The 288,358-nt window shown below is 41.2% G+C and overlaps 3 protein-coding genes across 16 annotated transcripts; 1 reads left to right on the top strand and 2 right to left on the bottom strand.

Annotated features, from left to right (window-relative positions):
* The first annotated feature begins 1,451 nt into the window (after positions 1-1,451).
* On the top strand, positions 1,452-31,985 carry FRMD1 (FERM domain containing 1). Its single transcript, XM_068409435.1, has 13 exons — positions 1,452-1,547; positions 7,233-7,323; positions 16,690-16,769; positions 18,831-18,907; positions 20,564-20,750; positions 23,276-23,431; positions 25,721-25,786; positions 25,999-26,067; positions 26,258-26,432; positions 28,160-28,495; positions 28,636-28,764; positions 29,492-29,571; positions 31,698-31,985. Exons 1-13 carry the CDS (start codon positions 1,452-1,454, stop codon positions 31,983-31,985), a joined length of 1,830 nt encoding a protein of 609 aa, XP_068265536.1.
* Positions 31,986-52,088: 20,103 nt separating this feature from the next.
* Positions 52,089-97,961, bottom strand: KIF25 (kinesin family member 25). The gene is given in 15 exon segments (XM_068413728.1): positions 52,089-52,246; positions 53,509-53,664; positions 56,270-56,467; positions 58,970-59,121; positions 63,894-64,070; positions 65,162-65,311; positions 69,673-69,747; positions 77,217-77,284; positions 82,651-82,693; positions 84,213-84,304; positions 85,549-85,652; positions 90,661-90,799; positions 92,707-92,826; positions 96,815-96,880; positions 97,767-97,961. Coding segments are annotated over 15 exon segments (1,893 nt in total).
* A 5,254-nt stretch (positions 97,962-103,215) lies between these two features.
* Positions 103,216-234,039, bottom strand: AFDN (afadin, adherens junction formation factor). 14 transcript variants are annotated; one of them, XM_068397938.1, is made up of 34 exons: positions 233,572-234,039; positions 197,642-197,837; positions 195,925-196,037; positions 194,294-194,457; positions 192,769-192,929; positions 191,586-191,743; positions 185,998-186,109; positions 185,416-185,583; positions 177,112-177,206; positions 176,029-176,291; positions 174,382-174,451; positions 172,159-172,277; positions 168,688-168,749; positions 167,550-167,755; positions 161,842-161,862; positions 160,954-161,099; positions 158,532-158,626; positions 155,588-155,853; positions 154,925-155,068; positions 151,760-151,958; positions 149,917-150,020; positions 146,635-146,721; positions 127,369-127,434; positions 127,137-127,210; positions 126,492-126,610; positions 125,275-125,469; positions 124,929-125,020; positions 124,300-124,488; positions 120,613-121,635; positions 118,734-118,769; positions 113,928-114,062; positions 111,390-111,681; positions 106,895-106,979; positions 103,216-105,317 (listed from the first exon to the last, which is right to left on the bottom strand). In XM_068397938.1, the coding sequence occupies exons 1-34, from the start codon at positions 233,680-233,682 to the stop codon at positions 105,173-105,175; spliced, it is 5,511 nt and encodes a 1,836-aa protein (XP_068254039.1). In that variant the 5' UTR covers positions 233,683-234,039; the 3' UTR covers positions 103,216-105,172. The 14 variants fall into 14 exon arrangements, with proteins under 14 accessions (XP_068254039.1, XP_068254049.1, XP_068254115.1 ...); XM_068397948.1 differs by having other exon boundaries at positions 125,275-125,448; positions 195,925-196,040; XM_068398014.1 differs by having other exon boundaries at positions 111,585-111,681; positions 195,925-196,040.
* Positions 234,040-288,358: the final 54,319 nt, after the last annotated feature.

A 288,358-nucleotide genomic window follows, 5' to 3' on the forward strand; every position in this document is an offset into this window, starting at 1 on the left:
GTATGTCGTGTGTTACCATAACATGACCTGCTTCCTTGCTGCTTATGATCCCTTGTCCCTGAATCCACTTTGGAGGGTGAAAGAAAAGCCTGTGCATCCCTTCACAGCCTGTCCCCCACAGGTGGGCTGTGCCGCGGTGGGAGAGGGCAGCGCTGCCCGAGCCGGTGCATTTGGCTGCCCTTGCTGGGGTACGGGTACGTGCCCATCCCCGGGGACACAGGGGGCTTTGCCAGCAGGCATCAGCCAGCAGCACCTCTGTTGCTGTGCTGGTGATGGGTGTCTGGGTGTTGCTGGCTGAAAGGAGTTGTGCTGGGGTGACTTTGGGGCAGCCAGGGTTTGCTGGCTTTCATCTGACCTCGTGCAGGGATGGAACGGACCCCGTAACGGGTTGGTATCCTGCCAGTTTAGGTATCTGCTGGCGTTTATTCCTAACCTACCCTCAGGGAGCCTCTCCCCTTCCTTCTGGATTCATCAGGTGCCATGGGATGCTTCCTTGCCCTGGAGAGTGCCAGAGCAGAGAGCTGTAAATAAAATGTCAAAAATTGCTGAGCAAACTGTGCCTAACCTAGCTATAACGTGAAAATGATGTTGGCTACTGTGCTTTTGGGTGTAAATTGAATTTCTGTCTCTTATTTGTGTTATTAGTACAACTTCAGCTCTAAGATGCTTGTGCAGCTTGGGCTCAGCCCTCGGGAGGAGGCTGGCAGTGCTGGTCTTGCAAAAAGTACGAAGTAGCAGCTCAGCCTTGCGAGTTTGGGTTTCCACCTCCTCCTTTGAGTTGAGGTGTAGAGGATTTGGGTTCAGCAGTTCCCCAGGGACTAGGAGTGGAGAGAAGGGGAGGACAGCTCAGAAGTCCGCTGCACTGGCACGTGCCTGCTTTTGATCGGCCGCCTGGTGCAGTGCTACCCCGAGGTACGGCAGGGGCGGGCGGCTGCTGGGCCAGACCAGGGAGTGGGGGGCTTTGCAGGGTGGGGACGGGGGTTCACCCGGCGGGTCATTCAAACCTCTGCTTTGGGCAGGAGCGAGGTACACGGTTGAAGGATGGGGCACTCCCCCCTCCCTCGTGGGTGTTTTCGGGAAGCAGTGTGTGGTGTCATCTGCCTTATCACTTATATGCGTCTCGAAACCTCAAGTCTGGTTTGTTATTCTAAGGAGAACCGATTGCTTTATGGCACTCTCCTGGGACTCACAGGCTATTTAAAGGTCAACTCTGCCTGGTTTGTGCTGCGGTGCCAGTGGAAACGTTGACCGTGGTGCTGTAAAATGGATTAATTTTTTTTTTTTTTAAATAGGGAGGAGGAAAACCTCCTGTCAAACGCATGCTGCGGACTGCTCCCAGTGCCGGCAGCAGCGTGGCACTGATGCTCTCACCTTCTTGGCAGGTGCATGGGATGAAGGGAGCCTGACGCTTGCTCGGAGAGGAGACCCTGGTCCCCGCGGAGCTGCCCACCATGAGCAGGGCAATGCTGGCTGGCAGGATGCAGCTGGAGAGCCGGAGCGTCTGTGTCTTCCTGCCCACCCGGGAGCAGCTCAGCCTCGTCGTCGGGGTGAGCTGGCCAGGAGGGAGGCTGGGAGGTCGCAGCGTTGTGGCTGTTGCTGCAGTTCAGTTTTGTTAGCTCCCATTGTTCTCCCAAAAGCCTGGTGCTGGTCTGCTGACTGAAAGGCTATCAGCCAGCTTAGGGTAACTGGTGCTCCATTTTCTAATTGGGCAGCTTCAACTAATTTGCAGAGTTCCTTAAAAGTCCTGGTTGTGTTTTTGGACTGGGGGTCTGCTCTTTTTCTGTTGTTATTCTTTTTTTTATTCTTTCTCAGTGTTTTTGTCACTAATAATAACGTAGCGATTTTTTATAAAATTGAACCTAAAATGCCTCAATGACTTAGCAAGCGTGCCCAACACATGAGCATTTCTCTGGCGTTTTAGCTGTTTCTGGTTTTGGTAGTCTGCAGATCTCTTCAAAGACTCTAAGGTAGAGTAAACAACCATTGAGGGGTTTTCTCCCTCCTTTGAATACTTGTAGACGAAAAAGCTAGAGGTAAGTCGCTTCATTTCTTTGATCGCTGCTTCAAATGCCTAAGTGTGTGCGCACGGGCGACAGCCTGGCGTGGCACAGTGTCCACCACCGCGCGGTGCCTCTTTGTGCAATGCTGGCTGCTCCTTGAACTTGTGAGAAACTGAGCTGACAGAGGCACTTCACATTCAGGCAACAAGCTAGCCTCAAAGGTAAGTGCTCTCTTGTGATCGTGTGCGTGCACTCACTTGTGGGCTGGGGAGGTTTTGCTTTGTTTTGGGGTTTTTCTTTCCCCTTCTGGGCTGGGGAGGGGGAGAAGCTGGTTGAGGGGAACTGTTATTTTAAGCACTTGATTAAAATGGTGGCTTTTGAAACTGTGCATGCTAATCTTCAAAATCCATGTAGGAATCTTCCTACCTGCTGTGCTCAAGTGTGGCATCGTTAACTGAAACAGCCACCTTGTTCCTTGGATGGAACAAGGCTTTTACAGCAAAATCTGGGGCACTCTGCTTCTAGGTCACTGGTTCAAACCCAGCCCATCTACTGCCCCAGAAGGCTTTTGCAATCTGCTGGCTTTTGTGCAAGCCACAAAATGATGATTTAATTAAGTTCTTGGTGGCAGGTGCACAGGCCTGGGTAATGGTCTGTTGCCACTGACCCTAAATCTCACCTTCTTATAGCTTTTATCAGGAAGGCTAAAGATCCAAGGTAGCAGAGCCTGCCCTGCCGCGGGGAGGGTGTGAATGGGCGTGTAGGAGGGCAGTGCGCTGCCAGGCCTGATGCCATCGCCGCTCCTCGCTGCACCCGTGCCTGAGCTGGACACACAGCTGTTCCTCCACCGCTGGGACACACTCCACCGTATTGTGTAGGCAGCGCTTAGACCATACGGGAAATGCTGGATACCTGCTGTTTATCATAAAATCATAGAATCATTTACTTTGGAAAAGACCCTTAAAATCGAGTCCAACCATAAACCTAGCACTGCAAAGTCCACCACTAAACCATATCCTTAAGTGCCACATTTGCTCGTCTTTTAAATACCTCCAGGGTATTTAATAAGCATAAGAAATGGTCTTTTGCATTGAGCGCTGGAAGGGATGGAGGGAAGGTACTGTGTCCCCTCCCATTCCTGCCTGCTGCCCCTCCAAAGAGTTGGGACACCTTGAGCATCACCACCTTGTCCCGCAGAGGGGTCCCCGCCACAGCACCCCTTGGTAGCCCTTTTAAAGACATTTTCCCTCCTCGCTTCTGCTTCCCCTTGCTTTGGCGGCTGAGGAGTTGGGAAAATACATACGTGGAGATGCCTGCATGTGAAAGGGAATAGCTGCCTGGGCCAAAACATGAGACCTCAATGCACAGTTGTGTCCTAATTGCATAGAGAGTGAAACATGACCTGTTACAGCTGGGCAGGTCACCAAACCCTGCTTTTCATTTGGCTTCTGTCTTTACCACAACACCCCTTCAAAAAACAACAAAAATAATGATTTCACAGCTGGAGAGATTTTTTTTTCTTAAAGGAACATCAAGGCAGTTTTCTAGTGATGTTGGTAGAACCCAAGTTTAATTAGCACAACCACACATGATACTTTGTGCAGTTATTAGAATAATAATGCCACTACTTAAGATTTCCAAAGCCTTTTAACCTCTTCAGTGTGAAATGCAAATACTAAACAAGTTTTCAGCTCAGTGAGGTGGGTAGGAATGGTTATCCTTCCAACAGAATAAATTATAGATCCTTCCTGAGATAAGCACAGTGTTTATGCAGGTAATTCCTTTCTCCACCTCCCATATAAAATTCCACCCTTTCAGATAAGAGTTTACCTGTATGTGTTTTATGTGGTCACATGGATTGAAGCCCACTCTTTAAAATGGATTTATCTTATGCCCTTCACAGATAGTGCTGTTGAAGAGAGAAGAGCAGGAACCATTTTAAAATCTCTTCCCCAATAGAATCATAGAATCATTTTGGTTGGAAAGGACCTTTAAGATCATTAGGTCCAACTGTTAACATAGCACTGCCAAGTCCACCACTAGCATCTCTTGATTAACTTTGATGTCCACCTTTCTGGATGTATAGATGAATTTGAGGGGTTGGTGAGGAGGAAAACTGTCTTCCCGGGACCAACTGCAAACATGAGGAGAAGCAGATCAGTGAGAACTAGTGGGTGCTGCAGCTCACCAGCCACCCCGAGGATGGCGAGGTGAAGTGGGAGGTTTCTGCTGGGGAGAACAAACCTCAGAGCAAAACAGTCTGCCTTGCTTCAGGCAGCCCCCATGGGGAGATGGAGTATGAGCATGCAGGAGCTTAAGCAGGCTGTGAGTGAGAATGGTGCAATTTAAGATTATATCAGTTGCACCAAAGGTCTTGGAGTGGTATCCAGTTTGATCCGTTTTGTTTATCTGCCAGCACTGTGGCTTATCTCCCTGATAGTTTTGAACCAGTTGATCAATATCGACTAGTTTTTATGACTAGGTTTCTGAAAACTTTCTGGGGCAGTAGCAGCTGAATAAAGGAGAGACCTATGCTACCGAAGGTTCGGCTGCCAATGAGGGGAGCAGGGCAGACAGCCATCCTGCCTGTGTTTGGGTAGTTCAGAAGCAGCCACAGCAGATATTGCTCCTTGCCTAGCTGCTGGAGAAAGGGTGGGAGCGTCAGCAGAAATTTTTGGAGGGGAAGAAGTCTGTTGAGGTCCTGTGTGTTGGTGAATGGCAAGCGTAGGTCTGACGTCTTTCAGTTGTTCTGTGAGCAGGAGAGCTGATGTTTTAAAGTGTATGGACCAAGAAAAATAGAGACAGGTAACCAATACGCATGAATATTTACACACAGAATGACCCTGGAGTAGCAGTTACCTTCTATAAACTTGCACTCGACTTCACTTTGGACTAAATTTCATGTGTAAAGAAGCCTTGAGTCTGACATGGGTCAAAGCTGAGTATCAGGGGAAGGAATGATTCATGGCGTGTCTGGGATGGAGCTTGGCACAGGAACCACACACAAAGGGAGGAAAGGCCAAAGAGAAATGAACAGATGAGAAATGCAAAGGGAAATGTTGATTGCTTTGAGCAGAGGGGAAGGCAGGAGGAGGGAACAACGATTACAAGTGTAATTGGTATTGCATAGCCTTGAAGGCTGGGAGTGGAACTTGATACAGAAGGGAAGTGCCAAAAGGAGAAAGGACAAGGTGGTAGCTCACATACCTGCTGTGCAAGAAATCTGATTAAATAGCTGCTTTAGAGCTGAGTGTCACAAAACATTGAAGTGCTCTGTTCCCTAGAACCAAGTATCTTAAAGCAGGTTTTTCTTCCCTTAGGTGTGAAAGCATGCCACTAACAAAATTCATCTGATCGTATAGCTTTTACATAGTCCTGTGCTTCCAGTGACTCTTGTGTGCATCTAACCATTCTGGATAGGGTTAGGTCACCTCTTCCTTAGTGAGTCCTTCCCAGGTAGGAGAACATGCTCAGAGCTTGCTTCCTTGAGAAAGGAGGCAGATCCGTGCCCAGCTTTCCCTTCCAACTGTGTGTTCTTGGCAGCTGAGCAAATACTGCATTTAGGTGTGAGACTGTAAGGGTGCAGTCTCACACGGAGACCCATAATAAGACCTAGATGTGGTTTTGGGTCTTATCAGAACTGTGCACTACCTCCTCCCCTCCGAAAGCACATACACGTACATGCGTGTGTGTATTGGTGTAGAGCAGGTTTCAAAGCTCCCAGTGAAGCAGCAGTGAGTGGCTGGCTAGTGATGCTTTGTCAAGTAGAAGAAAATGAGTACTTAAATGACCTCCTGTTTCCCATTGTGCATGTCTAGTGACATGGTACATACTGGGGCAGGGAGGGGAGCGCAGCCAGTTTCTGGGGAGCGTGGCACGCCTGCACTAAAAGGGTTTGAAGAATTATGGTGGCGATTAGTTTGATGGTGGTGATTAGTCTGTAGGAGAGTTTAGTAGTCAGCTTCTGCCCCATCATCTTTGCTGCTGGGAAGGTAGCACTGCACTGTCTGCCCTCAGGAAGACTGCTCCTGCTGCTGCTAATCTGCATCATCCAGCAGCAGCATTAGGAAATTCAGAGGTTCTGGCCCATTTCGCAGCTGCAGCTGGTAGCACCCAGGGCTGAGCTGAGCTTGTCTGTGTTGGTGGTGTTCTGCTCTCCCCAACCGCTCTTGCTCAAAGCTCCTTCCCCTATGCCTCTGAGGGCTGGGGGCTTGGGGAGGGGTTTGTTTGTGCCTATGGTTTTCTGTCTGTGATCCTGGGGTGGTGCGATGGGGCAGCGGGAAATGAGGCTATAGGTGGGGGGGCATTTAGTGGGGAATTTCCTGATCATAGTACACATCCAGGTCTGCACATGCAGGTAGCCAGAATCACGCTCTTGCTGGAGGAGCCTGTGCTCTGAGCAGCCCTGCTAGAGCAGTGCATTCATCAGCTGTGCTGCAGTGCCACGGTGCTCTCTTACCCTGTGCCGTGCTGGCAAATACTACCCAGGCGCTGGTCCCCTGTGGGAACGTATGCTGGCAGCTCTGTTTTCCCAGTGATTCCTCAGTGCACGCACAGCGTTATGGGGGGCAAGGGTACTGGGAGGTCTCAGTGTGGCATGGAAATGGGCAAGAGCTTATAGGCCATTGGTGAGAGCTTCACAAGATGAAGATGTTAATTGCTCTGTGACCAGAAGTCAGCAGGAGACAGGACAAGCTCTTCTGTGTGGGGTACAGAGCAACCTCGTCTCTAACCCACAAGCTATTTCTGCTCAAACCATGCAGTCTTGGGTTGGTTTGTATACTTTTGTTTTTAGTTCTCCTGGATGAAAGTTTTCTTTTTTGTTTTTTTTCTCTTAACCTCTCAAAAAAAGTTCTACAACAGAGTAGTATTTTCATTTCTGTGATTATAAACATGCTTACTGTAAGAGCACCTATAAATAGCCCGGTAGGTACTGCACAAAACTAGGGCTCTAGCAGTGCTCCAAATTCTTATACAAAGATGCCAATAGATAGGAAACTTTAAATTCATGTCTTACTGAGCTGAGCCACTTTGCACTGTGAAGGAGGGAGAATGACATGTTGATTATTGTTCTGTGATAATAGCAGTAATAATAATACTGAAAACAAAGTTTGTTCTGTGAGGTTTTTTTTGCTGTGGTACCCAAAAATGTATTGGCCAATGTAAAGAAGGAGAATTGCTCCATCCAGGTGTGTGAGCCATCTGTAATGCTGGATTGGTTGTTTCTTTCAGGTCAAAGCCACTGGACAGGAGCTCTTTCAGCAAGTTTGTGATTTAGTGAAGATTAAAGAGCCTCACTTCTTTGGCCTCAGCATTGTTAAAAGTAAGCAAACTCAATGCACAGAGCAAATGACTTGGCAAACATCCACAGACCCGCTTGTGTATTTACAGTGTGTGCATATATACACAGCGGCCATGCCTGCGGGGAATTTGATTGTAATAAGGTCACAAAGTATGTAGATTGTGCACAGGCTTCTCCGAGCTCTTTTGATCTTTGGTATGTGGGCAGACAAATTGGGAGAAGGGGGGGCTTTTGTTCTCCTCCTTTGTTCTTACATTCCACCTCTTTGTGGGTTTTTTTTTCTCTCCTGTAGCCAAAGTTGCTAGCCAACATATTTGTCACTGAATTCAAAACTGTCAGTAGTTGAACAGGAGGTGAATTTTAAAAGGACTTTGGGGCTGAAAGTGTTACTTATCTTCTGAAGTCACACGCAAAGAATGTGGCATCAGGGGGAGGAAACTCAAATGGTTTGAGGGGCTGAATGGTTATTTGGGGGACATTGGGTTTTGAAATATTGCATCGGAAATACAAAACTTCTTAGTTTGTGGGTTGAAGTCCAGTCTGCTTGGTCATACAGCTTAGTATTGACCAGGGAACAGTGTAAGATGATGCCTTAAAGGAGCAAACCGATATGAGGTATTACATTTCTTGGATGGTGTGTGCATTGGCATCCCACCCCCCCAGCTTAGTAATTAGAAATGGATCTGTTGTCCTCCTTATCCTGCCTCCCCACACTTCCAAAAGCATGGAAAGGACTTTTCTTCCCTCCAAAATTTTCCTCAAGTGTGTTATTATTTACTTCTGCAACTCGAGATATTGTTTCATTGAAGTGAGAGTAGCCTTTTATGAGTCCTTCTAAATAGTTTCTTTTGCCTCCTTATGACTATGTGGGATAAAATAGTTTCTTTTAAGTTTACTTGTCTCATTTCCTTTCTGCTCTCATCCTCTAAGAACTTTTGCGTTTCTTGAGCACAGCACTCAAACTAAGACTGAAGTAAGCTGTTGATCTCTCTGAGGTTTGTAGAGTCTCCAAAAAAAATTCCATCAATGTAACTAAACCGGTAGCTAACAAATATATGTGTGCTTAAACCAGCGCAGTTTTTTTTTTGTGTGAGGAAGACCTGAATGCTCTTAGCCTTTTTCACAAATCAATTGTATTCCTGTGAGTCCTCCACCCCGCTGCCTTTTTATAACACCAGTTTTTGCCTATTCCACTTGCAGGATGTCTTGGGTGAAATTGGAGCTCCTGTCCTCCCCCTAAGACAGGGCACTTTCATTCTCATTTTCTCTGAATTAGGTGCTCTTCTCCTGTTCTCCACATGTTTCTTTCACTTTTTTTCCCCTTCGTATCTTCCTTGTTTCATATTTTCTGTACCCTGCTTTTTCCTTCCCTCGCACCTTTTTACGGGGCAGTTTCCTTTACCCTGTCAAGCACAGGGGCTCTGGCCCCAAAATACCCTATTGTGGCAGATGCCTTTCAGCCTGTTGGAAATACAGTATAACTACCACCCCAGCCCAAAGAGCATAATAAAGCTGTGCTGACTAGACCTTAAAGTTTATTGCCCATAGCTTTAAACATAAAAAATCTTCTTGCTTCACAAAGGCGTTCTTCCTTTTTAGAGAAGCTAATTCTTCACAAAGCTCTTAGAAAAATGTCAAGGAAAAGAGTTGCAGGAGCCCAGTAGCCTGAATGAACCTTTTTTTTTCTTTTTTTTTTTTTTTGGAGTGTGTGTGTTTTGTTTTGTTTTCCTGACTGTTCCTCACTCCTGCTTGCTGTAGCTCTGTTTGTAAAGCTGCTTAATTGAAGGCTCTGCGTGCTCACCCTGGCACCTCCTGACAGTCATTTCCCTCTGCTACCCAGGCAGGTGTCAGGATTTTGGGTGAGGAGATTTATTTTTGTTTGTGCCTCTGTTTAAGAAACTGTTGGGACTGGGCAACAGAAAACTGTCAGCAGTGTTTCTCGGCCTGAATGGCCACAGCCACTGGGAAGGCTGCAGCCTGCTCTCTTCGAGAGGAAGCAAACCTGGTCTGTTATTGCTTTATCTGGTCCCTGCCTTTAGTCTATGAAAGTCCAGTAAGCTGCTGACTGGAGTCTTGTGCGGTGGGTTTTAGAGTTTTCTTAATTTTGTTTTTAAAATAGCTCCAGGTTTATTAATGTAGAGCTGTAGCAAAGGAAGTGTTTTTCTTTTCTGTTCCCCAACTTGATTTCCCACCCCCCTGTTTTGGTCAACAGACTGGTGATCATTTCCCTCACTGCCAGCGGTAAGTGAGGTCTTGCTTCTGTTGCAAATGTAGCACTCTCCATCTCTGGCATTTGGAAGTAGCCTTTGAGGCATTGCCTGCTTTTCAGGGATTTTTGGTTTTATGGCAAGCTATCATCTCAAGAAAGAGAAGCAGCCCGGTCAGGGGAAGCCTGAGTAAGTTTTGCATTGCCCAGGGTTGTCTTGTGGGTGCTTAAGTCAACTGCCTTGGCTGGGCAGCGAGTCCGTGTATGTCCTGCATAGGCTGCGAAGGGAAGGCATGGGGCTGGTCTGTGAGGCAAAGGCAGCTTAGATGTCCGAAAACTGGAGAGGAAGCCTCTGCGTTTCAGACCAAAGTATTCCTCTTCTGCGTCATGCTTTCACCTCTCTGTGCTGCAGCTCTAAGATGTCATTTTTTATGAAACAACTGCCCTGTTTTAATAAGGGTATATTTCCCAGTTTCTTAATGTTATTTATTTTTGTCAGTCTGATGCTGCCACATGCAAAACAAGATATTCTAATCCACCTGCATCTGTTACCTTGCTGCTAATTTGTCAACAAAACCCTGACTCTCAGCAGTTGCGAGAGAACGAAAATTAAAGGATTTCTACAGAACTGTAACCAATCACACTGGGTGGATTATCTGGATTAGGAGCCCATTTGACCTGCAGATGTTGTACAGATACACTAATGCTCAGCTGGTCTCATAGTAAGTATGCATGTGAGGGGGAGATGTTAGGGTCCTTAATCATAAACAGAATTTTAACCCCTAACTGTGGCAGAAATCAGAACAGCACCACAAAGCATCATGCAAACCATGAATGTTGTGAGATCTAAGCTGTAAATCTTGGAGCATGTCTTCCAGCATTCGTTGCCTGAATTCGTTGCCTTCAATTCTGACTGTTACAGATGCTGAGGGCAAGCTTCAGGATTTAAGGTAACAGTAATGGTGGCAGGACAGAATTTTTCACCCCTTTTGCTCTTGAGCTTTTTTTTATTCTCAAGATGAAAACCATTTCAACCAAGTGTATTTGGGGGGAAAAAAGCTTGCATCTATAAAAGTTGATCACTTTGAAAATTGCGTTCAGGAGTGTATATTAATGGGAGGCCACACTGGCACAAAGCTTGGAACATGTTGCTCTTCTAGTTTTGTCACAGATCATCAAGCAGGCTATACCTTGTGTGCTGCTGAAGTGCATTTTTTCCTTGTAGTTTGCTCAGTGAAAGACCCTGCAACCCTGCCAGGTTCACACTGGCTCCATAGGCTTCAGCAGCTGGGTCTTATATTGCAGCTCCTCCTGCAGGGTTAACCTTATCTTGTGACCTGCAGGAGGTTTCCCTCTTGTTATCAGAAAGCCTACGCAGTGACACAATTCAGTCTTCTAAAACAAAACTGATTGTCAGCAGACAAAGAACAGCCAGGCGTCCTTTGTTGTTATAACCCAGATCTTTCTGATCTTAAATCTTGGGCTTCTCCTTTCTAGGAGCAAACCTTGCTTGACCCAAGCAGATGGAAGCCTTCGACTGGGAAGGAGCAAGCCTGCAGCTCCTACACCTTGCCACTGTCTCTCTATGTCCTCTTATCAATTTGTCAGGCTGGCTTTCTACCAAAACCAAATCCCTTTGCTTCAGCTCCCCTGCCTCAAGGATCATCCTTCAGTTATTACAACTATGGCTGTTCACCTTGCCAGACCCATGCCTCCCAGCGCACGCTTAGCAAGGAGCTTGGTGGTTAACTCTGCCAAGGCCACTCTGTCTCCAGTTAACTCTTCTGCATCTGTGTATCCTCCAGTACTGAAGTTCATGGACGGCATATGCTACCATGTTATCTCTATAGTATGTGGGTATCTATTGTAACAAAGGGTCTCTTAAGAAGACAGATGACAAGAGAAGTTCTCCAAAGTACCCTCTGATGATTTCTTCTCCCCAGTTGTTCCCCACTATCCCTTCTTCTGCCTCTCCTCTCTTAAATCTGCTTGGATAGTTGCATCTCCCTTATGAATTTCTTCTGTATTCTAACCTAAAATATAGCTCTATTATAATGACTTTGATACCTCAAATGAGTTAAATGCAATGTAAGAAAAACATGTGCAGAAATGTGCCACCTAGAGGGAATTGCAGGGGTTCAGGTGTTCAAAAAGTATACAATATTCCTTGGAAGTACTTGCATGGTCTCTTCCTAGGAAGGCATTTTTTTTTGCCTGTACCTTCTGTCAGTTGTTTCTCCTTCAGCATCAGTACAACATCCAGCCAAGTGCTCCCCTGCCTGAGAATTGCAAGGGGTTTGTTTGCTACTGGATGAGCAGTGCTGGAAATGGTTCTGCAGCTCTTCTTGTGCAGAAGAATCCCCTGTGACACTGCCAAAAGTCCAAAGATCTCTGCCTGGGCTTGCCTTGTTGCTAACTGTAAGATGCCAACATAAAATTCCTGCAGTACTTATCCATCGTCAGGAATGACTGAGCCTTTATCTCAGTCTTCAGACCTCAACAGTTCCTAGTAGCCATGTGACCTTGGGCTTCTTGATATTGCCTCCTTTCATTTTTCCCTCCATATACCTTCTGTCCATCCCAGGTAAAGCGATCTCAGCCAGGACCTCCCTTGCTTTACTCCCAGCCTCTGTTGTGGTTCTTCCCTTCTTCACTTGGGATATGTGTACTTTCCAGCTAAAGCTGAAAACACAAGGTTGCCCCAAACCAAGTTCTTCTAGACCCCTTAGTAAACTAATCAACCAGGTACTGAAAAGTGGACGAGGTTTCTTTCTGTTGGCTTGAAAGGTAACACCAGGAGCATCAAGAAGTTATATAGAGGTGGTGGGAGCAGATGCCACATGTATAGTGATGTTCCCAGGCCACCAGCACTTGGAGGCTTGGGGAGCTCCACATGCAAAAGGAGTGTGTACCTGGCTCTTCTTCAATAAACAAACAAAAAAATCCATGCTGGCATTCAGGGAAGCTAAACAGGTTATATGAGGTCTACAGCTTGTGTTGTGAGGTATTTTTGAGCGCTGGGTTTTTTTAAGCTTCAGCTCTCCTCTAGCCCCAGCATCCCTCTGTTCTGCTCCCAGTCTCTTTCCTGTTGCCTCTCAAGGAAAACAGTGGTGTTGCTACGAGGCTTCTTGCAGCATCTAGGAGAAGTTAAGCGCTATAGACAAGGATATTTTTTTTTTTCCTCTTCTCCCTACAGCAGAAAATGCTTGCTATGTGGAAGTTTGGCTTTGCACTAATTCATATTTTATTTGAATCCTAATCTTCTGGACTTCTAAATAGTTATAGTATTAAAATATACTTGACTCAACCAAAGGAGTTAATGGGATGCTCCTGGCTGCCAATGGGGCCTGACCTCTGCCTCTTGGTAGGACAGGACTTACCTCTGTGGAATTTCCCAGTGCTCCTAGCCCAAAATGGGCACAGGAGAAGAACAGGTTATTGGTGTTCACCATTACTTACCTTTTCTGCAGGGAACTTACCTTGCATAAAAAATGAAATCGGGAGGCACTGGCTAATGCCAAATAATGGCTTTTAGAATAACAAGGACTCAGAACTGATTTGACCCTGTATTACAGCCATAATTCTCTCTTCCCGTTTTCCCTGCAGCGTAAATAATGCCTATTGTAAATCTGCATCACTCACTAGAACTGTGTCACTTTTTCCGACTGGAGACCTGGCCCATTATTTTTTTGCAACAACGCGTGTCCCATATTTGCTTAAATATGTAAATGTGCTAAGCTAATTTTGCAGAGTAGGAGCGCTTGAATGCTTACATTTCTGGTGAATGCTTAATTTGAAGTGAGATTTTTACCGCATAAAATTTCCATTTCATTTGAGGGCTCTTAAAAGCTGAAATTGGGAGAAATGTGTAAATTGCGTTACTGCAAACTAGCTGGCTGTCCAAATGGGTTTCTTGGGATTGCAGTGCAGTGGTGTGTTGTGCCAGGTCTGGTATATGTACACACATACATGAAGGAACCTTTTAACAAAAGCTGATATATTTTTCAGCTCTGACAGCGCTGAGATGAGATTCATGAACTCAGTGTCAGTAGCTGCAGGTGTATGGGTATATATTTGCATTTGTGTGTGCTTCTAAGCCAGCTTCTCAGCTGAGACCAATGAAGCAATGACAGTTTGTACCTCTTGGGTATCCAGCCCTGTTTGAATCCACAGATCGGACACGTTCTTCCCTGGAAAGGGGGCCATCTGTGCATTTCTATGCTGTTCTTTACAGCACTGCTCTGAGGTGCTGCAATTTGATGCCTTCATCTCTGTTATAGATGCTTGTTTTCAAACCAGAGACACTTTTAGCATCTGGCAAAAGATCTCTAAGTTTCACCACTAATCCAGTTTAAGGAAAAAAAAAACAAAACCCACAACCCACGTAGGGCTGGGGAGGGAAATACCTGTTTGTTTTTGTAGATGGAGGCTTACACTGCAGGTTGACATTCCAGCAATATTAACTTCATTAAGGCAGGAATGCGGCGCTGCATTCTTGCACGGGAGGGAGGACAGGGAGGATGCTGGGCTGGGCTAGGGAGGAGCAGGACCCCCAGGGAGAGCTGATACATCAGGGTGTCCTCCTCCTTCAGCCTAGCTTATTCTTGGGGTTTATGTGCACCTCTCAGGAGGCATGGTAATGACCTGGAGTCCTCCATCTGGGCCCTCCCAGAGTCATCTCTCTAACCTAATTAACATGACAGAGGTAAATAGAGGTGGTGGGGTGTGGGTAACATGGCTTTACTATGGTGGAATTGCTCTGTCATCCTTTTCCCCTTTCTGTCCCAGTATCCGTGTGCGATGGGATGGCTCAGGGTATATCACCGTGCTTGCTGTTGCCATCTTTCCCTCGTGGCTGAGGAATAATTCACATATTTCCCTAAAGACCTCTGGGCACAGGATCATTTGTGAGCAAGAAGGGAAAACTGACCCCACAGCTTGTTACAGCTGTGCAGGTTCCCTACTCTCTTTACAAGATGGCAGCTAAACACCGTGGTGCTGGCAGAACTGATACAGGCTTTACGCAGCATTGCTGTGCCATTGGGAGCAGCCCCAGTCCCGCTGTGGGAGCCCGCAGTGGAGCGAGCGCCGTGCGCTGGGACTGCTGAGGCCCAGGGGGGGCCTGGGTGCCGTGCTCGTGTTATCCCACTACTGTCGCTTGCTGTGCAATTGCTTCCTAAATCATCTTTTACTTACTTTTTAAGGAAAGCTTTACAGAGAGACGCTTATCAGCTTGGCAGCTGATAAGGGACAGAGACAAGTTCAAGAGATGGACCAAACCCATCTCACTGACTAGGACTTCTATCAACCTTTTCAAGGCAGCATTATCTGATCTTAATGGACTTAGAGAAGCAAGGGCTGGGGCCAGTACAGCCCTCCAGCCACTCTATCTTACAGGCATAAGCAGAGGCAGGTACAAGATGCAGTCTCTGTGATGCTAAAACCTCTTCCTCTCCTTGTCAAAATGGCAAAGCAACTTCTATAGCACCTTGTGTGCTATAGCACTTAAATTCCCTCCACTAAAATTCTCAGGATTTCTGTACAGCAATTTCAACAGTGCTGTTAAGTTCTGTGTTGTATATGTATGTGACACGTCAAGCAATGTGTTAAACAGAAGTGTAATTATATTAAAATTACAGCTGCAATCAGTACAACGCAGGAAAGACCATAGAGATAGAAACAGGACTTTCTGGGGAATTGTCCTCTTTATTTGTGTCCAGTGTTACTGCTATTTTACACAAGGCTTCCTGTTAGTGTGGTGTGTGGACCAATTCTGACTAGCACCAGGTGTGGTTTCTCTCACTTGAGGTGGGAGCTGAAGGAGGTGGTGATAGGGGGTTGGTTTGCTTGCTTGTTTTTTAAAAGCTTGCAAAGGAAGTATTTGCTGTATCTGCCACTGTAAGGAATTGGAATGCTCTGGGAGGATGGCTGCGAGGTAGCTCAGAGCCCCCTTGAATACCTGCTGTAACGCTGGCCTCTGCCAGTCCTTCATCTGCTGTACAGACACAAATGCAAGCTCTCATTTGGTTGTAAATCTCCATTAGAAAAAATTCATCTCTATTCTCCCCTTCTTTTTTTTGTTTGACATCAGAAAGCAAAAGCCAAAGCTTGGAAGTCCAGGCTGGTCTTCAGGGGCAGAAGGTTGTTTGTGAAGGGTTCTTTTTTCTTTTTTTTTTTTTTCTTTTTTCCCTTTTTTGCCCTGTTCCTTTCATGTCTAAGGAACAAGCTCTTCAACTTGGCACTTATGTCACCTTTCAAAACACTTTCCTGGGCAAGACCAAAGAGTAGAGGGACTGGTCAGGTGAATGTGCTCAGCTGGTGTTGCCACTGAAGCCTGAAACACCCATGAGGTCTTTTTTTAAGAGACTTGAGAAGACTCAGGGGAAAATCTTTCACTAGCTGAGCTGTTTGGATTTGATAATTGGTAAGCAGTGTTACAAAACATTGGCTTTGAAAGCAGCACAGAGCTCTTTCAAGACGATGTGCTGTTCAGGCTGTCTCTTGTTCACCGTAACCTGGGCAGAGAGCAAGTCCTGGTCCTTTGAGGCACGCCAGGTTTCCCTTCCTTTCATTCATCTTCTTGCACTATGAAAGAAGCTGGGTGTGAGCAGGAGACGCCAGACCTTCCAAGGTGGGCACTTGTGTTTGTTCCTCTTCCTTCTCACCATTTCAGAGGATCTCATTCATATGTAGAGGATTAAACCTGTCAAATACCTGACTCTGTCCACTTGCTTATGCCACATTGGACCATGGTGCTACATGGTGGCAGAGTGGAAGTTTGGGTAGGGCTTTCTTGTTTAATAATAATAAAAAACTAAATCTGCTAAACTGACAGTGCAATTAGCTTGATAAGATGATATTTCCTTTCTGTAAGTGGCTTCTTGCTTATAAAGCAAGAATTCTGCATTTCTGGCTAAGGTGTTTGGGAAACTTGAGCTCAGCATCTCTTGAATCAAGGCGTAGCTGACCTTCCTTCCATACTGTCTGGAGTAGCATATGTACTTAAGAGACTTGGTGCCCTCTCTTTTCCCTGCCCTATCTGTTCCCTGCCCTACCTATTCCCTGATCAGCTTTGTTTTAAAGTGTGTTGCCTGGAAACAACTTGTATAGTCTTCTAAGTTTTTCATGAATAAGAATTTCTAATTCTTTAACATTAAGTGCTTTTTCCTCTTGTCTTTCAGATAATGAATATGTTTTTATAGACCTGGAGCAGAAGCTTAGCAAATACTTCTCAAAGGAATGGAAGAAAGAGACCACTAAAGTAAGACAGACATTTAATTTCAGAGGCTACTGCTTTGGTATTGGACTACACAGCAAAATTAAAGTTCTTAAACTAAGGTCCATAAAGTATTTCTTGAAGATGGTCTGCAGAATGCTGTTCAGTAGCAAGATGCTGTGACTTGTACATGGCTGTACAATTAATTAAAAGAGCTAAATAGCCCCTTACACAACTTTACCTGTGCAATAGTAGCCACGTGGTTGCTGCTTAGCTGCTACAGGAGTGGAGAAGGGCAGTTGGTCGTGAGGAGTGAGCCCGTGAGGAGTCTGGAGAGCTCATTGTTATCCTTAAGCAGAACAGCCTAAAATGACCTTTTGTGACTTGAACCTGATGTGAGGGAGAGCGCTGGAGCTGTAACTCTTCCAGAGTACATGCAAAAAGACAGTGGAGCAAGAGGAAGGATATTTTGTTCGAGGAGAGTCTTAGTTCTTTCAGGCTAGCCAGCCCTGTCAAGGGAGGGAAAAGCTACATGAAATAAAGATGAGCCTGTGTAATTGTTTTGTGCTGGTCATTCAGACATGATAATGCCTGTTTGTGTGTGTCATTATTAGAGGAGCTGCAGTCTAGAACAAAGTGTAGTATGCAATTACATTCATATATCTTAACTAGCTCATTATGACTTTTTCCACCTTCCTTAAGGGTTTTCTTTTGCAGAGTAGGCACGCTTGCCGTTTCTGCTGCTTAGAGAAGTTTGCAGATGACTAGTGAGGTTCGGGGATCTCTTATCCCATACTGCTTCTCCCGAACAAGTGAGGGTTACTTCAAAGACAGCCACCAGTCGTGTGGAGGGCTGGCTGTCCAGCCAGTGAGGGTTTCCCAAGGCAAGTGTTTCTGGTCGCTTCAGTATGGAGTATGCTTTGTGGTTGCTTTGAGGCTGGATTCTTGCAACACTTTTTAAGTCAGGATAAGTGTCTGTACTGAAGTCTGAGAGGAATTAGGCTATCGGACTGGGTTAGCAGACAGGGGTTTAATTCCTATGAAGAGGTTTCAGGTGGAAAGCCTAGTCCAGCTGATAAAATAGGGTGACTATGAACAAGTTCCAGAAATAAAATGTAAATATTTGCATGCTGATCAAGAAGTTGCTCACTGCATCAGATGTGCACAGCATGCCATGTACCTTGTCCCAGTGAGATGCGTCTGACCAGCAAAGCCTTGGAACTGCACATGTGAGCAAAGTTACTTGTATGAGCATTAAAGAAGGGAATGGCAAAGTAGGAAAGATGAGATAATGAGTTAGTAAGATAAGACGTTCCTTTTTTTTTCCCCCATTTCTTTTTTTTTTTTTTTCTTTTTTTCTCCTGTTTAAACAAGCCTGTAAGTCTGCAAGGTAGGCTGTAGTTAAAACAACAACAGGACTCTTGCTGGCTTTCTTATAACAGACATCTTCAGTCTGAAGCAGACATCAATGTCTCCTTTTGGTCTGTAGCTGCAGGAAGGTGTGAATAACTAAACATTAGCCCTGCCAAACAAACGGCGAGGAGTTAATATCAGGCTGGTGCGCCTCAGCCTCGGGCAGCAAATGCTGAACGCAGCAGCAGCGCGTGTGTCCCTGCTGAGTGATGTGGTGCGGCACAGAGATAGCTGCTTACTCCAAGGAGTGCCCTGGAAACGCCGCAGCAGTGCCATCGTGGCACGCTGCCCTGCCGCTTTGCCTGCTGCTTCGAGGGAGGCTGTGTTAAACCTGCTGTGCTCAGCGCTGATGTGTCTGCGGTGCTGCCAGGTGCTGAGCTGGGTAACTCTGGGCCAGGCTGGGCATCACCAGGCTATGCTGCAACTCTTTTATACCTGCTTATTCCCCTCCATCCCAAATCTTCTGCCCTGCCTAGGTTGTTTTGCCATTCAGCCTGTCTAAATGTTTTATGATGCTTCATTGTTGTGAGCTTCCAGGACAGTCAGATCCCCCTCAAAAGTTGCCAAAAGCTAAGAGTAGAAAATGAAAAGCAGTATGGGGAGCAAGCTTGGGAGAAGAGAATATTACCAGACGGGGTAACAGGAATTTTGGATGCTGAACATTATTTAAAATGTCTTCTGTCTCTGCTCTAGGGAACAGAGAAATTCAGCCCTCCTTTTGTTGCGTTCTTTAGAGTACAATACTACGTAGAAAATGGAAGAGTAATAAGGTAAGTTCCCTTCTGTGGTAGTTACTGTGTTTTGAATTATTCATTGTGTTCTTAAAAGGGAAGAAAAATAATGTTTCTTCATTAAGCTCATCTCTGTGACCTCACAGAAATAAGCTTAAAAAATCCACTTGATTTTTTTAAAAAGACCTTCACAGACTTCCTCACCCAGCCATGAACGTTTTCCCCTAGAATTACACTCGTTATCCTAGGAAAATTGTGACTGCTTTTCCATGTGTGTTTAGAGAGCAGGTTGAATGGTGACAGTATCAAAATACGTTTAACACTCTTGCTTGCATCTTTTGGTTGCATGAAAAGCATCAGATGAATATACCAAAAAAGCTATTTATACTCCAGAGCACATGCTAATAATTTTGTATCTGTTTTTTGTATCTGAGCGGTGCTCTGTGCAGTCTACTCCTGGAAATGGACTTTTGTAAATGGACAAAAGAAATTACTTCATAAGTTAGACAGTTTTGCATTTGTAGTCCATTCACATGGAATATGGGCTGCACTCAAAACACCACCACCCTCACCCATGGTACAGAACAAAGGATGAGGTAGTTAAAAATGAACAACTGACAGAGTTAATTTGCATCAGCACTTCTGGTGTGGCTGTGACCCTGGGGCAAGCCAAGAGCTGGGATCATTTGGGTGGATTAAAATCTTTACCAAATTTTTGGCATTTGTTCTTGTCTTGAACAAAGCCTGATGGTGTTTTGTTTTTCTCTCTCCATAGTCTTTCATTTTGAATACAGGGGAGTCTTTCTTATGAAGTCTGTTTGGCTGTTAAGTGTTTTTTATTTAGTTTTGCTTTTAGGTACAGAGGGAGATTGCATATCATTCTACCACCCCAAAGGTGCATATCCTTTAGCGTCACAAGCACCTTTCTCTTGCACTAGTAATTTAATTGGAGAGGTTTGTGGAGCCACGCAGAGGTAGTTACACGGCCCCTTCAAACTATACACACACACTTTTACAAGCAAACTGTAGTGTCCAGCACCTCATCTATACATACATGTCAGCAGCTTGCTTCCCGTGAGTTCTTACAGCGGGGGTGTGTTGGGTTATCAGTGCTGCGCGATAGTTATGCCCTATCAGACTATCCCTGTTTAGCAGCTTGAGGAGGAAGACCAAAACAAGCCCAAGGCTCCTGTGTCTTTTGATCTACCTTTCAGGGAATTAGCTGTTGAAAAGTACCTTGAGCCTAAGGCAAGGTGAAATGAAAAAGCAGTGCCAGGTTTAGAGGGGAAAGGAGGACAGGTGTGCAAGAAACAGGGCTGGGATTCAAGGGAGTTGGCTCTCCTGACTGCTACAGGCTTTCCAGAGAAACAGAAGTGCTTCATGTAGTTAGTCTCCAAACCAGGTGTGACATGATTTTTCTTTCATCTACCTTCTGCCCGCCCTAACTTCTTTGATACCATGCTCCTCGAGATAGAAGCTACCATTTCCCATGTTTGTACAACATTTAGTGGGAGAAGACCTTGATCTTGACTTGGTGCTCCCTACACACACGTAACTGTGTCAGGGTGGCATTGGCACACATCAGGGATGTCAAAGTTTAATCCCTCCTCTCAGAAGGAAGATGTGTTTGAGGGGCTTTATCTGAGCCTGAGCTTTCTTTTCGTCTTCAAGTAAATTAGCCTTTGTGTCTTGCAGTGATAAGGTGGCACGGCAGCTCTACTACTGCCATCTCAAAGAACAAGTACTTATGTCTCGGTGCAACCACAAAGAAGAAATCTACTTCCTGCTGGCTGCCTACAGCTTACAGGCAGACTTGGGCAACTACAGGGAGAAGGTCCATGCTGGCAAATATTTTGAACCTCAGGCTTATTTCCCGCAATGGGTAAGTTTCAGAGGATCTTTCTGTCAACAGATTGCACACACAGCAGGAGCTATGCCATGGTGGTACCTAACTGCAGACATGCAACTTCCCCAACTCCCACTGCAATGATCAGGCAGAGTGGCAGAGCATCACCCTGAATTTCCCTCAGAAGGTATCTCCTCTTTTTCCACTGGATGTAGGTTCCTGTTCTTCCTGGCCTCACTCATCATCACCCTTCCTTGGTGAGGGAATGTGTTGGTGTCAAATGAATAACTCCCGACAGTGCAGCTGTCTTGGTTTATTTCTTCTGTGGCTTAAAGGGTTGCATGTTTGCAGTGGTACATCAGCAAGATCTGCACAACCTAATCTCTACAGAAAACCTCAGGGCTGTAAAGCCAAGTCCATTGCCCTTTGTTCCTGTATCTGTAATGCTTACCCCTGGGATGGATAGACCCAAACCGTAAGGGGCAGTACTGCTCTGCAGTGCCTCTGGTGCTTGCTTTGTCATTAATCTCTGGCTCAACTGCAGTAAGGCAAAAGGGAAGGGCCTGGAAATGGGTTTGCATGTTCGTTTATAAGCATGTGCACATGGGCTTGTGCCCTTCAAGACTTACAGACAGCTTAGAAAGCCAAGAGCTGGTATAGTTGTCAAATGAAGGCAAATTAGCTAAGACTCTGGCAGAGCTGGTTACCTGCAGACAGTTCTCCTCTTGTAGTGAGATGTCAAGAAAACTGTTAATAAACACTTTAGTGTCCGTAAAAATAGAAAGGGAAGCTAGCTTTGCTACAGACACATCACTGTAATGTCTGATGACGTCTGCTGGAGCAGGATGTTCCCTGGGACCTGGACATACCCTCCTCTGCAACCTGATTTAGTTCTGGAGCCCCCTTCTCCACTATGACAGTGGATTTTAGCCTGGCTCACGCCTTGGAATAGGTGTCGAAAAGCCCAGATGCCTCTGGTAGCTGGCTGCTTGTCCCCAGGCAAGTCGCATCTCCCCTGAAAGGTGGCACAGTCCCTTGCTTTGGGGAGAAGGTTCAGAGCAGTGACAGGGGTTGAGTCGGGAGGTAAGGCTGGTGGAGCCTCCTTTATGCATGAGTCCCAGCCTGCCTGCCTTGCTGTGCAGAAATGCACCTTTCTCCCAGACAACAGGCCGTCATCCCGTGCCGTTCCTTGCTGCCGGGTGCCTGGCTGGAGGTAGCTAACAAAGGGCTGGAAAAGGTGGGTCTCGTGTGCCGTTTCTGGGGCAGTTAAGTCTTATCACAGACTATTGCTCATCTGGCAAACATTGCAAAGGCCAAGGCAAAGCCTGGCTCACCTGTGCTGAGCCACAACCCCAAGCAAGTATGTGGGTGATTTATTACATCATTACAAAGAACAAAATCTGGCAGGCATGGGGACGCTTCTCTCCCTGCCCCCAGGCTCCTGTGGGGAGATACTGAGCGATCTCCTCCTCCAACGCAATCTCTTCCTCCAACACGTGCTTGAGATCATTTGGCCAAGGGCTGCCCCAAGCCTTGCGCTAGTGAGGAGAGGCAGTGCTGCCCCGGGGTGATCAACCTGGCTTTGAACTGTGGAGCTGGCTTGTCTCTTTCTGCTGATGTTGGGCAGCTGATGGCATTGATGTTGTCCTCCACTGAGCCCAGCCTTTCCTCGTGGGAGGGCAACTAAGCTGGCAAGGCACGCAGAGGAGGGCAGAGGTGTTACCGAACAGAGTAAACAAGGGGCTTAATGTAAAATGGAAGTGGGAACTGGGTGATGATGGGGTCTGGTTGTTTTGAGCCAGGGCAGGTTGTTCCTGGCAGGATGTTCTCAGGTGCCTGGTGGGATCTAGTTTTAAATGCCCCCAATGGTAGGGGATTTTGTGAAGTGAATTCAGCCAACACTCCTCTTACCTGTCACTGCTGCTTGCAGCCTGGAAGGGGCCAGTCTGCCCTGTAGCCTTGTATGGAGAGGGTACGTGGGAAAGCATGGGAACTGGGCACTTGCAGGGCAAGAGCAAAAGGCCCAGTGCAGGTTTTTCTACTGCTTAGCAAGCCACATGCCTGCCAACCACTCCTGACAGATAAAAAATACCTTGAGATAGTGTTATCCGCTTCTTTGAGGATGGAAATGCTAAATAAGCCAAATGTGTAGTTTCTGATCTTAAAAGGACCACCTAGCATTTCTGCAGTGTTTGGAGATGTTGCTGTTGATTGTGTTGGCATGCAGAGCAGTATTTGTTATCTGCCCATAAGCATTTATGGATGCCAAGAGTTAGGAAAACTAATTCTAGTACTTAAAAATGAAAAGAGCTGACACAACCTCTGTAGTCTTGGCCTGTTAAGATTTTGGAGGATCTGTTTGGAGACAATGGAGACATTGGTATCATCTGGGCTGCTTTAAATGCTTATCCTCCAGGGAGGTAGAGGTGAATGTGGACTAACATCTTGAGGGACTGTATGAACCTCCTCCACCTCCAGTCTCTGCTTTGCTGTTGATCACAGCTGCCTCCCGTGGGGATCGCCGAAGAGCTGCTGACCTGTTTGTTTTCCTTGTGATTTAGATAATTGCGAAGAGGGGGAGCGACTACATCTTGAAACATGCCCCAGAGATGCACCGAGAACAGCAAGGGCTGAGCGCTAAGGAAGCAGTGCTGAAGTTCATTAAGGAGTCCTGCCTGCTGGAAGATGTGCCTGTCCACTTCTACAGGCTGCAGAAGGTTAAACAATGAGCTGCTTATTTTGAACTTCTCTCCCATCATTAATTGGGTGCACCATTGCATTTTTCACTTTCTGTCCATTTGAGGGACGGTTGCCTCTGATGCAGAGAGGCCAAACAAGTCTAAAATGTTCAGCCAATGAGGCCTATCCCCACAAACAAATCTGTTGCCAATATACAGGTATAGCTGGAATCTAGTTTCGTTCCTCGGCCAAGAAACTGGCCACAGGAATGGCAAAACTTAATTTTTGTCCCCGCCTGTCAGTAAACTCGCACCAGGGAAATCACTGAGAAGCCTTTTTTTTTTTGTTGCAGTCCCTTGAAATGGTGACAAGAGGTCAGTCAGCTTTCACACAAATGCCATGTAATAACAAAGGTGACACTGAGTCATTCTGACTTTCTTACCCCCCTCCCCTTCCAACTCTGTCAGAGTGGTTGGTGTTTTTTCATCTGTATGTCAGTTTTTGGATTCCTGGATTGTTGCTTCTCACTGAGTCTTAGACTTCTTGCCCAAGCCTGTATAAACAGAATGTGCTTGATTTGCACATGCTAGGAGAGTTTAGGTCTAGAAATAGGACTAAAGAGAAGTTTTCTGTTCCGCTTAGGTGAGTGAAACCTGCTTATGCAATTAGGAGTGGCTTGGACCTTTTTTCCCAAATGGAGATACTCCACTTTGTCAGACTCATAATTAAACTTCTTGGTTGTTTGTGCTTAGTGGGAATTACATCTGGGAAGTATCTGTGTCCTTTGACCAGATCTAGCAGCTCTATAGTTACTGGAGAAACATGCATTTTCTGGAGGAAATAAGTTCCAGTTTGGTCTGTAGTCAAGGCTTAGTTTCAGTTCCTCTCAAACTATAGATGCTCCCCCTACCTGTCCTCTGTCCTCTCTGTTTTGATTCTAACACTGTTAATGATGCAGTCATAAGACGGTTGGTTACACTTGAATGCCATAAGAAATCCAGCTGGCAGGACATGATACAATTTATATCCGAAAGCACCAGGGCTGTGAAATTGGTTGCTCTTAATATCCAAATTCCTGTCTGACTTGAACTTATATTTTATGCATTGCTAACTCCTTCATGTGTTGTTTGACCCATAATGTGTTCTTCTTCCTGCTGCATGACAGTTATCCATGATGAGATATCCTCCTCCTAGGTGACACCTGGGTCACAAAGCTCCTGATCGAGTGCATGGGGTGCCAGGTGAAGGTGTCAGTGTGCTGGCTGCCCTACGACTTCAAAAGCAGTCACTTTTTCTTACACCCTCCTCATGGCTGCTACTGAGGTTGGGAACTCTGAAAGAAAACACAGCACTGAGCCCCATATCTCTCCTCCAGACCAATACTGATTTAAGAGGCAGAGATTTCTGCCCCTTAAGAGGCAGAAAGCATTTCTTAGTGACTTTAAACTGGAGATATGGATGGTACCAGGGGCAAAGGGTGAGGTAATGTGATGGCATAAGGCTTGCATCTTGACAAGCCAGGTGAGGAGAGAAAGTTTTGATGTAAAGTTTGAGCTCTGTGAGCCTATAAATTTTTACCCCAAAATTTTGTTCCTCCTGGCAAGAAAAGTATGTGTCCCCCTCCCTAACTCCGCCATGCCAGGAGAGTCTGAAAGAACTAGTTTATGATATTTTTTGGTCTTCAAGCAAAGGACTCTTGTTAGAGACCGCGTATGTCATACCAAGGTACAGATGAGGAAAAACAAGGCAGTATTCCAACCCAGCCACAAACATTTAAAACTACCTGCTCCCAACACAGAGATCAGATGGTGAGAAGGAAAGTCCCTGTAACTCTAGGCGTTGATTAGCTCCCCCCGGCCAAGGGACACCTAAGGTCTAGCAAGTCGCTGGATGGGAAGAGCGGTGCCATGGCAAGGAGAAGGGGACATGCATTCCTTCTGTTTTGGGCTCTCTGTCACCTGGAGAGCGAGAGTGGTGCATGTTCATGGGGACAGCAGAGACAGCGCGTGGCGATACGAGAGGTTACAAGGTACCTCTGAAAGCAGTAATTGTCCATGCCCTCAAATCGGTAAAGCTACAGGATTCCCTGTCCAGGGCAGCTAGGGCGTTTGGTGAGATGCTTGAGTCACCCAGCACGAGGGGATTTTAGGTGTAGATATTTCAGGGGTCAACAAGGCAAGGTGCACTTTACAAACGCAATAAAAACCAAATGAGCTGATGGCATCTGCCTGATGACCAGTCCTGCTACCTCTCCTTCAGTAGGTGCCAGAACAAGAGCGTGGTCTTTGTAGATTAACCTTTGACTCTGGGCTCTTCTGTTCTTTTAGGATAAGAAGGAGGATCGCCCGACAGTTATCCTGGGCCTGACCCTGAGAGGAATGCACATCTATCAGGTAACAGACTGCTGTGAAAGCCTTCTGGTGTAGCATTAACTCTGCACAGCTCCCCTGTCCTCCCCCCCACCGCAGCTCCTCTGCCTCCCCTGCAAGCACCAGGCTCTGCATAGCTCAGATTCTTGGTTGTTTGCAAATTCTTTGCATATTGCTGACTCCACCCTGTACCTGCCAGTCCCTGCCAGTGTCACTCCGAGTTTGATGTGTTGCAGGAGGTGAATCACGTTCGCCAGCTCCTCTACGACTTTCCCTGGTCGCACATTGGGAAGCTGGCGTTTCTGGTGAGTATGACGGAACGGAGGCCATCTGGCAGCAGGCTGTCAACCTGGGACCTGGCAAAGCTGTCGGCCTGCCCGCACTGCCATGTCAAGTCCTGTCACTCGTACGCACAAGACCACAGCTACCTTTGGTAGCTGTGTGGCTGAAAACATGCTCTTGCTCATTTCACTGGCATCCCTTCTCTTTATGCAGGGGAAAAAATTTGAGATCCAGCCAGATGGTTTGCCCTCTGCACGGAAACTGGTTTACTACACGGGTTGCCCCTTCAGATCCCGGCACTTGCTGCAGCTCCTCAGCAACAGCCACCGGCTCTTTCTGAACATCCAGCCAGTGTTGAAGCAAATCCGAAAACTGGAGGAAGCGGAAGGTACGTGACAGAAGAGCAGGTGACTTTGGTAAGGGGAAGAGTACAGCATGTAAGGCTCTGCTGTTGCTTCATGGTGGCTGCGCTCTAATTAATGGTGTTTCTGCCTTATCAGGAAGCTGGTGAGAGAAATAGAGGTGCTAGATATGTTTCAAGTCCATTACTGGGAAGTGTTTATGGCTCCCCCATTGCTAGACTGCGATCAGAAAGTGTGTGTGTGTGTGTGAGAGCAGTAGAGGGGGAATATCTCCCTTTAAGAGATCCTTGCTCTCTGTGCTCCCTGTTTGTGCAGATTTGACACATACTTCTGAGTGGAAGTAATTTTGAGTAAAAGCTTTCCATTGGGATAAGATCTTGTTCAAGCAGCAGTAAAAGTTGTGAGCCTGTGTCTTAATGTTTTAGTGCCCTTTACTAAACACTGCACGCAATTTAGTCTATAGCGTCCGACAGTTAAGAGCTAGGAGTTGCAGGTGCCAGAAACAGTCTGAGAGCAGATCAGGACCCCAGAATTTGTATGTTCTGATAGGGTGCCCTCTCCATAGGAACAGTGATTTTTGGCAGTCCCTGGTATCCTTCCAGACAAACTTCAGTCATTTCATCACCTCTCAGCTTGCTCCCTTCCATTTTCCAGCTCTGCAAGCTGTGCCTCCTACAACTTCTCAGCCTACCTCTCCCTGGTGACTGTTTTTAATGCATTGCATAGGTCTTCTTTCATTGTGTCCCCTTCCCTCTAGCGTTCTCCTGAATGCTTTTTTCCCCTACTTCTTTCCTGACTGCTGTTCCCTGCATTCTCCATTCACACTTTGTCTGTCTTCTCTGGGGTTTGTAAGCCTTGTGTTGCTACCTTCAAGGTCAGTAGAAGTCAGCCAGCAGTAGTTGGTCCTCTTGTCTGAGGACATAGGCTGACTCCTTCCAGGGAGAAATCGGGAAGAAACTTGTTTCTGGTTATTGCCCATCTCAACTAACTCTAAGGAGCTTACATCCATCTCTGAAGTGATGATTGCTGATTGTGTGGAATCAGTGTACGGGGCAAGGCAGCCCTTGGTCTCATCTAGCTTGATTATTTCTGTCTTTCCCTTCAGTGGGGTTATAGAAGTGGCCTTGAGCTGTGCGGGTGCAACCAGTGGCATGTGCCGGTCACTTGTAGAAAGGCTCACTAATCAAGTGCATGAGGGCAAAAGGCCTTAGGTTGTTTTGTGTCTACTAGTGTCTCATGGATTTCTTGACTGCCCTCAGCACATCTCTCTTCAGATAACAGATACAAGCTGTGGGAGAAATAATTAATAAATTATTAATAGATGCCAGCCATAGGGATCCTGTTCTTAGGTGTCTCCACATGTTGGTGACTGTTTCAAGAAACATTCAATGCACTGTTTTTAAAGACTGAGCACTTAGGTTAGTTAAGTAATTCCCTTTCTTTTTTTGACCTTTCCTTCATTCTGGAAGCTGCTGTTTTCTGTATCATAACTGCCTCTACCTGCCTGTTTTAATTCAGGAGATGCTGGGTTTACTGCAAGTATGACTGACTAATTCTTTTACAACCAGCTGGGCATCCCACTATCTGTTGAACAAAAAAACCACAAAACTGTCCCTGTATTTGTTCAGTAGCTGCAGCAGTTTTTTCTTAATTGTCACGTTGTGCCAGTCCCAGAACCAACCGATTATTTTTGCTACCCTTCCTTCAATCTTGCTTAAAGTTCCCACTGGTTTCTCTCATCTTTCTTCCTCAGAGAAGAAGCGCTACCGGGAGTCCTATATCAGTGACACGCTAGACATGGACCTGGACCCGTGTGATAAGAACTCGCGCGGCAGTGGGAGCAGCGGGGGCAGCCGGAGGGATAACCGCCTCTCGCGCCAGTCCACAGGGAGTCACGGCAGCTCTCACACGTCGGGCATCGAGGCTGATGCCAGGCACCGGGTGTCGGTGGAAATGTCAGTGGATGAGCCCTTCAGCATTGACCGGGTGCATAGGAAAGAGAAATCCTGCAGCTCAACCATCAGCTACGGTAGCTCTGGCATTGACAGTGGCAGCAAAGGGCGGGCTGAAGATGACTCTCAGGACGATGGTAAAGAATTTGGAGATGCGGAGCAACTTCTAAGCCTGCTCTTGCCTCCTCCTGCAAGAGAATGGAGAGTAAGAGAACATGAAGCAGCTTGGAGCAGAAATGTAATGCTAACCTTTCTCCTGCTGCTCTCTTCCTCCTAGAGCTTGAGCTGGCAGTAGATGAGCCAGAGGAGGTGCCTGTAGATGAGCCTTTAGAGGGAGACCAGTTAGAGGAGGCCACTGTGGGAGAATCTGTTGAATCTCTTCCTCTAGATGCTGCTAGCTGCCAAGGTGAGATGGCTTTCTGCTACTGCTCAGTGCTTTTCTTTAGGCTCTAGCAATAGGCATAATCTGAGGGATCCAAGAAAGCTTATGTTCTTCCAAACAACTGTCAGTGTTACTTACTGCCCTGCTGCAACAGGATTTGAAGTCCGCTCATCTAGGGGTTCAAGGCCAGCACCCTATATTGTACAGTGCTGCTCTCCTCTGTGCTCCTCAAGGTCTCCCTTCTCCAGATTTGCCAAGTTTATGCTCAGTTAATGACAAAAAGATAACTGAGGTAAACCTTTTGTGGTGAAGGAATTTGCTTTAAAATCTTGTATACCACAAAAGAGCCAAGGGGTTCAACCACGGATTAATGGGCTAGTCGCAGGAATTAATAGGTAAAGTTTTGTGGCTTGTGATACAGGGAATGCTAGACAATGGGGACATGCAGGAGCTGTCTGGCCTTAATACATACGGCCTTTATAGCAAAGCAAGATGGGTGAATAGGGGACAAGTTGGTGAGAAGCTGTTTCCTTGAGAGTTTTTAAACATTGATCCTTAGGGGCAAAAAGGAGTACTGGTGAGCAAAACTTCCAGAGCATTGAGGGTGCTTAGGGATGTATATTTATATTTATAGGACAGCACTGCTTGAATGTGGCTTGTGAGAACAACTTCCCTTTTCCACAGCCCACAAAACCTCAAACCTTTTCACTTGTGAAAGCTGTGCTTTTCACTTCCTCCTTCTCCTTTGTAGCTACAAATCAGGAATCACTGTCTGTGGTGCAAGTCACGCTAATAAAAATGAGAGGCCAAAGTGTGGAATCCCTTCACCAGGTAAGGGGGGGTGCTCGGCAGGAGGGTATGTGTGTGGGCATTGAACCAAAGTCTAGTGTAATGGAGACAGCTGTAAATCAGGTGAACTTTGATTGGTCTGGATTTGACTGATTTTAAATGGTGTAACCAAAACCAGCTGTTGGCCAGCTACTGCTCTCAGGAATAGGGTGGGAGCAGCGTTTGGGTCCAGAATAGTATAGAGAGACTTGGAGTGATCAGTGGGGAAATCTTGCAAGCCAGCTATCGTCTGCCATAGGCTTCCAGATGGGAAATGGAAAATAAACCACTTCCAAGTTTTCAGTGCAATATAGGGCCAAGATCATCCATGCAGTTTGGATGTTGGTTGCAAACTTGATCATCTTCCTGCTCCTGAAGCCAGAAGGAGCTCACATCAGAGCAGAACCAGATGCTCAAGCTCTAATTACTATCATTTGTGTGATTATACTATGTGCGTGCTGAAGTCTTTGTTGTCAATGTTTTCTTTTCAGCAAACCCTTGAGAAAAGGCAGCTATATATGGTAAAATATGTCATATGATAAGTTGTGCTTGGAAAAAGCTTACTAAAATGTCTTTTTAAGGCCAAACAATATTTCTTTTCAAAGTATAGCTCTATCCACTGGGGTAGAAATATGTGGGGTTTTTTTAAAAAAAAAAAACAACAACCCCAAGCCTCCACCATTTCTTCTCTCTGAAGTCAAATTAGCCTTATCTGCTAAAAGAATTTTAAAAATCTGTTCGTTTTCCCCTTTACTCTCTGAACTTTTAAGAACAAGGACTTCAATTGCTTTTTAGGACTTTTTTTTCTCTTTTCATGCTTCTTCCTGGACCCAGTCAAAAGTGACAAGAAATTTTCACTTATGAGCAAAATAGTCTGTAAAGTGCTATAGGAGATTTAAATAAAATCTTGGTTATTTTTTCCAAAGCTGAAGACCATGCAGTACAAATCATAATTAAGTTATTCCTGTATTTGAGTGGAATGACTTAAGAGTGCAAGGCAGGGAGTGGGCATCTTGCTTAAAGTAATGTTTTTAACGTTAATGCATTTACCAACACATGCTCATGCTATTAATTGATCGGGAGGCATCTGTTTTATAAGAATGTTTCTGATCAACACAGGACTCTAAGCAATTGCAAAGACCTGTCTGCCACTTCTATGCATCAAATATTTGGTGCATCTTTTAAAAAAAAAAAAAAAATCAAAACAAAACAAAAAACCACCTTCCTTACAAGGCCATGTAACTAAGCGCTGCAGGACTGGGTTTCCTTGGTGTTGACCAGACCATACAGCATGTACCTGTTTCTGGGAGCGCAGCTGAGCCAGCGCAGGGTGTCCTCGGGGTAGTTTTTCAATTCTCATCCCATGGAGGTGAGAGAAGTGATGACTGGAAGTTTTCTTTGTTGCCAACATAAGTATCTTGGTTTAAAAGTGATATTCCTGAAGTCAGCCTTAATAGTAGCATTTAAAAGCTGATTATGAAGAGACAGAGCAAGAAAAAACAGGTGAGGAAGCTGGAAATGTCTCGAATGGTCAGTAATTCCTCCACAGGGGCCCAGTCACTACAGCTTGTGTAGCAAGACACTGCCTCGGGGAATTAGTGCTAGTGTGTCGCTCCTGTTTTCTTCATTGCTGGACAACGTTATGTAGGTGAAACTGTATGTTGCACTTAGTGAATTTTGGACACCGTAACGCGCTAGTTTGCATGGTTGCCTTCTGAACCTTCCTTTCAGCTCATTAGACTTTCACAAACTCTGTGTTCAGGCAGCTGGGGTAATTTTTTGTTACGTGCACTTTGTCCATTTGAGGATGACTGCACGGATCTGCCAAGAAGTGACAGGTCATTCAGGTGTCAATACCTGTCAAGTGTTTCATCCATTGTACTGGACACTGAGGACGCAGTGCAGACAGATCAGGATCTGGCTCAACATGGCAGGGCAGCTTAACGCACTTGTAATTTCTTAATGGTTCATAGCTTCTTCATTAAGCCAATGTCCTTCAGAAGGCTGGTGGGGCTGTTTTGAAGGAATGGAAGAAAAATTTTGGAAAACTTGTAGCATGCCTAGCCAGCATCCTTAGGATGTGTCTGAGCTCATCGTTTTTATTCATGTTCATATTACTGAACTGGCAGGTCAGATCGCCCAAAAGCAGGAGCTGCACAGACCAGCACAGCCAGAGTTTGGATGACATCCGCCTTTACAAGCACCGGCACCCACCACTAAGTGCCACGCTGTCTTCAGACACGTCCCACAGCTACACGTTTGGCTGCAGCCTGGAGGATAAGCTGTCTATCTATGGCTGCGTTTATTCCACAGTGGACTGCAAAACCAAGTCTGCCCTTTATGGGAAGCGATCCATGAACTGCCTCTCCTTGGATCTTCTGGGAGAGGACCAGCTCCCGGAGGAGTTTGTGGTGTAATAAGATTGGAGCTCTTCCATTCCAGGGAAACAGCTCATCATGGAAATATATACCTCATTAACACATGTGATGTCACTCTGGTTCTTGCAGGAGATTGCGAGCAGCTTTGTTATTCAGCTCCATAATCAGTAAGTGGCATCACTTCTGCAGACCTGACTACAGGGCAAGTCAACTGGAGTGTAGCACTTAATGTTGGCATTTGAAGTGTCTGTCTGAGCAGAAAATGAAGTGGCCTGCACCATTAGCAGTGTCACAACCAACATAAAAACCAAAAAACTATGGACCAAAACTGACGCTGAGCTAGTACAGCAAACACTGTGTCTAAATGGATTTATCGGAAAGAAATTTAAAGTCTATGTCAGTTTATCTTCCTGCCTTTCTCTTGTGGTCCATTTATGTTAATGCTAGTGTACAGATAGTTTGGTTGTCTGGAGTTTGTGTTGCTGCAACGTTGCCAACAGCTGTCAGGCCAGGATGTACTCTGAGCACATTTGGAGGGCTGTGTGTGGAAGTGTCTAGCCTGTTCCTGTTGTAATGAACATAAGTTGCCTATTTGCTTTACTGGGAGCAAGACCTGCTCTGCCAGGAGTTTATTTCTCTTCTTTGTTGTTGTTGTTTTGTTTTAAGCATCTAGCCAAATACAATGTGTGTTCTTTTTTTTTCTTTAATGCAACAAATGGAACTGTCTCTCAGCTGTCTACTACTGCCGTGATGCAGCTTGGTAAATTAATGCTTATGTCCGTGGGGAGATGGGGGAGTGGATAAAACAAATGACTTGGCTGGCCCTGAGAGTACGGAAGACACGTTAAGAGCGTTAATTGACTGGCTCTTGAAGACAGGAGTGTGACTGGAGAATTTGTCCAGGCATGATCACCCCTTACTTTGAGTCATACTTTTATGTTGTTCTTTTCTTTATTTTTAATAAATCTGTTCCTTAAAAATTTTTCCTCTGCTTAGGAGGCAAGTACGGACTGGAGAAAGTCACTTTGGAAGGACAGACAGAATGACTATGTTCCACATAGTCATGGATAGGTCATGCAGACATGAGTGTGTGGTGCTGCAGGGCTGGTGACGGTGGAAGCATAGGGTGTTTGTGTGCCAAACGAAGGGTACTTGTTTGGTGGTTCTGAGTGGTGGAGCTGGCTGTGCTGGCTCTCACCAGGAAAATAATGATAATTACGCTGTTTGATTCAAGCATTTGTTGTGGAAAACATCCTGCCACCTTGTTACATCCAAATAAACGTATGTTTGATTTCCTTCCCCATCTTTCCCCAGCACCTCCTCCCCTCATCAATTCCCAGCATTTGGGAAACTTGTACTTACAGGCATGTGTAACCTGTGCCCAGCTTTTGATAACCTTGCAGGTGAAAGTTGATCACATTTTGGCAAACTCTAGAAGCAGACTGATGCTATTCTGCTGGTTGAGGAAGTGCATGTTGTGCAGTGTTGATCACTCAAAAGCTGAAGACAGCTGAATCCAGGAAAGGAAGGAAGCAGACCACGACAAGGAGGGTATGAGCTGCTGCTTTGACGGGAGGCTTGCAGGCTTAGTAGTTGTCTGGTAAATTGCGTTCCTGTAAACTGTTCAAATAGCAAATCTGTCAAGTCTGTCATCTCACTATTTCGTGCGAGTGTGGTGCAGAAACAGAGTGTGCAGGTGTATCTGCATTTATTGAAGTGGCATCAGTAGCTGTACGTCCTCTGAGATGAATGCAGAACCAAATCCTAGCTGTGTGTTTGACGAATGAATGATGGGCACAAGCTCACTGTAGCCACGACTTCATTGACCGTGCCCTCTTTGATCACACTGTTCGTTCTTTCTGTAATGAACAATTGGGAGCTGTGTGTTCACTGTAGCCTCTTTTCCTTTCTTCCAAGCAAAGCCAAAATGCCTTTACAGAGTACTGAGTTATGTTTACTGCATCCAAAATAAACTCTCCTAAATGGATCTAAATGAGTAAAGGACATCTGGCTGCTCGTGAACAGTCCACTCAAGCCTCCCACTGTTGGTCGCTCCCTGTTACCTGGAGCCTGTTTGGCCGTAAGCCGTGGGAGACGGACATGGCCAGGATCCAGGAGACCAGTGGCTGAGCTGCAGGGAGCAGCCTTGTTCTTGCAGCCACGTGGAGCTGGAGGGATGGCTCTTACTGCAGCAATGTCTGTCCATGGAAAAGGTGGGGGGGGTCTGGAGCAATGGCCCTGCTAGACTGTTGCTTTCCCACCCGTGCAGATGTATAGTTACTCGTGGTTCTGGCAATGGTTGTTAACAAGAAAACCCTCAAAATTCAGTGGGTATAGTTGTTTGAAAAAGTGTCACAAAACATGCGTGTGCCATGTGCTCACATCTGTGCACACTTCTCTCAAAGACAATCACATTCATACCTGCCTCAGCCTAACCACCTTACTGAAGTGTTTATTGCCACCAAGCAGCTAGGTGTGTTCTTTTTGCAGTTACCAAGCGTTCAATGGATTTGGTGAAATGCTGTAATCCTGCTGTCGCTGGCTACAAAATACACCAATGCCTGAAAACAGCATAATTGGCTCTTGCATGAGCATCCACTGCCTTGTACGTACATGGGGGTTTCTTGTATTTATTCATAGCTGGTGGGGAAGGCAAACTCTCCAGGTCTGACCGTCTTCTCTCAGTGGTCTATGCAGCTCCTTCCAGTACTCTAAGTTACATATGCATATGAAGGGGAGACCAGACACTTGTGTGTGTAGACTGAGAACGAATTAATACCTTACAAGCACTGTGAATATCTATTATGCAAGTTTTTGTATTCATATGAAAAAAACTGTTCCTGCTAGTAATAGATTTATTTTTTGTTTGTCTTTGGATTTAGAAGGTCTCTTAATATTTTTGGTTTTGATTAGTTTGGTAGAGGGTAACATGTAAGCATTTATCAGCTGATGTTAGAAACTAGCTGCCAATATTTGTACATATTTGTAAAATACTTGTGGTATAATCACTTTATTTTAATGGTAAAAGTTTCTCCTTTCCATGAAAGGAATTTCTTGTTTAAAATATGATTATATGTACACCTGCAATAAAGTATGGCTAGAAAAAGGTAATAGTGTATTTTGTATTATTTTTTTTCTTTTTGCATGTCAGTGACATCTTCCATTTGAGATAGGAAGGTTGTAGAAATTAATTTGCTGCCAGACTAATCCATATGAGCTCGGCTTGTGACGGCAAACCCCGAAGCACTGTAGTCACTGGAATTAACTCCTTTTCCTGCCTGCCACTCTCAATCGCACGACGCCAAAGGGGCCTCTGTCAGGCATTGAGGACCCAGTCAAGCAGGTTGGAGACAGTGGGAACGCTAATGGGAGCTGAATCTAACTGAAGAGACAGGTTAAGCTGCTCGTGGCGGTTAGTCAAGAAAACAGAGCGTGTGAACACCCAAGGGTGTAGAGAGATCCTGTCAGCATCCTCCTGGGGGCTGCATCTGAGGACAAGCACACCAGCCCACGTCATGCAAAGCGCCGCTGAAGAGCGCTCTGCCTTAAGTCGCCTAACCTGCTGGCCTGGAGTCTGGCATGGATAAAGTTTCGCTGTTCTTAGGACAGAAGTCTAGGAAGGAGTGCCACAGTATAACTATTCACATCTCTTGAAGAAGCTTGCTGACTGGGGTTCCCTCGTAAATGTTTCTTTTTCCTTTTCTCGGGATGCATTATGGATTGCTAAAGCTAGCATTAAAAAAAAAAAAAAGTAAAAATTTTTTATGTACTTTGATATTGCAGTGTTGCCCCTATTCTGACTTCCTCTCTTGTATGTCATATTTCTGTCCAGTACCTGCTGTGTTTTCAGAATATAAATTTTCAAGGACTTCAGAGACTCATCCAGCTTTGTTTTGGGGATGCTGGAAAGAGGTGGTTTGGTTACACATGGAGCTTTCTATGGAGGTAAAATTAAATAACAAGCAAATATTAAGTTACCTAAATCTTGAAGGACTTTGTCACTTCTCTTTGTTTCTTTGCTGGGCAAGTAATAGCACCTTCTTGCCTGCTAGGGTGGACTGCTGCTGACCAGAATATATAGGATGAGCCTGCCTCTGAAGATGGGACTTCTCGTGGTGCCAGTGAATCCTGTGCGGGTTCAGTAAAGTGGTAGAGCGCGGGATGGGGACGGACGGGGGGGATGTTGTTACTGCACCGGATCTGTGTTGAGGCATGCCAAGTGCGGGAGCTGGAGGGAGGTAAGGCCTGAAGGTGTGTGCTAAAGCTGATGGGTAGAACATCCCAGGTATTTTGGGTGAAGTGAGCAATTCCTCGGTGGAGTTCTTAGCAGCGAGGTCTGAGACATTGAAAGCTGATGTGGTGTTTTAAAAGCCTGCACACTTTTGAGCAAGAACTGGTTGGAAGTCTCTCAGTGGTGGGCAAGCTCCCTGCTGTAGCTCCTTGCCCCCCAGCAAGGGTGCTTCCCCTGCCTGGGTACGGTGTCTCCTGGTCAGTTTGCCCAGGCTTCTCCCGGCAGCTCTCCTTTCTCATCCCTACCCGTCTCCTGTGCCTCTACAGCTGCCTCTGCCTGTACCTCGGAGCCCCTGCTGTGAAGCCTGCCCCTTCCGTGGGTGTCTTCCGAGGCTGGTGGTGCCCAAGGAGAGGCCCGCGCCTTCCCGTCTCTCCGGGCGGCCTCGCAGCTGGGGCGGGGGAAGGGAACAAACATGTCCCCTCGAGGCAGCTCCCAGGCCCGTAGCGGCAGCGGGGTGAGCCGGGGCACAGAACGGCGCCCGCGCTGTTGCTCCCCGGGTGGGGCTGAGTACGGCCGAGGGGCAGCCGGCCCCGCCGCCTCACCGCCCCGCCGGCGGCGGCTCCCGCCCTCCCGGCAGCCACCGTTTCCCTCCCCTATAGTGGCAACGGGGCCCCGAGCCTGCAGGCCACGCCTGGGGCTGAGGGGCCCGTGTGGGGCGGGGGCCGGAGGGAAAAGCCCGGGGCCACGCTCCGCTCTCCGCCTGCCGCCGCGGGGCCGGGGTCGGGACGGGGGCTTGGCCCGGGCCGTGTGGCGGCAGTGCCGGGCCGGGGCGCGGGGCGGCGCCCGAGGAGCGCTGCGGCCGCTGCCCCACGGCCGGGGCTCCTCCGGCCGGCGCTCCTCCCACCGGGGCTGCGGGCGGGCGGGCGAGAGCCCGGGCCGAGGCGGGGATGCTGGCAGCCGGCCGCCCCGCCGCGGGTGCCGGCTGGGCTGAGCGGCCTCACGCGGAGCTGCGGCGGGGCGGCCAAGCGGTGCCAGGGCCGCGTCTCCGGGGGCCGGGGAGGCACCTCGGGCAGCTCCTGTCAACGCATTGCCGGAGAGCAGGGTGCCCGCGGCCGCGGGGCACGGACACACGGCCCGCCGTGAGACGGGGGGAGCGCGGAAGGCCCACGCAGGCCAAACCGCCGGGAAGCCGGTAGTTGCGCCAGCGGACCCCGAGGCTGGCTGTGGCCATCAGGCGCTGCCCGAATCCCCTGCAAAAAGTGTATTAAATAGTCCCAGGTCACCGGGCAGCATCGCTCGGGCCCGAGGGCAGCATGGAGGGTGGTACGCCCAGGGTACGCTGGGGAAAAAGCTGCTGCTTCTCAGCCTCTGGGAATCCTTGGCACGGGATGCTCCAGGAGTGAAATGTTGATATTAGTTCTCAAAAACCCTCCAACAAGTCGGTTTATGGAAGACAAGCCCATTCAAGGCAATACACCCCTGGGACGGGAAGTCGCAGATGCACGGACAGTCGCAATCTGAGGCTGTGTTTGAGGCAGCGGGGCTGTGTGTCCACTGTGTGTGCACTGTTCCTGCTCTGTTCCTGTAGTTCCCTTCAGTGTCGTGCATGGGGCATCGCTGGACGGGTGCAGACAAGCCTTGGGCACAGCACAGTGAAGCAGTTTTTATTTCATCGACGAGCTGCCACCTCTCAGGGCGAGCATCCTTTCTGCAGAACCTCTGCAGGCGTCAGAGCAGCATCACTGAATATTTCCCCTAGTTGCTCCCAGGAAATCAAACGTACTGTGTTTTTAATTCCATACTGAATTTTTAATGACACCTGCGTCCCATTGCAATCACTTTCTCACCCACAGCTCCAACTCCATGACCCCCTTGGGTGGCTGAATATTAGCTGTGGGCTGCTGTCTCTTCACAGTTGGGCCCTTTTGCCCTCGCCGTGGACCTTCAGCCCAGTTGCAGCTGGGGCAGCTGGCACAGCGGCTGGGCCCACGGCGTGGCGAGACAGCAGCCATGACCACTTCACTGGCACTGGGCTTCGTCATACTGGCAAGGTGCCATTGGCCAGCAGGGATGGGCTGGAGGAGGCAATGGGATGATGGAGAAATGAACGGGAAGGACTTTGTTTCCCCATGGATTATTTCACTTCTCACATCCAAACAACTTTTTATAAAGCAAACCCACCTCAAAGTAGTTCCCACCCCTTCTTTGCTGGCACATGTTGTGTCCCTGCAGCTCATTTTTTGGGGGCACACTCCAGCCCATGGCTGTGCTGCATTTTCACGCTGCTGGTCAGCCAGATACTGGCTGAGTCTGTCCTTCTGAACGCTGAACTTGGCTCTGCAAGGAGGAGATTGTAGTTGTTAGAGTAAGATCCGGATAGCAACCCTTGTGTTGGAAGTCTGTTGTTCTACCGCAGAGAGGTAATGAGCAAAAAAATCGTATTTTTCCTTTCTGGTAGACTGCAGGGGCAGCTGAATATGGGCTATTGAAGAGCATAGCTGTGGCATTTTAAAATTCTGCTTTATTTTTATTCCTGGAAATATCAGCCTCACATTTTTATTTTAAATCTCATAAATACATTTATACCAATCTTTGTTTTTCTTTCTCCAGTCACTGCTGTTCTCAACATGCAATGAGATAATTGGGTATGGCATGTGCTAGAAGCCTTAAGTCTCAAGCCACCACGTGGAAAATACTGCTGAATACTTCAGCGACAGCAGGGCATTTGGTGTAGGAAAAATTAGTTTGCATTAGCCACAGGAAGTACTCAGCCTCTTTGTTACGACCAGCTGACAAATACCCTGAGCTGTTTGATGATCATGGCAGCAGTGACTGGTTCCCACAGCCATGTTTCCCAGCCTCTTAGCAAGTGAAGCTTTGAATGTGGCTCACTCTGTAGCCAAGAGGGTTCAGACTGGAAGGGTTGCATTGAGGCAGCCTCTCCCCCTCTTCTGCTGGGTGCAGGCTGCGGGGTTACCCGCCTCTCTGCACCGTCTCATACCCAAGTGCATTCAAAAGAGCTCCAGCTCTTGGGCTGAAGATCCCTGAGCAAAAACATGTGCTGTAGGAAGCCAGGTACTTTTTTCTCCTTGATGTATAACTTTGGGGGGTGAGAGCGAGGAGGCTTTTTGCCCTATTCTGAGGCATCCACACTTGCCCACTGCTGGAAATAAGGTCTGTGGTGCAGTTTGTTGTTGTTCCTGGCGGCAGTATTGAAATCTTTCTTGTCTGGCTTGTGGGCTGCGCTCCTATATTTAGGGTTAAATTGCTCGCTGTGTGTTTGGAGCAAGCCTGGGAAGCTGGCCTGGCTTTTGTCTGTAGTGTCTGCTGAAGTGGATCCTGAGCAATCTGCATTTGCAGGACCAGGGACACTGGCAATGCCCCTGCCCTCTCCTCTGGCACACGTAGCTGCTGCTGGGGTCAGGGAGGGTTTTCTGCCCCTGTGATCTTTCTGTGGCTAATGCAGACTTTCTGACGATGGCCTTTTTAGTCAGACGTGAACAGAGAGTTTCTATAACCCCTCCATGAAAGTGCTAACAAGATGCCTTTTTGGGACCTTTCATTCTTGGGATGGTCAAGAAGGACATGCCAGTCACCAGAGTGGGTGCCTTAAGGCAGGTGAGGTACCTGGGGCTCAGTAGACAGTATTAGTATTGCCGGCTTTGACTGCATTTCTTGCAGGTGTTGCAGTGCACTAGGTTTTCTTTTTAAAGCCCCAGCTCCCTGAGTCATGCTTTTGCATAAGGCTCACAGTAATGAGAAAAACAAGGAATCCTTCCCAGCCTGCCTGGCTGGAGGGAAAATTTGGCAATAGGACTGCTCAAAGGGCCTGTGCCAGAAGGGCAATAAAGAGAGCCCCAAGTACGGGTGTGGTTTTAAACATCTAGATCCAAACTCACCCTTAGGAAATGCCTTGAGGCTGGGGGTGCAGACACGGGGCCTTCCTCTGAAGTGGCTGTGCCCCGGCCAGTCCCAGCCCAGCCCGGCTGCCAGCGCTGGCACTCAGCTAGCCACATCCTGCAGCAGGGGATAAGTGGCAGGGTTTGCCGTGGGAGCAGCTGGGTACAGTTTTGCTTAACATTTGCCCTGCAAATAACAGAGAGGGTACAAACCATTGCTATCCAATCTGCTTCAACACAAAACACTTTGAGATCCAAAGCAGAATTACTGCTCAAAAATATAGGGCTAGCGTGCTAAGGGAGAGCTCTACAGCCATGACACTGATTTTATCCTGTTTCCAGAATAAACAGAGCAGGGTAGGAGCTCTTGAAGGCTGCCTTTCCCAAAGATGTCACCAGAGCATCAGCTGAGCTTCCAGACAACCCAGCATCTTTATGGTTAATGAACTTTAAAGACTCCCCAAAGCTGCTGCCCCAGACTGCTGCTACCACCACTTTGGTCTTGTTTCATCGATGCCATCCTGCAGGCTCAGAGCTGCCTCTCTTAACTCCAGGCAGATGCCCACAAAGCTTCAAGTACAAATTCTGCCCGTGTAGAGGATGCACGGATAAAATGCAGAGCCCCGCAAGGCACTGTGACAGCAGGGACAGCTGTTTCAGCGATGACATCCCAGGCGTGGAGGAGCATGAGGTGGTTTCTGGTGTCCCTGGGCTGCTCTCCTGTGCCCAAGGTTCCTGATGGCTCAGGTGTTTACCTTGCTGCAGCTGGTAGCAGGTCCAGGTGGAGAGTGCTCCAGAGGAGGGCAATCAAGGCACAGGAAATCAGCTTTCTTCTGAGGAGAAGAGCAGGGGAAAGGAGAAGGTTTCTGTAGATCCTCTGGGAGAAGTTACCAACATGCTCCAGTGTTGTGGTCCTGCGGATGCGTTGCCCGGGAGAGAAGTAAGGAGAGCCCTGCTGGGGTGGGGTGGGGCTTGTTTGCTTCTTAGTCTTGCCCAAATGTTGTTCACTGTGGAAGTCTTAAGCAGTTGTTGGGATATGGCCTGGAAACCACTTCTTCCTTCCCCTCTCCTGGCATGTCCTAGTGGTGAAGCTGCTGACTTTTCCGCAGGACATGCTGGTGTAAGGAATAACTTGCATGGACTGCAGGCAGCGGTGGTCATGGGCAAGGGTGGCAGTAACTTGGCAGGACCTTGATAAGAGTCTCCTGTGGTCATCGTTAGGCCATAGCTTATTTTACCTCTGACTGTCCTTACTTTGTCCCTTGTCTGTGGCTCTCATCTTGCCTGGAGCTTGGGCTCTCCTAGGAAACCAGCTCTGCTGTCCTGGTCTCTCGGGCTGCAGAGGACCTTGGCCTCACACATGTTAATTGTCCAAGTGTCCTCTCCCAGGACACATGCTGTGGCTGCTGAGTCTGACCTCCCGGGAGCAGCCCTGTCTGGCTGTGCACCCCAGATGCCTGCCAGGATGAGCAGCTGGGTGAAGGTGGCAGGTTGGGACATGACGGTGGGAGACCTGCAGGGACTGAGCGGGTAGTAGTGACACTTGGTGCTGGTGGGTGGGAGACACTGGGGGACTTTTCCAGGGGACCCTTGGACCTGCTCTGTTAAAAGCAGGTGCCTAAACTGAAAGTATGGTCAGGGTCTGGCAAAACCTCAGCCCTGAGGTTGGGATCTTGTCTGCCTGGTGCAGAGTGCCAATGAAATCTGAACTCCCAGGGCCAGACCAGGTTTGTTTTCAGGAGTTAATGTTGTATGAGGCAGTGTCACTAGTCTCCAGTATCTCATGACCGGCAGAACTTTATTGGAGCTCCCTCAGGACTCTGCACTTTTCTCTCTTCCCTTTCCACTTGTTATGGGAGGTAGGTGGTGTCCAAAGGTCACTGGCTTTCTTGGAGGCCAGTTACTTCTGCTTTTTTGTGCCTGTGGTGAGGCGTCTCCTTGCCTTCGGGCTTGCTGTTGCCACACCACCCTGTGATGGTGGCATCATGTGATGCAGAGCGCAGCTGGCTGTGAGCATTCCATGTGTGCCATCTGTGCCTGGCCGTATCTGCGGCTGCCCTGGCGGGGCCTGACCCAGGGTGTGGGACCCTCTCTGGCTCTCAGAGAGCATTCAGGGGTCACCATATGCTGTGATGGTATCCTGAGTGCTTGGCTGGCCTCTCCAAAAAGGTGTCCTGGCTGAAGGCAGTTTGGTGTTGCCTTGTGCAGCACCAGGCTTGCCTGCAAATGGGCAGAGGTGACCCCAGTGGCACCTCCCCTTCTTTGGGCTTGGTTTGGTCTGTTCTGTAGAGGGACCACTTCAGTGTCCCATGGCGGTGCATGGCTCACTTCGGGAGACATGCAGCAGGAGCATGTGAGCAAGGAGCAGCAGGAGCTCTCCCAGGACCTGCGCAGTGACTGTGCAGGTAGCTCGCTTCCCTTCCTCTGCTCCATGTCCCCATGCAGCTGCACACTTTTACATTTTCATTATTCATCTGTTCATGTGCCTTTTTCTCTGTATACCTTGGAGCTGAGCTTGTGACTGGCAGCTGGGATTGCAAAGCTTGTGATGTTTTGATGTGCTGGGATTTTTGGTAGAAGGGGTTAACACAAACCTGCTCTTGCTGAAAAACTCTAGGCTTATTGCTTGCATCCCATTTCCTGAAAGCGGCTGTTGTGAGTTGCCCACAGTCATGCAGTGTCTACATCAGCGTGTCCATCATAAGTTCTCTCTCCTTGTTCACGTGGTGATGATGCTGGTGAACACGCAGGTACAGCTTCTGGTGTTCCAGCATCACAGTCTCATCCTGCCTCTTGCTGTTGCAAATGCTATGCCAAATTTAGCAGGTCAACCAGATTCTGGTAAGGAAGCAGAAGTCAGGCTCAGCTCTAACTATGGACCTCTTTTTCCTCCTTTTGAATTGTCCGTTGCGTGTTCCCCACATCACAGCTGCTGGTCTGGTAGCTGGCATGGGCAGTTTCAGAGTCTTCATGAGCCAAGGTAAGAGGAGAGGTAAAGAGTACAACAGGTATGTCACTGCAGTGTCTTGGCTGATCTAAGGGGCTTGCTACCAAGGGGTGTTTCTCTGCTCTGATGGCATTAGGTAGTGAGCAGTAGCAAAAGATACTGCTGTAACTTCCAGCTGTTGCATGTCCACAGTGAATCTACAACAGCTTTCCACAAAAAGGCGTTATAAAGCCTTTCTTCTGGATGGAGACTGGGAGGGCAGCAGATGGGACATCTCTCTCCATAAGAGAGCATCGGTGGGGGATGTCCAGAGACAGGATGCCCTTTACGGCCCCTGGAGGTAGCCTGGGCAGTGGCTCTTGCACTGCCTGGTACCTTCCCAACACCCAGATTGTAGTCCCCCTGTGCTGAGCCCTGTGCCATCTCTGTGAGGTGTCCCTGCTTGGATGCTGGAATATTGAATAGCCTCTTGCAAACTTCATCCCGTCTCTGTTGGGAAGCACTTCCCACAAGTCGGACACCGTGAAATAACTTGTCAGATCTGGCTTCCTAAGCTCACTTTCATTGCGAAGCACTAAGAGCATTGGCACGTTAAGCACCAGCTAGCCATTCTCTGTGGATTCAGCCTTGGCAGCAGACCCAGCCGGAGCAGCAAGGGCTGCTCCTCCAGCTGCTTTCTAAGTGCTGTGCGGATGAGTGCATGCACCCATCCGTGCTGAGCCACCTACCCAGGGGAGGGCTTGGGAAATGGGTCAGGAGGAAAGGAGCTGGGCTTGGGAAAAAGTGTCGGGAACGTTGGTGCTGCTTGGCCAAAGCACATAGGGCTGGAAGTATCTGTGGCCTGTGGCTGAAGCGTAAAGGACTGCTTGCTAATGCACCGGCTGCCCTGCAAAATGCTCGCATTTCTGAAGCTGGTTGTGAGTTTAACCTGGAGCTTGTGTTACTCCAAATGCCAGCTCAGAGCATGTAGTGGGCAGAGTCTGTGTGTGTGTGCGTGCTTGGGAAGAGGTGGAGGAGGCTCATGCTGCTGAAAAACCAAACATCTGAAGTGAGGGAAGAAGCATCATCTTCTGTCTCTTGGATCTTCAAAGCTTCTGGTGTGGCTTCCAAAGCTTTTTATAGCAGTGGGTTGGCTTTTTTGTTGTTTTGGTTTTGTTTAGAAGAGGGAAGGAACTGATTAGTAAAGTCCAGAGGAAAATGAGAGGCAAAACCACTCCTTCTGGTGCTTGCCTTTAAGTGTACTGCTGGGCAGTGACTCATCCCAGCCAGGACAGTAATTTCATGTAACAGAAAAAGGGCAAGAGGGGACATGTGTTGGAGGAGTATCTTGCAAGCGTGAAGCTGGAGGAACTGGAAGAACATGGGGGTGATAACTCAGTTTAACTCTGGTTCCCCCGGGGTAATGAGCTGAGGTGCAACTTCAAGCCTGCAAGTCTGTGGATAAGATGTGCAAATCTCATGTTCCTGGAGTTTGGTATCTATGGATATTTTCCCCCATTGTTTCTATCAACGCTGATGCTAAATACTTGTTCCTGATAACTGGAGCACTGCAATTCTCTTCTGTTGTTGTTGAATCTAGGCCCTGGTGTTTGAGCTGTTAGTACTGACATCTGAATGTCTGGTCACTTGACCATTTAAGCATTTCAGCAGGTTTTCTGAGGCTGATCTACAAGTCATTAGAGACATGTCATGTACTGAATAAAAAAGAGTTGAATTTGGAGCATCGCATTATGTTATTCAAGTACTGGGTTTGGGACTCCTCCTCCAAGTGCTTTGTTGGATCAGTCTCAGACTTGTGGGTATGGGGAAGAGGGATCATCTTCTTTGTTTTTTTTTTTTTTTTTTTAATCTGAGATCTTAGGTAAAAACACAGGTGGAGGGGAATGTTGTCATGAAGTAAGGGGACGGCAAAATCATCACTCAGATCCCAAGAGTTCAGCGAGGGATGTGCAGTGGAGCACAAAGATGCGTTACCCGGTGGCTTCAGCGCTCCCTGTGCAGCCCCGCACGGTTCTTGCCATGTGCCAGCGCCATCGGGGAGGCCATGAGTTACCCCCAAAAAGAACGAACAGCACCTGTGTGCTTTTGCAGCCACAGGCCTCAGTCCCTGGCACCAGCCTATTGCCAGGCGCAAGCTGAAACCTTTCCAACACCGCGGTCCCCCATCCGTCAGCTGCGCTCGCTCCCCCCTGCCCCCGGGGGCATGCGGTGACATGCTCGCTTCTAAGTGTCACCAAAGAACGTTTTGATGCAGCTTTGGGATGGTTATTGTTTGGACGTGTTGCCAACCTTAGTCAAGACTGTGGGCACCTTGCCACTTGTTAAAGATAAATTCAAATACATGAAACCGAGTGCAGCTGTCTGCTCCCCTGGCCTCCGAGGAGATATTTGCGTGGCTTCAAGAAGGCTCAAATTTTATCTTAGATTTTTTTGTCTCCCTTTATATAAATGAAATTAAAAGGGGCAAATGCATTGCTAGATGAAGCCTGGTTTGATAAAAATGAATGTAAGAAAAGACAAGAAGAATTGTAGGCAATGATTCCCCTCACTCATGCCCTTCAATTAGATCACCCTGTGCCCTCCTTTGCGCGGTACGTGGCTTGCATTTTTGTCTGGCTGGGGCTGTGGTTAATGTTGTTGCTCAAATGCCAAGTTGGTTCTGTGCAAGGCTGCGGTACCTTTTGGTGTTCCTGCACTCTGGGCCAGTGTGCTCCTCTGTGAGCAGACGCTGCTGCCTCTGCCTCTGGTTGGAAGGGGCTTGCAAGCCCATCAGCTTGCAACTGCTTGTCCACAGCAGGAGCCAAAAGCCTTTTCCAATAACTGCTTCATTCTGCTTGTGCCTCACAATCTGCAGAGGTTTGGAAAAGCGCTTCATAAAATGGAATAGGCAATTTAATAAGAAATTAAACATTTTTGTGAACACTCCAAAGCTAATTATGGTTTTCCTAGCTTGGCTAAAACCTAGAGCAGCCTCTCTTTGTGGTGTGGCTGCTGCCAAGGCATGAAGCCACATGTGGAAATTAAATATATAATTTTCAAACGTCAGCATAGGTCAAGGTTTTGTTTAAGAGTGGTCCAAAGGCACTGGCTGGTTTAATTACTGCTTTTTTTAACCCCATGATGAGATGCAGCACTGTTAAGCAATTGTGGATCACATCGCTTCCTTGGGCTCTGCTGATAAGAGTACTCCTAGGTACTCTTACGTGGTGAGGAAGATGAATGGCTTGGGTGCAGAGTGCTATGAACTGCAGGGTGAATTTACAGTGTGCCAGCCACGTGCTCGGCATGGGGCAGCTCTCGGGGTGTGGGGCAGCTCTTGGGGCATGGTGAGCTGCCCTGCACAAAGGCGTTCCTTCTGGGCGCTGAAAAAAACATCCTCACAGGGAGCTGATGGGGGGCAGCTCCTGTGCCATATGCTCTGCTCTGCCCCCTTGCATGCTGCCTTCCCCTGTATGGAAAGCCGGGTGCTGCAAGTGACCTGGGGACAGATGTGCAAAGGCTGAAAGAAGGCAGGCATGTTGGACTAGCTCTGCAGAGCTTAACGTTAGGGCTGGGTAGGTAAGGTAGGGATCAAGGTTGAAAAAACAAGTGAAAAACCTCCACAGCAGTTGTATGTCCTTCAAAATCAGGTCCTTGTTTCCCTGGCTGTGGCAAACTGAGAGTTTGGGCTCTAAACCCTTTGCCTGGACTCCCTCACTAGACTAGGGAGGCAGAGGTACTTGCTGAAAGTGGATCTATCCTGTCAATCCAGTTCCCTTGGCTGCAAGGGGAGCCAACAACTGGAGTTGTTAAATTCCATCTGTAATGATAAATCCACAGAGAAATGTGGGCACCAATCTGTACTCTGGGCCAAATTTTGGACTTGTACCTTGAAGGCCATTGTCTGATTCTAGGTATGTCTAGACTTCTCCTGCAAATTTTGTGTAGGTCTATGTGTATGCATATGTGTGTATTTTACCCTAGACGAGCACTTGCTGCTATTAGGACTTGGGGACTGGTCTGGCAGAGTCCCATTTTCCCTGCTCCTTCTCCAGATCTGCTGGATGTCCTACAAGCCAGAGCATTCACTTGTGTGGGGAGAGACATGAGCTCAAATCCTTTTTCTTTGAACTGGATCCAAATTTTCTGCTTTCTGGGAGGGTGCTTGGCCCATGGGTTAGAGGGTGTGTGAGTAGGGTGCCAGGGGTGAGGGGTGCTCGCAGTGTGGAAGCAGCTTCCACTTTTATGTAAGGTGCTCAGGGTACGTTGGCATGAATACCAGACACCCTGGTCCTCCCAGGCAGCTGCTGTGCTGGGCAGGCTTCACGCCGTTGACTTCTTGCCCAATTTGACACTAAACCAGGATGCTGAGTACCTAAGTATTCACAAGACCAAATTCTCTTGTGTTTGCTGTGTTTTTGGTACTGGGTAGGCTTTTTGAGGAGGTGGAGGCTCTTAGCTACTGTTGCTAAAACAGTTTGCTCAGCTCATCTGCAGGGCAAGGAAGAAGGCAGAATAAATTTGAGAGGGGCATCTGGAGGCCAGTCCAATGGGTAGCTGGGGTTTGTGGTGCCTTGCATCGCTATGTGGAGGAATGCCTCTTTCCTATGGCTAGCCAGGGGACGGTGGAAGGTGTGACGTAGCTGAGCACTGGCTGAACTGTCACAGGAGAAAGTGGGGGCCTGGGGGAGGAGAATTGAGAGCCCAGCAGTGAAAGGGCAACCAACTGCCAGGCACGCTGGTCGTGGATAGGAGAGAGGACCCCCCCCACCCCCCCCCATACTGAGCAGCACTCCCTCCGAAACAGCAACCCACTCACCTGGTTGAGCAGGCAGGGGTAGAGCAGGGTTGAGAGTGCTCTTGCTTCAGTGCACCAAGAGATCAGCTGAGCTCTGGGTTATGTACTCATGACACTGTCTCCCACAGCATCCTCCGAGACAAACTGGCTGCCTGGGGCTTGGATGGGTGGACTCTTCAATGGGTTAAAAACTGGCTAGATGGCCGAGCCCAGAGAGTGGTGGTGAATGGGGCAAAGTCCAACTGGCGGCCGGTCACTAGCGGTGTTCCCCAGGGCTCAGTTCTGGGGCCGGTGCTGTTCAATATCTTTGTAGATGATCTAGACATAGGGATTGAGTGCACCCTCAGTAAATTTGCAGATGACACCAAGCTGGGTGGGAGTGTCGATCTGCTGGAGGGTAGGAAGGCCCTACAGAGGGATCTGGGCAGGTTAGATAGATGGGCCGAGACCAACGGCATGAGGTTCAACAAGAACAATACTGTGAAGAATACTGTGTCCAGTTCTGGGCCCCACACTTCAAGAAAGATGTTGAGGTGTTGGAGCGAGTCCAGAGGAGGGCAACCAAGCTGGTGAAGGCTCTGGAGGGTCTGACCTACGAGGAATGGCTGAGGGAGCTGGGGTTGTTTAGCCTGGAGAAGAGGAGGCTCAGAGGTGACCTTATTGCAGTCTACAACTACCTGAAGGGAGGTTGTAGTGAAGTGGGAGTCGGCTTCTTCTCCCAGGCAACTAGTGATAGGACAAGAGGACAGAGCCTCAGGCTTCGCCAGGGGAGGTTCAGGTTGGGCATTAGGAAGAATTTCTTCTCAGAAAGGGTCATTAGACATTGGAACGGGCTGCCCAGGGAGGTGGTGGAGTCACCATTTCTGGATGTGTTTAAGAAAAGACTGGACATGGCACTTAGTGCCATGGTCTAGTTGACATGGTGGTGTCAGGGCAATGGTTGGACTCAATGATCCCAGAGGTCTCTTCCAACCTGATTGATTCTGTGGTTCTGTGTGGGCTTCACTGAAAGGCTCTTCTCCTGATATATATAGTTTTTACTCTCATTTGCTTGTGCCCCTGCACTCCCAGAGAGCAAAGCTGTATTAGCAAGTACACTACATGGGCTCTCTTAAAAACAACCACCTTGTTCCTGGTGCTTTTATGACCTCCTGTCTTCATTTATTAGAACACTTTCAAATATCAGTTTCTTTCTCCCAGTGTTGGTACGTGTGTTTCAGCTTTATAGTGTCAATGTGATGAGGACTGGTTTATCAGGATAGGTTTTAGTTAACAAAGGACACAGAATCACAGAATGTCAGGGATTGGAAGGGACCTCGAAAGATCATCTAGTCCAATCCCCCTGCCGGAGCAGGATTACCTAGACCATATCACACAGGAACGCGTCCAGGCGGGTTTTGAATGTCTCCAGAGAAGGAGACTCCACAACCTCTCTGGGCAGCCTGTTCCAGTGTTCGGTCACCCTCACCATAAAGAAGTTTTTCCTCATATTTATGCGGAACCTCCTGTGTTCCAGCTTGCACCCATTGCCCCTTGTCCTGTCAAGGGATGTCACTGAGAAGAGTCTGGCTCCATCCTCATGACACTTGCCCTTTACATATTTATAAACATTAATGAGGTCACCCCTCAGTCTCCTCTTCTCTAAGCTAAAGAGACCCAGCTCCCTCAGCCTCTCCTCGTAAGGGAGATGTTCCACCCCCTTAATCATCTTCGTGGCTCTGCGCTGGACTCTCTCTAGCAGTTCCCTGTCCTTCTTGAACTGAGGGGCCCAGAACTGGACACAATATTCCAGATGCGGCCTCACCACCTCAAAGATACTCACAGAGCTGACTATCTGTCACACCTGCTTTTCTAATGCAGCTGTTATTTCAGAGCATAAAAGATCTGAAAACCAAAAATATTACAGCAGAGAAATATAGAGCCTTGCACATGCTGTCTTCCTTGCTCCTCAGTCCATTAGTTACCTGTCTGAAGATCCCTGCGTCTCCTTTAGCAGGTCCAAGTGAATCTTTGGGCAGAAGACAATTCAGCTTCAATGCCTGAGTAAAGCCTTTTCACCCTTACAACTTCTACCCTTTCCTTCAGTGCATCACATCTGACACTGGAATTGAGCAATCACGTCTCTGTATCCCAGGAAATTCCCAAACTGAAAGTTCTTAGAGCAAAACGTTAACTTTGCTGCCCTGCATATCCTGTACACTTCATTGTGTAGGTCAAACGGCGAGTGATACGCTATGTTGACAAGGAAAACAGGAACAGGGAATGCTCCATATGCATACTTTGTCAGAGTTAATGTTAATGTAGAAACTCAAACTTTTGGTATTTGCTGATATTTGAGGGGTTTATTTCTCAGCTTTAACAATAAGTATTGCTGCTTTTCCCCTATGACACAGATAGCAAATAAAGGCCAAGTTTTGAAGAGCAGCTCCAGAAAAGAAAGCACAGTTCATGACAAGTTACATTTCTGTATAACACTTAGGAAATACCAAATCCTTAAAAATATTTGAGGAATTTACTTAAAGATGCTGGTGGAATCAGCTAGCCCTCCCTTGTCACTTAACCTCTTTTAGAGCTCTAATCCGGGCTGCTTTAGTAGCCTGGCTGTTATGAGACTGAAGTGAGGTTGAAGCTGTCTGCCCCTGTGTTTTGTTTAGCAGGCTAACATTCCTCGCTCTGACACTACCTCACTTGAGATTGCTTTAGTGACCGTTCAGCTTCATAAGGTCCTGTGTCCAGAGTCTTTTTCTACCCATCTGTTACTGCTGGAATCAGGTAAAGTTAAGGCATTTTTAGCCTCATGACATTATTTAGGAAAACAAGTATCATTACAGCTCTCCAATTGCGATGCTAATGTTCTGAGCACCAGAGCGCTGCATGCAACACAGCAGCTGTTATATATTCAAGGGTGAAATTCCAATAATAGTATGCTATATAATCTCTGGATAAATATTTATGCTTGTGAAGGTTAACTGACTTGGAGTACTATAAACTCCAGCCTTTTGGGCAGGCTACTGCAATTTAAGCCTTCTTGCAGTGACCTGCCAATGACCTCTCTCCCAGTCTAGAGGCAGAGTGATTGCTGGAGGTAAAAATTCAGAGTGGATCCTGAGGCCTCTGCTGAGCAATAACACAGTGCATAAAACACATCAGATGTTATTTGAACCCAACTACTCCTCTCAGAACCACTCCTTGCCTCTAACATTGCTTAAATTTCCTTGAAACTTCTCCCAGTCTAACTTCATTCACAAACCCTACATGATGTTGTCTCAACATTGGTGTAAGAGGATGAAAGCCTCTTGAAGATGACAAGCGTCATATCACAAGCTGGCTTTTTGGTGTTTTATTCATGTGATGGATGGGAAGTGTGTAGTTGTTCTTTTCTAATGTGCAGGCACATCTTCAAGGTTGTGATGTGGTTAACTTGCTTCAGAAATGCAAGTGAAACAACAGGCCAGGGTACTACTAAAACAGTTGTACAAGTTAGGTCCCATTAGCCATTAGGATCTATAGTTCAGGGCCTTTTAGAACTCATGGAGCAAAAAAAAACCCAAAACAGGCAAAGCTGTAGTCTTGGTGAACTCAGCAGAGTTGGGATTTGCTCCAACCATTTAACCTAAGTGTGTTTACAAAAGCTGTATAATCCCTCATTTGCTTCCTAAGCCACATTCCAGAGGGATAACAAATACACCCTTATTCTTTTTCTCCATCTCACTAGTGCCATTATTTCCTACCCAAAAGCAGAGAACAGAACTCCATTCAATACAGCTGATGGGTTCCTTTACACTCCTACCTGTTGATGGTGCATGAGGAATGACCCCCTCCGTGCTCAACAGAACAGCAAGCTATGATGACATGTCTCATTTTAATCCAAGCTGAGGGGAAGTATTTCACTTGCTGCTTTGAAGCACTGGAATGATTTAGACTCCTGTCTTTTACTGAGAAAACAGAATGCACCCATGACCTTTCAGAAGCAAGCCATCCTAAATCAGGGCTCTGTTGACTTAGTTCTACTTGCCCAAAGGAAACACATCACCAAAACCATGTCTTGAAGTAAAAAAGCCTGATTTATTTCTATGGCATTCCACCATGGTTGGTAGCTGTTGTCAATACTTGCTGTTATCTTTGGAGCAAGAACATTATCAGCAGGTTTATGGCTTACTAATGCCATATTGAGGATTGTTTATTTTATCTGGCAGTTGATATCTAAAAGAATGGCTTTAGGACAACAATATACATTTCAGTCTGAGGAACTCATTAATAATACTTTAATCCACAGGAGTCTTAGGTTTTATTTTGCTTTACTCTGCACTGGGATATTTTTTTTCTTGACTTGTCCTCTCTGAACTTGCCGAGCACGAGTTCCAAATCCCAGAGACTGCATTGATTCTGTTAAGTACTTCTGGTGAGGAGAGATGCACAGCATCACCAACAGTTTAGCATCACCTCCTAAAAGCAGGAAAAAGACAAAACATACTTGTTTACCTCATTATTTTCAGGAAGTTATACACTGGTAATGTATTGGTCTACACAACAACGAGCATAGGCTACCATTGCTTTTATGAAGCAGAAGACTGTTCGTGAAGAGGGCTGTTGAAAACAGACATCTCCTTCAAGGGAAATCTCCTTCAAGGGAAGTCTATATCTAACAATATGGTATTTGCCCCAGTGGAATAAATGTTTCAGAATTTGTAATGTAGATTTTTTCTCCCTTATAGCTTCATCAGTTAGTCTGCATGTATGTTATGGGTCTGGGCACTTCATTAAGCTTTGTCAAATATTTGTAAATTTGGGGTAGTGGCAAAATGGCTTATTTGCATGACAATAAAGCAAACCAGACTTCTTAGAAGTTCACAGAGAATGATTAAACAAACAAGGAGATTGCCCCTTTCAACACTTCACCTGAACAGTGTCACCCAAGTCATACACCAGGCATGGTTAAAACCAGGCTCAGTACCCATACAACCCAACTCCTAAACTCTCTTCTTTCTTTGGCTTTGCCTTTTCACAGCTGGGACTCCAGCACTACATGAAATTCCAAGTTCAAGCAAAAATTAATAGTCTTTCAGAAGCTCTGAAGAACTGTTGCCTCAGTTACTGTCAATACCTTGAACGGGAGACTAAAGGGTTGATGCTTTCTGGCTGAAGAAAAACGGACCGATATACTCTATGGATGGACACAAACCTGACATTACTGCAGGAATTACACTTGCTTTAAAACTATTTCTGCACAGATGAGGAGCTAGAGAAGAGGAGGTGACTGAAACACAAAAAGGAGTTGTAGCACAGTACCATGCAATGTTCTGTCTCCCTCCTTTGTCTTACTGCTACAGGGCACAATGTTAAGGGACGTGCAAATATATGACTACACCCTGTAGTAATAAAGATTGAAGCTTAACTTGTAAACTGTACCTCACATGAAACACCAGTGAAATGCAATTATTACCCTTTACATTATCTTATTAGAGATGTTGTGATTATTCCAAGTGTATTCCTAAACTGAACCTTGGAAACAGCAAGGTTTAGCCAAATTAGGAGGAGTTCAGAACTCTCACTGTGTACTCACACTGCTCCAAAGCCAGAGTCTTTCAATAGAGGCCCACATACAAGGGAGGAGTACAAGATCATCCTCTAGTTTTACAGAACAAAGGAGGGGAAAGATTGGGAATAGAAATCTATACTGTTAAACAAAATTCAGAATAATCCCTCACCTATGGAGTCCTGAAGCAGGTGCGTAAGTTTGCTGTTGCGATATGGTACATGAGATCGCTGTTCTGCTATTGCTCCAAGAACATCTGCTAGGGCAGACAAGCTGCGGTTAATAAATGATGTCTCTCTCAGTGCTGCGCCTGTCACTCCAGACATACCTAGTACAGTGTAGACAAAGGCAACGGTAAGACTAAGCAAAGCTGCTTCAATTGTAATTGTGAAAAATTCTGTTGCTGTATCATCTACTTTTGATGCAGCATTTTTGAACACAAATTCTGAACCATGACTTCATGGTCACCTATGCCAAAAGGATGATGCAGGGAGTGTTTACTCCAGGCTGCCAATACATTGTTCAGTACTTCTACTCTTTGAAGGAAGGTTAAAGAAGGTTCATTGCCTGCAGATGGTCTGAAGTATCTTATGTTAAGTTGATCTCTTCAGCTGCACAATGCATCTTGGTTCTGTATGTATTATGGAACTGAGAAAGTAGGAACACCATAAGATCAGACAAGACAACGCTGCTTTTGAAAACATCAGTCCACAGTGTCTCTAGAGAGAAGCCTGTTGTGTTCCACCATTTTTTATAATAGTTAACTGCCCTGTCTTTATCCCTTAGGAAGAACAGGAGTGACACAGATGGCATAAGCTGCAGAAACAAAACTGTACAGCAGTCATAAATGTGAGGGTTTTATGTTCACTGAAGTCTGTAAGGTGCTGTTCTTTGTGGTATGATTTGCTGTAAGAAAATAGATAGAGGAAAACGATGCCCTTCTAACATACACCCAGCACAGTGGTATGTAGCTATGCTGCCTTTGTGCAACACTGGAAAGGTTTGGTCTACAAATCAAGTTGCAGCAATTTCAAGAGGTGCTGCAAGCTCAACTCTATGATCAGTCTGATGAGTGTGCAGTTAAGACTAATTAGTTCCTCCCGTCCTTACCTCTGCCATTTGGGGGAGAGAAAGTTGCTATTACCATTTAGCATCACATTATTCAAATTCAACCTTTCTTCAGGATAGTGGATGAGCTACAGATGCACCTGCAATTAGTTCTCATTACTCAGAGCACGTGATCCGTGCTAGGCAGAGCTAATGGTAGTGGGATGGACAGAAGAGGCTAACAGTTTCCTCAACTGCCTTCTGTCCCACCTCGGGAGAGACAAAGAGGCTGTACAGAGAGAGGCTAGGGATGTTGTTTTCCCTTTAGGCCAGTATTTTCCCAACTGGGAGAACAAGAGAGGTGTTCAAGAGGCAAGTGTGAAAAAGCACAGTAACAAAAAAAACGCATAAGTCTGGACAGTGGAGGTCTGGAGAAATGTGACTGTGGGAGAGGATGGGGCTGGAATGGTCAAGTCTCTTTGCAGAAAGGCACAGAGGAAAACAGTTTGGAAGACCCTGCCACAGGGTGTCCATAATCTGAGATAGGATGTATCTCAGACTGACTTTACTGGGGTCTGTGTCTACAGCCATCCCCAGGCTTCTTTTATAGTCAGTGAAGGTGGACTCCTGAGACAATGGTTATCACCTGAAAGCAGAAAACTGCAAATAGGTGAGGGGGTTACATGCTTAAACTGCTGATTGTCTACATTTGGTCAGATGGACTCCCACAAAGCATTTAGCTGAGCTTTCAAACTTAAACCTAGTTTGCTAGAAAGGGACCAGTTAGTTAGTAAATGCTGTAAATGATCCAGGATGGCTGTGGAGCTAACAAGGCAGGGTGCTCATGTACATTTAAAGTGTGCGAGATGCCTGCTACTGCTGCTCACTTAGATTTGTCCAGATTTTTAAACAATTATGAGTTAACAGCTGCCCTCACTCTTATCAGGGTAAGTCCAACACCTTCAGATCTCCACCAGCATAGCTGATGGCAGAGGTTAGTCTGCTGTATGTGCTGGGCCACATCTAACACTGATGTAAGTGAGCACAGTTCTGGGCTTCGCTGGAGGATCTGGCCTGCCGAGCCCCAAACCAAGTCAGTGTTTGTCCTGGTTGAACTGAGGGAACAAACACACACACTGTTGCTCAATTACATGTTTACCAGTTTCCAGCATTTAGAGCAAATGAAAAAAAAAAAGTATTATATTAGGTTTCTCTGTAGAACAAAAGGTTAACCGTGAGCAACAGCAAGAATTCTTGGCAGTAAAGTAAAAGAGTTTCATAATACTGGTTCAGTTTTCAAAACATTATTTCTGGAATGGTACATTTGGCTGCATGGATTTTCTTGGTAAGAAAGCTTGTCCTTTAGGAAATAATCAAGTTTTTGAAATTATTGTGTGCATAGAGGAGGGGGGAGGAGGAAAATGCTTTGAAGAAACAATGAAAACAATATTATCTTTTCAACACTAACTTCCTCCAAGACTTTTTCCACAATAAGGCAGAAAACCCCACACATGGTGATATCAATTATTACATATATTTGTAATATTTAAATAATTTATGCACTTTAAACATTTCTGTACAAAGACATGCTAATTTTCAGAGTAGAAAAACAGGCCTAATAAAACCAGTCTGCACAAATAATATACCTATGATATGGGTAACCGCCCCGTGCTTATTTTAGGCTTATGCAGTCAGATTTTCAGTTAAACTGTATCAGTGTAAAACTGGAACAATAAGGCCCACAAATTTTATGTCAGGATCTGTGGGTTTAAACCACCCCCTATGTGAAAGCAGGGTAGCACGTATCCCTACATAAAGAGGTAACGGCAACTATTGTAACCTAGATCTGGGAGGATCCATGCCCAAAACCAGACACATTCGCTTACCAACACACTCGCTACCAGCCAGATCCACCAGCTGCAATCTAGTTTTGACTTGCTTCAGTTTCTCGGTAGCTTCAAGTTGTGCTGGTGAAGAGGTTCTGGAAGAAGAGGTGGATTTATTGTCTCTCATTTTTTGTGGAAAGGTGCAGGAAACCTCTTTATTTAGTCTCTGACTGGTTTGTTCATCCTCCCATGAAGTACCTGGTTTATGGAAAAAACAAACAAGGGGATCTTCTCACTGACAATGGAAATTGAGATGGGAAAAATGGGGCATCAATAGGGGAAGTACAGCATCTGCTGATTTAGGCTGTTCTAACAGAAGCAATATACAAGTCAGAATCAATGGCACAGGCAGGCTGAATGACTTTTTCTATGTTATTTAAGGTTTTGTTCATCAAACCGATCATACCAGTTGGTAACAAGACTTGGGTGTAGGTTCTGTTGTATCTAATAAATATCCCCGTTGTTCACACTTCTATGTGGAAGACAAGAAACAGGAGTCCAGTAAGGACTTTAAAGGGCATTTTTTCATGTTTTAGTTGTCTGCAGTAACCAAAGTGAGATTTTGAATGTTTGGGAGCAGTAAGCTCTGACATCTGTTTCTATGTATTTGAAACATCACCTGCTGGTGCTCTGGCAAGTTCATCCTGCCTCTTTGATTTTGTCCTTCGCTGCTGTTCCCTCTAGACTTCCTTCAGCCCTCATGCCACTGCTGCATCTCCACATGATGAGCTGTTAGCCTCAATAGCATTACTCCCACTTGTTCAGGTTGGTTACCTACTACTCCTGGCAGTTCTGTAGCTGCGTTAGACTGCTTCATATCATTCCTCTTCCTCAGCAGCAGCATCTGGCTTTCACTCTCTGCTGGGAAGGAAGAGGAAAACAGATTCTCTGGGAAGGCCACTTTGACATTAGCTTAGCAGGTGTATATGCAAAAGGGCTTTCCCAAAGCAGTTTTGCTTTTTTTCCCTTCAGTGTTTTGGTTTTCATCCATCTTCCTCTCTCTCTCTCAAAGACATAAAAGAATAAAAGGCACACACTCTGCTATAGGTAATAGAGACAATAGACTCTCTTGGGGATTTAGAGTCTTGTTGCAATTGTACAAAGTTTCCAGCTGCAAAACTTGAGTAAGGAACAGACTGAATTGGGTTGCAGAGCTCTGTACCTCTCCAGCTAGGCTGTTGCTAAAACCCCAGATAGCTGTTCACAATGTAGACGGAGCAGCTGTGTTGGTTTACACATAATAAATGGCTTCAAGCCATACAGTGTAAAAATAAGTGTTCTCGCTCCTCCTCAGTTTGAGACAAAGAAGTTAAGAAACTGCTCTCCTCAAACAACAGATATTACTGAAACAAAATGCTAAAAGACCTTAATCAAACCTGAAAAAGTGCTGGCTTGTCGAACCCTGGCTTTAGGCACAGAACTCAGCACAGACTTTACAACTTTTTATTTAGTGACTCAGATCTCTGGTGCTGAGAAATGTGACAATTGCACCTAGCTTTTAAATCAGGAATTTCTCCTTTTAAACAAGACAGAATGCGCTGTCACACTGCTATAGCAAGGTCCCATTTGCAGTGCTGCCCTGCCCCCCTATATTACACATCTTCATCCATGTGCGATGAGCTGAAAGCCTGAGCCTGCATTCAACATAAATTAGACATTTCTATGGAGCTTTGCTGCCACACAACATGGCATAGTAGGGTGACTGCAATTTGAAATGGCAAAGGGAATTCTCGACTAGACAAGATGGCTGGTGCGCTAACGGTACAAATGCTGTGTTTTGAAAAGTAACATCTGTCTGATTGACAAGAATCTGGAACTGCTAGGGCTAACATCTGGAACACTGGAGCTGCAACTTGTGAAATAACTGTGTCTTTTGGCAAGGCCCATAGGTAGACGAGGGCGCCGTTTGTTCTGTTTTGCTAATATTGTTGGTTTAATTTCTGATAGCAATCTAAGGGAAAAAAATGTTAAAAATTTTCCCGTTTCTAAAACCATATTGTTGTTGCAGAGTATGAAGCAGATAGACCACAGCACTGGAAGCAGAGAGCCTAATTACAACATGAGCAAAAGAAAACAAAGTTAACCCCCAAAAGCTGAAGTTATTCCTAAAGCAATAAACTAGTAAGTCTTGGTGTGGTAATGAAAAGTAGGAAGACAGGTTTTGCCATAGTAAATAAGACAACTGTGTTGCCTGTTCCTACAGTGGCCTAATATTAACAGTTCAAGAGACTGAATTTAATGAACGTTTTTGCAAGGCAGCGGGTAAAAAAGTTATTATTTCTCACCCAAAGGCATATGATGATCCCTGAAGTGCATGGTTAGCTTTATCATAAACTTAGCATGAATAATTTTATATGTCATATGAAGTGATTTAACTGCTGTATTTGAGTATCTTATTAATCTTATCTATCTTATACCTTATCTTATGACTTCTTGATAAAATTTATTTCATTAGTTATTTCATGCTTTAAAACATCAAGAACTCAAGTTTTTATGAAAGTGAAAGTTTCAGTAGCATTCAGACATTAAACTGGTCTGTTATTTAAGAAGGTACGCAGAAGCTGAACAATGGAAAAGAACTGAGGGAGTGTATTAAACATTGGAAAAAGGAGGAAAAAACAATATGAAAATCTCTCAGTCCACAGACTGTTTTTCAAAAAAACACTGGCTCTAGATGTATTTTAGTAACATCCTACTTACCAAAGATATCTTCAGAGACAATTGTGGTTATGGTCAATGTAACTACCAGATGAGAACGAGAGGAATGAGCATGCACCAGTGTTGGGTGCCTGACTCTCAGCTGTAGGCCTTTGTTGACTAGATACAAAACTTCAGATGCATTTTCAACAGTCCTAGGAAGTAAAGAAACAAGCAGAAGATTTAACTGACTCAGTAAAAACTACAGGAGAAAGGTGACAGCTTAGACGTGAATCTGAGCATTACCACTTCCCCGTTCTTCTAACTTCTTATAGTAATCTCAGTGTTGAGTTGCATAAACAACTGTATATAGACTTCTTCAGGTGGGATATAGTCCAAGATGAAAATTCAAGAGAAAAGCTGTGTTGTAGTACTGAGAGTCCTGAAGAAGTGGCCTGCCAGCCTTGCAGGTCTATAGGTACTGTAGCTCAGCTCTAGAAGTGACTGAAATTTCTACACATCCATACTTTGGAAGAAAAGACACAGATTTAGACATTCCTGAGATCTCTTCTGGTCTTACAGAAGTGGAGTTGTCCAGTTTATGTTAAGGTAGCTCCTGTTCTTTGGGAGCTACAGAATTAGGGGAAAAAAAAAAAAAGGAATTTCTCTGGGCCTTTGGAAATCATATTTTGCATTTGGAATTAAATCCAGAATCCTTGGAAAAAAGTTCAATTCCACTGTTCAATGAGCAGGGACTCCAGCACAGTGTCAGAATAGACAGGCATAAGTTTCTATAGACCATTTTATCTCATACTATCTGTTTTCTTTTCCAGCTAAAGGAAATACTGCAAATACGACCAATCGAAGGGCAAAAACCTAACACAGAAAGTGAAATAAAGTGATTAGGTAAAGGAAAAAAAACCACTATGATTTCCCCCAGGTTTGCAATGTTTAAAACAAATGAGGTAAGATTGCCTACCCTTTCCTTTCACTGCATTGCCTTCAATAGTCACTCAAGTTATATCACCTAAACATTAGTTTCTAGATGAGGGTATAAATTATTATGACTGCATATCACAGCCTGTTTACTGAATGCCCTGTAACACCAGAACCATTAATAACTCTCCTGACAGGCTACAGGCTTGGTTCCACATCTCTGCAGTCAGCAAAAGCAAGCATGTGATAAAAGGCAGGGCCTTCATGAATTAGATTTGGCTGATTTCAGTGAAAGTCACACTGGGCACAAACTTATTTTGAGCTAAAAAAAGCCATACTTGAAGACGTGAAAGACAAAAGAGCTATAGCACGCTAAAATAATTCCCTCTGAAAATAAAGCAAGGGCATCTGAAGAACAGAAAAACACTTAGCCACACCATGCTTATAGACACTTAAGAGAAGCAGCCACCTAAAAGCAGTGTAACCAGGGCTGCAGAAGCTAAATGATCGCTAGAGACCTTGCTGATCAATCCTGAGCCACACATGCTGACCTCCCCTGTAATACCTCTGCCTCTGTGCATCCACTGGCAATGTCTCCCTGTTGTTTGACCTGGCACCAGCAGGGAAGAAGTGGCTCTAGTTCCTACTGTCAGAGAAGGCAGAGCCTCCACTGGGGTGATCTGACTAGTGCCTCAAGTCCAAGGAGGCAGATCTGGCCTTCCTGAGTTTTGAACTGCATCTTCTAACAGCGAGGCAGCCAGGACTGGACAGCCTGAGAGGTAAGCAGCCTTCACTAGGATGTAGCAACAGGCAGTCGGCTTCTGCAAGTTGCTGCTGTGCACTGGCAAGGGGTCAGTGCTACAAGCTGCTGTCCTCTAACTAGTGTTTGCAGAAGAAGATAGGCCTCAGGGTTTGCTGTCAGCACTGGTCACCTACTGGGAAACTGCAGTTGACTTTGGAGGTAAAAAGCATCCCCAGCCCAGTGCTGCAGGCTTGGCACAGCAGCTTCTCAGCAGGACTGACAGTAATAATTTTTTAGTATAATCTCTATGACTTTATCATGCTGTACGTACCGCACGTTCCAGGACCAGATTCTACAAAGAGAAGTCCTGTTGTGGTTAGGTTAAAAATTTGATGCTGAATGTTCTCCAAAGTCAACCAAGCCATAAAAGAAGAAAGAGACTGAGGTTTTTGTGATTCAATAAGATATACATGTTACCAGGAAAAAGACTACTGTACTTTAATGGATATATGGAGAAGCAATGAGACCCAGCAGGCCAATATACTCTAGATGAAATATTATCACAAATGAGGATGTGTTTTTATTCAAAGCACCAGCTGTTTACTTTAGATTTCAGGCAGCTGGGTGGCCTCATTCAATGGTTCCCTTACTTTGTTTGGGTTTGCTTTTTCTTATTAACCTTTCTGTGTAATTATTAATATAACCTGTTTATGAATTGGACTTTTTCACTGCTTGCATTGTAATTGAGATACAAATCCATATTCTTATTCATATTTGCATTAGAATTGAATATTTATCAATTGATTGAGATAAGTGGTTTTTAAAAGGTTCTTAGTTCAAGGTGCCAGGTTCCTTTACCATAAATTAAAATTTACAGAAATAAACAGAGCAGCCATTTTATTAACTAGAAGCACAAATGAAACCTTATTGCAGCTTCTAGTTCTTGTCTCAATGGCACTAGTCCAGCTACAGCTCACCTCTCCCTTCCCCAAAGCCTAGGAAAAGAGATAGGTCACCCACTAACTATGCAAAGCTCCCTTGGGAAGGGGAGTAGGCATTTTTTAGGAATGAAACCAGGCCAGCAACCTGGTTACTGAAAAACCGTAATTAAAAATTACTTGGAGGTTCTGATGAAGCAGGAAAAATTGAGCTCCCATCATACCCACACTATATGCACCCATCTTCATTTTGTAAGTCATACAGTTCCTTTCTTCTCTAGTCAAAGGAAAAAGATTAGATCCTTCAAGAAAGATTCAGCACACGCAGGTTAGGCTCTGCTCCCAACCTCTTCTGAAGGAGTTTTTCATTCCCTTGACAGCAGAGCCTTAACCAGATGCTAAAAGTTGGAGTAGAGTCACAGTTCAGGAAATCCAAGAACAGAGACTGAGAGAAACCCACCAGTCAGCATAATACAGACAAGGCAAAAGGATTCATCACTCCAAGCTCCAGTCATTTTTAATTCATTCCGTGCTCTTATGGAGCATGCGGAGTACAACCAAGGATGCAGAATTTCTCTGGAAATCATATTTAACCTCAAGACTGAAGAGCAGGCATACCCCAGATACAAATGCTAATCCTTCCTAGAATATTGCAGTGATTATTATTGTATAGAAAGAAAGGAGAGTTATATAGCCCCCATGGTGAAGAAAGCCACTTTACAATTTCTCTGGGGTCCCACTTTCCTATGAGCAGTTCAAGGGCTAGAAAATACAAGTCAATAAATGCGTATAGCTAGGAAGAATAGAAGTATGTTTGCGCAACCCTCCAGTACATTCTTGTATTTTTATCACGGCTTTCTGGCAATAGCATAAACCCACATAAACAAACAGCTACTGGTCTGCTTATGTGACTAAGTCCCGCAAGACAAAAATACTGCCTTCAATTATTTGCACTGAGGGTGCGTTTTATTTTAATTGGCGGGGTGGATGGAGGGATGCTTTTCATATCTGACTTCTAATTCCTCCTGGAAAAGTTGAGATTAGACCATGACAAGCATTATTATAGAGAAGTGAAGAAAAACATCATGTTTCCCCCAGAAACATAAAACATTATAATACTGTGCTAAACATTTCAACAGGGTAATATGTTTCTTTTCACAAACATTATTGCCCAAGAAGCAGAACATTTATTCTAAGTTTCTAGGCCTCTCTGTAGTGCTCAAGCAGCAATGTTCCCTTCTAGAATCCGTTCACATGCTGGGTGCTCACAGGGAGATGTCCAGTAGCTTAATTCCACTGGGTAGCATCACCTCTCTGGTGCCACTAGTACTACTTGTCATATATTTTTGCTAATGTTGATTTAATACTAGCATAAACAACACAGTCATTACTAAAATGAAGCATCTGAAACAGATTCACTCTTGTTAATGGATGACTTGTTATGAACATGTGATTTTTACCATCTAGTTAGCCAAGGTGTTTTATATATAACAAGAAAGTATTATACATTTTTATACTACACATACATAACACCAAGAATCATTCCCATGTGTACTAGAACAAGCCTTTGTAATGCTTAGTAAGTACAAGAAGGCATTAAAATAAGTGTAGCTGTAGCCTTTAACTTAGCTCTCCCTACACCATCAAGATGTGTAAATAAGAATCAAACTTACCATACACCGGTGCTGGGCAAGTATATATCTTAAAACTGAAAGGGTAGAAGCTTAGCTACTTCTTAGCTTTTAGTTTGAAGAACCTGGATTTTCAAGAACTACAGGTTCAAATGCCAGCATATCAATTCCCACTGTAATGCCGCCAGTTAAAAGAACAGAATTCTAAGCAGTGTAAGATGAGTATTTATATGAAAAGATCACTTAAAATCTTATTCTTTCTAAAGTATTTTTTTTAAACTCCAATGTGTGTAGGGAAAGCTACCACTCCACAGCTGCTTAAAAATCTACAAGTACACACATTTCTATTATAATCTGTAAATTTTATAATTTGGTAAGTCTGAAGAGAAAGTGCTTTGTGACTGAGTTTCCCCTTCTTTTTCTACAGTTGAGGAGATGCCCTAGATCCAGTGACAACGAAAAACACAGCTTTCTTCAGGCATTCTGAGTGGAAGGCCCTTAACACAGGAGTATAACCCAAACTAATTGTACTGTTATTTCTGAAAGTATTTTGACATTTGCAGCCAACTGCAGTCTAATAGACTGAGCTAATGGAAACAGTGAGAACTGTTCTTTTGCATATGGTATGGACTCATTGTTTAGAAGTGATAATTGGTGCCTATAATGCAATTTTGTGACAGCTATGCATTGCATTGACACCAGATCATGGTCAGATGATAAGGATCAAATCGTGTACTTACTCATGCGTAAGCAATGGAACATCGCTCTTTCCTTCTCTGGTTGTGACAACATCACGTTTGACGCCAAATACTTTTCCACAACTGTCTTTGGACAGAAGATCAAAAATGTCATTATTATACACTTCTACAACAGAAACCTCAACCCAGTAACTTCCTGGTGGCTTTTCTGAAATAAGCCTGGAGAATAAAAATAGAGGAAAAAAAAAGAAGAAAAAAAGCCAAAAAATGTTGAAGTCAAACACCAAGCGAACAATCTCTAAATAAAGATCTATTCTTTAATTGTAATCTAATTACAATCTGATAAAAGTGCTTATTAAATATCTGCAGCCATAGCTTTGCCTCTTCCACATGCTAATGTTAAGCTGAAGAATCAGAATATACAGTTAAATTATACGTGAAGCAGTAAATAAAACTTCATTTTCCAAACAGCTGTACCAGCTTAAATTGGCTTTCTTCACTAGCCTCCCTCCCTCCTCAAGATTTTTTTATACCATTTCTCTGCTGGATGTTATTGCATTCAGAGCTCAAGGTATGATAAACTCTGGTAGAGTGCAAGCAATGAACAGGCAGAGATGGTATGCTGCCCAGCTAGGTTTGCAAGAGAGTATCTGTCCACAGCCTCAGAAAATTCATAAATTAAGGGCTTGTCTATTCAGGAGAGTATTTACAGTTAGACACAGCTATTCTGGTATAAAATTGGATCTTTGGTTTAGCTTATACCCTTCTCCAAAAAGAAATAGGCTTAGCTGGAAAAACCTCTAATGGCTTTTCTATTATAACATAGCAGTGCATCAGTTCAAATCATGCATTATGTTCAACTAAAAAACCTAAGAATTCTCAAAGCAAGAACAGATTGTGGTTAAAAATTCTACTATCATGCTTCTCAGGGACTGGGTTCTAATCTGGATCCTCTTCATCTATTGCAATTGTCAATTTTCACAAATCTTCTAAGAACTTAATTAGCTTTTGGATTCCCACGACTATGGTTGAAACATATTCAAAAGTTAATGAGGAGTCTGAAAGACAGATGGACAGACAACACAGAGCAAGATTGCATAATCTTATTTTCTTAGAAAATCAGACTAAGCAGGAGAGAGACTAGCAATCTATATCAAAACTCAAATATGGAATGGCAGTTGGAGAAGCTATAAATATTAATCATTGTGAAGCTGAAATCTGTAATGATAAATACATTACAATCATAATTTAATCCTTTCTATAAAGTCTGAGGTGACTGCCACTGACACGAGCCTTTACTTAGTTGTTACCTGAACACTTCTTGGGTAGCTCGAGGAATAATTCCAAGTTCGGATTCATCTTCTGTGGAGAATGCAAAGTTCTCCTCTAACTGTGGTCCCAACATTGTGTATGTCTTCCCACTTCCAGTTTGCCCATAAGCCATGATACACACATTGTACCTGAAAAATAAAAGGGCCTTCATTTATTTTACTATTATCAAATGTGTTTGTTAGGTGGCAAGCCAAACCCCAAACAATCTGGGAACACAAACTGAAACAAAAAATAAATACACTGCCCCTGCAGATTTCTTTCTGGAGATCTCAAAATCTGACAGAAATTAAAGTACTGCTCACAACATTGCCTAAGCAGATTTTATTTTTTAAGCAGAATTGAAGGGATGCTTTCAAGCAGAGTTTAAGGGTGCTTAGCTTGGAATGACTGATGAGGTTAGACCTCCTGTCTGCCCAACTTCCAGTTCATGCACAACTGAGTTGCTTGTTAATCAGCTCCTGAACCACTGCAGTTTACAGTACAGCATTTTAAAGTAAACCGTCGCTGGGTTTGATTTGTCTTACAGTGCTATGCTGCAAACCACAGCACTAATATCTTAACAGCTGGAAACAGTAGACTCTTCAGCTCTCATAGTCTTTTTCAGGCAGGCTCATCAGTCATAGCCCTCAGTCACTGCAAAAGATAAGACAGCCCTAATAATAAGAGGCACAAATTTTAAGCCAAATGAGTTAGTTCAGTATAAGCACGCACACAAAGACTACTCTGGAATAAAGGTGGTAGAAACTGCTCTGATACGGACTTGTAGAAGATGAAAATGTACAATGTCCCTGCAGAGGTACAGGCACCTATGAAACACAATTCATCACCTTCTGAAGTAGACATGTAAAATACATCTCATGAACAGAACTCTGAAAATGCCTGTTTCTCTGCACTGAAAATAATAAAAAAAAAAGTCCACAGCTGTGAGCTCTGTTGTGGATGTCTGTGCCACAGGGATCTGAACTTAGATATAGGAATCCTATCCAGAAAGTGTTTTTCTAACACAGTCGGATCAAAGTCAATATCTTAAGCAAAACAAGTGGGCAGATACGAAGGTATCCAGCCACAGTACTACTGTGTATTGGGGACCAGTACTGTACTGTGCAGCTGAAGGTTAGTCCCTACTCAGCTGCATCCACTCTGCAGCACCTGCCCACACCTTGGTGTTGACCACAGAACTGTGCCAGCAAAAACTCTTGGAAGATGTGCAGTTATTCTGACAGGACTGCTCCTTCCCTGGACTACCTTGTTGGTTCAGAGACCCAACATTAGCAGAATCTCTGTACATGAGGAGTGCTTTGCAGTATGCTGAAATTTCTGCTCTACTAGAGAGGAGAAAGAATGGGCTTGCTCCTGGTCTGCCAGGGAGTAAAATTTCACTGCCTAAGCTACCTCCTCTGTGGGCAGACCTGAACAGCTGCTTTTGGTTATCCAATGCTTTTCCTCATATCAAAAATGTTTTTTCAAGCACACGCCAGCAAATTTCAATGAACACCCCTCATCTAATTGTTTTAAATTTATGGTTTCAAGTCATGAAATACTTACATGGCCACTGCAGAGAAATATATTTGCAGCAATTTTTTGCATATTAAACATGCCTAGAAGCAATTATTTTTGGAGGATTATTTAGAAAGCTTTCTCTTGTTAGAAAGAAATGTGGGCTTATAAGCCCACACAGCAAATACCTGGGTACCCCTTCTGGGGATGTGAAGTCAAAGTTGCGGTCAGTGAACCTATAGCAAGGTCCCTCCTCATTTCAGGATGCAGACTATAAAACAGAAGTCTAGTCATAGATTTGATGAAGTAAAGGAGATGAGATAACTGTAACTGAAAATAAAGAACACTACAGCAAAATGAAATGTGCTAGAAATCAGGGCTGTAAATCTGAAACAAGGGATTTCTCTAAGTATTCACTGCTGACATAACCCTACTTGCATTTATGTCAGTGGAAAAGCTCCCACTAATTTTGGTAGTTTTCAGCTAGGCTAACAATGAGCAATTTTCACAATTCCACCCCTAACGCATGCTACCTCGCCAGCCTGTAGCTTATTGAGACTTCTAGCCCCACTTCAAAATCAGAGAGATCTTTGGAACCGAAAACGGAGCCTGAAGTTTGCAAGTAGTACTTTTCCTTAGGAAACAGAATGGAAGTCTTTATAGAAGTCTCTCAAACTTTTGTATAGTCCAGCTATTCAAATTTTCCTTAATTGCTGCTTGTTAGAAAGTAAGCATCATGGACAAAATAGTTCTGACAAGATACAGATGGTATGATTAGAAGCTAAGTAGACAGGTGCTTGGAACATTGAAGATAGAGATGCAAATCAGGTATCAATCAGTGGTAACTTCTTTGCCAAAGCCAAAACAGTATTTCAGTATGCCCAACTCAGCTCAAACTCTCCAAAGCAGCATTATATCTAAGTAGGCACTGGAGAGAATGACTTGTTGGGTGCTTCAACAAGCAGACAAGCAGCAGACTAGTTTATATTTACCGAGTTTACTACATTGCTGTTCTGGTTCCAACATGAGGGTTTCCAATAGAGCAATCTGAAAATTTCGGACTATGATTCACCTGTGTGCCCTGACATTTCTCCTTCTCTGCTCTGCTTCATTAGTTATATTCTTGTTTTGAAAAGTTCTTACTGTCAAGCTAGAATACCAATAGTTTTGTACTATTTCTCTCCTGGGAAAAGCGTGGGTGTTCAATATAGCAAAGTTATCACTAGGAGAGAACACTGTTAAAGGAAATCAAAGGAGAAGAAACGTATTCTTCTTTAAAATAAATAAACAAGTTTGATTCTTCCATGCTGTAAAGAAATGTTATCTTACTCTCTTGCTGGCCCTGCATGGCTAACTGTAAAATCTGAAGCCTGCTGTACTTTGTCTGTTTTGCATATGGGACAAGCTTTTCTTCCTGTATATTTATATTGAAAAATGAAACAATTCATTAAGAAAGAAAAATAAAGAAAAAATAAAGAAAAGGAATGGAACACTCCTTTCTATTTGAGCTAAAAGTTGTTACAGACCACTTTGGAGCCCAGACTAAAACAATCAGGAGCAGCAAAAAGGTTAAAGGTTCAGACTAAGTATGTCTGTTTCTCATTTACAATGGGAAGGCTGCTGAGAAACACGGCTCATACACACACAGCCTTGCCTTCCCTGAAAATCTGCTTCTGTTTAAATGGCACTTCTGGAAGAACAAGACAACTCTTTTGTTTTCAATAACAGAACAATTTCTAACTGAATATAAAATTCCCAGCTTTTAGGACAGGATTCTCTCAATGTGGAAATTAGAAAGTGGGAAGTACAGCAGATCAAGGTACAGATCGGATATGTCTGAAGATACACAGGCAACTTATTGAGCCAAAGCAAACTTATGTTCATTACAAAAGGAAAAGCAGAGAGATAAAACAGTAGTTATAAGGACATCTTCAGACTCCTCCAACCTAGTGGTCCCTAGGTTGCTTGGCTATGGAAACTGTGGTTACTCATCCTTGCTAAACTAGAATAATGCCATATGGGCCATATAGGACTTCCCTTAGCCCAGGTAGCCCTTGTGGGCCCCTCTGTGGCATGTGTAAAGGGATGGTGGGGATTTCCCAACATTGCAATATCCTGATATGCCTCTTCCATGCTCCTTTTAAGAAAAGACTGCCAGGAACAAGGTTTGCCACTGTTCAACTATACCACTGTGGATGGAAAGGTCTGTGACAGCTCTACAACAACTATCTATAATTGAGTGGAATTGGAGCGGGGGTGAGAAAGGAGCAGAAAGGAAGTTTTGTATGAATCTCAGTTCAAGCATCAAGGATTATAACAATATGCACTTCGAGATTTCTTCACAAGAGTAGCTAAAGTTGGCTTCATACAAATGAAAATCACACTTCATGAACTTCAGTGGCTAGAAGTAATTGCACATATTTGTTAGTGGTTGTTACTGATCAGTTTTGTATCCAAACCAGAATTCTGTTTTAACCCCAATGCCTGAAGGAGCATTAGAACTATGACTGAGGATGCTCAGTTCTGGATCCACCAGGAACTGATCATACCACCACTTATGGCCTGTGCTGTACACAAAAACGGAGCAGATGATCAGAAAGTGGCCCTGGCAGGCCTTTCATATATGAATATACTGTTGGAAAAGATGTATCATACTGTGTCTACAACTGAAAAACAGTTATAAAACATAACCTACCAAAACACCAAAAAAAATAGTATCCTCCATTACAAGCAATGCTTAAGTCTGCTGGAAAGAGACCAGACAAAAAAACCTAATTTTTTTCCCCAAATCTGTCTGCACTGCTAAATTTTGTAAATAGTGTTTTCACTGTTTATATGGCGAAACAACATTCACTTGGTGCTGACTAGAAAGAAAACAGGAAAACACAGCTGTAAAGCCACAAAACTTGACCAGATTTAGTAATTTTTTTTAATTGATGGATTTCAGTAGATTATTGCCCTTCAGCTTTCTTGCTGCCATCTTTTAACTTACCCATCCAGGAGAGATGTTAGCAAAGGGGCCACATCTGCAAATACGGTGTCTTGAGACTCTGAAGCATTGTAAACTCTGAGGAGCAAAGTGCAATGATTAACTGAAGAAAAAATATAAATACATTGTCACAATACAAGAACACAAACTAGTGAAAACGCAGGCCACTGACATAAAGTTTGTGACCTGCTGACATTTCTATATCAGGGGACTGAAAATTAGAACTCCAAGGTTCTAACCCACTTTCTGGGAGCAGCTGTTGTCTATGCTGGAAGAATGGCCCACAGGTACAAACTTGTGGCTCTCTGAGCACGTCGTAATCCTTCTGCCTGCCTCTCTGGCAGATGGACTCTTTTTTCAGGCTGTACTGGATCCCTCTGACTTTCTCCCACCTGCCAGACTATGAAATATCCCTGCTGCCTGTGTCTCCTTTGTGTCACACTAAGGAAGGAAGTGGCCAGGTTGTGCTTCCCTTTAGATGTGGATAAGGATTGCAAAAAAAAAGAGGTACAGAGGCTGCAAACTTGCCTTGGGGCTTGTCTGAGAAGAGTCAGTGGCAGAGCAGAAATCAGAAGGCCCTGAGGGTCATGTTTAAGGATGCACTGTCTTTGTGGGCAGCATCAGCCTAAAGTATTTCCCTCCCCACTCCTGCTGAACTATCTACTCTGAAATAAAACACTTCTCACTCGAGGGAAGACTTTCTTTTATATTGTGATGTGAATTTCAGACTAATTTTTAAACAGAATGAAAGACAATTAAATTGAATGAGTTGTTCCACCTCTTAGAAAAGAGCAATGACAGTACAACCCTTGAGCCAAAACAATGATGTCTAAAACAACTGCATACATTTTTTCAAATTCAAAGAAAAAAAAAAGCGCTAACACAGAGCTCTTCAAAGAAATTTCTCCTCCAACCCTTTCAACTATAAAGTTTGTAGAACATAAAATCAAGACCTGAAATTAGGAAATCATCAAAGGGAGGAAATTCTGATAGTAAACCGTGGACATCCTAACTCGCTCATTTCTTCTCTAGCACACCAAAAACGTGTCCTCCCCAAGATAACAGCCTGCAGCAAGTACTGTTTATACAAGATGAACAGAATCTAAAACATGAATGTCATTAGCCACACTTAAGTATTTGAGGTATGAATGTTTATCTTTGGGAAAAGCTTCCTTTTCTGATATCTTTCTGTTGTGATTCTTTCTTTTTTTTTTTTTTTTTTTTTGTTTAGCTCTGTTTTCCAATGAGTGATGTGTGTTCTTCATAGCTTATAGCAAAACGACTAATTAGAAACAGGAATTTTGGTAGCAGCAAACATTACAAAGCATACTTACTTCCCTGTGTATATAGTATACTAGTACACTTCACTTAGCAGCCTCCCACAGCTTGTATATGATACTACAAGTTTAACTGAATGAAGACATAATGTGCTCTTTAGCATTTACTCAAGCCACTTTGTATATTTGACTAGGATCTGGCCACTACAGTTTATACTCTGCAGAAATGTAGATTTTGTATTCATGTTCTCCATAAATAAGACTGTACACAGGGATCACTGATAAACAGATACAGAATTAGAGCCAGCCCACTTAGTTCAGCGATTTGCTGTTGACAACAGCCAGAGGAAGGAGCAAGAAACACTATGGTGGCTGGAGACACAATAATTCATCTTTGTGTCTCATCCTAATCCTTAAAAGCTGTAAACTGGCCTCAAAACTGAAATATGAATTGAATCTCTGTTTTAAAAAAAATATTATTAGAATTAGTATTCAGTTTCTTTTTGCATCTTGCAGAATTCTTGGCCTGGAGTAACATCCTGTGGCAGTGTGTTCCACAGTATAATTGTAAGTTGCATGAAAATGTACTCTCTTTAATCAGGAAAGGAGCACTTGTCTGGCTTGATGGAGAAATACTGCTTGTCTTGCCATTCCACTGATGTGCTGTCATACTACACTAAGAAACCAACAAATATGCAGAGATGTGGCACAGTTCGTACTGGGAGGACACAGACACTGAATAGCAATACTCCATCCTTGCTTTGCATGCATACACGCATATGCTTCAGTAAACTTTGCACATCAAATCTGCAAGGTCAATATAAGAGAGCAAAAACATTTTCAAATGCTTTTCTCTGCTTCATTCAGGCTTTTTAGGTAGGACAGGCAGGGGAGATGAGGAGGGGGTGTTGCGCTCTATGTCAATGATCAGTTTGAGTGCTGAGAGCTCTGTCTGGGGATGCAGGAGGAGCTGACGGAAAGCTTATGGGTCAGGATTAAAGGGCGGGCAGGGACGGGAGACGTTATGGTTGGCGTCTGCTACAGGCCACCCGACCAGGATGGCCAAGCGGATGAGGCTCTCCACAGACAGATAGATGTAGCCTCACGTTCGCAGGCCCTGGTTCTCATGGGGGACTTCAACCACCCTGCCATCTGTTGGAAGGACAACACAGCTGGGCACAAGTAATCCAGGAGGTTCCTGGAATGCGTAGATGACAACTTCCTTCTCCAAGTGATAGAGGAGCCGACGAGGAGAGGTGCCATGCTGGACCTTGTTCTCACCAACAAGGAGGGGCTGGTGGGGGACGTGAAGCTCAAGGGTAGCCTTGGCTGCAGCAACCATGAAATGGTGGAGTTCAAGATCCATATGGCAGCAAGGAGGGCACGCAGCCAGCTCACCACCCTGGATTTCAGGAGAGCAGACTTTGACCTCTTCAGGGACCTGCTTGGGAAAGTCCCTTGGGATAAAGCCCTGGAGAGAAGAGGGGCCCAAGAAAGCTGGTTAGTATTCAAGGACCACCTCCTCCAGGCTCAGGAGCGACGCATCCCAGCAAAGAGGAAGGCAGGCAAAAACACCAGGAGGCCTGCATGGATGAACAAGGAGCTTCTGGATAAACTCAGGCACAAGAAGGAAGCCTACAGAGGGTGGAAGCAAGGGCAGGTAGCCTGGGAGGAATACAAGGAAATTGTCCGAGAAGCCAGGGACCAGGTTAGGAAAGCTAAAGCCCTGATAGAATTAAATCTGGCCAGAGATGTCAAGGACAACAAGAAATGCTTCTATAGGTATGTCAGTGACAAAAGGAAGACTAGGGAAAATGTGGGCCTTCTCCGGAAGGAAACGGGACACCTGGTTACCCAAGATATGGAGAAAGCTGAGGTACTCAATGACTTTTTTGCCTCAGTCTTCACCGGCAAGAGCTCTAGCCTCACCACCCAAGTCGCAGAAGGCAGAGGCAGGGACTGGAAGGATGAAGAGCCACCCACTGTAGGAGATCAGGTTCAAGACCATCTAATGAACCTGAAGGTGCACAAGTCCATGGGACCCAATGAGGTGCATCCATGGGTCCTGAGGGAACTGGCAGATGAAGTTGCTAAGCCGCTATCCATCATTTTTTGAGAAGTCGTGGCAGTCTGGGGAAGTTCCTGCCAACTGGAAAAGGGGAAACATAACCCCCATCTTCAAGAAGGGGAAAAAGAAAGACCCAGGGAACTACAGGCCAGTCAGTCCCACCTCTGTGCCTGGCAAGATCATGGAGCAGATCCTCTTGGAAACTAGACTGAGGCACACGGAAATCAAGGAGGTGATTGGTGACAGCCAACATGGCTTCACCAAGGGCAATCATGCCTGACAAATTTGGTGGCCTTCTACGACGGGGTTACAGCACTGGTGGATAGGGAAAGAGCAACTGATGTCATCTGCCTGGACTTGTGCAAAGCATTTGACACTGTCCCGCACAACATCCTTGTCTCTAAATTGGAGAGACATGGACTTGACGGATGGACCACTCGGTGGATAAAGAATTGGCTGGATGGTCGCACTCAAAGAGTTACAGTCAACGGCTCAGTATCCAAGTGGACACCAGTGACGAGTGGCGTTCCTCAGGGGTCGGTATTGGGACCAGTCCTGTTTAACATCTTTGGCGGTGACATGGACAGTTGGATTGAGTGCGCCCTCAGCAAGTTTGCCGACGACACCAAGCTGTGTGGTGCAGTTGACATGCTGGAGGGAAGGGATGCCATCCAGAGGGACCTTGACAGGCTTGAGAGCTGGGCCTGGGCAAACCGCATGAAGTTCAACAAGGCCAAGTGCAAGGTTCTGCATGTGGGTCAGGGCAACCCCAAGCACAAATACAGGCTGGGCAGAGAATGGATTGAGAGCAGCCCTGAGGAGAAAGACTTGGGGGTGAAGGTTGACGAGAAGCTCAACATGAGCCGACAGTGCGTGCTTGCAGCCCAGAAGGCCAACCGCATCCTGGGCTGCATCAAAAGAAGTGTGGCCAGCAGGTCGAGGGAGGTGATACTGCCCCTTTACTCCGCTCTCGTGAGACCCCACCTGGAGTACTGCTTTCAGCTCTGGGGCCCCCAACATAAGAAGAACATGGAGCTGTTGGAGCGAGTCCAGAGGAAGGCCATGAAGATGATCAGAGGGCTGGAGCACCTCTCCTATGAAGACAGGCTGAGAGAGTTGGGACTCTTCAGCCTGGAGAAGAGAAGGCTCTGGGGAGACCTCATAGCAGCCTTCCAGTATCTGAAGGGGGCGTACAGGAAAGTGGGAGAGGGGCTTTTTACAAGGACAAGTAGCGACAGGATGAGGGGGAATGGTTTTAAACTGAAAGAGGGTAGATTTAGATTAGATATTAGGAAGAACTTCTTTACTGTGAGGCTAGTGAGACACAGGAAGAGGCTGCCCAGAGAAGTTGTGGCTGCCCCCTCCTTGGCAGTGTTTAAGGCCAGGTTGGATGAGGCTTTGAGCAACCTGGTGTAGAGGAAAGGTGTCCCTGCCTGTGGCAGGGGGTTGGAACTAGATGATCTTTAAGGTCCTTTCCAACCCAAACCATTCTATGATTCTATGATTTATTATCTACAATTGATGAAATATTCATTAGCACCAAGTCCTCCATCTTAACATCAAAACATCTCAGAGCTACTACATAAAAACAAAGCTTAAAAAGGTATTTTAGAGATGAGAACATTCATTCTGTCTTCACTTGCTGTTGATGGGTTTTGCTGTCTAATAAAGCAGATTGCTACTGACCACAACCAGGGCTAGAATCAACCATTCTTAGTAGTCTGTTTGCACTGCAAAGTAGCATAGCCATAGTTATGTCAGGTTCTTGTAGCCATTCACAGGAAAGGCACAGTGCTCCATGTTACAGTAACTGCTCCAAATATTTACTCAACTTCCTAAAGGGGTTTTACTGCCACTACTTAGCTGCTGTGGTTCAAATGCTACCAAGACTCAAACGAAGAATTTTGAAGTTGGCTTGAACTAGTTTATGCTACACTGTAATCACAGCACTGCTTGAAGCATGGACACCCACTTAATTAGCTATCTGAAACTATGAAAGGTGCAGCAAATCCAGATAATTTCTTTCTGTATGCCCGTGTATTTTACCAGAACGATGACAGATTTGTCCCTGTTTAGTTATTAATGTTAATTTCACCTTGAAAATTCTGAGCTTCTTTCTTTTTTATTTTGCTAACTGATTCACCAATAAAATTATAAAAGCCTAACATGCTGAAAGCTGGAATTTTCTTCCTGAGCTGAAATCAAATATTTTGACATTTATTAGTTCCATAAAATGTTGCTAAGAAAATAAACATTTTTGAGTTCATAAGAACCACATGCTCTTCTGTTTATAAAAAAGAGCTGTGCTGGGACAGTGAAAAAACACTCCCCAGGAACTGCATTCTTTGGGGGATTTACATTTTTTAACCCTTTTCCTGATTATCAGGATCTACACAACATGTCCAGAGTCACAGCACCTCTGGAGTCCTGTGTCAATACCATTAACTGCATTGCTCTAGAGTTGAATTCCAGCATTATTCAGCATTTACTTCAACTGGTATGGCTGTATTGGGTATAGCTGGAGGGTAAAAGGAATAACTTTGAGTAGCTTAGCAGACATGCGAGGGGGCCATGTACCTTGAGGGATCTCATAGACATTGTACCGAAGGAGTCCTATAACCTATGGGGTCAGTAAAGCTTCCCCAAGATTTTCATTATCTCAGGAATTTTCAGTTATTTGGTGTCCTACACAACAGCAGTCCCCGGTCTTCAGGAGTAGAAAAAAGAAGCATCTTAGAAGGATGCCTCCAGGAAATGGTGAATGACTGACAATGTTTAGCAAACCTACAGCACTTCGGGCTGAACAGGCTCAGACCTTAAGTTTAAACCAGGAGAGATAATTCATGTTGGATACATTTCACATAAGAACCGCCCACTGTAGGAGAAGATCAGGTTTGAGACCATCTAATGAACCTGAAGGTGCACAAGTCCATGGGACCTGATGAGATGCATCCACAGGTCATGACGAATGACTGGCGGATGAAGTTGCTAAGCCACTATCCATTATTTTCGAGAAGTCGTGGCAGTCTGGGGAAGTTCCCACTGATTGGAAAAGGGGAAACATAACCCCCATCTTCAAGAAGGGGAAAAAGGAAGACCCAGAGAACTACAGGCCAGTCAGTCTCACCTCTGTGCCAGGCCAGGTTGGATGAGGCTTTGAGCAACCTGGTGTAGAGGAAAGGTGTCCCTGCCTGTGGCAGGGGGTTGGAACTAGATGATCTTTAAGGTCCTTTCCAACCCAAACCATTCTATGATTCTAAGATTCTATGACTTTAAATCAAGTCTTCCCTTCAAGCAAGGAAGCATGAAGTTGTCTTCATGTGTTCTGTTTCCAGAGGGTTTTGAAGCATGGTTCAGGGTAGAGAGCCTACTGTATGAGTCATTGCAATGTATAGATGCGAAGTTGCATTAGAAAAAAAGCATGGGGCAAAATTTTGTATTTCTTGGTTTACAGAGTTCTCATTTGTACTAATTTAACTCTTCATTCCTGTTTTCAGAGGTTCAGGTCAGCTCCATTCTGAAAGAACATAAGGCACCTTTCAACCTGACTCCCTGCAGTTTTCTGTCTTGTGGACTGACTCTCTGGTGTCTCATAAGGCACAAACACCAATTAAAACCCTTATCACAGCTGGTGCATTCAAAATCTCTCTCATCTATATGGATTCTTGAGCATCTAATAAGGAAAGTGGTCCCCCTACAGCCTTTCCCATGGGGACAACTGATACACATGCCACGACTCTACCTTGCTGTCTATGCTCAGGCCATTTTAATGCTAAGTTAGAAGTAGCACAGCTGAACACTGAGTCTTACAAATCCTCAGTCCAGTTTCTGGCTCAGTCATGCTGTATATCTAATGCTGAAGTCATGCAATCCACTTGAGTTCCTTCCCTTTAAATAGTGGATAACATTTTGCTATCTCGCAACATGTTGCAAGGATCATGAGAGCTACTCAGACTGTGAAAAGGGTCAAACAAGTCTCTGCAGAGGTTTCAAACTTAGGTGTATCAGTAGTCTTCACTGAGAGGGAAGACTAAGTGTGTCATCTATGTCCTGAAGTGCATTATTCTGTGCTGGGATGAATGGGAATATCACACAAGTGAAAAAAATATATGAACATTACCTTCTAACCAATGCCTACTAAAAAATTAGCCTTCACTATACAAATCTTCCAGCAATCCAGATTGCTACACAGGACTACCCACCTCTCAAACTGAAAAGTCTTGTTTATTGATGCATGACCAGGACGGCTACACTTCACAAGGACAGTTTCCTAAAAGAAAAACAAAATACATACAGTTAATATTACAGGCACACACACACAAAAAAGAAATATTTATAATTTCTAACATTCCAAGTGACAGCAGTAATTAAGGATCATGAAGTCCAAGGCCCTCCTCCAGCAGTCACCAACACGTGAGGCTTTAGAGCCTGTACACTGCAGTGAACTAGCAAGATCACAAGAAAGGATGTCAAAACACATTCAGATTACTAAAGAACAGCCAACACTTCTTATGTGCCTAGAAAGCCACAAGCAAGTAAACCCAACCTCCCTAATGGCCACCACAAGTAGAAAAAAATGGCAAAAAGAGCCCTTTTTTATTATAGGGCCAGTTTTCACAGTGCCTTTTCAGATTGATTTCATATACTTTTGCACCTAGAACTGAGCAGAAGATGCACATTTCGTAGAATAACATGCTAGTCCACAACTGTGAGAAAGAGCTGCACTAGCACAATTGCTAGCATTCTTCGAGTTTTTAGTGGAATCCACTTTCCAGATGGATTATATAGTAGTTTTGTAAGTCTGACAGATATATAAGCAGCTCTTTAAACTATTACCAGAGTGTAGTCACAGCAGTCTGGCATGCCTTACGTAGCAACTTCTGTGCCCTTCCTCTCCTCATGGCATATGTTGCTTAATTGCAGAGAAAAGTAAAAGAAAAAAATGTGGGGGTTCACAACAATTTGGGTGGAAGCTCACTAGTACACAAAATACTTAATCAAAATCAAGGAGGTTTCCTAGCTTATTAACCTGCAGTTACGTTACTGCATTTGATGGGATTGTTGAAATTCCTACTGTGCTTCATACAAGAAGCTTGGACTGCTGAACTAATGGCCTTCAAATGAGTATTGCCACAGACTGAAGTCATAAAGAGCTGAGCAAATAACAACTGCATAACAGTATGTCCAGCATGCAAATGGCTAATAAAAATCAAATTTGTTTTGAGTTTACAAGTATTTCTTCCTCTTTGGAGAAGGCCAATGTATCATTATCAACCTAATGATGACAACACTCACTCTACGGAATGAGCTGTATTACCCATCCCAGTATTGGCAAATCTAGCAGCAGTACAGATGTGAGTACACCACTTTGCTACAAAATAGTCTGACACAAAACTCTAATAGGATCAGTAACCAACAGGCTCTGGGGGAAGAAAAAAAAAAAAGGATGGATTTAGAGCGACTGAACACATTTCTGGTTCAGATATCAAATTTAGTTGCAGACCAGCGTTCCCTAAGGTGACAAATGGGACAGAAAAAACTCTATTCGAGTAACATAGAGACAAAAGAATTGTTAATAAGCAGAAGTTTCATATGAGCATTTGTAATGACCTTCCTTTCTCAGGAGATCAGTATGGCCTAATGTATTCACCACAGCTGCTGGCCTACAGAATCTCATCAGGTTTCCCTGTCAACAGTGCTTATAAAATCCATACAGCTGTCTCACACGAACACTGAAGAACCTTTTTTTCACCGCAGAGTCACAGAATACTCCCAGTCTGAGTTCTTTCTGGGCAATATGAATCATGGAAATGACACAAGGATACTTCATAAATATTCACAATCTGTCCTGACACCCAAGCCTGACTCCCCAAGCCTGGGGAGCAGTTCAGTAAGTGAAATTCAATAAGGCAAAGAAATAATTTTAAATTAGTTATATGGAATAGTGGATATAGGCATGATCACAGAATCCAGCTGTGGTAATTATCATTTCTTATCGCTTGTTACTATGTATCTGCTGAAGGCTATGCCCCCATTCCCAAAACTACTGCTCCACAGCAGAGCCAGTATAAGGGAGACTGTGACTGCTCCTCATGTTTCACTGTCAACTTCAGTGCAACTGACTGACATAGCACTGAGGCTGACACTAAGGGCAGCTTAAAGGATTCCCCGCACTGGGTAGGCACCAAGGGAAGAAACCTCTAGCTGGGGATGGTGATAAGCAACTGGGAAGCAATAATGTCTCCAACTGCTATAGCTGCATCCATCTGATTTATTACAAAATTATCTCCCAAGAAAAGAAGGGTCTTGGTTGTATTAATTCATGTTTTCCCAGTCCTATCTTGAAGAAACAGCAGAATCTTGCACCTTCCCTGATATTCAGAGCAACCTCTTTGCAATCCCCTTTTTCTCAACTACTCACAAGTGAAAACCTTCTCAAAATGATTTAAAAGGAATTAATCATGTAGAGGCAGACAGTTTCTTTTCTCCGTGCCAAAGAAAGTTGGATTCAAACATTACTTCAGGTATTAGGCTAGGCACCTGAGGCACCTGCCCTATGTAGTCATAGAGACAGACAAACATATTTAAAGTTTAATTCAGATCTTAAGGGAATTACTTTCCCTCTGGAGGTGGCTACTTTTCTTCAGCAACCACAGGCAGAGTCTGGAGTGACAGGCACCTCATTTACATGTCTACATTTGGTGTTGTGGATCCAGGCAAAAACACAGCTACTCATTCAAACATGACACCTATAATCACTAGTGCACTGCCAGAGATGGACGAAATTACAGAAAAGCAGCAGGTGGGATCCTAGACTGGAATCCCAGAATGGTTGAGGTGGGAAGGGACTTACAGAGATCGTCAAGGCCAACCGTCTGCTCAGAGCAGGGTCACCTACAGTTGGACTGGGCATACAAGGGAAAGCAAAAAGAAAACTTAAAAAATCTTAAAGTACCTCAAAAACAGAAATAAAATACTCTTCTGTACATCCAGTAAAATCCTAAACCTTTTTTAGAATTAGAATTGGAATAATGATTCTCTAGACAAGATGAGCAAGATTATAGGAAAGATCATGTGTCTTTTGAAGAATGACATGAATCTCTAAATAAACAAAACAAAAAACACTCAAAGACTAAATGGAATTCATGTAGTCTCAGCCTCACAAAAAGATGCACAATCATTCTGTCCAAGTGTCAGTTCTGCCTATCTACAGTTTGAAGGAAGTTTTAATACAACTCCTGGCAGAAGAGAAGCAAAGCTACTTTATACTGCAATTTCTGTTGTGGTCTTTCACTACGAGACAGATGTTTTCCCTATTCTAGTTATAACATGACAAAGTTGTAGCATAGTTGAGACAGATCAGCATATTACTAGAGCTTCAGTCAAATCCAGGAATGATGTCAAGCTAAAGCTTGTCCAGAAGATCCAACCATAGTTTCCGATATGTACACTGGACTGCGTGATGACTCTGGTTCTCAAAGGCAGCTCTGCTTTCTAACACACATTAGCTCAAAAATGATCATGACATATAACTGCCTGGTTATGTTACACATATAAAGGGAAAAATCTGGAAAGACTATCATGATCTAAAAAGCAAACCTAATAAACTCACCACCTCTGTCACAGTCTTCCTTCACCTTGATCTAAAATTTCCTTTAAAACATAACCACTTGTCTGGATAATGGTTAACTTGTTTCCAGAAATATGAGCTTTTGTTACAACTAAAAGCTCAGTAACAAATCAAGCCCCATAATTTTATCTGACAATTGCATATTTATCGTATCCAGAAGCATAAAACCTTCGGTTGTTAAAAGCAAAATAAACAGGCAATAAACATGGTTTTCCTTTACTTTTGTTAGTCTAAATTGACTGCATTTTGTAAAAAGTAAGTTGTACTTTCATTCTCCCTCATGAACTTGCACACTTCAAATATATTTTTTTTCTGAAAAAGAAACTAACACAAAGACTTAAGGTGTTTGATCAAAACTAGAAGGCATTTTAACCAAATAAATGTCAAGGCAAACCAATAAAACATTTGAAGTCAATGTTGTGTTTTCCAAAAACAGGGAGTTAGTATCTTGCAAATTTCACAGAATCACAGAATCACAGAATGTTAGGGATTGGAAGGGACCTCGAAAGATCATCTAGTCCAATCCCCCTGCTGGAGCAGGATTACCTAGACCATATCACACAGGAACGCTTTGAATGCCTCCAGAGAAGGAGACTCCACAACCTCTCTGGGCAGCCTGTTCCAGTGTTCAGTTACCCTCACTGTAAAGAAGTTTTTCCTCATATTTATGTGGAACCTCCTGTGTTCCAGCTTGCACCCGTTGCCCCTTGTCCTGTCAATGGATGTCACTGAGAAGAGCCTGGCTCCATCCTCGTGACACTTGCCCTTTACATATTTATAAACATTAATGAGGTCATTTAATTTTACAGTCAAGTCCATGCATACTTTTATTTTCCTGGAATATTTCATAAGGACATTTAAATATGAGAACAGGTTAGCATATTGAAGGTTACCAGGTCACTGTTTCGTACAAACTAAAATTCATAAATTGGCATAAGCAAGCAGACACTGCTTTGCCTGTAAACATATAGATACTGTAATACATCAGATATCTATATGAAATAATCCAAGCCCTAAATATTATCTAATTTCATCTTTATGCAATAAAATTTAACAGGTCAGAAATGGTTGTGGCATTTTCTAATACAATAAATGGGTCATGGTATCCAGAATACTATGTCTACCATTACAGATCCCTGGTTTTTATCTCCTGACATATTTACTTTCTTAGCTGACTCTTCATGTGCTCCATTAGTTTCCTAATTGTATATATATATATATATATATATATATATATCTCTGTAAGTATCCACTTTATGCAAGTGAGATCTGCCTAATGAAGCTGTAATTTTGGAGATTTAAATGCATAACATACTGTAGGTCACCTCAGCAATATTTTAAGCACTATACTATAGAAGCAAATTTGGCTAATCACCATGTAACACTGAGCAGCCAACTAAGAAGTACGGCTGCTAAGAAAATGAAAAACTATGTTAATACTTTCCCCTTAGCTCACACTACTGTGCCTTTTTAAATTTTATATCTTGGTAATGGCCTCAATTAATTCTGGAATGTCATCTGGATTTGCAACCTCAATGCTCATTCTCCTTCCTCTAATGGATCTAAGCCAGGACACTTTAACATGCTTGATTGCAGTAGCACGTAGGCTGTTGTGGTTCATGAGATACCGTATTTCTCTCCTAATGCATTAGTTGTTTTGCAATAACAAAATTTTAAAAGCTGGACATAATTTTAGAAATAGTTACAGCAAATACAAGCGGCTCTAAGGGACTGACTGCAGGAAGTCTGCAGCGGTTTGCCTACTGCAAACACACAACCAATACGGTTGACTGCACCAGCAGAAGCTCCAAGTTAATACAAATACAAAGAGACAGGATGAAAATTGCACACATCACCTGCTATTGCACCCATGGATGATCAAAGCTGGGCACTGATTGACAAGAAAGTACCTAATTTATTTTAAAACCCACGGTTCACATGTCCCTCTTGTTTCTCCTTACTAGTATCTGTGAATGTGCTTTTGAATTTCCCCATCAAATACTCACATCATCAACTGCATATGCTACTTCTTCTGAAAAGTTTCTTTGCCTGTAAGAAAAAAAAAAAAACAATGGGGAAAAAAGGTACATTTCAAACCATAAGTGTTGCATTTAGCTGAGGAAAGTCAATGCACAAAATGTCTGTGAACTACACACTATCTGAAGAGTACCTTCCAGAATTGCCATTATTATTGTATCCCACGTACATACTAATACTACAGTTAATTGTGAATAAAAAACAAATTGAAGTGCAATCAAGCAAAATCTGCTTAAAAAAAGAAATTTAGAACAAACCCAATTAAGACTAATTCACATGCAAGCCATTCTATTATTTTGAGATTGTAACGTGAGCTTGAAACAAGAGGCTTTCACTTTAGAACATTAACGTGAAAAACACCCTCTTTTTAGGTATTTTGTCCCTGATCTTGCATCCATTACTAGTTCAAGAACTGACTGGGATTACTGAGGTGTATAAATTTATTCATGTGCGTAATTGTTTTGAGAATCCGTCCTTAGTTTTACAACTAAAGTTTTATTTACTTTTTGATGTATTAAGAAAAGTTAGCCTTAACAATTGTTTGTTTGGCCCAGTCCATCCTGTTTTACACTGCAATTCAGCACCTGATTGCACTATTCCGTCCAGCAACAAAAACAGCGAGTGGGTTCCTTCCCAGGTATTTCGAGCACAGGTTAATGCAAGTTTCTCCTTCAGGCTCCTTGAAATTTCTTGTCTGCTATTTTTGATGCTGTTTTAATTAAAGCAATTCTGTATTTTTTTAAAGATTTGCCAAAAATTAATAAACTTTAAAGCACTGTATGTACTCTTTCAAAATTACCATATAGCAGAAGTAAAATAATGCCTCAAATGAGTTATTTACTGATAGAGCAAATGATAATGTTACTGGTTTCTAGCCACCCACCTAGTTTTCCCCTTCTTTCTTTGTTTGTGTGTGTTTCAATCCCTACTTTCTTTCATGTTAGTCATCTATAGAGAATTCAGCTTGTTATAGCACATACTTGCATCTAATCCCTCTTTTCCTTTTGTATCTTGGAATGTTTTGACACTTCAGTTACAGTAAGTGTATTATAACTTAGGGATGCAGAGCCAAATTATACTGAAATAGAATTACCAGTGTTTGTGCTGACAGCAAATCTGTTCTACAGCATTACAAAACAACTGTAATGCTGAGTGTGTTTCTCTGCCCACGACTTCTGACAGATATTACATTACTGTATCCCAGGATTTGTATAGCATAGTGAATATACTCTAAACTGATTGCAGCTGTGTTACTTCTGCCAACCCAGGCATAATCCTGGCTTGGCAGAACAGCTATGGCTTGCTATTCAGGTGCATACTTTTAGACAAGGGGATGAGATTGGCTAAAGCCAGTTTAGCAGGAGAAAGAGAAGGAAACAGGTATTAGTTTTTATGATACCATCATCGGCTTCCCACACACATAAAATCAGAAAAATCAAGAACACAGTTGTTCTCCCATACATATAACTATTGTTTTCTCTGTATATTAATTATGAGTCAGCTAAGATCTAACATAGCCAAAATAAATTACCTGTCATCTTGTGATATTGAATGTCCAGCAGCAGTATCAAAAGGTAGTAATGGTCGGATCCTGCAGTGGACTCTGATATTTCCTCTCAGTTCCTAGGGTTAGAATATTAAGATGTATTTAACACAAACTACTGGAGAGGACAAATACACTGGAATTTGTGAAGCAGACACGAACGTGTGTAAGAAAGCAGGTGTTTACAACATCACAGCCTTAGACTGCAGAGAGAAAAACTAGTATAAATATCATTTGCCTTGAGAAGTTAGGAGAAAGTACTTGAGGAAGTATGAGCTCTTCAGAGCTCTGGAATGGTGTAGCCCTCTCCAGTCTACACAGAAAAAAAAAAAAAAAAAAAAAGCCTTTCAATCTGCAACATTTTCCCCTCTTCAGTCTCCTTGAGCTTCTTCAGACACCTATATTAACTCAACAGACCAGACTACACACTCCATTTCTCTTCCACCAGACCTCAGGAAGATGTGGAATATAAAACATTTTGTAGCTTTTCCTCTCCACTGTGTGTTTGTACATGACTAAAAAGCCAGTAACTGATTTTTCTTTGCAGACTGTTTCAGATTTCAGTTTATCTAACCTGGTGTTTTTCCTTCCTTTTTGTCGGTGATCAGTTCTTATTGTTTTGTATTAGTGAAAACAGCGTGCCTGTGATGACTAGTGACCACTGGCATTAACTCCCCACTGCCTTGGGGAATATCCTTTCAGTAAACTGCAACACAAGGCAGAGTTTGGAAGGTAAGTACTTTTTAACAAAAGGGCTTCATTTTCCCAGGTAGAAAAACTTAAAAGAATTTTGTTTGAAGGTGGCTTGTGTTTCTAAAAATCAGGTCCTGAATCAGGCAACCCAAAACTAGTCATTTGTGGGGGTGGGGAGGAAGGGTAAAGTTAAAGTACAAAAGGGAAAGAATTAATCCCAAGTGAACCATCACTAATGGCTGAGCAGGATACAGCTAGACATATTTAGGAAAATAAAAGACAACCATTTTGCAATTTCAAGTTGATAATTTAAAGAATTCTAAAACATTTTCAGAAGCTGCAAATTTAGAGAAGAGAATGAAGGAACTCAAGTTTTGTCCACTATTCAAAATGGATGATACTGCTTAGGGCAATATGTTGCATGGGTGCCTTTGGAAGATGCTTGTGTAAAAAGAATGGGGTAGGGTTTATTTTAAGACAAGTGTGCCTCAGCAAAGAAATTAAGCGTATATAGACAGCTGGGGGAGGTGATATATCCATGAAAAGTAATATTCGTTAGTTTTATTGGTGAGGAAATTATGGGCATAATTACAACAAAATAAGAAAATGTTCTGTCATTAAATATACTTACAACTAAGCTGTTATGTAGAGCTCTCCTCTTTTGCTTTTCTTTCTCATATCTCTCTGTCACCTCTTGTAGAGACTGCTCGAGATCAAAAGCTTTTATCTGAAACACTAGAAGAAAGCTGTTTCAAAGAACTAAACACTGTGACTTTACAAAATTAATTTTCCAGTAGCACCTCATGAAATACAAGCATAAACCTTTTTAACTTCTACCAAACTTCAATTAGGAGGGTTAGTTGCTGATTTACTAGACACCTCTGAAAAATCCCATCATACTTCTTGCTATGAAATGACTATGTGAAGTTACAGATAATTACCAAAGGTATACATGTGAAATCTTGAAAAAGAATCAAAAATACAAGATATGTAAAGGCAGATCAAATGTGTCAGTTTAGTTAGAGTAATGTTATCTGTCAGTGAAACCTGAAACCTAAATTTGAAGCAACCTGCTTCTGGATGGGGCTGTCACTTGCAAGGCTTATGCCATATTTACAGATTATTAGATTCATGCCAGCTAACTTTAGAAGAAGTTAACCTATCATTTACCATCAGCCTCATTTACAGTGCTACTAATCCTGTAAAACAGCTATAAAGTTCCCCTTTAAGATAGGTGCTTTCACTTCATGGGTAGGATTTCATAAAAATGATTGATCTTTTGAACCCCAGGGAGTCTCCTTCACAAAACTGAGGAGAGCAATATGGGTCATTATAAAAGCCTTCTAACTTCACAAATAGTTTTATTTCAGCCCAATTACATTAACACTGAGCAGGCCTAAACCAAACATACAGCCCAGAAGGCACATAATGTGACTGTAAACTTGTCTAAAAAGCAAGCTTTTAGGAACCCCAATGGGAAATCAACCTCCCCAGCAATTAGTGAGCAGTTTGAAGACGTAGAGTATCAAGCAGTCAAAACTAGACTGAGCTGAGTTAGCAGGATAGTCACCAGCCTCAGTATGTGCCACCTCACAAAGAAAGGAGCAGACTTAAAATCTCAGCATGTCCCACGTGCTATTTACGCTCTGGTATAGCCTAAAAATCAGATAACTTCAAGGGACATTTGTCTACACTAGAGATTCCTCAGATCCTATTTTTGTAATATCCACGCTGTTCACCTCTAGCTCGTAATGTTCCTCCGCAAGTGCATGCATGCAGGTGAAACATGATGTTAATAGTTGGCGAATCAAAGTCTAAGAGTTTCACTAAGAAAAATACTTTTCTTGCATCCTGTATGTGGAGTAACACTAGTATGTCTTGGTTTGGAGAATCACATGTAAATACGTTACTATAAATTGTCAAAAGTGACCCTTACAGTCACTGACCCCTAATCATACAGTATTTTTCAAAATACGAGGTTGGAATCCATTGATTATTTAAGTAATCTCCATAATAAGTATCTTCATTTGTAAATTAGCATACACAAACTTTCAGTTCTTGAAATCTCTTGAATAAGCAGTAAAGTAAAGCAATAGATGCTAAAGGTACCCTTCTGTTCTTCCAGTCTTGAAAGAAAAAAAATTACTGGTTTATTTCAATATTTCAGTGGTCTCTTCATGAGGACTCTTGAGAAGCCTACTGGACATTACAGATCCAGTTTCAGTTAACTTAGGCCCTAATTACTCAATTTTTTTCTAACTAGCCCTTCTATGGTGGAGATGACGGTGAAAACAGAAATCAGCCTTGGGACTTCCTAGTTTTACACCAGGGCTTTTGAGCAGACAGGTGGACTGCGATCTCTAGAAAACAAGTCAAGTTGCTGCATTTAGCAGACAGTATTTTGATATTTGTAAGAGTGAACCATCAGTTTTAATGTCTATCTTCTTGAATAGAAGCTCCACAGAGCAAGTTTCCTAATGCATAAATTATTTCTGAACTTTTAATTTTTCTGAAAGTGGAGCTATATAGTTATAAACACTTATTTAACATTTTCCTAGTTTTCTGCTTGGCATCAGCGGCAAGGTATTCAAAAGTTACATTTTCATCCATAACCTAGGGGCAGCCACTGGGTACATCTGTTTTAAAATACTAATAACCCACTCTTCATTACTCAGGAGAAGTAGTCACTACATGCCTGCAGCCATTACAGACATCCCTTTCCCCCACGCTTTGCCCATCTCATTGACCTATACGGAAACTTTCTGGAAGCTGAGAATCCTGATTTTTTTGTTTAAACATCACTGAGTGCAGTCAGGACCTTCATCAACAATCAGACTAACAATTGTAGAAGGGTGATGGCTTGCAAACATGTTCAGGATTGTAATGTTTCTTTAATTGACAGTCCTGGTTAAGGAGCTTTTCATACCCTCCCATTCAGTGCTGCACCAGACCTTCTGCTGTGCTCGCACAATTGCTTCCACGGTCACGTGGAGGTCTAAAATCAATCCTTCTTGCTGAGTAATTTCTGTCCTGGATCAGCTCCCTGAACTGTTTTGTGTATGGTCACACAAACAGTTATACGAGCATAACGGAAAGGTTCATGACGGGGACATGAACAACAGCAGCAGCATAACCTAGCACAGCCACAGCCTAGCACAGATATGGATGTGTAGTTGTCCCCAAAGTTCCCTGGGGTTTTTAATGTTTCTTTCCATACTAGATTCCAGTTTTAAAAGGAGGTAAATCTGACCATGCCTTCTAAGATAACCAGCTATGATATAATAGACTTAATTCCAAAACTTCTTTTGAATTCAGCTGTGTTTTATATCCTGGGCTAAAACATTATTCTTTGGGATGCTATGATATTTCTGTTGCTGGATCCAAGGTCCCTCTCCTACTCTACACTAAGAAGGAAAGGCAGCTGAGCTGGTGAGACTCTGCTGTTGAGTTGAGGGTAAAAGATGATGGTAGTTCACATTTCACAAATACAAGTCATCAGCACAGTGCAGAGCTCAGTTTTCTCCCAGAGGAGCACAGCACATAGGTGCCAGCATATGGGCAAAGTGGGAAACAAGCTCCTTACCCAATTTTTCCTCTTCTCCACCCCAGTGAGAAAGTGTCCTGGAACCACAAAGGACATCCAAGTCACTGGGCTGCAGCAGCTTTCACAAATGTGTCAGTAACCTGCAGCAACTCCTCTGTCACATATTCACTTGGACAGATTTTGCTCCTTAGTACCTGCCACTTTGCAAGCAGTGAGAACAGAGGTTTCCCCTCTCTGAAAATATGTTCTGCATGCACAGATACTGTTGTTTCCTCTTTCTGATAATACCTTCAGGGTGAAGCAATCTAAAAAGTCATCTTAAATTTTTAGAAATTCCTACCCTTCCAGAAATCTACTGAATTACTGCATCTGCCTCAGTAGTATCATTTGCAGTCAGGTGGCCACTATTTTTTGCTAAAACGACAGCAGCTTTGTTTATGAGGGAAACAGGCCCATAACAAAAGAATAATGGACACTTCTCTCTGTTGCTAATTACTACTATTTAAATTTCAGTAGGAAAGATGGCAATAGCCTGGTTTTCAGACTGTGAATAAATATTTCTAAGCAAGGGACTACTCAGTTATTACAGGAAAGTTTTATAGTTTGCTGCATGTCAACTACAGCCTTGAAATTAACTTACGTGAATGTCTCTTCTGTAATTCTCTCCCTCGTGTTCAATCTCTATTTTAGGATTAAACTGATAACATATATTGTCTCCAGAATACATACTTTGGGCTTTCTGTTTACGAAAGTTTATATGTAATTTAAGGATGGCAATTCTGACTGTCATACTTAACCTTAACAATACAATCTCCATCTAAAACATTTGACAGAGAACTGGAAAATGGCCAGATTAAAAACATAAGTCATCCACCTAAGTACCAGCACACTATTTTGTTATAGACAAGGAAGCTTCTCCTGGTTATGATTTCATAGAACAATGCACCACGAAGTGCAAATTGAGAACAGACAACAGGAATTTGCAAAGCCTCATAAGAAATACTTACTACTTATTTACACCACAACAGCTCAAGTGCCAAATCCAACCTCCTATCTGTTCATTTAGCCCCCTGCTTCAGTAAGGGAAACATTCACCTTTATCTAGGGTTAATTTGCCACTTTGTTTTTTTTTCTGATTTAAGGAAAACTTGATTAAACATTTTCTCTACATGGACAATACAGTAATCAAATCAATTTTAATCATAACTTAGTACGTAACATACAGGGACAAGTTCTGCAAACACCCATCTCTGAGAATGCTGTTTGTTGCTATTGACATGAGTAGTCCCATCACAGTCAAATCAGTCCCAAAATTAAATATTTCAACCGAAAAGTAAAGTAGGAGAGAAACATACCTTTTAAATGGCAACACACGGATATCAGAGCATCACCCAGGGACTCTGATTATAAATCTGTGTATTTGTTGTTAGCTCATCAGGCTGCTAAGCTTCAAACAACATAAGCTCTGTATGTGCTTTCATGTGCTTCTCAGACCTGGTAGGAGGTCCACCAGAATCAAGGCTATTGAAAGCAGTGCAGAGATCCATGCCAGGAGATCCAGGTGTAGGACCAATGCACTTAGTCCTCAGTGAGGAGGGCAGAGTGTGCCAGTGCACTGCAGGGTCTGCTTTATATGTACACATGAACAAGGAAGGACCTGAATTCTGAAACAGTAGTCCATGTGCTGTTATTATCTACAGACTAATGAGTGGAACTGGCTTTGATTTGGAAGTAAAATTTTCTCCGTAAATACACAGAAATATTAAAAATCCAGTCTGTCCTAATTTCAGACAGTATTTTCAGAAATCTCTGAAATCACCTGAGTCCTTTTCTGGTACAGTCAAAAGCAGACAAATTTCAGCTAAAGCAATACATTCTTTATTCAGCTATTCTAAAATAGTCAAGATAACGAGCCTGAGAACTTCAGACTAAAAATGTCACAGCTGAGCCAACTCAGCAGCAGTCTAGTAGCAGCTGCAATCTACACAAAAGCTAAATCCAAATTACCAGTCATAACCTCATTTGTACTCTTTCTAATGCTTCAGAACTCCTTGATGATCTAATGTCAAACAAAAACCAAGTGCTACAATTTCAGTGACATGTTTCTCAAAAATCAAACTCAACCTTTTAATGTTAGTAACAGTTAACAATGACATCGTTGTTGTTACGTATCTGAAATGTAAGTGCAATGAGCCTTACTTTGCATTGCTTCATTTTGCAGCTGTATCCCTTGGACTGCTGTCAAAACTTGGTAAAGATAAGTCTTGCTTTGACGCTGGAAGTCCTTTGAAAGCTCAAGAGCAAATGAATGGAGGCTCTTCAGGTCTTGCTTAAGCCTCTTTTCAGCAAGGAGAAAAAAAATAACGTTATAAAGACACAAAACAGCAGTTAAGGAAGACTCAATGTAACACCACCACAAATAATTATGGTGAGATATCACAGTTAGGAAGAACTCTCTACTTGATGAAAGGAAGTCTTCAGGAGTATATCTTTCAGCGTGTTTAGAGAACGATCCTGAAAGATATTTAGCAATGTCATTTCCTAAAGACTTCAGAAAGACTTTATGGATCCTTACCATCTTACGGTACATACTTTGACCATAACACAGCTTCAGGAATAACAAAGTCTCTTTCTTATTTCATCAAACAAAAATAAGCGGGTGTGAGCATGTGTGTGTTCTGTCCACTTATAAGACATACCCAGAATTAGCAATGAAAAATTATGATCCGTATATCCCTTACTGCATTCATTTTCCACACTTTGATCAGGAGGTTTTTGCTAAGCTTCACTCTAAGTCATTTCTCAAATAAGCCAGTTCTATGCCTTCCTATGAGAACAGACGTATTTTGAAAAGATCAGAAACCTTTATTGTTCAGAAAAGTATTTGTATTATGGATATAACTCAGCATAACATGCATGATGAGATTTTTAAATATTTATAAGAGCAGCTTATATTCACTTAAAAGTCCAAATAAAGTAAAAACAAATTGATGTGATTTTAGGATTGGTATGACTTCTTGACATCTAAGAACAAATGTGTAAAGCCATCTTCAAGATGAACTTAACAATACCTTATCTCACAGGAGCACTGTGATGTTTCATTAGTCAGCCTGGTACAAAGTGTCATATATTCTGTGACATTTTATTTTTCCAACTGTGGTACTGGCCTTGAATAAATCAACTAGTTTCAATGATAAAACAATAATCTAAACTAAAGGGAGAAAATCATTGCATTTCTCACTCTAAAAGCCACAGAATGTAACTGGGAAGAATTTTTTTTTCTATTACGGGTATAGGAGTACCATTAATCTAGACTTTTATTTGGAGAGCTTTGCCCTCTCCTAACATTCTTTGATCTCTGATAGTAAACCATCTCAACCCACTGGTATTGCATCACAAGCAGTTCTGCCATTCTAGCTAATCTAAAATGTAAAACAACACCGCAAAATTTACTGAGCAGAATCACTGTAATTAGAATAGAACAGTAGAGTTGGAAGGGACCTACACTGATCACCTAGTCCAACTATGCTACAATTAAGCCACATCCTTCTGCCTGTTAAGAATCAGATTTCTCTCCTGAGATACTTTTCAGTCATTTTATGCAGGCATTCAGTGCTGCCCTGAGGAAAGCTGACATTTGTTAGTGTCTCTAAAAGGAACTCACTATTCCATAGAGTAGCTTAAGGAATAAGTACTTCAACAAAGGAAAATATTATGGTACTGGGAAAACAGTCCCAGTCTCTTGGATGCAAAATTAAGACAACCTGAGTGAGCATACAGCAAACTACTCCCTCTTGTGAGGTCCACCAGAGCAGAACTCTAGTGAAATCAATGGAGCTTTTCAATGCTTTTTTAAAGGACCTGCCTATCTGGTTAAAGTATATCACAATTATTGGTTTTTAGGGGATGTCTATATGATTGATAGTCAAATCAGGGATTGCGAGGTTTTGATTATAAAAATATCTAGGCTCAGGGTTTGATAGCAGCCTATTCATAAGATCCTGGAGCTCAGGAGCAGCCACTTTTACCAGCTTCTCAGGTGACTTTGCAGCCTATTGCAGCAAAACCACTATAAATTTTAAGCTAACTCAGGCATTGCTACACTTCACTGCAAGCACTGCTGTGAATACAATAAATCCATAGATCAGGTTCATATCTGACCATTTTCTGGGTTCTACTATATTTGATAAGCATGTAAATATTTAGGGCATAGATTATGCCTACATAATTACTAAGTGTGTTTACCTTTATTGCTCCATGCAGTTGGGTTACAACAGAACTCCTCTGCAATTTTTGCTGCTGGCCATGAGCAGAGTAGAGCTGCAATACTTCATTAGTGCTTCTTCCAGCCATTGATACTTGATACTATTTAAAAAAAAGAAAAATCACCTAAAAAAATCACTTTAAAGCGCTTATGTTTTCTGTTGCATTCTGTCCTCTTTGATCCTGTAAATATTTGTAACTCAATTATCTGATTACATGTGATGTTGTAAATACATAATTTCTTTGCTCTTACCTTTTTCTGAGTCATGTGAAGGATCACCTCGAAGTAACTGGCTAACATCACAATATTCAACTTCCTTAGGGTGGTAAACCTCAGCATCAGATTACTGAAATGCTTTTGCAGTACCTAAACCCCCTTTCTTATGCTTGAGGTGGATCTAAATGGTTAAAACGGTGCATTCACTTAGGGAAAAGAGCTGGTTACATAGCTGGTTTAAGTGTCTTCCAGTAACGACATTTAATGCAGAATACTGTCTAAAAGGACATGAAACAGAACGAGGACACACATACACCTGTGTTAACTGGACTAAAGTCCTGAACGAGCTGGTAATACACAGTCCCCAACAACTTCCTGCCTACACTGACTCCATCACATTCAGTAGAGTTGCAATGGTGCAAAACTGTACCAATAAAGCACTAAGGTGGGTCTTCAGAGATCAAAGCAACCAAAGCAGTTTTTAAAGGATGTGGAGAAGAATGCTTTCTGATAATCTAAAATTATCTATTATGCAAAAGCAATTTTTATGGCCAAATTCTTTTTTGAGATGTTGAAATCAAAAGGAAAATAGAAATAGAGCAACTTAAAATATTTACAGGCAAGAACACAAAAAAGCAATCTCTGTAGAGTACTTGTAAAATTCTGCAGTATGACAGAATCCGTATTATATTAAAAACTGCATTTTCATCATTTACTGACAGTCCTGGTGCTTAAAATGAGCTGCAACTTCTTCACCTACTTTTCCCTGCAACCTGTTGACATCTGTCATTCCTTAACCAGTACTAATAGCCTCTTTCCTTATTTTTGGAATGCACTTGACTCTAGCATAGACTGAGTTCCTACTTTATTCAGGCCATAAATTCTGTGACTGCAGTTCCCTCTTATTTAAACTAACAGAGCATAGAAGAGTACAACGACATGAAAGAGCTAAATCTACTCACATAATGAGTTTGATTTAATTCCAATCATCTGATAATGATAGATAAAAAGTAAACATTTAATTGCAGTTTAACTACAGATGACATCTGCAAGAACAATACAATGTCCTCGAGCTGTTAGAATAAAGAAAGATTATAATTTCCAAGAAAAGTACTTCACTTATCTAAACCAACCGTTTCACGTGGCTTTTTCACCTTCACAAAGCATGTATCTTCTATTTACAAACGCAACCTGAGGTCCTGCACAGCTATACAACACTTTTGCACTAACAGAAAAAGTTCTTACATGGAAAAGAAATAGCAGGAAGAGATTATTTTAAAAGACCTCTCTTTTTTTTTTGTTACAGGCTTTAAGCTCCCAGAAATTGAGACCAATTCTGTACAGCGTTCGTGTGTTCTTTTACTCTGAGGATTTTCAAGACTCCTGTTACTCACATGCAATATTTACAAACATGCTTGACAAAAATGCATACCAGTAGCTCACCAGAATGAGTATCTCTAATTCCATGTGAAAAGTTAAGCATATAGGTAAGGAATTGCAGTACTCAAGCCTTATTGTTAAATAAGCTTAAGCTAGTTAAAGCCTACTTTTAACATCTGTTTTCCACCATCTGCACAGGTTCCCCCTTACTCCCCCATTTTTCTCAACATGGACAATAAAAGTGGAATGGTCGATTCTACTTTCATTGCAGTCAACCTCTCATCACTTCCACTATCAATTTATCTTTATTGCAACAGCTGCGTTGGTTTTGAGGTTTTCTCCATTAAAATAGTTTTAGCATTCATCAGAATTTTTTGTACGCCAGAACTTGCAAATTTGTGCTCATGCATGAGAAGCAAAAAAATGACTATAAAACCTTTTATAGTCAGCTTTATTACAAACAGCAGTGAAACTGAACTACTTAATAGTGTTCTCCAAAGTTAAATCTCAGTTCTGCAACCAGAGCCGTTCTGGCAGACTTGGCTTTATGTACAGAAGACAGCAGGATCAGGACCTCAATGCCTGCGAACAAAGGCAAGGGGCGTGCAGGTAGACAAACACATTTCTAAATAGGCAAAAGCAAGCCTACAGAGAAAGAATCTGACTTTTTGTGTTCAATAACAACCCTTACAATATGCTGCTAGGATAATCATATAGCGGGTTGCAGAAAACAGTGGCAGTGCTGATATTTGTGATCATCTTAAGGATATGAGCAAGGGAAAGTCTATAGCAAGAGATAACATTTTTATTAGACTGATGCAACCTATAGACAAACATTTACACTGCAAATCCTAATTTATGGCTATCCTCATGAGTTTGTCTCCAAAGCTCCCTCACTCACTTCAGCCAGAACGAATCCAATTAGCTTTTACAAGTTAAGGATGAGACCTCTGTTAACCCTGGTCACTGTGACTGAACTTGTTACAGATCAATCGTTCAGGCAGCTCCACCAGCGCATCTGAAGGGTCAGTGACTGACAGCTGAGGGCAGTAGCTTTTTTCAGCAGCATAGCTGGTGAAATATTGGGAGGTGTGGTGCAACATTGCACAACCTTAAATTCATGTAATTAAAATTAGTATTCTTTATTATCTAATAGAGACTCTAAAACTATTTCATGTCAGTTTAATTCACCTTTTCAGGTTGCTGGGGCAAATTAACCATGGAGAAGTGGAAGTATTTTAAATGTACTTAAATAAGCGCCAGAATAGAAACATCAGTGCAAGGTTAATTGCAAAATATTTCCACGAATCATTTGACATTGTTTCTGACTGATGGTGGTAACGCTGCCACGCTCCTAATGTGTCTGGAGGTGCTTGTATCTTCCAGCACATTTTGCAATTAATTGAAACAGTGCTGTATTTAGAAAACAAGGCTTCATTATCTAATACTCAGATAACTACTTCCTACATCTGAGGCACCTTACTGACTAAAACAATTTCTTTCTTGTGTTTGTGAGATCAAAAACTAAACCTTCTGAAATACTTAAGATTTTTGGTAAATATTATAAAGGACTAAAATAATAGAAGCATTTTCTGAGAATCAATTACAGCATTCTTCTCTGTACCTAGCAAAACTCATTTCAGATGTACCATCTGCTTCCAGTCAGGCTTTGAAAAATGTTAAACCCACTTTTATCCACAGGTGTTAACAAACCTACAGGGAGGGCAAATGGCTTTCCCGAGGTCACCCAACCGTTCAGTGTTTCAGCCCAGATTAGAAACTCTTGGCCGACAGTCTCTATCATAACTAATACTCACAGCTGGCTCTGGTCAGAGATTCTGAAAATCTCTGAAATCCTACCTTTGAAGACCTCAAAGATTATCACAGGCTGCTCCTTGCTTCAATAATGGTCTAGGAACAACATATCCTTCTGTAGAAGGATATAAGGAAATGAAGGCATCCAGTTGTTGCTGCATGCTCTGTGACTGACTTCTGCAACAGTACTTTGCCTTTTCTAGACACATGTACCACTAGTGCTACGAGGACATGCAAAAGGGCATCTTTGGTAAGTCTACTCATAATGAAATGTCTTTCCTGCACTCTATGAATAGTCCTTTTTAAAGAATCATCCTAATTAAGTCTAAAAAGTATTCCTTCAAAATCTTCCCTTGCCTTTTAGGCAAACATTTTCCTGGCAAGCAGAAAGCAATATTCCATATTTAATGCTTGCAGAGTCATTCCCTCAGTTCACTTTTGTAGATTTAAACCAATGGCAATTATTTAAACGTATGTCAAGTTCTAGTTACTTAACCTGTGTGCTGTTATTGCTGAGTTTAAAAAAAAAAAAAAAAAAAGACACACTGAGCCTTAATCCCTTCACTGATTTCCCCAACAGATTAAGAGTGTAAAACTTGAAAACAGGAAGGCAGATCTCAGTGTCTTCTTTTTTTCTATTTTCATAAGAATTTTTTTTGAAAAACAAACAATGGTTACCTCTGCAAGTTTTAGATGAAGAGCAGCATTTTCAGTTTCCAGGACAACTATTCTTTCTTCTTTGGTCTAAGGAAAAAACCCACCCAAAACCACAAAAGCAAAAGTAAAGTAAATATGAGTCTGACGAACATTATTTTATTATAATAGTTTTATTACATTCCTCTGTTTCTCTATGTTCCAAAATCAAAGGATTACCTACCCCCAATCTCCTCAGCACAGTATTTGTCTACAAGCACATAAAAATTAGATTAAGCTCTTAATATTCCATGATTATCTATATTTTCTGACACTTTGTTATGTGGAAACGCACACGCACAAAATTTTAACTGCTTTTGCTTTATAAAACCATCTCCTGACATTTTCCAGGTCGTTAGAGAAATGCTATTTTATTTATTTATAAATAACCACATAGATTTCCATTCCCAAGCTGCACTGTTAAGAGATCTTCAATGGCGTCGCAGCAAGACCACGCGCCCCCCGCCCAGGTGCTGCCTCCCGCAGCAGCGGGACGCCCGTCCTGCCCCGCAGCACGGCCGGGCAGCCTGGCCACAGCTCTGAAACCCCGCGTCTCACCCAGCCCCAGGTGGAGCAGCCCCTGCCCCGCACCGGGCTGCCTGCCAGCTCCCCACACGCTGCTGTGTTTAGGATTCGCGCCTCAATTTTAAGCCTAGAAACAGACTTTTAACGGAACGGCGCAGGACAGGGGAGGGGAAGGGAAGGAGAGGAGGGCCGGGGGAGCCACACCGCCGCCGCAGCGGGCCGAGGCCCCGCCCCGCCCCGCCCCGCCCCTCCTCTCCTCTCCTCTCCTCTCCTCCCGCCCCGCCGTCTCCAGGGAGGCGAGGCTGGGCCGGGCCGGGCCGGGCCGGGCCGGGCCGGGCCAGGCCAGCTCGCTCCCCAGCGCCCCCGCGCCCGCCCCTCGCCTCCCCTCCCGCCGCCGCGGCACGGGGCTCACTCGCAACCGCTGCTCCAGCTGCCGGAGGCGCTGCGCCCACACGGAGCCCGGGTCGAGCCCGCCCCGCGGCCGCATCGTCCTGCCCGCTCCCGCGCCGAGGCAGAGCGGGGCCTCGCTCGGCGCCCCCCCGCACACCCCCAGCGGATTTAAACTGGCCACTGAGAAATGTAGCTGGGGCGTCTACCCGGCTGCCATGGTGACGGGACCCGCCTTCTTCCCCTCCCACCAGCAATTGGCTGGGCCAGCGCCTCATGCGCTGCCCGCGCACCGCCCCCGACCGTTAGCGGGGCTACGGCAGCGCCTGCCAGCCGGCGGCAGCGGACGCGCCCGTGCCCGAGTGGCAGGGACGCCCACCAATCCTCTCGCAGTGAGGGGGGAACAGGGCGGGGCCACGGCGAGGGCCCGGCTGCTAGCGGCGCCCCCGGCCTGTCAGGGGGAGCGCGCAGGGAGGGGCGGCGGCGCCGCTTCCCCCGACCCCACACCGCGCGTAACGGAGCGGTTAACGAGCGGGCTGGGCGTGGCTGTGGTGACCCTCCCTCTACGGCGTCCCTTGGGATAAGTGACCTCAGAGGCCGAGGCCAGGGATGAGGGAAGCCCGGGGCTGCCGAAGCTGGTGTGAGGCTGCTGAAAGGTTTCACCCCAGAGCGCCAGTCCCTGGGGCCAGGGGCACGGCCCCCACGTTCAGGTTCGGCGGCCACAACAAAGGGGGAGGAGGAGGACAGAGCCTGGATCTCCTATTGTGGCTGCAGGATTTCTCCCCTGAGCAGTTGCTCTAAGGCTGCTAAAGGCCACAAAGAAGATTAAGGGATAGGAGCATCTGTTATACAGAGTGTGCTGGGGGTTGGTCAGCACGGAGGAGAAAAGGCTGAGGGGGATCTGATCGATATGTATAAATACTTGATGGACGAGTATAAAGAAGACAGAACCAGACTCTCCTCCGTGGTGCCCAGTGACAGGAAGAGGCAATACGCACAACTTGAGACACATGAAACTCCCTCTACACCTAAAAAATGTTTATTTTTTTTTTAGTGTGAGGGTAGTCAAACACTGGCATAGGTTACCCAGAGTGGCTGTGGAGTCTCTGACCTTGGAGATACTCAAAATCCAACTAGACACAGCCCTGGGCAAGTGGCTGTAGCTGACTGACCCTGGGCTAGATGATACCCAGTGGTCTCCTCCAACTGCAACTATTCACGGTAACTCTATGAACAAAGCCAGTGTCTAGGGCAAGTCTTAGGAGATGGGCAAAGCCTGCAGGTGCAGCTGGTGTGAGAGTCCTAAGAGGCTGCGTGGGACAGGAGCTATTCATTCAGGCTATGGCTGGGGGTCTCATACTAAGGTTTCCGATGCCAATATGTGACATACGTTAGCGATATTACTTTAGTGTTCTATTGTATTGCACTGAGAGATTAACTATCTTGAAAGCAGTCTGAATACTATTTGGCTACTAAATGTGAAAGTATACAGATGGCTACTAAATGTGAAAGTGCCAGATACAGACATGTCAGCTTCTTCAAAGTGGGAAGTAACACTATTTTTGCACTACAGGTTTGGTTTGGTTTTTTTTTTGAGAAACTGAACCCAATGTCATAATTACATAGGAATCCAGTTCTGCAAAACAGCAGTCTCAAGTTACTGTCTATTGAACATGGCAAATGTGCTCTCATATGGGCAGTAGAAAATCCAAAGGCACACCGCAGTGAATCTCTCTGTGTTTGGCACAAGAGGGATAGCAGTCCTTTACAGAGGAACCCAGATACAGCCCATCTCTCACAGATCAAACATCTCTGCAGTTCTGTCAGCTGTCTTCCATGATACTGCAACTTCCTCCCATAAACTGCACCCTCAGTTTAAAAAAAAACCAAACTGACTGGAAGCCCCTCAGCAGCTTGTCCTTGCAGCTAGTTCTGCATTGGTGGAAAAATAAAAACTAACAAATGGATTTAGGCTAAAAAAAAAAAAAAGTTCCAAAATACTGCAATACTGAGGATGTTACAAGATGTTGGCACTAAGTAAGGCAAACAGGATTTTCAGCTATTTTGGGGAGAATATTTTAGCAGCTTGGGGGTGCGACTCACAATTCTTGACACTGAGCTGTGATTTTCATATGCAATGCTTATCCTGCAGCAAGTCAGGACAATTTTATTTTCCAACGTAACTCAGCCTCCTCTCAGAAAGATCATCTCTGAAGTGCAACGGTTGATCTCTCCCCTACTGTGGGTTTTACCCACTATATGAATGAGATTAAGAATCTGGTTTCTGTAGGCCGTAAGAGAGAAGACTTAGTTTACAATCACTCTGACTCTGAACTAGTAACCTAAAGCTGAGCATCCCTGGACTATTCTTCAGTCATTTCTCTATGCACACCTGAAAGTTGGATAGTACTGAAAATTGAGTCCCATCTGTACAAAAAGAGGAAAAAAAAAAAAAAAAATCACAATATGATCTGTGACTCACCATAACAGCAGCAATTCTCTTTTGGGAACTTCCTTCTATTCCCAAAGCTCAGGAGAAGTTGCTTGATAGGCAGGAAACAAAACAGTCTGTCAGTGCGATCTAGGCAAGAAACAAATAAAACCCAGCTGTCTCCTGGCAATGCTGCAGGGCTGTATTCCAGCACACCTTTCTACACTGGTTCTCTGCTTTGAAGAATCTCATTTTTTTTCCCCAAAAATTCTACCAACTTGATCCTGTCTTCCCCCTGCAAATGCAGAGCCCTGCCTTATTACAGATCTTTCTGGGAAACTGGCCAGAAATTTAATGAAATTGCCTAAATCCACATTTTACTCTATTAATTTTAGCATTAGTGAAATACCATGGTGGATTATAAATCTTATGATACTACTAAGTAAGCATTATCTTGCATACTTCTGATGCATTTCACATTAACCCCAGTAGTGGAACCAACAAGACTAACAAAAGTCCCAGCTTCAGCATTCTGACACGAGTCATCCATTACAGCATTTCCAAATGCAGTAACAAGAAACAACATGGGTAGAAAAGCACTTGTGAAATATACTGAGGAGAGAAGGTGGCTCTCCCTCTTGTGCCAAACGTGGAGATTCACTGTGGTACACCTTTGGATCTTCTGCTGCCCTTGTCAGAGCGCATTTCGCCACGCTCAGCAGACACTAACTTGAGACTGCTGCATTGCACACAGCCTATCATTTGAACCTCCTAAAACCTTATTCAGTGAAGCTGTAAATATTTAATTCCACATTTTTAGCAAGACATTTGCTTTGGTAACTGTGTGTCAGTTTGGTACATCTGTTACTAAGACTAAACAGAGGTTCTCCAAGCAGGTGCGTTGCACTTTGATCTCCTTAAGGAGCTTACCTCCCACTGTCTGGGGAGGTAAGTCAGCTGGGAAAGAAGTCAGCTGACTCCAAATTTTTAATCTGTGAAGCTTTGCCTTCTGGGCTGCACAGCCACTAACTGACCATTTGAGACAACAGTATCATTTGGCAAAAGAGGAGGAAGAGCCAAATGTCTTCCCATTGTCATCAACTACATGAGTTACTACATGTGTTTTAAGACTATTCTTGGTGAAGCTCATTTTTTACCATCACTATTTTTGTTATGATTTCTCATGTTATCTAATTGAATTAGGAGGTAAAGAACGGTCTTGTTTATTCTGCTGCTTGTGTCTACAACCAACCACCTGCATGATCAGGTGTATTGTTTATTTCAGTAAACAGGACATACACTATGGACTTTGTCAATTTCTTAATTTCCCTGCCCTCTCCTCAATTACCAGTACAAACAGTACGCAAAAGCAGTTGAAAAGCAGTGTATGTGGATGATCAGTGCAGAAGGGAAAATTTGAGAGACTTACAATAATTAAAGAGTCTTTGCTAGGAGGTGCAGACCTGGCTGCATATGCAAATATAATTTCACACATTATCACTGTAAAGGTCATCACCAGTTAAAATATCAAGAGCTATGCTACTGCAGATGACAACTCATGTCCCTAAAGCAAAGCAGTGAGCACTAGTGTGCTCACTTAGCAAACCCAACCTGAACTGTACAAGGCATAGCTCAAAACTTGTTTTCCCACTGAAAATGCATTACCGCTGTCACATATCACACAGTTCCTCCCCCGCAACCCCTGGACTACTTTAGTCTGGAAATAAATGTTTCTATGACACAGTTCACAGTTGTGACAACTATAGTCCCATCAAATAAATCCCTTTTTGCTTGTACTGGTTCTTTGCTCTTGCTTAGACTGAGGGACTACCATACTGAAGGACAATAGATTGCTACCTTTTTCTTCTAGACTACGCATTCTATATTCAAAATTAGAAGTTCTTTTTCTTTAGTCTGTTTTCACAGTCAAAAGCTACAGGCCTAAAACATCGATAAAAGATTCCACGCAGCCATGCCTTGGGGTCCTGGCAGTCATTTCCTTGCAACATACTACACAGCACTTCTGGTGTCTGTGGTTCCTTTAGCTTCTTCCCTGCCTTTATACACACATCTCTCATACGAAAATCCAAAATGTCATCAGTGATTTTGAAAATTCTGGAGTGTAGACTCCACAACTCAAGAGATTAAGGCACTCACCTGGAAACAGATGTAGGTGGCTCTCAATCCGGCTCCAGCAGATGTTCAGCTACAGCAGAAGGCACCTACAGCACTTCTCTGGGGCCTGGTTCCTCCCCCTAAGCAGAACTTAAACTGCTGTCTCCCACCGAGAGTGAAGCCATCTAACCTTATCAATCCAACAACAGAAGAGGAGCATCACCATTCCCAAGTCCTTTAACTCAACCTTCATTCAAAACTACACACCAAATTTGAGTCCACCCCCACAAACTTCTAGATCAGCCAAATGGATTTTTTTTTTCAGATATTTGACAAAAAGTTACCCTGTGTTCAAAATAAAGAGATCAAATGACTTTTTAACCACAGCAATCACAACAGGGACTCTGGTTGTAATATTGTGTACTTTTCCAGAAGCTGCATTCCAGGTTCCTCTTCACTGTTAGAAATGCAACTTTGCACTTGAGGAGGATACAAATACAGCACGACTAGCCTGCATAATTCATACCACCCATATTTACAATTTCATAAGTTGCTGGTTAAGGTGTAAAAATCACTTATTCTTTCAAGTCACTGCTACAGATATTGAACATTAGGCCAAGAAATTCTCTCTGATTAATGAGAATCAGCCTCCTTTGTTGATTCTCTACGTGAAATTAATTTGAATTTTCATCTATTCATTATGAGATACACCGACTTTTCTTGTAATTATATTTTAAAAGGACAGGTGAGGCAAAACATATTAAAAAGAGCCCTTTTGGTTTATGGTAACACTGTTATGAATGCAGAATCAGGTAACAAGCTACAAAAAACATTTAATGCAAAGTTAAATACATTACAAACTTTATTAAAAATAGGTTGCAAGTGAAATACAGTAGAAATGGGAAACTACAGCAGTTTTGATGTTTTTCATAATAATGCACAGACAAATATGAAAAGCACTTTTACACATATTCACACTTGACCCGAATGCCCAATAGCGGCCAAATCCACTCGACTGAAGGTTATAGGTATTTTTTTGCTAAGCCTTTTTCAGATTCTAGCAGCAACAGTAATTCAGCCACAGCATAAGTTTTTTTCCTTAAGAAAAATTTGTCACTGTAAGGCTGCTAGTGTTCTCGAGATAAATTGGGAGAGGCTTGCTTTTCCTGATTAACAGACATAGCAAGCATGCAGATCCTTCATTAACACTTTGAACCAGTTTAATCTTCTACTTCATATTTAACAGGTGAAACGGTAAAAGCACACTTTCAAATAAGAAACCTGAAATACGTAAAAAATATTTACACTCCAATTTTCATTAACTTGCATTTATTTATCATACAACTCTTATTAAAAGTGATTTCTTTCCTAAGGCAGTGAAAGTCTACCCCTTTGTATTTGGAAGTGTGCACAATTCCCTAAATATATATTTATAAGAGAACAATATGATACAGGGAAAAAAAATCATCTAAAGCCAGTAAAGGGCTTTGTCAAATAGAAAATTTGTTTGGAATCACAATATATATTGTCTTAACATCACACAATGAGAAAAACTCTGATGAGGTCCTTATTCCCAACATCATCAGCCATATACGCATAGCTGAAGAAATAGTGGGAGGAAAAAGATTAACAATTTAAAATTAAATAAGGCTATTATAGTGTGAAAAAATAGCTTGAACTGCCAAGATTTTCAGTACAACAGTAAGAGGATGTCAGTAAAGCCAGCTAGACTAAAGAAGAGCTCGCTAGCACTACTTCCTCAGCGTGAGCAGAGATGGTTCATTGCCAGCACGCCAGGTCTGTGAACGACCTTACTAACATTCCCACTCCCGGCCAGCAGTATTGTATCTGACACTTCATACTTCAGACTTTTCTTCTAATATGCCAGGTCACTTCTCCATAGAAAAAAAAAGATATTGCTGAACTGATAATAGCAGACTTACCAATACTGTTCCATGCCTAATTGCCTAATAAATTCTCATCTACCTTTCTCAGAAACTGTACGCATCTGTTCTGCTCACCTTGGAACTGGAATCACTCACTACTCCTCGCCTTTAACACATTACTAACATTTTGGTCCTAGCTGATGAAGGGCCACTAGCGTAGCCTACTATCTATTGCTTATGTAATTTTTAATAAAACAATTATCCAAAGGTTTTATCTTCACATTTTTGAAAGTCTGAAGCACATATAGTAGGGATGCATCAACATACAGACTTTTCCAAGACTACAGATAAAGTCTTACACAACCGTTTTAGACCCAACAAATACATAGGACTAGGAATGTTTTTATTCCAAGGTTTTACCTACAGAATGTGTGTTATTGCAATACTAAGTAATAGTAAGATCTGTATTGATATGCCCATCATTGTATGAACACCATATGGTATGTCAAACTTGCATATAAAGTCTTATTTAAGGTGGCCCAGATATTGGCTTCTTATCAAACAACGTAAAATATTAACTTCTAGTGCACAGTTTAGTTTAGGCAGTTCAAGCTATTCTCACTCTCTCTGCTCAGCAGCTAAAACAAAGTGTGTCTGTAAAACACCAGGAAACAGAACTTATCTTTGACAAGTGCTACTTGGTCTGGTGCACAAGAACTTAACCCCCAAAACATAAAGAAAAAAAAAAAGTTACCTTCACGTGATTCATATCTTTAAAATTTTACAGTGCTTTCATTGTACAAACCACAAGCTCCTGGCAAAGTAATCAGTTTTCTTGCTATTGCAACATCTCTAAATCTTAATTAACAGTCTTAGATATAGAGGAATCAAAGTCACTCCTTTCAGAAAACATACATTTTCTGTTCATTAGTAGTGTGCCCCCCATCTCAATCCCTCAATTTAGAGATCTTCAGTTACATCTGATAAGGTGCTTTAATCTTATTTTGTGTTCAACTCATTTTCCAGTTCCATTAATTTCCTAGAAGCTTTTACTTTATTGGATACATCCTGACCCTGTGAAAAAAGCCGTTGGCGTTCCCTGAACGTCAAGTTTTCTGGTGCTCCAGGTAAATCTGTATCTTGACTGGAAAGGGAAAAAAAAGTCTTTGTTATAATTCTTATCTACAATATCCTTATATATTGTAATTTTTAGTAACAGATACTGACTGGTAGCTTTTTTGACTACAACAAAAGATTCTCCGTTTTGTATTCTGCAAGGTTTTGTTCCCCACACATACCTTTAATTCTGACATTGTGCTGTAACTTAGACAAACTAATGGCTCATGACCATCTCCGGCACATTAACATGAATGAAACTGCTTGCCAATTTTCAAAGTGAAGTGCAGGCGTAAACTACGTCTCTCTCTGTATTAGCACAGCATGGCTGTTCTGGCTAAACCAGCAAGCCTTTCTGTGGCCACACGTGTCTAAGAAAAAGCACTGGAATACAAAGCTTTTATGTCTCGGTAAACAAAGTTACTAGTACTGAGGTATGCTGTAGCGGCTGCAACACCTCTGTCTTTTATTCTATACTGGCAAAACTTCCAAGTGCAATTGTGGCCTAAGCCCTTGCACTTACCTCTTACCCTTGTAGCAAACCAATTTTTGTATTACGTGTTTCTGACCACCACAGTGAAGATCTCAAATCATTCTTAGTTGTAGCTGTAACAATACTTTACATGTGTGATTAATCCTCATATAATAAACCTTTAATATATATTTCAATTTCTTAATCAGAAGAAGTTTCGGTTTTAGCTCCAAGAGGTCCCTGCTCTGCACAGTCCACTGAAACATTAACTACATTTTAAAGTGCAGGAACTGGGCTAACAGCTTCTACAGAATCTGAGCCAAGCCCAATTACATCTTCAGTATGCTACACAGTAAAGCTTGCCACTCACATGTAAGTCACAGTCCATATTATTTATGCCTATTACAAAGTTGGTTAGAATCCCACTTGAGAGGTACTGTTCAGATCTATAAATACACGTAAAACAGTCGAAGTTGTTAATTTACAATGATTTACTGAGTTTACTTGGTTGTAGCACTGAGATTTGCTGCTATGTAGTAGTACTTCAGATCACCTAAAGACTTGTGGAGAACTTATTTTTCTGTTCTAGTAACCAAAGATACTCCAGAGCCAACTGCACTCCTGAATGGCCCACTGTCCTGGTTTCATTAGGATTTGGTTTCAGTTTGTGGCCAGCCATGGTGATCAAGGCCCTCAGCAGTTAAATCCAGGGCAGCTGACCCTGGCTGGCCCACAGGTGTATTCTATATCACTGACATCAAGCTCACTATAAAAGAGAGAGTTTGCTGGGAAGAGGTGGGGCTTTTCCTGCTCTCCTCCCTTCTCCCTCAACCTGATTGCTGGAGCAACTTGCTAGTGATCTGTGGATAAGTATACTTTTGTCTGTTTTGTGTTGTCATTTATATTGATTTCTTAATTTCATTAAAATCTGGTTAACTTCAACGTACAAGTCTCCCTCCTTTTCTCAATTCCCTTCCTCATTTGGGGAAGGGACACTGGGTGAGAGAAAAACTGCTATTGTTTAGCCCTGGGTGTGGGCTAAACGAAGACACCCATGGAGATACAACAACAGAAAATATTGCAAAGTTAGCCAAGTCAGGTGTATAAAAGTTAACAGACTCTTGCAATGTCACCTTTTAGATCTTTTGTCTCTTGGATCCCGATAAACTTCATGGGCCCCAACAGCTGCTCCTGTAGATCCAGTGTATGAATTTATTCCTTATGCAAAAGAAAAAGTAAGTTGAAGGACAACAGTTACAACACAAAGGTTTTATATTGTATCTCATCAAAAAGGTGCAGTGCTTCTTTCAAGAAATAATCTTAAACTAGAATCAAAAATAAATTTAGAGGGCCATCTGACCTGTAGAATATTTAAAACCAGTACTACTGAATTCTACCCCTCCTCAAAACAGCTGTAATTTTTTTATACCTAATTCTGAGTCAGAACACATTTTGTTTAGATTATCCAGCATATATCAAATTATGGTCTTTACCTTATTATGGCTTACTGCACAGCAAACATTAGAAGTTGTTCAAGGAGACTGATGCAAAGAGCAACACACTTCATTATCCTGTAGCAAGCTCCACAGGAAATAAGTTAGCTGCAGCCACTCTCTTTATGAGGCTACAAGTAAGCTAAGATTAGTATATACCATCTTTGCAATTCAGCAGAGTCAGAATCTTTGTCTCTGTTTAGTCTGATTAAGTAAACTGTATCACTAAGAAAATGCCACCTCCCGCCTGCCCCTTAAATTTAAATTTCAAGCAAGTATCTTGCAGCACTGCACCTTTAGTTTAAGTCGATATAACACACAAGTTTTACATATTGTATTAATTCTTTCTAAAGGCCACAAGACAAAACCTTTTCTTTCCAATCAATCAAAAATTTTAATAACTTCATCTAAATTTAAGATCATATTCTTTTAACAACTGTCAGGAAAAGAGAAAAGTAAGTGTCAGTACAATACTCAATTTGTCTTCAGACAGTTCTGGTGTCAATATTGTACGTGTTATGTCTTGTGAACCTTCTTTGGTACAGAAGGAAATGTTTGCTTCTTCCACTGGTATATGTAACTTCTCATAAATATTCAATGAGAGACATATGAGGCTGAAACACACAAACAAATTTAGCTGAATTTTTTCCACCAAAAATTTGTAGCAGACCAGATCACACTAGGTATGCCAGGAGACATTTTTTTTCTTTCAGACATGAGTCTTACACGCATACGGTATCACCTTCCCTACTTTGGAAAGTCTGCCTCCACCTCCTGTGGTTCACACTTCCACCTGCTTCAGGGCAGTAGTTTTGATTTGGGTGTTGGCTTTTTTCTTGGTTGGCTGACAGACCCAATGGTCTTCAGAGACCCAGTGGAAGAAGGTACGACAGCAAAATTTGCAGAAGCGTGGTTTACTAGAGTTAACATTCAGAACAGAAAAGAGCTGTAAGGCACAGTAATGTAACAGAGTCAGCGAGATGGGAGATGGTAAACTGCACAGTGAATTCTGCATTTTGTGCAAACGGCTTTGTACGTTACGCAGGCAGTCTTCATAGAAGCTTGAGCAATCAGGTGAAGTTAACCTGTTCTCATGGCTATTTTAAGAATTACGAAATAAGAGTATTCAGAATTAGTTGTATGGTTTATGAATTAGGTTATTAAAGGCGAAGCATCATACTACAATATTCCTTAATTGTTACCAAAACCCTAACCAAATCTGTGTTGATTGTCCTTCTGATTGTTTTCCAGGAAAAACAAACATGCACACACAAAAAATATCGCTGAACATTTCACTTTCCTGAGATTCATTTTTCCATTAAAAATAACAGAAAGCAGGACTGGGAAATGCAATTACATATGAAGTGGCATTCTGGGTTGTGGATGATGGGAGGCAGGAAGAGTGGTGGTGACAACTACTGACTGATGGTTCTAGAGTTACTTAATTCATTACATGTACAGCCTTCAAAGTGCCAGATAAGGAAGGGAAGCAACGGCCTTTGGAAGCCTATGTGTTGTGATGGAAGGCACATTTTACACTCTACTATAGTCAGTTTCAAGTAAGATTTTCTAGAAAAAGAAAGTCCTTTAAAAGAACAAAAATTCAGTACAGACATACAGTACAAAAGTTTCATGTCAGAAGCCCGTTGTTTCAGAATATTCCTAAGAGCAAGCTAACACCACAGACAGTGTTTAAAGAGAATCTTATTTGCATATTTCCTTTCTTTAATCTTACTTTAACTCATTCTGTGTGACAGAAGGTGCTCAAAAGCTAGAGTCCTTCTGATACAAAACCGTGATTTGGGTTCACTGGTTGCAGGTTTATCAGTGGGCTCACATGCACTGTAGGTAGGCATCATGGAGTCATTTGCATTGTAATGGTAGCACACAGCAGGTAGCGTACAGTGTGTCTACTTATACTCCAGTCTAATGACAATACACTGAAAAGTTAAAACCTTCCCTCACCTTCCTTTTAGACTTGGAACCTATGACAGAGACAGACAGGAGCAGCAGACGGGCTTGCAGGATCCATAGAGACTACACTACATCACAAAATCTCACAGGCAACACCCAGGTAAATAAACAGTTTGTTTTGTTTTTTGTTTTGTTTTGGGTTTTTTTTGTTGTTGTTTTGTTTTGTTTTTTGTTTTTTTTCCCCTTTAAATGAGTATCAGTGGGGATACTTTTTATGCAACTTGGGTGCTGTACTGACCCCAAACAGTGAAAACTGCTAAGCATCCACTCTATCAGTTTGACAGTTATAACTGAGCTAAACTACTGTTCCTTCAGCAATACTAAAACTACACGGTGCTGTGCAGAGCTTCTCTTTGGCACTGGAAGCAGTCCCACTGTAGCAGAAGCTAATCTGCGCTGCAAAGGAAAGGATGCCTTGCTGGAAAACGATGACTTGAGCCTCAATTGAAAAGGATGCAGACAGGAAGCTCAGAGTATCACGCACCTGTATGACCTCACACATATCCTAAAGCAGATTCATACACTACTGCAACTGGATTACAAGTGCTTCTGAGAAATGGAACCTATTCTGAGGCTCGTATGCTCCCTATGACCAGGGCACACCACACCTCTGATTAAAGACAGGGATATTCCTAATTCGTTAGGTGGCCAAAAAGGTGATCAGGGATATATACCATATTGTAGGCTTCCACAATTGTCACTGAGACTTGAATCCAGCAAACAAGTTAGCCATTCAGCTAGAAGCCAGCATAAATACTTTCCCTTGCTATCTCAGGTGACTTGCTACCCTTTGCATTTTAGAAGGATAATTTGATTGGCTGGAGTTGGTTGTCAGGCATTTGTTGACTTCCAGCACAGGTAAAAAGAACTAAGGGAATGTCATGTCCACCATTCCCTTCAGAACAATGCAGAAGAAGAAAACAAATGTAGGGAAAGAGCTGGCAGATGCTGCTATTTAAAGACAGAATCTTGTATTAATAAATGCAAATTTATTAGAGGGAGATCTACAAAGACACATACTCAACGAGTAAAGTATGTAAGATTCCTCCTATACCGCAGTAGTTTTCAAAAAATTTAGCATGGAACTTTGGACTGAATTAGCTTTGAATTCCTGAGTATAGCTAAACTAGTACCCTGCAGATAAAATATGGTGCTGAAATTACAGCAGCTAGAGCTGTACTTGAAATTAAACTCCATTATGATTGCCAACTTGGAGTTACAACAGAAATAAGATGAGGAGACAAAGAAATACAGAGGTGTAGAAGTAGAGGGAAGGAGTAAGGCAAAAAGCACCAAGATGAAATTTAGATTTTTGTCTCTCTTTGCAAGAAAACTGCAGTGTACAAACCAGAAGTAAAGGAATAGTGCCTAATACATGAAACTAACTGCATGTCCTCTATGTCTCTTGGTGCTTGTATGTTTAAGAACTATGTCTACAAAGGTCATTTTAAAAGCCATTTGCACACACTATTAAAAGAGAGAACCCTGGTACCAACAATGAAAGCAGAAGATAAGCTCTGTCCATGAACCCATTAGAAAAGGTTTCCTATGTTCAAGAAAGGTGCACTTCCAGATGCCCTGAGTAACCAGTGGTCAGTCATACAAAACAAATCACTGAAAGATACAGAGTGAAAGCCAAAACCAACAGTACTTTGAATTGGTTGAGAAACAGTTAAAATAATTTCCGATTCATTGTGTGAAAGATGGAATTTTTGCTTTTGAAGAGTTTGGGTAAGGAACAAGGAAATTTGAGAGATCAAAACAATTAAAAATTGGAGGATTCATATTAATACCAGGATTTAAGTTAGATCACCACAGTGAAAAAAGTGATTAAGTGGGAAAAAAATAAATCACAAAGTAAGCGATTCAATTTGCAGCACCAGAGTGGAAAACGTGAGGATAGTTCTGTAGAGACAACTGCTTTCACGGTGTCTACCTTTAGAGCTGCTGGCATGGATGAAACTCGGTTTGTTTGGTGGGGGCGGGGGCTGGCTTTGTTTGGCAGTAGTACTGTTGGCATTGACTGGAGATGACTGGAATGAGTTGGAAAGAAAGAGGCCATCTGAAACTGGGCGAGGCTGGCGGGAGGACTGCTGTGGCTTAAGGGTGGCAGGAGGGAAGTCACCATAAGATTTTCTTGTGCTGGAGTACTTATCCTGACCTGCTAGATTGGAATCCTCCTCCTCCTCATCATCATCATTGTATGCAACAAACTTGGCAGTATAAATCGTGTCAGGGGAGAGGACCTGTGTTTTGAGGTAAGAGGTGTTTCGCTGAGGTGGGGGAGGAGGAGCGTTAGATGAAGGGGTTGGGGATGGGAGTTCATATTCCCGTGGAAGCGGAGGTCTGTACAGACCAGGCTCGTCAGGTTCCAGTAATCTTCGTTCTGCTTCATCGTGCTGCCTGCGCCTTTCAGCCTCTAAGCGACTGTAATACTCCTCTTCCTGTCGCCTCTAAGTCCAGAGGAAACAGAAACACAGTGGTCAGAAGGACAGACATTTCCATCCAAGAGAGAGTTAAGTTTTCCATCACCAAGCTACGAACTTTTTGGTCTCCTTTTCTGGCAATAACCAGGGCATCTATATGGACTCATACAAAGAATATTTACTACCATGAAAAAAACGGCAGTTGTCCTGTAACACAGTGTTGCTGTTATTTCCAGATTTACCACTCCCTGTGGTAACCAAGGCAACTGCCTGTGTGATCTAAGGGTGATTCCAGCATTTATTACTCAAACTGTAACTATAGTTAATAAGAGGTAGATTTACTAAAGCTGTAAAAAAATCTGTGGGAGAGGAAAATAACTAAAATTAACTACCATCTTAAAAAAGGAACTTTGTAATTTTGCTGCATGCCTATACAATGTAAATTAATCAACAGAGCCTTGGAACAGACGACTCCTAAAAAAGCTTCTAGTATAAATACCAAGAAAACTACTTCTAAGTAGAAATCAAATTACAAAGAACTCTTCTAAAACAGATATCAAATAAATGTTTTTAAAAACATTTATAAAAAATTAAAAACCCCTATGCTAATGATATTTATATGAGGCTACTGACCATTTAAAAGGCCATGAAATATCTTCTATGTATTTTTCCAGTTTAAAAGACTTTTACTGTTTTAAACTAAATAGCATTTAATTCTGTTCAGCTCTTGTCTAAGCCACATTGTAAATTAATACAAGGGTCTATTCAGTAATTTGTTTGATAACAAATGAAAATGTATATTTGGAAACCGTATGTTACAAAAAACCTTTTGTCTAAGCATAGTATAACTTCTGCTGGGAATATGTGACATTTTGAACAAGCATCCTTTCTGTTTTTAATCCATGTGTTCAAAAAAATCCACCTTATCTGCTTATCTGCTCAACACCGTCAGTCAGTTATCCTAAAAAAAAAAAAAATTCTGATCTTGTTCATCTAGAGCAAAGACATGAAACTCATCTCCTTGTACTACTCTAAAACCACTGTAGTGGTCAGATGTTACTGAGTTCTGAGTTGGTAGATGTATGAGTGTCTCAGTCAAGATCTGTCAGTGAAAACCCCTTGAAGTGTGTGATCCAAATGTCATTTGGCTGCGTCATTGTTAGAAATTAAGAAAGCCTTGGTTGGTTTTTTTGGTTGCTTTTTTTTTAAAAAAAAAACAAACCACAAACAAAACCCCCCAAAACTTCTTATAGTATATTTTTAAATACTTTCCTCAGTCCAGAAACACCTTCCTCACTTCTCACCTATCACCAGCCCCAGCTTAGCTTTCTTCTACTCATCAACCCATACTGCTTATGGAAAACAGTCTAACAAAGCTTAAAAACAATCTAACAAAACAAATTAACAAAGTGAATATATCTAAGAGGGTTTTTTTTTTTAATATATTTGCTCAATCTTCCAAGATGAAATTTCTCTCAACATTAAACATTCTCTCTTTCCTCATTCTCAAGTCAATGTTACTAACAGGCAAGTCTTCAATCTGAGCAAAAGTAACTGTTCTTTCTTGAGGAAGAAGAGGGTCTCAACAAACATGCTAAGAGTCAAATGAGGTGCTTTGTCTTCCACTTTTGAACAATAAAGCTTCTCAAATTCATGTATAATGTTCTGAAGGAGCCTAGAAGCCTGCATTTTTAGAATCTACTTGATTGCACAGTGACTTATCTGCTGAAATTATTTACTTCCTTTCTAGAAACCAATTCCTTTTCCTCCCATAGTCCAAACATAAAAGACAATATGGAGTACTCATCTCCACTCCACTATATTTCATATTTCTCTCTCTCTCTGTATCTGTATACAACAATTACTGAAAAAATATTTAAGTGCCATCTCTCAGACACAGCAAAACCCAACACCACTAACTCAGCCATTATAATAAAGAAGGTAGGCAAGTCATGTTGGGGGCTGAAGGAAACCAGGAGGTAATTGATTTCTGCCATAACTTTCAGGAAAGGCTCTGAAGGCAAGCCTGAAAACTGCTAAAAACCTTCAGCCGGTACACCTACGGTACTATTTCTGCAATACCAGTCAACTCGGGGCACCGCAAATGGAGTATTTGTTTAATTACTTTTTGTTCTATATTGAAGCCTTGGGCTATGACCCCTATCACTAGGGCTAGTGTGTTTAACCCCTGCTGACCCAACAGTGAGCTGTTACTGGCCAGGCTAAAGAGGAGAGACCTGTAAGAACCCCTGCAGCACTCAGAAGACCACAACCTTTTCTTCAGCCTCTCTTCTGGTCCGCTCCTCCTCTTGCTGTCGGCGCTCTTCTTCCTGCCTGGCCCTGTCTTCTGCTTCTCGTTTGCGCATTTCTTCCAATTGTTGCTGCCGTCTGCGTTCTTCATCCTGTAACTAACAGAGAAACATCTTTAATTTTTTCGTCACTCAGGTGGGTAAGATGGGTCAAAAAAAAAAGCAATCCGAGTATCTGCATCTAAAAATAACTCATTCAGTAGAAAATGCTATACTACAGATAAATCAATAGAATTTCCAGCTGTTAAAGGTATGCTTTGTTACATTGGTTTCCCTAAAAAAAGAAAGAGGAAGAGATGCACAGAACCACATACATAAAAGCACAAACACACGGAGACATTTTTAGCAGTCATATATGAACCCCTAGCAGAAGACTGGGGCGACTCACGTTCCAGACAGCTTCAGCAACCACAGCCTCATAGGTACAGTAAAGTGAAATTAAATACTTGGAAGCAACAGTCCCCAGCTCCAGCAGCCAATTGGTTTTTCATTTTGGATTAGTATTTAAGCACCGGAAAATCATGACTCATTAGTCAAAGGGTCAATCCATTTAAAGTAACACGCTCGTTCAGCAAGTCTGCAAATAGTCTCAGGAGATAAATAAAATCTGCCGCTGTATCTGCAACAGATGTATTTTGAAAAAAGCAGAGAGTCAAAGAAATCTTTGACTACTGAGATGATTAAACAGCTCACATGAACAACTGATGTCCAACAGACAATACTATTTTATATATGCTTATGCTAAACACTGCACAGATAAGAAAATGGAGCAACAATCCAACCTTTGCATCATTCTCTAAAGCTAACAGCATCTAAGCCCTTGATGGACAGGAGTATTCCCTGGCAGAGTAATATTCACAAGTAGGAACTAACTGGACTACATGCTGTGTTACTTCGTACTGTAGCATGTGTTTTACGGTTATTCCCCCCCCCCCGCCAAGATCTTTTATACTGATTGGTATAAATCAGTAAAACACTGGATCTTGCTATAAGCTGCATGTAACACAGACAGTTCTCTGCTCCTTGATTTGTATTTACAATCCAGTTTCATTTACAGAGAAAGGCCCTTAAGGCACAAAGCAATAATGATATAATAAGAGAAATTTATTTTCAATAGACTTTGTGAGGACAACCTTCATGTAGGCATCCCTCCTCCCCAATTAACAGTAAGTGTGCTTTAAAGCAGAGTAGGTTTTGTAATCAATTTTCCAATCAATTCTAAAAACAAAGTTGGGGAGTTTTTTTTGACTAATTTTCTGGTAATTATTTCCCCATTTCCCCCCACTGTTCATGTAGTATTTGCATTATGGGTATCTTATGACCTTGTATACCAAGTAATTTTGAAAACATTTGCCTTCTACTTCTTCAAGCAGCTATACAGATTAATTGCAGTGAAAACAGCTCTCATCTGAAGTGTTAAAAACCACCATTTTTGAGCATGAAAGCTAAAGAAGAAAATTAATTAATTACATTTGGGCAATAATTTGGCAAATGTATACTAGAGGATGCCACCTCAGAGTAAATTGCCCTTATTTAGGGCTAAAACTTTTGTAATTCCTAACTGAAAATGACATAAAGGTAGAGATCAAGCTCAGAATATACGGTAGAGCAGGGAATAAAGTAGTTAACCAACTCCCTGCTTGGATTAAGACCTCTTCTTGTCTTGGTTATTAAAAAGACATTATTTTAGCAAAGGAGATAATATTGCTGTCAAAAGTAAAGACAGCTAGTAATTCAAAAGAGTTTATAGATGAGAAGTAATTTCCTCTTTAAAAAAAAAAAAAAAAGGGGCAAAAACTGCACAGCGAAAAAATACAGGAAAACTCCTTGATTCTGTCCCAACTGCATTTAGAGAAAAACTCCGAACAGGGCAGTTACTGATCCCAGGTTATGGCATGGATGCCTTTTTGCTTAGGAGCAAATATTCCTATTCAAATGCACTTAAACAAGAAAATATTTCAAACTAAACTAAAGGGGACGTTTCATTTTCTTGTGAGCTTAACTAAAGAAAGAAGGGAAAACTGGGCAGGGTGCCCACCCGGGAACTGTTGTCAACATCTGATCCATAATAATTGCGAAGACAACTGTATCCAGGTCAGAGGCTATTCTAAACTTTAATACCTAGTAAAAAGGCCAAAAATGATATGTAAGGCACAAGTGGGAATAGAGCAACTAGTAGTGAGTGACATTTCATTTCTTTACGATTAATAACTAGTTTCTACTTTGGAGCATTCCCCGACCAAGGCAGGAAGCACGGGGATGGCGAGGCACGCCGGAGTGCTTGAAGGCATTTGTGTTTGTGAACAACAGTAGCCAGCTCAAACTGAACTCCCTAATTTTCAAGACGCGAAGGAAAGCTAGCTTCACGTCCCATTTCCAGTAAAAGGGCTATTAGATTCCCACACTGAGTATTTGGATTCAGTACTTCTCTATTCCAATTAGTTTTTTCTCTAGTTTAAAAGTCATGTTTTCATGTGATTTACTGCACTTCCAGGGTTTCTCCAAAGCAGCACATGTTTATATTGTAACAGGTAGAAACAACTGATCCATACAGCCAGAGTGACGGAGAAGAGCATTCTCTGAGCTGTACGAGTGAAGCAGCTAAGCAGAAAGCACTAATTCTTTCCCCCTGCTTTGTCCCAGCTCTACCGAAAGTGCCAACAGTTCGCTCAGCCGCACAACTCTGTCCCTGTCTCACCAACATATCCTTGCAGCACTATTCCTACCTAGAAGAGGGCAAGAAAGGCCACCTTTCTTCTGAGCTATTGCTCCTCATAACGAATCAGCCCATCAGCTCCTTATCAAAAATGTTAAGATATTCACGGGACTGGCAGGCACCCAGGAAGTCTCAGTTTCCACAAAAATTTCATTTCTCCAAGCACTGCTTAGAATGCTTTCAAAGAAGTTCCAGAAGAACTTTAAATTTATACCTATTTATTTATGACAACTAAAGCTGGGTCAGATCTGTTGGTGGCCCAGGGAATTTAAAAAGACAAACACTAGCCAAGTTGACAACTCATGCATTAACTATTCATCGCCTTTCACCTCCCTTTTAATTAACAGAACAGCTATCACCAATGCTCACGTTAGACATAAGTAAAAGAGTATGGAACATTCTAAAGTTTTTCCCCTCTAGAAACTACAAATTAATTTCTTGAGTACAGGAAGTGGTATAAGATAGATGCAACTATGCCCAGAAAGTCACATGAACAGCATGAAAATTATGAAATTAGGAAGAATAGGTATTTGCTTGATATAGCATCAACATCATCTATTTCAGAATTAGCTCCCTTTCTTTTTTTAAAGATAAGTTTATGAACATCATAAATCCTCAACTGATTCAGGCCATGGATCCATCTAGCGCAGTATTCTGTCTCTGACCACGGCAAGAAGAGCTGCACGTGAGCTTGGCCATTTCTTCTAGTATTTCCCCAGCATTCAGGATGGTACTAGAGACATCCGCTGGTACAGCCTTTTGTAATCCTTTGAGTAGCTGTTTACAGGCTTGATGTCTATGAATTTGTCTCATCCATTTTTAAAGCTGATAATACTGTCTGCCTTCACAACCTCCTGTCGCAGAAAGATCCAGAATTTTACAGCCTGCTTGGCAAAGTACTTTATCTATCCAGTCGCAGCTCCGGGGACCAAGGTTTAAGCAAAAAAAAAAAAAAAAATAGGGAGTAGTAATAAGAAAAACTATTGATAGCTACTAAGTCTGAAAAAATCCATGACTCCTGGCTTGTCCATTAATTCAGAAAGCTGACATGCTTCATCTTTTTCATTGCTGTCATCTGCTTAACGCTCATGTACCGTACAGATACAAACCCGAACACCTCAGACAGGCTTACTAAGTTATCTGAAGTACGCATTTTAAAAGGTAATTTTTTTTTTATATAAAGCAGTGCCGAATATCCAATCCAAATCCGTATTTTGAACAGACAGGTTTACGTTTTTTTCCAGCAGCACAAATTAATTATACTAACAGGATTTGCAAGCATTACCTTTCTTTGAAACTGGTGTGCTAATTATATAGAAATAGACTTTGAAGGGGATGTACTTCTTCTCTAAAACACTACAGAACTCTTTTTCCATGTACCCATTTCGAATGAGAGCAATAAAATACAGAATTAGCTGGAGTCATAGCAATTACTGCTCCAATTTGAAAGCCCGTCATATTTTACATGGAAGAGAATGGTATTAACCGATTGAAACTGAAATTATATGGTAACTTAATAATTGCATATTTATGTGACCTACTTGGAAATATTAGTTCAGAAGTAATTTCTGAGTTTAAAATCCATTTTTACTTTAATGAGAAAATTGTAACACCTGTAAACAACAGGGTTTCGGCACGTGCTGAAACAGTATACTGTATTATTAGGCTCTCAGAACAATTTCACTTCAAATTGGAAAGGAACGGTGTTGCTAGAGCTCTTCTAAAACCTGCAGGGGCGGGGAAGGGAAGAAATCTTACCTCACAGCATGTTCGTTCAAAGTTAGTTAAGATTTTATAAACATGATTGCACAAAACATCAAATACACGGGTTTATATTAGACCACTGCTACAACAAGCAAATCAAGGCTGCAAGCAGAACACAACATCTAAAAGGAGGGAAACACAAGGAAAGGAGTCACCACATCTGGAGGCATTCAAATGTGTGCTTACAGTTAACTTACTGCTTATTGTATCACACTGATTCACATAGGGTGGTTAATAATATCAGGAATTGAAATGGGAAAGAGATATTGAAGAGAAAGAAACAAACATACCAAGTCTAGAACAGAGATTGCTGGCACAGCAGTCTGCTGCAGGTAGTAAGAAAGGGGAAAAAAAGAAAGATGCACAGTGAAAATAAAGATATGTTAGACTTGTGCTATTACAAAAGCATTTTCTTTTATTTATCAAGTCAGCTGCTTTAGAACGAGGAACTGAATTGACATAATCTTGAAATACAGACATGAAAACAATCAAATAATCTGAAGTTTTTATCAGTATTGGTTTGACTCGTTCAAAACCTCAGTATTTCTCCAGAGATGCTACTTATTGCATGTCTAGTGGTATAGACAGTGAAATGTAACCAAAATGCAAAATTACGTCAGTTCAAAACAACTGTTATTTTTTAGCTTCAAAATGTTCCAAGATGCTGGAAGAACTTTGTGCACAAATAGTATTTTAAATCCAGCACTTGCAGAGAAGATTGATACAATGTTATGCAATACAACTGGCTTTCTATTAATGATTAAGGCTTTCTTTAGCCTTGCTACAGTAAAATTTTCAAGACACTGTTTGTAAAATGGCAGTTTTACATGGGTTTTTTATGCCCATAGGTAACTGCCTGTGTGCTACAAATTACATGTTAGCGATGCTAGGCTTTAACACAACCTGTTTGCCAAAGACATATTTAGCTTTTCCTTTCTTCAGTTTCCAAGTTTGAGGTATCTGTTGTTTTACACAGTAATAAAGTTAGCCACAAGAAAAAAGGAAAGCAATGCAGACTGCAGTAAATATGAGAAGAGTCAGTTTAGGAAATCAAGCTGCCCAAACAATCCTGAACTCAAATACTACTCAAGTCGATAGCTATTTCTGAATGTCAAAATAAGCATGTGGAAACATTCCTCAAGAGTTAAAAATTGCTTATCACGGAATTAAGTCACCTTTTCAAGATAAACAAACAGAAGACACTCAGCATATTACAGAGGTAGTTTTTAAGCCTGTCGAAGCATCGCTATTGGTATGTAACTGTGGCATCCGTGCTATTATTCAGAAATGAAAACCAAATTTTCGTATAGAAATTGTTTCCCATTAACAACAGATTTACCAGATTCTGAGACAACAGCCACCAGCAGTGTGATAGAAACTTCATCATACTATCCAGTTGTATTATCTTATTAGATGTACTACAAGCTTTCACAGTACTGTAGCTAAGGTAAGCAAACCTTGCCAGATACTGATTGAACTGGACACCGTGAAAATCCAGGTATGTATGAGCTGGAGCCCTAGACGGGGTGTATCCAAAACCACATGGCTCAGCCCAATGCTTCCCCCCAGCATTGCTGGGGTCACCGCTCAGGTGGTGGTAAAGGCAGAGGTAGCAGCTCCCTTATGCCACAGCCTCTACTTGGAGAAGACGAGCAAAGTGGAACCTCAGTTCAGTTCACTGTTCCCTGGAAGCAGCGTGCATTCAGTGTCTGTGCTCAGGTCCAAGACTATAAACAAGAACACTCAGAGGTAAATATACTGGGGGGGGAAAGACACACTATTTTTTGTTCCTGATCCTCCTAGAGACTTTCATAATTTCAGATGTTTTTGCTTACCTTCCTGTAAGCAAATTTTTGCCATATTTAACCTTCTAATCCTACTCCAGCTATATGGCAAAATCCCTTTACCCAAAGGGAATTTCTTTCCCCACAACCAGAAAAGTAAATTGAACTGCCAACTTGGATTCTCTAATAGGTAGCTATGATACTTTCATAATACATCACTTAACTGGTGAAGCCACTGTAAGGTAGCAATTTTAAAATTCAAGGTTTTAAGAAGCTTCATCCTCCTTTACCCTATAAGAACATCAAAATACACGGACAAAGCCAGAGAACCCGCCAAGATATACATTTATAATACTTTTGTCTAGAAAAGACTATCCCCTTTTACCCTTGCTCTTCTTTCTGCCTCCAGTCGCTGCATGATGAGCATAGTATCCACATCATCATCCTCCTCTTCATCATCATCTTCATCCTTTTGCTTTGATTCTTGAAGTCGTTTTTGGAACTGCCACTCAAGCATGAGTTTGCGCAGACGGTCATTTTCTTCCGCTGTACGATCAGGCTTGTTCTGAAGTTCCTGAATCTCTTTACTCAGCATGTCCACAATGTGCATCTGTTGCTGCTTCTCCAGTTTCTCCTTAGCATCCCGTTTCCAGGGATCTGGAGAGAGGCTATCACTAGAGGACAGTTCTTCCTTGCTGATAGTAATGTACTGCAGATCTCTCCGCTCAATAGTCCGAGGCTGCTGTTGGGGCTGCAACTCTCGAATGACTGTTTCTTGAGACCTCTGCAAAGTTGAAGGTTTTTCTGATTTCACTTGTTGAAGGGAAACAGGGGGAACCACAGGCTGAGCAGGAATTAGTGGCTGAGAACGCATTTGGCCCAGTTTTCTCTCCTGCTCACGACGTTTCCTTTCTCGTTCTTCTTCCAAACGTGCCTTTTCCTTTTCATACCATCTCTGATGCTCTTCTCTTTTTTTACGCTCAGCAGCGGCCACCTGAGAAGACGCTTGTGCTCCTATCTGATTTGGAGGAGGAGGAGGAGGCAGAGGCAAATCCATTTGTAGTTCATCAAATTCAGCTGCATAATGCACTGGAGGAGGTGGCGGTGGAGGGGGAAGATCTGTTCTGATCGGCTGGGAAATGGCCACTGGAGTTGGCTGGCTTGTAGCTGGAGTTTTCCAACGGCCAGGTCCACTTTTAGTTAAACAAGAACCAGGCGAGACCGGTTTGGATGAATGGTTCAGGTGTTCTTGGCTAGATGTGCTAGAATCCACAGATGAATTCATCCACTGATCACTGTCTGACTTCCGATCAATGTAGTCTACATCCTTCCGTATAACAACTTCCAAACGATTCCTCTCTGGCTGGAAAACTTTATCTCGGAGTTCTTCCTGGGAACGAGCCACACGCTGGAAAAAATTAAACAAGGCATGTATTTCAAAGTCCATCTACATTAAAACATATTTGAAAATCGCTCACAAACCACATTCTTATTACTGAAGGTAATCACTTTTAGTGAATTTCAGCATTTCCATGCCCAGGAAGTTTCCCAAAACCAACAATAAAATATTCTTCTCAGTCCTTTTAACTCATTCAAGTCATGGAAGACTTTGCAACCTCTGAAATGCCTGGAAACCTGGACTGGAAGGAAGGATGAACATAAAATGGAGCTTAAGCTGAAAACCTCCCCAGTTCACACAGTTTCTCAGGACTATCCCTGACACCCCCTCCCCCCCATGCGAGCACGAGAGTCCTGGCAGCTCAGCACAGCAGCTCAGACATACCAGCTCTGCCATTCAGCCTTCAGCTGGCTTGACTGAACATTTTTCCTACTGCGAAGGCAAACAGAAAGGCTGCTGAGGGAGAGACAAGGGAGCCTCTGCCCACCCTCCTCCATTAACAGGCGAGATGACCCGTGGGAAGCTCTCATTACTACAGTGTCATTCACGGGTATGGAAACCGGGATAGCCAGGTCTAATTCTACCTGCTCTTGGGGCATGGGTGTATTGGTCTGCGTTTTTGTTGCTTTTTTAGTGCGTCAAACATCAAGTCTTTTTTTATACAAGCTCAGGGTCTCACTGCACTGTATAACCTCCTGAAAAAGAAAACTGGACCATAAATTAGGCTTATCAAATCTGTTAATCATTTTCTTGAAGCAAATATTCATACTTTGAATGTTACGAACTATTAAGCACTGAACACATAATGTACCAATTGTCAACAACTGAGAGAAGACTAACAAAGCAAACTCCTTTTCTTTTTCTGCCATCAATGACCTTAACCGTGACCTCTACAGAATGCCGCCTTTGAGATGAACAAGTGTATTTTTTATGCTCTATTAGTCCAGCAGAGCTGAACACACAGCTATTTGTGTTAGATTTGCTGTAAAGATGCACCTAGCCAAACAGTTTGCTAACGCCTTCGGAACAGAAAACAGGCACTTCACATCAGTCAGTGGCTTACAGCAGCTTTTTTTACAAGCCCAGTTCTCACTGTTAGGATTAAAGGGATAATTTTTTTTAAAGTCTACTTTCCTCTAATTTTAAACTTAAAAGAACTATTGTACGGCAGAGAAAAATTGTGTACGCTTTCAATGCTTGGAGGGAGCTAAAGCTTCTAGCCATTTACTTTATGAAAATACTTCTCTGCACTGGATTCAGCCTTAAGACCATAGCTCAAATTTGGTATGTGTCAACAGCTTCAACAGATGGGGTTCACATCACCAGTTTTAATGACCTTGTCTAAGCTACTCACTTAAGCTTGTCTTCAGCAGGGCAGAGATGCACAGCCAGCCAGCAATTCATCCCATTAAGACAAATGAGTAGGAACCATTCTCTGGAGATACTAGCCTCCCCCTGTCCCATCATCTACAGAGAGCGCCTAGATGTTAACTATGCAGCTAGGTGAGATGAAATCACAAAACATAAAGGAGTTAAGCCCAGAAATTCAGCAAAACATTTCCAAAGTTGTTTGCCACAGTCATTTAACTTGCAACATTCTCCTTCAGAATCACCATCCTACTTTGGGTATAGCATCTATTTTCTTAACAGCTAAAATAATTAGGATTTGATATGTGTAATACTGGGGGGAAAAAAAAGCACTAAGCTTTTATTCAATTGACTTTTTACTGAATTCACTTGCCAAAACATGTGTGAGTAATCAATAATCAATCCTTAGTTTGCTTCTATGATACAATCTCAAGATAATTTACATGACACTGCTTTTCAAAGGAAAACATACTGAGCCTGGTGTAAGGCTCTGCTTTTATCACAAATTAAGAAATAGCAAAAAAAAGTTTTCTCTCTATAATGTATTTTTAAGTCTCTGGTGGATTAGAGAAAAAGACGATCCAGTAACTGGGTTTAGTAGATCTAAATTTAATTTCCTGTATGGATTTGAGCAAAGTCCTCATTTACAAAGAGCGGAACAACATTATTTTTTTAATTTATAAAGGTACAGTGCGGGTAAATTCATTTCAGGTCAAGAAGCCTCCACACTTTGGTAACAGATGCAACTTGAAGGGGTTGTGGTTTTTTTTTTTTAACTGAGAGCAGGGAATGTGTTTCAGTGAAGTCCTTGGATAGTTCTCAAAGTACTGTTTTGTTTCATTTTTAATATTTCGCTTTGTCACTTAAACAATGCACCTGGCAGGCAAAGACATTTTTCCATGTAAACGTTCTTGGAAGAGGGAAAGATTTAGTTTGCTTTTCAGAAAACCACAACACATTTTACAAGACAAACCCTACCACCATCTACACCCCATTGCCTCTAATGGGGGATTAAAACATCCCAGATAACAGGTCTGCAGAACTTGCTAACATAAATTCTATGGACAAAGGAGGGGAAGGGGGGGAAAGAAGGAAAAAAAAAAAAAAAAAGAATAGGGTTTCTGAATCCAAGCCAATCTCGGCAAATGCACAGTTGTTCCCCCCGCTGTGGTACAGTTTGTCCTCAACACGTCAGACATTATAGAGAATTGACTGTTCTTCAAAAATGGCTCCAGCAGTCTGGGAGCAGAAGGCAAGCAGTTTCTTTCTGTTTTTTTTCTTGTATTGAAAGAAATTACTTCTCACCTGCATTGTAGTATTGATTGAATGATTACTTTCTTCCTGGACCTGTGGTTTTTCTTCGTAATTTGGCCACTGACTCTGAGCTGGACCCATTCGATCCTGGGACTTTGAAGCTGGGAATGTGAAATACTCTCTAGTATAGGTCTGTGTTGGGATGGGATAAGCTTCTGGTCGTGGGGGCAGAGTCTGTTCCTGAGAAAGAGAGAAAGAACATAAGGTAGAATTTTCTAATCACACAGATCTGTATGGAGTATTATTCTAAACATGCATTTTCTCAATGTTTTCTTTTGGTTCATAAGAGCATTATTTGTCTGGAACAGGAGATAAAGAGGTTGTCTAGTATCAAATATAAATTGTAGTTATGACTCATATTTTTATGGTCCAAAAACAAGTACGCAATATTGCACAAACCTAAGAAATCGCAAGGACAACTTCATGAACAAAAATTAATAAAAGTCACTCAAAGCTGTCTCAATCTTTCATTAGCTGTGCTAAGCAAAACCCCCACCTAGTCACTAGCATCAGCATTATGTTCAAATAGTTAAGTAAGGCACTGGTTTGACTCAAGCACACCGATGCTATTGATAGCTAAGGAAAATTTAATAGCCAGCATTTTGCTTGCCACTTCTGACCTCTGTACAAAGATTTCCAGTAGAGACTGAGGTTATTTTGGTGGTAGTTCCAGATGCATAAGCATTCTTTCCCCCAGGGCTTGGAGGCTGATCTGTTGGAAAGTTAAAGGAAGCATTTACATGACTGTTAGTAATAATTTACATAACTTAATAAAATAATAGTATTCACAAAGTAACTATGATTTTTCCTTTGAATAGTTCTAAGAAGAGGCTTGCTCCAAATGTTAATACTACATTGGCATTTTAAACTTAATCCATTTTTTAAAACAATCATTCCCTTTTTGAATTCAACAGCCTCTAAAACTAGCGGAGGAGGCATCTACGCCTAAAAGAAGGATAATCTTACTTGCTACATTGGGACTGGAGCGATGATCAGCTCTGTTCTTCATTAATCTGTCATCCCCTGGCAGCTTCTTTGGTTCGCTGTACTCCGTCCACGGCAGCTGAGGGCTCTCGGGTGACCCATTTTGAGTGGAGTTGTTATACAGCTCAAAACCTTCACTCTTTGGTCGGGGTTTACCTGAGCCACGGCGGTCAAAAACTGTAATAGTTGGATATGTATTTTCTCCCTTTCACTTATATTAACTACTGTCTAGAATATTCTTTTTCAGACCAGAGGTACCTTGCATTTATAATTAAAAATGAGTTCCCAGTAAAGCAAATGCTAACTTTTAAAATCTTTATTTCTTCAGATGCACAATCCCACTCTTGTATCAACTATATAGGATTCCTTTGATTTGTATGCTTCAAAAGAGCTTTTGAAAAGGTACCACAATATTTGGAAAAGCCAAATGTGCTTTACTGAAAAGTCTCTTGCTGACTCTCTCAAAGGCATACGGCATCTGGGATGGTATTGTAAACTGTGATAATAAGGATTTATTCTTTTAACCCATTCTTTTCTATACTGTAGTACTACCGTATACATAGAAAAGGTCTTCCTTTACAGAATTACTTCCTTTAAAACATTTTTTACATAAGACTTAAATGTGTCTTTTGGAGTTAGTTCACTGAAGTAGGATGATAAAATATAACATTGGAGAAACACCCAAGAACTTCTTATGATTGGACACAGAAACTTAAGAAGATATGTTTCAATATTCTAGTTTAAAAAAAAAATTAAATGGCAAAACATGTTTCTATTTATTTCTCTCTCAGTAATTACACTGCACTCTCTCAAGGAAGTTGTATTCCGAGAGGAGGAGAGAAGCCTTTATGAAAGGGGTAGAAAAGCCATTGAAGTTTAACGCCCTTTGTATTCATTATGTTCCATTTGTTAAAATAAAAATTACTTCAAACCAGAACTGTGTTTAAATGCATCATTTAATTTTTTAAAAGGTACATATGCAAAGTATTTATTAATGATTAGACTAGCATAATTTCAAACAGTATTTAAAAACAGATGAACTTTTGGTAAGAAAGGAAAGGCTTCTTTTCTGTGCAATTATGTTTCTTTTCTGATTTAGTATTTTGGTAATATTTGGCAAGCTACTGTGAATTATTATATTTTCTGTGTTCTAAGACTTATAAAGCTCTTATCGACATAAATAATATTAGCATTTTTACCTCTTTGCATCATTGGGGATGGCTGATTAAGCAGGGTTGCCAGACCATGATAAATTGCTCCTTGTTTTGCTACTTCTAGTGTTACTACAGAACCTGTCCTAGTCATAAGTTCTGCTGCCCTGCAATAAAAGCCAAAGCAAATAAAACAAAATAAAATTAGGCACTTTATTACTTAGTTCTCCTTATTATCAGTTTGTATGTCATGATTTCTCACGTTTATTCTAGTAATCTTTTGTTTGACTAAACACTCTTTTTCTGATTAACACTTAAAATCACTTTAAAAAAAATCAGAAGATCATGACTAGAAGATACACTTACTAAACAGACTACACCTATAGGCAAGTACTATTTCCAAATTCTGCAGTTAAAGGTCAGATGCCAAAATATTGAAAATCAGAGCTAAATAAAGTTTGCTCAAAACTAAAGCCCAAGCGTGTAATACAATCTCTTCTATATAAGTAACCCGTATCATATAGAGAAAATACTACACGAACATTTGAACTTCTTACTAAGGTTATTCATAGGCAGTTATAAAAAACCAAGACAAAGCCTAACATGTAAAAAAAATGAGCTTCAGCCCTTTTCAGTAAATTATTACTCTAGCATTCTCTTCATGTAAAGACACCCAAGGAAAACTTTCCGTACCTTTCCTGGGACAGGCCCACCAAACTTCGACCATCCACACTGAGCAACTGATCCCCTGCAGCCAGACGACCATCCTAATTACATATTCAAGAGAGAAGAAAATTCATACACCAATGCTAACATGGTCTAAATAAAAACAATTATTCACACATACTAGTAAACAAAGGATTTAAAAGCATTTCCAAAGGATCTTTCTACCTTTGAATTTCTGATGTTTAAGAATATTACTCACCACATCTGCAGCACCTCCTTTCACAACAGACTTGACATATATTCCAAGTTTGTCTTGACCAGCACCCTATAGAGAAAGAGGCATTCGTTTATTACATTTGTATTTGATTTCTTAAGCATTCCACAAGTGTTAATCAGAATTTTACATGGCTAGGTAAACCTCTAAGTTCTCATTACTTTTATATATTCCCAAACTGGAAAAAAACAATAATACAGAAAAGAGTTACCTTCATTTGAAGTCGAAAGAAAATTTTAATATTAGGTCTATTGAACCTGCAAGCATTGTTAGAAGCAAAAAATATTTGTTCTTAATGCAAGTTTGAATAAGAAAGAAAATACATTAACTAAAACTTATACTTTAGAAGTTTGTTCTAATCCCCTTCTAATAAGAAATACTTATTTGCGATTTTACATGTATGTTATTATTTTTTTATACCTCTATGTATTATGTTCCAAAATACAGCACTGTTTCCCTTGCTAATACCCAAATGAAACAAGGTAAATTGCAGATTACAAGAAAAAGGAATAGCAATGCATTTTACATTCATTAGGACTGTAAAGGAGCTAGTGTAAAGTAACAAAGAGTGCCTCTAGTTTTACAATAAAAAAGTAAAGTAGGCTTTATAATTAATAAGTCTTTTAGAGTTGACAGAGCCAATATTTAAGTCTATTCCAAACCCATGCAATTATGTTCATAAAATATCTGCCTCAAAGTATTCTGCTAAATTTTAAAAGGACTGTTAACAGTGAACTTACTGCTAGACAACCAACAGATACAAGACAAGAGAACACAAGCATCTATTCAAGCCATGCTATTGCGTCATCCACATGCTCCAGTTTACAAGACATCACACAGATCAGTCTAAATGTTAGTATCACACACCTTTAAATTGTCACAATCTAAGACAATTACTTGTGATTTCATTATCTACTATAGCAAACTGCCATTTTTCTCTGCAAATCACTTGGAAGAAGAGTGCTAAGTTTTCAACAGGGCACAATTTTTAATGGAACATCATTTTCTAAAATAACCCCCCAAGCTGCTTTCATATTGACTATGCAACTTCCTCCTCCTTTCTTTCCTCCCAGCTTTTCCAGCTCTTGGGTTTTTTTTTTGTTTTTGTTTTTTAACTTCTGTTGGCAGCAAAAGCATCCATTACTTCCACCATTCTAATAAAGTAAAATAAAAATCAAGGTGAAGATTATTCAAAAGCTAGTGTTATAGACGGTTTTCTAAGCAGGTGAAGGACCTAATTTTTATTCATTAAATCTTGAGTTAATCCCAAATGTTTACTCAAAAGCCACAGAAAAGGAATTACTTTGAGTCCCATGATTCCAGATTAACATTCTGCATGTCCAAATTTTTCATATAATTGCTTAAGCTGTACTTAAAAGAAAAAAAAAAGGAAAAAATATGCAATAAATAACTGAAGTAAGGACACTTTTGTTGTCCGGAAAGAATATAAAGGCAATTAAAAAAAAAAGTTTAGTTACTTTTTTCCTTGTTTGTTTTTTAAAGGGCTCTGAAGAACATCAAGGTAACTGCAAAATATTTTTAACTTTATACCAGAAAAACTGGCTAAAGTTATGAGAAATACAAGTCAGAAGACAGCTAGATAAATATAATGAAAAATGAAACCATGCTTCACAAATATCTTTTTTTCCCCAAGCAATCAAGGAGCACATGGGGAAGGATGATCTGACTGACAGAACACCTAGACTTCAGGACACACTTGGCAAGATCTCTCTTCAACACTTGAAGGTGACAGGGCTTAAGAAGGAACTTGTCCTTGTATATTAATAACTGGTTCAACAATGGATAAGAAGTTACTTGTTTTCACACGGAATGGAAGTTTTCAGAGAAGCCCTAAATGAATGTGCTGTTCAGCATGCATATACATGTTCCAGAAAAAGGGCAAACAATAATGTTCACATTTAGATAACTGTTTATAATTCTGATTATTCTGAGGCTCAGAGGATAACAAGGATGATCAGAAACATGGAACAGCTTCCTTGAGAGAACCAACTAAATAAACATGGACTCCTCAGTTTTAGACCTTCACTTCCTTGATCATTGCTATGGGATTATGAGTGGCACAGACTGGATTATTTATCATCTCTCTAACCGGCCAACTGACAAAGCTTTCTTATTCATGCTATCAGCTAGCTTATTTTAAAAAGTAAAAAAAAAAAAAAAAAAAACACCAAACCAAAAAAACAAACACAACATGAAAAAATAAAGAAAGAAAGATACCATCTTCCACAGGATTTCATAATTAAATTGAGAAACTGCCAGGAACAAGACTGCTGTAGATGCCGAAGTGTAAACATGCACAAAAAAGATCACAGATTCATGGTACAGACCTTCAATGTCTTTCAGAAAAAAGTGATACAGATATAATACATTCTGAAGGAATTCCTGAAATTACAGAAAGCTAGAAACTAGGAGGAACCATCTTACACTTGGTTTGTTATGTTCTTTGGCTAAATACCCTGCAGCTGGAGGATACCAGATTAGATGGATTTTTGCCCTAACTGTTCTTATACTCTAAGCCTTACAGTAATTTTTCATTATGATTTGAAGGAGTTGACATTTTACTGTTTGTTCCTTTTTTTTTTAATGCTTTTATGAAGCCTACACAGTTTGTCAATCCCTTTCCTGTTCTTTTAAGAGAAGCTACGAGCAGATGTGTTAGCTCCAAGTGATCTCACTTAATACAAAACTAATGAATTTTGAAAGCATAAAAAATGATTTAAAAATAAATCTCCATTCAGATTACATCAAAAATCTTTATCAGCTACCACATCTATTCACTTATTATTAGGACAAATTAGTTCCTTCTCTTCTTACTTCACATGCCATTTAATAAGTTTCTCACAACATGTCTGTGCTCTCATTTATGCTTGGGAAAACATCTCAATAAGCATCCTCAGAGTTAACTTATCATCTTCCTTCAACTTTTACCCTAAGCTTTAGAGTAATTTGAATCCAAATTCTGAATTTCTATTGAAATAGATCGAATTTTGCTTCAGGTTCACCTTCCAGAAGACTGCATTAGAAGGAAATGTACAGTTATTAAGGACACAAAAAGGATTTAATATGTGGTTAGACATGCATACTAAACTGCAAATTGAGCAAAATTCTTATACACACTACATGGATTTTTCTCCTATCATTTACTGACATTACAATAAAAGAGGTTTCTTTGTACATGGCTTATTAACCTGCTTTTCTTTCAAAGAAATGTGAAGGTCAACATAACTAAAACCATTCCCTACAAACAAAACAGAGCAATGACATGTGTCTTATCAATAACAGCAATATGCTAAATGTTCTTTTCAGTTCACTTTATTTTCTCCAATCCAGAATAACAAAAGCATGTGTATCTGTAAAGATGTTAGTCTGCAGGGAAGAACACAACTGCAGAGAAGTTAGACAACTGTGGAAAGCAAGAATGGAGTAAGCATAAAAAGATGGTTTATTCCCCCCAGATTAATTAACCTACAGCACATCTTCTCAAATACATATATAGCCAATTACAAAACCTCAAAATCCTTTACATGTATTTTTCAAAAAATAATGTAGAAAATCCTAAAAGAAAAAAAGCGCCTCATCTATGGTAGTAAACTCTCCCGTGCTACCAATCTACCTGTTATTCTTTCACAGTTGAAGCAATGTTTTCCCACAATCCTAGCAAAAAGTGAAACAACAGTACCCTTTTAAGGAAAAATTTGGGAAATCCTTTCCCTTAAGTAATAATTTAAGGGAAATTTTCAAGGTGTATAACTGAAAAACACCACAAGCCTACTGCTACTTCTTTATTACTTAGAAATTACCAGCTACACTTTTCAGTTACAGCTTTCAACTAGAAAAACCACTTCTGCAAAACAAGCGCAATCATTATATCAAAAGCGATCAACACAGGCTTCAGTTCGCCTGGGTGACAATATCCCTGAACTGAACGAGCATAACACTCTACCCTGAAGACCTCCTTTGGTTAGCTCTGGATGTTATTTATTGTTACAATGCATAGCCAAAGCAGAGAACCACAGGGGAAAAGGTGCTATAAGGAAGATATTAGTTGATCAGAATTAGCAGAACAGTGAATTGTGGACTCAAGAAAGGAAGTACATAATACTTAAGAATTCTGATATGTCAAGTACCTTAGATCTAAGGTTCGAAGTGAGAAATGCCTCCGTTCTGTGCTTTTACAATACAGTTAAATAATCAGTATAAAATACAACTCAGATCATAAAAACTGCATAAAGCACAGAGAACTAAATTTTGAGGCCAACAGTGGAACACTATTTACACATTTCAGGATTTTTTTTTTTAAAAAAAGTTATACTAAATTAATTACAATGACACTAGCAGTGAACTAATACAGAGTGTCAGAAAAAAATCCACCTGCCTGCTCCCACGCTGTCTTGCGCTTGGACCTGCGCAGGCACCACTGCATCATGGCAGATCCCAGGACAGACCTGGCCAAAGGCTTAGCTGACCCCTGTCCCCAGCCCCCCTCCTCCCAAATAAAAGCTTTGTTTTCACCCAAATCAGCTTCCTCAAATTGTTCACAGCACAGCATGACTGTTCATAACCATACAGCAAAGGGGGTCGCTAGGAGGGGCCTGGGTCAATAGAGGACAATGACATCGTTCTTGTTAAGCTGTTGTGCCAGCTTTTATCAGGCTACAGTAACCGTGTACCTCTGCTAACAAATGCGTCATTGTCAGGGGCTGTGAACATATAGGACAAATATCAGCTAGGCTTTTCACGTCAGGCCCCAAACTGGACTTTTTATTGCTAGAAACCCAAAAGTCCTCTTTAAGAAGGAAAATAAGAGCGAGGAATTGTTATCTTTTAAACATAAGAACAATTTACCCACATTTAGACCACACCTGTGAACTTCCAGTAGGGAAGTCTTCTTTTTAATGAGCAATACAAAAAAATACCAATGGAGTTTGACCTAACAGAGAATATTTCAGTTTAAACACAGCCCAAGTAATTCCCAAATGGGTTAAAACAGCACGACATAAAATAACCAGTGTTCCTCTGCTGCAGCCTCAGAGTCCACTATTTGGTGAACAGTGTGATTTTTAACCCGCTATTTAAACCGTTTCAAATTCCTGAATTCTGTTACAGGTCACCTATTGACTGGTCAAGCAGCTCTGAGGAGCATCTGCAGAGCAACAGTATTCTAGCGGAAGCTGAGTCCCAAAACAATTGCAAAACCAAAAAAGCCACACAGATACAGATCCCCACACAGAGAATCAAACTACACATAGAAAAAAAAAAAAGTTATGAACGTTTGAAGTTCATCTTCAAGCTTTTTTATAGCCTACATGGCAAGTGCACCCAAAAGACACTTCCCAGTTTTGCCAAGGCCCACCCATTCCCCTCCTAATCACCAAAAAGTCAAATCATCCTGAATTTATCAAGGGATGGAGATGAATAGCATATCTCAAGTTGAAGTAAATACACCCTGTTAAAAAAAAACAGAACACCTTTACTGATGTAATTACACAATGGGAAAAAAATGTCCCCATAATTAGCTCTATGAGTAAAAACATCAAAAGATTCCTGAAAATAATCTTCTCCGTGCTCAAGTTTATTAATCTTTAAGATGGACATACATAGCCAATGCATGTGGGAAACTGAGGGAAACAATTAGGTTCAGTTCTCAGAATGAAGCTACACATTTGCATGAGATGCACTACCCGTAATGAAGGGGTTTTTTATCATCTTACACTTATCTTAAGAAGTAATAAGTTTTAAAACAGCAAAAGTTAAAAGATGTTAACATATTGCACTTGCAAGTTTGGCATGCACTTAAGTTTAGTCAGAGTATGAGAATAATTAATCCTAAATTGCTGTGACTTACAGGTTGCTGCAGGAATTCTATGACAATGGGGAACATTCTCTCGCATTTAGATGGAATTTTAATAGATCTTCTAATCCTACGTGGAAGGTAAAGGCAAACACAGGATACTTCTGCATACAGAAGCCTGGTTAGAATGGTAACTCAGGTCTTTATCCTAAATCTAAATGAAGAAAAGAATGTATGGGAAAATATTTAAGTGACCAGACTACCTTCTAAAAGGTAAATAAACAAGGAGTCCTCCTCCAAGCAGCACAGCAAGAATAAAAGGAGCTACAAGTCAAGAGGATAAGAAGACACTGAGGTATGAAAAACTATCAATAAATCCAGCAATTAAAACTCATCAGAAGTTCCATTTCTCTTAGATCTGGTTTTATTGCATCTGTGTGGCCCATATACACTGTATAACAATACTTAATGTGGGACAGAAGAAAGACAGGTAAGCTTTCAGAAAAGACGACTAGCTTTATTTTTGTCATAGTAGCCTAGTTTTAAATAGTTCTTATCTCAAAACAAAAACATGTTGTGAAAAATTTTACAAGATGGAGTCTAAAATTACAACCTGAGGATATAAATAAAAGCAAGGAAATAAAACAGAGAGGCTTGTTAAGCTTATTACACATTTGGAAGATGATTGTTGGCAGTTTCACACCAGTGAAACACCAGTTCATCAGTCATGGGTTACACAGCCCATGCAAATCTAACTCTTCTTTTGAAGTTAAATGAAAACTTCCAACTGTTGAAGTGGTACTCATTAGGCCCTAGTTTAGCCTAAGCGTTGTTCAACAATGTTCAGCTACATTCCAATCTGTAATAACAAGAGACACCTATTTTTCTGATGATTTGTAGTTGAATTGACAAGGGACCTGCTCCAATGCCTGGGCATACCCTGCATATGAATTGACACCGAATCTTCTGCATACAAAGTCTGCACATGAAATGAATATTGCAATTCAGCTCCCAAACACCATAAAATACATAAATATTGTAAATCAACCCCCAAACACTATACACTGATCAGGAAAAGGTGGATGCACCCACCAGCACCTAAAGATTGAATATTTTATAAAAAATCTGATGAAACTTCCTAAATCAACTCTTTTCAAAGCAAAAACCTCTGACCTGTTAGAAGAAGAAACTAAAATTGCAGACTATATTCCCAAACCACAAAATAACACATATAAATACTAAAATAGCAGAGGATTTCATGAACAAGATAGAAGTAGCTTATACGTGCAAGAGAGAAAAATTAGCAGTAGTTATTTGTTTTCAGAGGATGTTTTATCATTCCCCCATCACACAGAATCAAAAAAAACCAAAACCCCAACACATTTACAATATCAGCAGAACTTAAATCCCAAAATACAACCAAAGACTGAAGAGTAAAGCACAGTTAACCAGCTGGACCTTCAGCAAGAGCTTTCAGCTCTTTCCAAAAACTGTCTCTCTCTCAGATTAATGAATTCAGACAGACTGGAACCAACAAAGAAGGGTGAACATTAAAATCTCACCTGAGAGATAACAGCTTCTTAAATTTTTTTATTACAGGTATAATATAAATAATTGATATTATAGACATATATGGTTTTATAAATATACACTCCTTATTAATTCAGAAAAACTACTTAAGTACTTATATTTGGAAAATTAAGAAGTAACAAAACCTGTAAACTTTCATTTATAAATGTCTTCTAAATAACCAGTAGGACAACTAGAAAAACATAAGCTAGTATCCCAGACGCATCACCAGATATAAAGGAATTTAGTAAAGGATCTAGTGAATAAACGAACAAATTAATTGACTGAATGACTTTCCTGAAGGGCCTGAAAGATTAGAAAAGTTCTGAGAACTCGTGCAACTATGGCAGTCCTCAAAGTTAAAGGGCAATTTTAGCACCTCTGGTCAGTGTACAACATATTTAAGAGTTATGGCACTGACACTGGGCAGGAGGGGAAAAGAAAAAGGGGGGAAAAAAAAAAAAAAGAAAAGAGTCCAACACTAGAGTCCCTCATTAAAAGAGCACCTTGAAGGTGAAGAATGTAACAACCCCCCCAAATACTATGTTTATTTATGTGATTTCCATTCTTCAAGTCACACAAACCGCAACCTCAAAAAAAATCTGGAACTACAATGGGAACAGGAGGATGGAAGGAAAACAAAGCTGATACAACACAGCAAAGTCAATCACACATTTAATGTGTCGAAGAAAAAAATACAAAAACACGCTCAGCCAACTAAAATAGTATGCAAAGATTTCATACCCGTTGTCCAAGTGGGCATTTGCCCTTTTTAAGCTTGGTACGATTCTCTGCTTGACTACAAACATTCTGTCATGTTAAAGGAGCCAAAAGACCGAGTTGGATAGTGCAATCTAACCTCAGCTTTTGAGACAGCCTAACAAGAAAAAAGTCATTTTCCATCACATCTGCTTATCATCTGGGCCATCTATCAAGCAACACATCAGTTGCTTCATAGTAGTAGTCCATACTTGTTTTCAGAGTGTTATTTTGCAAGTCCCTCTTTGCTAACAGGGCTGCATCCAAAATACTGCATTTGCCTCAAAACTTACTACGAAAACTATAGAAACAGAAGAGGCAGCATTAAAAAAAATTACAGCCACTTCTACAGAGTAATCATACCAATAAGGAAAAGAAAAAGATAAACTACACTGATCTGAAAAAACAAACAATTAGCCCTACATCAGAAGAGTGTAAAATTGAGGATGTACAAGACTACTACAATAGTAATGAATTAGTAAAAATGACAGCATTAAAGACAATATTTAAGGAGAACCGATTTTATTGCTAGTATTGCTATGTCACAAGATGAGTTTTATAAGACTTCCTTGTCAGTAACACACAGGAAAATTTGGCTCACATACATGACATCATCCATAAAATCAGAGCACGCCATATAGCGCAACTGTATATAAAGTAGTGGCTTGAAGAACAGGAACATCAGATAGTGTCTTCCTAATGGCACCATCACAGCTAGCCCACAAGCTGGTGCTTCAGTCACCACAAAAGCATTAAAAGCAGGCAGAAGAGATCCCACCTGCTCCTTCTTCCCATTTGGTATTTGCCAGGACAAGCAGCCATAACTGCATGGTGGAAACAACAGGCAGCTCCTTCTAGTGAGCACCAACAGGCAGCTGGGTTCCCAGGCAAGCCACCCGTGCCATGCCACACCACGCACGAACCTGCCACCAGCAGCGTGATGGGCTGGAGGTGCTGAGACACCATGCAGACCCACCAGTTACCCCAGTGTAAAGGTATCAGAATGGGAATGAAGGTCCACGTGTTGATGAGGTGATAAGCCCTTAACAGTTAATCTACTCCCATCCTCAAACATTGTGCCCCACAACTAGCTTAGGTGGATCACAAACTAGCTATACTTGCTGTGAGGTTAGCAATATTCTTGCAGTTTGAGTAGATCTGTAGGATGACCTAGTTATTACAATACCTATCGTTAGAATTAGAGCTATGAAAACTATTACAAAAACACTTTTCCAGTTCTTAGGAATGACAGCAAAATTGTGGTATTAGGTAATTAAGGAAAAACTATGCATCTGCAAAACATGTCTGCAAGTACGGCACCTAACCAAACCGGTAATGCTCCAGACAATTAACAGTAAGGTCTTGTCATTACTTGTTCTAAACCATCATTTGCCTGTACCTGTTTAGCTTCACGTACTTTGTTTATCACTCCAATAAAACTGGAGCGATGAACAGCTTCCAATAAAGACTGGCAGAATCAGAATCACATTTGAGTAAAGAAAAAAAAAATACACTTCAATAAGTTTTTTTTAAAACACATGTATTAAAAACTACTTTTATTTACACAAAATGCAAGAAAGTCTTCCTAATGACCTTTCAATACTGATTTGAAGATTTCTGTCTTAAATACGTGAATATTTAAATGGTTTCAAGCTTCACATAAATAGTAATATGAAAAAGTAGTCCTTAAGTGAAGGTGTCCTTCACTCTCCAATTACAGTTTGACTGAAAAAAAGTGTCATACAGTTACCAACCTTTTCAAAGTAATTTACCAATTTAAGTGGCTTCAAATACCAAGACTACATGTCAAAACACTCCAATGGTTCACATAAGCCATTGGAGATTTTTTAAAAACAAATAATTATGCAAACATTTTAAAAGATTTCTTTTTAATAACATAGACATCACATATATGTGTATGTATATACATACACAAATATACCTTGCTTAAATATTATGACCTGATATCTCTCATAACATTTCAAGGATGACACTGTTTCCGCAACCCAGTCTTTTTTGTTAAGCTTCTGTTATATTTTGTAAAAACAGAACAGTTTAAAAACAGAATGAATCCCTGCAACTAAAATGTCTTTAAACAAAACAGGACAGAAATGTAGCTATCAAGCCTGATATCAGCCATCAGGCCATCTGCCTATGCCCAGAGTAGGTTTTACTGATTTTTATCAAGCCCAGTTCTCTGACTCCAGACTCTTAAATTTACACAGAAGATCTTTAAGTTTTTATAAACATCCTTAAAGCCAAGTTTATGCAACAAAACCAAGTCTCAGTCCGACCTCCCTGGCACGTAATGAGTCTAGAAGCATTTAAATAACCCAAGCTTGTAAGCATTTTAAGAAACACCAGTTTACTAAACTATGCAGCCAGTTTACAAATGTACTCTCTAGGAGGCAAAAGCAAAGGTTTCTGATCACCCAAACACTCACATTCCCTAAAGCTGCACGTTTTTTGTACATTGCATCTGGATAAGTACATATTTATCTACTTTACTTACGGAACATACTACATCTACAACTCATTGAACTACTTGCTGTCAAGCCCAGAGGAATGAGAAAGACCAACTTTGTAGCTACTGGTCCCGCCTCCAGCGAGGGAAAAATTCGCTGGACTTGAATATCAGAAAAAAAACACTTTGTCAGAGGAAGCAAAGGCCTCAGCTGCCTGAAGACCAATGTAGAGACTTTGGAAATCTGTCATCGTTAGACAAAATACTTCACAGCATGCCCTATATAATTTCCAAATATGAATGAGGTGAACCAGCCTACTGTATGTAAAACTGGTCTGTTAGTTGTGGCTACAGCTGCTGTGAGTCACATCATACCCTGACTTAAAATGAATCTTAAAACTGACCCATGCTCCACTTTTGTAAGCTTCTGCTCTCCCCTCCCAAATTCTCCTCTGTGGTGGGGGGAAAAAAACAAACATTTTTGGAGCTGGACAAACTACAGTCACAAGTGGGTAAAACATTTTCCAATTAAACAAAACAGGCAGTGGAGATTCAGACTTTGGTGACAACTAACACTATTCACAGCAAAGAAACATTAAGCATTTGACATCTATGAACAATTCCGTTGTAAGTTTAAGTTGCATTGGGTGGGAAAACAGATGAAAAATAAGTGCTGTACTAGTCAGATAAAAAAAAGCTAGATTGCAAGCAGTACAGTATCATGGGACTCGGAAGCATCCGACAACCTAAGAACTTTACATCCAGTGTATCCAGAAGCTCTATTTACAAATAGCCTCAAAAGGAGCAAAGAGAAAGGGCTGAAGAGTTTTGTTGTTCTCTTTAACAGAATAAGGGTTACCTGTTAGCTTTTTATAAAAGAATGTTTGCAATCAAAGCAAGGAAGTGAATATACTCTTTATCTTTCTAAAGCGTGTTTCCTCTAGGAGATAAAAGACCAAAGAACCCAGGATGTTCTGCAATGGACTTCCTGAAATGGCATTAATAAAATATGCAGTACTGTAGTCTTGGGTGTATGCAGTCTTTTTTTTAAAAAAAAAAACAAAACAACAAAAAACCAAACATATGGTATTCAGAAATCTTAATAAGGCAATTAGATAAACACGGAAAGCAGGCATACTGACACAAACAGCTGTAGTGTCTTCTGTGCTAGACAGAAGTATATCAATTTGTAACATGTGACTTCTCTCACACTCTGGAAACTAAGTGCTTCTAAAAAATATCTTCTTTGATGAAAACCAAAGCAACTCAACGAACTTGCTAAAGCAGTTGGCCTAAAGTCTTATTCTGAGACTGGAATCAAGTATGCAACAGTTCCTACCTAACTCTACTTTACTCTTGCTCTCATGAAATGGGAAGGAAAAGTAGTAAGTAAAGGGAAAATGCTTCATATACGACATTTGTAAAAGAGTAAGCAAGTTTTATTCATTAGGTTTTCTTAACCTTTCTGAAAAGGAAGCCTCTTTTATTATTATAAATGCTGCAACTTAAGATACATACGATATTCTACAAACCCATAAAACCACTTAACAAAAGAAATTTAATACACGAGCCTGTTTGATTCCATTTCTCTTTTGTTTCAAAGGAAAAATCTTTCACTGAGCTCAAGGAAAATATATTGCTTGAGCTCTATTTCCCCAAACAAGGGTTAACTTTTTAATGTATGTTTGCTATAAATACTCTGAGCAGTGACACACTAAGGGCTATTCAGAGTTATGTACCAATCTACAAGTCGTATTGCAGATTCTGTGACGCTCTTCCCTGTAAAGGCAACTCTGAACAAATGCCTCAGCTTAATTAGGTCTGTGGATAGGACTTCACAGGCAAGACATACCAGGCAATCTATTTTGGGAAAAATCCACCCTATATCTCTGCTCTTCTTCGAAGAAATGGCTCTTGGCTCTATTGCTAAGGACAAATTACAACCAAAAAAACCCTACAGCACAATCTTCCACGTAATGCTGCTCTGCAGTTTCAGATGGATACAACTTAATCCAGTATCAGTGTGTACACTCTCACATACTACTGAGCACCTAAATTTCTACTCCAATTGAAAGCATTATTCATTCAGGAAAAAGTCTACACAGAATTTGTTAACTTCTGAAAGTCTTTTTCATTAACAGGAGTAAAAAATTAAAAATTAAAATGCTGTATTAACATGTATCTAAACAGACTTTTGGAAGTTATCCGAATGCCAGAATTGAATGAAGTCTGGTAGAGGAATTCTAGCTGAAGCATATGTGCACTGTAACTTTTGCGGGCTTGCTAGCAAGTGCCTGCATACACAAGGTATTCGTGCAAGGAGGAACTGGCACATGAATTTTAAAACCCTCTTTGTTACAGAAGGCATTAAATACAAATGTCTGGGTGACCCATCTGCAGCATCAATCTAAACACAAGTGAATAAAAAAGACAAAAACACTCTACTTGAGCAGAACTGCAGTCTCACGGCTAGTGAGAAGAAAAATCATGCTGTGCTGGCATAAGCTTTAGTTTTTACACAGTACATGAAAGCATTAGCAAAATTTTATAGTGCATCTACAACGTATCAAAATTTAACCAAAAACCCTGCTGGAAGTTATGAATCAACAAGAAACAGCCGAATTGCTAACACATAGCTACTTATTGGTTCATGATGAAGACTCAACTGGCAACTTATACAGTATCTTACTCCTGCGAGACTGAAACATCTGCGCTGGAAATGACAATTAAATACTACACTTTTACTTTATGTTCCTCCGAAGCAGCCTGTTAAAACAACATCAGTAGTTCAGACCACTGATGTGAATTAGTATCGAACATTAAAAAAACAAAACAAAACAAAACAACTACTAAATCTTCTTACTCAAACATTTCAATTAATTCATGATGGGAGTAAAGGGCAAAGATTTTCCTTTAATACTTAGAAAGCACAGACAAGAAGACTTCAGAACCTGGAACACAAGTAAAGAGCTAACAAACAGTTAAAAAATAATCCCATCTGTCTACATTTGCAAACACGGAGTAGAGAGAAACAAATTTGTATATTATGTTGTGAGTATTATTAACTATAAACCTAATTTTCAATTTGGGGAAAAAATTATGATTTTTAAATGAATGTTTAAGACTGCTCCTTCTACATAGATCACCTACAAGATATTTGTAGAACAAACTTTCAGAAAAATTTCACATAGAAATTGATATTCCTGGTAGTGTCAAACTCTCCTTAAATTTAACACCTTAAATTGACTGTTAAATATAAAATGACAACCAATGGATAGAAAATAAAGCAACTTAGAATGATTTAATTAAACCTTAAGAACAAACATGGTTGCCAAATAATACAAATTATTTATGGTTAAGATGCCACACCACACTTGGTTTTAGAAAAGTAAGCCCCGTCCCCAGAATATTTATTGATGAACTGTCACACTCAGAGTTTGATATGCTTCTATTAAAAAAGAAACACCTTATCACCATCTCATCCTATTTTAGCAAGTGCTATGAAGGTATTTAATCTGACCATCTGTTAAAAAAACCCTAGAAAATGCACTCTGATTTATATGCCAGTAGGGGCATATACATATGTATTTTAAGGTGCTTGTACATATTTTAAGATAACTTCTTCTGTATACTAATAAAAGATGACTGAGCAAGAAGTAGAAGTGTGCCATACCTTAAAGAACTAAATCGTAGCACACTAATGAATATAACCAGTATGAGAAGATTAATCAGCAAAACCTGCTCTATCGTTCCTGAAAAACATGAGAATCCTCTCTTTCGTGCAGTAGCAATCTAAGCAGAATTTAAATACTCTGTGAATGTGTTGAACATAAGATATCCTAACTGCAACATATTTGCGTGTTCTGGTCTTTTCAGAAGGGTCTACAGAGTATTAAAAAATCTTATATATACTGTTTGGGATGTCAATTTTAATTATTCTACTAAGACTTTATAAGGGGAAGACAGACTTTCAGAGGAACCTGGATTAAAGCCAAGTAATATGACAAGTAAACAGATCACAGGTCATGCTATTCATGCTCTCCCACAGTAAAACAGTAGTTATCACACCTGAAACTTTAAATATTAATAGTCACTTCCACAAATTTGAGAAGTGCATATAAAGAACAAGGTAAAAAATTAGTTTTTTCTTTCTAGATTTTAGAAAGTTAGCTACTAACATCTGACTATATTTAACTGCATGCTGTATTACATTGTTGCTACACGAACAAATAACTACTGGCAGGTTTAAACAAGCAAGAGAGCAGGAAAAAGTACAGGGATAGTATTTAAAACTTCAGAGAAAAACAGTCCCAACAGAAACCTGAACAGACTTACCACGGATTCTGTTCTTCCAACAACAGAAAACCACATTTTGATCTCCGGGACTACAGATCCTTGAAAGAAAAAAAATAATTCTCCACTTCTCTTTCAGCCCTCAACAGCAACTACCGCTCTAGTCTGCTGGATTTTCCGAGATACCCATCAAGATAACTCGGAGCTGGATGCTATGACACAGTGTAGCGTTTATCAACACCAGCTATAACCAATACAATATTCAGACTCTTACGTAATCAGTTATGCTGTTCCGACTTCCATTTACTTTAGAGGCTTTATTAAACTTTGAAAACTGCTAGAGAAAACAAAAAGGGAGCCCTTTTGTACAAAAGACAAAAAACCTCCAAATTAAACAGGAAGCAATGTGCTGGCCCACAGATGGCTAAGAAGTCACATGCGAAAGCCCCCAAAAAGCAATATATTTTTAAAGTAAACTGCATGCACACGCTGCTTCCAAATCATCTGGATTTCATAAAAACTTAACCGCAATGTGGTTGGGAGTCAGGCAGCTTTTAACATCAAAACATCTTTCAGGGTTAGAGCAACCAAATTCTGCACACAACCTCAAAAAGCAATGCTGTTCCCGATGCCCGACCACTCCTACCAACTATATTTCCATATACCTATTACAAAAGCTACTGCTAATAAAGCTACAGGAGTATCACTGTAAGAAAACATGCAGCACCTACGAAAGGGTAGCACAACAAGTTACCTTTTTGTATCACATCGAAGCTACACACTTTAAATAAAAATTAAAATCTGTGTAAAGTATTCAGTTTAAGAAATGCTGTTGGGTATCTTCCCAATTTAAAAAAACGAAACAAGACCCAAACAAACACAACACTGTTTACAGTGCTCTGGCAGCTAACAGTTGTTTCATAACTAAACTTGTTTTCTCTGTTATGTATGCAGATAGTGTACACGCTTACTACATGGTTGCTCAACGGGGCTGTTTCGCCTCAGAAAACACCCTTACAGCAAAGTGAGGTGCACCAGGTGATGTTCAGCATTTCTGCTCTTTCTGGCTCTCCTAGCAGGCCTGTAAAACTTCTATTTCACAGCTACTCATATTTTATTTAATTAGAAGGAATGCACTTAAACATTTTACCTGTCATTAGGTGGAAAGAGGATCAAATACAGGCTTCCCCATGGACCCAACACTTTCATATACTCCTTGACTCACCTCCTTTGGTTTTGTTTTACGTTGATGTCAATGTGTTTGCAATCACCTAGTATCACAAACTGAAACCATCTATCATAAGAATAAGCAGGTGCACAGCATTTCAATGCAAGTTGCATCACTTCTCTGCTTGTATAACCTTAGCTTCAACTCCAAACATCTCTTTCGATTGCAGCCGAGAAGGCATGACAATCACTTGGTAATTAAGAACATTTGGTGCGGAAGGGGTATGTAAGGTATGGTATCTAATTTCCCCACTAAAAACTCTTAATTAGCACAGACTTTATTTATCTACAAAACCCTGCAAACTAATAAAAAATGACAGAAATATCTAACAAATTTATCATTTGATGTCTCCTCAGAGATGAGCGCAGATTACTAGGAAAGTGTAGACTTCTTGCAATGGGGAGAAGGAAGAAAAGCAGTCAGTAGGAATTATTTTTCTTTATGATCTTTGAGAAACTGCCCATTTCATCTGTCTCTAGAATACCACCAACCTACAGTTTAACCAACTTCATCCAAAGCCAGTGACAAGTAAGAGGAGCCCATTAAGACTTCACAAGAAAGGCAGTCAGCACTGACATGCAAAGGCATTCTCACAGCATGTTACTGAGAGCAACTATTTTGTCACATCACAGGAAAAAAACAAATGCTTTCCTAACCAAAGCTAAAAGGTTTCAGGGTTGTCTTTCACTGGTTTGAGCAGGGCCACCTATTAATACACTGCTGCATTTTCTTTTATTACAGCACTTTTGAAGCGCTCTAGAAACCAATAGTTCAATAAATGTAATTGGGTCAGCAATCAAACTGGGGTCCTGTGCATGGCCGTAGCAGCTGTATTTCTGAAACTGAATATGAGCTTTCATTTCTTCAACTATAAGGTACTTCCATATGAGCATTTGATAGCCAACCTTCTACCATGAAAAAAGTTAGAAAAGCTTAAATCTGTTCTCACACTTGCCTCTTCCTGTCATTTCAGGCATTCTATCCAGTTAATGTTTAAAAAAATTTAACGGTCTACTCGACTTCTTCCTCCATTTTCCTCAGCCAAAGGAAAAAGAATGAGAATTTTAATTTTATGTTGGTTAAAGATACACGACTTGAAACATGTCGGAAAAATTATTAGTAAAACTCAACAATATAGGAATAGAAAGAAAAAATCTACCCACTATTGCCAGCTTCTCAGTCACACTCACTCAATTATCTAATCTGTTCTGCTCTGGCCAGACTGAGAAAATTGATGCCTGTGTGTTCTTCCTCTGCTGTTTTTATGGGAAAAACATACTATCAATTACTTACAATAAGCAACTCCGAACCCCTTGAAGTAACCCCTTGGAAATAATCCTATTGAACTACTACAGCAACTTGTTTCAACACTTAATGCAAGACAATTATTTCTATCCAATGAACATTCTGCTGACTTCAAATTAAGCAGAAGTTTCTATTCTACATACACTGAAACTAAAATAAAAACCTGTCTCTTGCTTATTTCAGATTAAGATTTAGGATATAACCTTTTAAAAATCAGAATTCCAATACTGCAGCAGGCACACAGCGGCAAAATGAAATGCAATCACTGCCTGAAAAAAGTGAGCGTTTCTGCAACTGTGCTGACATGAAGATTGCTGCTTCCACCACTGATCATGTTAAAGAAATCATTAATTTGGTTAAATAACTTGTAAAAAAACTTTCAAATCAAGCTTACACACTGATCAGTAGCACTGTTACATACTGCTAATGGTAGTTAAGTGTCAGTTAAAACAACGTATAGAAGTCAGCCAACTCCAGTGAAAACAGAAACTTTTTCCTGTTACATCCTGCTTCTCTCTACATAAGAAATCAGATTTCACAGTTTAAAGTAAAAAAAAAACCAACAATTTCCACTGCACATTTTGAAATATTCAACAGAAATGCAGATGGCAGTCAGAAGTCTGATATATATTTAATCTGGCATATCTCAAAATCTAGTATTTGCTTCTCAAATTATTAACCCACTCCACCAGAATAAGAGCAGAATATTGAGTAACATTTTTCAGATCCTGAATAGTTTCCTCAATAACTGCTGATTGTTAGCAACATACACCTGACACCTGGTATTCCTTTACAGATGTCAGAAATAAACCTTAAAAGCTGATACCATGCAAGATTACCATTTCACGAACAGACTATGAATGAGCAAGGTTGTAGGAAAAAAAAAAGTGCTGTTTAGAAGCAATTAACTATGTGAGATAACTTAAAAGCAGTTAAAACAATCATGTTTTCAGCCCATGCACTAAGTGCCAAGGAGGACTACAGCATTCTGAAGTTTCATGTACTACACAGTGAAGAGACATTAGGAAAGACTTGTTCTATTTGTTGTACACTACATAATTACAACGAGGACTTCTGGATATCACCATTGCATAATTTATAACAAGCTTAAAACTCAAAGATTATGTCTGCTATGTGACCCAGTTAATAAAGCAAAACCAACCAACTAGTGGAGTCCTCCATCTGGTGGCTGGAGTTGTATGTGCATTCTATACATTACTATCTAGTGCTACTAAGAGTAGCATACACCCACAATTTTGGCAAGTCAGGGCAAGAGATATACCCTCCTTCACCAAGCTATTTAATATGCTGTAGCTCTCTACTATAAAAAAGCAAAACTTAAGCCATACATGCATCTGTACATTGCACAAAAGATGTCTTCATAGCAAAAAGTATACAAACTTTAATGTATATATTTGAATTATTTTATTTATTCATCAAATTAAAAAAAAACCACATATTTTATTCTTTGCATTTACTGCTTTTCTTTCCTAGATACTTCTGCTACTTTTCAGCAAAAGTGCAAAATAAGCCTGTTTATTAATTCCATTTAATAACACTGCCAATCTTGGAGTCTGAAAAATGAATAACCCTGTAGCAGAGGTTTAAACTTAAATGTCATAATAACTACATTCATATTATGTTTCCTCTTGCATTGTTCACATCTGTGTATTTTACACAAACACTTCCCAGTCAGAATAAAAGTATGATCAACACAATGTGCACAACAAATAGATTTTTCCATTAACATTTTCCACAGTAGGCTAAAAAAAAAAAAATAAAGCTTTTTTCAATAACACTTAAACAAACTGACTTCCATACCTTGGCAGCAACAATGCTCAGGCCCATTCCATTTTGTTTTTTTAGTGTTACAGTGATAATTTCAGGTTCTTTCCGCAAAGGCTGAGCCTATAAAACAGGGAAGGAGAAACAAGAAAAAAGACAAGAGTTCATATTCACTGCCAGGCCAGGAAAATTACTGCGCAAAATAGTTCATCCACAGTCAAAACTACGTTGTTAATGCAGCAGAAGACCTCGCACACTAAATAGTATGTCCGGTACTCCATTTTTAAAGGTAGAATCTCTAACATCTGATTAATATGGATTCACATTATCAAGTATTACACCTGTGTCATGAACACTGCTGAAGGTCTGAAGTCTACTCATTGTTTCTCCTTCTCTAGTTCAGTAAAGAGATTATCCATGATTCACCATTTGAAATGTAACAGGTCTATAAAACTGTAGTAACTTTTTATGAAAACTGAAGTTCAGACTCAGTAGGCCCCTATTAGAAAGGTGAGGGTAATCTACACAGAGCTCAGTTTTTAGGGCTGCATCTAGAAGATAATAATTCTGCAGAGATATTAAGAGGCCAGTTCATTTCAAAGGCAGAGTTAAAACCTTGAAAGAAAGTTCCAAAAATGTTCACTTCTGAAAACTCTAACTCAAATACAGCCCAAGCCCCTAAACATGTTCAGTAATTTTTTAATATCTTTGCAACATTGCCAGTTCCCTCTACTCAAAAGTTGCCATCACAGCCTTAATTAGCTGTAGCATGTAAATTAAAGCACCCTCGCTTGTATTCATATTAAAACCTGCTAACTGCAAGTTTCACAAGACCCATGACAAAGTAAAAATACAAGCAAAGGAAACTAATTCAAAAAATACTCATACTTTTTGATTAAGTTCAAGTATTAGAGAAGTATTTTTTAAGCTAGGAGTATTTTAGCACTCTTGTGCCAAGGATGGCAGAAGAACAGAATCTGTTCCTACTTTATTTAGGGTTTTTTCCATTAATTTAAATAGAAACATTATTAAAGTAATTCAACAAAAAACATACACACTGGAAAAGGTAAGCCACTGGGAACAGAACTTTGCCATTAGTCTATACTGAATTTCTGTCTTGGTCTAAGAATAAAAGAAATTCTTCAGTGAAAATCTGAGGAGGACTGAGGACTGCCTAGGGCTGGGCAATTCCCCAGACTACCAACAGAAGCAGAATTGTGAGAATAGTTTTGGCTTGGGGGGGCTGGGAAGACCTCACAGCTATAAAAATGGAACATATACGTAGTATTTGGGTTATGTAGACATGTTGCACCAAGAGGTGATTCGTGAACTGGCATGTAGAGCACTGCTCAGACACCAAGACTAAAGACTTTTAGCACTCTCAAGCTTAGCACATTCAATTAGCATACAGGCACCAGAGAGAAGAATGATTAGATCAGGTTATTTGAACAGTCTTACATGGTATTCATTTCCATGAATTAATAAATAGCAGCATCCACTCATCCTGCATTTCTTTATCAAGCCTTTTTGAGGAAGACTGGCCAGAAGTCTACTTTAGCTTTTTCTTAGTGTGAGGAACAGCAAGTACCTAATATAACTTCAGATGATTGTTGGTTCCACTAGCTCTAAAAAATGCATTTCTTTAAAGCAACAAAGGGAGGAGGAATAGCATGATCTCTCAAGGGTGCCTCTGCCATATTTTCCTCAATCAAATGCCTGTTTACCAAGATACCAAGCCTGCAGAGCCTGGCTTATCAGTTCAAGACTGGGCTCTCCCGTATCAGTCATATAGATTTAGGAGATGCTCTCTTCTGTAAAGTAAACTCGTTCTTTAGGCCACTGCAGCAAGACTGCACAATTTCATCTAACAGATGTCGGGTTCTGAACAGAGTAAATGAAACTTTCAAGCTCCTCTGAATAGTGAGGAGCAAGTATTTTTCACAGAAGGCCTTAGGAACATAGGTAAATCCTAGTTTCATGCTGGCCTTCCTGATTTCACTGAAATACTAATTATAAATATGAAGCTATTTCTGTTTAGATGCTCTAAAAATCATTTCACATCCACCATCTTTCCAAAACCAAGTTGTTCTGTAACTTTGATATTCTTGGTTATCACATATTAAAAAAACCAACCAAACAAACAAAAAAAACAAACAAACACCCCAAAAAAACACCAAAAAACACCAAAAAACCCCCAAAAAACCCCTGAAAAAAAACCCCAAAACCCCCCCCAAAAACCCCCCCAAAAACCCCCCCAAAAAACCCCCCCAAAAACCCCCCCAAAAACCCCCAAAAAACCCCCAAAAAACCCCCAAAAAACCCCCAAAAAACCCCCAAAACCCCCCAAAAAAAACAAAAAAAAACCCCAAAAAAACCCCCAAAAAACCCCCCCAAAAAACCAAAAAAACCCCAAAAAAACCCCCCCAAAAAAAACCCCCAAAAAACCCCCCCAAAAAAACCCCCCCAAAAAACCCCCCCAAAAAACCCCCCCAAAAAAACCCCCCCAAAAAAACCCCCCCAAAAAACCCCCCCAAAAAACCCCCCCAAAAAAACCCCCCAAAAAAACCCCCCAAAAAAAACCCCCAAAAAAAACCCCCAAAAAAACCCCCCAAAAAACCCCCAAAAAAACCCCCAAAAAAACCCCCAAAAAACCCCCCAAAAAAACCCCCCAAAAAACCCAAAAAACCCCCCAAAAAAACCCAAAAAACCCCCCAAAAAACCCAAAAAACCCCCCAAAAAAAACAAAAAAAAAACCCCAAACCCCAAAAAAACCCCAAACAAACACCAAAAAAACCAACACAAAACTAAACAACCCTATAACAGAAAAAAAGCCACTTCACACTGAAGTTTCTTTAAAAAGCATAATGAAAAGGAAAAATAATTTTTTTTTTTCCTGAAAACCTAGCAGAAAAAACAGTACCAGATTACAACTTAATACTAAACGTTTTGTTGGTAATTGCCAGTTTATGATAAAAGCAGCCTGCAGCTCCATTCACATTACAAGTTATTTACAGATGCCTGTCCATATATATTTTTGCCTGTCTTTAAAAGGAACTTCTTCACTGTTTACACTCAGGGTGGGGGAACATGACAGACAAAGTTCGCTTACATGAGAATTATATCAGGCCACAGCCCAGAAAAACACTGACTTACAAAAATCTGCAAATATTTCCTTAAATTCACCAAATCACTGATGAACTACATGTTTAATGATGAAGCCTGTTCTTCCCAACAAGGGTTACTCATCACAGAAAACACAATGGTTTGCCAAGAACTCACTGTTCAGTTTGGACAATTATTCACTAAATCAATACTTACTAGCTCAGCATTCTCATGTGACAGGTGACTTTCATAGTCTGCACCTTCAAAGTATATTGTCCATGTGCCTGGTGACCGTGAATGAGGTATTAGTCTACAAAAACCTAAAAGAGAAAGTAACATCAACATAGTTATTTTCTCAACAGATTAATCAAAATCAAACAGCCTGCCACAAGGAAACACAAAATAGCAGTATTTATCTTTTTATACTCATTAGTATACTGAATCTTGCACCTTAGATGCCATTATGCGCTTCACTGAAATTTTATAGTATCTACAAAATCCTACACTTCTATAGATGCTGCTTCTGAGAAACATATATATTTAAAAACATTACAAGCTCATAGAAAACTCTTGGGCTGCAAAATATTGCCTTTACCAACCAGACTCAAGAGACATGAAACACCAAGTCATCTGTTAGAAGACAAACTACCAGAACTCTGAATAAGACACCACCACAGAAACCTTCTGCTTTGCAGAGAGTCTAGCTAACTAGTCTCAGCACAGATTTGGCAGAAGTGAAGATTCACCTGGACTCATTACTTTTTTTAATGCAACTATGCAATTAAAAGTAGGGTTTTGTTTGATTTGTTTTTTTGTTAATTGAGCAATTCCTATAATTTAAAAAAAAAAAAAAGAGCCACGGCAGCTGAGAGGTAACGAACATTGTCTCCTAAATCAGGGACAGTGAGAATCCACATCACAGTCAAATTACAAATCACTCCATCCAAACATGAGATTCTCCTCCTCACAAAGACCATCTTTCAGCAATTCAGTTTACACTGATTTACTGCAAACCAATCCCTCAACATAATTTAAGGGATACCTAAAAAGTAAAGTTTTGAATGTATGCATTAAAAATGCCTTACTTGCAATAACCATACAGACATTTATATGGCAAATGAATTATACTTAATAACTAAAGAATTTATTCTACTAGTCATCTTTAGTCTCAAGACTACATCCTCTGTAACTCACTGTACATTCAAAACAGTCAGTTTCCTTCTATTTTTCTTTTAAATGCAAGAACACAGCTTTTCTATAAACTAAGTTGGAATCAACAATTGCAAAACTTCACTGTAGGACAGAGTAAGTCCGCCTTGTTGATAGCCTCCTTTGTTGTCCTACCTACCCTGATATTCCTGAGGAAATTTTTAAACAATCGCTTTTTAAGCAGAAAATTATTAAGAAATTATGTAACAAAAAAGCTTCTAATAAAATTGAGTAGCACAAGATAAGGATCATAACTCGTTCATTAACCTGCTTTACTTTCTCAAGTTTAGGTCACTTTCACCTAACCACAAGAGCTCTCTACGCGTCACCTGAAATTTTGTTGGACTACAAATGCCCAAACCATACGTTCTGACTCTGATGAACATTAAAAAAACTATTTTAAGCTCATAGCTTTTTAGTGTTATACGGAAGCAGCTGATGAGTAAAAAAAAGTGACTTAACTATTTAATTCACATTACTTTTAAAAGTTGACTGTGATATTGTTGAAGCATTACAAAATTTACATTTATGTAAATTTTTGCTGCTCTAGCACCAAAATCCAAAAAACCTCTGGAGCAAAGGCAAAATAAAGTTTCAGCAGGCACTAGTAACTCAGCGCTGCTTATTTAGAACCTTGAAAGTGAATGAAAGGGACAGAAAAAAAGTGTAAAGATTAAAAATTCCCGCATACTTTTTATGGGTTGCAAAAGTAAACACTTAAAGAACACAGTATAAAAAGACTGAAACATACATAAAGAAAAAGAAAGTGGTTTACATTTAACTAAAATATATTTTGCATTCTGTGTTCACTACACCAAGAAGATCATTGTAAAACAACAGAAGAACTAACCTCTCTGACAGAGCGGATCTAAAAATTCTTGTAAACCACTTGGAACATTTCTCACAACATCGCAGGAATAGCCATCTTCTGGTAAAAGAAAAGGCAGCTGTAAGTCAGGATCCTCTTCCAGTTGGACTTCTCGGCCATCACTGCGAGCAAGTTCATCAGCCGTGTTTTCTGCAACAGTTACTACATTCTCTATCAATTCCTGGACAGAAGGCAGAAAGATATTGTTACTATAAAGTGCTAATTTTCATTAAGGAAAAAAACCTAACATTAAAAAAATACTAAGACTGCAAGAAAAAGGAATTTGGAAAATAAATTATCAGGTTGTGCTGGTTTTGGCTGGGATAAAACTTCTTCTGCTCCATTATGTACAGTCAGTATGCTACATTGCTTTATTTGACTAAATCCCATAGATCATGTAGTTAGAGAATATAACAGAAGCATTTATTTTTACTTTAATATTTTCAAAACTTGTGGTGCATGTTGTTACTTGATATGAGAGCTGTATTTAAAACTACATAACAGAGAACATGCATGTGCATAAGTGGAATTGCAGGCAGCTTTAAAATTTTCACACTTTGTTGAGTGTATATATACACTTCTTTAAGAATAAATATATAGAAAAGAAACAGACAACTCGTGTAGAACAGGATTTTCAGCTCCCATCAGGACACATATACACACAGAGGACCAATGGCATATACAGTTCCCTAGTTTGGAAGCTTTATAGAACTAATTCTATATTTCCTAGGAGCTCAGTATAGTGTAAAGGATCCCCCTTAAGGTAGATAACTATTTTTTTAAATAACACTGTAGAAGCACACAAAGAGCAGGATCACTCAGGGTGCGGAAGGGAACTTTTAAGTTTTACATTTGGTGTACAACTGTTCCGCTTAATATCACAAAGAACCCCATGAAACCACTGTACTTTTCACACTGTAGCTACTGCAGTTTGCATGTAGCACACAGTAGTCTTCTTTCTACATTTTAGAGAGATCTGTAAGATTTCAATAGGATATCTGTTACTAGATTGTACGAATGGAGGAAAATTAATTCAGAGGTTAACAAAAATCAAATTCCTAACAACTTTGCACAAAGTAGAGGTCCAAGCAGCACTTTGTGTTTCTACGTTCTTCTATTTATCCCAAATTACTCATAAGAGTGCACAACGAAAAGGCTCTTCTCTCTCCTCAACCAGTTCCTCTATTTTTCTGTTACCTTATATGCCTTAGGCTGGCCTAAGTTTTAGCATGAAAGTATCCAATCGTTAAGTGAAATAAAATAAAGTGACAGGCAACTTCTTAAAAAGATGTAAGTAGTAATTCTCTGAGCACCCAGTCTCTTCTAAGTTGCATGCTCTGCCTTAGGAACCAAGAAATCACCCCAGGTTTGACTACATTCGAACGAACAGGAAGCATCAATACTTAGAAGTATCTTCACCTCTAGTTAACCAGAATTCTTTCTGTAAGAGAACTCACCCCAGAGATGTGTGATTTTTCTGGCATCAAAACAGAATCACTACAATTTATTTATCTAAAGCTGTTACAAATATTACACATAGAATCCTTTACTACCGGTATTCGCTTTACCAAAGATTCAGATGTGATTTCCAGTCTCTTTCTACAGCTTCTACTTGGCTCCCAAGACCAACTTAACAGTCTGGTCTTAATTTCACCCCAGTTACACTAACATGCAACTCAGAATCTGTAAGCTTGATAGAACAATTTTATTACTGGAGCACAATGCAGAACACAGTTGAGACAAAACAATATAAATGCTCTCATCTGAATGATCAGTTTAAGCAAATTTCCAGGTGGAAGGCAGATAAATCCAGCCTGTCTTTAGAATTGCTCTTCAAGAAGGGCCTTTTTACCATAAAAGGTGCTAATTTTTAAAAGAACTGCATCAAACTAAAGTATGTAGAGGCAAATACATTTATATTCCTTTGAACAAATTCCAAGCCTTGAAGTTTTTCAGATTTGGCAGCAATAAGTCAGAGTTTGATTGTACAAGTCTTTTTCATAGCAAGCAGCAAAGAAGTCCCAAACACCATTTCACCACAACAGGACAAGCTAGCCATATTGTAATCCTCCCTCTGACACAAAAAGGACCTCTCAGATCTAGCACTGTATTTCTTTGGAGGTCCCTAAAGAACAATAATAATAAACTGTGGAATTCTACCTGTGTGTAAATAGGAAATACAAGCTATGTTCTTCAGCAAAAGACTTTTTGGTTTGGTAGCCAATATATAAAAAAATATCCAAGCTACAGGTCCCCCTTAACACCTTTAGAACCATTGTATTAGTACCTTTGATTTAATAAACAAATGTATCAAAAGTTATTAAAAAACAGAGTTAGTAGACAATGCATTACAGATTATTTAGATTATCTTCACCTTTCAAGATTTTTGAGATCAGTCAACTACCCTGCAATCAGGGTTTACCTTAAGAGGTTTCATCCACATATGATTACAATTCTGCAAGGAACACAAAACCTCTTTTGACTTTTGCCAAAAAGATGTTTACCATGGATAAAGCTTAGAATAGTCAGTTATGTCTTAAATATCAAGACAAAAACCAGTTCTGAAAACATCTCTCTCTCTCTACATACATGTTCCATGTATCAATCTGCCCATCAAAGGACAATCTGTCTGCTGCGTGTATGAAGGGATTCAAGATTCATGGATTTTTTACATCCCATATGCAAAAAAGGTTAGCGTTCCTGCTTCTTTTATTTGATTTCTATAGTCAAAATTTCAGTCTTTGTTTCTGCGGTTATATATAGAACTAGCTTTTGGGAGTGCTCTGTGCACCTCTCCTCTACCACCTTACTGGACTTCATCAACAAATGGTGTGAGGTGCAGCGACACCTATCTGAGAACGCTCAGCATGCAGTGTTACCTTACATTACAACTCGGTGTAAGAGAGATTTTGGTAATATCCTGCTCGAGTTACAGTAAAGTACACCCACCAAAGTTGGTGGCCAGAAGCAGGCTGATAGCACCAATACTTCTTATCGTATGGAGAGCAGATTGCCCACTCCGACTCTTCTCATGACAATTCCAAACAATCAACAGTAAGACAGCTATTTTCAGGCAGTGTTTTTACTTTTAAGTCTATATTCCTCAGGTATGTTAAACAGCGCAGTTAAGTGACAGAAGAGACTTACTGTTGGGATGAGTGGTTCATCTGGAGCACAGTGATAATTCTGCAACAAAGCTTGTAGCTGCAGAGAATTCAGCTTAAAGCAAGTACTGTTAATATTTGGAACATCTGCATGTGAATATTTGTCCATGGTAAGCAATGTGGTTGCCTAGGAGAGGAAAAAAAAAAAGTCCTAGGAGACAAATCCAAACCAGAAGGAAACCTTTAAGCCTTGTTTCTGAGTTTTCTTTAGATGAGAGATAGGAAAAGACAAAGCAAGAAGCCAGATTTGTTACAGAAGCAACATATAAATATCCCCAAAACAACCACTAAATATATCTCCTGTACCTACAAGATGAATTAATACTAAACGTATCATAAATGAGGCATATCAATTTTTCAGCTACTTTTCTTGTCTCTGTTCAGCATAGTTACAATGCAGTCTTACAAACAGAAATTGAACAGCACGTTGGCCAAAATCACTAATTATTAATTTCACTCGTAACTTAAATATTAATGATGTTGAAAACATATTTTGTGTTTTTTGCATGCTACCTCAATGTTCCAGGATTGACTCACACAAACTACACTTGTCCATATGCTATTCTCTAGGAACACAGAATACACAAATATTGTCTCTGAATATACCATTATGGGAGAAGTGTTAATCAGAAATACACACACTCACCTGCACTATTCTGCTCAGGTGGCAATCGGCAGCCAATTCTAAACCCTGTTTTTCTGCCCAGGCTTCAATATGGCCCAACTGCTGACGAACAATAGCTCCCCAATAATGTGAACATAACCCTGAATCTGGGGCTGTAACTAATCTGTTAAAAAGCCACATGTTGATAAAATGAAACAGCTGGGAAAAGAGCTGTATAGTCAGAGCAGCGTTCACTCTACATCGTCGCAACAGGGACATAGCTCCAGTCAACGTATGCAGCACATCATCTACAGACATAAAACAAAAAGTAAATCACATTCACATACTGCAATGTACAACTGGTTTAGACCATAAATAATAATGCAGAGACACCTAACCCAGGCTGGGGAATGGTAGGTAGAACCCACATGTATTTAAGTTACACAGACTTTCAGAAATAAATTCACTGTTTCACAGCTTTCAAGATGGGACAGTATTAAACTGATAGTTGAAATATGTGTTAACTCCTGAAATGAAAATAAATTCTTTTGGGGAAATATTTAGTATACAAGTATATCATTGGTTCTATCTGACACTTAAATCACGTCCTCACTTGAGTAAAATAATTTTTCTGTTATTTTTCATAACAAGTTACAAACTTTATAGTCTACTGTTTCAAATGCATATTGCAATTACTCCATAGCTCCTTGCAGTTAAATATCAAACTGTGTTCAAAAATTTCAGCAGAAACTACTTGCATTGCGTGATGTACTTGAACTACAGAATGTAATTCCTATTTACACATCAATTTTTTAAAATATTATTCAAATTTCCTTTTGCCCATTAGTTCACTGCAATATTACATAAGAAGCAATAAGGACCTCCTGTTAGCTTCACCATGAACAAACATCCATATATGCTTCCTGGTGGAATATATTAATGCAAGCAGAACACTTATCTCCAAGCCTTCTTTTAAGGCAATACTTTAATCTGAAATCTCTATTGAAGAGACCACCAAATTCATTTCTGTCAGTTTGCTACTTTTTCAGAGTTTGTGTCCCAGAAAGTTCTCTCTCTTACAGTACAGAGCACTAAAACCAAAACAATATATCTTTATATTCTTCCTTCAACATTCAACACAAGAAAAAAAGCAACTGCAGCAAGCTTAATAGCTAAAAGACCAGGAAGTATATATCAATTTTATATAAATACTATTCATAGTTGAACAGAATGACTGTACTTCATAGCTCTGCAGATGATCTTTACTTCAATTATTCAGAATGTCACTGTTTTCTTAATTCTTCCTAACTTTTTATCCTTGGTTAATCCCTTCAAATGTGAATATTTTTTACGTTTTCCATTTTCTTCTTCAGTCACCAGGCTACATAATGTAGGAGGCTCTCACACTTTCCCCAAGAAAAGCACAACAGGGGTCCTACCTCAGGGGCCTGTGCGTGAATGTGTTCAGCATGGAAAACAACAAGAGGCAGTAGGCATCTGAGCACAGTCACTGAGCCAGGATTACAGACATAGTGGGATAGCACACATGACCAGAATGCTGTCATGGACAGGAACGGCCCAGGAAGGCTGACATTGCTGCAAAGCACTATCATACTTAAAGTATCATGGCAGAGATCCTTGGCAGGAATCTACAAGGCCAGTCAGCTTAACCTTCGTACCTGGGAGGTACTTTGTCAGATTCTCCCATACCATCCTTATAGAGAAATTGCCGAGATAAGGACTGGATAAGCAGATGATAATATAGGTAGAGAATTGGCTGGACCACTGGACTTGGTGGATTTGTGGATACAAAGTCCAGCTGGCAGTCAGCTATTAGTGGATTCCCTCATGGATTGAGGCTGCGACTGACATTGTTTAAGGACTTTATCAACAACCTGAGCGACTGGATGGAGTGCATTCTCAGCAAATTCACAGATGATACCAAGCTGAGGGGAAATACTGATACACTGAAGGGCAGCAGTATTTTTCAGAAGGGCCTCAGTAGGCTGGGAAAATGGGCTGACAGGGACTTCATGAAGTTCAAAGGCAACTGCCAAGTCCTGCATCTAGGAAGGAATAAGTCTGTGCAACAGTATAGGCTGGGTGCCATCTGGATAGAAAGCAGCCCTGTTGAAAATGATGTAGAAATCCTGGTAAACATCAAGTTGAATGTGATTAAGCAGCATGTCCTTGCTTCAAAGGTAGCCAGTTGCATACTAAACTGTTAAGTTAGCAGCAGTGAAGCTAGCAGAAGGGAGGGAAGCAATCCCTCCTATGCATTGAGCATTTGTGAGACTGCATCTGGAGCACAGCATCATATTTTAGACTCCCCAGCACAAGGAAGATACCCATTTAATGGTGCAAATTCAGCAGAGAGTCACCAGATGATTAGGGGGCTGGAGAAAAGGACATAAAAGAGGGACAGAAAAGTGGATTTGGTTCATCATGGGAAAAGAGAAGACTAAGGGCACAGCTTATTGCTGTCTTCATCTACCTAATGGGAGTGTTCAGAACAAGATCCCTCTCAAGCATGCACAGCGATAGCACAGAACAACACACCAACACAAAAATTGCAACATGGGAAATTCCAATTAGATACAGGAAAAGTATTTCCACCATGAGGGTAGTCAAATGTTGGAACACGTTACTCATTGATATTGTGGCATCTCCACCCCTTAGTGGAGACTCAAAACTCAACCGGGCAACACTCTGAACAACCTGATCCAGTTGCACCTGCCTTGAACAAGACACTGGCTTAGATGACATCTAAGAGGCTCCCCTCCAAACTAAATTATTCCATGTTTTTTAAACCCAATGTAGCTCATTTGAATGTCACTACTGTCCTTTCTTATCATCCATACAAAATCGATCCAAACAATTCTCAGCGGTTAGGGCAACTTGTAAATGTCATATCACTGTTGAGAAAAATTATATTTATTACTATTGTATCATTTAGAAGACACAAGAAAAGACCAAGTAGTCCAACCTATTTTAGGCCTCTGAGGATTATTTTCCTCTGGATCATCAAGGAACGCTGGCATGTAGTTATTAAGCTCTGACTGCAGACAATGAACCAGGTACCTGGAAGGGAGGGGGAAAAAAAGAAGAAATTTTTAAATCCTGTATGTGTTCATTAAGAATGCTTCTAAAGAAAAGAGATTTATCAAATTACCAGATTCCTAAAATCCCAGTGTTATGTACATGACTATAGGGAACCAAATAATACTTTTTAAAAGGACAGAGAGACTAGTTCTCCCGTACTTTTCCTAGAAATGCTGTAAAAATAATTAGGTTTCCAGTGAACAAACACAGCCACTTAAATGCAGTATTACTACCACACTTGTAAGTGAAGGTCATATGCTACATAAAGAGATGCCATCAGGCCAAACTTTGGTTCTGTAAGATTGCAAAAACTATTTTTTCCAAACAGAAATACACTTTTCTTTGTTTTAAAATTGACCAAGGGTAGTATTAAAAAAAAATAGTTTTCCTATTCTGAGCCAATGCACAAGATCCTGAAAAGGCCCTAGTGTTTTATAATGTTTTGTGTAAACAGTTTTATGATTCTTCTATTTCTCTTACCTTTAACTACAATGAAATGAAAAGTCTGGTTTAGTATTCTTTCTCTTCTCATAATTAAATATTTTCTTTAACACTGTTTTCGATAATTCATTTATATATTTTCTATCAAGAACTGAAACTAAAACGGAATCAAATTGCAATCACATATATAAAGGAAAATATTTCATGGCTTTCTACAACTCCGCTTTCTGTTTCACTGGTAACATTTTTAACAAAATATCCTTGACTGCTAGAAAACAAAAGCCATGGCAATTTCAACCCATTCTGGTGTATGCCAGTTGTTACCATCAAATAACGTTTTCACAGCAGATTTCTTTCTTTTCATGCTTCTGTTGTGCTTTTTTATTTGTCTTCTAAATATATACTCCACAGTTCTGTTCTCCAAATGTTTAATACATCCATTTGAAACTTTCCGTGTTACAGTGTACTTAGGGGAGAATTCACACACAGCTAAAACTCAGAAATACCCTTTCGCATCCAGCCTGCTCATCATGTACAGTGAAAAAATACAGTGCCACTCCTCCCTAGCCACAGAAATATTCTGTCTTCAATAACTATCTAGCAAATTGAAGTAGCAGAGTTGTTTCAAGACACCGATCCAAAACACTGACTTGTGGCAAAAAGGCATAGCTTCACTAACAGTAATTTAGAGGTGCTATAAGCACTGAAAGACTGTCAAAAATAGCTACTTGCTATACCCTATTTGCCCATAATTCACCAACAGGAAAAAAAAAAATGTGTGGGAGTACATACAAAGTGGTTTGGTGCTTCTCTGATACCTTTCAAAAGTTCAGAAAGCAATGATAAGGTTTCACTACCACATTCACATACTACGTTGCTCTTAAGAGCAATACAGCCCCCCCACTTAAAGCTAAGCAGTTGAACCATGGTTAGGTCTCCCAATCCTGTCATGGTATAAAAAGAAGAAAGATTATATTCTGTGTTTCTACAGAAGTATGAAAAGACTGTATTTAAAACAGACATCCTACAAGTGGGGGAAGGCTGGGTATAAGCCACCCAAGGTACACTGGGACTTCTCTGAACATTAGTTTCAGAGACACAAATTTGCTGAAAAATACTTGTTCAATACTGGCTTGGGGGGGAATCAAAATATGTACAAAAATTAAGCCTTTCTTGTTGCTTAGCACTGTGCTCACTCAATGTTGTTGTCTTTGTTTGAAGATCCTTTCCTCAGAGGACTTCCCTTCCCATCAGATACTTCATTCAATTTTTCTTTTAATCAGTATTGAAATAGTCTGAGCTGACTAGCACAGGTTGATTTTACCCCAAGCCAAAACCTGTCTGTACATTTTTAAGAAAAAACTGTGGAAAAAAAACCCCCACTGTGCAAATTGCTATTTATGCAGATTATGAAAGGAGTAGATGATGAGTATAATTAGAAGCCCTTAAAGAGCACAACGTTCATTGCTTTAGCGATCCATAAATATCTAAGGCTATGTATTTAAATATTAACAACAAAAATAACCTTTCCTCACATCTCCATAAAAACCTTAAATTAAGAGAAAGTAATCATCACAAACTAAATTTAAATAACATTTCCCTAAAATTTTCATCGTCAGCCTCAACTATCAAAAGAACCGCTAACAGGTTAAACTCCTTGCATAGACCAGTGATCCATACTCATAAAAAAAAGTATCTGTCCAAAGAAGTAGGTCTAGCCTCTCTTATAAGTCCTCCTCTCAGATATTTAACCATAGACAAAAGACATTATTGTTATACCCAAAATTTGGCAAAAAGGCGAAGTTACTCTAAAAACCACAGAAACATAGAATATGTTAAGTGAAACAGAAGCTTGATAGCCTTACTTGAACGCCATTTGAACCAAGTGTGCCAAAACATCTTGCGCATCCACAGTAATTCGGCTAAGATCTCGGTCTTGCTTTATGAAATTCAGTAATTCAGATGCGTTTGCCATCCAAAAGGCAAGTGCCCCAGCAATATTCTTCTGTTTCTGTAAGTAGAAAGAAGCAAGAAATAATACAGGGAAATAGTTTTCTGATAAAGCACGGCAGCTTATAAAGGCTCCACAAGATAGACCAGTACCTTTTCCCATTTCACCAAACATATCTCAGATACCAGATATTTGCAAAATGTTTATAGATAATATTGCAATTGCTGTAACTGGTAAGTTCAATTTTAACATGTTAACTGAACATACAAAATTCTGTTAAATTGCCAATAGCCATATCAATGAAGCCACGGCATAAGCATCTAGTTATATAGTGCTGAGAGCTTAGCAGAATGCAGTATCTGGTAATCTGTGCGCTTTTAAGCACATATTCACTACTGCCCGCTGCCACCCTGATACTGCGCTCACTGGTTTTGATACCAGGTGACTCAGTATCAAGTACTGATCTATCTCACCATCTCCCGACCACAAATGCCAGGCCAGGCAACCTCAGATGAAATCCAAAGAATAGGAACCACAAACAACAAAAAAAGAAAATAAAGGGAAGAAAAAGAACTTTGGTCATTTCATATCCACATTGAAGTGCGTTAAGCAGAAATTATGGAATGCCGTAAAAGTTGCAAAGTCAAAAAAGGATTTTAGTACTGCATGTTCCAGTTGCTGAATGAGTGTTATGAACCGTTCAAGTCCAGCTCTTTTGAGTTTTGTATTTTGATATGGAAGCAGCATGAGAAACTGAGCTAAGCCAACATAGCTAGGATCAGTTCCCAGCAATATATCCTACCTGATCAACCTGGTCTACCTCCTGGAGAAAAACGGACGAAGGAAATCAAACAGAATAGAAGAAAGAAACTTGTGAACAATCATGATAGCTTTAGAAATCAAACACTAAATATGAAGGTACAACACTTATGTTCACAGTTATACACGGATGCGTTAATTAGTAGCTACGATGCAACTGAGGCCCTTTTAAAAAGGGAATTATTTTAATAGGACTAGTAGCACAACAGCTAAGAACTGAAGTGCCTGCACGTCACAATTAATTCAAGGAATGCCCTATACTAGTTGACATCGCAGACTAGTTGGTTATTCCACACTCAGTGCACCACAGAAACCCCGCAGAACTTTTGGCGGGCAACGGGCTAACTAGCCATCCAAGTAATAGATCCAGGGAGCTATTTACCCACACTGCTGCAATGAAGACAATGTACAAACACACACAAAGAGGGACAGAAAATCCCAACTGGGAAAAAACACAAACAAAAAAACCCCATAAAATACCTAGGACAGATTTAATACATGGCTTTTCAATTAAATAACAAAAAGACTATTATAAACAAGAAAAAAAGAGTCAAATGAAATACCACACTAAGCTTCTTAAATGCTAGTACATAAAAGCTACACTGAGTTAAGCAAACAAAAAACCCCACCAGATACGTTTGACTAATTTTTTAAAACAGAGCTCAATTATTTTGGCTTTCTATTCAGATCACTCTCCTCACCTACAACACAGTGAACTTAGATGCAAAAATTTGAGGTGTCATTTGCTGGTACTATTGTAATTTTAGTTACAGCTCAAAATAACAAATTGCCACTGCTTTTTTGTTACTTCCTCCTTTCTAACCATGGCACTCTGAACTGACTGGAGATGTGCTGGCACAGAACGAAGAGAGATGTTCCTTCTACAAACAAAAGTTAAAAATTGCAGAGGATCAAAAATGCCACAGAACGATTTGAAAAAAATCACGATACAAAAAATTGGCTTTTTAATACGAATTAAGTTTCTATTCCTAGAGTTTTATTGAAAGCAGTGAGCCTTCTCATACATCTTTCCAATTTTATCCCTATCCCATATGAACTCTTCTATATTATTTACATACACTAATGCAAACACTACAGAAAGTCACAGACATAATTTGCTAGTGAGTACTCCTTGAATAACTTCAGAAAGCTATCAAATCTCCTATAATCTAGACAGGCAAAACCAGGATCTAAACAACCTATTTTACTTCCAGGACAGCACAAGAAATTGTGCACTTTCCCTCTGCTGTTTTGGGTGCCTCTCTCCCCTTGCCTCCCATCTGTCTTCTCCATCTTTCACGCCCTCAGATCCCTTTCAGCGCAGATGTGCTTTACAGTCAAGATACACAAAAAAGCTATTGTGATACAGCAAGTTATTAAATGGTAATTTAACTGAGAGAACCATCAATATTAACACTCATTCTACAGCCTAGATGAAGTAATTTGACTTAGCCTAGCTAGTGCAGTTTATACTCCACTAACACAGGTCCAAGCTAATGACATTTTCGTCAAGCTTTAGAATCAACGCATTTCTTTGTCTCCAACCCATTAGCCTTCAAATTCACTTAAGTTCTAGTCTTTCATCACACTTGTAATTTTCCCCCTTGTTCAGCATGGCATTCAGAAGAAACTCCTCCCAATTTTCTTCAATCTCCAACCCTCTTCAGCTTACATTTTGCAATTAGATAACGTCTTTCACAAACCACAAATGCAGCTACCACTTCCTTGTTGACATCTTCCCTAAACTTTAGGTTGGAGATCAGATTGGAACTACAGAGACATAAGGCTGTAGAAATGGCCTTTGAAAAAGGACAGTCCAGACAAACACTGGCCTTTAACAGTTTCATCATACTATTAGCAAGATTATATAAAATGCACTTGCTTGCAACAACCACAAGGCTGAACTTGATTTGGCAAGCCCTTCCTAGTGCTGTAAATTGGTATCTTCACAGACAATCTATTTTCTAGCTTTGATTTGTTTTCTTGTGTGAAAGTTGATGTTTGAGGCTTCCTCTCTAATATCTTCTAGCAGCTACATGGTTATCTATTTTAGTTCAACACAAAGAAAATGTAGAGCTTTATCTTTGCTTTCCCACTGTACCCACCCCTTTCACCCCAAATCTTTTTTGAGTCATTGTTACTAGTTTACATTAGTTATATAAACTGAGTCACTTTCACAGAATCACAGAATCAACCAGGTTGGAAGAGACCTCAGGGATCATCGAGTCCAACCGTTGCCCTGACACCACCATGTCAACTAGATCATGGCACTAAGTGCCATGTCCAGTCTTTTCTTAAACACATCCAGAGATGGTGACTCCACCACCTCCCTGGGTAGCCCATTCCAATGTCTAATAACCCTTTCTGAAAAGAAATTCTTCCTAATGTCCAACCTGAACCTCCCCTGGCGAAGCTTGAGGCTCTGTCCTCTTGTCCTATCGCTAGTTGCCCGGGAGAAGAGGCCAGCTCCCACTTCACTATAACCTCCCTTCAGGTAGTTGTAGACTGCAATAAGGTCACCTCGGAGCCTCCTCTTCTCCATGCTAAACAACCCCAGCTCCCTCAGCCGTTCTTCATAGGTCAGACCCTCCAGACCCTTCACCAGCTTGGTCGCCCTCCTCTGGACTCACACCAACACCTCAACATCTTTCTTGAAGTGTGGGGCCCAGAACTGAACACAGTACTCAAGGTGTGGCCTCACCAGTGCCGAGTAGAGAGGGACTATCACTTCCCTAGACCAGCTGGCTACACTATTCCTAATAGAGGCCAGGATGCCATTGGCCTTCTTGGCCACCTGGGCACACTGCTGGCTCATGTTTAGCTGGCTGTCGATCAGCACCCCCAGGTCTCTTTCTGCCAGGCCGCTTTCTAACCACTCTTCCCCCAGCCTGTAGCGCTGCACGGGGTTGTTGTGGCCAAAGTGTAAGACCCGGCACTTGTTCTTGTTGAACCTCATGCTGTTGGTCTCGGCCCATCTATCTAACCTGTCCAAATCCCTCTGTAGGGCCTTCCTACCCTCCAGCAGATCGACACTCCCACCCAGCTTGGTGTCATCTGCAAATTTACTGAGGGTGCACTCAATCCCTACATCTAGATCATCTATAAAGATACTGAACAGCACCGGCCCCAGAACTGAGCCCTGGGGAACACCGCTAGTGACCGGCCGCCAGTTGGACTTTGCCCCATTCACCACCACTCTCTGGGCTCGGCCATCCAGCCAGTTTTTAACCCATTGAAGAGTCCACCCATCCAAGCCCCGGGCAGCCAGTTTGTCCAGGAGGATGCTGTGGGAGACAGTGTCGAATGCCTTACTGAAGTCTAGACAGACTACATCCACAGCCCTGCCCTCATCTACTAAGCGGGTCACTTGGTCATAGAAGGAGACCAGGTTGGTCGAACAGGACCTGCCTTTCATGAATCCATGTTGGCTGGCCCCGATGCCCCGATTGTCCTGCATGTGCCGTGTAATGGCACTCAGGATGATCTGTTCCATCACCTTGCCTGGCACCGAGGTCAGGCTGACAGACCTATAGTTCCCTGGATCATCCTTCTGGCCCTTCTTGTAGATGGGCGTTACATTTGCTAATTTCCAGTCAGCTGGAACTTCTCCAGTTAACCAGGACTGACAGTAGATAATAGAGAGTGGTTTGGCAAGTTCGTTTGCCAGTTCCTTCATTACTCTGGGGTGAATCCCATCCGGGCCCATAGCCTTGTGGGTGTCCAACTGGCACAGCAGGTCACTAAGCGTCTCCTCCTGGATTACGGGAGGTTCACGCAGCCCCCCGTCCCTAACTTCAGGCTCTGGGGACTGAGTCTCCTGAGGGCAACCGGTCTTGACATTAAAGACCGAGGCAAAGAAGGCATTGAGCACCTCTGCCTTTTCCTCATCCCCTGACACTACACTACCCTCCTCATTCAGCAAGTGGTGGAGTCTCTCCTTGACCCTCCTTTTGCTGTTGAAGTATTTATAGAAGCTTTTTTTGTTATCTTTGACTGTAGCAGCCAAATCAAGCTCTAATTGAGCTTTGGCCCTTCTAATCTTCTCCCTACACGACCTGGCCATGTCCCTATAGACCTCCCAAGTTACCCGACCCTTCTTCCAGAGCAAGTGTGGTTTTCTTTTTTTTGTGTTTTTCTTTTTTGTGGTTTTTTTGTTGTTGTTGTTGTTGTTGTTTTTTTTTTTTGATTCAGCCCTGTAACTTGCAGATTATATTTGAAGTCTACCCTTTCATTGCTTACTGTCTATTCTCCCAACCAAATTGCTTATGTTCAGGCTCTTTGCATTTCATCTTCTCCACTAATGCCACAGTTTCCCCGCTGACTTGAACAAAATCACTCCTCCACAGCCTGATCATTTTTTTTTATAGCAGAACCTGAATATTAAACTTTTGATACCATTTCAATTTTACCAAATATCCATTCAGCACAGCATCAAGACTCAAAGCAATCTACTAGTTCTTCACTTCATGTTCAAACCACCTTTAACCGCACATCAGCTTCAGAATGTACATGAAAGGCTAGTCTTTGTTTTCTTACTGCGAAGTGCCTTCAACACTGGCATTTTCTCCCATTCTTCCTTGTGAAAGGTGGAAGCCTGTTGTAACTGTTTACAGAACTGTCTAATTATAACATTCTCCCTACTGAAAATGCCACTAAATCTTTCCAAAACCTGAACAAAAGCTGAACAGTTTTGGTTTGCTGTGACCTTCATGCCACCCTCTTGTTGTTTACTTTCCTCTTTTTCCTTAATCAACCTGTTGCGTAACACTTGCATCATAAATTGTCTAAAGCAGGACTGATGTGTTTGTTACGCTTGTACAGCGCCTAGCGCAGCAGGGTCCTTGCTGTATACGGGCTACTATGGCACTACTTTTTGCAATGGAAGTATGTGTTTTAATAAATATCGAAATACATTTCAGTTTTTCCTCTGAGAAAAACCTGCAGACAAAGAAGTTACAATACTTAATTACACTAAGGATACCTGAACTAGCACTCTGTTCTCAGGAAATGATCATTTCATTTTATCAACAGTTACACAATGCAGGGTATTGTCTAATTTCACAGGCAGACCAGTAGATCTTATCCTGCATTCAAAACAGAACTTCCCCTGTGGTTCTGTGGAAATCTTGCATATGTAATATCAATAGCATCAGACTGCATATAAAATACTGGAACATTTGAGGACTTGCATTTCTCTTTATAACGCAATTGTATCAGCTTGGTTCAAAAAGTCCAGTGTTATTATCATTTTTGTGGTTACAGAAGCTGTAGAAGTAACAGGATCAAAATTCAAAAGTCACGTTTCTTTTTAATATGTTCACTTCAAGGATCAGTCAGTGCAAACAACTGCTATCTATATGATATTCTTTAATAAGCACACCCAACTTGTTTCACAAGAGCTCACAGCTAGAAGTGCTTGCAAAGATCTTACCTTCTACATAACAGAAGAGTAACTTCTTGTCAGAGAACATATCTGCAGAGCAACAGCCCCTCCCTAACCTCCCATATTGCTCAGCAGAGGTTTCTTACCACTCATGTTATTCATTGACACAAAAGCAAACCTTCACACAGGGAATTAATGCAGGTATTAGTCTGACCCTTAACAAATGGCTGTTGGTTAAACACTAAGAAGGTTACTAGATAATCTACATCTATTTAATTCCCTTAACATGTTTTTGCAGAGAAACTCACCTGTATAACTCCTTCCATCATGTTCACCATCTTGTTGACTATTGCAATGACTTTGTGAGTACGCTCAGTAGGAGTGATGTCAGGTCTGTACTGGCTTGACAATACATACCGACACGTCATATACAAAACATACGTAGGTGACAGCTTAAAGTGAACTGTTGAGCTATTTGTGTAATTTATAATGGCAGACAAGAAGGCATCTTCAGCTGTAGAGAAAGAGGGGAAAAAACATGTCATAAAGCCAAAGACAGAAAGAAAATTAAATAAATAAATTTAATAACTTGGGGCATAGAGGATTTCTTTTTGGACGAGGAGGGGACAGAGCGGAGGAACATACAGGAATTTGAACTCTAAATTTAAAATGTCTATTACCTACTACAGTTGCTTCAGCACAATAACAACATAGTTCTACACAAAGCTAGAAAATCTGACCATTAGGAAACATTTCTGTACTATTCCCTATCTCTTTGTTGAAAATTTACATCTTCAAGGGAACAGGAAAATGCATGGTTTCTCTTGTCCATTCTATTCATACAAAGCTCCCTTATTATAGGGAATTTTACACTAATAAAAATCTGTCTTTGCTTACTCACAAATCTATTTAGTTTCCAACATTTGAAGTCTGGTATGATATTTTTCTATCAGATCTGAGACCTCAAAAACATGGGGACCAAAATAATAAAAAAAAAAGTTTTAAATGAAAATTTAAACTTAATCAGATTTTATATAAAATGGATTTTGACCAAGATGCAAGCTATTATGCAAGGAATGGAGAATTGTACAGAAGAGAATGAATTCAATGTACTGTTGAGGAGGTGGGATTAACAATTTTTTCACAGTTAAATTTGAATATCTGAGCATAAAGAGTTGAAATCTAATTAGAATTAGATATTCATGAACCCATCTCAATATCTGAAGTGTCTCTTCACTCTCCCCAACAAAATCAATTATATTACTAGATTAGCTCTCATCTGTTCAGCCATTCTTTTCAATGTTTACTTAAATTACCTTTTTAAACTGTTTTTAAAAAGGTTTAAAAAGTTTAAAACTGTTTTAAAAGTTTTTAAACTGACTGAAATATTACACTACAGAAAAACGTTTCAACAGGTTAGTGTTTATAACTTCACAATTTACTCACAGCTTTCCCTGAATTCGATACTGGCAGGTAGTATCAATTCTGGTCCATGGGTATCCTGAGGTCTAAAGAAAGAAGACAATAATTGAAACACACAATCAACATGCATGGTATTAATTACACTGTAAAATGATAGATTTCTCTAAAAACAGTGGTTCCAAATGCTGACACAACATCTTTCCCCAAAATTATCCTTCTTTTACCTTTCCTCTAGAATCATTCAAGCTGTATTTGCCCACAACACAACAGATCAAAATACAGACTTGAACTGTGGAGTCTGTGTTATTAATGAACATCCTCTTTTGCACTGTACGGCAGACTGAGAGGATCAGTTTGCCACTTGCCACTAACAGGACTCAAATAACAAATTATTCATGGACACATGAAAGGAAGTGAATGAAGCTTCACCTGAAGCACCAGGTCGGTTACAACACATGTACTTTGCTATCTTTAATGCTCTCAAAACCAATGAGAGCTTTGTCAACTTATTTGTCCTTCTTGCTGGTACAGAGGAAAAGGAAGTAAAACCTAGCCCCTACCCTCACCTGGTTGTTGCTATGCTATGTTAAGAAACAGCAGTTGTTCCATGAGCCCCAGAACTACATCCTTACTTAAACTGACGGCAGCACTCTTTCTTATCAGTACCTATCAGAGAATTCACAGGGCAGAAAAATGAACAGAAAATTGGTTTTTCTGTGTCTACAAAAGATTAAGCACATATGTCATTCCTCCCTTAAGCAAAAGCATGAATTGGGCTGTTTTCTGTAGTTAGGCACCTATTGTTATGAAATATGTAAAAGCTTAACATCTTCTGCACGCAATAGCCATTTTTAACCACATGTTAACGCAATATGTAGCTTTCTACTTTCTCCAGCAACTTTGATAAAGAAAGGAATGCAATATGATTATACAAGCCTCATGCTCCCAAAAAATCAGTCTAAAAAGCAACAAAAATTTTAGTTATGTCACAAAGCAGACAGGACACTGAAGGCATATACTTGGCATATTTGACAATCTTTGCCTTTATTCAGCTATCTCCTGTAGTAAAAAAATCAACAAGACAACTTTGAACACTGATGTCAAAAGATCTAAAATTAAATTTTAACATATTCAAATCAAAAAAATAAGGGTACCTTTGGGTTTTGTCTTTCTTTTTTTAAACTTGCAAAAACCTAAACTAGAAGAGAACTCAGTTATGCCACCTAGATAATGCTTTATCATTAAGAAGAGCTCAGCAAAATGAAGTTTTTTGTAAGGAATGTTAAAATTAGGAGTCTGGTAAGTGTCTGCATTCCATTAACATCACTTATATATATATATCACTATTCTCATTTCCAACCAAGTACATCTTTAAGAACTCCTGAAGGGTACCCAAGGCAAAAAATTATCATTTTCTTTTTCATTTTCTGCTTGCTCACGCTAATTGAAGTCAGTTATCTAACGCTAATTGAAGTCAGTTATCTAACAAGGATGTCTGACCATAATCCTTAACTAAATAGCCATCATCTTTTATTTCACAGGATCACATTTCAATCAGAACAACCATACCCAATACATAAATTGGAGTTATTGGATTTCAATTATTTTTTTTTTTCTAGAGATGAAAAAATAAGGCAGCCAAGTTCTAATCTTTGGTCTTCAACCGATTCAGTGAGTGATTGGAAGAAAGTTCTACTTGCCTAACAAGAGCTAAATAAAGTGGGATAATCACATCCCTTGATCTCCTGGCTGTGTTCTTGCTGATGCAGCCCAGGACATAGTTTGCCTTCGCTGCTGCAAGGATGCACTGCTGACTCAAGTTTAGCTTGCTGTGTACCAGAACCCCAGGTTCTTTTCAGCAGAGATACAATCCGAACGGTCAGAATTCAGCCTACATTGCTCTTGGATTTTCTGTCTCATGTCCAGGACTTCACATTTACTTTTGTTAAGTTCCATTCAAGTCTTGTTGCATAGGTCTCTCTGAACAGTGGCTCTTTGTGGCTTATTTGCTGTCCTCCAAGTTTGGTATCACCCACAAACTTGGTGAAGATGCATTCAATCCTGTCACCCAGATTGTTTATACAGTTACTGAGTAGTATCAGATACAATATTGACCTTGAGAAACTCAGCACACAACCAGCTGCCAAGTTCAACTTTGAGCTGTTAACCATCACCTTTTCAGCCTGGCAGTTTAGACAGTTTTCCACCCACCTTGTGGTCCACTGATCCAGACCGTATCTTATCAACAAGGATGTTCTGGGAGATGGTGTCAATGCCTTGCTAGAATCAGGTAGATGACATGATGTCCAGAGCCCTCCCCTCATTAACTGTGCAAGCTGTTTCATCACGGAAGCCAATCAGGTTGGTCAAGCATGATTTATCCTCAGTAAATCCATGCTGTCTTTTCTTAACCACTTTCTTGTCCTTTGCGTGCCTTGAAATAGCTTCTATGAGGACTTGTTCTACAATTTTGCCAGGGCCTGAGTTAATGTTGACTGGTCTGGATCTTCTGGATCTTCCACTTTACCTTTTCTGGAGATGGGTGTAGTATTTGCCCTTTTCCAGTCATTCAGTACCTCTGATCTCCATAACATTTCAAAGATGAGCGAGTGGCTTTGCAATGATGTCAGCCAACTCCCAGCATCTTTGGATGCATCCCATCAGGTATTCTCTACTTATAATGGAAAATGGAGACAGTGCTTGAGGTAATGCTAATATTAAAAGACACTGACTAATAAGGACTTGAGTCCTTTTGGATGGGCACAAACTGAATTTGAACAAGGTATTATGAATACATGGAGACTGAATAGCAAAAAATTGGCATACAATTTGAACTCAGTGTTTTCCACTATGGCTTTGGAAACAAACTGAATATGCAGGGCATGAAAAGTGTCATTCTGTACCTAAAAAAGGGCCTATGAGCAAAATGGGATAGCATTCATCTACCTAATAACAGGCCACTATATAATAAAAGCAAAAATCATGAAGGAGGTGTTAACACGTATTTACAAATCACATAACTTTAGAAGACAAGCATTCAGAGCTAGCTAAAATTCTTGCTCACAAGACTTGCCAACAACAGGACTGTAGAAATAGGAATGATGTGGTTATTTCCCCCTCCAGAGTAAATCACATCATCTTGCCACTGACAAACAAAAATTTCAAATAATTGTACTTTTGTTATTAAAGGCATTTCATATGACATGCCTGACCATAAATCAACAATGGTGTGCCACGACTATAAGCTTGACTTTACAAAAAGAGAACTACAAATAACAGACCATTGAAGCAAAGGAATATTTTTTTAATATTCTGAGGTTTTTTGCTTTGGTTGTTAATCCTGGGTTTTACTTGGAGTGAGATCTCAAAGAAAATCTCATTTTCCATAGGGAAAAATCATGTAGTTTAATATATTTTAACACACTGCTTGATCTATCAGAAAAATGTATCCAGTTTTTTTCCATTATGAGAAGTAACGGATTACACATGTCCTACCTGCTTTCCTGCCTGCGGTAATCTTGCTGCTGTTCTATTCTAATCATCGGCTTCACCATTCCTCGTTCGGCTGTGCTAGATGCTGATGATGTCCTGTCACCATCAAGCCTGCTGGTGCTCTAATTCAAAACAGTGGGACAGGTGCTTAGCATGCAAACACTAGATTAGCCAGTATTTGTGTCTGGCACTATTAAAACGAAGTGTCAATTTGAGGCTTGAAAAGAGATGGGAAAACAGAAGAGAAGAAAGAGTACAGCACAGAATCCAGCAGCTCAGCAGGTGTCTTCACCACAATGAAGCATCAAAGAGCACAATTACAATTCAAAAGATGACAATGGCCAGCTAGGAGAAGCTATTTGTTAATGTGTTGCCAGAATATACAATGAAAATTTCAAATGTCTTTCTTTAAAAGTTGCATAGTTATCAATACAAAGTAAGAATGAATTGTTAATGAAAAATTTAGCTAAGAGACAAAGTTAAACATATTAACAGGTTTAAAACTGCCTATGTACTCCGCCACCCTGCCTTTTCAATAGCTCCAAGTTCTTACATTATTGATCCATGCCATAATTTATCCTGCTCTTAAGGAAAGTGTGATCTGCTAGACAGTACATAATTGTCCAAGACAAGAAGTGGCAATTCAAACTATGAAATTTTTTATGTACAATTTTGTTTGTTTTCTTTCAGTGTCACAAGCTTCTTAACAAGAAGCTTTTAATTTATGATTTTCAATTATATCAAGCCCTATCAGGAAGGGGAAAAACATGTTGCTTTAAGCAGCAAAATAGCTGAAAACAAAACATCAGAAAAATATGAAGTGTTTCCACGTTTCCTACAACATTTCTAGGACTAAATAATCTGTTTTGACACAAGAAAACCTACCAGAAAGTGCATCTTAAAACAAGAGCTTGAACAAAACAGTTTTTTTCAGTACTGACGTGCCAATCTGTGAATCACTTTTCATCATCAGGTCTCAGAGAACTTTCATTATTGTTAAGCCTCTTCCAAATACACAAGTAAACTCATAAGAGCAACTGTTAGAAAGCAAGTGATTCACCAGTGATTTAACAAGATATCATGCACATTCTCAAACAGTAGAACTCAAAAATAAATATTACATTTTCCCAAGCTTCCCTAGAAGTATTTTTCTATGATAATGTCAGAAACTCCAACTCTGAGCAATTTTAAGGTATTTTAATAGTTTAAAGTTTCTTTTTTTCCTTCCAAAATGTCACTAAATAAATTCCTATCAGAGATAAAGCATGCATCCAAGATAACAGAAAGCATTGTCACAAACAAAGAAAGGAGAAAAACTGAATCAGAAGTCTGTGGCACGAAAAAGAAACTGAAGACTAAAAAATACATTCAAAAGCTATCAGAGTATTATTAACACCTACACTACCACACCAATATCACTTAATTTCTTTACAAGTGTTTCAATTTGATAATAGTAGTAATAAAACATAAAAGAAAATGCATTTCTGGGAGAACTACTACATTTCATACTGCTGAAATAACTCATTCTCTCGTTTCATGCAAGGCACATGATCACAGCACTGAGGCAGGCATTAACCATTGTGTCATTTTACTCTATTTGCTTGCTCTTGGAAAATGCAACTCTGGCACAGAATTTATTAACAGAAGGACAGTGCAGAAAGCAAGCAAGAAAAGATTATCACCTCATAAAATGTTTATAACTACGGCTGCAGAGACAGTTTGTTTAGTAAATGTGTTTATAGGAGCTCCGTTGAAGTCAAAAGTCACATCCATTAAATTTTAAAAGCCTAGTTAAATTAAAATTGAACACCCTTTCACATTTTATATAAAATATTTATTTACCCTATTGCAGATGACAATAGTCATATCTACATACATGAGATAATGATGTACATGTCTAATAGGAATCTCTACCTGCAGGTAATCTGCCTTCAATACGTCAGTTTGGGGAGAAACTATTCCAGGCTTGAGGAGTTTCCCTTTCTAAAAGAAGTTACTGTTCTTGGCACGGAATGCATGCCAAATGCTAATACAAACTTAAACAGAACATTGAGGGGGGCAGAATCAAAAAAAGCCCAGCACATGATACCCAAGGCCACCCACAACAGGAAACGGCTGGGGAGAATGATGAACTGGCCACATCTTACCAAATACCACTGATGTTATAATTTTGACCTTACACATCATCTTTTATCATTTATTGCTAATTTAGTCATAATATAATACCTTGCTTGCTGGTAATGCTGTTCCACTGTGAACATCTCCCTCCAGATCAAATGTGGTTTCTTGAACAGCTCTAAAAGCAAGATAGTATTTCAAGTACTTTTTAGCAATCATGTTGTTCAACATTTAACAAACAAATAACAGAGGAGCTAAAATTAGTAAACTGAAATTCAAGAGGTATACCATGAGCCCGATTACTATTCACTTTTTAAAACACTCTATCAATTCTTTACAAACAAACACTATAAACATTTATACAGATAATTTCCTTTGCAAAAACAGATTCTTAGTTGCATTTTTCCCAGTCAAGTGAGAAAATAAAAATACATAAAATATAAATAACAAATAGAAAAACACATAAAAATATGTTCAAGGTATTGAAATTCACTGTAGTAGACTTGCTACAATTTTTTGCTCAGCTCTTCAGTACTAAGTGTACAACAATCTTGATAATGTAAATCATTTATAAATAGTAGTAGTGAATTTTATTATCTGCTTATTCTGAAGATTTAAAAAACATTTGATTGTTCAAGCTGCAATAGCCCATTGCCAGAGATTTTGCTGTGCAGGTAAAACTCTGCAGTAGTACAGTGCTTTGCAGCTGACTATATAAACCTGCGAGAGCATTTGTTATTGATCTGCGTGCCAGATATAGAATGAACCCCAGATATAAGCAGAAATATTACATGACAGTTAAATGGCTGGAGGTCTTCCTGCAGACTGGTCCTACAACAAGCACACAGTGTGCTTCCACATTAAAATAAAGTGGAGAAAAAATAATAATGGTTAAAGTATACATTTATATTAACTCAGCAGATTAGCCAGAAGAGCCTCTTCTGCTAGGTATCTTTCTGTCATTCATCTCCAAACCAATTTGTTTCTTTTCTAAACCACAGCATACTACAGTAATACTCTCATTTGGACCCAGAGAGGATGGAAGATATGATGTATTTTATTCCATGCTTTACAGTCTGATTTTAAGATTGTTTCTCCTGAGTATTTCTATAGCCACTGAACAGAATACCTGAGGCCCTGCAAGTCACTAAATCCATCATCTGTATTTTTATTATGAAGCTATCAAAAATACAAATATACAGAGAAAGAACAGCGTGGACTTCTGTACTGTTAGTCCTTGCAACATAGAAACTAGAAGATAAGTAATCACACTGTAAAAAATGGTTTCTATATTGAGACATTTAGTTCCCTATCTTGACAGCCTCATTTTGTGACTACCATACCTAATTTCCAAATCCTTCTAGTGGAATTTTGAAAATTACTATCGGAGAAAAAACAAAAATCAGGCTCTCTGAAAGCATTCAGATAACTCTTTACTTTTCCTGGAGGTCAGATGAACTTTTAAATACATTAAAATAAGGTGTCACACTGTTTTTAACACAGAAGCGAGCTTCAGGAAAACTTGTCTGAATACTTCATGATGAAATAGAAACTTGCTAATCCTAAAAAAAATCACAAGGTGGAGCTCAAGTATTAAAATAGTTATTATATATTTAACACTTAAAAACAGCTACTCAGAACTCATTTAAAGTCATACTCTAGTCATAGGCCATTTATAATGCTCTCATTCTCTATTTTTTTTTCCAAGGCTCATCCCTTCATCCCAATGGGAAGAAAATAAATAGTTGTACTCACCCAGTTTTGTGTCTTGGACCTTTGACCATAAGACTTGCATCAATAGGTCTTTTAGGAATAATATGGTCCTGAGTGGGATCCACAAACTTAAATACATGAGATGACCCAAACTGAACCTTCATTCCACTCTGCAGCATAGTGGTTTCTGAAATACGCTGACCTTCCACATAGGTTTCAGCATCAATACTTCTTGGGGTTACAGTAACAACTCCATCCATATTAGTGAGGTCACAATGATGAGGCTGAATTCCTGGACCAAATAACTGGAAACAGAATTAATTAACATGGAATTAACTAAATTATACTGCAGCAGAAATTAAAACAAAAAGATTGAGCTGCAGCTTACCCTATTTACAGACTAGTAACTTAACTTTGCTTGCTTATGAATCTAACACAGATGAGCGGTACTATAATCAGCTGTTTCACTTCAATTTTCTTTGCAACAGAGACAATAAAACACACATTTAACTAAAATGTGCAGCAGAAGTCCCTTAATGAAAAGTTTTTCACTTTTTTTGGTCATATGCTGTTCAGAACTGTTTTCTTCCACTTGCTCTTTTGATGTGAAATCTTACAATGCAAGTAATTACAGGTCAACTAACTGCACTGATGTGGACCCAGGGTACTATAAGACACTCCCTGGCATGAACTTCATACAACTATGCTTATTTCACAACATTTAAGAAATCCTGCCTCACTCAAAGGGGTTGAGACTAGGACTTGAAAGCCATTAAGCAGTTACGGTAACACCGATACATACCATTTGATCCAGTGACGAAAAAGAATACCCCATTTTAACTCATGAAACCCTTACCTTCTTGTTAAAGCAAGGAGGAAATAAAATAAATCAGAGAGTTCTGACCATTAACATGAAACTGCAGCAATATTTTATCCTTCTAGTTTCGAAGGGTAACTTATCTGCTCTTCATTAATATGAATCTTAGAAGAAAGTCTGAGATCACTGTTAAAAGAGTTAAATGATTCAAGATTCACAGAATATTTTACTAGTTTCCACAATTAAACATAACTGATCAAAGAGCACACCAGTTCTGTCATCTGAGTCTGCTTTTTTTCCTCCCATACCTGAATGGAATTGTCATCAAATTTTTCAGTTCCAACTTCAGTGACACTTAATTGTAGACGATAAAGCTTTGGCTTATCTCTGGAGTCAGAACCATCTGTAGAGCAAGTGACAAATATAACTGGCAAGTTATTAAAGCTCAAATACTCACACAATATTTCTACATTATTGCAACTTAGTTGAGAGTAGCAATGTTCACCAAAAAAATAACTGAGTGACATTCATTCAAGATTTGCTAGGAACTTAGAAGTTGTAAAAACATGAAAAATAAACAGAGCCCATGCAACAGAGAAGCTGTCTTCTGCAAGTGCAAAGAACAAAGTAATCAAGAAATACTCTCCTGAACATACATTGAAAAATTTCTCTATTTCCTTAGTAGTTTAAACAATACAATTTTTGTTAATATTAGATAATTTCATATATACCAATATAGGTTTAAAAGGTTTAGAAAATAAGATATCTGCATACCTCTACAATAACAGCAGTTCGAGATCTTACTAAAAGCACAGATTATCAGCAATATCTACTGTCAGGTGGCCAACATGCCAAACTGTTTTCTACTCACCAGATACTGAAGTAGGGCATTATTAAAAGAGAATTTTACAAAATGTTTACCTATGACAGCTTTAGTCTTGATGTACAGCACTTCTGGCCTTATCTTTATAGTCCCGATGACCTATATTTTCATCTTGCAGAAAATGAGTTCAAAGATAAAGTTCACCTTCATCCTACCCCCAGAAGCACATACTGTCCAAACAGAATAAAATGTAACAAGATACTCTGGATGCAGCACAGAATTTAGGTGCTGTCTTCACAGGCTAACGCAGATGGGTTTTGGCATACATATAAATTGTCCCCACTTCCTAGAAAATACTGCAACTTTTAATACTATCGGATACTAAATTAATACTGTTACTTCTGCCTTTTCTCCAATTTCTTCTTCAAAGGGAGGACGCAAAAAAGGGAGGGTGCAAGACAAAGAATGTGTTACCTGAAGACATGAACAATGATTTCAAGTCATCCCAAAAAAGCATGAGAGAGTATTATTAAAGCCATGGCACTTACAGTGATACTGTCTCCTGTAGGAAACTAGTCATCTTCAAATTTTAAATGAAGGTCAATGTAAACAGAACCTCCACAAATCTAATCGTAAACTCCCAGCACTACTACCAGGACCTGTTTATTAAAGTCAGAATGCATGCCATTTAACCATAAAATTTCACTTAGTCTATGAAACCCTCAATCAATCCTTCAATGAACAGTATTTAAAGGAATTAAAGTCAACAGCACAGAGAAGACCTAACAGTTAAGAACTATGCACTGCCTAAAGGCAGAAGACACAAAGAAAGGAAGGCAACAGTATAAAAGAACAGAAAACACAAAGTGAATGGAAGGGGGATGAATCCGGCTATCAAAGAAGAATGATGCCAATAGAGTTTTGCGTGATTTTGACATGGAAAAAAGTATAATGGGTGCCCCTAGTAGTAAGCTTCTCCTGGGGGCGTTGTGATGTTATTGGGACATCAAGGCATCAGGCAGAGACGCACCACAGACTAGTACTATAAATAGCAAAGTCAAGTGTTGATACTATAGTAACATCCAGTTATTGGACATATTTAGAATCACTATCATAACAGTAATATGCCATCCATCACAAAAAAAAAAGTATTAAATATAAGAGCACTCAGTCCTCTTAACATTTTTCAGGTACAGGGATAAGCCTTTTATTAAATCCCAATATTTGAGTCTATAGAGACATACATCTAGTATCACTGTACACTAAAAAAGTTAAAGCTAATACAGTATCTTCAGCAATTTAAATTGTGTACAGTTTTTAATACTTAAAAATGCTAATCCAAAATTATATGGCTGCATCTTCAATGTTACCAAATGCAGAGCTCTAATACGCTACTGAATACATTTGGCTGCTTACTCCTAATTCTCTGAATTGTTATTATGCCTCCCCACAACTCAGGTGTCAAAACCCAGAATACCTCCTTCATTTATTTATTTCTGAATCCAAAAAGTAAAACATTTCCTCCTTCTACTCACATCCCAGTTTGGCAAAACTGGCTCCTAAAAGACACAAGATTCAGTTTGGAGGCAAGGACACCCTTACTCCATATGCAAAAACACTAGAATTTCAAAAGTCAGTGGCATAAAAGTCAGGGCTAGTTACCCAGGGCTTTTGTTCTTAATTTCTTACGGCACTTTCTCCTAAGCCCTTTACATAGAGATTAGAGAATAGGCTTTACAGTCTAGTGATTTCACCCCATACTAAACATACTTCCCCCTCGCCCTATACTTTTTCATTTTCAACATCTTAAAAGAAAAACAAAACTTTAAAATATTCCTACATATTTATGAAATATTCTGTAAAATATATTATAAAATACTATGTTTTTCAAGTGTTTATTTGAGATAACTTCTGGATCTCATTCTTGAGGTCATCACTTGTTAATAATCAATACCGAATTCCTGCTAATAAACATTTACCTCACACTGTCATATATCCTCAATATAGATGCATGTCATGTAAAATATGCTTTCCCATAAGAAATTTATTTTAGCATCACAGTGTTTCTGCTGAGACAAATTAAGACTGTTCTGTTTCTCTGGAGTGTCCAGTGTAACAAGAAAAAAAACATACTTTAAAACCATAGCACTAGATACAAACACTTTTTTTTCTTCTGAGGAAAACTAGAAAAATTCAAGGAGTTACTGAAAGTTATTTGGAGCACACATGTAATCATCCATCAGTAAAAGCCAAGCTTAATCTTTAAGAAAATTACGACAAATTCTTAAAAGGATGAAAGGCCTTTTTTTTCTGGGGGAGGGATGCAGGAGGGAAGGAAGGTTGCATTATACTACCATGTAAAGTCTTGTATTTCCTGTTTTTCAACAGCTGGAAGCTTGCCTCAATGTTGTTTGGAACGCATTCCTCATACCTCACTGCAGCGGGCTATGGATTCTGCCATACCTATGGCAGGCAAAGTTCCTGCTCCCCAACCAAACAGGCAGCTGTTCTTTTTAAAGGCTTCTGGTGGTTCAGAAAAGTGATACATGTGACTTAAGGTCCAGAATTTTGTGAGGGGAAAAAAAAGGGAACAATGTATCTGGGGTTTTTATCTGAAACAACAATAATTTTCTTTTAATTCAGAAATTGGAAAGGTCAAAATTCTCAGAAAGATGGGCATTAATAAACGATACAGAAGAAGCAGCAAGAGGTATAAGGAAAATGTATGAATTCTATAGAAACTTGTTCATTTTCTATGCGTGCATAAGTAAACACGTTGCATGGAAGAAAGATGGCCTGTATTCTATTTATGACACCCATGACTGAACAAAATTAGAGCTAAAAAGGTGCAGAAAATATCTAATTTTTTTGGCTTTTTTAAGCTTAGAAAATTGAACTGGAACGTGCCTCCAAGACACAAGCTGAAGAAGCAAGAACTATGATTCAAGAGACCAAGTCAGCCACTATTGCATACATCAAATTTAATTATCTACCTGACAAAGCTTTTCCCAATGACATTGTATGAGGGTTCAAATAAACCTGGTACTGTTTGCATTTAAAGTAAGTCTCACAAGTTATTTTCCCCCATGACAGAAGTACACATACAAAGATACATATACATCTGTGTGTACTGCTTATCACAGATTGAAAACTTTTATTTCAAGAGGTAACCCTCAATCAGAGAGCAGTCCTTATCAACAAAGACCAGGCAGGAAACTTATTTAGAAAAAAAGGTTTTTTTCAAAAACACTACAGCATGTAAATGTACAGTAAAAAACACTATAAAACACACAGTGTACAGTAAAAAGTGCACAGGTTTTTACTATTCACCTACAGTCACTAGTGAAATTGTTTATGTAAAACTTGTGAAAACTGTGGCTTTCCATGCTAAGGAGGATGCAATACAAATAGATCTCATGACTGGGTTTATGCAGTTGTGAGTCAACATTCACACCTCAAGTAGCAGTGTTACAAAAAAAAAAAAAACAAACACACACGACTTGTGTAGTGAACAGAAGTGAACAGTCACTGTAAGCATATCAACTCAGTGATTCATAATACAAATGTACATTTTTGATCAACAGAAAAAGACAAGACAGGCCTCTCTTCACAGATATATATTTTAAATGCATTACTCCACTAAAAGGTGAACCCTACAGCACTTCAGAGATGACAATTTTAAATTGATTTCGCTAATCCAGTGCTTGAGACAATGCTGGGAAATAGTATTGCCTTAAAACCAGACTAAACCAAATGATAAATATCAGATCAAAGAAAACAAGTAAGTCCAAAGCTGAACAAAAATGTTCACACAAGGGACTGCACCTATTGACTTAAAAAATGGTTAAATCCACATTTGAAAAGCAGCAGATTTCCTGCACAAGTGCCTGAGTGCTGAGTTTCGACAGTAAGAAGTTTAAAAGATTGGTTTGGCAGATTTGAAATATCATTTTGAATTCAGGACTATTAAATTTCAGCCAAGATGTGCACTTCTAGCACAAAGAGCCAACAGCAAACATTTTTGGTAAAGGAAGATTCAGTGAGGAATGTGACAGACAATAAGGCTCCTTCAAACTAATGTGTAAAAGTGTTACCACGTAGCATACTGCAGTTCAGTTCTCAGAAAGAAGGTTAGCCAGGGAAACCACCCTGGCCAAGGCTTTCAAGCTTCTCCAACTGCCTGTAATTCTTCTTTCCCAGCTGTTATACCTGCATGTTCTCACATTTCCTATTGCTGTCAATTCTACAGCTCGGGGTTGCTTTTTTGTGATGAGGCAGGGAGAAAAGCCTTAAGGTTTGGCCTCTTTTTTTTTTTTAAACACTTTATAATTTTTATTTCAGGCTTGCAGGATAAATCTGAGGCTCCCATCCTAAAAGATGGCTTTTTGTCATTTTTCTCAGCCTTTAAATAGTATGAATGAACAACTGAAGTCAGTAACATCCCTGAACTCATCAGCAGCCGTACTCACAGATAATCTAGACGGTATCAGCTATTCAAAGTGCTGCCGTATCTCACTTCTGTCTACCCAGTCTATTTCTATTTCTGTCAGATTCATTTCAGTTTATTGGTTCATCTGCATGACTTGGAAGACAGAGGCAATTGCCAATTGCCACATTTACAGCCACAAGCTACTGAAGTGCATCCTCTACCATACTGTGCAAAATCTGATCTTCAGTCCATAAAACAGTCATACAGCCAGCAATGTCAGCAGCTCTGGAGAAGTGGAAAAATGGGACGTAATTCCAGTAGCCAACTTACTGAATTTGTGCAATTGCACAGGGCATGAAACTGAAGTCTACCAGGTTCTTCTGCAAGAATATAAACAGCTAATTTTTTAACAGAAGTACACTTCTACAGGAGTTATTTCTATAATAAATACAAGTATCCTGAAATGCCTTGTTCCAAAGAGACAGACTAGACTCTACAGTACAAAGACCTGTTTTTCACACTCTGAGATAAAGATTTAAGAAATTGTAAGTTGAGATGCCACCAGATTTCAAGCTTTGTGCTCAATGGTCAGGTGTTCCTGCAGAGCTCACCTATGCTTATTAGATCAGTACACTCTACAGAACTTTTCTGCTCTCTGGAATAATGATTGTTAATGAAATGGAAGTCTGAATTCATCAAAGAAGGCCTAAGTTTGAAAAGAGTTCTTTAAACCCCAGTATTGTACTCCACAGTCATGAAAAGGTGAGCAATGCTGCCAGACATATAGTACTTTTATAGTAGCCTAGAAAATAAAATGAGGAAACAGATGCAAAAAAAGTAAGAAAAGGACAAGGAATTTTGGTAGACATTTCACCACAAAGAACAAAGTGGCTTTGTATTCTTGTCTATTGGGCAAAACCAGAACATATCTGCACGTTACTCTAAACTCTAAGGAGAATCAAAGATCCATAATGATTCGTAGGTTAGGTTATCAATTTCAAATGCTACAGATAAAACTGAACCACAGAATCACAGAACACTTGGGATTGGAAGGGACCTCTGGATATCATCTAGTCCAACCTGCTGCTAAAGCAGGTTCACCTAGGGCAGATCGCAAACAAGACTCTACTGTCTAATGTAGCTAAATCTCTTCAATGTACATGGTTAATGTCAGACACCACCACAAACCAGGCAGCAGAAATACCAAAGGATGCTATGAAACACCACAGAGCAGAAAGTGAGGTCACTTTACCACTGGTCCAAACACTATTTCACAAAAAAAACCACCACGGATTTCATCCACTGCATCAACGCAGTCAAACACTGAAAAGCACAGTTAAGTTCCATGCCATTTACCCATTTTAACTATTAATTCTGCAAGCAGATGGATCAAAGAACATTCTTCTTTCTACCACAACACTGCTTGTAAACCACTCTATGAAATTTAGTTGTTAACCTTAGCTGGCAGGTTGAACTCTTTGGATGGTAGCACATTCATGATCTATTTGATGTTTGTTCACAGATAGAATAATTAAATTGCAGCTGACAAGACAGACAACTACTTCACAGAAGCAGTCCCTTGGAAAAAAAACAGATAAGCAAGATAGCTTTTAATCTGTCAAAAGAAACAAAGATTTACAGCCAGCAATGTTTTTAGTGCCTTATGAGAGAACAGTATTAAATACAGCGTTACCTTCATAAGTGTGATAGTTGTAGTAGGCAAAGTGATTCCTTCTCCCTGGGGTTAGAAACACATGCAGAGGACCCAGGTGAAGGCAGCACCAGCAGGACAGATACCATGCAGAACATGCGGAAGAGGGCAGGAAAAGAAAAGACAGGAAAGGGTGAAACTGTAGCCAGACAACACTTATTCAATTTATAAGGATGAAGTGCATTAAACTCTTTCAACTTTAGAAACTGCATAGAATATAAAGACATCAGTACTACAAAGCTACTGAATGAAACAATCCTTATTGTTTAGAAAAGTGACAACAAGCTGTTAGAAGAAAAACATGAACAAAAGGTCAGTCCCACAGGCAACTTGCAAAGGCTTAGTACACAGTGTTGCCACCTGTGGCATTTCAGATTGTTTTTCCTCTCAGTTAATGGATGTCTTGCTCCACTGCCCAAGAACAACGCTTTAATACTAAAGCAACTAGGCTCCACGAAGAGTAAGGGTTTAGAGGACAAAAAAGGAAATCGAAAGTACTATTAAAAGAACCCAAAATATTAAGATGCAAATCAAACCTCAGCATACAGAACACAATATAAAATACACTTAATATAGTCTGTGTACTGCTAATTTCATGTGAGGGTTTTTTTTTAAAAACAAACAAACAAACAAAAAAAACCCAAAAAAACCACCACAAACCAAAACAAAACCCTCACACTATTTGACTATTAATTTAATATTTTGTTTGCAGTTCTGGTGAAAGTTTTCAGCACCAATTTCCAACCTTGCTTCCCGAAAGGTAAACAACCAGACTTCAAATTGTAAATCACTTGTTTGAATACCCAAGTGTACTCAAGTTACACTTAATAGGAAAAAGAGCTGCAAATAACTGGATCACCAAAAATGAAAGTCTAAATCTTTAAACATGACAACAGAAATTAAGAGCAGGATTTGTATGTGTTTTATCAGTCGTTGTGCTATAAACAAACAAGGTCCCCTGGCTGTTCCTAGATCATAAAATTAATTGTAAATTACAACACAGCCCAGAGAGTTGTAATGATGCCAAAATAAAACCCAGCCTTACCAGTGTTTTGAAGGTTCCATATAGGCTGAAAAATGTTTAGCAAATAAGTTGGATTTAAAAATTCACGTTCTTGTCCTTCTACAATGTATTTTTCATGTATGGCACTATCAAATATATCTTACCGGGTATGCTACAGTGTACTTCTGAATGTAAAACAAACCAGATTTAAGCAGTGCTTTTCTGGTGTCCCCCCCCCCCCCCCCCCCCATCATAAGGTGACATGTTAAACTATTTCACTTATCGATTTTTAAACCCCAAAATCAAATCCAAAGCAAGCTGAAGATCGAAAAATTTTTATGGTTTTTACTAAATACTTAAAACCTCATATTTGAAACCATGCCAATAGAGACAAAGTCTTAGTGAATAATTTCTCTCCTTTTTTCACTCCAAACATTTGCTACTAAAATTCCGATATTACAGCAATATGCAGCTCTACCTCTAGACAGCTCCAATATAGAATCTGACACGAGAAGAACAACTGTTGTGGCATTCACTTGCACTGCCAACAGACTTTTTTGTGCTTCCAATGAAAGTCTTATTTTTGGAAAATCTAAATGACTATGTAATAATGTAATTTAGATTATCAGATAACCAGAATTCTTACCTGGGCTTAATTCTACCAGGTATGGTAGTTTCTCAGGAGGAAGGCAAGAGCCATAGCCAGACCCGTCAACTCTTTCCTTCCCCTTTAATGGCTTTCCATCAGTTATTTTCTTGGATTTCTTTGGGACATAATCAGGAGGTCGCCTTTTCAGCTGAAAGACTAGTATTCCTAAAACACAGTATTATACATCCTTTGAGTCTCAATATCAGTGAACAAGGACACATCCAACATCTATTAATTTGTAAGTGTTCCACAGCATTACTTTCAGCTTACTAAGTTCCTGACACTTCTTTATGTAGTTATTTAAGTTAAAACTATTTAAAAGATTAATAGCGTACTTCTCCACAGTGGATAATTCAGACACTTTAGGATAAAATGTAAAACCCTTCTACTGTCTAAAGACTTATTACTATAAACAGTGCTGACTGAAATAGTAAATAACTCTAAAAGCATCTAATATTAAAAGTACCTGAAAACAAAACACTTTAAAATGTATGTTCCAATTTCTTTCTTTACAGGGGGTCCACACCATGGCTTGCAACAACCAAAGCACAAAAATCTCTTGAAGCTTTTTAGACATACCTTTATCACTGGGCCACTCTCTGAATATCTGCAGTGGACACTCATCATCATCAAGAACAGTTTCTTTAGCACCTTTATCATCAGAGTGCTGAGCACCAGGAGGCAGCATGACCTAGAAAAGAATCATTATCAGTTTTCAGAGCTGTTAGTGGACAATTAGAACTGAGGATGCAGAGACCTATCTTCTGAATTTTTTTTTGTTTATAACGAGATAAATCAAAAGAATTCAGTAATTTGAAATGCATTTTACTTCCCAAGACTTTTTCTAACTCTCTCTCTCTTGCCTCTTGTTAACAGTTAAATCACACTTCCCCCAACACCAGATATATTTAAAAAGCAAAGGAAAGCAAGTTACACTTAAGGTAGACAAGACCATCTTCCCGTAAACAAAATTATTCCAATTTCTCAACAGCTAAGAATAAAAAAAAGAATTATCTGTGGAGGTGATAGTTAAAAAACAAAACTGAAGTTTCCTTTATTATCTCACACACTGGAATCAGCCTTTCATTTTGCCAATGCTGTTCCACTAATGCAACACGCAAGTGTCTTTAGAAATGGCAAGACAAGCTGCCAAAGAGAGTGTCATAATACCTCCTGCATCCTTGTCTTACCCAAACTTTACCTGGTCTACACAGAGACTAAGGGCACAACTGGAGCATTTCATACAATTGTTTCATGCTGTCTAGCTTTAAGGAAGAACCAAAACTAAGTATACTTTGGGAACAGAACCACAGAGCGTTCCTACCTTTTACAGCTATATCCTTACAAGGTAGAGGAAGGGGGAAATCTTGACTCATGAGTTCTGACTCTAAAGGAGACACAGCCTGTGATTTCACGCACATTTGCATCACTGCTCCCCACAGTGATCAAGCATAAAAAACAATGACAGGCAGTACTACAGTGCAGGAGTACCTTCTAAGTTAGAGATAGATCTTTCAAAGCTGAATAAAAGAATAAAAAAATACATTTTACTCCCTCATTTGTGATCCTAACAACGTTATTTAAATTTATCAACAGTTCTATTTCAAACAAACTACTCAAAATTATTCCCATTTCTGAACTATGACCCAGGTAACACCTTCTGAAGTAAAGCAGCTATTGGCTACTGCACCCTATTATGCTGCACCCCTCAAGAGGCTTTCCGCTCTTTATTTGTCGCCTCCTCTCCACACCCATTTCAGTGTTAACTAAGTTCTCACAGATCCACCTCAAACGTCCTTTCATCTTCTTCCAAGCAGGAAACAAGTAGATTTAAGATCAAAAGTATGTAATAGAGTCATTGGCCTTTCCTAAAACATTTTCTATGCAAAAACCTGGCTAAACATAGAACTAATTAAATTATCTTTAATTAGATTTTCAAATAGACAAGATATTATAAAATGAGGAAAACATTAAAATGTATAAACCAAAGGGAAACAGAAACACATCTACACTCAAATCTTATCTTGCCAAACCGCTCCTTTCTATTTCACATCCCAGATTTTAAAATCAATTATACCTACAGGATAATTTTGATTAGCTAATTAAAGTAACACTGTGTTTCAAGCCTTATTCAACAAGCAACAATTTTTAAATTCCAAAGCCCTAGAGATGGAAGGTAAACTAGTGACAACACAAGAACTACGTGCTACAGCATGCGTACCAGAGGCTGACCAGTACTGGACTGGGGAGCAAACCAAAGAAAAACCAAATGCAGTGAAGTTAGAGGACAGATGAGACAAATACATAGGTGTTACTACATGACCCTGATATTACTTCTGTCTTGGAACCTGGATGAGCATCTGTACTTGGTGTTGGGCTTAACAGCAGCAATGGTAAAGTAGACAAGTTAGAGAAGAGAGATCACAAAAGCACTAATCTCCTCACCCTCCCAGCCAGTTACCATTCCTCCCATCTCTCAGGGAGCATGAGCCGATAGCTCAGACATACCTAATTTTAAAGCAGCATGTGACATAACCTGTGAAAAGACACAAAACACCGTATCTGAGCTTATGCAGGCCAGGAGGCTTCTAATCATGATGAAGCCATTTTAGAAAACATCTCTATGCATCTCACTGCCTCAGTGTCACCCACAATGCTGAAATTCCTACATTTTAGGATAATGGAAAAACATGGGAACAATTTTATACTATGATTGGATTTTGGCTCATGGGTAGAGATTTGCTTTCATTCTGAAAAATACAAGATGCAGTTAAATATCCTTTCATGAATTTGAATCCATACAGACTGCTAAGATCGGGCACAGACATTTCCCTGATTTCTGCAGAGCACAGGAGATGAAGATGGGTAAAACCACCTTAAAATCACAGGTCTTGGAAGCAGGTTGTCAGCTGACAACCTACGATCTGAAACAAATTCATAACAGATAATTAGGAAGAATATACTCTGCTTCCTCATAATTGCATTCACAAGCATATACAAATTATCATAAAGCCATTCCAATACGTATTTATTTATTTAAAATGCAGTGAAACATGCAGGCAATACAAGCTAAGAAATTTAAATGACGTCCGAGGCAACTTAAGACTTAACTTCCAAGGCATTTGTTGGGATAAACAAGTAAAAGAAGATAATACTCAAAGACTTAAACACCCTGTGGTAAGTAATAGCTACAGATCGAGTTATCAGATCTATCCTTAGCAACAGTTTCATACAAAAAAACCCATGCTATAGCTGGTCTTCAATAAGCTTTTTTGTCATTTTAATGTTTTTAAATAAAAAACTCCTATTTACTGTATGTTTTAATATATCTGCTTATTCAAATGAGTTAATCCTCAATTTTCTTTACAAGTTGGGAACACAGGCTCTACACATGCCCCTGAAAAAAAAAACCAACAATGGAACTTGTTAAAAAAAATATTTAATGCCTCATGTCTGTAATGTCTATTTCTTAAAAAAAATCCAAAACCAAAACTAATCATCGTGAACTGCATGTTTTTGCTTGACATTACAAAGAGTTATTTATGCCTTATTCTTGAGTGAAAAATAAGAGCATGCTAAAACAGAAGTCTAATCAAGATTCTGCTTTTAAGAGTTAACTGGCTTGCTGCATGCCTCAGGTCTTATGCCCTAAGTGAATAGGCACAGGTCAGGTAGCTTGGAAGACTGTCTAATTAATTTGGTATCCTGAGACATGTGCAGTGAACCCCGTATTATTCAAGGAAACTCAAACCATGCAAACTGAAACAAACAAAACTTAAACTGGAACAAACTTGTATTTACTTGATTACACAGAAAAGCACTTTAGAAGTGCGCATAAAGGTACAGCCCGATACACCACAACGCAGGGTATGAAAGCAAGCAACTAACAGGAAACTGCCATTTAGAATAGAACTTGTCAATGGCAAGCGTTAAGAAAAATTTCTCACGATGTTCATCTTTCAACTGAAACTTCAAAAGTGAGTGAACTTTATTACAGGTACTTATGAAGCCTTATAAAGGTCTTGTCACGTAACTTAAAACCCACCTTAATAATTAAGTAAATGTCAACTGCTTAAGTCTTTGAAGCCACTTCACCTGCCACCCGAAGAGAACAAAACATTGAAAAATCCCAACCAATAAGGAACTGAAGTTACACAGTTCTACTGTACACTGTTTTAAACCCAACAAACAGTAAAGAATAGGAACATGTGCAAGATGACAGATTTGTCTTCCACAGACCACTGTAAAGTGTCAGAAGAACAGGGGCAAAAGCCTCACCAGGGGTAAAGAACAGTTGCGAGACTCCAGTGTAAAGAAGTACCGATGGCCATGACACCTATTTAGCACTGTATTTGTGAGTTTCCAAAAAAACCAGTGATGACAGACACATCAAGCTAAAGCTAGGATATTTTAATGTTTCGAGCAAGGAAAGCAACTTCATAAAATATTTGGCAAAAAGTAGATTTTAAAGTCAGGTTAAGAATACTCAACTTTATTAAAAAAGGAAGGATTATCATATTTAAAACCCAAGCACTGTATCAGTAGAGGCACTGAGAAAGGCCAAGTAGATTTTAGCCAACTACAATGACTTATGGTGAGTAACAGTAAGGTCTTCTACACTTTATAACGTATAAAAAGGATCTGCTGTTAGCCAGTGAAGACCACTCACATATTTCAAACACATGCATACAACTTTTGTCAATATAGAAACTTACTATATCAAGATATGTTGTTCAGAAAAGACAAAATATTTTCCAGAAGTGCTTTCCAGAAAACTAATTTAAATCAATTTGCTTCACAGCAAAGCCTTCATTAATCTTTCCCAAGATCAAAACAACATTCCTCACACTATTTTCTACATTAACTATCCCCACACAAGATCAGAGAACAAGGGTAGGTGAGAGGGAACACCACCACCACCATAACAGTGACTTGCAATAGTTTCCTATTAAACTTTTACAGTTGGGATCCCAATTACAGGCTAATGAAGACAAGGATAAAGTGTCCAGAACTTCATTAAAAATACATCTAGAACTAAGACAAAACTGTTGAAAAAATAAAAACTAAGATTAGTTCACTGTTACGAAACTACAAAAGCACTACCACCATACAGTTTCCTTATTACTAATTAGAACAACATTAGAGCAACATGTCAGTTCCCAGCTAATTATACCACTAGAGGCTGTAAGCACAGCAAAAGTAGACGCTAAGGTTACTCAAAGATATAATAAAAAAAAAAAACACAAATCAGAAAGCAACTTTAAGACCAAAGACATATCCACATCCTTTAGAGCAGTTAGAACGTGCAGGGAATAGAAAGTAATATAAGCTTCCCTACTGTTTTCCAGTGGCTCTTTAAGCACTGGAGAAGGGGCAGGGAAGCAACCGCAATATGATGAGACACAAACATTTTTCCTTTTCTTTCATCATTTTAAGGAGCAATAAATCCAACTTTATTAGATGAATAAAAGCCAGAAATGCAATCAAAGATTTGACTCAAACAAGGATCGAATGCTTTCAAATCTCACTATTCTCCTTCAGAAGACGATATGGACACAGGTTTGTAACCTTTAATCAGTACTGCCCATGAGACTTTTTGATAAAGCCATACCATTAAGAAACAGTAGTTCTATACCATTCATTTAGAACTCCTAAAATAATTAAATTCTGGAAATAAGCATAATTTTCACTTAAATGTTTAATCTTTTCCAATGTGTAATGAGGATAAGCTACCACAGAAAGGCATAAGGCAACAGCACGTAACATACATCTCTTATAATGGAGTTTGGACTCAGCACTTTTGCCTCTGAGCAGACGCTCTTAGTTCAGGGGAAAAGCACAAATTTAGGTATCCATAGGATTAACTATTAGTTTATACATCTGCAAACCATAAGCACATTTAGTGGTATAAAACCACAGTGCCAAATACAGAAATATGTCACTTTCATCATTAATGTTTATCTACATAGCAAGTAGTAATTTAGTAAGATTGGAAGATTTAGGTTTTAAAACCAAAAAATCACTTCAGAATTCCTGAGGCTGTTTGATTTTGTTCCTTGCAGTAGCTTAAAACTAAATGGAAAGACTCTGGTAGTTCTGGAACTAACTTTTTTTTTTTTAATCTAATATGAAGCATGAGAAGATTGTGACTTAGTAACTTCACTTACACGAGCAATACAATAATCCTTGGGATTTTCCTTCTCCAGACCATATTTTTCCAGTGCTTCAATAACTGCAAAGTCTGCAGTATCCGTAGTGGACAGCAGGATTGTCTTGTACGGTATATTTGGTTTTAAACTGTCTGCATAAATTCTCAGTGTCCCACCTTGGAAAGAAAATTTAATTAACAATGCTACCAGAGAATAAAGAGACAGACATGCAGCCATTTATTATATTTCTAACAGAATATAAGAACAAATCCTTTCAGAAATCATTTAGTCAATCCACTAATACAAGAGAAGTTATATAACATCCCTGAAATAAATTTGTCTCCACCGTTGGCAGAAACCTCCACTGATGCCTTCCTTTCTCTAAGCAAGTCTTTTCCCCAGTGCTTCTCCATTCTTAATATTACCTGAAGTTAAAACGAAACAATGACAATGCCTGGATGAAGAACTGACCTTTCCCATCTTAACAGCAAGTTTGTACTGACCTTCAAGATTCTGCCCTCTCTTTAAAAAGCCCATTTAAGATTTCCCTCACAGGTGATGTTTTCTACACCTCTAACTCCTTCTTCACTACTCTTCCACGGACAGAATACATAATTTGAGGTTTCATCAGTACTAACATTGCTTCGTTCATTCATTTAACGCTGATTTTTACATAACCACTGTGATCTTTATCCCTGCCCCCACGAATGTGAAATACTTGATCATTGTTATTCACGAGATCTACCAGAAACCTTTGTGCAGACTTGAACAATCACTCCTTGCCATCTTTTATTTGTGCTACTGATTGCATTTTTACATTCAGGTCATTCAGCTTTTTCTTAGTAACATGAATGACATTTATTTCAGAAGATTTCCTCACTTTGTCAGTTTAATAAGTCTAATTCTGTCCTTCACTCTTTCCCAGTTTAGCACTGTTAGCAAGATCAATAAGCATGTTCCCTCCCATCAATTTGCCCATCGCTAAAAGCTTTGACTCGCACTCATCACAGAACACACTCCTGTGAAATCTTACCTCTACAAATCCTTAATTCAGTCACACCATAGATAAATTAGCCATAAAGTATAAAAAATGTTGGACAAAGCAGAAGTTAAGTCAAATTTACAGGAGTTGCTGGCCTTAAAAATACTCTCTCAGTAAAGATTTTACTGTTTACAACTTAACCAGAAGAAATCTAAGTACCTGAGTCTGGTCTGCCATCAGAACTGCGAAATTCCTGCATTCTCTTCTCTAGTTTTTGCTGTCGCCGCCGTTTCATAACCACCTCGGGATTGGATATTGTGCGAGTGAAGCTGGTCTCAGGCATATCTTTGTAAACCTCAGCTGCCAGGCGAGAATTCTCACTGCCAAGTTAGTTTAAACAAAAAGAAAAAATTATCATTAATAGCTTAGAAGACACATATCCTCATCACTTTATAAAGGAAAAAAGGCAAGTGGAATCCATACATGTAGGAGACTGATTAAGTTATTGTAAGATGGTTTCTACATGAACTTCACTTTTGCTAGGATTAACACTGTTCATGTACCCATGCTTACCTGAAACAGACAGCAACCAATTTCAGTATTGATGGTTGCTAGTTTTTGAAGAAAAAAAAAGAGGCCTTCTACCTCTTAGGGGAAAAAAAAAAAAAAGGCATTAAAGAAATTTTACATTATACCCCTAACTTTATTCTGATTTACAATATTGCAAATCACGTGGAAGCAGTTAGCAAATGCTTGCAGCTCATGCTTTTTCTTTTGCTAATGCACTTAAATACAATTCTATTTTAATTTTAAAAAATTAAGATCAAGTTAAGTAATGGCACTGAATACTGGAAAGATCATGCTGACATCTGAAGAACACTGCATATCCATGCAGAGCAGTACTACATATATGAAAAACAATTGTGAACTCAGAAAGGGGGGGGGGGGGAAATATCAAGCTGACCAGCTAAATCCTCTATTATATGCCAATTAGTCAAGTAATTTCTTTCACCTCTGAGAATCTGTTATCAATTAGTAACTTTTCCTCATTAATTTTCTTTCTGGGTATGTTAAAAATCCACCATTAATTATTTTTTTTTCTGGTGTGTTAAATATGAAACCTACAGAATCTGGTAGAGAGACAGAGTTTAATTTTGTGTAGACCTTTCTCAGTTTTCTAGTTCTACATACAGTTATTCATGCCTGACTCCTGTGCTCCAGTTTTCTGTACAAGGATTAACATATGTCCTGCCCTGTCTCAATGAATAAGGTGCAGCAGATTTGGGAGCAAGAGTTGAAGAATTGAGAAGACTGGCTACCAAAATACATCTCAGAGAAAAACAAACTGATAGTCAGGGGATAAGTCAAATACAAACACCTACACATACTAATTTTTCTGGCAAAAGACAGAACATTCAAACATAGGGAGAGAAATAAACCTGCTCTAGAGTAAATGTTCAAAGATAAACATAGGGGAGAAAGTCCATGTCACCAAGTATGTGTGTATTTCTGCACAAGGATGAAGAGGTGGAAAAAAGCTTACTTCATGGTTTAAAAACAAATCTTGTGGCAAAATGTACATACAAACCAGAGAAACTGCCATCATGTATTTTGGTTTATGACGATATTGCACCCATATCAACTACTTACTTTTGAAAGAAACAACATCTTGTTTGGCAGAGAGGGGGAAGCTTTTAAAGTAAGATATAGGTTATATGAACTGATCAAACTTTAAAACACTTACATATCATCCCCATGAAGAAGTCTATCATCTTTATCTGATGCTTGTCTCAACGCCTCTTTTTCACGCCTCTTTTTTTCTTTTTTTTCTTTTTTTGAGAGAGTTCGTTTGAAATTCTGAATTACTCCCTCTTTTTCTTGTTTTTCAGGGCCATTACTTTGAGCCTTCTGAAATAAATCAGTTTAAAACAACTTCCATCATTTTCAGTCCAATGAAAAGTTAGTATTGGTTTTAACTTTCTAGATAAATCTGATTAAGACATAGTATCGCTAACACAAAAACGATACTCCAGGCAACAATACTACACCGGGATGGAACTAATACTCTCCAGAATAACACAGAAGGCAAAAATAATTTCATATTCCAAAGCAGATATGAACTGATTAAGCACCTTGTACTCAGGAAAGCAAAGAAACAGCAGAATTTTACTTGCATAATGCCTACTATCTACTTGGCCTCAAAGATTAACTGAAGGTTGCAAAACAAATTTTTGCCTCCTAGTAAAAATACTTCACAAAACAACACTGCACTTAATCTGTTTTCAAGAAAACTATATTGGAGCACCAGATAAGAAAAAACTGCTATAGAGGACACTCCCCCCACAGTGTATTTTTCCGAGTTGTCCTCCCAGTGTTCTCTTCTCCGATTCCTGCTCCTTGCATACACAAGATACCTGTAATCCTAGGCTCATTTGCCTTCTGCAGAGAAAATAGAGGATGAGAGAAAGAAGATGCAGGTTTTTTTCCTTCTATGAGGAAGCGAAGAACACAGAGAAGGAAGATTGAAGATTATCTAATTCAATTAATAGCAATAGCAAGTCTAGTAGATGTAGTACAAGACATCATTAATTTTCTCTCCCCACCTGTAACACAGATGTATCCTGTTGTCAAAAGTGCAGTGTAAGCTCATGTACCTATACCCAAAGCACCTTTAAAATTAACAAGCTCTAATTCCAAGAGCAAAAGAAATTCAGTGCTCAGCCCAAGACGAAAAGCTTGTCTGTTAGCCCACACTGAACAGCATGTCTTCCATAGCTATAAGCATCCAAAGTCTGATCTAATTCAATGTTTAAGTGATTAATATAAAAAAAGCTCTTGTACAGCTGATGTTCACATGTCCCTCATTTTGCACTTGGAAGAGGAAAAAAAAAAAAAAAAGAAAAAAAAAAACACAAAACACCTCCCCAATAGGAAACAGGCTCCCATTTAAGAAACAGGATGTCACCTAGGGAGGTAACAATTTTTAGTTGTTTAACTCCCTCTGGCATCCCCTTTTAAAGGCTCTGCAAGAGGTAGGATTACCTCCTAGGTGTCTGGAATCCTACACTATTTGAGGAAATTTTTAAATCTTCATATTACAACAAAACAAGCTCTAAGTTCTCTGGGCATTACATGCTGCAGTACTAGACAGCTACATGGATCAAAGCATTACAAGCCATCTGAAAGATCACAAAAAAGCTGTGTTGCAAAGATGCATTTTAAGTATTTAAAAAGACTTGCTCCAGATATCAAAGGTCAGCAGCAGCAGTTATTTTCACGAACTAGAAAAGAAGAAATTATGTTTTGCTATACAAGCAAGTCCTACACATTTCAAAACTGCTGTTACTGCTAGCATATTCCTTTTTAAAGACTCACCTTTGGAGGAAGGGTATCATTTTCATTCTTGAGAACAAATCTTCCTTCTCGATCATCTTTGTTCCAGTTTAATTGTACAACAAGAGGCTTCTCATCTATATCCAATCTTCTTTCTTCTTCAAAAAAAATTAAAAGCAGTAAGTTACTTGGCACCTCAAGAGCAAAGATATTTAGAAACAAGTTATGCTCTTAAAAAAACGTTTTCTGAACAGTACACATCAGTTGATGTTTCCCTGTTAAGTACAGGGACAGAAAGCCTGAAGAGGCAGAAATACACACCCCCTTTCCAGCAACCTGCCTAAGTGTATTGCCTCTATCTACATAAGCTAAAGGTTCACATAAAGTAGTCTTGCGTATCTCCTTTGTCAGAACTGAAGTCTGGGAACACAAGATTATCACTCAGGAGAAGAAGTTACATCTGCAGTTACAATGTTTCAAACTTTATAACTTCATGCCACTTCCAAATACTCATTTTCCTCATTTTAAATTTAACCAGTCTGATTGTGGCCCAAGAGCTACTATCCTGGAAAGACTGCACAAAAATAAACCACATTATGAAATAAAATTTTAAAAAATCCATTATGCACATATATTAAACAAAATTTCATTTAGTGCATTTAGTGTATTACATCTATTTTAATTATATGAAAAAAAATCTGAGAGTGGTTCAAAAATTAAACATGTTTTGCCATTTGATGTCCCTTCTAGAAGCAGGAGACAGTACATATGCATAGCAAGACAATGATGTGCCCCTCCTATAAGCCGCGTTTTAAACATCAGGAACTTGCTCTGCAAAGGAAATCATTTTATTTTGACTACAGGTACAGTGATAACGGATTTTTAAAGGAACCTAAAGCAGAAAAAAACATAGCTGTTCATTGCTTAAATTAGTGATGACACATGCACTTTTCCTTAATCCCATATATTTTACATCAAGTCATCATTTGTAGAGCATGAAAAGTGACACATATCCCAATAAATTTCCATTCTCTATGCCAAAATAAATTATTTTCAGTCTTTCAAAAGCAGAATTTAAGGTAGTTAAACCACTAGTGTAAGCTTCCAAAGTACAAAAAAGAAAAAGCACGACAGAAAACTAGTTTCTCCTCTTCCTGTCTCCACCACCACTACACATGCTACCACCTTCCAACCGGAAGCTTTCTACTGGGATGGGGAGACACAAATGCTAGTGGCATCAAAAGGCTATTTAGATATCTGAGTTCTTCACAGGTAACATGAAAGGATCCATCTAAGAAACACAGTGGCTTCAAACAATACTATGTTGAACTTCCCCCAGTTTAGCAGTAAAGGAACGTGCATTATAAGGCTACCTATCAAAGGCCGACAACATCAAAGAACTGAGGATGTACTCTTAAGTGCTCCAATTTAACACTCCTATTCTACCATTATAAATTTAGTCTTTACCTACTAGTCCTAAAAATAGCAACTCTCTCACAAATGTCAACAAATTAACAAGATGTCGAGTACAGCATTTAACAGATCATGATCAAAACTCACATAAACTCCAGGCCTGATAGGGGTACTTACATTTTGAAATACCACTCCCCCACGTAACAATTAGTAGCAATGTACTTAGGAACAAAAAAGCCAAGTCTTATGTGTTTCAGAAGCTGGGGGCAAACCTAAAGATATTTTGGCTGGGAGTGGATAGGAAAGTGGTGTGGATGCAGGAAAGACTTCGCGAATAAATACTAACCTCCGCTGACATGCACCTCATAAAGCGAGTATTTAGGGGACGATAACATTCGCATGTCCGGTCGAAACTTCTCTGCAAGAGTCTCTATCACATCTTGAGTTGTGGCAGTACTAGAGACACGGATACATTTTGTTGCAAAATTTCCAGCTGCTTTGTCTTGAAAGTAGAACCTCATTACTCCATGAAACTCCAGATCCTGTAAAGAAATAAAAATACAAATCTCAGTGCTGGCTAACAGTTCAGAGTTCTTTTACTATTTATTAGTTACAAATATATTATGAAAACACAAGACATTCAAATATCACACTGATTTTCAAAGTGTTGAGGACAGTAGAATTTACTAACTAGGACACCATAAACTTGAAAAAACAAGGATATTCTGTAAAAAGAAATTAAGTACTCCATATTACCGGCAATATTTAAAACTTGAATTCAAGTTTACAGCTATTGTCAGGTTTACCTGAAGGAGAATTAATAAAAGCTTTTTTTTTTTTAACCCCATAAACGCATGTTGAGTCTTGTCTCAATATATTTTGTTACCCAGAGCAGCCCCTGTATCCCCCGTCTGTAAGAGCACAGGCTAAATATGCTCAAGGAACAGCAACATGTCTCAGAGAACAGCTTTCTGTCACAGCAGTCCTAAGCATCATTGCTTCTCTCCTCTTCCCCCCCCCTTCATGCACTCCTCTCTCTTACGTTGGCATCTGTTTCTCCCAGAAACAGCCTGCTCAGGAAGCTACATCATTTGATTTGTTAGTTTTGTTTTGTGTTTTCAGAAAGGTTTGTCTTTGGTACAGCTCCCTAAACACTCTGGGAGGGAAGAAAAGCTCCAGTACCAACACAAGGTGAAAGGGAGGGAAGAAAGGGACTGCAACTGTTAACCAGGTGGCTGCACCACAGCTGCAATGTCGATCTGTTAAAACTATTGTAAATTCACATCCTGAAAGAGTTTCCTTGGCCATCATAGTCCTCTTCCTCCACTCCAGCCATGGCTGTTTATATGACTCCACTACTGGTCTGAACACTGACTCCAAATTCAAACGCTGGCTAACTCCTTCAGAGAGCTCCAAAAGGTTTAAGGCACAACTTCTTTTCACAAAGCTCTGTTGGCCTTTCCACAATCTATTATAATTACCACATGTCCGTAAACTCTGTATGTTACTGTAGTTTCTAATCGGCACAGACAACACCCTGAGTAAACGTCCTTTCCATACTGGCCTCACACTGCATTTATATCCAACAACCTGAAGGTGTCTAGCTAAAGGAGTCATCACATACCAGTTAGTAAAATTACTTCATCTCTCCCACTTTCTATAGAGTTATTGGATGAACATTGTCTGGTTCTAGCAACTTGCTTTCATGTTGTTCATTTGTTCTCTTAAACTCTTAACAAATGCTGATTGGAGAGAGAGTTCCTCTGATGAGTTACCCATAAAAGGTTCTTGGCATGGCAACCTTTCCCAGATTTTCAACAATGAACACAGATGAAAAGCAAAGGTTTTCTGCTATCACCTTATCTTCTGAAAGTTTCTTTTCAAAAGTGATCATCTTGTAGCCCTACAGCTTGTGGTAGGTTTGCTACTACTAATGTGCCAAAAGACAGCTATTACTAAAGACTTTTCTAAATTTATTATTCGAATTCTTTTGTTCTATCTTATGCTGTTATATTCTACTTGCCAGATTTTACATCCTTACAAACTTTCCTCATTTGCATACTACTTCAGCTTTCTAATAACTATCTTTGCCTGATGTTCGGTCATGCCAGCTTCCTTTCACACTTCCCTTGACAGCTGGCGTGCTTTTGGTCTGTACCTCCAGCATGGCATCTTTAATTCTTGGCAGGTGGTAAGTACTTTGCTACTCATTGCCTCTTTTAGCTTTAACAAGCTTCCCTAGCATAGCTATGCTGTATTTCCAATCGACTGGGAAAATTGTGCAGTACCTGCAAGCAAATTGAGTCTAAGCATGTTATGATCTCTAGTACAGAGAGCCTTCTCACAGGTAACATTGTGAGCCACATCCCACACACTCTTTTGGACCGATTTAAATGGTTGCCTCTTCTGTAAATACTCCTTAACCATGATGCTTCACAAAACAGCCACGACGACTATTTTTATAACCAACTTAAGGTTTTGATCCACTTGTTTGGTGGTAGCAAAAGAAGATGACACATGAGCTTTCTGCAGAAGCATCACAAACCATAATCATATCTCATTTATAGCATTTATTTCCCTTTACACAAGGTTTTCCTCACCACCATCTCAATGTACTGCTGAAGCAAGAATTAAGAGAGATAATGATGCAAATCTCTTTTTTTCAGGAGTTAAGTTTTGTGTGAGATCCTACACACCAATAAGGTTCCAGTTGATTTTTTTTTTAAGAAGAGGAGATTATTTTACTGAGAACACATTCCACTGTCCATTAGCCATAGATTTTATTAATTCTCTACAACAACACAGCAGTACTGGCAAAGATTCAAGAGCAAAGGAGTGCAACATAGATCCATTCAGAGAAGATCTAGAAAACAGTTCAAGCAGCTCTCTAAACTAGCAGGGGTTTACTACTATTCAAAGTTTTATCGCTAAAACTTATTTCTACTTCCAGACACTAACAAAGCAGAGAGGTGACAAAACTGCATTGTGAATACACAAGATATGACATTACTACAAAGTGAGTTGTGTTTTCCTTTTAGAAAAGAAAGTAAGGTGCTCCACTGAAGAACTGTCACTTGAGTTTTGTTTCATTGCTTTGACAATCTGATGTCAAAATGACTGAATGCATTGACCACTGGCTGTCCATTTCCCCCCATCCTCTTCTATGGCAGCTTCTTGTGCTATGCCCCCCCAGTCCATGGACCCCTCACCTCAATTTTCCAAAGTTTCCCATTAAAAGAAAAAAAAAAAAAAAAAAAAAGATAAACTGCACAACTGCATCACAATGCGCTACTGCTTCCCAGTGTAAAGCTCTAGTTAGTTTAATGTTTCTTTTGCAATAAGTTCCAACCTGTTCCTTTGGGCATTGCTAGAGTATTACAGTATTTAAATAAAAGTGTTTGGCGATATGGAAGTCATTGGTTTCACATTTCAAAAAATTAGGAAAGTAGATGACAAAAAGGAGACAAAAAAAAACAACACAAAAAACAATTCCCCCTAGTCTTCATCGTTTTCATATATCATATATATATGTGTGTGTGTGTATATATATATATGTATCTCCAGTTCAAGACACATTTAACTTTGCGGCGATGTGCTTAGCAGATCAGTAACAAAACACATAGAGACTGATGCTTACATCAAGACAAGGTAGGCATCATACTTAAATTGCCACTCTCTAACTCTGCATTAAAGCGTTTACTTTTGAGAGGTACATTTCATCCTCAAACTCACTCACTTCTGAATTTGTCAGGTAGGTTCACCGCAGTTTATAACATGTGTCAAGATAAGGTTCCAACTTACATAATAAAAACCCATTGTTTCTTGGTTTTACAAACAAAAGTAAGTTATATCAGCTCTTCATCAGGCACAAAAAAAGAAATTATAGAAGTGCTTCAGCTACTTAGTTATGACTTTTTGCATAAGGTCAGTGACAGGCAGCAACTACTTCGAAACCAACAGGTTAAGTGTTCCAAAAGTGTGGCTTTAGAAAAAGAAAATAAAAACTCACTAAAGCATCAGAACAACACACTTGGAACAACAACTTCCACAATAGCAAAAGACTTCAAAATTCTACAAAATCTTATTAAAAGCTTTGATAGAGCATTCTTAGAAAACATCTGCGTTCTCAGTGCTATTGCCTTCCTCTGACATCCTCGATGACCTCAGACCATCATCAACTGAAAAAAAGCACTACAAAAGCAGGAAGCAAACAAACTTTAATACATAACAAAGTCTCACAGACCACTTAAGTCACATTTAAAACTGAAAATGTGACATACAAGCTTTCAAATCAGTCATCATCAAGGTTTCCATGAAGCTTCAGCAAAGTGATTCCTGTTTCTCAAAATGGTTTGTTTGACTTTTAAATCCAGTTCCCAGATACTTATTATCAAGTAGGTATTTCTGCTTTAAAGCAGTAATTGGTAATAAGATAATCACTCATTTGAAATTACGTTATACAGAAGTGCAAATAAGTAAAGGAGGCAGAGAAGAGTGTCTCAAGCTTCAGTCTACAATTACGAAGGCTGGTTACACACACACACACGGAAAGCGTTAACAGTTATGGAAGACTGAGGTATTTAATACTTTGGTTATTTGAAAATCCCCACAGAAAACCACCTCTTTTCTTCCAACCATCCTACTCTTTTCACACAAGGAGAACATTGTCAAGAAGGAATATGAAAAACAAGTAGAAAGAGATAAAAAGAATGTGCTGTAAGTGAGGTATGGAAAAAGTCTGCAACGTGACACAATGGGATCTGTAGCAGGGAAACCTGGACTTCCTGAAGAATCAGAGAGAGAATTCTGCGAACAAAGCAGTAATATATCCAGGAGCAGTAATCCATAGCCATGCTCATGTAGGAGAAAGGAAACCCCTCCTTTAAAGTGTCAGAGGAGCTAATGAGGGAGTATTATCCCAGTACGTAGGCACAGCAACGAACGAGAAGATCAGGATCACTATTCCCATAAGTCAAGCAAAGAATACTCAGACTTTTGAACTACTATCTCACCAATATCAAAGCAATGCATACTTCAATACTTAAGCATATTACGCACTATCTATTTTGCAAACCATTCAATCTCTTGAGCAGCTGAGAATATACAAGTTTCCCTTCAGAAATTCTCATCTGTAACCCCTCTGTGAGCCTATCTTTGATCTCTTTTAGCTGCATTGATAACACTGTTTTGTTTGCCTTGCAAGCAGCATTCTGCATGACTACATCTAGAAAATACCTAAAACCAGCATTAAGAATGCCACATGTTTCTTCCTGCCCCATTCAAATTCTACGGGCAAAAACTTACAGAAGACTAACTCCTAACTAAACTGGGATTATTATTCAGGTACACGTACTTGTTGCTCAGGAGTTTTGCTAATAGAATATAAATCACAATAAAAGCAATCCACAGTGCAACAATTAGACTGAAAGCAAATACAAGTTGCTTTCAAACGAATTCAGGTCACACTATTGATATAACAGGTCAGCACAACAACAGTATTATCACTGCAGGATATTCAGAAACATTCACGTAACACCTTTGTACCTGACCCGTTCTCAGTCTACAGAGTAAAATGGAATTTCTTCCTTTGCCTCTCCAAAAGCCGTAAGTATGCAACAGATCTGTGCAATGCTAATGAATATATGAATATTAAAAAAAGAATTCCTACAAGATTTTAAAACCCAAACATACTAAATCACTAAGAGAGTAAGCATTGAAATTACATGAGGGTCAGGTTTCTAGCATACATTCCCAACAGTGAATTCTCAACTTGAAACTAAAGGACAGACAATATTTTCGTACACAGACTCTACAGCCAACTATTGAAAAGGAATTCCAAATAGTCTTTAAAAAAAAAATAATCCTGTTAACTGTTATAAACCGTTTTCCATGTAGTGAAGAAAAGCAATGTTCTTGCTAAGCTACAGTTTTTTAGATACCTTCAAAAAGTGCAGCTTCAAGATTAATGATACAATACCCTAAATGGTTCCAGGAGAAGAAAGGAAAAACAATACAGATGAAAAAACAGCTCCTACAAAAATCATTTTCATTAGCTTTATTTCCTCTTCCAAACCCTTGACACCTGGATCAACAAGGACTTTCCACTACAGACAGAATGACTCATTTTGCCACAACCATTATTGTACACCATAACGTTCACAGAAGCAGGATCAACAGCAGAGCTTTCTATCAGAAAGAATTATCAATAACCCCCAACACAAGGAGCGTAACTAAATGAAATCCCCTCTTCATTTTCCTGAGGAAAACTACATCTTAAGAACCAGCCCCACTACAATATGAAACCAAGCCTCAAGATCAAAAAACAAGAGGTACTACAAAGATTTTTGTAATGTAAGTGTAATGCAATGAAGTCAATGTAAAACCCACTGCAGTATATGATAAATGCTACACAAATAAACTCTTACACTAAGGCCAAAATTCATGTCTATAAATATAACTAATGCATACCATAAAAAAGGATTTACTTTCATAAATGCAGCTTGAATGCCCATGTGAACCTTGAATTATCACTGCAGTAAATATTCTACTGTATACCTCACATGCATTCTCCCTGCTTCTCATTACCTATCTGCCCACATAGCAAGACTGATTAGCATCATAACTCTTGGGATGTAACAAACATTACTGTAATCTTGAATATTTTCCTGGTGAGCTCCACCCTCACAGTACAAAAAATTAAACTTCAGAACAGAACCATCTGCACAAGGCAGAGAACCAGAGTATTTCCTATCTACTTCAAAACAAAAAAAAAAAGTTGATTTCAGATTTTTACTTTGCCAAAGCTGCCAGACTCTGTGTGCAGCCATCAACCATGCTTCATGCTGAAAACACTCAAGTTTTCACAACCTTCTACAAAAGGCATTGTTTTACAAGCAACACGAAGTGCCTTCAAGCAAGATTTACGACTCCAACAGCAGCTACCATTAAAAATAAACAAATATCTGCCAAGGGTACTCCCCAAAAGCATTATAGGCTTAACCTTCTAACACTAATTTTCAAACCTACCGTAAATGATTGGGAAAAATCTTAACAGCACTTGCAACATACTGCAACTGCCTGTCACCTGCAGGGTATTTTTTGTTAAGATTCAGTGGACAGCATCATTTAACCTTTCACAATTAACCAGAGAAAATGTAGATTGGTTTTACAAAATAAAGTCTACAACAGTTAAGTGAAAAACAAAAACATTTTCCACAATGAGCACTACCAACAGTTCTGTAACTATTTAATCATTCATTAAATTAGACTGCTTAAATTTGAAATGCAACAAATAAAGCTACAGGAGATTAAATCATACCTCCTGATTAAATCAGACCCCCCCCTTTACAAACTGTATTGAAGCTGATGCAACAGCCATTCAGTGACTCTCCCAATACAACACTGAGGATCTGGAGTCACTATCAATACTTTGAAAACATGCCCCCCCCCCCCAAAAAAAAAAAAAACTTAGAAAGTTGTTTGAAGGAGGTGACATGACAGAAAAAAAAAAAAAAAGTAAAAGAAAAGTAACACACATTTGGTCTATCAAAATACCCTGAAAGTCTGCAATAACAAACAGAGGTACAGGCAGAGTACAATCATATTTGAAACCAGGTAAAAAGCCAGTCAAAACCAAAACAAAGCCTACTTTGAATTAGTCATGACATATTTAAAAGCAAAAGTAACAGTGACTGCCCTCAAGAATACAACACTTACCTTTCTATTTACCTACAACCTGTCACTGTTGCAGAACCAAGAATCAAGTGCTTATAAACAAGTCCAGAAAACTTAGAGAAGAAAAATTAGAAGTACAGACAACCCACTATAGGTTCTTTCGGATACATCTTTAAAAAAAGATTTATTTACTCTTAATTCTTCCTATTATTTATTGCTGTTCCTTTTAAATAGTCTGATTTGGAGGAAGAGGAACACATTATTGCATCCACCTCAAATCAAAATACGAGGAAAATTTTAAGGGAGAGACTGAAAGTTCAGGCACTGGAAGTCTGATTTTTCTTTGGCATTACTACTTGCCAACAACTTGCAGAGCTGCAATCCCTGTATTTAAGCATCTTCAGGCATCAATCAGGCCACAAAAAAAAGTGCCCTTACTCACTTTAACATTAAAAGTGTAGGCACATAGTCACTTTAAAGTAACAGAGACTCTAGCTGCTGCAGAAAGCCCTTCCTCATACCGAGACACTTATTCCCACCTCCGCCCTTACGGCAGGCACCAGCATCCTGCAGCTGTACAGCAACATGAATCAGGTTAACTAACTCAGCAGGTATTTTTTTTCCTCCCCACTCCACTCGATGTGGAGGAAGCTGTCAGAGCTAGAAGTTGGATGAAACTGTCATTCTGCTGGCACCTTGTATTAACTTGAAGGAACCATGAAACAGCAACCTCTGCCAAGCTAGACACTTTTTTCCCCACTTTTGCACTAGCATCAGCACATACGGAACCCTGCACAGAGACTTTATAGCATTATAAGCCACCAGGTACTTTGGGGTTTTTTTTGTTTCAGGCAGTGCTGGCTTGGCATGCCAGGAAGTCTTTGCACAGGTCAGGCAAGCACCAAAGAAGGGAGCAGAAAGGTAGCAGTCAGCAGCTCATCTATCCAACCTAATCTGACTGCTCTCACTTCCACACCTGCTCAACAGCATGGTATCAGCAGCAGCGCGTCTGGTTGTCTTGACAGCACCCAGGCAACACTTAATTGTATTTCTGTTTTCTCATGCAGTGTTTATACATTTCTGAAGGAACAGTTAAGAGTATAACAGCACAGCAATAAGCTGTTTCTACGTGCAGTGACAATCCCACTTTCAAAGTGGAATTTTAAAGCTAGAGGCAAGCAGGTTTTCAAAGGTACATTTTGAATGTTGAACATAGAAAGTGAAGATCTGAACGGTCATTTTTCGAAGGAAAAGTAGTTCTAGCTCATCTGTACAGTGATATTATCACCAAAATATTCTCTCGAGGACGCTGACACTGTTAGGGTCAAACTGTGTCCTAGCAGAAACTGACAGTCCTGATGAGCTAAGTGGAAATTGTGACCTGCTACAGGAACGGCACATCTCTCAGATATTTTAAAAAACTCATTCCACAAACGCACGACACTTAGAAAAATAAACAACTTTTTTAAAGTCACAAACTAAAGTTTAGAATATGGTAGCCTTAAAGGCATTTCTGTAACAGGCATACCGCAAGAGTTGTTGGATACGGGAGTTACACAGTAATTTCTCTACAGTTTAAAAAGATCAAATTGTTTCCTTTATAATAAAACTTCAGTAGAGGAACGTACTAGGAACAATCTTAAATCCATAAAAAAATGACAGTACAACGAGTTTTCAAATTAATCAGTGAAAATACTAAAAACTGGAAAGATAATTTTCACTCAAGAAGCAATAGATATCTCTAACAGAAATGCCAATCTACTTGTGACAGAACACTGCATTATTAAAACAAGCATTTCCACCAGCAAACTCATAAAGCCTAGTTTCTTGAGGCTGTCCTTCCCAAAGCTGATCATAGTTTTATTACAGGTGGCACAAATCATATTATGCCTAACATTTCCCCCCTATGTGGATTCTCTAGTGTCCAGCAGACACACTACAGCCTCTCTCTTTATAGTGGACACTAAATCTGATGTTTTATCTGTCTGACCACTTACTGCAGCAACTTCACACTCCTGACATGGGCTGAAGGTTCAATCTAACAACCAATAGATCAATTAAAAAACAAATTTGACAAGCTGGTACCCACCGATATGCTGACACCAATCAATACACAGAGCAGCTCAGAAACCACCCTTACTTCAACCTCCTGACAGTCACCTGACAAAGTATTCATGTTTATTTGCTCTCAGTATAATCTGTATACTGGAAATATAGGAAATAAACTCTCATTGCATGACAAAAAAATGGAATAGCAACAATCCTTTAAACAAACAGCTGCCTGGATTAATTTATTGTAACCAGCACTGCATTTTTACTATTTTAGCAACAGGCTTTAGTATGATGAAACAGGGTATCAAAAGAAACCATAAAAATGGGGTCATTTTTACATAATGCAACCAGGGGTCAGATCCTATTTCTTTTTCTGCTGACACAGCCAGGAAAGACTGACCCAACTTCTACTCTGCAATGATAAACTTGATTGTGTTACATTAGTTTCTCACTCCTGTGGGATGAGCTGGAATCTGCACCATACAGGGTTAAAAGACTCAGCTCCGCTGACTGAGTGCTCTCTGATACTCTGCATGCAAGTGCTCTGGCAACCAGGCTAATTAGTCAGGGGTTTAAAGTAGGAGGGCTAACAAGCCTAATAGGAAACAAGGACCTGATTCTCCAGAAGAAGACAAACTGCAGCAGGGTATCTACTTGAAAAAAAATAAAGACTTTACAAAAAAATACTAAAACCAAACAACAAAAAAAGAAAACTCGAAAACCCACACAACACCAAAATGCACTTACACCCTTACCTTAATACAGAATCTATTCTTGACTGGACCCAAACGTCCCACTCTCCTCTGAGATGGAGCAGGCACACTTTTAAAACATTTTAAAAGGAGCAAAGTATTTACTTCTTTTCTGGGAGGCCTTAGGGTAGCTATGGGTACGAAGAATTATACAGCCAAACAAAATGTAAGAATGCTATCTGGCAAAACACAAAATACGCAGGCCTGCGAGGGATTATCGCGCACGTAAATTTGGGAAGAAAGGGGTCCCAAACGCAAAAAAAAAAAAAACCTCTCCTCTCAATCTGTGTTCTCTTGTTTATGGCACTGTTAAGAGCTCACTGCCAAATTGACATTGCTAAAGGTTTTACAGCAGGTCAGGATCTTGCCAAAAAGCAATGTGATAGCACAGGAATTGCACCAGACTGTTGCCAGCTTCATTAACCTTATTACCTGTTTTACTACCTCAAGAGACACTAATGTGCAACATTTAAATTCGTTCCAGTTGTACAACTATTGTCGCACTGTCTTGGAATTCGGTCTACAGTCATTAAATTCATACATTCCAGATCATATTGATTCCAATCCAACATTTGACTGGATTTCAAAACGATATTTTTCAAGTAAATTAGGTTAGCCAAGCAGGTTTGAAGTAATAATACCATTTCAAAATGTAGCCTAAACCACAATTTTCTTGTAACAAATACTATGGAAACTGGGGAAGGATCTCTTTTTGGACTCTTAATTGTTCTTCCTGTCTACCTGAAACACTTACCTTCCCCCTTCCTTTTTAAGAACAAAGCAACCATACTTCAGGCTATATAATCATCAACATCTACAGTATTAGTCCTGAAAAAAAACCCTAATCCAAAATTTGCACTGTTAAATGAAATTTAGTGAGATCAGCTGTGTCATAGCCAAAGATGCACAACCATAGTGCTTATATGCAGCTTCATCTTGAGCACACACATACAAAAAAAAACCTAAGACATCCTTCTAGTTACTTCTGCCATACATCCAAAAAACCAATACTAATTCACTACAGATACAATTAAAACAGGTAGCCAAATTTACACATAAAAATGCCACAGTTTTAGACAAGATTAGAAGCATTAACTGTAATCTTTTTGAATATTTAAAAGAAATATGGGGTCCACGTTGCAACTTCCAAATAGGCGAGATAGTCCAAAGAAGTGGGTTTTTTTAAATTCAGACACTCAGAAACCCCTCCAGGAATTATCATTTTGAATGACTTATTTTTTTTCATTTAAAGGAATTGGGTCATTTCTTAAAACCTACGAAGCAGCTTATTAATGCCATTAGTTATCTTAATGTTAGTTGACAAGACTACCAAGGACACAGATAGCTTGGAAAAAATCTTTACAGTATTTGTAATACTTCAGTAAAATTTATCTGTTGATAGCCTTCTCTCTGCAAATCCTACTTAATCCTGTTGTATAATCTTTGGCAACAATTTCATCAAGCAGTGTGCTTAGTGAATGACATTCAGCCTCAGTTGCATTTAAAAACAACTGCTGACAAGTTAAAAAAGGGCTTTCTCTGCAGTAACACCATCTACAGTATCTTCAGACTGACAGTGATTCTGCACTCAGTGTTTTGTGAAGCTTTCTTTTGACTTTTCTCATACTACAAACAAATTTCTCCATTCTAACACAAAAGCTAGTTCAAAGTAGTTCTAAACATATAAACATATTTCTTACTAAGGTACTTGCACAACCAAAATAGTGCTTTCGTTACCGTGTAGCTATCAACATAACAATACAGTTCGATGCTTTGCACTTGAGCTGGCACCTTCTTCCCATGAAGAAGTATTTTACCTTCCAATTACCTATCAGTTTTCTTTTCTCCTAGGAGGTTCCACACTCGCTCCCATCTGCAATACTGCCTGATTTGCCAGACTGGAAGCAAGTTCATTGGCTGAAAGGTCTTGCTCTGTACCCAGGTTCATTAAACGAGAAAAACCTCTACACCTGAACACTTTTCCTTTTATGTATCCTCCACATTATTATGGACAGATCACAGAATATACTGTTCACATAGACCTAGAAATAAATTCCCTGAAAGTCCCTAATTGCCGATTGCTGGAAGGTTATGTCAGGAGAAAGGTTACTCCACGCGTCCTGTTTGTACGTGGCAGCGAGGGAGAGTACGACATCAAGCTAATCCAATGGCAACTAGCAGTGACATTTGAAGGGGCCTTCCCTCTCCCTACCTACCCCTCGCCCCAGCTACATGTCATTTCAATTGCTTCAACAGAAGCATTTAGGTGAACTCTAATGAGCTAGTTCAGAGAGAAAAGCCTAAAGAGAACTAATCCTAGTCCCCCAGCTTTCCCAAGAACTTCACCATGGAGTCACATAAAACCCAGTGCCAGCATAAAGGAGGGATTAAAACAGATGCTCAGTTGAAGAAAGGTTGAGGGGAGCACTCTCTTGGTGCAGGAAAGACATTTTACTAGCTTAAGCTGTAAATGTGAAATATCATCCTCATACTTTTCCCTTGTGTAGCTATTGGGACTCAAAATAAAACTAAGAACAATAATTTACAGAAGCAAGGAATGCCTCTGCGGATCCAGAGCCTCAACCAACTGGCAGTATGTTAGAGGCTAGCTTTAACAGCATCTAGCACTGATAACTTGGTTATCTCTGTGAATGCAGCTATTTCATCATCCCTATCTAAACATGTTACACTTGTCTAAGGCTCAACAAACAAACCATTATGAAAGTAATACAGCATTTGAAACTCAGTATAAAAGGTCTAAGAAAGGCTATTAAAATAAAATCAGGCTATATTTCAATTAGCAAATCATTTAACTGAGAAGAACAGAAGTCATATTTTTGTTTATAATACTAGAGGACATAGCATCTAATGTCTAAGAGTAGCATTGCAAAAAAGTAAATACAGCTTTCTATTATTTCAGCTAAAAATAACTAAATAGTAACTAAAGTTACCAAATACCAAGGTAATGTTATTTTCTACTGGAAATAACGTTTTCCCCAAAAGGTCAAGAGCCACTGAGTACAGAGTACATTAGAGCTACAATCACTGGCTGCTAACACTAGCCTCCGAAATATTTTTCATGTCCTGGGCATAAAAAGACAATGCTGACAGGGGTTCAGTTAAAGTAGGAATGACACAAATAGTGGAGGAATTACTCAGTGGTGCCAAGAGACGTTCTGCGAAACACTACATCGGATGTTCTCTCCAATGTTGTCCACACACAAACACTGACAGAGTTTTACAGTCCTGAGAGACTCCAATATCCTGCAGAGATCACAGTAGCATCATTTCAACAAAACGGGCCAAAGAGGAAAGTAAGCAAAATTATTAAAAGAAAATGAGATTTGAGGAAGCAGACATAATTTAAAAAGTCAGTCCCGAGATGGCGGGGGGTTAAACGTGTTTAAAAAAGAAGTAACATTTAATTGTGCCACCAAACAGTCATTAAAACAAAGAAGCACTCAAAAGCACCTCATAACCATGGGAGTAAAAAGCTACTCTCTTTCTATAATTGCAGGATTTCAGTCATGGCCACTGCATTTTCTCTTTCCCTCCTTCTGCTTTAGAGCCTCTTATTCCACACTGAGCACAACAATGCAAATGCAGCGACTGTGAGTAATCGCCAATGCTATTCCCGATGGAGGAAACAGCAGTTGACTACTTGATTACATCGGAAGCTCCTCATTTCCTTTGCAGTTCTCTTCATAATAGCATAAATAATCTAGAAAAAGGTATCAGGTGGTACAAGCATAAAGACCAATTTCAACGACTTTTTGTCAAAAGGAATTCGGTCAGAAATCACCATTAATTTTTCAAACAATAGAGCTGAGATATATACCCAAGTTAAAAACAAAGTTTCGGTTACTATTTTGTAATTGTTGATCTTACCCTCTCAAACATTTTGGGGTTGAGTCTCTATTTAGATTAAGTGTTTCATGAAAGACTATTCATGTTTTATGAAAAATTTCTATTTCCAAACAGTAGCAAGGCAGCTTTTGCCACTCATAAACACTGATATCTCATTATTTCTTTAAAACGATATAAAGCATTTTGAATTATCGTTTTGTTGCAATACCAGGTAAGATAAGAATTGGGCTTTACTTCTAGTCATGATGAGGAATTTAAAGATAAGTATGGGATTGATTCAGTCGACTAAGTGCTCAAAATTTTAAGCAGCCAGAGCCACTGGCTCGCTTCTCATTTGAGCATCAGAACAAATCTACTCCAACTGATCAGACTCCAACTGATCAGCAACTAAACCAATACTGCCCCATCATACATAGCAGCTCGCTCCTTGTTTCACAAAGGGGTGCCACCAGCTGCTTACAGAAGAGTGAGGAAGTTTCAGAGGGCACGTCCATCAGATCACCAGTTACAAAACTGGGTGTGTGGAGGTGGGAGGAGACAGGAACAACATAAAGATGACTGAAAAGCTGAATGCTTAATCATCACATAAGCATCCTTCACATCACTGCTTTCCTCCTCACCCTTCCTATCCACCCCTGGTCTAGAGTAATGCACTTAAAAATAAACAATACATTTCTGTATTTGTACATTGCTTAGGCTACGGGGCAGCTTCCTTCTTAGAACTGAGAGAGCAGATGGTTACAGATCTTACAGAATACAACTCAATAGTTCCTTCAAGAGTTTGTGCATTCAACATTAAGGCTTCATATTGTCGTAACAGAGACAGCCTCTCTCCACCACACACTGCTGTGGCTGTCTTCAGCTGAACAGCTTCCATTTATGAAAGGAGACTTCTAGAAGGGTATTTTTCTTGCAGAACTCCAGACTGTGAACTCTGAACTTCTGGGACAAACCAGGCCTGACCTACTGACTTCCCAGAGTGTGCAAGAAATCTTTTTAACCATGTTTTTTAGGTGGAAATCCAAGAACAAGCATTTGGACCAGGGGTTTATCAGCCGAATGGTAACTTAGCTACTTAATTATGAGCAGCAAGTTTGCATCAAAATAGATTCCAACATAACAAAGAGGAAAGGTGATTTAAAGCTTTGTTTAAATTTAGTTCAACATATAAAATTTAATGTTGAGTTTTTGGGGTTTTGCTTGCTTAGCTTATTTTGGTTTTCAATTCCTGCTAATGTTAATACTGGCCTTGGAACATTTACAGAATTAACACATTAATACCTCCCGAGTTTCAAAGTACTAATTTAAATTTTAATGATAAAAACGCTCCATTGAAGTGACAAATAGTAATATTAAACACCTGTGGCCAAATGAGATTACAGTCTACTTTCAAACTAGTATTTCAGCATTTCTTCCACCAAAAATGTTACACTATCAGCATAGCTATATTTCCATGCAATTGTCCTAATCTCCATATCTAACCAACTATACCAGATGTTTTGAAGTTCTGATACCATGGAAAAAAGACCTTTCTGTGGTTAAAATTAACATTTCATAGATAAAACTTTTTGTTTCTAAACATCACAAATGCAAGATATGTCCAGCAGCTACCACTTGTCCCAAGCAATGAGTGCTGGTTTTTAAGACCTTTTTTTAGGCATCGCACAGAGACCCACATCACAATAGCAGAATTCAAACCAAAGAACTTGAAGTTCAGTATGAAAAATTTAACTAGTCAACACACTGTACTGCACAAAATACACTATTATAAAGCTAATAATAATCAGAAGCAAAAGCAAATATTATTCACAATAAACACATACCAACAAAAACAATCCAGCATAACTCATTCACTGGAAGTATCTACTCCAGTAAGTGACACAGGCGTGTGATCCAGATGAGGAAACACAGGAGCAGAAAACGGGAACAAAACAGAGTGGAATTTAGACAACTTAAAATAACTTCTTGTCCTGCAGTGTTAGGACCTCATCCAATCTCCCCCTGCAATCTATCATATAAGCAAAGTATGTTCCTTCAAGGTATGCTTAAGTCAAAGGATACATAAAGTGATCCTAAAATGTTAAGGTACTTTCAGTCATCAAAGTTGGGTAGGACAGGGGTAGAAGAATGCTGTGCTCACTTCAAAAAGGATCTAAGCATTTCAATATTCAAAGCACTCAAGCACGTGCCCAAATGTTTTGGCAGAGGAAGTTCTACAAGGGGGCTGAGTTTTGTTTTTGTTGTTTTTGGTTTTTATTTCTTTGGGTTTTGTTTGGGTTTTTGAGTGGTTTTTGAGAGTTTTTTTAATTCCACAGAATTCAACAAGGGCAAATGCAAAGTCCTGCCCTTGAAAGACATACTGTCTTGCAACAACACAGGCCGAGAAATGACTGGCTGGAGAGCACTTCTGCTAAAAATGACCTGGAGATCTTGGTGGACAGCAAGCTGAAGATGATTTAGAAGCATGCCCTGGCGGCAAAGGTGGTCATCATCCTGGGCGGTATTAATAGGAGGAATACAGGCTTTAGATCAAGTAAAATTATTACCCTCCTCTACCCATCAGTCCAGTTCTGGGCTGCCAATACAGGAAGGACAGAGATAAACTGAAGTTTGTCAGAGGGCCGCAAGACGGCCAGGAGGCTGGATGATCTTCTTAGGAGGAGAGGCGGAAGGAACTGGGTTTGTTCCTCCTGGAGAAGAGATGGCTTTGGGGAGATCCATAAAGCAGCCCACAATATCTACAAGGAGGCCATCAAGAAGATGAGGCAAGGATCTTCACAGTAGTGCATGGTGGCACGACAAGAGACAATGGACATAAGTTGAAACAATAGAGGCCTTTAAACCAGATATAAAGAAAAGCTTTTTCAACATTAGGACAGTCAAGCAGTGGAGGAGGGTGCCCAGAGAGGCTGTGCAGTACCTGGTCCTCAGGGGCTTTCAAGACCTTACTGGGTAAAGCCCTGAGGGGCCTCAGGGCTGACCTTGCTTTGAGTTGGAGGTTGGACTAGAAACCTCCTGAGGTCTCTTCCAAACCAAAGTATCCTATGATCTTATTTAAACATCTATAAAGGACAGGCTAATTGATTTTCCAAGACTATTCTCCTACAGAAATCACTAATTATTACACCAGGCAGGCAGGCAGATATCCTTAGTTTATACAAGCTGAACTCCAAGCACAGAATAATAGAGGATGAGACCAACAGGAGAGCTCTGATACTGAGATGTCCCAACATGTATGTCACAAGAAGGGCCATGACAAAGAAGGGATGAAAAACGCTAAACAAAGTAGTTTAAGTAGCAGCATAACACTTGCAAATTTGTCTTCAGGTATGAGTCCAACTGGTAGAAATTAGAGACAGTAAAACCTATATAAGCGGTTCTACCACACATATCAAGAGTCATTTCTCCAACTAATGCAATGCAATCCAGTCCATCCCAGATGGAAATAAACTAGAATGAGCACATGCACCACTGATCCATCTTGGATCACAGGATAATTCAGGGAGAAAGGGACCTCAGGAGTTTCCAATTCAGCCTCCTGCTGAAAGAAAGGTCATCTCTGAGGTCAGATCAGGCTGTTTGCAGCTTTATCCAGTCTGGTGTTAAAAACCTCCGTGGACAGAAACTGCACAACCTCCCTGTGCAACCTGTTCCACTACTTGACTATTCACTGGCATCTGAAAAGTTTTATTTTGCAGAACACATTTGTAGTTAGTGAACTGCATAATAATTTCACTTTTAGTACAGTTAAAATGAACTGTAAGTCCGAAAACATTTTTCCAAATATTATCAGGCGAACCACTGTATAGTGGCTCTAAAATAAGCTTGCTTACTCTCTTCACCCGTGCAAAATACTAAGACTAGCCTCTAACTCATTTTTCCTTTAAGAATACAAAGTGATATTTTATAACATAAATAGGTCATCAGGAATTTTCAGGATGATTCTTTTAACATGTAAGTCCTGTTCATGCTTCAAGAAAGATTATACAACCAAAAAGCAATGAAAGATCAGAAGAAGCAAGACAAACACAGAAATTCAAGGCAAGGACTTGGAAGAAGAGGCTTTCTAAAAAAAAAATAAATTAAAAATTCCCCACCCTCCCTATATCCTCAAACTGGCGACATTTCCTTAGGTTGTATATGTTACTTTTGAACACAGTTCCGTTCTGAAGTTCCAGACAAGCATCTGACTGCATCAGGGAAACTGATCCACCACCATCAATACCAATTTTTTGCTATCCTCTAGTGGCTACAGGGCATGTTGGGCACAGGGGGGTGAGAATGGGTGGAAATATTATTATTATTAATAATAATAATCACATGCTAACTACAGCAGTACAACTTGATTTTGAGAACACCACAAAGCAACAGAACACCAGAAGAAAACAAACTCAGAAAGCGGGAACAAAAGGAAAGTGAGGTAGACCAAGATAAAAAAGAGATAAAGAGAAGAATGAAGAAACACTGGTCTAACTGTTACATTAACAGCCTAGTTTCAAGCTTCTCGGTCGCTCATTTCATATAAGTATACACAGGGGGCAGGAAGAGGGAAAGAGGTCCAAACAGTATCTGAACTTCAGACACTAAGAGAAGCCTCTTTGTTTCAGTGTTCTCGTGAACAAAAAAACAAAATGAAATAAAAAGCCCCAAATTCATAAAACAGAGGATCAGCCTTCCTCCTGCACACTTAAAAAAAAAAAAAAAGTCTTATTCTAAGGGAAAAAGCGCACTTGTGGTTCTCTTCGTAAATCTCAAAATACTAGGCACCCAATTCAACTTTAAATCTCTCCTTAATTTCAATTTGCAGATGACAGATCTTATTTTCTGAACTTAATTTAGCTGGCACACCAGTACGTAGCTAATAAGCTGTATGTAACAACAGAAAAATGTCATGGTCTTGTTTTCTACATGCCACTGTATAATTATAGCTGTACGACAATGGACATACTGTTTATGTGATACGGGTCTAGGATCTGCATCGTGTGAATTTGCCACAGCGCTGGTTCTAGAAACCAGCTACACTAAAAATGAAGATTCTCCTAATCATTGTCAATAATTTTATGATCAAAAATTCTCAACTCAGTATTCACCCCTGCTGAGAGTACTAGACTAAAAGTAATTAGCTGTAAAACCTACATGGCCTATATCTGCCAGTAATGAGTTGTTTCCAAACTGTCATCTGGATACCCAGAACAGTCAAGAGGACTGCTCCTCCACAGAGAGCAGGGTAAATCATGTCACTGACACTACTTTAAACATGTGGATCACCTTGTAATCTTTTAAGAGCAACTTGGTATTTAGTAGTTGTTGTCAGGCCATCACTAAATATCTGAAAGATATGTATGTCCACAAAATCATATAGACGAGTCTCTCCATTTACGCACTATAAAAACGTGGTCCTTGTTGTCAGAAGTTTGGAAATTCTCAATACAGAAGGCATATAAGCAACTATCAATGCAATTTGTATCAGTTTCTTTTCAAATTAATTCAATAATTAAATAAGCTTTTTCTTAACGCTAAGTGAGCTACCTGAGCATTGAAGAACTAGGAAAACTAGCTCCAAGTGTTCTAATGTCAAGCAGCGAAGAACAGTTGTTTTCATCTCTGTTTTTCATTCATACCTTTCAAATGAATATCCAAGAGACAGCATGCGTTTCAGCCCCTAAAAGTTACAGTCCAGCAAGTTGTTATTATTTTCTTTTTAAATTAAAATGATATACAGCAAGTTAGGAATAATGAAATCGACTAATTAGTTTGACTAATTGTAGAAGACAGGAATCACATTTTTATTCTTTTGTCCTGAAATCAAACTGCCATACAGTAAAACACACGTTTGGGCCTTTACAAATTGAGATACATGACCGAACTACACAGAAGGCTTGACCAACTATAAACATTCTTCCCTCTCAAGCTGTTAATTTCCAACGATGTCACCTCCACAAGGTCTTCAGCCTAAAATTTTAAGCTATGTAACATCTCAAATTGCTAAAGGTAAACAAACAAACAGAAACAGAACATCTTTTCCCCAGCCAAATTTTTCAGAGGTTCTGCTGAACAACAAAAAGGAGCAAGTCTGATTTTCTCTATAAGGATACAGGTCTCCAATTTGCAAGCTGTTCTGTTTGGGCAGACCCATACTAATAAAATGAGGTGGACTAATTTGCAACATCATAGTCAGAAATGTTAATTCCAGCATCCATTCATTTTTAAGCCGTGATCAAGAACTACTGTGTTTAGACATGCAACTCCTCCCTGTGCCACAGGCTACCCACTCTTCATCATCAGTAAGGTTTACACAACTAAGCAATGAAAATTTTCATGCTTGTTTCAAGAAGAAAGTGATCTCGAGGAGCAGATTTTTACAATAATCAAGCCCAGATCAGATATATTTTTATTACAACAAGGCAAAATATTTTTTTATTAACTTTGTTCACCACTTAAAAAATTCCAACCCTCTGCCTCTGGAATACACTTCAGCTTTAGGAAAAAATGCTTGAAATGCTTTTCAGTCTCAAAATACAAATCTAAGCCTTTCAACATATTTAAGTAAATTTTATTTTGCAATTCACAGCATTTAAGTTTTCTATAATCTGTCTCAGATACACAGAAAAGAATTACATGATTTTTTAAGAAATGTAGAATAACAAAGTGAAAAGCACTTGCCCCGTCAGGAAAGTAATTTTGCACTGGGGAATCCACCCATGAACATACTCATTTCACCCTTTAAATGGCACATTTGATTAGCAAAGGAGCTATGTTTTAAAAAGCACTACCAGCTCTATTTTAAGGATTTCTTCTAGAAGACAACAAATTACTGTTTTTATCATGTAGCACTGGTTAACAAACTGGTCTCTGCAGCTGTGTTAATCAGGAGTCGAAGAAGAAGGTGTTTGCCAGCATACCATGCATGAATTCTTATTCTCAGCAAGTCCTGCACTTCTGCCCAGGTAGTTTTGCAGCCAGTGACGTGGCTTGTATGTTTAGTTAACTCCACCTAAAAAATTCCCACCTTTCATTTGTCATCACTACACCACACAAAAATACCAGAAAATGAACTGGTTGCTTATTTTCAAGCATTTTCTTGCTCTAAAATACAATTCTATCAAATAACCTTAATTTTATTCTTATCAAGGGGCTTTCATTTCAGTGGCACATGGACCAAGGACAAGTTACAATACAAACATTAATGCAGATGATTAACTGTGAACAGGAGTATTTCGAGTTTAAACAGGCTCAGATTACGAAAGCATTTAGTAACTTGGTTTGGCTTACTCGGATATTAAAACATAAGTCAATTCAGGCATAAGTGATACTACTATGAAAGATTTCAAGTATATTCTGACTCATCACAAAACAATTTAGGCTTTAACTGGTGATACTGCCCAAAGAATCTTTGCAGTAAATCAGGATTAACATAGCTGAAAAGCTACATCAGAAGACAGGTTTACCCTCTCATTGGTGGGGGAGTAAGTCACAAGAATATGAAAAGATGACCCGAAAAAATAAATCTGTCAAGAAGCAAAGATCGCAGAAGTGGAAAGGGATTTAAACATATGAGGAGTCTCCAGCCTCTTTTCCTCTTATTTAATTAACAACCAATAATCTCTCCCAGTGTGATATGTGTGCTGGCTACTGTTTTGTTTCTCTACTACTGAGGACAGTAAACCTTTCCACGCTTATTTGTACAAAAATGTTTTATTTGTACAGAAATAAAAACAAATAAAAAAAACGTGCACATTTCATATATTCTTAGTTAACACTGTGTTATTTGTGTTGTGTATTTTTTATTATTATCCACAATGAGAAGCAGGCTTTCTGTAGAATTAGGTACTCTGAGTAACTTATTCAAGACTTTTTTTTTAATTATTATTGCAAAGCATTTGGAGATTTTGAATTTCTTCTGTATTCAGTATTCACTTTAAGAATGTTAATAAAACATATATACTTGACTTAATCAACACAGAATCACAGAATCACAGAATGTTAGGGATTGGAAGGGACCTCGAAAGATCATCTAGTCCAATCCCCCTGCCGGGGCAGGGCAGTTTATAAGCTTCTTAGCAGTTTGAATACCAGAAAGTTACACATGTGGAAAAGAGAAATTATTCATCAAGTTCAAAACTTAAGTTACCTATTTACTGAAATGATGGCGTCTCATGTAGATTTGATATCTACATATTTTTGAAACAAAAAAATAAAACCAAAGATTAAAATTATTCACGTTTTCTGTGAAGATACATAACCTACTTCTCACTGTATGCAGGTACCAAATAGAGAAAAGGGAAATTCTTTGCTATACCATACAAGTCAGCTTAAGATTTAAACCGGAGGTGGTATAGTGGTGTATGACATCCTAAGTGTGAGCAACTCCCCACCGCGTCCTGTAATTTATAAGGTGAAATCTCGAATTAGCATGACCCAGTGAACAGTTCAGTACTTCTGGATGCTGTAAAAGTGGTAAGGATCAGCTCAAAGCAACTGCTAAACAACAGCAGAAAAACCCATCGCTGCCTTTCACTATCGTGAACACCATAGAGCTGGAGGAGAATCAAAGATGGACAGTTCCGCATCGCAGAAGACAAACCACACGACAACAATCAGAAGGCAGTGATGGGAAGAAGGCAGCCAACAGTACCAACTTGCTTTCTGTGGCTCAGAAGTGCTGAGAGGTGGGTGAAGTGGCTGCAGAAGAGAGTATGTACATACATGTGAAACTATTCATTCTCTTTTACAGCTGCTGAAGTTGGAAAAGACTTCAGATTACTTAAGCATCTATCAGCCACGCCAAAGAACAGTGCTCTTCAGTATTATACTTCAGAAATTAAGGGTATAAAGGTAACAGAAATATTCTGGTGTCTCACTCTGCTTGCAGACTTCTACTACTACTGATAATGTCATGGTATTACCTTGGAAGGAAGGGAGCTGGAACTAGGAACAAGCTTGGAGAAGAGGAGACTGAGGGGTGACCTCATTAATGTTTATAAATATGTAAAGGGCAAGTGTCATGAGGATGGAGCCAGGCTCTTCTCAGTGACATTCATTGACAGGACAAGGGGCAATGGGTGCAAGCTGGAACACAGGAGGTTCCGCATAAATATGAGGAAAAACTTCTTTACGGTGAGGGTGACCGAACACTGGAACAGGCTGCCCAGAGAGGTTGTGGAGTCTCCTTCTCTGGAGACATTCAAAACCCGCCTGGACGTGTTCCTGTGTGACATGATCTAGGTAATCCTGCTCCAGCAGGGGGATTGGACTAGGTGATCTTTCGAGGGCCCTTCCAATCCCTAACATGCTGTGATTCTGTGATTCTGTATCAAGGATCAGAGCAACTGCCTTGGCCATTTTGCACCATAAAGAAACACTCCGTTTATCCTCAGGATTTGGCTAAATTTAGCTCTACTCTACTTGCTGTGAGTACCATCCTAACTACCTTTGAGGTGGTTAGAAAGGAATTTTTCCTCTTGGTGCAACATTCTCTTCTCAGCAGCTGAAGAATTCAGCGCAAGGTTAATCCAGAAAACTTATCCTGTCTCTACCTAGCAGGTACCCAGAATAGATGACACTCAAGCTGAAAAAGCATATTAGAAGAAAGAAATCTCTCCAAAACAAGGAAAGTGTATCTATGGTTAGAATAGTACAGCAAGCAAGAAATAAACACCTTTTCTCCCTACTCCCTTAGAAGAAGACCGCCACCATCAGCACAGGTTATAAAGAGGCCTGACTGCAACGGTCTGGCTGTCCAAACTCCAAAGTACACATGGCACACGCTGCAGGACTGGCTGATCAGTAACCTCATGGGAAGTTACTGACAAAGCTGCATAATCATAAGTCACGGTCCTGGAGTCTTCCTGAAGCCTATGTAGCAGGATGAACACATCTGAAGACTGTTGTAACTGGCATTTTTCACCCAAAGTAGAAGATTAGCGTGTCTGGTTTAGGGTTGTGGATTTGAGATTTTGGGGGAAGAGTGTGTGTAGGGGGAAAGGTGGAAGAGAAGGGTTCTACACAGGCAGGTTTACCGAGAGCACTAAATCAGTGCATTGATAACGATATACATGGATATTTATGAGCATCCATGCACGCACGCAACGATGCTCAAAGACCTGGAGACAAATGTGGAACACTGAAGATAAGAGACACTTCAGGTAAGTGCTGAGTTCCAATAGGTTTTTACAAACTTCAGACTACCACTATCAGAGTGCTGTACAATACTTTGCTTCAGTACATGACTGTCTCACATTGGTACAATGCTGTCCAAGTTTTGTGCTGCCACTTGACACTTAGCACTCAAGATGAAGACTACTTTGAGAAGGCAAAGTTTTCAAATTTGGCTAATCTCTCATAAATTTGATGCACTTATTTTCTGAGTTCATGCTTAATTGTAATGCATGTGAGAAAGCAAAGCATGAAACAAAAGTATTCTGGAGCTTGTAGTAGACTGCAAACAATTTATTTCCAGCAACAAGAATTAGTAACTCCTTCAGAACTACTAATACTCAAGATACTGAGTCAGTATCAGATTGTTAAGAGATTTTCTTGATTACTGCTTCAGAAAATTCAACTAGGATTTCAAACACTGTAGAATTCCAACACTGTAAGGTCATCACACATCCTGCCTTACATACCAACTTTAGTCAAAAGCTACATACAGACAGAAATCAAAAGGCAACAGAAAAACAGGTTTTTCACTGTAAATCCTAACGAAGGCTCTAGATAGAGGCAATACCTCTCTTCCACATTTTTTCCTATTAAATGGCTAGCACACCTGAGACAGACTGCAAAACCAGCTCACGTCTTGAGCACTTCCTAGGACTGTAATAATTTCATCACTTTGGGATGGTTAGGTCTTTAGATGCTTGTAGATGGCTTCAGTGAATATACCAATAATCAGGGCATAAAAATACTTCATTGTTCTCTTTTTTTTTTTTGGTAGTCTACATATCAATCCTTATCTGCCTGAAAACAGTTTGTTACAGGCATAGCAGCTGAATTTATTGAAATAGTCCTTGTTGCACTATGGCAACAACTAAAACACTCTTGTAATACTAGATACAATTTCAGTATTTCTGGAGACTTTATCAAAAGTATTCCAGTACATCTCTTAGCTAAACCAAAGAAGGGCTTTGTTAGAGCATTTCACCAATTTTCAAAGAAAGAAACAGTTGTTTGCCTTTTTTTTTTTTTTTTTTAGAGGCTTCAACAAAGCCTAAGAATTAGATCGCAAAATGCAGTAATCTTAAGTAATTCTACTTTTGAGTTTCCTCACTTCACAGCAAACACTAGACATAATAGGCAATCCACCAAAACCAATTAGCAGGATTGAGCAATGTTTTCATTAGTAAATATTGTCTTTCCAACACAATTTTCAAATTATTTTCCTTTTCCAGATATGAAAACAATCTATCCCAGTCTTTCAATAGCCAGAATAAACACAGTAAGTGTTAAAGAACTCTTAAAACTTCCATTCTGTCGCTATTGAAAATAAGTAGTATTCATGTTCAGTAAGGCTATCACTTTAAATGGAAACAACTTACAAGCTTCCTAATAAACCGCCCAGCATTCTGCAAGAAGTATGCAATGCTTGGATATGATCCGAACGCAGTAAATATTATCGAACTACACATGAAAGGTGAATACAAGGTAGATTTCTCCACATTTCTCGACATAAAAGAAATGTTATTATAAAGACCACTTTATCAATGCAAAGCTTTCTAAAACACAACCAGGTACAACGTGGTTTGTTTCCACATAAACATCTTCCTGTCCAGGAGGACACTGCATCACAAACGGCATTGTCCTGATATTTTGTCCTGTTTTTACTAAAACTGAGAACAGCAACAAAACAGTTAAAGGGCCCTTTTTACTTTCAAGCTGAGGTATTGCTCAAAGTAGAGCACCTTCTGGGAGGGCAGCGGGAAGGAGACCTTTCCTTGTTGTAATCACTGGGGGAGGGTTTCTTCGTTGTTTGAACTCCTTTGTCCAACCATAGGCTATGCAACAGCCACTAATCTTCATTAAGAAGCGGGATTCTGATCTTCCACTGGGTTTTGTGAGCAATATAATACATGTGTAAAAGCATGACACTGCGATTAAGTTGTGTATCTGCCTGTAAGAAAATACTCAAGTGTGGACTGACAACTCACCTGACAAAGAGAAAGCTCTACTAAACAGCTCATAGGGTGCTTGAAAAACCTAGGCACTGAAACTTTAGTTCAGACACTGCTACGGGCAACACACTTTTTTGGTCAAATAAATATTGTTACCAGACAACTCATTCTTTCACTTTTTCCCCACTATAAAGGTGCTTTTGCTACAGAGTAGACCAGAAATCCAGCCATGCCTGGGACACAATTCACTAAGGGCAAGCATCAAAACAGTTCACCAAGAAACTGCAATCTAGTACTAGGTAGGAAGTTATTGTGAGAGATTTCATGTTTCTTGAATACAACATATCAAAGTAGCAATAAAGCAATGAACAAATAAAAAAAAACAAACCACCCTGGAGCCATTAACATACAACATCACTTTTGTTTCAGTCTCCACCACTCTATAGCAACTAGTGCTGTATTACACAAAACCTATTCTAGAGTATTTACCCAAGAGCTGATCTGGCATTAGGAGAATGCCAGAATCTTCAAACAGACACTCAATTTCCAATTATATCGCAAGCCAGGAGGTTTTCTGATGTCTCTGAAAAGAATCACTATAGTAACTCTCAACTATTTTTTTAAATTCTAGTTTATCTTATACTCTTGGAATACATGAGTAAAATTAAGAATAATTATCAATGGATTTCTAAGATACACTAAGCACCGTTTAAAAAAGCTTAAAACTTGCAAAGCTGACTGTGTAATTTCTGCTCTTAACTGGAACAGATGATATGGACAAATTTATAGAAGAGGAGTACACACAATTTCATTACTACAATCATACACTCTATTAACAGACACTTCTACTTATATGATTAAGTTCAAAGACATTAGCAATACGTGTATCAGTGTATTATTTACATTTCCTAGTGTCCCATTAGCCCTTAAACTAATACCATACGTTGATCTTCCAGATGACAATCCTACCCCTAGGACTCTTTTCCAGTTCTTTCAGGATTCAAACTCTAAAGACATTTCCAGAAGTAATTATTCATCTACACCAGAATTATCCAAGACAGACCAGGGCAATAAAGAGCCCTGTCCTGCTCAGTGTGGAGAGAAATTAAGCAAGAAGTATCTAGACAGATGACTTCTTCGTAAGGAGACAAGAATGGAGGTGATATCAGAGGAATGGTTCCCTGGTAAAAATATCTGGTCTAGAAGATGACGTGAAGAGGAGTTGAGCAAAGGGTCTAACTTACAGGTGAGCACACAAGGAAAGAAAGCAACTCTAGAAAATGTAATGAAATACAACCTTTGACAATACGAACCAGCTGATAACCTTGAGGCTAAAGCCTGTAACAGAAGTAGATTACCATAATCCTGAAGTATTACACAAAATGGTTTTACCAAGTCATACACACCTAACAGGGGAAAAAGTAAAAGTCACCTAGAATAAGAAGGTATCAGCAAAACAGGCGAATACTGAAAAACAAGAAGCAATGAGCACTGGACTTACATCAAAGCAGATTTTTTAGTCCTACTAGAGAACCAAACTAAACAGCAATGAAAGGCAGAACTACAATTTGATGATCGAGGGCAACCAATCACATGGAAAACTTAACCTCCCACTGCATAAAGTTATGTTATGATCATACACATTTGTTCATTAAGCAGAAGCTCCTAAGGCATGATACGGTTCAGGAAGATAGCTTGAATGTTACTGATAGACCTGAACTACTTGTTATCAATAGAGTTTTATCTCTGTTGTCTCCTGTTTTCATCTTGGATTATCAAACTTCTAGACAGGGACAGTTACAGAAAAGCAGTAAGTAATTTTTAGCCACAATTAAAGACTAAGGGTGGGAGGGGGGACTCTCTGCAGAGTGTTTAACTAGAATTATGAGCGAAGTCATGTATGCATCCAGAACTTATCAGGTTTATCCTGATAACATTAATTGAAAGAAAAAAATTCACTAAAGAATATTTGTAAGCCCCTTAGTCATAAAGATAAACCAAGACAAAGAAAAAGCTGGCTCTGACACACACCTTGGCTACAGAAAACACTGAGCAACAACTCAAGAAAGCAAAGGCATGAACATTTGCTTTACAGAGGCCACTGCATTGAATGAAAATACTAAAAATTATAGTTGCTACTGTAAATTCTAGTTTCAATTTCCACATTCTTGATTGCTCAGCAAATAATAAAAATGAAAGTATGATCTTGATGTAAATCAGTAAAGTTTACATTTCCTTCCTTGAAAACAAGAAAGGAGATAAGGAAATGAACAAGCGGAGAGAAAAGACAGCAAAGGTAACCCAACAAATTAGAAAAAGCAATGGTCCTTGAGCATTTTCACTTTTAATGATCTTTATTTCATCCAGTAAGAGGAACTTATTGCACTCTATTTTTACACAAACCTCAAAAAATTCCCAGGGAGATGTGTTCAACATTATTTATTGTTTCAGATCTTGATGTACAAAAGTAGACAGCGAAACCCCACTCTAGTTTATACGGCAATTCTTAACTCTGCTATGAGCTAGACCTAATGCAACATGTTGCCCACTTATTTTCATCTCACCTACTTAACAAATATAATTAATGTGAATATATCAATTAACAGTTACTGAAATCATTCATATGTTGGGATTTTATATCCAGTTAAAAAAAACTAACCTCCTAAAACGTTATTGCATTTAACTGCTAGCAGCTGATTTTTTAAGGTAAAAATTAATGTTGTGAGGAGAAAAGATCTCCAAAATCAACATAACGACCTTAACAACAGAAATTAACAGGCTCTAGCCCTTCCACAAGCTAAAAGCAAAATCCCATACATCTCCATTCACTGCAATGAACATCAGTCAAAATATGTTTTATACACAAGTATTTTTCCTAGCCAAAAATCTCCAAAAAAAAAGCCCAAGAATTACCTAAGTAGTGCTTTACTCAAATATACTTCAGAAGAGGCTTCCATTAGTGTGAAGTTTATTTTGAAAGACAGAGCAAATAATACTCCATTACTCCTGGAATATCTGCTAACTTTGCTAAGTTTATGGTAACATCCAGTTTATTACTTCACAGTGTGACTTTCAATTCCACCTTCACCAGAAGCACTGGTCCAAATCAGAAGTTATTCTTTATGCACCACTCTTAATTTTGGATAGCCACAATCTATTTCCCTTCATTGGTAAAAAAGCAACTTTTCAAACAAATTCTGACACAAAGACGAAGTCAGAGTAGTTTCTTATGATCTACATCCTTATCACAAACATCAGTTCTATTTTTAACACCTTTCAGCTACGTTTGTTTTTCTTAGCCTGTTTACATGAGTATTTCTTACAGCCAAAAGCAAAATTTTATTAATTATAAAGCAAGGTTTTCCTTAAAAAGTCTCTTCCATTGATTTTATCTTAACCTTTTTGAAAGAGAAATAGTTTTGTCAGAAAAAAACACACTTGTGCAAACAAAGTAAATCCCTAATATGTCCAGAGGACTACAGCTTTTTTCAACTAAAAAACAGTGCTTCTGAATGGCATTTTAGGCAGGGAAACAGGTTCACACATCAGGAGGGAATTCTTCAAGCCAGTATGTCTGAATTGTATGGACCTAATTAGCCACTAACTCAAGAAATAATTCACATAAGGAATATTAAAAGCACAGCATAAAGCTTCTTCCTATAAATATTTTCATGCCATTATGTTGTCTGTAGATTGTGGCCAAAATCTTAATTCAAACTTCTTCTCGCTCTTTAGGTAGTAATGATTATATTTCATTTGTGAAGACAGACTATTCACTTTTACTCAGTTAAAGGAAAACTGGTTTCCAAATAGTCCTTTTAATGCAAATGAGCAGACCTGTGTCCATGACTTCTTTTCTCCAGCCATTTCAATGCAGAACTAGAACTCAACAGACTCAATGTTTTTACCTCCTCTTTAATTGTGCCTGTTTAGCGGTTGTAATTATTATTCTATTCACTAAAAAGTGCAGACATCAGTCCTTAAAGATTACAAGAGACCTTTCCAGACTGTCTAAATATTGGCTAAAACATTTGTTGCAAAGAGAATTTATTTTCCATATCATAGGTTTGTTACACTTAAAAAGATGGCATTTTCAGATAAATTCATCAGCTTCTTGAAATCTATAAGGTTTGCAGAGTTGCACTAGTAAAAACTGCTGAAAGTTGTAGAATGTAATGTGCAGAGAAAGCACAATCATTTCTACCATTTATAGGATGCTTCCCTACCTCCCGACTTGCACTTCTACTACTAGCTTCACCAGTAATGCAATAGGCGTAGTCACTGGTAATTCCAATCTTAAAACACGAGTCCTTTTAAAGTCTCGGAGCCAGATTTTTAAAAGCCTACCGGTGAGTAACCATGCAGATAGGAATCTACAGCAGTTTAAAAACTAAAAGACTCCTAATTCTTATTGCTTTAACTAGATTTAAATAACGAGTTTACATAACTACTTTAAAAAGATGACAAATTTATGTCATAGAATCATAGAACGGTTTGGGTTGGAAGGGACCTTAAAGATCATCTAGTTCCAACCCCCCTGCCACAGGCAGGGACACCTTCCTCTAGAGCAGGTTGCTCAAAGCCTCATTCAACCTGGCCTTAAACACTGTCAGCGAGTCATGTATCTCTTACCTATGATCCTTAATTAACCAGAATCAGATCTGAACCCAAAGAACAAAGACAAAAATTGCATCAACTTTAAAATATCCTGTCATCCAGTGTACTGTGTACCATTTTCTGTAAATAGATTATTTGTATTTAAAGCCAGTGAAAAGTGTTTACAACATACTAACTAGACCAAACACATATAACACCAGAACAGGGGGAAAGTCCATACAAAAAAAAAGAACAAAAAAACCCACACCAAACAAAAAACCCCACCCTCGTTCTGAAGAGTTATTCCTAGTATCTTGCTGCAAAGCCTACACAAGTGATTTTCAGACAAGAAAAAAAAAAAAAAAATCTCGTCAAATATCATAAAGACCTTCCAAATTCCTCATTTTATTTTTTTTAAACTGTAGCCATCTAAAAGTTAAATACTCTATTAGTAGTTATTATTAATGCAAAGCATGCTATTTCTCCAAGCGTTTTGATTAGACCTTTCTACTGTTGTTAATACATAGGTATATTAATCAGTTTAGAACAGCCTTCGCCATCAGAAAACAAAACTACAACAGATCAATATTTACGACAACAATCCCCAAGCCCTTGGGCAACCGTTGAAAAAACTCCACATGTTCCAAAAAGCGTCCTTCTCAAAAAATTAAATTCAATTAACATTCCTAACCCACTAACCATGTTCAGAAAAACACAGCGCTTTTCCTCTCATATACAGTTATCAAAGCATACATTAAAGATGAAACCTCATTTTGTCATCAAGATCAACAATAATTATAACGCCTAGTTCACATATGGCATCTTAAACCAATAAATCTTAAATGCTTTCAGAAGGATTTATATTTATTCTATCCAACAGTGATAAACACACTAGTCTACAGCACCTTTGCATTCCTTGCTCTTCCCTAAAACAACCATATGCAGTTATTTTACATAATCAATCACTTAATTCCAGCAAGCACTTTCATTGCGGGGGGGTGGGTGGATGGGGGGGTGGATGAAAGTGTATAACTGCAAATAATTTCTTATCTACAAGCTTCTGAACAATTCTATGCACTTGTTACCAAATCATTAATTCAAACTTACTCCTTTTTGAAAAGTCAGGTACTATAACTACCCAAGACTTAAGATCAAAACATCAATTCATCTCCTGTTGCAAAAGGTGTGAAGTCTCTTTACTGTGTTTCCATCCTAGGTCAAAAAAAAGAACAAACAAAAAAAGAGGGGAAAAAAAAAAGGAAAAGCAAGTCAAATATTAAAAGTATCAAAAAACTTGGTAATACTTGCAACAAAGGCAAGGAGAAAGTGGAACAGAAAGGGCAAACACATTTAAAAGACGAGGGTTAACATACTGTTTCATTTTGAATTTCACTGTTGATTTATCTACAAACAAAAACATGATTCACCCCACATTTCCCCAAAACTTTCTGTATTTTCTTTAGACTTGCAAAAGTGAGTAGCTGCCTCATCGCTGGAAGTAGATACAGTAAAGCTTAATCAAGTTTAAATTAGTACCAGCATTACAGAGCTATTTAGAAAAGGTCTGTACCTAGTATCACTCCTGACACCACTAGTTTAACTAGTATTAACTAAAACTTTAAACCGAGTTTTGGGTTTGTTCATTTTTAAGTGTCTCAAGACACAGAGCTTCTCTCAGCTACTTTCTGAATTTAAAAAAAAAAAAAAATCTTCAAAATTAAAATAACGCAAACTATTAACAGATTTCTCAGAATAGCAACAAGTGTTGAAGTAGGTAAATACCTAACAAAGTTAAAATTACCACCTTGCTTTCAAGCCTGAGTTGACAAGTGACTTCAGTGAAAACTTAAGTGAAGACATGAAACCCCCACTCCCAAGAAGTCTCCAATCTTCTTCACATGGAATACAGAGACAGGAATATCCAACTTTGGATACTGGAATGGATTTGGAATGGAACAGAAAGTTCCCTTCATCCCTGTTTTGCTGGGGAAAAGTAGCACTGAATGACTTAGTTAACCGTTCATATCACACAACGAGCTAGGAAAAAGTAACAGAACTCTACAACATGCCCTACCGAAGGCTCTTGCTTTTCACTATCTTACGGGCAATATAGTTCAAGAAATAATTTGTGCCTAACTCTCAAATGAGGCAAATAGACAAGTGGATCTCTAATCCCTTAGGACTAGTCTACACCATGAAATATTAACAGGAATTCAAACGGATTTGTTTCATGAAGCACTTCTCTGAAAAAAAGCCCACACATTTAAACTCCTTTCAAAATCCTACTCTATACATTCAAAACCACGTCACATTTTACACTCTACACTCTGCATTAAAGTGATGACGACCCAATGGACTTAGAGCAATTGTGTCTCACCAAAGAATTGGACCTTTCAAAATAACATTGAGGTACATCAGCAGGTCACATGCAAATACCCTTCTCCGTCACTGCCTGAGCTACACTGTCAGAACTCTAGTCAATTTACACTAGATTTCACTCTTCCTTTTCTTTTCTGGGAAAAAAAAAAACTCCCTGAAACCCTACTATTAAGGAAGTTATTAGTTCCTCTGGAAATGCCTACGCTCTTTATATGGGAAACTTAAAAGACAAATTGCTTAAACCAGACTGTTTACACTGAAGAAATGCCTGGAGAACCACTAGAAGGCATCAAGTCTCAATGGTATCTAAACATGATATATACAACCAGAAGCTCCTGGGTGACAGTTTGCAGTTTGGGCACGTGCTAGCTGCAAAGTTAACCCAGTGGTCCAACAACCATGTCTAAACAGTTTAAAAAGGCCCAGTTCAATCCAGCTCAGGCACATCCAACCAAAAGTCATATCCAGGTTACCGCATCTACACAGATGCCACACTCACTTCAGCCCCTACAATAAGCAAAACGTGCCTTATGGTCAAGCTGAGCCTGGAAAAGCAGGGAAAACAACAGAGGATTGTCACCTCTCAAGCAGCCGAGTAAAAGGGCTTTTTCATTTAAGCTGAGAAATAGTACACATGTGAATCACACCATCATCTGGGTTGAAAATATTGCCAAATTTGAGTCAGCTCGGGGTAACAGTGAAAAAAAATGTGAACATTTGTATCTGTAATCATCTGGAAGGAAAATATTACTCTATCTATAAAACTGTTACCTAGTCAGTTTGTTGTAAACGCACCTGCAGTCTCATCAGACATTTTTAGAACTAGTAGTCTAAAAAGCTCCGATGTTCAGAGATATGCATGCGCTTAATTTTTACTGTCAGTAGTTCAAGTAAAATAAATGTCATCATTGACAGTGGTAAGTATGCTCCTACACAGGTTCAGAGGCTTAAACTGCAGAAGTGTGGAGCTAATGCAAGTTAAATTATTACTTTTTTCATAATAACTATGACGAAGCTGGTAGCTTTTGTGCAAAGTCTAGGTAATTATGATAAACGGGTAAGGCTGACCTAAAAAATGTAAGATTTGTTAAACTACTTACTAACAAAACTACAGAAGCACAATCTGCCATGAACACAAAGAAAACAGGCTGGAGTTAGAATGTATTGGGAATGGACAAATGCATTAATCAGACAAAAAATAAGCCACAGACAGTTAGTAATCACCCTGCAATTCCAGAAAGACTGTGCTGCGTTCTCAAACACATCATGAAGGCACCTTCACACTAGCATCAGCCCACTTTTCTTGAACAAACAACTGTCAGCCAACAGCGATACTGTTAAAACCTAAGCAATACAAGCGAGAAGCTCCAATTATGATAAATATTGCAAGACGTTAGGAAATAATCACAAGAACCCCTCATCTTGGTGTTCAAGAAACAGTTTGCCATGTGCAGAACTGAAAACACCCAAAGCAATTCTTTTCAAGCTATCACAGCCTGAATAATCTTAGAGTTGCTTTCAAGACTTTTTCATGGCTACCCTAGCAGCAAGCACCTGGATCCAGAAACACAAGCAGGCTCCAAGACCAAGCCAACGTGATTTCTCAGAGGCTTCTGTTAACAAACAACCAGGACGGGGGCCAGGCCAAGAGCAAGTGTGAATTTCCTCCTTTTCCCCAGCAACACGCACATGATCGGCCTCCACCCTCCGAGCAGGGAGCCCGTTGTCACACATCAACACGGCTGTAACCTGCCTCCCCAGCTCTCCCCCCCCGCCGCTTTCAAACCAGACACACACCACTAACCAGCCAAAGGGAACATGACAAGGGGTAGCGGCAGGGTGTGGTTTGACTATTTTTTTAAAAAAAAAAAAAAAAAAAAAAAAAAAGTAAAACCCAGCCTCTCTCAGCCATCAGAAACACCCATTTCATTAGGAAGAAATTACCCGCTGTGTTTTTCCGGTACAACATGTGAACTCAGGACTAGGAACCTGCTCCTGGTATTTACTTTACACCGAAGGCTGGCAGCCTTCGGTCTCAGCGAGCCAAAGCGCTCCGTCCCTCACGCCCTGGGAAAGCCACCCCGGGGACTGCACCAACGGCCCCGAGAGCCGCTGAACCAGAGCAGGTTGCTTTGGAAGAGGTGACTGCTGCACAAAGCTGAATATTTAAAGAAATGAACAAGCAGCAACCAAAAAAAAAAAAAGCAGCCCCCCAGCAGGCTTCTCAGTCCTTCTCTTCCACCAGCCGCCTTTCGGCTCTGTTTAAGTCACAGACAAAAAAAAGCCCGCCGAGGTAACCCGCTTCGGCGTCGGGGGAGGCGGGGGGGTAGCTTCTGTATTGCCGCCCTTGCCCGCCCCCTTTCACCACCTCCAGCTCCCAGAGGGTTTCCTGCCTCGGAGCCGTCTGTCCCGAAGGGTCGGACCGGCATGTGCCTGCGGGAGGGGAGGAGGGGAAGAGGGACGGAGAGGGAGGGCCCCGCCGGCCCTGCACTCCCTTTCTCTCCCCGGCCGCTGCAACCTGCCTTCACCCGAGCCGCTCCGAGCACAGCAAGGGGCCCGACACTGGCTCCCCGGCCCTCCTCGACGAGGAGCGGAGCCTCCTCCGCGGCCAAAGCGGGCCACGCGTTAACGGAGAGCGGGGTGGGAGGCCTGTGCCCGAGCCCCCCGGCCGGGGGGGGGGAGGGCGGCGCGGGGGACCAGGCTGACCGCCGGCCGCGGCGCGGAGGCGGGCGCGGCCTGGCCCGGGCGCGGTACCTCACCTCCCTGGCGGCCGGAGGGGGTGGCGGGGCGGGCCGGGCCGCGGCGGGCCGGTCGGGCGCGGGGGGGGGGACCGCGCCGGGGTCGCTTACCTCGGTGGGGTCGCTGATCTCGAACAGGTCCAGCCGGTTCGCGTTCCAGTGGTTGATGATGTCGGCGAGTTTGCGCCGCTCCTCCTCCCGGCTGCCGCCGCCGCCCGACATCCTCGCCGAGCCCGCCGCCGGGGAGCCGAGCCGGGGCCGGGCCCTCTCCGCCGAGCCCCGGCGAGGGGCGGAGGCGGGGACGAAGCGGGGGGTCCCTCAGTCCCGGCTGGAGAGGGGAGGGGCCGGCTCTTCCTTCGGCCGCTGCCGGCACCGGCGCCGCGGAAACGCCCCGGGATCGCGCCGCCGATAGCGATCGGCGCCGTAGGACAGCGGGGAAGGAGAGAAAGAGAAAGGGGGAAGGGCGGGGAGAATGCCCCGAGCCGGCGGCGGCCGCCGTGTCTCCCGCTCGGTGGCGTCTGTCCCCGTTCGCCTGCCCACAGCCGAGCGAAGCCGCCGCTGCCGCCTTTCTCCGCCCCAGTATCGCCCTCCCCTCCCTCGCTCGCTCCCTCACACACCGTCCCGTGCGCGCCGCCGCCCGCCCGCCCTCCTCAGGGGGGCGCGCCCGCGCGCGCTCCCGCCGGCCGTCACCTCCTGGCGGCGGCCGCGCGCCTCAGGAGGGCGCCCCCTCTGCTCCCCTTGCTCCCCTCCCTGCGGGGCCGGGGCCGGGGGCGGCCGGGCTGCGCCAGGGCGCGGTCAGGTGCGGGGTGCCTCCGCGCAGGGGGCAGGCGGCGTGGGGGCAGGCGGGGCGCTGGCGGGGGTTGCCGGCAGCCGGAGCGGCAGCAGGAGCCTTGGCGCTCGCAGCAACAAAGGGCCTGGGCTGGCGCGGCCGCGGGAACAAAGGGTCTGCGGGCGGAGGCTGTGGCGGCCCCGCCGTGGCCTCTCCGTGCCAGGGCGGGCGGGAACGTCCCCGCTTCCCAGCCCTCGCTGCCGAAGCCCTCCCTGCCCGCGGGCAGAGGTCAGGGCGCACAGCCGGGGGCGGGGGGCAGGTCAAGGGCGCTGCGGAGCGAAGGGGTGCTGCCCGCCCGCCTGCCCTGGGGCCTCCAGCCCCGCACTTAGACTCTCCGTGCCTCAGGTGTTCCCTGCAAAGCGAACATGCTGCTGTATGTGAGCATACGATTATGGGGTGGTTTTGAGGCACTGCGTGAAAGGAATTGTCTGAAAAGGCTGTATTGACACAAATTTCCACAGCTTGAGATGAACTGGAGATGAAGTTGAAGCATCAGATAATGTTTTAATGTTTTTTTAGGTATATGATTTATGTGTGGTTTCTCACAAACTCTGTCAGTTGGCTGTAAGAGGCATTGTCCATTGTATAGACTCGAATCCAGTACAGCTCCGGGGGTTTGGCTGTGTTTTTTAACTTGCTGAAGTAAGTAATGTATCCCAATACTTCAGCGGTCGTGTTTGTTTCGCTTTGGGTGTCCTCTGAAACTTAGTGCTTGAACAATCATATTTGAACTCGTTTATCCGAGTGTGCATCTTTTTTGGTTTCTTCGGGTGGTTAAAAAGGGGGAAATACTGTTTCTTTTTAGTGTACCTGGCAAAGTATTTCAAGTTCCTCTTTGCTGAGGGCATTCAGATGAGTGGGTTTTGCTGATAGTTTTGATTGGCTGGGTTATTTGAAGAAGGAGATTCCTCAGAGGCCTTGTCTACATTAGGCAATTAAATTATTGTTTTTATCCAGCAGTATAGCTCCTATATAAGTAGCAGAAGTTCTGGTTTTACAGGTGAAGGTCAGTTATACTTTTGCCCTACATCTGTAGCTGTGCCATATTAGAGCTTTATAGTTCTGAGATGGAAAAGATCCTATTTCTCAGGTCCCAAGCTCTGGGAGGTGTTGAAAGCCCTTCTGAGAGCCCTTGGAGAATTTGGAGGGGGGACACAAAACCTCAAGTTCTTGTAATATCGTTATCCTAAAACTACACTGTATTCCTTTTAGAAGTAAAGTGTAGAGAGAAGAAGGAAAAAACAAACAAAAAACCATAACTCTTCTTATACAAAAGGAAGGAAAAAAGAGGCTGGTGTTGTTTTCCATATCCAGAAAGAGTGTGCTACAAGGTAACTTTGGATGTTCTGGCAGTGCCTGCAAAGATCACGAAACCATGTAAAATCTGTGATGCGATAGTCCACAACCCAGGCAGAGAGCTGCGTGCTCTGTCACAGATGACATTTGCGGAGTGGTGCGCAGAACTAGATACTTGGCTCTGTCTGGATGTTGGTGGAAAGGGATTGTTTAAGACACAGGATGAGAAACAGTGGTTGTATTACTTCAGGATTAGGAAGGAGGCTTTTAGGTACAGGGTGTGCATAGATCACCATTTTGCTATTACAAGCTACATAGATAAAACTGTTTTTCCTGGGGAAAAGAGGCGGTTGCTCTGGGAAAACTGGCTACTGAAAGTAGTTGATTTAGCATTGCTGGCACGCCTGGGTTTTCAAATGCTGAGGAGCACCAGGAATAAAATTATCACTGTACTGGACCCACGTGGTGTGTATAATCAGCTGTGAATTTATTTATTTATATTTTAACTGCAGCTAGTCAACATTTCTAAACCATAGCTAGACTCCAGCCTGGATACAAACAAATCCGTCAAACTGAGCAGAATTGGAGCAGGCTAATAATGTTCAGATGTCATTTCTCAGAATCCCAAGTCACTACAATGCATTCCTGTAGTGGCAGGAGCAGTGGAAATGCTACCGACGGTCAGATACCAGCAGCAACCACGCTGCTGATTAGCTCTGTGCTGAGCTGGACAGTGCTGAAGAAGTATTGAAAGAAACCAGGCCTGCTTGTACCTGCAGAACAAGTTGTTGCCATCAACAGTCAAATGGCAGCAGCTTTAGTACAGCATCAAGGCTTAAGAAAAATCATAATGTAGACAGGAATTCAGCTGTCTGAGTGAACCAGCAGGACAGTATGCATATGGAGATTGACTGTGGGAGATAAAGCATAAGCCCTGATATCCTTGGAAAAGCTAGTGTGCAGAAAGCTAAAGCATGAAATTATAGTGTACCAGCTAGTTTAGAGTGGAAAATGTGTGCTGCTTCACTTTCAAACCCTATTTTTTTCATAGGGCTATTGCAATGAGAAGTGAAACAGCTGCTGTAAAGCCTAGCAAGTGACATGATTACTGTGAACAGTTGTAAAAAAAATAGAGATATTTATGAATAGAAAGCATTATATGCAAAAAATACATTATAAACAGGATTGTGTATCTGAGCTATCATCAAGGCATCTTCTGTTTAAGGTATTGCATAAACTTACTTGAAACCATTAAATAAAATTTTCTTCTGTATTCTTTCTAAGATTTTTATCATTTACATCGTGAGAAGACAGAATCGTATTTGAGGACTTTCCAATTCAGCCCAGCATTCCTGTAGGTAGTCCCACTGAAGCCCCTGGCAGAGTTAGCTTTAACTCTATAACTGATCACATACTTGATGAGAAATAATAGGGTGAGAGAAGCAAAAGAACACGGAACAAAAACTGCTTTACTTGCAAGTGATAATGAAAAATGGGTTTTACTTCTTTCCTTACTGAACAGTGTTCTTTTTTAAGGTGCTTAAGATAACTAAGCTACCTTAAGCCATTATTGTGATTGTTTGTTCAGCACTCAAAGTATAATATGCATTTTACAGAACAAATAAGATAAATGCCCTTCCCCATAGAGCTTGCAAGCTAAATTCTGTCACAGGCGAGAGCAAGAAGTAGAAGAGAGATCCATAAAGAAGAAACACAGATATACAAGGAGGTCTTTGCAATCCTCTCCGTTCCTGGAGACATCAAGAAGTATGGTGCCCATGTGGTTACCTGCCGCAAGGGGGTCGTGTCTGTGCAGCCTCTCTCATTAATCATGTTGGTGTACATCTGTCCCCGGGGGATCTGATGGTTATAAGCAACAACAACGTACAGGATCCCTTTATTTCTGCTTCTCAACTAGTGCAGTTCATGCAAACAGTTCTCTTGCGTAGGGAGGGTTTGCATGAAGGTAGGGTCGTGCTCTGCTGGTCTCCTGGCTGCTCGCCAGCTGCCCATATGGTTGCCAGAATGCAGCATTAATTTTCTGAGGCAGCATGCTTCTGATGTATAGTGCCACGCTGTATAAATCAGCACACTATTGGAAGTTATAAATTCATAGATAAGACTGAAATTATTAAAGTAACCGTTTTCATGGCTTCCCAAGTGTGTATGCGTTTCTAGCGCAGAAGTATCAGAGCTGTAATTTTGCATAACACAATGCAAAGGCTTATGTTAGAACAACATTAACGTTGCAAACCTGGGTCATCAAACTGCAGTCCTTACATAGACGACACACCCACTGAGGTAAATAAATTAGCCGGAATAAGGATTGCAGCTTTGGACGCTATAAACGCACATGAGTCAGGGAGGGCAAAGAAGTTTTTCATTGCACCATTATCTCACCCGCATGAATTGCACATACTGTGTACATCAAAGTATCAATTTCACAGCCTAATTGGTAAACAAACATCGTACATATAGGCTACGTGGGCAAATTCATGCCTCATGAAAAATCTTTATTGTATGTTTAGATCCCACTTTTACTGTATGAATGTAGGAGCTTATATTTAATAACCTTGACCTCTTTAAAATAAAAGTAAGGGAGGGGGAGTAGAGGGGAAAACAGGGCAAGTGTGGCAAGTTATGTAATTGGTTTTTGGAGATCTTTAGGTTTTCAGTTCAATTATCCTCACTCTATTTTTAGGGAGAGGGAAGCACAAAACTGTATAAATGGCAACTATCTTAATAAATGTATCTTACTTTTGGTTTATATATGGATGAATTACAAAACCTGTCAGGAAAATTCCCTTAAGGAAGATGCTTAATTTTCATTATGTATAGAAGATCTTTCCAAGTAATTTATTGGTGAATGCTTCTTGGGTCAAGATCCCTCGAGTTATGTTTGTACTAATAAAATAGACAGTGTAAGGGCCTTTCTCTAGCCCTACAGCCAACTGACCTAGCCTGGCCACCTCCGTGGTTTTAAACTGGTTTAGCTCTAAAGCAGGGTGGCTGCATGCAAGTTGCCTGCTGGAGTGGTCACTGGCCTGTGCTGACTCCTAGTCTGTGCCAAGGAGTCATCTGTGAACTATCTGGGTCATAGCCGGACCACGCTAACAATTTAACTTACAGGTGGTTGGGCGCAAAGGGGTGGATCTGGATGCTGAAATGGTCCAGTGGACTATTTAGCAGTGGAGAAAGAGCCTGGAAGCTCCTCTTGCACAGCTGGCTTCAAGGCAGGATCCTCTGCCTGGACAGGGTGCTCAGGCATACCTGTGTTTGTAGGTTCAGAGCACGCACAGCCTCTGTCCAGTCTTTACTGAAGTGTGCTCTTTGATCCACGTTCAGCAAGGTGGATGAGAGTTTGACTGGCTTGCAGCATGTGAGCATTCATGTTGACTTCAGCAAGATGTATGTTTGTCTTCAGGTGAACAGCTCCTGGAAATCAGAAGCACATGGGAAGAGGGACAGGTCCCAGTTAGAACTTTGCAGTCAATACCAGCCTAATACTGGAATTCTGCTGGATTCATCCTCAGATGAATACTGAACGCTTTTCTGGAAAACACTTTTTATCCAAGGAGTGCTGTTGTCAACATAGAGGTATTGAGGAGAAATCTAATGGCTGGTATACACATTATCAGATGATCTCTCCTGGCCTTATCCTATGTAATTTAAAATGCAATCAGTTAAAACAAAGTTGAGCTGCTGTAGGTGCCACAAACGCTTTCTGACAGTTTTTATTTTTAATCAAAGATCTTTATAAAGTATTTTCTCCCAATCTGCTGTGTTGTGAAAGGTGAGAAATTTGCCGACCATAAGAAGGGAAAGGAAGAAATGGAGTCTATGTAAAAGTGTCAAGTGGACAGTGTAAATAAACTGACATCCCCTGTCTCCAGATTTTTAGCTAATCTCTTTGTGGTATACAGCATTATTTGTAAAAATGGTAAAGATGCTTAGATAGAAGTTATACATTTCTTTTAAGTTGAAGGTAGCTCTCCAATCAGTGGTCCAAACTAGGCTATTAGTTGCAACAGTGCGTAATCATTTCAATGCTCTTTGAGCAAGATGTAGTGGGTGTTTGGTCTTGTAATTAACCTGCCGGTATTGGCCGCACATTCTCTCCACCCTGTAATTACTTGACTGAAAAAATAATGCCATTCAAAGCATACATTGTGTAGAAAATTAAAAGAGCATTCATTTTAATCTGTTTTCACACTGACACGATAACTATAACTCATACATACATTTCATGTATAAGCAGAAGTCATTTGGCCACATCTGAGCAGTTTTTGTTAGAAGAGTTTGATTTGGAAGGAAACTGGGTCAGCATGCTATTGGGCTTTTTGTTTTTATTTAACTTTTTTAGAACCAATCCGAAAGTACTGAAAGGATTTTCACTTCAAAATATCTTACCAGTGAGCTAAGAATGTAACGGATATTCAATTCTTTGCTCCAACAATTGCTTTTCTTTTAAATCACAGAATCATAGAACGGTTTGGGTTGGAAGGGACCTTAAAGATCATCTAGTTCCAACCCCTGCCACAGGCAGGGACATGCTTCCACTAGACCAGGTTGCTCAAAGCCCCATCCACCCTGGCCTTAAACACAGCCAGGGAGGAGCATCCACAGCTTCTCTGGGCAACCTGTTCCAGTGTCTCACCACCCTCACAGTAAAGAATTTCTTCCTAATATCTAATCTAAATCTACCCTCTTTCAGTTTAAAACCATTCCCCCTCGTCCTGTCACTACATGTGCTTGTAAAAAGTCCCTCTCCAGCTTTCCTGTAGGCCCCCTTCAGGTACTAAAAGGCTGCTAGAAGGTCTCCCCGGAGCCTTCTCTTCTCCAGGCTGAAGAGTCCCAACTCTCTCAGCTTGTCTTCATAGGAGAGGTGCTCCAGCCCTCTGATCATCTTTGTGGCCCTCCTCTGGATTCTAGCATGTAACATGCATAACTCCTGTCTGTGAAGAGCTCTAGCCTCAAAAACAAATACTTCAGGAAGGTTATAAGTGAAAACACTGATGTAAACCTGTGAAATGAAAGTGCCAGCTCAGCAAAAAAAGGCCAATCATTTCCTCGTGTTCTGGTTTGGCCTAAACCAGGCCGATTTTCTTTTCAGTGATTTTTACTTTCAGCTAAGTCTCTTCTAAGTAACTGCACTTTCTGAAAGTAACTGCATGTTTTGCAGACAGTGTCTCTCCCTTTTCCCTTTCCCTTCAGGTCGGGGGGGAGGTTAACAGAGAGCATCTGCCGCAGGTTTAATAGCCGGCCCAGCTTTAAAGTTTTCCTTAGTAATGCTTCTGCATTCTTAAGGTCTTTGTCCAGAAGAAGTATGGGACAGAAGTGGGGTTTGTATGTACGAATGAAAAGCAACAGAAAGCATCAGGGAACTCCTCTGTAGAAACCTGCAGTGGGATTTATTTTATCTAACCTGAATTGTCTGAAAGTTAGACTGAGAGGGTGAGTGTAGACTCCCTCTATACATGGTGGAGAGAAGCAGCCATTTCTAGAAAGCAATTGACACCTGTCTTGTGACAGGATTAAACCCTAAGTTTTAGATTGCTACAGAGAAGTGAGATGAATCCCTTCTTGAGAGTAGTACTGCCATCCCTCAGCTTCTTCAAAGCTTTGGTCCTTTGATTGTGGCACAGGCTTCACTTCCAAGCCCACCATTGCTTTAGCCAGTGATGCCATTTTTGTTATCAGGCATGATACAGCTGTACTGGTCATCTCATTTATACAATGATGAGGAGTCCCTCCACCTGCATTAAACTGAATGTATCAAACGCCATGAAGGACCTGAGTTTCAGTTTCTGGATGTCACAGCTTAGTCCTGCCCAACTGAGTAAAGAAGGGAATAGCTGCAGGGGGGAGCATGTTAGGGAGTATATTTACATGCAGAACATGAAATAGAGATACTTGGGCTACGTTTAAAAGTATGTCCTTTTCATCTGGCCAAACTTGTCTATGTGAAATTCTCTCCTTCCTCACCTCCTAGACAGCTTGCTGGGATGTCTGTGCTCAACACCTCATCTGCCAGCATAGGAATACTCAATAATTACACATTGGAATAACTGAGCCCTGACTCTTCTCTGTGAGACCAACCTTTAATACCAGGTTGTGCATTTTTTCCTCAAACACCCTTGCCTTTCATCCCATGCCACTCCTTGATTGTGGGAAGAGACCCACCCAAAATCACAAAGGTACTTCCTTCAGATCCTTCTAAATTCACTACGGTCATGAAGCTTGTGAACTAGTAGCCTATGGGTAAGGCACTTGGTGTGCTGTGACCTCTGCTTGTTATGCTAACCACAAGCTTCACATTTTTACCGTGTTTTCCACATCTTTCCCCTTTCTGTCTGGTCATGATATTCTTTTCCTCCTCACTGTGTTTCAATATGTGCTGGAATTTGCATATTACTTTGAGGCAGGGACCATCTTCTTGTGCAAGTGTGCAGCAGTTAGCACAGCTCAGAACAGTAGGGGCAAGATCCATCACCACATGATAAATATTAAAGCTTGCTGGAAAGCAAGTGTGACTACCAGACCCTGGTACAATAATCATCACCACTTCGTATCCTTGGCTCCTTCTTCCATGAGTGCAATTCTATACAACAACAGGGAATGGAAAAACCAGACCATCTCCTGGCAGTACGGGCAGGCTGACACAATGGCAGCTAGAGCTTGTTGTTAATGACCCTGTCATGCACAACATACAACCTCATAGGTAATTTTAAGAAATGTGTAAGAGCGTCCTTACTTAATGCTATCCAGCAAGGCACTGTGGGATCTGTTTAAGCAAATCCTAAAGACGGCATACTCTACTGTTGAGAGGGCACGGAGTAAATGCACGCAGACCAATATGATCGTTAAGCAGATCTCCTTTATTTACGTATCTGAGGGTACATTTATACTATTCTGGTTTTGTACACACTCTGTGTACATGTCATTTCTATTATGATTGGTTAGTATGCTTTGTTCACACGCCTCTATATTAGTTCTGATTGGTTTATGCTAAAAAGCTATATCTTGCAGGTGCAGCATTCTTTCTTATTTTTCAACTTCCCCATATCTTATTTTTCTCATAGCCAAAGTCCTTGTTCTTTATTATGATTGGCTAGTTCATTGCCACCCCATTACCACCCCCTGGACATGCCTGGACATAGCTCGTTCAGTACCTCGTTCCCACCATTGTCCCGTGGGAACCCCACACTCTACCTTGTAAGCACCTTCAGGGTCAACACCTCCCAGACAAACTTTCCCATATGCAGTATTTCTGAGTGCAAAATTTGTCCTTGCATTGTTTTCACATTGTAAAAGTGTATTTAGATGTTACCAAACAAAAAAAAAGAAAACAAACCATAAACAGTTTGGGAGTAGATCTGACATAAACAAAGTGTGGTTTCCAAGGCATATATCCCAAGGAAGGTTGTCCAGATGCAGCACTGCAGGCCAATCAAATGAGAAATCAAGAATCAAAAGATCATTGTAGACTAAGATTATGGAGGAGTACAGCTCTCTGGGTGAGGGATCTCCTGAATCACATTACTTCTACATTTCAAAATGGGAAGATCACTGCTTTTACTCTTTCTGACTAAAGTTAGAAACACATGCACAGAAATAGGCACCTAGATTAATGACCTGTTTTCCAAAATGCTGTAAATTCACAGCCATCAAAGGCACCTTTGAATCTTCATTTACAAATTTAGACCACAAGGCATGAAAAATGTGTCCTTTGCCTCCCAACAGCACCTATCTGAATATGGGAATTCAACAGAAAGGCTCCACAAAAAAACTTCACCTGACGTGGTTATGGCAGATGGATGTAAACTAATTAATGTAACAAATCGCCAGAGTCTGGAGGTGCTGCTCTGAAGCTGGAGTGTGCTGTCAGGATGTGGGCTTTCCTTGCCGGGGCTCTGCCTGCTCAGCCCTGGCCCTGGAGCACGGCAGAGATCAGCCGCTCTGGGCACGTTGCACTCGCTGCCATGTATTTGCGTGGGGCTGCAGTGACCGCTTTGGGTATGGCTAGCCAGGACATCGTGGCAGCAGGGAGCTCAGCAAACCTTACCAAGCACACTGCTGAGTCAAGGGGTCAGTCCGGTGGGCCTCTCTGCTGGCAGGGTTATACTGCCAGCAGCACTTTAAAGCTAGGGTAGGGTAGTCTTCCGAAGACACAGGAACTTCACCTTGAGTAGGGTGTTTTGAAATCCCCAGCCTATGCTGGATTTCCTTGCAGTTATTGACCCTAATCTGACCATCAGAATTACCATCACGTGAGAAGACAGTGTGGTGAGATTACAGCTCCTTCTCACTGTAACTTTTGATTGACAGTGGACTAAGAAAACATCATCCGCTAAGAAGGCATAATCTAAAATGCCCTGCTGCAGGCATGAGCCATGACACAAGTACCCCAGCACAGAGGAGCAATGGGAAGACTCATCTCTATTCCAGTAGATTATAAGGCAAAATGAGCAACAGATCTGTTCCGGCTTTTTTAATACAAACCATAGGATTTAATTCAGCCAGTCTTTGGATTAATTCAGTGACTTACATTTGGTGAAGTCCTATCTTTCATAAAGACTTGAACTGAAGATGGCAAGAGACAGAGGATAAAGAACGCCACGGGGTTTGTTCCAGCTGTTAATCATCCTCACCGCTAAAAGGTGTGTTGTATTCAATGTGTCCAAATTCAACTTCCAGGCACCAGCTCTTGTCACACTTCTCTGTTTCATTCAATAGCCCTTTGGTACTTCATATTTTCTCCCTTTTAAGACACTCATATCTTACCTGGTGGTTTATAAAGATACCACTTTATCTTCTTCTTTTTAACTAGCTAAACAGATAACCCTTTCTCTTGCTGTAGTACACTTTTTCTAGCTTGAAAGTAAGCACTAAGGCTGTTCACTGCACTTGCAAGCATATCTTGACTTTTCTGAAAGGGGATACTAGCATCCAGCAAAACAACGATTTGTCTTTATGGCTGTAGGAGTTGGAGCACTCACTGAGTCCTTTTGGGCCTCCTCGCACGAGGGTCAGCTCTGCATAGATCAGGCCGTACTTCTTGTATTGAGTTCTTCCTGAATCTGTGGGCTGTATTCTGTTGTTTCAATTCAGAGTACAGAGCATTACCAGGTTAATTTAAAAAAAAAGTACGTATTAAGACAACATTCCTTCATGTGCACAGTAGCATTCTTTCTAGCCATACACCTTTGTAACAAACCTAAAATATTTTAAGGAGGAACTATTTAAATTCTATCTGCAGTAATACAATTCATTTCATTCCTTAAAATCAGGCTTTTTGATGTCTGGAAGTGCAAAGGAGCTTCTAAACACTTCCAAATCTCTCTAAATGGAAATAAATATATATGGTCAATACTTTTTTTTTTCCCCCCATGTCATGCTTTTAGGCCAAGAAGTGGTGTGTTAAGTTACATCAGGGATGGTCTAAAGCTCAGTCCTAATGATCTGATGGGTTGCTTATAGAGAAAATGCTAAGAGATCCTTAAGGAAAGCAGTGGTGGCTGTTTTCGTGAATCACAGATTGCTTGCAATGGCTCAGAAGTCCGTGTATATATATGGTAACTCTTCTCTTGTTAGGGATTATAGACTGGTCTATGACTTGTTAAACAGAAGGAACGTTACTGCAGGTCAGAGAGGACTGTGGTAAAAATTCCTGCGATCCAGAGCTTTGCTCAACAGCTAGTTTTGGGGTTTCTATCTCAAAACAAGCTACAGCACATACATTTCAAGAAGGAGAAAAAATATGCAGGGATATGAAATGTGCTTTCAGAAATATTTAAAAGATCTTCCAAAATTCTAGTTATTTGCATTTGTCCCTGGAAAGCAGGTATACCAGCGTTACAGCCCTCAGCCTTTCAGCAAGGGTAAGAAATTGAAATAGATTTAAAGAAAATAATAATTTAATACTGTCATATACAAATAAAGTCTTGAGCTCAAAGAGCTCCATTAGACTGAGCAGAGAAAAACAAGTCTTCAGAAATTCTTATTCCTTTTAAAAATAATTATTTTCCTTAAGGAACATCTTAAAGAGACTGCAACTGCCCAGCCTTGCTGTGATATCTGTTCAGCAGCCTGTTGGATTAACTGTACAAGAGATTTAAAAGGGTTATTTTGCACCAGTGCTGGAAAAATAAAATTACACCAGACCCAAACTGAATTAAGTAGTTAAGAATCCAGCCCAACACATTCAAATGACCTTCTTTATACCTATTTAATGTTTTTCAAGCAAAGCCATGATCCTTAGCCACTGGTGTAAATGGATTTGCTATTGACTGTAGCAAAACCAAAATTGAGGCTTATTTGTGGTTCAAGACTTTCTGCGAAGGGATTTGGCATGCTTAATGCACAGTGATAAAACAAAAGCAGCATTGAACATGTAATAGATACACAGAGAAGGGACAAGAGTAGAATAAAATGAAAAGTTGTCCATTTTAGAAGAAAGTCCCCTTCCCACTCTACCTTTTCCATTTTTCCTGTTCTATTTTCCTGCTTCCTTCCTTCTTCCTTTCCTTTTCTTTCCTTTCCTTTCTTTTCCTTGCCTTTCTTTGCCTTGCCTTGCCTATTCTAGAAGGCAGTTATATATTTGCTGAGTTCCTCTTTACTAAGAATATAAGTAAGCTCATGCTAAGTTATGCATATGCTTACATATCTTTCCTGACTACAGATATTTAGGTGAAGCCAGGCCTTAATTAGGATCTTCAAGGATTTATCCAGCTGATAACAAGGTGCTCACAGAGGCTGCCTGTACCATGGGAAAGCAATGCTCACTGCGGCTTCTCTGCTGTCAAAAAGAGAGGCTCTTGTGGAGGGCATTTCAGGGCAGGATCCTCGCCTCCCTGTTTTGAATCAACCCCTGGAAATGCTTCACTTCCTTAATTTTGGATCAACGATAGGAAATCCTTTCCCTACCACGTGCCTCATGTCTCATCATGTGCCAGACGTGATGCTCCGTGCATGGGAACTCCCACGCCAGCCCTGGAGCGAGGGGCTTTGGTCACCATTTCTGCTGTTCACACAATGCCTGTCTCTGGCCTCCATAGGGCTGCAGGGCAGGAGTGGGCAGAGGAGCCTGGCACAGGGCAGGGGGGAAGCTGACATGTCTCAGGCTCACTGCTACTGCGGCCCCAGGAGCTGAGGGACACCTGCTCCCCCAGACTAATGTCATCCGCAGCAGATATCTCTTTGGTGGCCCTTCCTGTGGAGAGAGAGTGCTGGGTAAAAGCTGAGATTGACAAGACCATCACTTTTCTCATACTCTGTTTTCTTTCACAGTGAGCACAGCACGCACATAAGTGAGCAATGAAAAAGGGGAGAAGACACAGCCACGTGTACCGGAGACTCGCATCATGCTGTGGCGGGTCCTCCATCACTTGGTGTTTTCATGGCTGTGCTCCAGTCTACCCTTGCTTTGACACCCACCTTGTTCCTATGTTTAAGTACCTAATGACGCCGTTTTCCTGAACAAAAGCCTGTGCTGCTCCTTAGACAGGGCAGAAGGAAATTCGCCTGCTGCAGAGGGAGATCCTGTCTGACAAAATTTTAATATCTAAGTCAGGCAGACAAGTTCCCTTGTGGGAATACTCCTCTCCCCTGACATGCCCGACCGGTGAGTTTGCCTACGTTTTTGAAACTACCATACCTCAAAGAGCAGAGTATAAACCTGCCACATGAGAAGGTTTGGTATCCTCTGACTACTGAGTCTTTCTGGAGCTGAGGCAGGAGTCAGATCATGATCTCAGTCTGACTTACTCTTTGACAGAGCTATTCAAAATCATGAGCAAGCCTAATAGCTGCTTATGAAAATTAGGGTATGAAAATTAATCATAATTTGCATCACCTCTTTTCATCCAGCTATCAAAACTGGGAGTGAACTTAGAAACTCCCATTTTACAGAGGAGGAAGCAGATGCCAAGTGAATTGATGAAGCAGAAAGAGGAGGCAGGCTCCTGACTCCTCCTGCCTACCCGCTCACCCACTACGCCTCCCATAGGTACCTACCTGTCATGGTGCTCTTGGCTGTCATTTGCAAGAGGTGTTAGTAAACGCAACTATTTTTAGCTGTTCCTGGGCAGAGCCCATGGATGCCACCCTGGGCTGAATACCTGTCAAGTACCCTAGATACGTCCAGGGACCTAGGCAAGTGCTGATCCAAATGGCTCCCATGCCTTAGAGGCTGTGGAAAGGGTGAAGGAGAGGTGCAAGTGCATTTTCCATACTCAGCAGCAGCAGCAGCAGCCTCAGCATACCTCCTGCCTGTCTGTCTTCAGATTCTCCCTGAAAGGACTGTGCACGAGGACATCCCCGCTCGCAATCTGTTCCTGAGGGGTACTACTCGCAGGTGAAGGGTTTTGTTATAGAGGGAGGTCAACAAGAGTGCGTTTGAATCTCAGCAGCAGAGGCTCTGCTTGCACCCTACTCAAATCAACCGTTCAAAGGCAGGACTCCACCACCCTGTTGTGACTTACTCAGTAAAAGTTGTGTTTCAGTCATAGAAAAAAAGCTCAAATTTAGGCACCAAGCAGAGGTGAGGTCCTAGAAGTTCAGGCTGTGCCTGAGGGATGAGTGCTGAAAGATGTCTGGAAGAGGAGCTAGTAGCAAAGTCCACAATGCCGACATGCCAGCAAGAATAGATTGCAGGACTCAGAAAGAGTTTTAAGGGTTACTCAGATTATATACTCATGTTGTTAGCAGTGCTGGCAATTTGCCTTCTACATAGTGGCAGTGGGTATCAGCTTAAATCTGCCTTATAGCTCCCTACAAAAGGAATGCATTTTCTTAAAGAGCTTTAAAGAAAAACAATGGAAACTCAATACAAATTGACCTGTCCTTTAGACAGGAAGAAATCAGGCCATTATTTTGTTACTAAGTTCAATAAAAATAATTACTTTACCAACATATAATAGTACCCTGACTCTAGCTATCAATCAGATAAGCAAAACCTTAGTCATATGGATGAGAACTGGAAGAAGTCATTAGAAGCAGAGAGGCAATTTTAACAGTCCTCTGTTTGATTCCCATGGAGAATTTCATGTCAGTCACATCTAAACAAAAATTTTTGGCAGTCCCATGGAAAATAGTATATATATACATAGACTCATTGGCTTGCTTTCACTCAAGCTTGTTTTGATACAAGGAGATAAATACATTAGCTGTTTTATGAGGTTTTATTAATTCAGATTTTTAGCTGGCACAAGTCAGTGCACTTTTAGCGATTTAGATCTGAATTGCATTCACACCAAAGTCAAGGCAACGCACGTCAGTGGAGCTACACTGATTTACTCTTGCTGAAAATCTGATGAATTTTTTAAAGCCTCTTTTGTAGTGTTATAAGTACAGTTCAAAGTGAGTGTGAAATCATATATACATAAGAATTTTAATATTTGGCTGTAACACATATATATGGCTATGTAACTAAAAATGTATGAAGACACATTTTACTACTCAGTGTTTGTCACAGGATTAATGTAAGGGAATACAACTGAGTGACCCAAAGTCCACTCGTTCTTTAAGAGTGCTACTCCTGGTGCCACTCCATCTGTAGGTAAAGGTGGGTCCTTATACAATACTCAGTATTGTTATGGAAACTCTAGCTCAGCCAGGTGTGGAAGCTCACATAGATATGACCACGAGCTCCAGCAGTTGTCTATCAGCCCAGGCTTCCCTCCATTGTGACCATGGTAACAGCCCTCAGCAGAGCCTCCTGGGGTGCCAGACCCCTGGAGTATCAAATACCCCATCCCAAAGCCTTCTGGTATGAAGGGGAATGGGCAGGATGACTGGAGCCGCAAAAGATGAGAGGAAGAAGAAACATAAATGTAAAGAATAAAGAATTGAATTAAAAGTGTGGTACAGGACAAGCATTAGTGCGGGCAAGAGATGCAAGGTAAAGCACGTAAAAAGAACGAGAGAGGAATGCGCAGAGATAGAGGTGATGATAAAACTGTGCCAGGGCAGAGACCACAGAAATAAGAATGGTTATTAAGTGATTGTAGGGGAAGGTTTCTACCCAAATCCAGGTATCACAGCTTTGAAACCATCTCTGAGTTGTAGCTCTCAGCGGTGCCTCTCTGATAATTGACCTCTTCAGCCTGCTGTCCTGGTTTGGCCTAAACCAGACCAATTTTCCTCTCAGTGATTTTTACTTTCAGCTAAGTCTCTTCTAAGTAACTGCACTTTCTGAAACTGACTGCATGTTTTGCAGACAGTGTCTGCTTCTAGGGCTGATAACACTCAAAGTTTAAAGTTATCACTGAGGCACCGGCAGGGATGTTATGCAGAAAGGCTCTTGCTGTACTTGTTCTTAGAGAAACCAAGGTCACTGCTAAATTCCTTACTGATTACGAGTGAAGAGCCACAGGAGGGTCGCACCTGCAGGGAGGAGCGGACAGGGCAGGTGACCCAAAATTGACCAACGAAGGTATTCCATCCCATACACGTCATTCTCGGTATAAAGCGGGGGGATCACAAGGGTCTCGCACTTCTTCTTGGGCTTCTTCTTCTTGCCTTCTCGCCCCTTCTGCTATAGCCAGTGTCCAAAGAGGACTCTCTCTGTTTTCCTGCTGCCCCCGATCCCGATCCGTGCATCCCTGAATCCAGTTCCCATCCATCACTGGGCCTGGTCTGGGCCTTCCCAGAGCCTGCCCTGCAGCGGTGGTGGTGACATGACCATCATCGGGGGAGCTTGATCTTGGTTTTTTATATATTTGTATATATTTAATTACTTCTATTATTATTATTATTATGCTCTTTTTCATTATTATAGTTTATTAAAACTGTTTTAACTTTTTAACCCATAAGTCTCTTTCCTTTTTCCCTTTCCCTTTCCCTTCTGGCAGAGGGGGGGAGGGTTAACAGAAAGCATCTGCCACCGGTTTAATACCGGGCCCAGCTTTAAACCGTGACACCTGCAGAGTTGGTCCTTCTCACTTTTGGCAGTTCGTGAATGGATTTTTCTGTTTTCTCTTGTTGTTGTGGATAAAGGGCAAAATCTGCCCTGTAGAGAGTCACTCACCGGAACAGTTTCCCTACAAGAGTACCTGTGGTACAGTAGTGCTGCCAGCAGCATGGATTAGCTCTCCTTTTAGGACATCACACAAAGAATTAGTTGGCATTTTTGCTTCTATTCCCTTCCAGGAGTCGTCGCAGGTGTAATGTTTTGTGTCTTGTTAATCAATCATCACCTTCACCAACACAATGTTTATTTTCTGCTGTTTGCTCTGACTTCGAACAAAAGGTGGCTTGCTATGGCATGCAAAGGCAGTATCTCTAGGACAGAGTGATGTAACCATCTACGTGAATTCATGTAAATAATGATACAGAATCACAGAATCACAGAATCACACCTTCTACTGACGATGGTATTGGCAGATGGTAACATTCTCATGAATGCAGTTCCAAGTGGAAATAACACAATGGAAGAAACTGCTACAGCATTTTCTATGTATTGCAGCCATTCTCTGCTATCCACAACAGGGAGCTGTGAAGCCCAGTTTTCCTGCACGGGAAGAACAGTTTAAGGAATGCAGATTTGATGTATACAGTTTAATGCTTTACATTAATTTCACACCTGAATGGCTTTAAAATAGCTTTTCCCTTGCAAGATGAAATTTCCAGTTGACAAAGAGCTTGACTTGGAGTCCATTTGTGTGCTAGGAAAATATTGTATATCAGCTGTTTCTGAGAAAAAAAATCACCATAGTGAAACTTATCTTTTAGAATAACCATGCAAAATATTGCTGATGGGCAAATGCTTGGTGATTAGTGTTTATCGTGGTTCCTTTTTAAGTAGTACTTCTATTTTTATGTTGAACTTTCTCTAAGTTGGTGACACAATGTTATCTCAAGACCTTTCAGACAGATAAGACCATTCCAGTTTCCTCAAAAATGGTCTTCTGTCTATGGATTTTGCATATATTTGAGGTAGGGAGGCACTGTGGGAACCAAAACACTGGCTGTGTTTAAATTACTTTTTAAAGTAGAATTCTTAAAAGTTGATGTTAGTTAGGGAGTTGACCTGGAAGTTTTTGGTAACTTGCGTAATGTCAAGATAGGCCTTATACTGGATTTGTGCAAAGACTTTGGACAAATGCTCTAGAAAGCAAAAAGAACAGCCTTAAAAAAGATAAGGAAGATTAATGTTCTAAAATCTCTGTGACCATCCACCTTGGGCAGAGAAAAGTCACAGCACTAAAAAGTACCCCCCACCAACATGTGACTAGTCGTCTTGAACAGAGCAAAAGTCTGTTCAAGAGATGTGATGTCCAGCAGATCACCATCTGGCTTATTGGCTGCAATCCTAGGTTTTACTTTGTTCTGATACAGAAGCCTGAAAGAGCTGATGTGTTTTCAGACTCCAGCTATCTTCAGAAATTTATTATCCTTTTTTTTTCCTCTATTCTTCTATGCTATGAAATGCCATGGTCTTTCTATGTTCCTTAACCTTATGCGTGAAAGCAGGCATGTCAAATGCATGCATATAAGCATATGTAGAGTTAATCTAGAGAAGGCTTTACTGTTCAAATACTATTTTATAGAAATGTTGTTTAGAGTGTATTGTATGTTTAAAAGTCTGAAAGGAATAAATTATCTACAACCCTTGGTAAATAAAGTTTTCAAACTTCTTATCGAATTGATAAACGTCTCTGAGGGTGGAGGCAGGGAAAGGTAACAGCTAGATTTTCAATGTTGCCAATATGATTTTCAAAAGCACCAGAGGAGGCTGTCTGTTTAAGTAGTCAACTATTGACCAACATAATTATAAGAAGAAAGCTTTAGTAATCATCCCTGAGACAATCAGATTGTCAGACAGTAGTTTTATTTCAGCACAAAGAAGGTTAACATTTTCAGTCACAGGTTTTGGTAAAATTCTTCAGCTGTACTTTCTAAACAGAGGACATCCCTCTTCTTAGATTATTTTTAAAATGCATAAAGACTGATGAATTTTGAAGTAATTTGACTAAATTCATGTGTAATATTGAGGCTCATCTGACTTTGGTATGACAGTTGTAATTCATTCTAAATTAATTATATTAGTCAGATTATAACTATCTAATTTTATGATTTCTTTAAGTGTTTGAATTAATGAACAGAGTAGATACTGAGTTTCATTTCTTGCAACAGTCAGGACCTATGAGGCTGTCAGCCAGTCAGCCTAAACACCTGACCAGCTTTTCTGATCCCCATCCAATTTCCTAGGACTTTCCCACTTACTGAGTTGTGCTGGTTGAGCTTAGTTGTCATTCTAAAGCTGATTAAGAACAGCAAAAAGCTCTTATTTAAAATATTTAAATTTAAAATGTTTTGCATTAGGCTGAAGTTTGCCCAATGCACTCAGGAACAGACTGAAACTGAATCTAAGCTGTGGACAGACAAGATGTGCCAAACCCACCAGTGGTTGAAGGTAGTGTCCCAGCTGCCCATTTATGTGTCCATTGACATGGCAGTGAAATCGCTGGGGACCAGCATGGATGGATGGGGTTGGCTTAGCCACTTACCTTGGCATGACTCACAAAGTTTCTTCCTCACTGCTTCTGCTGTCCTGTTTGCCATGCAAATGCCTGAGCCGCTCATGCAGCAGTCCCTCCACTGCTGCTATTTACAATGAGATGTCTTGAGCTAACCAAAATCGGTGAGGGTTTGCTTTCCACTGCTCAACTGGAAATCACAGAAGCTCAGACCTGGTTCATGAGTAGCACAGGGCCAGGTACAGCAGGCATGGGGAAGACATCTAGAGCATCATTGTTTCAGGCATCATTCCCCAGGGCAGTCCACTCATAAACCAGAGGCTGAGGCCTGTTGTCCTGATTCTGCTGTGGGAATGGTGATGGCTGGCAGAGAGGTGGCAAGAAACAGAGGGTAAGAAACTCTCCCAGTGACTTGTGAGGTGAACATGAACCAAAGACCTCAATGAATCTTAACCTGAAGAAAGAGTCTGCAGCTGCTGGATTAAACAAGACCCTGTATGGAGGGGGAGCCTTGCTGCAGACCGCCTGTCCCCTAAAGCAAATGAGCTTCGACAGCTTCCCCTTGCTTAATCAGGCAGAGCCGTGTGTGAACACAAGCACCTGTGTGAGCACAAGCACCTATGTGTTTGGTGGCATCAGCTCGTACAGTGTGATGTAGTACAGGACTAGACATGAAGAGCTAGATCCAACAGAGTTCAGGTGGCTAAAACCAGGGTGTTGCATGTTTCCTTGCATATAAACGAAAGTTTAGGGGCTTGGTTGCCTAGAGAGAGCATGGAAAAGGGTCAGTGACTCAGAGTAGGATGCAAACAGACCACACGCTGAATGAGGTGGTGGCCAACGTCAGTGTGCTACTGCCAAGTGTCCCCATAGAGAAACACTGGATGCAGCTGCCCTTGCACATTCTTTCAAAAACATCACTGTGCTTGCTCCTTGTATCTAGGCGTTGATGGAGAGTGCGCAGCTCCCATGTGTATAATAAATTAGCAGCTAAGGAAACTATGAAGACAGAAGTCTTCACCCAGCCAAAGGCTTGCAAGCACAAAAGCAATGCACTGCATTCTGCTTAAAGGAAAATTCCTCAGTACTTTTGCATTGGCATGCTATTATGTCAAAACCTTGTAATTTGGGATGTGAGCATACAAGTATTCATTTGATTTTATACCTTTGTTGCCAATTGGAGTGCTTCTGGCCCGCTTAAAGAATTCTGAATACCATCTGTAATTCGAAATATCTAAATATGGGCTATTCATTAGAGGCACTAAGAAAGTGTTAGTATTTTACAGAAATTGTTGCGTGCATTTCACTGCAATGACAGGCAGAGTACAATCCTATTTTTTGGTCCCCGTATGGCAGCTGCTTTGGGCAGCAGGGGAGGACTAGAAGGTTCCCAGAGGTTCCTTCCTGCCTCAACTGTTCTGTGATTCTGTGACTTGGTGATTTTATGCATAAAACACTGGTTGAGGGAAATGCTGTTTTCCAGCTATGTTTCATTTTAGCCTTAATCCGTTTGAACAACTGGATTTGCTTCTGAATTGACAGCAAAATGAAGATGCTGGTATAAAAAGAAACACAGACAGGATACTTTCACAAATTCTGGAGAGAGTGGAAATGAGAGAAATCACAGTTGCATCACTTTCACCAAAAGGAGAAGTAAAAACCACAGGGGAAACCATCAAAACCAACTGTGTCACATCTTCCTGTATGTAATTGTTAGCTTTTTTATAGTGTGTAGCTGGCACAACATTTATTTCATCTGATTACCTGTTGGAAGACAGCTCTCAAACAAAAACATCCTCAAACCATCTTTGGTTTATGGCAGATGTGTCTTCTCTCCTGTTCAAAGCCTAAATTCTACCAGTTTGATTAAAAAAAAAAAAAAAGATCTTTTTTCAGTTAAAGGAAGATGAAAACGAAGATAAAAGAAGGGTAATTTAAAACATCTTGTATCGCACCTGAACTTGGCCATATGTCTTTGCTCTGTGGAGAATTTTGCATCTCCCCCCTGATGTTAAATAATAGGAATGATGCATCATGTTTTGATCAAGTCTAATTTTTCAGAACTGAGAGTCTGAAACTGAAGTCTGTGTCATGGTATCTTCTGAGCTCTGTTTCAAAGATGAGGTTTCGGTTCTCTTATTACCCTTTGCTTGCTGCTCACAGAGGGATGACGGCCAAATTCATCAGCTGCGCACCAGCGCCCACTGGGTCTGCTGGGCAGTGCCAGTGAGCCACAGCGGTCCCCGGCCAGCAGCCACTTACATCACCCCTCCACTCGAACCAGTGGGACCTGTCTGGCCTGAGCAGCCCTTCAGGCACCCTGCTGTCCCCTCCGTCCACCGGGGGGACGTGGGGGTTAGTGCAGGAAGGCTTTGCTCTTCCCCTGCTGCTCACAGATCGCCTCAGCACCTGCCCCGGGGTCTCTCGCACTTTTCCCTTTTGCACACCCTTCATTTTCAACAGCCTCCCCGTGCCATTTCTTCGTTAGATGTAGTTTGTCCAGCAAATGAACTGAAAGTAGCACTGTTCATTTGTGCTTTTCCTGGCATGTGCTAGGCGGACAGGAACAGCTTCAATTTTTTTCATCTAAAAAATAGAACCAAAGCGCTGTGTTGCAGCTGTGTGTTAGCACGTGCGGCGCCCACAGCCAGAGGAAAGCTCTCAGCTGTCTCATTGGCCACCTGCAGGTATTTGCTTGAGGCCTGTGAATTTGTTGCCTCGCCTGGAACTGACATCTTGAAGCTTCTGCAAGGTAAGTGAATCTTGACATGGTCTACTTCCATCCTGGGTCAAAAGGAGGAGTAAAATGTGTGTGGGCTTGTGCTATGGATGTTCCACAAACCATCTGCACCATTGCTGCACTGCACACGTCAGGGAGCAAAGACCTGACCTTGCTGGCTTCAGATAAGGGCATATGAACAGGGAAGGTGCCTAGATCTGCGTACCTCTGGTCAAAATGCAGTCTTCTGGAAAGGCATCATCAATGTCACAAGGATGGTACGGATGAAGAAGCGCTGTGCTGAAAGATGAACGCATCCAGAAGGAGGAACAGCTTAGATAGAAATCTGCCAGTCCTTTTAATGTGACAACTATATAGCACTTCTTATCGACACGTCTCAAAGTGCTTCCCTGCCTTTGATTCCAGATCCTTGTCTGCTCTTTTTTTTCACACCTTGCTATCAACCCTCCAGTAAAGGATGATCTGCACTATGGTGATTTCAAAACACAGACTATTTTTAAAGGTTGAGATTGGAGAGCAACAGAGCTCCTTCTAAGACATACAGGAGTGCAAGGCTTGGAGTTATTAAAATGAGCCTTGTTTTGATTTTGGTCAAGCATTCTGACTGTCCTTGGTAGCCTTCCTTTTAGGTCTGTAATGTCACTGGGCCTGGGCAGGAGCCAAACGGGAGCACTGAGGGCAGGTTGCCTGCACCCTTTCCTCATGCCTGTGAAATAATGACCGTGCAGCACATTGCCTCCTGGGAAAGGGATGCACTCTGGCTACCAAACACACACGGGAGAAGAAAGACAGGCAAGGAGATGCACAAACCTCCCTGATGCTGATCCGTGAAATGCATAAGGTTCTGGGTCGTACTTCAGCCTGCTTTCCCCAGCATCCATCCCTCTCTCAGGCTTCGGCTCTCAATAGCCATACCCTGCTGTGTGGAAGTACATCTTTACACGTGCTGAAGACAGATGTACCTGGTTTTGTGCTGCACTCTGGCTGGACTCATGTCATGTGTGGCAGGATGTACTGAAGGCATACAGATCTCAGTGGGTGTAATGGGTGTCCACCAGCATGCTGCTGCCCATGGTCCCACTGGCTGTTACCCGCTGAGGCTACACACGTGCACCATTGCTACGTGGAAGTCTCTGTTCACACACACCAGCAAGAGGGTCCCCATCCAACAGAAAAGATGTCTGCTTATTTGTAGTTTTCCCTGCAAGAAACATTCACTGGGGCTTCTGCTCCTACATCGGTAGCCACAGTGCAGTTCAGCAAAGGGGTTGTTGAAAACGCTACTACCCCAAAGCACAAACACTGGCTGTCTTATTCCTTGTACTGTAGGAAAGCCTGCTTTTAACTCTTGCCTTTTCTCACTCTCATCTCCTTCATCTGGAGCACTGTGACTTGCACACATCCTGAGCAGCCCCCGAGGAAGGGCTGAGGACTGCGTATTGCTCAGGTGCGGGCTCAGGTCCATGCAGTCCCCTGGGCTGTGCTTGGTGCCAGCCCATCTGTTCCTCCTCCTGGGAGCTGCTGAGGGCAGGAGGGGCAGAGGGTGAGGAGAGGCCTCCCCAGAACAGAGGACAGAGAGGGCAAAGACAGGTGGCAGTGGGAAGAGAGACTCTGGCAGGCACAAGTTTCACCAAGACCATGGCAAAGAACCATGGCAAAGAACAGGTTCATGATGTAGGAGAGCAGGGAGGTAACGGGAGGAAAAGGAGAGACACTGGCAGATGGAGAGGTGGGGGAGCAGGGGGCAAAGAGGGGGCAAAAAGGACAGGGGAGGGAAAGAGAAAAGCTGATAAGAAGGAAGATAGCAATAAATAGTAATGTGATGTAAGTGAATGGCAATTAATAGCAATCTGCTCAGGGTACTAGGCAAGGGATGATGAACTTGCAATCAATTAAAGGCAGTGAACAAGCTATCTATTAGAGTTAGCCAGACAGCACACAATTGATCAATAGCAATGCAGAATTGGAAGATGGGGAATAGTACTAACAGCAGATGGATAACACATGCATTGCCCTCTCGGTGGTGTGCTCCTAGAAGGACTGTAGACCTGCATGTGTCTGGAAGTCATGGGCACACGAGAAGAGGAAGCCTGCTGACGGAGTACTTCTGCACATCAAAGAGGTGTAAAACTGGAATGGCTGTCAGGATCCTCGTAGACATTCTCTATCATCAGATTTCAGATACACTTTGAATTCATGCCACACCTTGAGGAGGAAGAGAGAGAGATGCCCATACAGTTTTCTCCCTCTGGAAGATATTGGTAGGTGAGAGGCTGGAGCACTTTGTGGCAAAGAGGTAGCTGTGATAAATGGCTGGATTGTGGCTGGGATTTAGAGAGTCTCTTCTACCCTCCCAACACATTTGCAGAGAATTGCGACAACCTTTTTTATTACTCTTGCCCACAAAAACATGTTCAGGTCTTCCGTATAAAATCAATCAAATGGACACCAGCCAAGAAGGCACAGCCTAGATTTCCCTGCAACCTCATTATCACCCCCCTTCCCTAGAAGTGCAGCATGCATTCTCCAGGACTCTTTCTGAGTTTGGATCTAGGAGTCTCTTGTAGCATACAGGGAGGACATAATTAGTCTGAGATGAAATATCTGCTGGCCAAGATAAAATACAGGTCATCATTAATATAAGAAAATTAAAAAATCGTCTGCAGAAATTTTTTTTGGTTACAAATTTTACCCAGAGGGCCTGACCTGAGTGCCTGATACACATCTCTGAAATGAGCGATGACATCCTATCCCATTTTAGCTTTAATCTGTAACTCCGCTGGATTGCTGCCATGCTCCCAGAAGTGTGCTAGGCGGCATATGCGTGTCTGTTGCACTATCTCCCAAAATGTGTCAAAAAGACACACTTTTATAGAAGATGCAATAGCAACCCTGCATCCTATGCCATCCTGTCCTCCTCCCAGCCAGCGCTTTCATGCTGTGGGGTTTGCCTGCTGCCTTCAGGAGTGTGCCGGCCCAGAGGCAGGCACCTGAGCACAGCGCACCCACCTCCTCCCACCCCTCTGTGCACCGAGCCTTGCCAGATGTGCTGTGCCCTATAACGAGTGAAAAAAGGATGGGATATATTATCTGAGGAGGGGAAGAAAACTCAGTCCAATGAGCAGTTTGCTGTATGAGCCGTAACACATGGCCATGTCCTGGGAAAGAGCAAACCTCTGCAGAAGGCAGCAGCAGTGGTCTTCTCACAGCGTGGTTTCCTTGCAACGACCTATTCCAGCTCATCCCGGGGTGAGCGAGGGCTACTTGAGCTTTTCTTGTGTGCCATTCACATTGCGTGGCTCCTTTGCATCTTGTGCACGCTCACAGGAGTGCTTATCTTTAGTTTGTTGACTTCTGAATTGCTGAGAAATGCTGCCTGAGTGCTGAGCTGTCTGTGGCAAAGAAGCTGCACTGTCAGGCTCTAAGATGCCGTATTGCTCTTTGTCATGACGTGCCCTTGAAGCTGCACAAAAGAGCTACTGCGGAACAGCTTCTCAAGACCCCGGCTCACAGGAGTCACAGTGTTTCTGCCTCACCACCTGCTCTGGCTGACTCTGGATCAGCAGCATGCTTTGGCATTTTATACTGAGCAACTTGATCGAAACAGAAAGCCTGAACCGATGCTGTGCAAGTCAACACCGTAGCTGCTGGTAACCACAAGTGCTAGCTGGGATGATACAAGGTGTACCTGGCAGGAAAAGTGCAGCCACCTTTTTACTTGCCAATACACCACAGGGTTAAGTGCACCTGAAGGGACATGGCAGACCTGGAAGCTCCCAGCACTGGTACTGTTCAGCACCCTAAGAGAATAACCCTAGAAGTTGTGACAATAAGGGAGAAAATGTGGTCTCCTCCTCTGGGTGCTCCCAGGCTGACGAAAGCCTGGTCCTCCCAATCACTGAATGGCACAGGAGAGCACACTGAATGTGCTCTCTAGTCATTTGGATTTCACACAGTTTGTGAGTAATTACAACCAAAAGGAGCAGATCCTTTTACTTTCTGCTCCATACAGCTGATAACAAACCTTTTTCTTGCTCTTGGGGAAAAAAAGTTATTTCTCCTTGAATCCATAGTTTATTCTGCTGGTGACTAGCCCTTTGAATGTGTGCCCAAGGAAAAAGAGCTGGGGTTTTGTGTCCTGGGGAGCTATGGAGCTGTATGATGGTATATTGCTCATGAGTTATGTCTAAGGTGCAAGAAAATAGTTCTGTGCCAGTAAAGCAGGCTGCAATCCTGGTTGGTTACAGCAGCTTGGTGGATGAGATACTGCAGGAGCACAGAAGAAAAGGAGAAGGCTGTGACCTCGGAATTAGGGGCTCCCTTACAGTGGCAAAGAGAGAAAACAGAAAGGGGCAGTCAGTGGCCCAGCACAGTGAGTTGAAAGGCCAGAGCATGGCCCTGAGTGGAAAATGTGGCCCTGCAGAAGGTTGCCATTTTTTGGATTATATTCTCTTCCAGAGTCCCTCAGAACGGGGAGAAAGAAGAAAAAAGAAATACTCTGTTTTCCCTATTAGAGCCTTGATACATCTCTGCAGACAGCATCGTCCTTCTTCTTGGCAGTCAGATCTTTTTTCTCTCCCAATAAAAGAGCCTCTGGAGAGCAACTAAGACGAACAACTTCACTAGAGCAGCTTAGGACAGCACGTGCCGCCCTACATGGCCAGATTGAAATCTGAACTTCTGCCCCCTTCCATGTGCATGAGTTCATATTTTGGCAAGTCTGTAGAGTTTCTAAACAATTATATGTTTAGTTTACTGGTATGAAAGGGGAAGCCACTCCAGACAAGTAAATAAGATACAGAGATAAGTTACTTGAGAAACTAAGGTCTCAATGAACACACAAGTATACAAACGATGGCTAAATAAATGACATTTATAAATAGCATACTCAGTGTACTGTTATTCATACTAGCTGTTATTCATACTAGCTTTCTTCACCAGTTGATGTTTAAAAGAAAATAATTCCTTAAGGATGTTTTCCTTAAGTGTATTCAAGATGGCCAGCACAATGGCTTTAAGTAGTTAGAACATGCAATAAAATGATGCCGCTTCACTACAGTAAAAATAAACATTTTCATATAATGTCTCTCAATTTAATGTATTCGGATGAGTTATTAGTCTCATTCATGATAAACCAATAATTTCTCCCGTTTTCCTCTTACTAATAGCAGGGAGCAACCTCAGTTCCCAGTGTAGTTCTGCTTCTCTCACTGTCCTCAACACCAGAGCCCATGGCTACTGCAGGGGCAAATAGGCAAGGAGCAACCAAAAGAAGCTGAAGCCCCTCCATGCTTTTGTGCCACTCCATTAGGAAGCCCCGCTCAGAGACATTCCTGTTATTTTGTCCAGTTATCAAAATATAATCTGGAAAAGAAGCATCTGTGTATTGTAATGCCCTGTAGTCCTGCTGTGTAGGTCTCACTGGTCTATTTTACATGTGGATGGTGCCGTACGCACAGCCATTGTGCTCACAGTGCTCCTCTGGAATATGAGCCACAGTTGTGCAGACAGTGATGCTGAGGCACAGAAAGCTTCATGGATCATTTCAAAGTGGACTGTAATGACCAAGGGATGAGGCCAGCAACGAGCACCTCTGAGAAGCCTTACACTGGTGACTTGCTCATGGGCACACAAGGAATCGGTAGCAGAACTGATACTGAAAGTTAGAGGATCAAACTCACATCCATCTTCCTAAGTGTCCTTCTTCTGACAAATAATAGAGTAATACATCATTAATTGGAAGATGATGGCAAGGGATTCTTAGAGTATGCTATTCATTCCTATGTTTCTTGTTTTGTGTTCCAGTTTGAGAGAGAAGGTCCAATTTTCAGGAAAAAAATAAGCAGTCCCTGACAAACAGGCTCTTTAGATTCTGTTAAAGTAAATACTCCAAATATGAGGCAGCCAAAACCACTAGCCGGTGTTGCAAATCTTTCTGCCTTGCAAGATTTCAGCTATCATTTGCTTTAAAAAAAAACCCAGAAATAGAATTTCATTCATTTTAAGAAGCTTATGACGTCACATGTGAAATGTCAACAGATAGCAACTTAGACTAATCCCTAAAAGATGACCTACTTGAAAGTGTTTGAGAGACTAGGCAGTCTCTCAATACAGAATCAATGAATGACATTTTTATGAAGCTGGTTTTTAAATGCATCAGATTTTGTGCTAACAAGCTGATTTGTTATTGGATCAAACTTTGATTTCCTAGTTTAACATTTAAAACAGAGAGTGTTAAACACACAATGTATTCATTCTCCCTAAACTGCCTACAGACCTGAAGCTTTCACGTTTCTTTAATTCATTTTTATCTGTGCTGTTCTCTTTCGTTACCATAGATATGAAGTTAGAATATTCTTATAATTGCTTTTCTTTTTGTGGAGGTCTAACTCCCTCCAGCTCGAGGGCTTGCTTTTCCTACAACCAAGGGAGTGTTAGCCACAGACACTGGTGGGAGCAGAAGTACAATCTTAACAGGCATAGATCAAAATTACAATGCAACATATATCATCTGGATAATTTTAAGGGAAAAAGAAAATTCCATCCAGTCTAGACCTTTCAAATAAACAGGGAAGGTTTTTTTCTCCCAGCAGAGGTATTTTTCCATATGGCACTGAACCCAAGAGGCTGGAGATTACTTCAAGATAATAAAGTTGTTGGCTGAGCAAAATTCACCCTTGCCCAGAAGGCCAGCCCAAGGTCTTAAATGATCTATAGGCTTTGTACTGACCGGTCGTGCAGAAGCACTTTTCACCGACTATGCAAATAAAACGAGCGGGCTTGCCTGTGCCGAGGCTAGGAAAGGGCAGGGGCCGAGAGTGGTTGTACTGACAGGCTGTTCATTTCACACTCTTGGCTCCCTAATTTCCTTGTTTCATCGGTGCTTTTTGGCTTGAAGATAATGTTTTCTGGACACACCTTTAAGAAGTCTGCCAAATAAGAGGCATTTGGACGAGAACGGTTGCAGAGAGCCTCAGGAAGTACAGTTTTGGGGGGTGTTGTTGTGCGGGGAGAGGGGCCCTGAGCTAAGCGAGTGCATCCCGAGCACAGCCAGATGGGATGTGCTCAAAATCAAACATCACCACATCACCCCGACACGCTCCCGTGCCACAGGGGCGGATAGGGACGAGTCCTTGTTAGCATGTGAAGGAGACTCATATATAGCAGCAGGTTATTGGGTATGGAAACCTGTGCCTCTGTGTGCCGTCTGGTGTGGAGAGACCCCAGAGAGGCTGGTTCCAGGACCAGACAGAGCCACTGATGGTTTAGTTAAAATGGAAAAGACTGGTGAAAAATAGTGCTAAGGTAATGAGGCCAGCACTGCAGAATTAGGAGCTTCCAAAATGCAAGATCATTTGGGAACATTTATGTGATGATGCTATATGACTAGCATATTTTATAGCATTAAAAAAACCCACCAAACAATCACAATAAAGAGGATCCAGTAAACAAAACATAATTAACATGTGCAAAGCAGCTATATTGACAGTGACTACTTAGGAGACCAACTTTGTATTCAGGGGCAGCTCCCGTACCTTAGTGAGAAGCCGAGGATGTATACGAACCTTGTAGCAGAGTCAGATTTATGCAGGTTTAAATTCTTGCCTGTGTCTGTTGGCTTCAGTCAAAACCGAAAAGCAAGTGAGAATGGATGTGATCTCTTCTTAAAATGCAGGAGGAGTACAGGAAAAAGAGACTGCCTGGAACGTTACTAGCTGTTCTCCACCTCCACAAAGGGAGAATGCTTTTTATTACACATCACTGCTACATTTTTCAATAAAAGTAAAGCCTGGCACTTTTGTGAATGGTATGTATGTTTTATTGATCTTATCCACCCACTGTGAATCTGATAGAAACAACTTTTTTGCCTAAAAGAATATTAAAAGAAGAAAAGAAAAATTGAAACAACAGATAAGCAATTGGGACTTATGTGCTTACCACATTAGATTAAATTATACTAGGTCTTTATACAATTATTGAGGTAGTCTCACCTGCACCTATTTGGATTTTGCACATTTTCTACAGTCAGTGTATTAATATTTTACAGGCAGTTTGCTGCATACAAAGGAATAAAGCAAATGGGGGCCGGTGGGTTAGCAAATCTTGTAAGCCTATAACAGCGGAAAGCTCAACAAAGATTTCAGTGGACACAAAGTCTGGGTGAGAAAACAAAGCAGCCTATTTATTAGAGCACTGCAGTTATCCAGGCTGCAGGATCAATTTTAGAGGGGCTAGCCGGTTATTTTCCTTAGGTCTTCACATAATTCTCGGTTTGACGTTCTGTGGTATGAACTCTGGCTGTTTGATTGAGCCAGGGAAAACCTGCTTCCCGCCTGTGATGATCTGTGTTCTGGGAGACCATCACCCGCGGTGCCCTCCTACTGCTGCGGGCACAGCCAAGAGAAGGGCGCGGATTATTCTCCCTCTTTTAAAATCACGGTGTAATTTGTGGAGGGAGAAATAATTATGACCTTGCGTGAACTGGAATTTTACTGACACCTCGCTTATTTTGGGAATGACGGGGAAGCCTGCCCTGGCAATTTTGCTTGACTGCAGAATCGCGTTTACTGTTGAGTCTTCTTCAGAAGATATGCCTTTTGTTTTGTTTTGCCAATATTACCTTATGGCTAACAAATATATAAAGATTCAGGTGTGGGCAGTGAAATGCTATTTTTTAATCCTTTTTACTAACAAAAGTCTCTTATAAGAGATGGAAAGCAAATACGATTTTTAATTGCACTCTGATATAAATTACTATGCAAACTTGGCTTTATTATTTTTTGTGTTTCCAATGTAAGAGCTGAAGTTTTACATATTCTCATGTATACTGCCACGCTTATTACTTATCTTAGAAATTTATATGTATATATACACACACAGGGCACATATATGTGCATGTGCATATACACACATGCACAAGACAGTGGCTGTGTAATCTACTCTTCCTCAGATTATTTATTAACTATGTAAGTTGTTAAATGAAGACAGAAAATACATGCTCTAAGAAAGGACGTGAAATAACTCAAACTTAGGGTTGTACCCAAGACTGGGCTAGCCAGCTGTCCTGGTTTCACTGGGATGAAATAGTAGAATCAATTTTCTGTTACATTTTGTTTCAGTTTGTGGCCAGCTGTGGTATGGTGATCAAGGCCATTAGCAGTTTTGAGTCTGCCAAGTGCTGGAGCTGTGGGAAGCGAGGGCCAGGGCAGCTGACCCAGGCTGGCCCACATGTGTATTCTATAACACAGTCATGTCCACTATAAATTGGAAAGTTTGCTGGTGATTCCTTTCTCTGGTCTTCTCTCTTTTTGCTCAATGGTTGCTATCCCTGGAGAGTTTCACCACTACTATATGGGCTAAGTATAACTTTGTCTCTTGTATTAGCATTAGTATCGATACTGGTTTTCTTATTTTGTTAAATTAGTTTAAATTTCAACCTATGAGTCTTCCTCCTTTTCCCAATTCTCTTTCTCAGTTGGGGAGGGGAGATTGGGTGATAGAACAACTGCTTATTGTTAGACCTGGATGCAGGCTAAACAGAGACACCAGCTTAGAAAAAAACCCATATTTTTTAGTGAAGAGACTGTTTTCCAAAGTCATTACATAAGCTGGGAACTGGTTAAATTATTCCATCCTCTCAGCTTTCCCAGTGTCCGAAACCTAGGACAGGATAGAATGAAAACTGAAAGTTATTACTCTTTGGGGTGGAGCCAAGATGGGAAATGTTACTCATATCTCTACTTGCAGCAAACAGCATGAATTATGGCTGGGAGTGAGCCCCTGAGGACATTCTGCATTTTTAAATTCTCTTAGCTCCTGTCCCCTCTGAACGGGCACAGCTTTGCAGAACCATGCTGCAAAATTTCTCAGTGAAGTTTTGTAAGCAGACCAAAGGGTACTAAAATATAAACTCTTTTTTTAATATATACATACACACACTTATAAATAATATTTCTATTTATATATATATGTAAAAGTTACTTCAAAACTAAGCTTTGCAGGGAAACATGAAATACATTCCAGGGGACATTACAGTGCAGTTGAGCTGGTCACCAAGGTGTGTTCTGAAATAAGTATTTCTTAGGTAGTTGTGGGAATCTTTTCTAAAAAAAAATCCAAGGATTTCAGAATTGACTCTTGGATAGATGGATATGGAAGAAAAAAGGAGGAAACAATTTGCAAAAGAAGGTGACGATAACTTGATTCATTGACCTGCTTTGCTGTTTGCTTCCAGCAGCTGCTTTATTGTTTACTATGAGATGAATGGCCTAAATATTAGAGTAGCAGGAGCCGCTCTGCAGTTAAAGTTAGTTTTTAGACCAATTTTCTATCTTACTACTTCTCCAAAAGTAAAATTGTTCTAAGTAAAAATCCTAGCTGGCATATCCCATCCCAAGGAGTGATCTTGAAAGACACCAGGCAGCAGTCAACCTATGGCATTTTAAAGATAGGGAGTCAGTTTTGAAATGTACCTTTTCCAGGTTTTAAACCCTAATGTTCTTGGCATACTTGTTCATGGTTTGATCTACAGGATGCCATTTTTTGTTGACTTGGCTGAGACATATATTTTACTACTGTCAGTGTGTTAACATGTCTAGTTTAAATGTACTAAGGTAGGCAGGGCAAGAATTAAGTAACTGCTTATTAGAGCATTGATAGTGAAGGTACAAGGTAGCTGGAGAAGAGCTGCCTTGGAGGAAGCTCTGAGAAGTGTATGTATATCCAACTAAAGCTGATTCAGATTATGTAGAATTAATGCTAACTCCCCCCTCCCAAAATGGCAAATAGCAGTCTTTTACCTCTAGATGCCCTGCTAAATTTTTTCAGACAGCTGGGAAGAGAGGCTGGCCTAACTGGATGCTGGCAAGCTGTCCCTCTTGCCCCTTTCTTTCTGTTTTTGTTTTGTTTTGTTTTTTTTTTTATTTTTGAATTCTTTCTTACTTCTGTCTTATTAGCCCAAAAGTTGACTGGTTTCATCATTTCAATGTCCTTGTTCCCTGAATGGGATAATCATTTAGATTTCTGAACACTTGTTTTTCTGGAGGATGGCTTGGTTTTATTATTCAATACCAGATTGCCAAGTTTGCTTAGGTGGGTTTTTTGTTTTGTTTTAAGGGCACACTTCTAGTCCATCTGTTTAATTAAATACTGCAGAAGTTTCTGATATATTCATGCCAGGTGTGCCAGTTGATTTTCTGCTCCTAAAACTTTCTGCAGCTGGGAAGATGGCAGCCTTGCAGCAGCAGCCTAACTCCATCTGTTGCTCAAGTGCGCGAGGAGTGGAGTGAAATGGAAGGGGAATAATTGATGAAAGGTTCATAGCAAAGTAAAGATAACCTAAATTTTTGAGGATAATCAAACCAGCAAAGAATACCCAGAAATGTATGGGCAAATGTCAATGTGGAAGGTTGATTTATTCTGAACCGAGTTGGAAAACCCCACGTGCTGCTGGCTAGCCCAAAAGTTCTTGATTTCTGCCAGGCTTTGGGCTACATGCAAGGCTGAAATATAAAGTGTCTTGATTGTTTCGGAGATAATAAATGAGACCCAGACTTCCTAATAGGATAAAAGTAATGAAAAATGCCTCAAATTGAAATTAATTTGATTTCTTTGCTTCAGGAAGAGAAGAGCAGCCACACTGGATCAGATCAGGGGTCACCATAGCCCAACATGTTGCCTTGGAAAGAAGTCAGTGGCAGGTACCTAGGGAGAGTGCAAGAGCACGGCTTGCATTGCATACAGTGATATTTTCTTGGAATACTTTTGCAGCTTCCAGTGATTTCAGACTCTGTGTTTCTGTGAGAAAGAGGAGGCGTGTTTGCATTTAATAGTCCTCAGTGGAAAGTCCATGGAAGAAAAACCACTTCTTAAGCCCCCTTTTCCCCACTCAAGGCATGCCTTTACCCAAGGAGTTGGACGTGAGCTTTTGTTGCATACTTTTGTTCTCACAGTGGCTGGAACATTTGCAGTTCTTGGCAGGGGCCATTTACTTATCGATGATTCAGCCTTCAGTAATCACCACAATGGTGAAACTATACTGCGCCAGCTCAGGGACAAACTTTCAAATCCTACCAGCATCTCCTTTCCTTGTCCATTTTCTTCCTTTTTATGAAGCGGGAGGAATGATGTGAAGCCTTTTTCTGGCATTTAAATACATGATCTGATGAGTTATTTCTGAAAAACACCCAAAATAAAAAGGATGGTGAGAAGACACTTGGTTCTTCCTACCTCCAGTTGTAGCCGCTTTTTATCTCTGAGCCTTCTCGAAGTTTACATGCTAATATTAAATCCCCTACTCTTAGCATTTAGATTAATTGTCTGTTTCACAGTTAACATATATGTTACTGCACTTTTGCTTATGTTTTGTACTTTTGGGAGGGGTGCAGTGTCTGAGCTGTCCTTGTATAACAGAAGTTTACTTACATGCAAAGGGTCGAAATCAGTTATTTTGGATTGCCCCTGGGCCATGGTTCCATGAGTTCAGAAATGAAATTCTGGGCACTTGGCACTGTGTCAAAAGCATGACAGCCACAGGACATTAACCCATTTATTAGTCTAAAGAGACTCTACTGATTCAGATGTACTAATGTTTGATAATATTTTCCTAGCAGATCTGCAAGGCTTATTGTCCATAGGCCTTTGGCTGGACCTCCCATAGTCTTTTCTTGCCGCCTGCATGCCAAGAGCATGGTCTCTGGCTATTGCTGTGCTGTTCTTTAACCAGATTTGGACCTAGGGGTTTCCTCTTCTATTTGCGTGCTCATCAGGCGTGAACCATGCTCAGACATATCCTTGCCTGCTGCCAAGGTGCCTCAGTTTCCAGTCATGTTAGTGCCTGGACTAACTCGTGCACAGCATAAGAAGCGTGGCTCCACTGCTCTGTCTACACGTGCAGAGACGGAAACCACGTTCCACACGTCCTAACTGGACCAAGTACAGGTACTGGCATGGACCTCTCAAGAGACATGTCTGTGCACTTGGCTGTTTCTAGAAACCTATGGAATAGTACAGTCTGTCGTACAATCCCACACAATTATTTAAGCACCTTTTATAGGCCCTTGTGGATTAACGTGCTCAGATGGCCCTGCAAAAAGCCAACAACAATAATGTGTGCTCTTGGGGCAAATTAGTTGGATGGCATTACAAGTTGAGACATAAGCACAGGCCTTGAATAGAACAATGATGCTTTGTGGGAGCATCTCTTACCCTGTTTGTTTGGAGGCAGTGGATTTCTGCTGAAAAGGAAGGGGAGGCAAGAGATTAAAGACCACCAACAGAACACTGTCTCCATTTACATCACTGCTCTCTAACAGAAGCACACTTGCTGGTTTTGCATGCTTTGGCCACGCAAGAGTTGTGGAAACCCAGGTGTTGTGCAGCCTGCCAGGCCAGCAGAACAAACTGCCAATTGCCATCCATGGTGATCCACAAGGTCCTGGCACAGAATGGAGAAGGAGAAATGCAAGGGGTGAGCATCTGCATCTTCTCAAGGGTCCCAACCCTGGAGACACACACCCATACTAGCAAGGCTTGCCACACTGTCCATGTGTGCTCATCCCCTGCAGACAGTGTAAACAGAGACTCTTCTGGCTAGCATAAATCAGCTCCAAAGTTATCTTGCTGGATGTCCAGTTTCCACACCAAAGCAGAGTGGTAGTGTGTGGTGGATAACTCTTTCCTTAATACTTAGGCTGGCCCTATTCATCAACAGGCAAGGGATCAGGAAATTTAACTTAACAGGATTTATCTGAATCAGCTCTGCCAGGGGTAAGGATGCAGCTAGGTGTGGATTAATCCTGCTACTTAATGTGATTTGGAAATATCTTGCTGGCCATAGTGCTGAGCTTCCCCTGAACACCTTTTGCAGGACCCCATTGGAAACACATGTGAGCTGTCCTTAAAATTGGAAGGCTGGTGCCTTGGGGTGCTACCTCCAAACATCCTCTCAATGCAACTGAGACAATATTGACACAAAGGCAACCAAAAAGGGAGGCCAAATACAACACCAGGGCGGCCAGGTCATGACTGTGGCACAAGCTGGCACAGACTCCCTAAAGTACACAATTACTAACCTGATAGAAATGCAGTTGAGGGCTTGTTTCTGATCTGGATTAAACTTGTACTGCCAGATGATCTGGTAGATACAGAGCTTGTATTAATGAGTGTTGAATCACAGACTCAGTGAACAATACCTGGGTCAAACTGCACTCCAAACTCATATATTACTGCTGCTGCTGAATGTACCCCCTTATCCTACTCAATGAACTGATGTGATGAAATAGAAAACATTTTTATTATTGATACTGCCTCAGGCAAGAAAGGGGATGCAGGTGAGGAATATAAGAATACTTAGAGTGACAATTAGAGCTAATACTAGTCTGACTGACCTGCCTTGACATGGAGAAATGGCTTGGAGAATTCAAGCTGCCATTGAAAAGTGTGCTTTTCTACGTAAGTCTGACTAAAGGGGGGCAAGTTTCATATGTATGCCATTAGAAATGTGTAGGTCCAGGCTCTCAGCAGGTCCAGGCTGATCCTGGTGGCAGCAGAACCACTGTGTAGGTAGAACATGACCACTACCTTCAGGGAGCAGCAAAGAGGGAGGGAAAACATTCTGCATTAGAAGGAGGTGGGCTGCTACTGTTTAAACTAACAGGAAAAGGTAACTAATGTTAGTTTAATTTACCTTCTGTCTTGGGCAACAGAACAAATAGTTCATGGCAGCTAAGTGTGAGGCAGGACATACTCTGGTCATCCAAACCAGTGAAAGGATGGGAAGAAATAGTGGAGGGCAAAGCCCCCCCGCAGCTTTCAGCGTTTCATAAGACATGCACTCCTCTCTGCCAGATAATAAAAATCAGAGCTCAACCCCGAATTCTGAAAAACCTGTTTTCTGTTGTGAAGCCTTAAGAATGACCCCATCACGTGCTTGTGCATATTTGCAAGTCAGCACGTGGTCCTGTCAGCTTCCGTGCCTCTGGGGAAGCACTTGGCCTTACTACCACCAAGACCATTGCTAAAGCAAAGAGTGTGGTTCTTCTCAAGCTCTCCTCTTGGTGAGATGTGCGGCGTAAGTCAGTAATGTGAGTGAAGAACTGCACAGGAATTTAAACATCTCTCAGACCCTGCTCTCCCCTTTGCAGCCCAGCAAGCTTTCCCCCAGGCTAGTGGGGTATTTGCCAAGTGGTGGTGTTCATATGTCAGCTTGTTTATCATAACATTTAAATTCAGCTGGTTCAGCATGGTGCATATGTTTGCTGTTAGGCTCAATTGGTACAAAATGCACAGTGTAACTGATGTGCTGGGTGTTAGGACAGAGGAAGCAATAAACTGGTCCAGACTCAGAGGGGGTTTAGATGCGTATAAAGAGAAGCAGGGCAGACCACTAAAAATGAAAATTATGTACAGGACTGAATTCAAAGCACTTTTTCTCTGTTAGTTAGTTTTTTCACCAACTCACGGTGAAAAATGCATTAGGGTTCAAAATATATATGTTGTTGTACAAGAAATAAAGAGCTAAAGCTTGTGCTGAAACACCACCATACTACTTGTCATAGCCATGTCCCTGGAGAGGATATAATGCAGATAGAATGAGTCTGTCTTAAACACAGCAAACCTCCCAGGTGGGACACATACTCCCTGTCTACACTAGCAACCTTGATACAGGTGTCTTGGCAAGCCCTCCTGCTTCTTACAACTCTTCAGTATTTTTACAGATGAAAAAGATGTTGCCAGCAGGGAATGTCACAGCATGTAGAGAACTAATTATAAGTGATAATAATCCAGCAGACCTATACTGAGATTAAAATGTCTCATGGAATCATTTTTGTCCTTGAAAGGAGGACACTGGCTTTTTTGCACAGTCTAACCTAGGGACATGTAGCAAAAAAGCCCTCTTGCAAGTCCTGAAATGAAACGAACCATATCAACAAAAGTGCTTTCCCCCTTAGTTTGCCACAGGGTAGCAGCTAACAGAGCTGCAGCAGTTTGCTCTGCAGACTTTCCACACTGCTGGCAAAACTCAGAGATGGACCAGGTCCCAGATGTTTCTGATGGTTTTCCACAAGTGAAACTACGGCTTTCCAGTCTTTTGGCTAGCTGTGCTATGAGGATGTTTTTGGCACATTTTATGGTCTAATCAAAGATTATGATCTTGGTGGCCTATGTATTTTATCTGAGTCGATAATAATCCCTTTGTCACCTTGCCAGCAATTTGGGAGACAACAGATACTGGCAGAGTACGCTGCCAAAATGCTCCTTGTGAGGTATCGCACCCGAGTGCAACTGCTGTGACAAGGTGGGTACCACGCAGCAGCACAGCCTTTTCTGCATTGTCTAACATGACCTCCACCCTGTACGAGGCCTATATGCAGCATGGGAGGGCTGCACCCTCATGGTCACTCCTGGTAAGTCCTGCCCTGGATGCTGCACGGTGGCAGAGCAAGGAGAAACATGGAGCTGCTGGCCCTGAGCAGCTGGCCCCGCGCCAGGGCGAGTGGCTGGCAGATCTCAGCGCTGATGCCCTGGCTGCCGCTGATGTGACCTCCCTGTGTCTCCCTCTTGTTTCTTCTGAGGCAGGATATGGTTTGACCTTCCAAAAGCCACAGAAGAGTGCTGGGGATTGTGGCTGAAAACTGGCTTTGAAATGGTGATTTCTAGCTCCTGTTATCCTCAGTGTGGGGGGATGACACACGGGAGCCTGCAGAGGGAGAGCAGACCCTCCGGACCACACGACGTACCCTGAAGCTGCCCACTGACCTCTGCAGGTGGGATTTCACCTGCAGTCTGAAGCAGCACCCTGCGAGGAGGGACCTGTCACTGCTTCCCCTTGCCAAGACAAGTCTACTGAGCATCACTGCTCCTAGGCCTCTCAGGCCCTCTTTCAGCAAGGTATTAATCTTATGGTTAATACAAGCAGCTGCCGATTGTTACACTGGGATTATGCATGTGTTTATGTTTCTTGCTGAATGGGAGTCTTAATGCGTTATGGGGAAAACATTAAGGAAATTGCCTTGAAGTCTTGGAAAAATCATTACTGTATCTGACCAGACTGAAAATAGAAAGAAAGTGTTTACCTCTTACTTTTTTTTTTAGGTAATTAACAGATCCTACTACGTGATAACTTACACCTGAGCTATCAAACCTAACACTGGCCATTTTGCCTGTTAATTAAACACTGTAACAGCAGATGGAGTTTAGAATAGATACGTTTATTAGATTTGGGATGAAACAGTATTTTTAGAGGAAGTATCTGCTATACTGGTTTGGAGGTGGTGATGAAACAGTGCTTAATAGTCCTGTTATCTAACTTACTCATCACACAACAATCCAGCAGCAATTATCTAGTCTCTTATGGGAAGCCCTATAAGCTGCCGAACTCGCCGAGCAAGTCTCTCAGCACCCAGATGGATGACAACAGGCTGAGAGTCACAAGGCGTGCTGGGACGTTGTCTGTCCCGTCCAGGCCAGGAGAGTAGCAGCAGCCTCCCCAGAAGGCAGCCAGGACAGGCTTTCCTCGTGGGGCGTCCTGCCCATGCTGATGAGAAGCCACTTATCTTGCAGAGGCTGGAGACAGACTAAAAAACCCAGTCCCCCACATTCTCAAAAGGGAGCATGGCCTTTTCTGAGCCTGTTCTCCTTTATCTTCTATATTAGCTGCTTCTCCTCAGTTCCAGATTCATCCATTCCCTACATATTCATCCTACATTTACCATTTTCTCACTAGCTTCAGACCCACTGAAGGCATTGTGGGGGTGGGGGGGATTCAACAGTGGGGAGTTCATTCTCTTTGGCCGAGCCTCCTGCTCAAGCTGAGATGCCACGGGCGTGAGCAACCAGAGAAAAATCTTAAAATCTAGATAGCTGCTCAGTTGCAAGACATAATACTCCCATTTAGAGAAGGCAGGACACACACCTAGAAGAGCTAGTTTGAAGTAGCAATAATAAAACAACTTGTGCCCTATACACCCTATTGTGAAGGGCAAAGGCAGATTGAATGCTTAGGGGAAAAGTGGTTCTGAAAGCCAGCTATTACTGTTATTTTCCTAAAACAGAGTCAACTGTGAAAGATCAACAAGGCCATGGCAATTCTCAGGCTGCTCAAGGAGCTTGAGAACGGTGACACATTAAGACTTCAGACTAGCAGAAATCCTGATGTTAACCCTGACGTTTGGACTCCCCGGTGTTCAGTGTTGTTCAGATCCCCATTCTTCAGTCAGTGATGCAAATAGAGGCGAGTTTCAAAGAGGACATCAAGGGATGGCTCAGGTTTTGTACACAGCTTCACTGGGGGGGGACACTGGATCCCCCTACAGTAAGAGGTTTTCATTGTCAAGTACTGGAATTTGTCATCTCTTGCATGTACAAACTTTGTTTCTGTGGTAAATCTAATTGACAGCTTCCCCCTCATTAGCCCTTATATTTAAAATGGCAATGTGCACTTCCTCATAAGCATCTTGGTTTTGCTCACCCATCGCTCTCTGGGGCAAAATACATCCTCCTACTAAAAGCTGAGCATGGACATTTGCAGCCAGTGGGGCAGGTCTGGGGGATCTGCAAGATCTTTGCAAGAACTTCATTCATCTGCTTTCTGAGTTATTAGAACAGGGAACACAAAAAGCACATTTTTCTTTTATCAGGGGACTTGGGTTTTCTTGTAAGGTTAGTGAGTGAGTTGTTGGATTTGGAAGCCCCGTTCATGCCAGTGATTCTGTGGGGCAAGAGGCATGCTGTGGTCCTTACAGAGTCTTAAGGGTCCGTCTGTGCTGGGGCAGTTACCAGCCCAGGGCCTAATTTAGTCCAGTCATTACTGAGCAGCAGGGACAGTGCATCCCAGGTTTTTTGCTTGTGAATGCAGCAACTGTCCAAGGACTTTTTGGGACAAAGCCTCCCTGAAAAGCAGCACACTGGTGGTGTCAGAAACAGGCCTCCCTGGAAAGAAGAATGAAGACATTTGGAAGACATTATTTAAAATCCTGGAGTTATGAGGGATTACCAAACAAGTTTCTCACTGACACAATGAGACCCGTAACTAAATTCCGATCTGGGTAGCTTTCTGCTGCCTCACGCCATTGTGCAAATATGTGGTTACATGCCACCATCAAGGCTGTGCAGTTGCGTAGCTCTGAAATTGCCAAAGAACTCAGTTAGCTCACCCCATCATAATACACTTAGCGCTGTTTGTTTTGCTTTTGCCTTTGCTTTTTAACTAAAAGGGTGGAGGAAATTAAGTAAGCACTCCATTTATTAGCAGTTACCACCTCCAGGGAAGATCTTGGGAATGAGGGTGCTCGGCGATAACTGGCAACACAAGCTGTGGGTTTGCCCCAAGTCCCCTGCAGTGCCCCTGCACACAGGGTGGGCTGTGGGATGCGTGAGCTGGTGGAGGCTGTGGGACTGCATGCTAAACTGGAGCTGCATCGAACAGCATGTATAACATGTCAGTCGTGCTTGTAATTTAGTCAGGCTATTCACTAATGGCCCCTATATTTGCAGTTAGGGAGTCCTGGATGGAAAAGAGGGTACAAAATACATGTGCAGAGTCTGTTAGGTATCTCAGACCTCTAGCACTTATCCTGCACCAATACATAATATCTCTGTGGAATTTGGGACAGACTGAGCCTATAGCATGTGTGCTGTACAGTTAATTGTGGTAAGTCAGAGGTGTCCGCAACACGTGGGACTCACTGACGAAGTGGAGGTCAGCTGGGCAGCACGGCCGCAGAAGGTCTGCCTTGTGCATAGTTGGTGTAAGAGTGTGTGTGTGTGTGTGTACAACGCCTTTGGAGTCAGTGTGAAGCTGTCTGATGAGACAAAATTTATTTGACATCTGCAAAATCTGGAAGAAGTCCAAATTCCTTTTTCTTTTCCTCATTTGAACAAAATTTGTATGCTGAAAAAGAGGGCACGCTCACATAAACCCAGACTTATTGGGCCCTAAATTCAAAGTATTTAACTCTCTTGAAAGTGCTTGTACGGACGGGGAAGACATTTTAGTACTCAACCCAGCTGCTCCCACGGAAAATGGAGAACTGTATTTGCTGAAGCTAGTAAAAAAAATTGTACAGGCTACAGGTGCTTCTCACACATCTGTGCCGCTCTCTTCAAATTATGTTGCCGGTGATGGATGTGTAATTGTGTTTGCAGATGGGTATCTGACGGGATCTTGGAAGTGTTTGCTCAGGAACAAAAGGAGCAGCGCCCAGCCCACCCCCCTTTGGTTGGTGTGACTCTGCAGGGACAACCTGAGAAAAACAGTGCTTCAGACTTGTCTCAGCCCTGACAGTGACAGAGATAGCTGTATTACCTGCTCCGCATTCAGCGACCTGGCAGGGTTTGCAGGGCCGTGACAGTTTGGGGAGATTTTAAGAGGTGGCTTTTGACTTGTCAAGCGAGCCAGGCTGGTGGGGGAATGTGGGGCAGACAGTGAGCACGCAGCCCTGGGGCAGAGATGGCCACAGCTCCCCTTCCCTCCTGGCCCAGGCCCAACTCCCAGATCCTACTGCTGCCTTCCCGCACCCAGCCCACCGCTCACCCCGCTCCTCCTCCTCCTCCCAGCCCAACCGTGCATGCCGCCTCCTCCATTTCTCTTGGCAATTTCTTGCCTGCAGGTCGGTGACTGCAGGCAGCCTGGGGAAGACTTCTTGGAGGGAGGGAGAGGAGTAGCCCAGGGCTACAGAAAAATAATCTGCTATGTCTACAGAATTAATCTGTTGTGTCAAGGCCAATATTAAACTATGTCCCTGTTCTTCTCGTCACTGTGTTCGTCGAGCTAGGCTACGCAATCACAGAACACATGGAGTGCCTCCACGGCACCAGGTCCTACCTGTAGGCCCCCTTTCTGCTCCCTCCTTTTCCCTGTGAAATAGTTCAGAAATGTTCTTAATTTATGAGCTATGACTAGTCAGTAATCCCATCAAGATATTTTTCAAAGACACAAGTATATAACAGATTCTGGGCATGTCTGCAACATCCAATTGTTTTTAGTCGAGAAACCGTCATTTTTGATTGCTGTGCTCCCTCCAAATTAGATACTCATTCTCATCTTATTATATTTTATTCTACTGCTGTGTGCTTATTTACAGCAGGGGAAAACCTGCTCAGTGAATATCCACTGTCACTGATAAATTCTGCATGAGATAAATGATTAAATGTTATTTAATTTTTTAATGATGTCCATAAGTGTATATGAGTGTACTCCAGGGAATATAAATTTCTGTGCAGCGACACTGAGCAATAAGCTACTCAGAGACCTGATGTGCTAAACAATTCAGATAGGTCAGATGATCAAACGAGACTGTTCCAGCTTTAACATTTATGGTTCCTGAAGAACAGAAACAAGCTTACCATGCCTGCAAGAAGAAATCTTTCCTTATTTCATTTTGTACTACAAGCATCACCTGGCAACTTGGTTGTAGCCTTGCTTCTCATCTGAGTATATCCATGCTGATCCCTCCTTTTGCAAAAACATTATGCCTTTTACCTTGATATTGATCTGCTTGCCAAGGATTAGCATAAAATTGTACAACCTTCTTAAAGCTTTATCGTATCTTCATTGCAAAACCCATATAAGCCCTTTTCTATTAGGACAAAAGAGTCTATATCACATCCCTTAATCGGTCAGCCTTCTGTAGGAATGAAAGATGTAGATATGATTGTAGAGTTTGAAAGTCCTGTTCTAGGCCGGTCCAGCTGCCTGGGAAAGGAATCTAAAGAAGATATATCTATGCATCCCACTCACCTCAATCCCTCTTCCAGAGTTTTGTAATACAAGACGCCTGCACATGCCATTTTGAACACCCAGTCCCCAAGTGTATCATTAAGAATATACTGATAAAAATCTCTTCTTAAGATTGTTTTTTACACCCTTTTACCTAATGTGTATTGTCAAAAGCAAATCTATGCAGAGTAGAATCCATAATCTGTGATGATAAATACTGGTACCACATTGGTATAACCTAAAGATCAGTGAAACAACTTTCATGTGCTGCTGGAAGACTTTAGGTAGATAATGACGCCAGAATCTCTTCTGTGGCACTCTGCCTTCTTGCTAAGCCCAGTATTTGTCAAGGATGCCAGGAGAAGCATTTATTTTCCTTTTCACTGCACTCTGCTGACCTGTCATGCACCGGTACTATATTGTTACAGCCAACTGGATCAGAGTCAAACTATTCTAAATACAGTGAATGAAATACATGTGCTGTTATAATGACCGAAGTACAGGTTGCAGAATTCATCTCTTGCCTTGCCTTCACCCACAGCCAGGGACTCTGCTGCTTCCTTTCCCTGCCATCTTCCCCTCTTACTCAGGTGTCTCCTTCAGTTTGGTCTATCCAACAGCTATTCCGCTGATCTGGAGAAGTCAAAGGCGGCAGGATGGGATGCTAGTGGTATCATTTAACTCTCGAAGTATAATAACTGTGTTCAGGACGGACTTCTGAGAGGCTCTGCTGCCCTCTTCCCAGCCTTGACTGGAAAATGACCATCTTGAAGTTTGCAAGGCTGGGACTTTATGACTGAAACTTTCTGAAGAACAGATGACAGTTTAGTTACGTGAGTGTCTAGTGAAGTACTGACTGGGACACTGGTCCCTACAGGCATACTGAAGTGCGCATACATCATAACACATGAAACCACTAATTTATTTGGATGGAATTTAATGGATTTTCTTCCAGTTAATTGGAAACTGAGTCTTACAGAGGACAGAGACTACTCAGGTTAGTATCACATAAATAATTACATCCCAGAGTGCATTATACAGATGGCATTACCTTCCTTTTCTTTAATCTGTGAACATTTTGCTCTTGCTGTTCACCAACATCTTTCCCTTTTTTTAGAGAAAAGAAATGAAAAAGTAAACTGAGAGTAGTTTTGTCTCCAGTGACTTACACCATAGGACCACAAACCAGGCCCAGCTCAGTTGCAACTACCCTTTTTTCTCACCAGGATGTCCTAAGAGTTTGGGACTGACACACTGAGATGGCCTGGTGTCACAGCGATACTGGTACTTATCCAGTGACACTTTTATGAGAGGTGAGAAAGCTGGTTGCAGAGTGAGAAACTCTGGATATAAATAGCAAAGTCCCCCACATCTCTTGCTTCCAGTGGGCTGTAATGATAACTGACATGTCAGCCTTGCTCTGAGTGGGCTCTGCAGAAGCTGTTGGAGAGGCAGATAAAAGGTAACCCTCAGAAAGACCCAGCGAGCAACAGAGTGTGCGTGGGGACCTATGTGAGGAGGGAGAGGAAAGGCAAAGCCCAGGGAGAGGTCAACCATGCCACAGTCTTTCATCGAGACCAGGCCTTTTCAGGCATTGTCTTTACATGTACCACTGTTTTATCAGAGAAATCTTTCCACGGAGACCTTCCTCCATAGACCTCAACCTCTTTTCCCAAAGCAACATTATAGCGGCAGGCAAGCATTTGGAGTTCAGAGTCCTACAAGGGAGGAGGTGTCTTTCCTTGTAGTTGGCTCTAGGTGCTTTTGTGTGCATGCTGTTACGGCTCTCCTACATCTCCAACCTCCCTCTCTTCCTCTGGAGCCCTTGCCCACTGGTCTGCATCAGGCACATCTGCTCTCCAGTGACTCCTCCCTCCCAATGAGTTTGTGGGGTGTACCTTGAATGGGAGCTCCTCTAGCTGGGTATTCCCTTTGCTGGACTAGAGCCTCCTGTTTTAAGTCCCCCCATCTTAAACTTGCAGAAGCCTTTTGTGGAGAGCTCACAATGCTCTTTTTTCATTGATGCTTTTGCACTGGCTGGGCCTAACAACTGTAGAAATACCATTAAACTAAATGTCAGGACTGTGCAGCTGAAGGTCTGTAGAGAAAAAAGAACAGCTTCCCTTACACATACTGTGATCCCTTTAGTGGTACCCCCTGGGCCCCGTTTTAGCAAAAGGTCAGACTTAGCCAGCTGGGTTACTTGCCAAATCATTTGTAGATCCTAAGCCAAAACCTCTGACACAAACAGTACCAGTATGTGACAGCATGATAGTCAAGCATTTGGTCAGTTCCTATTCCAACTCAAGCTAGCCGAGGAATAATAAATGATACAAAATGCTGGCTTCCCAAAACATTTGGCTACTCTATCCCTTTGTTTCTGGATCTAATCAGTATTCCAAACTAATATGCATGCAGTCATGCATTTATACATTTTTGTTGCTGATCCAAATCTCTTGATTTGCATATCTGGAAGCCTCTTTTCTCCTCGTCCCTCAGCAGGGATGATGACAGCTGTCCCAGGGCTGACTGCTGCACCCTGTCAGTGGGAGCTCTGGGCACCGGGACTGGAGAGAGCACAGCGCAGTGCAGGGCTGAGAGCTGAATTTTGCCTCAGGGTAAAAAAAAATGGGGAAAATAAAGGCAAGATCAGAACACAGGCTACATCAAAGTGAGATTGGCACATCAGCTTGCGGCGGCTGGGGGAAGGGACAGCGCTGCAGACTGCCGGGCAGCTGCTCAGCACTGCCAGCTTCGCTTGCCAGCACTCCGGCTTTGGATTTTTATTTTCTTTTGAAATCTCACAAGGGGTGAATGCTAAAGTGCAGTGAAAAACCGGACTGCAACTGGCCAGCCTGTCTGGCTGTAGTGATTTGAGGGCACAATGCTGCAAGTGCTTCCCCATCTGCGTTCCCCTCTGGCAGGTGCCCCAGCCGTGCCATGCAGTGCCTTGCGGTGCCGAGCTGAGCTGTGACCTACCCGGTGCAGGGAGGCCACTGCCTGCCTTGCAGCCAGCCCTTCCAGGGAGGGGAAGGGAGACCCAGTCCTAAATCTCATTCGTTTACTGCTTCACATCAAAATCCTGCAGGAAAAGGAAAGGGAGGGAAGATTGGCACGTTCAGTACATCCCATTAACATCGTCACAATCCCAGTTGGGAAACACCTTGTGTGCTCTCCAAGATCCCTGGGCAAAGCGAGAGATTTGTTTCTAAAGGGAACGCTGGTGATTCAGCACAGCTGAAGGCAGCCTGCTCCTTCTGCCCGGCGGTGGGGGGAACAGTCTGAGCACATCCCCGGGGACAGAATGGGATCCAGCCTCTTGTGTGTGCAGGAGTTGTGTCTGACTCGGAGGAGCAGAATAAACGTATGAACCTTTCTTAAAGCTGCCATTGTAGAAGGTTTCCACTTAGGCATGGAAATACTGGGCAGTTGCAGGTATGCATGAGATGATACATGGCTGTCGCCCCACCGAGGTGAGCAGGCTGCTGCCAAGGCGGGGTGCAGGAGACTCCTGAGCATGGCTGCAGGACTGAGGCCTTTGCGCTTTAAATAATTTTTTCGCTATCTTTCTCAAGCCATTTTGTCAGCAGCCAGTAAGGTGCAGCAAGAGAGGGCCCCAGGGCTGTGACTGGCACTGCTCCAGCGAAGTTGCTCTTTCCCTCTCTGCAGGCTTGGGATCGTCCTGGGGCTTGGCCCTTTGCTCCCGGTGAGTCAGGGTGCCAGCTCGTCATGGCCGATGCGGTCTGGGGGAGTGGCAGGAGGGGCTTGGGGTGCCCACAGCTATCGGACATGGTCCTGCCTCCCTAGGCATGGGGAGACCCTTGGAAACCTGCTATCGGCATGCCACTGGCAGGCAGCAGCAGTGGGTACGGGCACATCAGCAGGGACTCAGTCTAGAAAAAAATTACTAGAGCAGCTGAAAGGAGGACAGGGAAAGGCCTCCATCTGCTTTATTTACGGTTGCATTTAGTTTCTTGTCAAGGAAACCTACAGAGAATATTTTTTGGAGCCCTAGCTACACTGAAAGATTTGAAGCTGACATGGCTACCACTTCTTTCTGTCTTGAAACAAGAGAGAGAAGGGAGGATATCTGCAAGGCAGATCTAAGCGCTGTGACTTATGCTTATTACCATCCTGGTAATGCATCTAATTGGGACAATAAAGTTAAACTTGGTGTTAACCTTCCCCACACTTCTTTGAAAGCAAAGCAAAGCAAAGCAAAGCAAAATCTATCCTGGCCAGGGGTACATAATCCCCAGTCTTCCGTGATTAACATCACAGGGCTGCTGTGCAGCTTAATTTGTTACTGGTTGCAAGGTACGTTTAGATATCAGGGTGGTTGTAATGGCGCAAAATATATAATTAATAATGAGTAATAGCTCCATAATTTGTGGTTCTCCCCTCCTTCTTGATATCTTCTCACCCCAGTCACAAGCACAAAATCCCCCAAGCATTCCTTTATGTCATCTTAAAACCATCCTTCTAACACTTAATTTTTGTTCATTTTTTTTCTCCAGGTTATAGCTACATGTTCAGACTACAAACAATATCAGGCAGAGACCTTATCCCCACTTTATTTGAAAAATGTTTGTAACAGAACAGCAGAGTTGCTAACAGAACAAACACTATAGTAATTAAGTATTCATTGAATTTTAGGACCCAGCGGTACGAGTAGATGCATTAGTTGGTCCCCAGACACAAAGATAAACACCAGTCTGCTGCAGCACACAGCATGCCCTGCTGGGAGATTAAAAACAGAGGGTGTAAAAGTGATTGCCAGAGAGACCATGGGGAGGACAAGCTGGGAAAGACTGACACAGACTCTGCTCCTTTGTGGGAGGCAACTGACCCATAAGCAAGGGCATCCCCAGGGCTATGCCAGAGTTCACCTTTGGTGTCTTTGGATATTACCACCCCTTCCACTACAGATATTATTATTGTTGTTATTATTATTGTTATTATTGTTATTATTATTGTTATTATTATTATTTGATGTTACCGCCCATCCACTGCAGACATGGTGCAGAGTAGCCTAATTCAGGCAGCAGATGGGTGTAAGTGCTCCTTCTGCAGCCTTCCAGTTCATGCCTTCCAACTGCAGTGCCGCTGCTGCTGCAGCTGGGCCTGTGGTGGAGAACCAGGGAGTAGCCGGAGGCAGCGGCGCAGGTCTTCTGCTGCTGCTGCTGCTTGAGAGCTGACTGTACACAGCAAAGAGCGCTGCCCACAGCCATGGGCTGCAACGTCTCAAACTCTTGCAACTATATCTTCCTATGTGTGTCCCTCAGAAGCCGCGAATGCCCTTCTGGTCAGGTCACATTGCACTCTAGTTGCATCCATCAGCATTTAAGAATGTGGTCCCACGAGTTGCAAGGTCTTTCCCCTCACCCTATTGAATAACTTTTTCCGACATCATGCGTAGGATTATTAAACTGTCTCTTCTCGAAATGTTTCCCCTCTGAACCAACGTGGAAGGAGCAAGATGCAGCAGCTGGGGTAAGAAGGGACAAAGATGGTTTTTTGTGGGCCAACAAGTGCCTCAAGAGCTAGTCACAACACCCTTTCATCATTTTGTTCAGCACTCAGCAAATGCAGAGCCATTTATTGTCCACTGAATAGTCTGTAGAGCTCTGCTTTTGCTGCGTTGTATGTGGAACTGAGCCAAAAGGAGAAGAAATAATTAACAGTCTGCCCTGTCCATATGTTTAAGATACACTACAAAATGAAAACAGTCCTGTGGAGAGTTCTCTGCATTAAAGCTTTTCCATCATGTGGAGTTGGAATATTTTCTGTATTCCTTAGGGAATGACTTAGGACAATATTTAAGAAACCAGAGGTAATATTAATTTTAAGAATCTTTCTTTCCAATTCTTTCAATTCATTATTCATACATTGTATGCCTGTATAAAAGAAGAATTAAGTTATAGTATGTATTGAAACTATTTCAGATGTTCAGAATTCATAAGAATACTAAGGAAGAACTGAAATGAGTTTAGACCCTGATAGTACAATCCAGAAAACAGAATGATTCCTGTCTAAAGCCAGATTTTTACTGAAATTTTATGGTTTAGACCTATTTATTTAAAATGGATCTAACACCACCAGACCCAAACCCATTTAAAGCAACTTACTGGGTTTGAATTTCTTAGGAAAAAAATAACATACAAAAGCCTGTTAATAATAGGGTGTCCTTGTATGACAAGGGAGGAATTCGTGTCCATCCCTACTGACATGAAATGAAGACCCACATGAACGCTGCCCATTCCTGTTTAAATGACTAATTTCAGCAAATCTCCTTGGGAATCATGATAATAGCTCCTCTGCTCCTATCAGCGCCCGTTGGCCTCAGTATCAGACCCATTGCAATTGCGTTCTGGTGAATCACCAGTGCAAAGCAAACAAGATCCCAGCAGAACCAGACAGCAAATGATCCTCACCTCACTGAGTGGTCATGACTGACTATACATCCAGTTCCATACCACTGTCACCGAAGGTTGTGATAATGGTCAAGCCTAGTCTTCCAGCTTACCCTTAGGGGGCAATTACCCTTGGCCTGTCCTCTGTCCATCCACCCTTTGCCAAAGCTTGGAAAATTTTTATGTCATAAAACCAAGATTAATGAGGCTGTTTGGATGGGTTTGTTTTCACATGAAGGACCTGCACAAAAAGCCAGACTCTCCTCTGGCTGCTGCTGGTTCCTCCCCTGGGCTTTTCTGGCACCCTGCATCAAGAATCTATGAAAGTAAAATTGGCATAACCAGTCCAGTTTAGGACAGATCCCAAGGTCAGCCATCCAGCCTGTGTTGAGTGTTATCTTGTTGGTAATCTCAGCAGTAAAGCCAAGAGCTGAACAACCTACAGGCCAACCAGCAGCTCGACCCTTAGATATGGCCCTCTGGACTCACTTGACCCTTAGATATGGCCCTTTGGACTCATGTTCAGGTCCACTGGCAGAGCCAGGTGGAGACTTCACTGGCACAACCCAGGCTGCACCTGTACATTTTAATCTCTCTATTGATTAATCCATCACCTTGCAGTGCAATACTCCAAGCAGTTGTGTAGCCATCCAGGTTGGCTGGACAAGGATCAAGTATTCCTTGTGGAATCTCAAACATCCGCTGGCACAGACATCGCTGGACCGGCACATCAGCTGTCCTCAAGGGGAAGCCAACTATTAGCTCCCCAAACAGCTGGGGATGGTTGTTGTATAACATCAGCAACGTCTCCTCATTCTCCATGTCTCAGGGGCCTATATTTTCCCTGGTCCCTTGCCCCACAGCTTTGACTGGTATGGCAGGTTTGCACAGGGATGTGCTTACGGGGCATGTGTTCACAGTTAGAGCACAGCTGGAGCTGCCTGTGGTGGCAGTGGGATGGGAGGGATGGCCAAAACTTCAGTGTCAATCCTCTGCTTTCTGGGAAAAAATGCAAACAAAGGGTCTCTAGGGCTAAGAGATGTGTTTCACTGGGTGGGCAGCAGGAGTGTCAAAGCCTTCTCCTCTGAAAAGATAAAATACTCTGTCTTCTTCATAGGGACCAATGCTCTTGTCCTGCCATGCTCTCCCAGCTCAGCCTGTGTGCCCTGTCTCACTGGTGCCAAGGCCTCTTCCCCAGCTTTAAATGCCAGAATATAGTGGCATAACACAGATTTCACCTCTCTTTTATTTCCCCGCTAACTGAAAGGTCAAAACAAATTGAATTAAAGAACTATGTGGGGAATTCAGTAATTAAAAGCTTGTGAGCGGGTGTAAAAGTTAATCGCAAAAATAAATAGTTACCCAGTAACTTCATTACATTAAGGTAAGAGCCATATATGCTGCATAATATAGTAGGAGCTTAGGGAGCTGAAACCACTGAGAAGCCATAAGTCATAGGTTGAATCACAGGATAAAACCCACATTGTTGTCACATTCCAGGCTCAGAGGCAGGTGGGGTAGCTGAGCTCTGGGCACAGATGACATCCTGACATCCTCCTTAAATTGCATGATGAGCATGCCCTTAGGTACCATCCACCATCTGCACATGCGCAGCCTCCATTTCCTGAGCTGGACAGCTGAGGGGCGAGAGGCAAGTGAAGCAGTGAGGACGGGTAGGCTAGAAGTCTGCCTCATATAACCAGCCTGTACTCTTAATAAGGTGACAAGCCCCACTGCAAGGTGTTTCCCCTGGGAATGAGACTGCTGGGTAGTGTCAGCCAGGCTGAACGCCACTCTTCACACAAAAGGAGAAAGGGGGTGGCGGTGAAGTAAAGAAACTCATTATCAAATCAGTAATATCATCTAAATCGTTCTATCCTGATCTTGTCCAGAGGGGAAAAGCTGGAAGGCATCTCCTGAGTAGGAATGTCCTGCAGAACGGGTTGCACCTCTCCTCCCTCCCCATGCAGAACAGGGTTGAATTGGGAAGAATGCTTGGAGATCCTTAGTATTTTCCCAGCACCCCTACTGCTGTTGAGGGTGATATGCAACCATTCCTTCAAGTTTCAGGCCACCAAAAAATTAGGGCTGGATGGGAGTGCCATAGGTCGCAGCAAGGCAGAGGCAAGTGTGTGGAAAACAGCCCTTTGCAGACACAAAGCTGTCCTGTGATGTGAGCATAGCTTGGACAAGAACAGTGAGTGGTCTACAGAGAGATGTCAGGTAAGGTTTTACAGGTTGGGAAGTGTCTCACAGCCTAAATAACTAGTGCCTAGATTTTAAACCAAATCACAAAGTCTCTGGTAAGTGGGTAAATCTCTGCATCTTGCAGGTGGCTGTTCAGGATTAGTCACAGCAAGATTTTCAGTGATGGTGAAATCAGCCCAAAGGTAAGCAAGGGAAAAATATACATGCATGATATTTAAATAACGCCAACCTTGTAATTTAAAAAAAAGGAAACACACCTTTCTGAAGCAGCTGACAGAACAGTTAAACCTTAGCTAAACCGTGGGCCTTGAAGCTAGAAGAGGCACCTCCATTATGTCCTGAGGTATGTTTTTCAGGGAGAACCAGTTGTCAACAGTTGTTCTCAATACAAATGACACAGGAGAAAAAGAAACCTTGGCTATAGCCAAAACATTTCTTTTTCTTGCTAAATCAGTTTGATCCTGCTAGGATCCTCAGATTGAAACAGTTCTTTCCATTAAATAGTTAAGTTTGTGTAGTCCTCAGATGCTGAATTTTCTACTGATCCTTCAGGGCAGCCAGTCTGAAGGAGAAAGGGTAGAGGGATCCCTTGTCCAAACTTTTTTAATTTTAATTTATTGCAGTCAGTACTGTCCTTTACCACTGCATAGCTAGGGGGAAGGGAAGAGAGCTGAACCTTCAGCTGAGGGGTTTCAGTAACGTTGGTGCTTGAACACGCAGCCAGTGCACAGCAAGAACCTCCTTTGCCTGTTATGTGCTTTTTTCCGTAATACTAAATGAACTTGTTTTCTTAAAACTGAAGTCTAGCTAATGCAAGGACCTTTTTTAGACACAAACTCAACATTATGAAATATACCACATCACATCTTACACTAATGGGTTGTGAAAACATAAGCTATCAAAATCTGAATCTTTTCTGGGTGCTGTATTCCCTGAGCCCAAACAGTAGCTGTTTTATTAACAAGTAGAGCAATAGAGTCCTACTATTTCCAAACCCACATCAGCTCAGATATCTTAGTAAGCTTTGGAATGAAATAACCCAGTTTCAATATCTACTTTTTGCAGTAAATCAATTTTAAATGAGGAGGAATACCTCTTTAAGTAATATGAAGGGAAATAAAATAAATGTTCACAAAACTAGTAAGAGAAATCCAAGTAAAAACTGTGATAGTATCTACAAGCCTCATTAAAGTTACTATCTTTTGGGCTGGAAAGGTCAAAAAGGTTACCATGCTGGTACAGTATTATTTCCCACCAGTCTGAAAATCTTCTGAGTTTACAGATCCAGGAGTTTTGATCACTAACAAGACTCTTATTTGAACCATTAAATCACAGCATGGCCCCCCCAGTTCAGCAAGATGCTTAAGCATCGATTCCGAGCTTTAATGCCAAATAAACAAGTGTATCATACTGTTATGCCATTTAGGCTGCTATACAAACTGAAATAAAATGCATCTAGCTTAATGTGTGCATTAAACATTCTGTGTAATCACATGAAATTATAATCTTAGTGTTCTATAATGAAATCATAACTGCTGCCTGCAATAAGCTCAGCATAAATCTTCCTGCTTTCCCAGTGAGGCAGTGTCAGACTCCTCTGAAATCTGCTCCATAAAAGCAACAAAATCATGATATGGGAGGAAAAGCGAACAAAAAAGGTCAGTCAGGACTGAGTTCTCGGCAGACAAACATTTTCATGCTCCTGGAAGTCAGGTTTCCGTCTGTGTTCCCATCTCAGGATTCATCCCCGTACCACCTCTTCCTTCCAGCACACTCTTTTAACTGTTGATTGGAAGATCTTGCAATACTCAGCTTCATTGCAAGTTATGACTTCATTCCCATCTATTGATGTGTGTAGGTTTATGGCTATTTGCTGACCTCTTGAAGTTTTGATCCAAGCCTTCAGTTTCTCATGCATGAAAGCCAGAGAAGTCTAGATAGCATTCAGAATGCCAAAAACATCTGATCTTGGCTGTCTTCATGAATCAGATGATGCATCGTCAGCAGTGTTTACAAACTCTGGACACCAAGAAACACACAGCGGGCTGGTACCGGTCCTTTTGTAACATGTACTGAAATGTCTTGGTGACTTCTGTTTCTTGCAAGAAAGGTAAGAAAACCCTCTTTTCAGCTCATCACCAAGTCCACGGTTTTCATTCAAGCAATGTTTCCACCTGATCCCAGGGCCCAGAAGGACCCCAGCTTGTGTTGGTG

The sequence above is a fragment of the Nyctibius grandis genome, chromosome 1 (genome assembly GCF_013368605.1).
Source record: "Nyctibius grandis isolate bNycGra1 chromosome 1, bNycGra1.pri, whole genome shotgun sequence".
In the NCBI taxonomy this organism is placed as follows: domain Eukaryota; kingdom Metazoa; phylum Chordata; class Aves; order Nyctibiiformes; family Nyctibiidae; genus Nyctibius; species Nyctibius grandis.

Excerpts from the sequence above, each read along its gene's own strand:
- FRMD1 (XM_068409435.1), top strand. The coding sequence starts at position 1,452 with ATGAGCAGGGCAATGCTGGCTGGCAGGATGCAGCTGGAGAGCCGGAGC. Across the intron at positions 7,324-16,689 it reads TGGCCTCAGCATTGTTAAAA|ATAATGAATATGTTTTTATA; the intron begins GTAAGCAAACTC and ends CTTGTCTTTCAG. Across the intron at positions 25,787-25,998 it reads GAGGAATGCACATCTATCAG|GAGGTGAATCACGTTCGCCA; the intron begins GTAACAGACTGC and ends GATGTGTTGCAG.
- AFDN (XM_068397929.1), bottom strand. The coding sequence starts at position 233,682 with ATGTCGGGCGGCGGCGGCAGCCGGGAGGAGGAGCGGCGCAAACTCGCC. Across the intron at positions 121,636-124,299 it reads CAATCAATACTACAATGCAG|CGTGTGGCTCGTTCCCAGGA; the intron begins GTGAGAAGTAAT and ends AATTTTTTCCAG. Across the intron at positions 114,063-118,733 it reads CAATCTCTGTTCTAGACTTG|TTACAGGATGAAGAACGCAG; the intron begins GTATGTTTGTTT and ends TTTCTCTGTTAG.